Source organism: Pelodiscus sinensis, chromosome 25 (genome assembly GCF_049634645.1).
Source record: "Pelodiscus sinensis isolate JC-2024 chromosome 25, ASM4963464v1, whole genome shotgun sequence".
NCBI lineage: Eukaryota > Metazoa > Chordata > Testudines > Trionychidae > Pelodiscus > Pelodiscus sinensis.
Genome location: NC_134735.1, coordinates 12,255,073 through 12,533,373, shown reverse-complemented (window position 1 = coordinate 12,533,373; position 278,301 = coordinate 12,255,073). Strand labels below are relative to the sequence as shown.

At 56.6% G+C, this 278,301-nt stretch overlaps 4 protein-coding genes across 18 annotated transcripts in view; all 4 read left to right on the top strand.

Moving 5' to 3' along the window:
• LOC102458809 (proto-oncogene tyrosine-protein kinase Yrk) overlaps positions 1-40,176 on the top strand; it is a 45,406-nt gene extending 5,230 nt beyond the window's left edge. The window contains exons 2-14 of one of the 7 annotated variants that reach the window (XM_075909132.1): positions 22,902-23,116; positions 23,861-23,921; positions 26,702-26,963; positions 27,835-27,937; positions 29,070-29,168; positions 32,091-32,194; positions 32,479-32,628; positions 33,853-34,017; positions 36,048-36,227; positions 36,446-36,522; positions 36,733-36,886; positions 37,153-37,284; positions 38,029-40,176. In XM_075909132.1, coding sequence (XP_075765247.1) covers positions 26,714-26,963; positions 27,835-27,937; positions 29,070-29,168; positions 32,091-32,194; positions 32,479-32,628; positions 33,853-34,017; positions 36,048-36,227; positions 36,446-36,522; positions 36,733-36,886; positions 37,153-37,284; positions 38,029-38,237 — 1,623 coding nt within the window. In that variant the 5' untranslated portion in view covers positions 22,902-23,116; positions 23,861-23,921; positions 26,702-26,713 and the 3' untranslated portion in view covers positions 38,238-40,176. Of the gene's footprint in view, positions 1-14,826; positions 15,219-22,612; positions 22,624-22,901; positions 23,117-23,860; positions 23,922-26,701; positions 26,964-27,834; positions 27,938-29,069; positions 29,169-32,090; positions 32,195-32,478; positions 32,629-33,852; positions 34,018-35,273; positions 35,430-36,047; positions 36,228-36,445; positions 36,523-36,732; positions 36,887-37,152; positions 37,285-38,028 lie in introns of those variants that run through there. The other 6 variants (XM_075909133.1, XM_075909134.1, XM_075909136.1 and 3 more) reach the window with 6 other exon arrangements.
• A 26,775-nt stretch (positions 40,177-66,951) lies between these two features.
• Positions 66,952-184,541, top strand: AHDC1 (AT-hook DNA binding motif containing 1). Of its 7 annotated transcripts, none has more exons than XM_075908816.1 (7): positions 66,952-67,042; positions 67,532-67,652; positions 160,904-161,072; positions 167,386-167,423; positions 168,790-173,859; positions 176,195-176,881; positions 183,103-184,541. In XM_075908816.1, the coding sequence occupies exons 2-5, from the start codon at positions 67,556-67,558 to the stop codon at positions 173,814-173,816; spliced, it is 5,331 nt and encodes a 1,776-aa protein (XP_075764931.1). In that variant the 5' UTR covers positions 66,952-67,042; positions 67,532-67,555; the 3' UTR covers positions 173,817-173,859; positions 176,195-176,881; positions 183,103-184,541. The 7 variants fall into 7 exon arrangements, with proteins under 7 accessions (XP_075764931.1, XP_075764930.1, XP_075764932.1 ...); XM_075908815.1 differs by lacking the exon at positions 66,952-67,042 and adding an exon at positions 67,051-67,183; XM_075908820.1 differs by lacking the exon at positions 66,952-67,042 and adding an exon at positions 83,641-83,749.
• A 14,849-nt stretch (positions 184,542-199,390) lies between these two features.
• Positions 199,391-216,713, top strand: LOC102457339 (putative methyltransferase-like protein 24). The gene is made up of 5 exons (XM_075908741.1): positions 199,391-199,940; positions 209,548-209,646; positions 210,470-210,612; positions 213,839-214,067; positions 215,659-216,713. The coding sequence occupies exons 1-5, from the start codon at positions 199,410-199,412 to the stop codon at positions 215,974-215,976; spliced, it is 1,320 nt and encodes a 439-aa protein (XP_075764856.1). The 5' UTR covers positions 199,391-199,409; the 3' UTR covers positions 215,977-216,713.
• A 10,023-nt stretch (positions 216,714-226,736) lies between these two features.
• WASF2 (WASP family member 2) lies at positions 226,737-271,934 on the top strand. Of its 3 annotated transcripts, XM_075908844.1 has the most exons (10): positions 226,759-226,874; positions 244,870-244,937; positions 247,749-247,902; positions 254,314-254,448; positions 254,960-255,113; positions 257,765-257,882; positions 259,385-259,506; positions 262,364-262,519; positions 266,867-267,378; positions 267,862-271,934. In XM_075908844.1, exons 3-10 carry the CDS (start codon positions 247,773-247,775, stop codon positions 268,017-268,019), a joined length of 1,485 nt encoding a protein of 494 aa, XP_075764959.1. In that variant the 5' UTR covers positions 226,759-226,874; positions 244,870-244,937; positions 247,749-247,772; the 3' UTR covers positions 268,020-271,934. The 3 variants fall into 3 exon arrangements, with proteins under 3 accessions (XP_075764958.1, XP_075764959.1, XP_075764960.1); XM_075908843.1 differs by lacking the exon at positions 244,870-244,937 and having other exon boundaries at positions 226,737-226,874; XM_075908845.1 differs by lacking the exons at positions 226,759-226,874; positions 244,870-244,937 and adding an exon at positions 246,337-247,027.
• Positions 271,935-278,301: the final 6,367 nt, after the last annotated feature.

Genomic DNA, 278,301 nt, shown 5'->3' with positions numbered 1-278,301 from the left:
GGACACCTGGTGGCTGGAGACCTCTTCACCTCCCACCCCACAGCCATGTGGACCTGGGAGAAAAGGACCTGATCCGGTCTCTAGCCTGGTGCTCCCTTCTGCACCCCACCCCACCCCCGTTACAGGATGGGCACAGCTGCCCTGGTGCTCTGAGCTGTTGGCCAGAGCTATATGCTGGTAGCATCTAGGGCACCAGCCTCTCCCGTCCTGAGCACACAGGGCACGGCCCATCCATTTCTCTAGCTAAACGTGTAACATCCCACCCACTGTCCACGCGGCCGTGTCCACCCGCCCAGGCAGCTGTGTCATGGGCACTGGGCGCCCTGAAGGCTGGAGCAACTGGTTCTTTGTGCCAGGAAGAAAACCCAAAAGGCCATTCCCAAAGCCCTATAACTTGCCCTAGCTGCCCGGGAAAGGGGAAGGTGATGGCATGGCAGGTTCTGTTCCCGGCTCGACAGCCGGCTCACCATGTGACCTCTCCATGCCTCACTTTCTGCAGGGGCAAGAGGGGCCTGGTGGGGCCCACCTCCCTCACCCAGGCGCTCTGCTGCTGAAGGCCCCCTTGGGGCCTGACTTCGGAAGGCCTGTTTAAAAGTCCGGGGTGCCCAGTGGGGTCTGAACTGAGCAGTGACACGGCTCCTGCACGTCGGCTTTCTCAGTTCCTCTTGGCCCGGATGTGACTGTGGGAAGGGGAGTGTGTGGGAAGGCTGTCATGGGGCCATGTGTGTTGGGGGAGAGGGGTGCTCTGGATGTGGGGTGATACGCGTGTGACTTGTTTCCAGGCTGTTGTTTTGTTGCAAGATCTTCCTCCCCAGCCCCGCGGTGGTGCTGGCTCACCTGGGGGCACCAGCAGCGCATCCAGATCCAAATGGTATGGGCTCCGTGGGGCACAGGCTGGGGGCAGTTCCACCAGCTCCCCCTCCCCCCCAAAGCATGGCAAAATCCATGTTGGTTTTTGGAGGGGCTGTGCTGGGGTAACTGAGATCAGCGTTTGGCCCCGTCTGCCCTGGTAACGTGAGAACTGGGCTGATGACAGCCGGACGCCTGCCCTGGCCGTGTGGGTGACCAAAGCGATGTGCTGTGGGCGTGGGGAGGTCTCCGGACATGGTTTCCTTCGTGACCCCCAATATGTCCTTCTCTCCCCCCTGCTCCCCTTTTGTGCAGGAACCCCACAGCTGCTCAGCCAGCGTGCAAGCTGCATCCCGAGCTATGATTTCCCCTAACGCGCCTCTCTTTCTGCCCTCTCCCCTCCCCCTGCTTTCTGGACTTGCATCTCAAGGCAGATCTGGGATTCAGGTCACTCTGCAGCCTCCCCTCCCCTGCCCCCCTTCGCCGTTCCCACCCTGCTTCCTCCGCGATCGGGGTGTGCTAGACCCGAATGGTGCCGCTTCGTCTCCCTCCTGCCACGCAGCACCCAGCGACACCCCCCAGCTGCGCCATGCTCCCCCTTTCACTTCACCAGCTGCTTTCTCACTGGCGCTGAGTGGCCCACCCCCTCCAGCCCCCCCCCCCACAAGCATCCCTCCACCGGCTCAGTCCTGTCTACACTGACTGGCGCTTGTGCCATTTCAGTCGCGCCGGGTCACCCATCCTCCTGGCTATGGGGGGCTGCGTGAGTGTGGAGGAGCTGTGTCTGGGTGCTCAGCTGTGGGGGGGGGGGAGTCTCCATACCCAGAGGCACAAAACCTCCCCACCCCACATTTACCCCCACCACCAGGTAGCTCTGCCTCCCCACCCCACGTTTGCCCACCCCCCCCGCCCCTCCCGCCACCAGGCAGCTCTGCCTCCCACCCCACGTTTGCCCACCCCCCCCCCGCCCCTCCCGCCACCAGGCAGCTCTGCCTCCCACCCCACGTTCGCCGCTACCACTAGGCGGCTCTGGGCAGGAACATTCTCCTGCAGTGGAGCAAGGTGCCCTACTAACACAGACTCACTGGGCTCCCCGTCCTCCGCTCCTGGCCACCTCACCCCTTCTGGGGGAAGCCCGCGTGACTTAGGGCAGGGTCTGGTCTGCTGCAGCCTGGAGAACCCCAGTGCATTCTGGGGCAGCGTGCTGTGGCTGGGGATGTCATCGGGGTGTGGCAGATACAATGGGGCTTTCCATAAGGGGCAAGAATGGTGCATTGTCGGTGGCGGGGGAGCCTGGTGCTACGGAGTGGCCCTTCTCACCCCATTCTCGTACCTTCCCACACTCTGAATAGCCCTGGACGGCCTCTGCCCTTAAGGGGGAATCTTCTCCGTGAAGGCCTCACCCTCCCTCTCTAGCCCCCTTGCACCACGCTCTCAGCTTCTCCCTCGGACCACGGAGCCGGGGTGCCACCGGGGGAGGCGAGACCTGCTGGAGAAGTGACAGCTCCCCGCCCAGCCAGCGTTCTGCCAAGCAGGCTGCCTGCCAGCACTGATGGCAGCCCGAATGGCCGTCCGCTCAGGATGCTGGACCGGTTCCCGAGCGCTGCTAGGTGCCATGCGGCTGCCTCGCTGGCCAGACTTGCACCTGTCTCTGCACCCGGCCAGCTCCTTCCGCCTGCCTTAGAATCGGCTCTGCTCCTGAGTCACCCCTCTTCGTCCTACAGCAGGAAACAGCCTGCTTCACCACCGCCCTCACCCATCCCCGCAGTGCGTGGGTAAGGGTCACCGGTCAGCATTCTACTGCTGGACAGCAAGTCTTGCTGGGAGCCCCCAGAGCCCTGTCTCAGAAGGGGAGACAAAGATTTGATCTCTAAAAGTCTCATTTTCAAAAGGTCAGGTGTCTGGCACTAGGCACGCAAATGCCCAGTGTCTGGTTTGCTTGTGCCGCTGTCTGCCTGAAAACACTCAGTTCGCTTCCTAGCTGGAGGAAGGTCTCTGGGCCAGGGGCTGTGTCTTTGTTCTGCGTTTGTACAGCGCCTAGTACAGCGTGGCCCTGGTGGATGGCTGGGATCCTGGGCATTGTCCCAAGCATAAATAAATACCCATTTGCATGTGCAAATACCAGATTTGCTTGCACAGTTGCACATGGCCTCTGACCTTTTGCAAATCGTGACCCAGCACACTTAGTCCTGATGCAAAGCGTTAACTAATCGTTGGATGTGCTGTGAGCATCGTTCATCCGGCAGATGCGCATGCAGAGGCAAAAAGTGACAGTAACCTGCCTAGTGTTCTATTGCAAGTCCGTGTCGGAACCGGGATTAGAACTCGGAGTCCCCCATCCACCGGTGTCAACTCAGAGCCACTCCACTGACTTTTGGTGACCAGTGTGCTTCGAACTAAGGCTTTTCTCGGTGATGCTTGTCTAAGCTCACGGGGGTAGGAATCCATTCCTGGATTCTCTTCCTACTTCTGCAGCTGATTGACAAACCAACTTGGCATAAGTGGCTTCCTGTGGGCGTCCTGTTTTGTGGAGCCCGATGTTCGGTTGTAGGTTTTTGCAGTCAGCACCATGGCAAGGTTTAAAAGTCATTGTGTGACATGGTCTCTTAAAGGGACACTACGTCAGGAAGTTCAGGCTCGTGCATCTTTGAAAGTGTTTGATTCTTGCTTGTATGCCACCTTTGCTATGTTAGGAATGTCATGTGTGACCATCCTTTCTTTAATGGACACCCTGGGGTTTCAGAGGCGACTTCTCATATACTAATGGGAGGAAGGGCTATGTGGCTCTTCACTAAAGATGTGCCGTTCCCCAGGAGTTTATTGGGCATGAGAGCTGAAGTTAAAGGGATACTATAGCTCGAGAATTCTTAAACTGTTGTTCATGACCCCTGGGGTCATGAGGTTATTATGTGTGTGTGTGGGGGGGGGGGGGGTTGTGAGCTGTCAGCCTCCATCCCACACCCAGCTTTGCTTCCAGCATTGATAATAGTGCTAACTATATAAATTAATGTATAAGGGGGGTTTATTGTGTGCAAGGGGTCCCCAATACCAAAGTTTGAGAACCATTGCTTTAGCCTTACCTGGCAGTAATGAAAACCCAAATCCAATGCATGAGAGCTGGAAAAGGAAATTGACTAGAAATGTATTACAAAGAAAACTGAAAGTGAATCGGCTGCTTTTGCAATTCAAGGTGTCATTACTGGTAATGTCGTTGGTGAGATGTGAGGCTTTTAAAAAAGCTGCATCACCCTGTTAGCCTGCCAGTGCCTCTTCTGAAATCATAGAGAGCGATTGTCCTTGTTTCCCCTCCCCACCGTGTGGCTACGCTTCCATTTCTAAAGATAGTGCTGTTCCTCTCGGAACCTGCTGTGAACTACACCCCAAGGTTCAGCCGCCTACCATGCAGCCAGCTCTGGGGGGGAGGACAGATGCTAAACGTTGCATGGCAAGAAGTGGAGGACCAATCAAATTAAGGACAGAGGATTTTAAAGTCCGTACAGGGCAGACAAGGCCTCTATTTTAAAGGACTCATTCAAAAACCATCCCCTTGCATCCCATGCATTATATCTACTACGTAAGGAGAAAGGGCTGAGTTCCCCTGCTGCAGTTTGAACCTGTATTCCAAGAAGTGGGTGGAGAATTGAGCACAATCAGGTGCCCAGAGTGGTAATAAGGGAGAGTTTCTTCCCTTGTGCTTGGCACTTTTCTTTTCCCTCTGACCCGTGGAATCTGAATTCCCCCCGCACTCTGCCTTTTCACTGCCGGGCTCAGGCCCGCTTTTCCCACTTAATAAAATCATTTAAGCAAAGAGAATCGTGGGACTGGCCTGGTTGAGGCCTGCACATGGCCACGTGACTGGTTCACAACCAGCAGTGGCTCTCGTTGGGGCCAGTGGTAAGGCAGGTGTGAAATGAGTCTGGTGCGGATCCCTGAGCGAAGGACCACTGTGCATGTTGCAGAAGCTGCTGGCGGCAGACCCAGCCTCGTGGCTGCAAGCTGGATGGGTGGGAGGGGATCTCTCGGCTCCCACCCCCACAGCTGACCTTCTAGGTCATGTCGGCAAAGGCTTGTGCCGGCTGAGCCAGCGTGGGGACTGCCATCTGCTCTGAGGCTCAAGAGAGTGGCCCAAGTTGGTGATTTTGGCTTCCTCCTGCCATGCAGCCAGCTCTGGGGGGGAGGACAGCAGCCAAATGTTGCATGGCAAGAAGTGAGAACAGGACTGAGACCCACCGGCTCATCTCGCACGTGCTGCTAATCAGTGAGTGACTGCTGAACCGGGATTCAGTCAGCTACCTCCACCTGCTACCTTCACCTGCAGCCCCTTGAGCTGTCCCCTGGGTCTGTGGTGCCACATGGAGGAAGAGAAAGCAAAGCATCAGCCTTGTCCTTGTTTGACTGGAAACCCCTGGCATGCAGCTGGGAGCTGGGTGCGTGATGAATAAGCAAAGCCCCCAAAGCTGCCTGTTTGGGGCTACTGTCCCCAGTATCCACATGGGCTGAGCAGCCCTTCCCTGGCCATTCTGTGGAGCCAGTGCCCATGAAATACTGAGGCTATGCAGCCCCTGCCGGGATCTCCAAAGGGGAGCACTGGGTGAGGGGGGCACAGGAGTCAGACCCTTCTCCCGTCATGGCTGCAGTGCAAACAGCAGGCTCCGGTGCCAGCTATTTTACGCCTTCTGGTGCTTTTGTTCAGATTCCAATTACCATGACTTTTAATTACTGGGCAAGCCCAGGCGCTGGTAGTTTGCGGAGGGGCAGTGACGGCCGGATTCGCAGCCACACGGCACTCAGTGGAGCAGGACTCGGGTGCCTGATTTCTGCCTCTGTGCGAGATGCGCCTCTGGGGGGCGTTCTCTCCTATGGCCCAGCAGGGTTGGAGCGTGGCAGCCTCCCAGCGTATTGACCCCCTGCCCTGGGGCATGGTGCCATGGGCCAGCCGGGCCTCCCTCCTCTCCTCTCCTCTCCTCTCCTCTCCTCTCCTCTCCTCTCCTCTCCGCGGGGCTGGGGGAAGAGGATCTCACTTACTTCCCAGCTGCCGTGTGTCGCTTTCAAAGCAGGATGTGAGGTTCCCCTGCCCGGCCCAGGAATGTGGCCAAAAGTTTGGTGACTTTGTGAAGAGAGGGACGGGCTGGGAGGCAGGAGGCTGTTTGCAAGAACAGGGCCCAAGCAGGGTGCAATGGGGCCCGGCAGGAGTTTCTCACCCAGGCGATGGGCAAAGTATCAGAGCCTGAAACGCACTCTAGGCCCGGGCAGAGAAAGAGGCTTGGAGAGGCAATTCGCCAGCCAGGTCCAGGTGCTTTTGCTAGCGTCCTGCTCCGTCAGCCCCTGGCCGGCGAGATCCTCTGGCAGGCAGGAAGCTTCTGGCCCAGGAAAGTAAGAGCAACTGGGCGCAGTTGGCTCTGGGCCTCTCTGCAGGAACCTCCTTGGTCAGCCTCCAGGACCGTGGGTGATTGTCCCCTCGGGATGCGTGTGGCATAGGGGGGAGGGTGGAAGGAGCAGGGCGGAGGGTGCTGTTAGTGTCCGTCGTGCCTGGCGACCCCACAGGGCCCGTAGCAGCCGCATGGGGTGTGGGAGCACAGCTGGTAAAGGGGAAATCGAAGGGCTCTATCAACTTGAGTGAATGAGGGGGGTTGGCCATGGGGGGAGCAGCAAAAGCTGTGGAGATGGGTCCTAAGAGACGCACTCTGCCTTGACCTAGAGATGACCGGCAGCTACCCCACTTGTTACTGTCCCTTCCAGCAACTCGCTAGCTAAACCGCCTCAGGGCTGGTTATCTCTGGGTGGCGAGGCCTCCAAGGGGAAGCCAAGGTGGTCCAGGAAGTGTTGGTGACTCAGCCAGCTGCGCCCTCCGTGCTCTCCCCAATGCCAAGGTCCCTGCTCTTACAAGTCGGGGGCTACAGATCAGACCTGAAAGACAGGTCCTGGTGTTGGAGACCTCCCAGCTCTTTCCCCGCAGAAGGTCCTGCCCGTATCGGCACAGGTGACTACCTGAATGCCCTACTGGGGAAATAATTCTACCTTCCCCACCGTGGTGAGGTCATTAGTGCGGGATGCAGGTGGCCCACCTAGGAAGGGCTGCCACTCACCTGTGTGGTTGCAAAACCCTGTAAGGTCCGGGGTCCATAGGGAACTCCTCGTCTGTGTGACATGGAGCAGAGTCTACCCCGCTGCCTGCAAAGCACTCTGGGATATGTCCGGCCGTCCAAACACCTGGTCTCTGTTGAACACGTCATTTCGTCCCATAATTCCGCCCTGGAGTAGGACGGTCGCTTGGGCCCTGCATAGATCCGCAGCAGACCTGGAGTTTCCAGCTCGGGTAGCTGTTCCCATACTAGCCCCCAGCAGCATGAGCGACGGGAAGGGCTAGCAGCCCTCGTAGGGGGCAGGGATTCAGCATTGCATGGGTCCGTCCATTGGCCCTGGTAATGCTGCTTGGTTCCGGTGTGGACCTCCCCATCGTAAGAGAGAGGCGCTGCCCAGAGGAGTTGGATCTCCGGACACGTCTCTGCTGCAAGAGCAGACTTCCAGGGTTCAGTCTGAGCCGGGTTCCACTGACTCGGGCTGAAAAGAGCCGTGTAGAATCGTGATGGGCCACCAGCGGCCCCCCGGCAGCGTGCAGCCCGTTGGGGATCTGGGTGCGGCCCATGAGACACTTGGTTCACCATTGCTCATGTGTCGCTTTGCCGGATTCCGCTGGTTTCTGTCCACGTAGGTTTTTTTCCTCCCGGTGTCACTCGAGTGACTCGCACGGGAAGGGAGGTGCTTTCTGGTTGCACACAGCATTGACGGGGAGAGCCGTGCGCAGGGCTGGCCCGAGCCCTTTTGGTGCGGGCCTGCCCCCCTCCTCGGGATGTGCAGGCCCACCACCAGGGCGCCCGGCACATGCGCAGGCCGGCCATGGCCGCTGGCGCACAGCCCGGGGCCCACCCCCGGAGTGCATGGTGCATGTGCTGCCCAGCACGGCCCAGCCAGTGCTGCTGGCACGCGTGCGCTGGGCCATGCAGGGCCCCGTGGTCGTGGGGGGAAGGGCGCTGCTGGCCAGTGTCGTGGGGCAGGCCCTGCGGGAGCCGGGCACACAACGCCTGATGGCAGCTGTAAAGCATGCTGTGCATCCCTTACAGCTGCCATCAGGCACCCCCCATCGGTTGGCGCCCTGGGCAGCTGCCCGGCTCGTCCATGCCTCCGTCCGGCCCTGGCCGTGCGCACTCTCTGCAGCCAATCAGAGCGCTGCTATGGTTCAATCGGCACCCCCGGTGGATTCTAGGGAGGCAAGCGGGGTGAGCAAAATTGCCCTATCCCGGGAGACCATCTTGGCCGCAACAATCTTGCATCCCACTGAGATGGAGGAGGGGCCACTCATGCCACCCACTCACTAGCCCAGGTTGCCCAGAGCTGGGTAGGAGCTTGGGCTGGCCCCTGAAACCCAGGGAGCCTGGGAGGATCTCAGAGCCTGGGATCAAACGTCAGCCCTGCAACCCGAGTCGATTGAACCGGGCTCGGAGACTCAGTGCAGCTGTCTCGGCCGTGCTGATGTCCTCTAATAGGCAAGGCAGATGAGGAAACTGAAGTAAGGAGCTGGGGAAATGACTAGCCCACTACAGTGGGCCAGTAGTGAAGGATCTGGGACTAGAAGCCAGGTCTCCTGGGTACCATTCCAGTGTCCTGGCAACTAGACTTAAGAGCACAAGAACAGCCAGACTGGGTCAGACCAAAGGTCCATCTATCCCAGTATCCTGTCTTCTGACAGTGGCCAATACCAGATACCTCAGTGTGAGGGAACTCAACAGGCAATCCTCCCGTGATCCCTCCCCTGTCATCCATTTCCAGACAAACAGAAGCCAGGAACACTGTTCCTTCCCATCCTGGCCAATAGCCATTGATGGACCTAACCTCCATGAATCTATCTAGCTCTTTTTTGAACCCTGTTAAAGTCCAAGTCTTCACCAAATCCTCTGGCAAGGAGTTCCACAGGTTGACTGTGCGCTGAGTGAAGAAAAACTTCCTTTTGTTTGTTTTAAATCTGCTGCCTATTCATTTCATTTGGTGACCCCTCATTCTTATAGTGTGGGAATAAGTAAATAGCTTTTCCTTATTCACTTTTTCCACACCACTCATGATTTTATAGACCTCTATCATATCACCCCTTAGTCTCCTCTTTTCTAAGCTGAAATGCCCAAGTCTTTTTAGAATGCACTGTCATCCGAACAGGTGTTGCTGGGGGATGGACCAAAGGGGAGTGGCTGGATGGGAGCTGATATCTGAGAAGCAAGAGGGCCTGGAGGTTTCTAGCCATCCCTGCGGCGCTATCGTGGCCCCAGGACGAATATCACCAGCCTTTCGGGGAGCAATTGGCAGCCCAGGAGTAGCTGGGGGCATGTCTGAATGAGGCGGTGCAGACCGGAGCCAATGGGCTCCCAATGCACCAAGTCCAAGACGGATAGTTGCTGGGCCAGAGAAGGTGGCTGTGTCTGGCTACGAGACGGACGGGCAAGAGGCCGGAGAGCTGCCAGGGCAAAGATGATGAAACCCATGTAGAGATGCCATGAACCTGGGAAAGCCATGGTTAAGGAGAGTCTCTTCTGGCGAGTTTGCTCTGCTTGGGTTTGGGTAGGGGAGCAGTGAACCAGAGACGGGTAGTTGTGGAGTGTGAAGGGGAAGGGCGTTCACGCCCCGCCCCGCCCCACTGCTCCCCAACCCTCACACAGTACCAACCTGGTAGGGGAGGAGGGGCTTATTCTGTTGTGTCTGTCATATGAAGAGGAAGTCAGTGCTCTGCCGTGGCTAGTCATTAAGGCATCTTCCCCCTGCCCTCTGAGACAGGAAAGTGTGTTTATCCCCATTATGCAGGCAGGGAAACTGAGGCATGGTTGCTGAAGCAACTTTTCCGAGGCCATACATAAGCTGGCAGAAGAACTGGGAACAGAACTCAGGTTCCTAGTCCCCAGTACTGACTACTAGGCAACACTGCTATTCGCACAAGGGAGCCGTACCAAAAAGCTTTATGTGAGGACCCAAGCCGCATGTCCACTGAAGATCCTAAAGGCAAATTGCAGTTTGGGTGGAGTATAGCCTGCCTCCAGTGTGATGGGGGAGCTGTGTGCAGGGGTGCGGGTGTCAGAGAGGGGAAAAGTGTTTGTGCAGGGGGTATATTTGTGTGTGTCAGCTATTTCTGAGCTGTGTTTAAAAGATCTCACTTTTGTACTACCCTAATGGGAGCAAGGATGGGAGCTTTCAAGGGGTACACAAGCTGCTTGCGTTTTCATCACCATGCCGGAGACATCTGCAGGGTGCATCTGGCAAAGTGGTTTTTACCCACGCAAGCTTATGTGCAACTAAATCTGTTCGCCTTTAAGGTGCAGAGGACTCCTTGTTCATGCTGGAGAAATTTGACTTGGCCCCGTAATAAAAACATCATCACAGAGACTCAGATGGAATGTTTACCCCCAAATGAAAAAATATGGTAAGAGGACCCCAAAATTGCCACCACAGCTAAAGAACAAAGTAAAAGGAGGCAAATGTCTGAAACTACAGTAAAGAGCAGGGTTATTCCTTCCCTTTACACAGTGGTCCCCAACCTTTTTAAGCATGAGATCACTTTTTCAATTTAAGTGCAATCCAGGATCTACCTCAAAACCAAACTCCCTTGCTCCGCCTCCTTCCCACCCCTTCTCCGAGGCCCCACCCCCCCTCACTCCATCCTCCCTTCCCCATTCTCACTCCCTTTATCGGGCTGGGGGCAGGGGTTTGTGGTGCAGGAGCAGTTCAGGGCTGGGGCCGGGGTTTGGAATGCTGGCTCCAGCTGGGCACCGCTTACCACAGGTGGCTTCTGGGTGGTGGTGCAGGGTATTACAGCAGGCTCACTCCAGCCCTGGCCCTGCACCACTCCCAAAAGCAGTCAGCAAACTCTCCATCCCTGCTCCCCTCTGCTCTGTGAAGATAGGGTGAAGGGAGGGGCACCCTGACACCAGCACCCCTCCCCCTTCCTCTTCTGTCAAAGGTTCCAAGATCTACCAGTAGATCTTGATCTACTGATTGGTGACCACTGCCTTAACGCTTCACATTAATTTCGCCCAATTACATTAATAGGCAGAAGCTTTAAAACAAACACAAGGAAGTATTTTTTTCAACCAGCACCCACTCAGCCGATAGAAATTGTTGCTGGGGGATGTTGTGAAGACCGAAAGTCAAGATGGGATTCAAAAAGAATTAGGTAACTTCATGGAGCGACACTTTTAAAGGTGGCTATATAGGGACAGAGGCAAAGGTGAGCTTGTGAAATTCACTGGGATGTGGCAGGGAGGTCTGGAGGAATATCCCTATTCCATGCATGCACCAGTGTGAAGAGAGCTTGGTGGTGAAGGCCAGCACTGGGCGTTAGATCTCAATTTTCCCTCCATTCCTCTGCAATGTGGAGTCTCTTTGCTTTTCTACTACAGTAGGTTAATTTCAACAGGAAGGGGCGTGAGTCCGGAAAGAAAAGCAAATGAGGAAAGAATGATTAAAGGCCTAGAGAACATGAGCCGGGAGGGAAGACTGAAAGAATTGGGCTTGTTTAGTTTAGAAAAGAGAAAACTGAGAGGGGATATGAGAGCAGTTTTCAAGTATGTAAAAGGGTGTCACAAGGAGGGGGGAGAAAATTTATTTATTCTCCTTGGCCTCTGATGGCAGGACAAGAAGCAAGGGGCTTAAACTGTGGCAAGGGAGGTTTAGGTTGGACATTAGAAAAAACGTCCTGTCAGGGAGGTTAAACACTGGACTAAATTGCCCAGGGAGGTTGTAGAATCTCCATCTCTGGAGCTATTTAAGAGCAGGTTGGACAGACACCTGTCAGGGATGGTCTAGACCAGGGCTACTCAGCTTTGAAAGCCCTGGGGACCACAATCCTACACACAGCACATGCTGAGGGCTAAGTGTGGTTGTATATACATGCAAATAGCTTCTTTCACATTGACTGGCATGAATACAAAGATTAAGCCTTAGGCTGTGGCGCCGGACCCAAACGTGGCCCGTGTGAGCCAGTCAGCACCTCTCAAGCTCTGCCCACGAGGCTAAGCAGCCAGCACTTCCCACAATGTCCCGGCGCTCCCGGCACTGACACCCTGCACCCGTCTGTTCCAGCCAGCCCATCCGCTTGCATCTTTCAATGCTCACTCCGCCTGGGAGATGCCTTGTGGGGCGTGTTCCCAGTGGAGGCCCTGTTCAAAGTATCCCACCCGCAGGCCACGTGTTGGGCCCCGCGTAAACCCAAACTGGACCGTGGGCCGCAAACGAACAGGCCACGGGCTGCGTGGAGAGTAGCCCCGGTCTAGGCAGTATTTGGTCCTGCCATGAGGGCAGGAGACTGGACCTGATGACCTCTCAAGGTCCCGTCCAGTTCTAGTGTTCTATGGAGGGCGCTCCCATGCTTTGGACATCCCTGATCTCTGACGGCAGATGCTGGGAATGGGTGACAGGATGGATCCTTCAGTAGTTGCCCTGTTCGGTTCTCTCCCTCTTAAGCACCCAGCTCTGGCAGCTGTCTGGGCTGGATGGACCATTCGTCTCCCCCCATATGGCTGTTTTAGATGAGGGTCAGACAAGAGTGATCCAAACTCCAGTGCTTTGCCCATACAAGGGCTCTCCGCACCAGCAACGCGATGGGAGGAGTGTTCAAGAAGCACTTTGGTTTCAGTCCGTAGCTATGGTTGGGGGGGGGTTCCCCGGCCTGCGAGAATTCTCAGGATTCTGAAAATTGTTCCCATCCCAAATTGGGCCGGAAAGTCAAATTCTTGCAAATTTTTGCAACCCCCCCATCCCTGCCCCCAAAAAAGTCTTAGGTCAATGGGCCTTTTTCATGGTGATTTTTTTGACCTTTTATTTGTACAGATTTCATTAACAAACAGCTGCTTTGACCCAGAACATTGGGATCTTTTCCTTGGGACAGGCAGGGAAGCAGCAGAAATGCCGGTCTCCTGTGACCCCAGTGTGTGGTATCCCCCCTCCCACGCCATGGACCATTTTCAGTCTCTCTGTTGTAGGCAGGGAAGGGTTGATCTCCTGGAAGCCCAACTGGGGTGCAGCCCTGGGATGTCCATGGCTCGGGGGATGGGGAGCAGACAGATGGGGACTGGCATGATTGGCAGCTCTCTGCAGCTGGCAGGGAGGCATTCCTGCCCAGAGTTCATGAAGGGGCCACAGTGGGGAGGTCTAGCTCGGGCTGTGCTTGGGGGCAGCCCCAGAGAGGAGGCTGGAGCCGCTGTGCCGGGCTTGGGAAGGAGCTGTGGGGTGGGCGAGGTCCAGGCTGCCTGCAATGCTCTCTCCTTGCTCCGCGTGCGGGTTTCTTGGACCGGTTTTCCCCAGCCAGTTTCCTGTTTCTCTCCATCCCGTTGGGCCCCCGACAAGTGGGGAGCCCAGATCCCCCTGCCCAGCTCAGCTGCGGGAACAGCACGTTGCCGGGGGGAGGGGCGATCCAGCCGCTTGCCCCAGAGAGGCCCTTCCCAACAATGGGTGCCCCTGTGCCGAGGCTCTGGCCCCGGGCCAGCCCCTCGCCGGCTCAGCTGGGGGGGCAGAAGGACAGACGTCACCTTCACGCCGGCTCAATAGCCACCCTTGTGCTGCTCCTGGGACCGGCTCCTCTTCCGTATTCACGGCAGGCTGAGCGGGGGCATCGCCTTAGCACCCGGGCTCCCTCTGACGCAGCTGCCTCGTCAGTGGGGACTCTCGCCGCTGGGGGTGCAGGGCAGTGGGGCAGCGTGGGGTGGGCGTGCAGGGCAGCACGGGGCACAGACCTCTCCCCCAGCTTTCTGCCTTGGTCACTGCTGCCTGTGAGAAGAGCTCAGTGGGGATTTGCTTGGTCTTTTTTGCCACCCCTCCAAAATCTCCCAGCCACGGAGAAGTGGGGCATGACCCCGCCCCAGCCCAATGGGGAGCTGGCTGGAGAGCATGAGGCTAATGGGGCAGAGATGCTGAGGCTCATACCTGCTCTGTACTGACACCCCCTTTGCTTGGGGTGCAGCAGCAGGGGCCTCCTTCTGTCTGTGACACGATAGCATTGAATTGGGAATGACCTTATGCGGGGGGGGTGTTCACATCTGGCCCAAGGCAACTCAACCCTTCCTCCTTCCAGGGTGACACCAGTGCTCCAGACAGGGACTCGGGAGACCTGGGTTCTAGTCCCAGCTCTTGGACAAGTCACACCCCCTCACTGTGCCTCAGTTTCCCTCAAGCTTTTGGGGGCAGGGCCTCTCTCTTACTATCTGTATGGTGCAGCCCCATGCCCAGTGGGGCCCTGATCTCTAGGCACTACTGTAATAGTAACGAGCATGGTGCCGGGATATTGGAGAGTCATGCCCTGTGTGTTGCTGTCACCCACCTTCTTGCGGGCTCGCTTCCAGTGCCCGCCAGACGCTCCTCCGGCCGGCACCCAGCACAGGTTGGGCCGGACTGGATGAGACCCCAGGGAGGGCCTTTCACCACTCAGTGGGGAGGGGAGCATCCCTGCGGAGTGGAGTGCAGCAGGGTGATCAGGGACACAGAGGGTACGTCTAAACTACATGCCTCCGTCGACGGAGGCATGTAGATTAGCCAGATCGGCAGAGGGAAATGAAGCCGCGATTAAAATAATCGCGGCTTCATTTAAATTTAAATGGCTGCCCCGCTCTGCCGATCAGCTGTTTGTCCGCAGATCAGGGCAGTCTGGACGCGCCGCGCCGACAAAGAAGCCTTTCTTGATCGGCACAGGTATGCCTCGTGAAACTAGGTTTACCTGTGCCGATCAAGAAAGGCTTCTTTGTCGGCGCGGCGCGTCCAGACTGCCCCGATCTGCCGACAAACAGCTGATCGGCAGAGCGGGGCAGCCATTTAAATTTAAATGAAGCCGCGATTAAAATAATCGCGGCTTCATTTTCCTCTGCCGATCTGGCTAATCTACATGCCTCCGTCGACGGAGGCATGTAGTCTAGACACACCCAGAGTGTTCGGGGGAGGGAAGTCCCGTGGCCAGAAGAGCCCAGCCCAACCTGGGAGAGGGCCCCGTCTCCCCAAAAGCAGCCCCAGCCCCACCATGGACCACGCTGCTGAGCATTCTAGGGGGGAGCAAGGGGAAAGGCGTTTCAGCCCCTCCCTGCCTGAGGACACCCCTGGGCAAGCAGCTCCGCCTCCCCACACTGCAGGTTCAGCATCTCGGCGGCGTGACACTGCTCAGCTGCGGCTCCCCCTTCCTCTTCCATTCTGCAAAGGGAAGCTGAGCCGCCTCCCGCGCCGGGCGGGCAGACGTGGGAGTCGGAACCACGTGGCCGTTAGTTCTGGGGCTTCCCGATGCTGCTGCACCACGGAGCCGGGGACGGTGCCTGCGGCGCGAGCGAGGGGCCGACCCGAGTGGGGCCACCGGGGTGAGTCCCGCAGCATCTCAGCCTTAGCGCCCTCTTCCGCCGGAGGGGTGTTCCCTGTGCCCGCAGCCGAGCTGGGCTGGTGGGTCCCTACGTTTTCTCCAGGGAGGGCTGTCTGAACTCCCCCAGAGCTCCCCGCGGGGGGGATCCTTCCCGCAGGAGATCGGACTCACGCCAGCGGGTTTGGGATTCCTGCTCCGGCGAGAGCAGGGCTCAGAGACACACGTCCCATCCTGCCTTGCAAAGGGTGAGCCACGGCGAATCCCCCTTGGAACGCCGACCCAGGGGTTGGTACCCGCCCGGTTAAACCACACAGGCCCGTGTTCCCATCGGCACTTCCTAGTGCCAGCCCTGGGTCTTGTCGGACCGTTGGCTGCTGGACAGTCGGGCCCTTTAATGGGCCTGTGTGTCCATGCAGGGACATGCAGATTCATCAGCCCCTCCCCGCAGCCACATCCCTCACTTGATGTGATCTGTATCAGGCCCCCCCATGCACACAAACACATGGTGCTTTGCAGCGTCTCTCCTCCTAGCCCAGGAGGGCCGGGCTCCATCAGTAGGTCACCATGGTTGTTACAGGGGCTGCTGCTGAATTGCCCCCTACCCGGGGGATGTGTGTAGCTAGCAGTGTCTGAGCCCTCCCTGGCGGATGGTGCCCTACATCCCCTGGACACTAGTGTGAGTGACAGCGGCGAGAAGTCCCGTGGCAGCTTATAGACTAACCCAAGTGTAGGAGCATGAGCTTTCGTGGGCAAAGACCCACTTCGTCAGATGCATGTAGTGGAAATTTCCAGAGGCAGGTATAACTCTGCAGGCCAGCATCAGGCTGGAGATGAGGAGGTGGATCCAATCAGGGAGGGTGAGGCCCACTTCTAGTAGCTGATCTGGAGGTGTGAATTCCAAGAGAGGAGAAGCTGCTTTTGTCCTTAGCCAGCCATTCACAGTCTGTTTAATCCTGAGTTAATTGTGTCAAACTTGAAGATGAAGTTTGTGTGAGTGAGGGCAGGGCAGGTCAATAGTAATCAGACCCCCTAGACCACCCACTCCTAACCAGGGCAGGTCAGTGGAGCGGGGCTGCGCTGGGTGGGGTGCAGGTCCTGCATTAACAGCGACTGGTTTACACAACTGGCTCCAGTAAGGAGAAATCTGCTTCCACGATTGAGGGTGGGAAGGGGGCCTAGTGGTTAGAGGTGCAGCCAGGGGCTTGGGAGGACCTAGGTTCACCCCAGATTTTTGTCTGCTCTGGGGCTCACTCAGTACCCCATAGGACTCCACAAGCCCTCAGTGGCGTGGCAGGGTCTGTGCCCCTCACCCCTGCTCTTGATGGCCTCTTCATTTGCTCTGGGCCTTCTTCTCCTGGCAGGTGCTTGCAAGAGACCCCAGTGTCGTCCCACAGCCCCCTTGGCCAGTGAGGATCAGTGACCCAGCCAGGAGCTGACCTAGCATCCTGCAGGGCCTTTGGTGGCTAATGTCCCTCCTTCCCCTCCATGTTTTCCTTGCTTCCTGCCTGTCCCATCCCTGCATGGTCCTCTCTTTGCTCGCCCTTTGGAGGGGGAGATGAGGATGTGTCAAAGGAGGGGTCAAGGAGAAACCGCCAGTAAATTCTTCCTGGGTGGGACAAATACCGTTCCCCTGCTTTGAGTGTCAGCCCAGGGGCTGGTCCCTCGGACACCCTGTCTGGGACCCACGGCCCCTTCCTCACCCCTCTGTGAAGGGGTGCATGAGTCATACCCTCTGCTCAGCATGGCCTCTGCCCCCTGTCCCAAAACCCATTCCTGGGCCTACCCCTCACCCCCATCTGACTCCAAAGCACAGCCCCGCCTGCCCCCCTCTCCTGCTCCCTGGACCTGCCCCTGTTCCCATAGGTGTCCAGCCTTGCTCATGCCCTGGGCGTGTTCCCCCTTCGCAGTCCCTGCTCCCAGGGCCGGCGTGAGTTGCAGGGCTAATTCAAATATATGGAGCAGGAGCGGGGCTATTTATGTGAATGGTGTGAGTGTCTATAATATATAATAGTGGGTGGCACAAAAAGGACGCACAAAATCCAAATTCACGATAAAACTTTAACCCATTAATGTCGTTATACTCAACGTTGTCACACCGGGCGCTAGCCGCCAGTGCATGCCGCGGGAGCAGATCTCTCTCCCTCAGCAAGTTTGCGGATGACCCTGAGCTGGTGGAGCGGTAGATATGTTGGAGGGCAGGGACAGGGTCCAGTGTGACCTAGACAAGCTGGAGGATTGGGCCAAAAGAAATCTGATGAGGTTCAACAAGGACAAGTGTAGAGTCCTGCACTTGGGATGGAAGAATCCCAAGCATTGGTACAGGCTGGGTAGCAGTTCAGCGGAAAAGGACCTGGGGGTTACAGTGGATGAGAAGCTGGATGTGAGTCAGTGCGCCCTTGTAGCCAAGAGGGCTAATGGCATATGAGGGTGCATCAGGAGGCGCATTGCCAGCAGATCCAGAGAAGTGATTATTCCCTTTTATTCAGCATTGGTGAGGCCACATCTGGAGTATTGTGCCCAGTTCTGGGCCGCTCACTATAGAAAGGATGTGAACGCATTGGAGAGGGTCCAGCGGAGGGCGACCAAAATGATTAGGGGGCTGGAGCACATGACCTATGAGGAGAGCCTGAGGGATTTGGGCTTCTTTAGTCTGCAGAAGAGAAGAGTGAGGGGGGATTTGAGAGCAGCCTTCAACTTCCTGAAGGGAAGTTCCAAAGAGAGGAGAGAGGCTGTTCTCAGTAGTGACAGATGGCAGGAGGAGGAGCAACGGTCTCAAGTTGCAGCGGGGGAGGTCTAGGTTGGATCTTAGGAAAAACGATTTCCCTAGGAGGGCGGTGAAGCACTGGGATGAGATCCCTAGGAAGGGGGTGGAATCTCCAGCCCTAGAGGTTTTTAAGTCCCGGTTTGACCAAGCCCTGGCTGGGATGATTGAGTTGGGTTGGTCCTGCTTTGGGCAGGGGGCTGGACTCCTGAGGTCTCCTCCAGCCCTAGGATTCTGTGACTCTATTTTACACTGCAGTGCGCATTACAGACTCCGGTGGCGCTTGGTTAAAAATGGACGCACGTGTTTCGACCTTATTTGTGTATGTCGCAGAGAACGTTTTACCTCCTTAAACAAATCTCTGGGCGTGGGCATTTTGAATATAACTGGAACTTTGCAATCGTTATTTTAATGGCTAATACAGTTGTCGACATCTGCAGTACGAGACTAGAGCCTGGAGCGGGGTCAGTCCTAGAGCACGAGGTTACGTGATGGGGAGCCGACTGCACACGCCTCACGCCAGCCCTGCCTGCTCCTCTTCCGTCCCTTCCCCTCCTGGGGCCACTTGCACTGCCGGATGCGTGCCCTTCTCTGTCCTCGGCCCTGCCCCCCCGTCTGGCCTGGTCCCCCATCTCCGCACTGCAAGTTCCCTGCCTCCCGGTTGTCCTAGGATGCCGCTGGGCTAATAGCTGAGGGCGGTGCCAGAGAAGAGCAGGTGGGTCCCTCACCATTATCTGCCTCCCTTCCCCAGGGCGTGGCTGGGCTTCCGGGCTGTGAGCTTCACAAGCCAGCTGGTCTGCAAGAGGGTTGGCAGGAACCAGGCCCAGCACAACTGCTGGGCCTCGGGGGGTGGGGAGGGGAAGAGGTGTTGCTGGCAGAGGTCAATGGTGAGTCCCAGAGCAAGGCTGGGGGGCACGGTGCTGCTCAGTAGCTGGCCCCTTTGGTGCCCCCAGGGCGCTCGGGTAGGATGTCTCCCCCTGGCAGGAAGAAAGGGTCCCCCCCCACCTCCACGCTGCCTTGGAGAGCAGAGGACTAAACTGGTGGAGGGTGGTGGTAACCTCTGGCTGATTCCCCATCACCCATGCGAGGGCAGCCCTGGAGCCTGACCTGTGCCCCCGGCAGGCTGGCGAGTGGCCCGGGCCGCCTGGGTCTGAAGCATAGGACCAAGACAAGGCCAGGATCTGCTGGGGACAGAAGGGGGATTATGACGCCCATTAGCCCAACGCTCAGTCTGCCGAGTCCCTGCCAACCAAGCCCCCGGTCTGTCCCGCGCTGCAGAGCGGGGCTGACACCAGGCAGGTTACGCTGGCTGGCTATGGAGTCTCCACTTCGGTTTCGCTCCAGCCAGGCGGGACTGGCCAGGCGGGTCTGTTACCCCTAGGAACAAACCGGGTGGAGCCAGCGTGTCTGTGAGTGCCGGGAGAGGTTCAGGGTCTAGTGAGAGATGCCTTGTGTTCCGGGTCGGTGGAGCTTGAATAAGTCTGGCCATAGTGCAGCTACTCCTGCTTCCCCTCGGCTGCCGGCTTCTTCAAGCCCCAGGCAGGTTTCCAGGAGCAGTGCGGAGGAATGGGCCCTGTTAAGGGCTGGGAGAGCAGTAATGTAAGGAAAGAAGGCTGGCGTGGGTTCCCGGCACAGGGGGGAAGTAGCAATCAGGGCAGCCCATTGCCAGAAATCCTGACGGGTTTCCAGGGGGTGGCATGGGAGGGCGTGCCTGGGAACTGGGCTGGGCTCATCCCCGGAAGATGCTGCTGGAGTCGGTCGAGGTGGGGCGGAACGCAAGGGCCTGAGATGGGACCCAGCCCCAGAGGGTGGAAGAGCAGGAAGCGATTGCTTCACCCACTGTTGAAATGCAGCCAGCTCTAGGGTGGAGCTCAGCAGTTGATTAACAATACGCACCAATACTGTGCACCAGCTCCCGGCCCGGAAACAAAGGGGAGGCTAGACCCGGCCGTGTGGCGCAGCTCAGCTGACGTTCCGCCAGGGCGGCCCCTGCCTTGTGAAAGGGGCAGCTGGGTTTCTTGACCTGTGGGCCCCTTGTCGTGACTCTGATTTTGTGTGGCAATCCCAGACACGCAGCTGGGGTCACCCACGGCTCTTTCCTGTAAGGCAGATGGGTGGCAGCTTCTCAGTAGCGATCGGGAACAGCTGAGGAATGGGGAAGTTCACTCACCATGTGACTGGGGGCGAGGGAGTCACCCCATGGTCACCGCACCAGCCTTGGTGCGGTTACGCTGGAGACGCATCCGGCCCCTGGGAGCAGAGCCTCACCAAACAGCTGCTGTGTGGGCCGAGGTGAGGCGCTGGGGAGATGGAAGATAAATGTCCACGCATCTGAGATCTCAGCCTGGGGATGCTCTTGCCCAGTTGGCTGTCACTGCCTGTGTGGGATTTAGAGATGCTTGTCCCAGTGAAGAGGGTAGCTGGGTGGCTGGGCCCAGCTTGGCTAGGTAGATCACAAAACCTGCAGCCACAGCACAACTATTCCTAAAAGGTCTCCCATCCACATACAAACCAGACCTGACCCTGCTTGGCTTCCGAGTTCAGACAAGGTCCGACGTGTTCAGGGTGGGATGCTGTTTGGTGGGCAGGTCACGCTGAGTTTGGTGGGACTCGGTGCAGTTCCAAGAGCAAGTCCAGCTCCAGCGCCGGGCTGAGGGTTGCGTGGGTCGAGATCTGGCCAAGGCTGGGCCATGTTGGCAGGGCAGTGGGGCCCGGGAGGGGGAGGGGAGAGTTTGCCCTGGTCATGTTGCTGGTGACTCCTCCACTGGTCATCTACCTGGGGAGCAAGCTCGGGGCTGGAGGTGTCAAAGCATGTGGCTGGGCCACGTGAGCTCCAGGAGCAGCGGCTGTCGCTGGCGGCAGCGGTAGAATGGGTTCAGCAGCCCTCTGGCCGTGCAGCGTGCTCTGAGCGCCATGGTAGGCAGCGCTCGTGCGGGCTAGGGGCTGTCGGCCTGACAGATCACCGTGTAGAAAGCCCCAGCCTGATAGCTCCTTAGTAGCCGTTTCAAGAGTATTTAGTGTGCAGAGCCCACAAATGCCTGGAAGCCCAAGCACATCCAGTCCCTCCCGTGCTAGGCGCTGCAGAGTCAGACGGGGCGAGAGAGGCTCTCCGTGGACCAGACAGACGGAGGGTTGCCAGGTGTCCGGTTTTGAACTGGACAGTCCAGTATTTGAGCTTTCTGTCCGGGAAACAAATGGAGAAAATACTGGACATTTTCTAATGAAGTAAGTTTTATTCTTCTTCTTATGAGTATCAGTAAGTAGTTGCATGCGACCTGGCTGGTAGACACGCTCCCACTGCGCGAGTGTGTCTACCCGTCAGGCAGTACGCAACTACACGGTAAAGAAGAGCGGGGTGGGGTCGGGGCGGGATGGAATCGCTGGTGCCAGACTCGCCTGTGCGCCCCACCGGGACTGTGCATGGAACGGGCAGCACCCCGGGATCTGCGTGCACCCGGGCCAGCTCTGCTCCCCACCGGCCAGCTGACCAGTTTCCCCCTCGGCCAGCCCCGCTCCCCCCAACCCCTTACCGGCCAGCCCTGCTTCCCACTGGCCGGTTCCTTCCCCCGATCTCCCCCCACCAGCCCCGCTCCCTCCCCCAACCCCTTCCCAGCCAGCCCCACTCCTCTCCCAGCCAGTCCCGCCCCCCCATCTGAGATCGTGTATCTGGTATTTTTTTGAAATCATCTGGCAACCCTACAGACGGGGCAGGAGAAAGAGAGGTGGAGAAAGGAGGTGATGTGCAGAGGTGGAGAATGGAGCCAGGTCTCCTGTGCCCCCTCCCATTCCCTGGCCACCAAGGCCGGCAGCCTGGCCCCACACACGATGCTTGTTCCCTGTGGTTAACGCCCTGGGGTTCTGTGAAACGTCAGCCATGCGCGTTGGCTCCCAGCGCCCCACGACCGCTGTGCCGTCGCGTGGGGCCCCTTGCCGCCTTAGGACAGGGGCTGCTTCGTTACCCCTTGCGGCCTGGCGTGGGGGAGGGCACTTGGGTCCTGTCTGATTCCCGTCGTTACTACAAGGACCGTGGGGAAATAACGCCTTGGGCTGAGGCGGCGCCGCTCTCGGGGGCAGGGGGGTGTCGCGTGTGCGCTGGCGTGTCGCTGAATGGGCGTTGTGCGTCTGCGCACGGGCGTGTGCACGTGTTGGGGGTTTGGTGGCAGGGAGACTGGGTGTGGCTCCTGAGTAGTTCAGGCCTGAAGGAGACCCTGCTCCCATAGCCTGCGCCTGGGGTGACTCCATCTCTCGCACGGCTCTTTCCATCTCTGAAGTGTCCTCCTGCCACCTACTAAACCCTCTGGCTGGCTGGCAGCCCGGGCAAGGCCGGCTTATAAGGGCTAAAGGGCCGGCCAGGAATGGGGAGCAGGGTGGGCTTGGCCGGTTTCTGAGCCAAATAAAATCTTCCCATCCCCCACCTCCCGTCCCTCTCGGAGCTGCCGTGAAGGGCACGGAGCGTCCTTGAGCGGAGGCATGTCCGGGACCATTGTCTGTCACTCCTATTGTGCTCAGCCACCCTCCATGGAAAGTCATTTCACAGCCCAGCCGTCAGGAGATGAGGATGCAGGGAGACGGCCGTGTGGCTGGAAGTCAGTCAAGACACCGAGGCAGATGGCAGCTAACTTGCTGGCTCGGGGCGCCGCTGAAGCTGCTGAGGCTGGGGAGGGGTAAGGGCAGGGGCAGGACACCGCCCATAGCTCTGCTGCTGGGTTACAGTCTCCTGTAAGGTATCTATAGACCCCGGCAACACGCTGGTCCCGCAGAGATCTGCAAGGTGCGCGTATAAAGAGTTGCCAAGATGGACTAGAATCGTCTGCAACTAGCGCGCAGTAGGCCTGGTCCTAGAAGCGTATTTTTCCTGTTGGTGGCCGGGTCTCACGGGCTCCTGTGTCCGATTGTTAAGTAAACTCGTTTTCCTTCTGCTAGAAGCCGGGTCAGCGCCTCGACGGGAGGGAAGGGCCGGGTAACCCCTGTTACGCTAACAGCCCACGGCGCGTTCTCTGTAAAGGAACAACAAGCATCACTTTCTGGGTGCGTTCAGGAAGGCGGCCGGGCGCTGTGGGGAGACGTCTCTGGGAACACGGGGATCGGGGCTCGTTGGTCGTTACCAGCTGGGCCAGCTTTGCACCGGCAGGGGGCTGGTGAGTTTTCTGGCAAGGCCAACAAGCCAGCAGGGCGGGGGGTCGTCATGCAACTGTGCAATAGCAAAACTCCCTTGCTGAGGCCGCGCGGGTGAGCCAGGGAGTCCCCATTCCCGGGGCCCCGGCAGATCCCAACACTGTGGTGCACGCGGCTATTTCTCCTGGCCTTCCCTTGGATCCGCTTTACGCCCTCGTTAAACCCGAGCGGCCCCCGTGCCGCCCAGACACGCCCCACCCCCACCCCCACCCCCACCCCGCTCCGGAGTAAGCGTTTCAGTAGGGCTGAGGTTCCCCCCCCGACAGCCTCTTGCAAATCCCTCCCTGGGTCTCTAGCCAGCACCCTGCGCTTCAGGAGCGTGGCAGGGGAGGCTTCATAGCCCCGTTTCCGGGGCACAGTGGTTTCTCTGCGGTCGGACATAGGGTTGGGGAAGGACCCCAGGAGTCCTGCGCACGGAGCCCGGCCGCTGTCCTCTCCCCAGGCTGGGACTAGCATGCTGGAGGCTTGAGTCCCATTCCCTGTGCGGCTCGCTAGCCCCCACCCCCTTGCAGCCAGGAAAGCCAAGCGGCAAGGGAGGGTGCCCGGTGCTGGGGTGTGTGCCTTTGCATCGGTGCCCTGGGCATGGGCGACGTTTGGGGGCAAGTCTGGGCTGGGGAGGGGCGTGTGTGGGGCCCTGCTCTGAGCTGGGCAGGGCGTGTCTGTCCCAAGGGGTCTCACCCCCTCTCCCGGTCTCTCCCTATCCCCAGGTGTTTGTTCTCCTCGGGCTGGTAACATGGAGCAGCTGATCTGACCAGCGGAGCCGTCCCAGTGAGTGTCCAGGCAGGGGGGAGGGGGAGTGGAGGGGAAGGGAAAAGTTTGGTGCCTCGTTGGGAGTTGTTTCCCCCTCGTGCAGTTGGGCGGAGCCTGGGCTGCCCCATGGGGAGAGGGACAGCCCCAAAGTCTGAGCCCCCAAAGTCCAACCGGGCTCTAAGGCAGCAATGGGCAAACTGAGCTGGTGAGTGGGTCACGAGCCGCGATTGTCACCCCTCTCTCTGGCTGGGGAGCTGGGTGGCGCCCCCGGCGCAGGGCACAGCCGGTGGGTCAGGGGCCCACGAGCGCTGCCATCTGGGCCTGGCCCCTAGCGGCGTGGGCAGGATTTTGCCGCACGTCTCCTCTCTCGCTGGCTTCCCTGGAGCTTGATGTTTCCTCCTTCCCTCCCGGCTGTCCGGCGACCCCAGGGCTGCCGGTGGCAGGTGGCTGGGATGGTTCTGCCGGAGGAGAGGCCAGACGGCACGCCCCTGCCCCCACTACCTGCTGCTGCCGCCGCTCGCACCACCTGCCTCCCGCCTCGGCCCGCGGAGCTGCCGGAGTGCGCACGCAGCAGCTGTGCTCTGGGAGGATGGAGAGGGACCGGGGGAGCCATGCTCCTTCCCCTCCCCCCCAACGCGGGGCGAGAAGCAGTGGTGCCCAGAGCCGGGGGAGCCCCCTCCCCTTCCTGCCGAGTTCCCTGCCTGCCATCAAGGCCCTAGGAGTGGCCACCACAGCTTGGTCACACGGGCAAGAGCACTGCGCCTCTGCAACGTGCCTGGGACAGCCACCGTGGGACCCAGCGAGCCTGCCGCTGGGAGGCGTCTCCTCCCCGGGGGCTCTGCTCAGCCAGCTCTGGTGCGCCTGGGTGGGAGGGTAAAACGCAGACAGAAGGGGGAGGCCCTGGTCCCTCCTGGGACTGTCTCTAGGACCCTGGGCCCAGAGGACACTGCAGCCCTCGTGTGAAGAGTCTGATGCCTCTCCAGCCGCGCTTGCTCCCGGACTGCACACTGGATGTGCCGTGGGGCGCCGGGCCCTGGTGTGCAGAGATAGCAGCCAGGGGCTGGGCCGTGCCAGGTGCCAGGATACCTGCTGCACGCTCTCGGGCCCAGCCAGAGGGACAGTCTGCTTCCCCGGGAGCTCTGCCGCAGCCGGAAACCTCAGCCAGACGTAGGAGATGGGCAGGGTCCTTCCGGAGTTGAGCGGGGTCCAGGCAGGCTGCACCTCTGGGCCTGACCCTGTGTCATGGGGGCCCACTGGTGCGGCACCAGGTACGTGCCTGCCTGATCCTGCCAGGAGAGACCCCGAAACCTCCCTGCTGAGTCCAGCCTATCTCCCTCCCCCCATCCCCATGTCTGTGCTAGAGGCCAGGCTATTAGTCTGCTGGGGAGACTTTCCAGCAACCTCCCCCATGTAGACAGGGCCCCGGCAGTGCTGTCAGCCGGCCCGTGTGGTTAAAACGGAGCAGGCCCTTCGGAGCCGCCCCCGGCACAGGAGAGGCGCTGGGAGCCGCAGCCTGACCACGGCTGTGCAGGGCTCTTCCTGTTTCCGGGGCTGCCGGGAAGAGCTCTCAGCTGAGCCTGCAGGCGCTGTAGAACCCAAGTCGGCGTCTGCATTCATCTCGCCACTCGCTTCGGTCCTGGCCTGCGCCGCCCTTCCCTGCCGCGGCGCTCAGACCTGGCCTGGCACCTTCTCTGGCTGCCTCTTCCCCAGGCTGCCTCCCTGCCCGCTGCTCTGGCTGCCTCCATGCTCCTCGCGCCGGCGGGGGACCTGAGCGCATCCCCAGCTGGTGCAAACTGCTGTCAGGGCTGACGTGGACCAGCCCGGCCCATCCCTGCCACGGGCAAAGCCCAGTGCTCTGCAGGGAAAGGCTGAGGCTGGCACGGGTGCGGGGCAGGCAGAAGGAAGGTGCTGAGAGCTGCCTGGCTTGAGCGGCTGGCATCTGGGCAGCTTTGCCATGGCTCCATCAGGGCTGGGCTTGAGGGCGGGGGGTGAATTTCTACCTCCTCTGCTGTGCCCCGTGCAGGGGTTCAGCCTGTGGTCTGATTGCCCAGCCGCCTGCCAGCCCGGTAGCTCCAACTGCATGGCTTAAAGGGCCCCCGTTTGGCCTGCCACAGCCCAGCTCCCTGTGCCAACGGGCCCGACTCCTGTGCCCTGCTGAGCCCTCCCGAGCCCGTTGGCAGCTGGGCACGTCTCTGCTCCCTCCTGCCGTGTGACCCGCCGCCTCTATTGCAGGCAGCCGGCCCTGCAGATGGCACAGAAAGGAAGCGAAGCGTGACAGCTGGGGAGGAGGGTGAAGCCAGCGAGTGCCCCGTCTCCCCTCCCCTCCCCCCGTGTGACCGTGCATGTGCCGTCACACGCCGCCAGCCACGCGCGCTCCCAGGTGTGAGAGGCGCGACGCTGCCCGTGCAAGCAGCCATGTGCAAGGAAGAGGCGGGTGGTGCCTGGCTGCTGGTGATGCAGCACAGCAGTATGGGGAGCGCAGGGGCGGGGGCACTGGTTACTTGGGGGAGCAAAGATCCCGGGCTGGACGTGGAAGGATCCCTGCTCTGCTGCGGTGGGGGTGGGGGTGGGTGCTGGAGGAAGGGGTGACGCGCCTGGCTGGAAGATCATTGTTCCGCCCCGTGTGAGGGGCAGGCCCGGGCCGTTCCAGTCCAGCAGTGCACAGAGGCGCAGCAGGGCAGTGGTGCGCGGCCCATGGGGTGTGCTGCAGGGTTCCTGGAGGAAGGGCAGGTTGGCCTCCGTATAAGCAGCAGCCGCCTCCCTCCCCCCACCGAGGCCCCTGCTCTCTCTCCCGGCAGGCGTTGCCCAGAATGGGCTGTGTGTGTTGCAAAGAGAAGGGGTCGAAAAAAGCCCAGACGGAGACCATCGATGGCACGACCAGCCTGGCATCGAAATCCTGCTACGACCCCGACCCGACCCAGCAGAATCCCACCAGCAGCTTCACCCGCATCCCCGACTTCAACAACTTCCACGGCACGCCCGTCGCCGCCGCCTCCCCCTTCATAAGCCCTGGCATGTACCCCAGCAACACGCTGCACATGCGGGGCGGGGGGATCGCAGGTCAGTGGGGCAGCGTGCCTGGGGGGGGGGGGCGCGTATTCCCCGCGGTGGCGTCACTGCTGGGTGGAGCAGGGCAATGTGAGTCCGGGCGCGTGGCCGCTGGCGGGTGGGTTGTGTGGACACCAGGGGCCAGGCGCTGTCCCCCTTTGCTGTTCAGAGCCTGGGGTGGGTGGTAAACCCGTGGGCGTTCAAAACCTCCCCCAGTTCACATTGCTGGGAGCCAAGCTGCCATGCATGGGCGAGGGGCCCAGAGGGCATTGCAAGAGAACGTTCTAGGGCCGCGCCGGTGGGGGCATGGGCAGGGTTGTTGGCACGGGTCACGGTGGCTCTCTGGCCATGTACGACCTGTGGGCGGAAGCCTGTTCTGTCCCTCTGGTCCTCTTGGGAAGAGTTTGGTTCTCGGGGCGGGGGGCAGCTCGCAGCCCGCCCCAGGGGGTGACGGCCAACCTGCCCTTCCCGTCCTGCCCCGTGGGAGGCGGGTTCTGGGAAGCCCTGGTATGGAAAAGGCGAAGAGCCCCCGCTCCTGAGAGAACACTGCCTGACCCGGCCCCTTTGCCCTCTGGCACTGGAGAAAGGCCGTTGCCATTCAAAACCTCCAGCGGCCAGCGCGTTGGGCTGGGCGCCCGGAGAGCTGGGTTCTATTCCTAAGTCTGCTAAGCGATCTGGCCCAGTTGCTTCCTGCCCTGTGCCTCAGTTTCCCCTTTTCCCCCGGGCTCTCCCCAACTGTGAGCTCTTTGGGTCAGGCACTGGGTGCGATGTGCTGTCAAGCCACGACTGCAATACGCAGAGTGATCACGCCAGCTCCCGGCCTCCTGATCCAGCCTTCCCGCCCCCTGCGGCTCCCTCACTGCTCCGTCTCCGTGTCTCGCAGGCGGGGGGGTGACCCTCTTCATTGCCTTGTACGATTACGAAGCCCGGACAGAGGATGACCTGACGTTCCAGAAGGGGGAGAAATTCCATATTATCAACAACACGTGAGTGTCTGCCAGGACTGGGCCCCTTCCCTGCAGAATGCTGCCTCTGCCCCTGTGATGTACTGGCAGGCCATACCCCCTAGGCAACCACTGGTGGCTGTGTGTGGGCGGGGGGTGACCCCTACTGGCCGTACCTCTAGGCAAAGACCCAACCTGTCGGACCGGTTGAGGGCAGGCAGGGAGCAAAGGAGGGAGGTTTTCGGGGGAAGGGGCAGTTACTGGCTGAGAAACAGGAGGGAGGGAGCCTAAACTGAGGGCTGAAAGTCTAGGGGAGTGATGGACCCCCCTTACCCAAGGGATCTGAGGCATCCTGGCCCAGACTCCTGTAGCAAAATCACGTCTATGCTCTATTCCCTTGCTGGCGGAGACTGTTCTTGCTGCTACGGGGCTGCAGGATTTGGGGGAAGCCCGACTCGGCATCACCCCCCCCACCAAGTGCATTTGGGTCTGATGCTAGCTGGGGCTCCCCACCCAGGCAGCCCTGCTCCAAGAGCAGCTTGGCCTACGGGCGTTTGTACCACAGCTCTGGCCCTGCTCGCAAGCTGTTTCTGCCATGGCCTCATCCCCTTGTGCCTGGAGACCCGAGGGGTCAGTGTTTGAATCTGGCTTTGGGTCACTGGTGACATGAGGTGGGTGGCCTCGGTGCGCGCACACACACACACACACACACACACACACACACACCCCTCCATGCAGGGCCGGATTAAGACCTTTAGAGGCCCTAAGCAGTGAAAAAATTATGGTGTCCCCCCCCATACGCAATTCAAAATAAAAACAATACTAGACCGTAATTTTTTTTTTTTTTTTTTTTTTTTTTTTTGTGCTCCAGCTTTGCTGGCGCCCTAAGCCATGGTGCATGGTGATGGCCAAGCCAGCGGAGCTAGGCTGCATTAAACCCACTGGGACCGGGTCTGCCGGGCAGGGATGAACCCCAGTGGCGGGTAGATGGCCGCAGACCTTGCTCCCGGTTCCAAGCTGGCCGGCCCTGGTGGGACAGGCTGGGAGTAGCTGAGGGATGGCTTCTCTGGCAGGAGTGGCGTGTTCGTGGGATGGAGGGGCGTGGCAGGGTCTGCCTGCTGGGGACGGCGGGGGGCTCCCTTGCAGACTCTGACTCTGTCTCTTGGTTCCACAGCGAGGGCGACTGGTGGGAGGCGAGGTCCCTGAGCACAGGGACCACAGGCTACGTCCCCAGCAACTACGTGGCCCCTGTGGACTCCATCCAGGCAGAAGAGTGAGTACCGCAGCTCTGGCTCCGTGGGGGGTGGAGCCGGTTGGCCGCTAGAACTGGATGTAAAGGGGGGAGCCAATGACACAGGGATGTCCGAGAAATGCTCCACTCCCCACAGAGCCCCTAGCCAAACCCACCCCTACCCCAGCTCACACACGGGATCTGTGTCGAGGCATCCCGGCTCTAGGAGTGGCCTCTCCATATTGGACCAGCTGGGTCACCCTAGTCTGGTAACCAGCTTCCAGCAATGCCTGGTACCTGATGCTTCAGATGAACTCTCCCATGATGCATCTTGCCTGCAGGTGGGAGGAGTGTTTCCCTCCTGGCCCCTGTAACATCAGTTAATGCCCTGAAGCATGAGAGTGGATTACCCCTTGCTTAGTCTGGATACACTTTCCGCTCCCAGGTTCCCAAGCACTTTGCACTCAGTGTTAAATTCATCCTCACAGCCCTACAGGGAGGCAGAAGGGGCTGCTTATCCCCAGTTTGCAGAAGGGGAAACTGAGGCAGAGGGAGACTAAGAGGCCAACACTTTGATCCTGTGATCAGGGACCTGAACTATTTAAGGGCAGGGCCCAACACTGAAAAATGTGGCGCTGGATACTAGCCCAAGGTCACTCCAGCTGGCAGTGGGAGAGCCGGGAATAGAACCCAGGCATCCTGACAGCCAGACTTTTGTTCAAAAAAGTCCCAGACATTCTGCCCCACCCAGTACTGCTTGGGCACCTGTCCACATCTGCCCAGCTATCGCCTTCTGCTGTCTCCCTTGCACTTCGAGGCCCCAGCTGAGATCAAGGCCCCAACACGCAAAGGGTACGTCTACACTACAGCGCTAATTCGAACTAACGTGTCTAAAACTAAAAACTAGTTCGAATTAGCGTTTTGCTAATTCGAACTAGCATGTCCACATTAAGTGGACCCTGAAACAGGCTTAAGGATGGCCGGAAGCAGTGCCGGCAGGGCATCAGAGGAGGACTTAGAGCGTGGAGATGCTGTCTCAGGCTAGCCGAGGGCTGCGCTTAAAGGGTCCCGACCCCCACCCCGGACAGACAGTTCTCAGGGGTGCCCCGCTTGCAAAGCAGTCCTGGCTTGGAGTGCCCTGAGTGCCCACACTGGGCACATCACAGCACTCGGCCATCAGCCCGGCTGCACTTGCCGCAGGCTGCCATCTGGGGAGAGGGGGTAATTGGGGGGCTGCAGGAGAGCTTCCATACCCAGAAGCCCGCAGAGCCAGCCCAGTCCTCCCCATCGGGGGCTTGTACCTCATTCCTCCCTCACCTCCTTCCACTTACCCTTCCCTAGCCCCTTTTCTTGATGTACAAAATAAAGGACAATTGTGGTCAAAAATGGAATCTGTCTTTATTGAACAAAACTGGGGGAGACTGGGAAAAGGAGGTGGGAGAGGTGAAGAGAGAGGCTGGGAGAGGGGAGGGCAACTACAATGATCAGGGGTTGGGAACAGGTCCCATATGAAGAGAGGCTAAAGAGACTGGGACTTTTCAGCTTAGAAAAGAGGAGACGGAGGGGGGACAGGATAGAGGTCTCTAAAAGCAGGGGTTGGGTGGAGAGGGTGCATACAGAAAAGTTCTTCATTAGTTCCCATAAAGAAGGACTAGAGGACACCAAAGGAAAGGAATGGGTAGCAGGCTTCAAACTAGTAACAGAAAGTTGTTCTTCACAAAGCAAAGAGTCAACCTGTGGAACTCCTTGCTGCAGGAGGCTGTGAAGGCTAGAACTAGAACAGAGTTTAAAGGGACGTGAGATCAAGTCATGGAGGTTGGCTCCATGGAGTGCTATTAGCCAGGGGGTAGGAGTGGTGTCCCTGTCCAAGGTTTGTGGAAGGCTGGAGAGGGATGGCACGAGACAAATGGCTTGGTCACTGTCTTCGGTCCATCCCCTCCAGGGTCCGTAGGGTTGGCCGCTGTCGGCAGACAGGCTACTGGGCTAGATGGACCTTTGGTCTGACCCAGGACGGCCATTGTAAGCTCAGGGCTCAGGGTCGGGGGTCTCAGTGGACCCCCTTGATTTTCATGCACACCTGCTCCTGGGTGGCCAGGCTGGCAGCTCTCCTGCCCTAGCCGGCCACTTTCCTGTGCCTAGTGCAGAGGTCATGGACGAGGTCCACGATGTCCGCACTAGCCCAGGTGGTTGCCCGCCTCTTGCGGTCCCGGGCAAGCTCCCGGGAGCCGCCAGCCTGGTCCCGGGAAGAGGGGGAGGGCTGGGGGGCATCGGGTGGGTGGCTCGATCCGTGCCAGGTGCAGGGTGTGCTAGCTGGGTGCTGGCAGGCTTGCACCTGGCACGGGCACCATAGCCAGCCCGTGCCCCTTTAAGGGGTGTGGGGCCGGGAGGGGGGCAGACGAGTTTCCCTGGTGTTGGCCAGAGTGGCCACCAGGGAAACCTAGGGAGGGCTAGCCTCCCACTAGTTCGAATTAAGGGTCTACACAGCCCTTAATTCGAACTAGTAAGTTTGAACTAGGCTTAATCCTCGTGGAATGAGGTTTACCTAGTTCGAACTAACGGAGCGCTAGTGTAGCGCCTATGAAAGTTAGTTCAAACTAACGTCCGTTACTTCGAACTAACTTTGTAGTGTAGACATACCCAAAGAGAGAGTCCCTGCCCCAGAGAAGTTCCAGCCTCTAGAGATGCAGGCTGGGAGAACAGAGGCTGCGTTCTTCCCATTTTACAGACGGGAGACCGAGGCTCCTGGGAGAGCCAGTGACCTTCCCAAGGGATCTTGGCACTCACTGAGCTCTGCGTCTCAGGGCTGGGCTGTAGCCATCCTTCCCCGGCCCTCTGTCTTCGTTAGAGTCTCAAACCTTTCCCTTCCCTTCCTGGGTCTCCCCCACTCCCGATAGGTGGGGTGCGGGCGAGCTGCGGCTTCCCCTGGCCTGTTACTAACCCTCTTCCCCTTGCCCTCTGTGCCAGGTGGTACTTCGGGAAGATGGGGCGGAAGGACGCTGAGAGGATGCTGCTGTGCCATGGCAGCCCCCGAGGGACCTTCCTCATCCGGGAGAGCGAGACCACCAAAGGTAGCCGCTGCGCCCTCCACTTCCGGGGAGCGGTGGGTTCCGGGAGGAGGACAGTCTGGGGGAGGCAGCAGCAGGATGCAGCCAGCCCGGATTGTGGCACGACAGTGGGGCGGGGGAGGCTGCGCTTCCCAGCACACAGCAGCTGCGTGGCTGGGAATAGCCCCCGTGGGAATCCTGCTTTCTCCTGATTGGCTGCCCAGTGCCCCCTGCTGGTGCCCACTAGCTGCTCCCACTGCCCCCTGCCGGGTCTGTCTCCAGCCTGACCCCTTTGCTGCCCCTCCCAGGTGCCTACTCCCTGTCCATCCGGGACTGGGACGAGGTGAAGGGCGACCACGTGAAGCACTATAAGATCCGGAAGCTGGATACTGGTGGCTTCTACATCACCACACGAGCCCAGTTCGACACGGTCCAGGAGCTGGTCCTGCATTATAGAGGTAGGGGGGGCGAGCCGGGCATGGCACGTGGCACTGAGGTGGGCTCAGCCACAGGGGCCTTGTGGTCTGGAGGCCCCAGGCTCGGGGGGGGTGAGGCCGGGGGTTCGGCTCCAGGCCCGTCCAGACTGAAGTAGGAGAGCGGGGGAGCAGGAGGCGCTTGCTGGGGGCCTTGGGAATGCCCTTGGCCTTTCTGCACCCTGCCCCAGCTGCAATGAAATCCACCGGCCTGGCCTTCCGCCGTCCCCAGGCCGTGACGAGAAGCCTCCAGATCCGAGCTGGAGAAGCAGAGAGCTAAGAGGGGCCGTCTCAGGGCGGGGGCTCCGGGAGGCATCGCCCCCCTGCATGGGGTGAGCCCTGGGGGTGGGGACCCTGTGCCCGGGTGGACGGGCCTCCGCTAATTCCTTGTGTCGCAAATGAAACTCGCCCCGGCTGGAGCTGCCGAAGCATCGCCTGGGACGCGGTCGCCGCCCGTGCTCTGAGGCACGGTGAGCAAAGCAGCAATGGGGGGCAGACGGTCCCCTCCGCACCAGTCAGGCTCCAGCCCGGGGGGGTCGGGGGGGCAGGGCGTAGGCTTCGGTCCCCTCTGCACCCGTCAGACTCCAGCCCGGGGGGGGGGCAGGGCGTAGGCATGTGCTTTGGTCCCCCCCCCAGGCACCGATCGGACTCCAGCCCACGGGAGCAATTCAGGGACCAAGGGGGTAACCCCAGGGAGGGCTCCCTAGCCACCGTGCACTGGCTGGGAGGCCCACAGCTTGGCAGCCATCTTGGAGTCGCCCCTCGGAGCCAGGCCTGGTTCCTGGGGGCAGCGCCCGGTTACCAGGCCCGCGTGGCGGGTGGGAGGGGCCCGTCGGGTGCAGGGCCCCTCCTCAAGACTCGCCCCCAGGAAGCTCAGCCCCACTCCTTGGGGACCCAGGGCGGGGTCGGGAGCCTCCCGGGGGCAAAGCCGAGGCCTCATCCCTCGGGGGGTCTCCTGCAATGAGCCCCCTAACGCCGGCCCTGCTTTGTCTGGCATTGCCGCCTTCCCTGCTTCTCCCGCAGCTCGGGGCTGCCCATGGGGATGCTGCCCCGTGACCAGGGCCCGGCGTGGCCCCCACCGTGCGGCAGCTGGGCTGGCCTGGGGCTGGCAGGAATGTGTTCCAGCCCTCGCAGGCTTGGTCTCTCCCCCGGTGTCCGTCTGCGCGCTCATCTCTCTCTCTGTGTCTCCTCGCTCCCTCCTTCCGCCAGAGCGGGCCGCGGGCCTGTGCTGCCGCCTGGCCGTGCCCTGCCACAGGGGGATGCCCAAGCTGGCAGACCTGTCTGTCAAAACCAAAGACGTGTGGGAGATCCCGCGGGAGTCGCTGCAGCTGATCAAGAAGCTGGGCAATGGGCAGTTTGGGGAAGTGTGGATGGGTAGGACTCTCCAGGCGAGCGGGGGCTGAGCCGGGAGAGGGGAGGAGGAGAAGCCCAGGGCCTGCACCCAGCCGGGGCCGGGGGAGACATGCCGAAGACTGGATCCAGCAAGGGCTTCCCGGGGACAAGGCAGGGGGTGGCTGTAATCACCCGCTGCAGGGAGTAGCAGGGCTTGAGACTTCTGCAGGGTGAAATGAGTTGGCTGGGTCTCAGCCTACTTCCCGGGGGACGCGTTGGCCCACCTGGTTAGCAACCTCAGCAGGGCTGACAGCCGCGGGGACTGAAATCCCTTCTCGCCCCTCGGGCTGGGCTGGCGACTTCCTTGCTGGGCCTGGTCTGTGGGTGCAAGGTGGGGGCTTCCGTCCCAGGACTCCCTCCAGCATGAGCAATTAGCTTTCAGTGGTGTTGTACCTTCCGCAATCAGGCTTGTTCCTGCTAAACAGCCGGGGCGTTGCCCTTGGATCCAGCCGGCTCTAGTGCCTCCCTGCCCCCGTGGTTGGGAGCTCCTGATCGCCTGCTCTGGGATGCTCTGTCGGAGTCTAACAGCTGTCTGCTGGCTCCAGGGCCCAGGACAATGAATTTGTGGAGAGAGGGAACAAATCAATGAATCCAGACTCCTCTTGGTTTCCAAGCCGGCCGCCTGGCACTGCCGTTGGCTCCTGGCCCTGCCCACTAAGCAGCCAGACCTGGCTCAGACAGACGGTGAATTCCCTCTGGGCAGCTGTAAGATAACATAAGAGCAGCCATGCTGGATCCGACCAAAGTCCATCTAGCCCGGTATCCTGTCTGCTGACAGTGGCCCATATCAGATCCCCCGGAGGGAGGGCCACGAATGCTAGTACTGTATTCCCATAAGTGTGACAGCAGCCAGCCTTCAGCTCTGCTGAAATGTCATGCAGATCTGTCATGCGTGACTGGTCCTGGTTATTAAACCAAGGACAGAAGCCCACATGGGCCTGCTGTGGGACGTGGGTGGGGGCTGCAGGGCAGATCCATGCCTGGCCAGACCCTGCCCCTCTGGTGCCCTGGCAGGACAAAGCAGCTTCTGCTCAGGTCCCACGCGTCCCAGGAACGCAGGTGAACAGCGCCAGCTGGTGGGCAAGTCAGCTTCCACCACGGCACCAAAGCAGGCGATCAGGCAGACCCTGGGTTTACCCTCCTCCCGCCTCCTCTCAGCCGTTGTGCATGTGCATGCAGAATTCATCCCCTTCTCCACCCCCGCCCCTCTCTCCTGCCCATCATCCCATCCCCTGCAGAGTTCAATGACGGTCTGTGCCATCTACTAACCCAGCCATGCCCCACTATGAAGCCCCAGACTCTGGGACTCTCTAAAGACGCGTGGGAAATAACGCGGGAGTCCATAAGCTTGGACAAGAAGCTTGGCATGGGATGTTTCGGAGACGTGTGGATGGGTAAGGCGGGCCCGTCTCAGCGGCAGGGCTGGGCATGGGGTGAGAGCGACCGGGGAGGGGGGATTCCCTCTGGTCCCACCAGAGCCACAGGTTTTGATAATCTCTGTGTGGGCAGGAATGGGGGGGGGGTCTCTGTCAGATGTGTGGAGGGGGCCTTGGGGAAGCTTCTTTCCAGCCCATATGGGGGAGGGGGAAGGGAACTTTCCCCATTCCCAGTGGGGCTCCTACACGGAGCCATTCAGGGGGAGGTTGGGGGGGGGGGCTTCCTTCCCCTGTCCCTGAAATGGGGCTGCCTGTTCCTTGGGGGCTGGACTGGGAAGCTGCCCAGGGAAGGGGCGGAGAGTGACTGGGGCTTCTCTGCTGGGCTCTTCATTCTGGAGACATTTCCCCCCCCCCCCCCCCCCGCACCTTTCCTGGAGCTAGCACTCTTTCCTCCCCCCGCCCCCCCCCCCCCCGCCCCCTTCCTGGAGCTAGCACCCTTTCCTCCGCCCCCCCCCCCCGCACCCTTCCTGGAGCTAGCACTCTTCCCCCCCCCCCCCCATCACAATGCATCACCATTGCCGGCCAGGGCGGGGAGGCGGCTGCGCCGTGACGCTGCCCCCTTCCCACTGGCTCCAGGCACGTGGAACAGCACCACCAAGGTGGCGGTAAAGACGCTGAAGCCCGGCACCATGTCCCCGGAGGCCTTCCTGGAGGAGGCCCAGATCATGAAGCGGCTGCGGCACGACAAGCTGGTGCAGCTGTACGCCGTGGTGTCGGAGGAGCCCATCTACATCGTCACCGAGTTCATGAGCCAGGGTGAGAGCCGGGCACAGCCTGCGGGAGGCGGGGCGTTGGCCAGCGGCTTCCCCGCCCCGCTCGGCCTGCAGCAGGGCAGGGGCCCGGGTGACCCAGAACCAGGCATAGCCAGGGCAGCTTTCTGCAGCATCCTAGGGCAGGAGGCAGGGTGGAGGGGGCTGGGCTGCGGGGGACACAGCTGGAGGCTGGGGTCCTGATGCTCCCTCTTCATACCCCAGGGAGCTTGCTGGATTTCCTGAAGGATGGGGATGGCCGGTTCCTGAAGCTACCCCAGCTGGTGGACATGGCGGCCCAGGTACGGAGGGATGGGGGCGGGAAGCGGAAATCCCCAGAGCTGGAGATCTGACACCTGGCCGGGGAGGGGAGCTCCATGCAGCCTGCTCAGCCCAGCCACATCCGGAAGGAGCCCCAGGGAGACAAGGGAGGGACTGTGCCCCCTTCCCCAGCCAGGCTGGCAGGGGCTGGCCCTGGGCGGTCACAGTCTCCCCACACGCTCCCCCCGCAGATCGCAGCCGGCATGGCCTACATCGAGCGGATGAACTACATCCACCGGGACCTGCGCGCTGCCAACATCCTGGTGGGGGACAACCTGGTGTGTAAGATCGCGGACTTCGGCCTGGCCCGCCTTATCGAGGACAACGAGTACACGGCGCGCCAAGGTGGGCCTGCCCGGGGCGGGCTGGATCTCCGCACTAGGCCTCCTTCCTTCCGCTGTGCTGGGCTCCCCTCTGTCCCAGTTGAGCTGTGGGGCAGACTGACCTTCCCATCCCCCTCCAGCGCCTGCCACGCCTCCGACCCACGTGCCTATGCTGCGGGAGGGGAAGGGGCCAGGTCCCTGCGCCCTAGCTGGCAGGGGGCACGCTGACCAGGGCTGCCAGCAGTGATCTCACTCCCTGTCCCCATCTCATCCGCCCCCTCCCTGCAGGTGCCAAGTTCCCCATCAAATGGACCGCCCCGGAGGCTGCGCTCTATGGGAGGTTCACCATCAAGTCAGACGTGTGGTCCTTCGGCATACTCATGACGGAGCTCATCACTAAGGGCCGCGTGCCCTACCCAGGTACAGCTGTCTGGCCCCTGCCCACTCATACTGGCTTGTGCTCAGTAGTGGGGGCTATTGGGTTCTTGTGCCAGGCCAGGGGAGGGAGAAGGGTCTAGTGGTTACAACAAGCAGTCTGGGAGTCGGGTTTATTCCCAGCCCTGAACACCACTTCCCTCCCAGTGGGTGAAGCGCTGGGTCTCTCCCTGGCTCTGCCAATGGCTTGCAGGGTAATCTGGGCAAATCCCAGCCCGTGCCTCGGTTTCCCCACCTGTGAGAAGGGAGTGGTGCCCCTGGCTCCCTTGATGTGCTCGGAGCGCTACTGATGAGAAGCACAATAGAGGAAAGAGGCAGCATTATTAGTGGTCAGAGCGGTGGGGCTTGCCGGCCAGGACCCCTGGGTTCTCATCCCTCCTCCCCCACGCCTCTCTGATAGGGCTGTTGCACCAAAGGGGTCGACAGACTTGCCGGGCCCCTGGGCAAAGCGGGAGGGGGCCCGGCTCTGTGCTCCCAGAAGGGGCGGGGCCTGGGTGGAAGGGGCGGGGCTGGGGTGAGCCAACTGAGCGTGCCCCCTGGCATTCCAAGGGCTAGTTAAAGGACTTGGGGCTCCAGGAGCCTGGGCCCTTTGGAAGGGCTGGGCCCCAGGACAGTTGCCCCCCACGTGTCAGTGGGTCGGCCCAGCGCTCGCCGTCGGAGGAATACCCGGCCCTAATGCCCACAGCAGCCCCTCCCTCCCCCGACTCGGCGCCTGTCCTCCTTGTGCAGGCATGAATAACCGGGAGGTGCTGGAGCAGGTGGAGCGGGGGTACCGTATGCAGTGCCCCTGCGGCTGCCCGACGTCCCTGCACGAGCTGATGGTGCAGTGCTGGAAGAAGGAGCCCGAGGAGCGCCCCACTTTCGAATACCTCCAGTCCTTCCTCGAAGACTATTTCACTGCCACGGAGCCTCAGTACCAGCCGGGGGACAACCAGTGAGCCCCCCTCTCTGAGCCAGCTGTGCCTGGGGCCCCTGCCCCGCAGCAGCACCCCGCCAGGACTTCCCAGGTGGCACTGGACGTGCCCAGGCGGCACCCGGCCAGGACGTCCCTCTGTGTCCAGTCTGGGCCAGGCCCCTCTTTTTTTCACCGTCCCTGTTGGGGAGTGTTGTTACTCTCCTGCCGTCTGCGCTCCCCTCGCTGTGCCGGGACGGGGGGTGCTTTGCACAAATGCCTCCTGTTCTACTGAGGATCCCATCCCCCACCCCAGGGCCCTCTCGGGGATGGTCCCCCATGGGTCCCCCCCTCTCCCTCCTCCTTGCCAGCTGCCTTCGGCCCCTAGCTCTTGGCTCTCTCGGGTTCTCTCTCTCTCTCTGCGGGGAGCAATGAGGCACCGGAGGTGAGGCCAGCAGCCCACCAGCCTGCAGACACTGCGCCCCTCCCTCCCCCCAAATGCATGCCCTGGGCTTCAGAGGCCACTGCACCTCTGGGGCATTGGCGGGGGGAGGGCAGGGGCGTCATCCCCCACCAGGATCTGAGCAGCTTTGGAGTGTCCTGCGGGCTGTGCAGCCCCATCTCTTCCCCCCCCTCCCCAGTCTTGAGTGTCAGATGTTTCCCGTGGCTCCAGCCAGCTGCCAGCATCTAGCCCACCACCTGCAGCCCAAGTGCCCGGGGCAGAGTTGGGGGCTTGACTCAGCACAGGGTGGGTGCTCAGGCCCGGGGCAGCCAAGACAGCACAGAAGCTGTCTGCCTGCGAGGCCTGCCGTTGAGTGCCACGCCGGGCTCGGGGGAGGGTAGAAGCAGGACAGGTGGGGCACGGCCCTGGGGGCCTAGGGGCAGCTGGCCAGCGTGGCTGGAGGGCAGGGTTCTGCACATTCGAGGTGTGGGGGGGAGTGATTGCTGAGACGCTGGGCCCCTTGCATGCCCCAGCCCCTCCCCTGCCATGGATGACACATGGCAGCCAAGCCTCCTCTGCCCTAGCACAACAGGGCTGGGGGGTAGCTAGGAGCTGCCAGCTCCATTCCCCCCTCTGGGCCTCCAGTGGAGCCGTGCTGCCCTGCGGTCCTGCCCTGGTGCTCACCCCAGCAGGGGGCGCTCGCCGGGCCTTGTGCACTTTTGTACGTGTTCTGCCAAGCTGTGCGTTTATTTATAAGCCTTCCACAAACCCTTCTGCCCCCCTCCCAGGGGCGCGGGGGTCCCTGTGCTCCTCGGAGTGGGGGGAGCTGGCTGGGATTTTGGTTTTCCTCCCCCTCCCCCTGCCCACCTGTAATTCTCGCTTTTGTGTCTTTTCCTTAAGCAGAGCCAAATTGTTAAAAGCCATAAACTGCTGCTCGGGGGAGGGGAGCCGGCAGTGCCAAATGCGTCTTAAAGCAGGATCATGTGTGTCCCCCCCCACCAAAGGCAGGGCTGGGGGGGGCAGGGATGTCCCCTCTATAGGAATCCCAGGCCCTGGTCCCAGGAGACGAGGCCCCGGGGGCAGGAATGTCAACTTCCCCGTGCAAGCACAGCCTGTCTCACGCTGAGCCTGGCTCTGCTCTGTGGGCCGTGGCGGTGGGGGGTGGCAGGGGCCATTCACCACAGCTCCCCCTCGGGCCGGAGTCCCTCGAGCCAGGCACGGGGGGGGGGGGGGGAGCAGAGCCGCTGCCTTTATTCTAGGGTGTCATCTTCAAGGATTAACTCGCCTTTGATGACGTCCAGCACCAGGGCCTGACCTTGCTCCTAAGCCGCCCCCGGGGGGGGGGGGGTCACTCCCGGCCCCCACAGGCTCTGGCCCTTGACCGGGAGATGGACGCGGGGCCAGCTATGGGCCGGCTCTCCGGAGCCCCGAGCAGCAACTGCCATGCCTGCCGGGGGGAGTCCCCTCGCGGCTCCCTGCCCAGGCTGTGGTGGGTTTTTTAACGTCACTCCTGTAAATAAAGAGAAATGACCCTTTCTACCAAGTGGGGCATGGCCTGGATCCTGGGGCGACTGGGGGAGGGGGGAGGAAGGGAACGGGGAGCTCTGTGGGGTTACAAGGCTGCGCTGTGGCCCCTACGGGCTCAGGTTGAAGTCAGAGATTGTGATGCAGGCAGGGGTGGACCGTGAGCCCAGGCAAACTAGGCAGTTGTCTAGGGCGCCGCCGGCCCGGGTGCCCGATGAAGTCATGGCTGTGCAGGCGGGGGTGCCGACTGTGCCTTCCACCTGAGGCGCCAGCTGTCGCAGCCGGCCTCGGACCGCTCCTGGTTGCAGGGAAGGAGTCTGGCCTAAGCCAGCCCCCTTCTGCCCCCGGGGAGAGCCAGGTGGGGAGGGGGAGCGGGTTCAGGTTGAGGGGCAGCACCCGAGCTGGCTGGCAGGGCCAGTGGTCGGTGACAGGAGCCCAGCTGGAGTGGCAGAGGCTGGCAGTGTGGCCCTGCGGGTTGGACCTCCCCTCTGCCGCAGCCCCTTCTCGGGCTCCCCATCTCCCTCCCCAGGGCCTGCAGCAGGCCTGTTCCCCTCAGCGAAGGGAGCAGCTTACGGGAGGCCTGTGCCCAGCCCGGCCCAATTCAGAGCACCGGGGAGAGGGCAGCTGGGAGCACGGTCAGCCCAGCGCCGGACCGTTCCCTTCCCTTCCCCCCGCTCTGCGCTCTGGCACCGGCTGCGCTTGGCGCCTGGCAGCCGATGACTCAGGAACAGGCCCTCAAGCGTCTCTCAGCTCCCCCAACTGCTGCGGTGTTAAAATCATCTCTCCGCCGTCTGCGGAGTCCGTTTGGTGCAGAGCGCTTCCCACAAGCCCTGGCTGGAGCGCCGGCTGGGCTCTGGGGCCGGGGGTGGGCAGTGCTCAGGCTGGAATGCAAATGGTTAGAGCCCCAGGTGGGGGCTGGGGAAGGGGGCTGGGCCCTGTGATCCCTAGCAGGGCAAAATGTGGCAGAGCAGGTTCAGAGCCGTTAGCGACGGAGCCACGTCCGTGCGCTGTCAGGCCGGCTTGTGGGCTGGTTAGCTGCTCTCACCAGGCTCCCTTGATCCCCGGACCCTCTGCCTGCCCAGCTGCCCCTCTGAGCAGAGGCTGTGGGAGCCAGAGGGAGACTTGGTGAAGATTAGCCGTGCACCAGCAATGGTGCCAGCCCTCGTCGCCTGTGCTGCCTTCTGAGGGCCCCAGATCCTGCTGCCAGGGCGCTAGAGGAGACTCTTGGCTGCTTAATTTTTAAAAATACCTCTCTCGCCCTCCCGCCTGGAGAAAATCTCCAGCTCTTGGCCCCAGAACAGTTCCGCCCCCAACGAGGAACTCAAATCCCCCGTTACTATTAGTTAATGCCTCAACTGTTTAGCCTGCTGGTGGCTGCCTGGGCCTAGGGAGAAGCGGGGCCAACAGAGGCCAGGACCCAGTAGCCTCCCTTCTGGCTAGACTCAAGCCTGCAGCAGAGACCTGCCTCTGTGCGACGCACGCTCTTGTGTGCTTGTGCAAGCGGGGAAGAGATGTGGAAGGCTACAGCCCTCAGTGTGTGGCAGGAGGCGCCCTCTAGTGGCCCTACTCAGATTTGCACAGTAAAAGCTTATTTTTTTAAATTTATTTAAGACGCCTCCTGCCCCAAACCCGCTGGGGGGTATCTTAGTAGATAGGGCAAGGGAGGAAACCGGGCCAGGCACATTCTAATCCTGGTAGCTACACGGCCCCAGCCCTCCCGGTCTTGTCTGGGTGGCTGAGCAATTGAGACGCTCTCTAAAAACTGCCCTTGCTGCCTCAAGCAGGATCTGACATTAAAAACGCCTACCTCCCCCCACCCCCTTAACAAAGGCTGGGTTTGGCCATGGCGGGGCTCAGGGGCAGTGACTCCAGCAGCCCCGAGGGGTCACCCCCATCCAGGGAGGCCGCTTGCTGACCTGAGCTGTCAGGCTGGGAGGTCTAAAGAACAGAGGGTAACTGATCTTTGCGAGACACAGCATGGAGCGACCTGTCCCATGCGTCCCTCCCAGCTCTATGCCCTCCCCAGCAGCTGTCTGCCATAGTCCTGTCCCCATGACGCCTCCCTGCTGGTGCCCTGTGACTTGCATCCCCCACAGCACCCCCAGGAGACGGGCCGGGGTGGAGGCTGCAGCACCTCGGAGAGCCGGGGGAGAGTGACGTTCCAGTGACCTACCAGTGCCTGGCCGCTCTTGCCGCAGGTTGCTAACACGGAGCAGGACGGATGGGGCCTGCACCTGCTAGGAAGCCCTGCGGAGCCTGAGAGTTTCCAAGGCAGGTCAGGGCCTTTCAAAGGCTAACACATGCTGGGGCTTAGGAGTCACACAAGCCTCAGGCCCCGATCCTGCCTCCCGGCCTATGAGGACCAGTGGCTTTGCTGCTCCGAGCCAGGCCTAGCCCCAGCTTGTATGCTCGCCGTGGGGCACTGCCGCTCTCGGGCCCTGCTCAGTCCACTTGGCCGCACCCCTGCCTTGCCACGGGCTATGCTGGCTCGCCTGAGGGCTCCGATGGGGTCCCCCACCTGTCTCCTCTGCCCTGGGCTTAGCAACCAAGCTGACATCTTGCCTTAAACCCCGCTCTGCATGAGGCCCATGGGCTCCGTGCTGCGCCCCATGGGATGTTTCCTCCCACCGTCCCCTTAGCTGGATTCCTGCCCTGCCAGGTCCCAAGCTGGATGTGAGCCACACTAGCTCTGCCAGCCTCCCCCAGAAACAGCTGCAAGCTGCCAGGGCATCCCGTGCAGCCGGCAGGCCCCACGTGGCTCCTCTCCCGCGGCGAGTCAGCCCCCGGGTCTGGAAAGGGCAGGGCATGAGGCGTGTGTCTGGGTGTATTGGGCGGGGGAGGAGACCTGGGGTCTGTGTTGAGACCAGGATCTGGGAAGCGGGCCTGGGGCGCTGAGCAGAGCTTGGGAGGGGGAACTCACATGGATCAGCCTTTTCCCCTTCCATGGGTGGTAGCATTTGTTCCCGTTCAGCAGAGGGGCCCCACATCTCCTGGCTGGAGGTTGGCAGGGAGGAAGGGTTGCCCAGGATGGCGCAGGGCCCAGCTGGGGCCAGTTAATTAATTCTCCAGCGCAGGAGCAGGCTCAGCAGGGGCGGATGGGGGAGGACCCTGGAGCGAGCGAGCCGGGCTGGCTAGGCAGGTCGCTGGCTGGAGAAAGCCCAGCAGGCCCCCGGCCTGGTCTTTAGAGCCTGTGCTGCACTCAGCCTTCAACAGACCCCTCTGACAGCCAGGCCTCTGAAAGGATGATGGTTTCTTTACCCTGCAACTCACCTCCCAGCTCTCGGAACCTTGCTTGGCCAACTCAGCTCTGACCCGCCGGCTGCCTCCAGCTGGAGCCCTGCTCAGAGGGAGGCAGGAAAAGTCGAGTGGTCATTCCAGCCAGTGGGAATAAGCCCCTCCAGCCGGCCGGGCGGGAATCCCTCTCTAGGAGCGGGTGGTCCAAACATTAAGCATCACGCAAGCCCTCTAAGGCCCAGCCGGACCCAGCTCTGGATCTGCCTGGCTCAGGCTGGCCAGCGGCCTCGTCATGGTGCCAAAATGAGGCGTGGGCAGGAGGGGGGTTAGGGACGGGGCGCAGGAGTGGGAGGAGCTGGCGGGGATACATTGGCAGCCTGCAGAGGGGCAGTGGTAGCCCACAGTGGAGCGCTCGTGTGACCCACAGCTGGTAGCTACCAGAGCCAAGATGCCCCAGGCTGTGAGCAGAGGGGTTCACCCCGGGCACCTCGGGTACCAGAGCAACAGGCTCTTGCGGAGAGGGACACATGCCCCGTGATGCTCCCACTGGTGCTGGGCTGGGGCGCGTTGGCCTGGGAGACACCCGGCATAGCTGAGCTGGTGATGGCCAAGCAGAGCTGCTAAGGTGAGCTGGTCTCTTACCACTGCTGCCCCACATCTCCAGCGAGCAGGGCCCCAGAGTGGTGTGTCCCCCTGGGCTGTGCTTGGGAGCCAGACCTCCCCCGGGGCAGGCGCCTTGAGTCAGGGCAGGGGTTTTCAAATGACGGGTGGCGACCCAGGACGGGGGCTAGAATGTCAGGCCCTGGGTCTCGTGGCTGCAGGGGGATCAGTGGGGGGCTAAGGCAGCTCCCTGCCTGTCCTGGCCCCACAGACTGTGCTGGGCCCCAGAAGTGGCCAGCAGCAATTGTTCCTAGGAGGGGGGAGAGCGCACAGGGCTCCCCACACTGCCCCTGCCCCAAGCACTAGCTCTGCACGCCCATGGGCTTCTGGGGTACAGCATGGTCTGCGGTGCCAGGAGAGACAGGAAGCTGCCTTAGCTCCCTGCCCCCCCCCCCCGCTGCACCGCTGACTGGGAGCCACTCAAGGTAAGATCCTCCTGCCCCTGCCTTGCCCCCCCCCAAAGCTGGGGCCCCCTCTTACACCCCAAAGCTCTGGTCCTCAGCCCCACTCCGCAGCCCACTCCTGTTAAATGATGTTGGGTCTCAGAATCGACAATTTTCTTCAACTGGGTCCTGAGAAAAATCGTTTGAAAACGGCTGGGTTAGTGCACGGAGCCCCGCAGTCAGGGGAGCGCGCGGCAAAGCCCAGCGGCAACAGGCGATGGGAGCGGCCAGGGAGAGACATGACATCCCTGCAGCTTCCCAGCCTCATCTCAGCTCTGCCCCGGCCGCGCTCCCCGCTTCCCTGCCAGCTCCCAGGACCAGTGCCACCTAGCAAGGTCTGAAAGCGCCCAAGGGGGGCTAGTGCTGCGGTGTCCAGCCAGTTCTGAAGCCACTATAGTGATTACTGCTGTAGTGAATAGCCACACTCAACTAGCCAAATAGCCACAGGTGGCCAGTGGCTAGTGTATTGGACACCACGTGTCGTGCCAGGGGCCTGGCCTAGGAAACCGGCTTGCCTTGCACGGCTGGCCCCTCCAGCAATGGAACAGCCTGGCAAAGCCCCATGTGCCAGACAAACACCCCCAGAGCGCCATGGGGGCGGCAGATGCACACTCGCCCACACCCGTGCAAGCACAAGCACAAGGCGTGCAAGCACAAGCGTGTGCACAGACGTGCCCATGCAGTCACACTCACCCACCTGGGGTTCCGACACATGCACCTCTCCTCACTGCCGCACCTGCCTGTGAGCGGGGCGCAAGTACACAGGCCATTCTTGTTATGCCTGGCTTGCTGGGTGCTGTAGCATTAGGGTGCAGTGTGGACACATGCAAGCACACGCAGGTACATGCAGTGCATGGGGCAGTCACATGTTACACTTGTACACAGACTGGAGTTGACAGGTATGCGCATGCACTCTTAGCGTGGAGCTGAGCCCCCACTTATACACCCTTTGTGCATGTGTGTACAGTAGACAGATCCACACGCGCATATTATGCACGTGCAAACGCCTATGGCGTATGGGCATGTGCGTGCGCTGCACAAGAGCATGCACAAATGCATGTCTCTGCCCGTGCACACAAGCATGCATATTTGCATGTGCCCAGGTGTGCGCACACACACACTCACACATATGTCTCTTGCACCTATCCCCTTCAATGCACACACGGCACCAGCTGCCTCTAGCCTCCAGCCCCTGCTGGCTGACACTGGGAATCTTTGTGTGCCCTCCTGGAATGGGCAAGCGTGGGGTGTTCCTCCTACCCAGGACTCCAGTCAGGCAGAGCCCCCGGACACAGGGTCAGCACTGCCGCCCTTCGGGGGAGGAGGGGGGAGCGTTCACCCATCCCTGCGGATCCAGGGCCCCGACAATTCTCCCTGCCTGCGCTCCCCCCCACACACACACCCCGCCTTGTCCTTCCTCAGCCCACACTGCAGCTGCCCCTCCCCACTGCAAAATTCTGCACAGCCAAGTCCTTTGCCTCTCATCACCTCCTGGAGGAACAAAGGGAACCTTTGACCTCTCTGCTCCCCCCGCCCCCACCGTCGCCCCCAGAGGGAGGGAGTGGGCACACCGCCATTGGCGGCTCAGCCCTGCTGTTTGAAGTCTCCAACAGGCTGGGATGCTTAATTGCAGCTGGCGGTTTCCTGTTGCAGGCAGGAATTTATAGAGCAGGGTTGGCTCCCAGGGTAGGGGGCAGAGGAAATTGATGTTGTTCCCAGCTGTACCCCGGCCAGGCAGCCATGTAGGGCACCTGGAAAGGGCCATAAAGGGAGGCAGATGGGAAGGCGGGAGCAGGGCTCAGGCAGAAAGACAGATGAGGGAAAGGCTCCTCCGGCTGCCTGCATGCCAGGCCTGCTTGCTGATGGCGCCCGCCATGCCCAGCAATCAGGACTGTCTGGGTTTGCTCCCCTGCTTGTGCTGCAGCCGGCGTGGCTTTCTCGAAAGGTTTCCAGCCAAGGGCAGCTGCCCCCTGGGGAGACTGTTTGCCAGCCCCATAGATCTTTGGGGCAGGGACGCGTACCAGCCCGCGCTGGCCCACATCAGAATGCAGCCTGAGCAGGAAGAGACAGGGGCACTGGTCAGTTTCAAGCCTCTTCCTCCCAGTTCTCCCCCCTCCCATGGGAGAGATCGGGGGTGACAACGCTGGGAAGGGGGCATTGTAACAGCCCAGCCCAGTGGAGGGCTGGGGGCAGTTGTATGGTCCTCACCCTCTTCTTGCTGGCTCTTCCTGCCTAAACTGACAAGGTGAGTGGGACCCGGAACAACTCTTCTGTCTCTGGCTGGCTGCACGGACCCTCTTACGGCCCTGCCCAGCAAAGCAGAGCGGCCTCTCCGGCTAGGGACCCCGAGGAGGGAGGAGCAGGATGTGGGGGCTTGGAACTGTCCCTGTTCAGATCTTGCCCCCCCATCAGCTGGCACCAAAAGCCAGGACCCAGCTGGTGGCTGGTCGGCAGCCCACAGGCAATGAGAGAATCCTAGCACTGCGGGGTTAGAGGGGACCACCAGGGCCGTCTTGAGATGGAGCCTTCATCCAAGACATCGTGGAGCTGGGTCCTGTGTAGCTCTGCCTGGGCACCGAGCCCTCAGCCCCCATGCGGAGCCAGGCAGGGAAGCAGTGTGGAGTCCTCTGCTCACCATCCAGGCAGCAGTAGAGTCTCTCCTTCCGCCTGGAAGAGACAGTGTCAGTAGGGGGACCCCCACCGCGCCCTGGTACTCCCCCACGCCGCTGGGGGGTGTTCACCTCCCTTCCCTGGAACAGCTGGGTTTGGACTCATGCCTGTTGAGATGTGTGAGGTGGGTCACACCCCTCAGCTGGACATGGCTTTGGCGGCTGCCCACATGCCATGCACCGGCCGGCGGAGGGCTAGACATCTGAGGCTTTGTCTGCATGTTTAAAGCGCTGCCCTGGCACTTCACATTGGCGCACAAGACGGGTGGGGGAGGGGCTTCACACCCCTGAATGAGAAACTTACAGCACAGAAATGTACCCGTGTAGACAAACCCTTGGATCTTGTCTGCGCTGGAGGAACATACTGATATTATTATACCGGTGTAGTTACACCAGATTAGTTAAACTGGATTAAGACCCTGTGTGGACACTCTCGTTTGGAATCACATTGGCTTTAATATGGTTTAGCATAAGGGTATGTCTACACGACAAATGCGACATCGGCACAGCTTCAGCTACGCTGTCAGAGGACTCTTACCGCAGCGATGGAAGGGGGTTTCCGTTGCTGCAGTAAATCCACCTATCCACGAAGCAGTAACTAGCTCAGCGGAAGAATCCTTCCATTGATTTAGCCACATCTACCCTGGGGTGAGATTGACCTAAATTTCAGGTGTGGACAAGGCCTAAAGTGCTTTGAAAATAACTACACCACTTAGGGCCACTTTTATTCTGAACTAGAAGATTTACCCGGCATTGCTCAGATCCTTAAATAAGTTTTGTTTTTCTTCATTTAAATCATTGCTCTGGGGATGAGGGGTTCAGTATGCAGGCTGCCCTGGGGATAGAGGACAACCCCAGTTCTCTCCCACTGCAGCAGCTTGGGGCCAGGTGAGAAGTGCCTCTCCGTGGCCGCATGTCCCCTGACGAGGGGGACCGACAGACATGCAAACTCTCTGAGCTATATAGTAGATAGCTGTCCCTTTCTCCACCTCTGCCCCCTGCTGGCCCCGTGGGGTTATAGCTGTCCTGGTCCCCATCACTTGCCTCTTGCTGCCCCACTGTGGTCATTCTGCAGTACAACTGTCCTTCCTGACAGATCTCTCCCTTTCCATTTTATGAGAAAAAAAAATCCCATTCCAGGCACATCCCATTGTCCAGGCTTAACCAAACTCTGGCCTTACTTTAAGTTATGAAAAGAGGAAGCTGCACTCCGAATTTAGTAGTCCTAGCTCTTCCCATTTAGGAGGAGTTCTTGAATGGGCTCACAGATGGATGGACAGACGGGCAGACACACATTTCTAAAGTATATGGCAAGATAAGTGGGTCCACGGAAGGGATTAATCTGGTTTAACTAATCCAGTTTAAATGCAGTTTTCATTAATCTGAATTCATTTTCCTGGGTAGACACACCCTTGATCCTGAGGCAATCACATGACTCTAGAACTAGGGGCTGTGATGTATGTGAGTGTGTGTGAGAGAGTGTGTATGTGAGTGTGTGAGAGAGTGTGTATGTGAGTGTGTATGTGAGTGTGTATGTGAGTGTGTATGTGAGTGTGTATGTGAGTGTGCTCCATCCGGCCCTGCAGCAGCACTCTTCGGTTGCCCTGATGCCTTTCTTAGCACAGAGGCTGCAGGCTGACTGGGCTATGCAGACCAGACTTTCCTCTGCCACTGGGGTGTCTCGCCGGGTCTGTTCTGAGAAACATTGGCAGGACAAGGGGAGAGTGCAGGGGACCCCCATCCCCACCAGCTCTGTGAGCGCAGGACCTGACACCATCAGGAGCTGAGCACCAGCGGATGGTGCAGAGTGTGTTCATGGGGCCTGGTTATCAGTAGACACAGACCTCGCACAGCTGCCCCCGTGCAACGCACGTGTCTAACAGCACCCGGTCTGAGCTCTGTGAGCACACGCGCATGCTGCTTGGAAGCGTGTTGCACAGGAGCTTTGTGACACCACAAAGTTCAGGACAGCGAAGAAACAGGCCCAAGCTGTGAGCCGGGGGGGGGGGGGGAGCCAAACCCGCAATTGTTCACTTCAGTGTGAACTGCAGGGCACGAATGAGAACACCTGAATTATCATAGCTCTGTACTGCAGTAGTGGCTAGAGGCCCCCAGTTCTGCTGGGCCAGGTGCTGCACAGATCTAGCATCCAGAGATGACCCTGGCCCCAGACAGCTACCCCCCAAAGTAGCAGAGGGGAGACTGCACGTCTCTTACCAGTCTGGGGGCTGAGCACTCCCATTGTGCAGGCTCTCCGCACGGAAACACACATGGACGTTGGCTCCAGGAAATTCTCTGGGCATTTCTGGAGACATCGCAGGATGGAATGTTGCAAGTAGCCAAAATCTCCCTGGCATGTGTGATGTCACAGCCTAAGGCGTTATGGGATCTCCAGGGTGGTCCAAAAGGCGATGGGGGAGGGTGGGCATTGAACCAGAAAGGCTACAGCTTATTTAAATTCTGGCAAGAGGAACCAGTCGGCACAGACGAGGCCTGGGCTTCACTCAACTGCAGTTCTGCTTCCAGGGCCGGATCCTGCTCTCCTTCGCACCAGGCTGGACTCCCTGCGACGCCACTGGCCGGGGTGACGCACGGCAGAGGCAGAGCCTGCTGTGACAGGAGCTGAATCCGACCTCCGCTCCCCGAGCCTGGCAGTTCGGCCCCTTTCACCAGGCGACAGGACTAGAAATGCAAATCGGTAAAACGGCCGAGCTGGGAGGAGGAATGGAGCTGGCCATGCAGTGTGGGAGCTGGCTGCCTTGTGTACTGCTCCCCCCCCCCCCCCCCCCCCGCCCTGAGTTCTGCTGGTGTAACTCTCTGTGTGGACGCTCGGACGTTGGTTGGAGCAGTTTATTCCTGTTCCTGTTGGCCGAAGCTAAACTCAAGCAGGCCTGAAATCTGAACAGCCACACGGGACTTTGCACCAGTTGAATGGAACCAGTTTAAAACCGCCCCCCCTCCCCCTCGTGACATCCATGCAAGTAGACAAGGCCTGGCTACCGGCATGGGAGCTTTCCTCCGGGCTCAGGTTCCTGGGTGTGCCAGAGTCTCTTATTCTGTCTTGCCTGTTGACGCTGCATGCTCTGTACAGTACCTAGCACAAGGCACCCCGGAGGTGCTACTGTAACATGCGCAGCAACGGGAATGACTTCAGGCACTAAAATAGCAGGTGGCAGAGTCGGAACACAGGCGTGGGAATCCAGACAGGCCTTGGCTTTGTTCTCACAGCCCCCTGAGAATGTGTCTGCCCACGGTTCCCACGCACCCTGCCATCTATCCCCGCCCACGCCACACGGGCCATGGCTAGCAGGAGGATCCAGGATCGTCTCTGTCTGCCACTGGCCTCCCTGGTGCCCGCCCTTCGTCCGGCCCATTCCCGGTCCCCGACAGAGGCAGGAGAGGATCAAAGGGTTTGGTTTAATCACATGGAGCTGGCCTGGCCATTCCCCAACCCCCGGACCAGATTGCACAGGAGCGCTGCTGTTTGGGGGATTGATTTTATGTTAACGACAGGCCTGCTGGCTGGGGCTGGAGGCTGGAGCTGTGAAATCGAACACGGTTAGCTGCCTTCCAGAAGGACACTGCAGGGAACAGGCTGCTGTTTGCTTCCATTCCCCACATCCCCAGGGGCAACCCTCGCGCCTGATCAGACGCATCGCGCGCTCTCTGCTTTCTCAGCATCTCTGGGGGCACCCGGCCCTGCCCTCTGCATCAGGCAGGGGGGACCCTGCGCTCTGCTCTCCCCCCTAAGCACCACTCGCTGCCCCTCCATCCGCTTTAGTTTGCTCCTGGGGAAGGGAGTGAGGCCTAGTGGTCAGAGCAGCGCGTTGGGCCTCAGGAGGGCCAGGTGCTATTCTTGGATTTGCCATGTGACTTGGACAAGCCACCTCCTCTGCCATCTGCAAAGCTGGGCCGGGGGGAAAGAAGACTTATCTGCCTTGCAGAGGGAGCTGTCAGAGTTCTTCGGTTAATATTTACTGAGCGCTTTGAGAGCTTCTGATGGACGTAGGACACCCACACCCCTCCCTCGAGGGAGCTCTGTTCCCCATCACCTCTGCCCCTGCACTGTCTCCCCGGAGCCTCTCCTTTACTGCTTTGGGCAGGGGGCTGGATGACTCCCGAGGTTTCTTCCAGCCCTGGGAATCTGGGATTCTTGTCTGCACCCAGCCCACTGCCTTCAGTTCACCTGTGGAGCTCCCCCTCCCCACCCCATCACATCATCCGGGAGCCCTTCTTTGACTCTTCCTCTCTCTCCTGGCTCAGCAGCCTTGAACAGGCCTGAGCCCCCGCAAGGAACTGGGGGGGGGCAGCCCGAGTCGGAGCCTTTGAAATCCAGGTGCCATTCCAGGGAGGGTGCAGGGGTGCTGGGGGAAAAGGCATCACAAGGCTCGAGGAGAGAGCTGCTGCGACGGCATCGCGCCAGGCGGGCATCTTCCTTCTGCCTCCCCCCACCACTCGCCACGGCTGCTCTTCTCATACATACCCCCCTCCCGTCAGTCCAGCCCACGAATTACCCTTCCCCCGTGTGCTTGTCTGGGCATTCACAGGAGGGCCCCATCCACGCCAGGGAGAGCTAGCCCGCTGCCCACGGCGTGTTGGACCAGGGCCTATGCCTTTAAGGGCTGCCCCACAGCGAGCCTGGGCAGGCCAGGGTTGTGGTGCCACTGGCACCGCTCGCTGCAAGGGGGGCGCAGAAGGAGGGGGATCTCGTGCAGCACCGTAAGCACTGAGGTTACGTCTACTCCTGGCTAAAAAGCTCACAGCCGGGCCAGGCTCCAGGGCTGAAAACTGCCGTGTAGGGTGGAGCCAGAGCTTGTAAGGTGGGAGAGTCCCAGCGCCCGGGCTCCCGCCCACGTCCCCCACCAGCCTGCACCCCATGAGTCCAAGTTAGCTGACCCCAGGCTGGCTGCAGCCCAGCTACAGCTCTTTTATCCCTCAGGGAGGTGACACGTGCAGCCCCGGCACATCTGTGGCCTTGACTCACACAGTCACATACACACTCTCTCACACACACTCTCTCTCTCACACACACTCTCTCTCACACTCACGCACACATACACATTTTCGCTCTCTCAGATACACACTCTCACACACACTCACTCTCTCTCTCCCACACACATACACACACACTCTCTCTCTCACGCATCCACACACACACACTCTTACACACTCACTCTCTCTCACACACTCTCTCTCTCTCACACACACACTCACACTCTCTCACACACACACACTCTCACACACTCTCTCTCATGCATCCACACACACCCTCTCACACACACACACTCACATACACTCTCTCACAAATACACACACACACTCTCACACACACAGATACTCACACACACTCACACACACACACACTCACACACACACTCTCTCTCTCACTCACACACACACACTCTCTCTCACACACACACACTCTCACACACACACACTCTCACACAAATACACACACACTCTCTCTCACACACACACATACACTCTCACACACACACACTCACTCTCTCTCACACACACACACACTCTCTCTCACAAATACACACACACACTCTCTCACACACACAGATATTCTCTCACACACACTCTCTCTCACACACACACACACTCTTTCTCTCTCACACCCACACACTCTCTCTCTCTCTCTCACACACATACACACACACACATACACTCTCTCTCTCAGACACACTCCCTCTCATACAGTCACTCTCTCACACATACTCTCTCTCTCACACACACACTCTCTCTCTCACACACACACACACTCTCCCACACACACACACACATTCTCTCTCTCTCTCTCCCCCCGCCCCCCTCCCTGAGGTAATGTCACTGTTTGCCTTAGACTTGCTTCCAGCAAAGCAAACCAGTCTGAGCCGTGGGTGACACCTTTGTTCCCTGGGAATAAGGAGAACCCATGTGGCAAACAACAAACCAAGCTTTATTTCAAGGGACTTTGTGGGAATCCCCATGTCCTGTAGCATTTTCCTCTCAAGTGGCTATTTCCGCCAGCCTCTGTCTCCAGCCCCCTTCTCCTGAGCGTCACCTGAAGGGTTAAAATGCTGCTTATTTACAATAAAACACGGGAAGTGGCCACTCCAGCTGCATCACCAGTATCCTGGCTGGGATTTGCTGGCTTCCCAGCACCAAGCCATGGCAAACAGTCCTCCCATAATGCATCAGGCACCGCGGCGCCAGCCTGGCAAAATCTCCCACACGCGGCCCAGTGCTTCCAGGTGGCTGTCGACAGGAGAAATGGAGACAGAGGCACTGGCCCCAAGCACAGTCATGAAAGGGCACTGGCTGGCATAGGCACCTGTGGACAGCCCCGCTCACGACATCTTCCCTCTGCATCTCCAAAGGGAGGGAGAAACCCCCTGTCCCTGTTTTCTAGGCAAGTGCTTGGATACCAACGGATTCTCCATTCTGGGTCCCTCTCTTGGAGGGACCGTTCCCTGCCTGCAATTCTGCCCGCTGGCCCTTTAAATCGGGGATGGGGGACCTGGGGCCCAGCCAGCTGCAGCCCTAGGGGGGTTCCTTGGCAGCTGGCGGCTGCAGGCCATGTGTCCCGCCTCCCAGCAGGTGAGAATTCTTAGTGTCTCCTCCCCTTCCCCCGAGGGGCCCAGCATGTTGCATTGCCAGTCCCCCTCCCCCTCCCCCTCCATGGGGCTGAGCTCTGCTCTCCCACACACCTGGCGGATCGCCCTGTGAATCAGGGCAGAGAGGCAGCGTTTGTTCTGGGCACCTGGTTACCAGGTGGAGCGAGCCAGGGCCAGGTTTCCAACCGCTCAGCCCCTGGATTTTCAAAGGAGCTCAGGGGACCCAGCAAACCTTGCTTGGCCCCGAATGAGGAGGGGGTCTCAGAGATCAGTGATGCTGCCTGGGGGAAGGGGGCTGGAGGGAGCCCTCGGGGGCAGACGATGGGGAATCCCTGTTGCACTGGGAGCACTGCCATGGGTGGGAAGGGAGCAGGGATGGTGCACGAAACGGGGGAGGTAGAACTGCTTAAGCTGCTCCAAGGGAGGAAACTAAGGAGAAGGGGATGTCTTGGGAAACTGAACAGCAGGGGGATAAAGCGCCAGCAAATATACCTAAGGGAGCAGCCCTGCCTGGGCCCCGGGGCCAGCTAGGGAAGGGGGGGGACTCTCTGTTGTTCGCTCTCCCTTCTGTGACATGGGAACTGAGCTGCCTCTGGGCTTGGCAGTGACAGAGGCTGATTATTGTACCAGTGACACGGAGGGGCCTCTCTGGGCAAGGGGGCTGTACAGCTGGTGACTCACTGAGCTTGCAAAGTGGGGAAGGGGGGGGGGAGAACAGGGTTGGAACAGGTGGGAAACGGAGGCCGGAACGATCCAGGGGCATGCAAGGAGGCAGGGACAGAGTCAGAAATTCAGCCCCTGGCTTTTCTGTGATTAGCTTGTTGCTTTAACCCCTAGGCCATCCTGCCTCTCTGCGCAGGGTAGTTGGCATAACTTCCCCAACCTGCAGGAGCTTTCACCCCTCACTGGCTCGCCTTTGCAGGTAGCACCGGTGGACTCGAGGAGAATTTTTACCCCTGTCAGCTAAGTCAGGCTGAGAGTGCAGTATGTGCCTAAGTCCCTACCCCCTCCTTTAGCCTGGCTCCCCTCCCGCACTGCCAAACACTTTTGCCAGGAGGGTCTCTCTGGGGCCCCTCCCGAACACACACTCACATGCTTGCTCGCTCTCAACGCCAAAGATGGGATCGGGGAGAGATTCCTCCAAGAGGCCTTTTTATTTCAAGGCTCTGGCTTTTCTCGCAGAGGAAGGCAGAAAGGGAGGAATCCAAGTGGGGGAAGGGAGAGAAAATGGAGAGGGGGGAAGCCAGCAGGAGGGGCTGGAGAAAAAGGTGAATGAGCTCGGTGTTGGTGTTGGTGCTGCTAGTGGAAGTGGGGGTGGGGGGAGGCAGGTTGTTTTTCCTCCCCGAGAGCAGCCTGTGTGAGACAGCAGGCTTAACACAGCCCCCTCCAGCTCTGCTTCTGAAGCGAGGGGGAAGGGAAGGGAGCTATTTTTGGCTCCATCCCTTGCTTGCTGGGATCTGTAGTCTGGTGCGGGTCTGAGCCAGGGGACAATGTCTATGAACTGGCTGCATGGCTAATGCAGCCTCCGTGCGCCTGGCTCTCCGGAGGAGGCTTCTGGTGCAATTCCGCTTTACTGAGACCCCGTCCCAGGCGCTGTTGGCCGGCGGATCCAGCTGAATTTCCTGTTCCTACACCCCGGGCTGGCCAGCGGTGGGTTCTGCCACCAGGCTGGGTTACCAGGAGGAGTGCAGGTGCCTTGCGAAAGCCGGGCCACGCGCTCTGGGAGGGCGTATGCGTCCCCCTCGAGAAGCGGGGCCCCAGTACAGGGGGGAGTTCGTGGCTGCTGCCAGCCACGGGGCTGGATTGAGCAGCGCACGTGGTGGCAGTTGCCTCTTTGAAGAGTCCCATGTCCTGGCCCCGGAGAAGTTGGTGTTGCCAGCTGCACTGATGCGGCAGGAGACCCCAGTGCAGATCGGTACAAAGGTCCCTCACGTGTCCTACGGTCAGGCTGGAGGGAGTGACATGGCAATGCCGGGGTGAGCCTGCAGCCTGGTCCCTTCCCTGCTGCCCAGGGAGCAGGCTGGCGTCTTGTGCTTCCTAAAATGGGACACGGGTGGGAGGGCAGTGCCCGGCGCAGAATGCACCTTCCCCCGGGCGGATGCTCCTGATTGGTCACCGCCAGGCGCCGAGGTGCAAAGCCGAGAGGTTGGGCATCTGGGCTGAGGCTGCTGGGCGCAGACAGGCCCTGGGTTCTCGCTGGCTCCCAGGCAAACAGGCTGCGGTGTCTGGTGCCAATCAGTGGGACCCCTAAGTGCTGGTTTGGACGTGGGGCTCAGGGGAGGGGCTGCTGAGGATCGAACCGGCCCTTGGAACAAAGGGAGCCCCTGGTGCAAAGACCCCCTGGCCCTGCTGCATCTGTCACAGTGAAATCCCTGGTATAGAAAGGCCCCTCCCTCTCCTCCTGGTCCCCCTGCCTCTCACTCCCCTTGGCTCCAATTGATGGGTCTCTTCCCCGCTCTTCCATAGACCTGCTGGGGGACCTTGGGCCAGTCATATGGAGCCAGATTTGGAAAGGTATGGAGGTGCCTAAATCCTACTGGAATCAATGGGAGTCAGGGACCCGTACAAGGGGGTGATGCCGACCTCCTGGGGCCGGGAGGGTGGCTGCGGCGAAATGTGCAAAGTGTTTCGGGCTCCCGAGGGACAGTGGCCCGGATGCCTCGGGGTAGCACAGCTGTGCTGGAGGAAGCGAGGGCGTGGGCCCAGCTGCGCCCAGCCAGCGGAGCTGCCCTTCGACGCGCTCTGCTATCTGGTGCAGAGCAGAGGCCCAGGCCGCTCACGTCACATCAGACCTCCGCCAAGGCCTGAAAAGTCTCTTGTCAGTTACAGGGCGACTCCCCAGCCCCTGGAGGTTGCCAGCACCTCCTGCAGCTGCATGGCACAGAGACCGGGCGGAGCCACACATGGCACCAAGAGCCAGCACCTACTGAGCAGGGGATGCCAGGAGGTGCCATGCCCGTCCCCCAGGGCAGGGCAAGGAGCAGTAGCCTACCAGATCTGCTCCCCATAGACAAAGACAGCCCATGGGCTGTAGGCTGAGCTCCTGGGGGCACTGCCCTCTCAGGGGGACAGCAGCCGGTTGCAGGGTAGGATGGCAGAGGGGCATCTGTGTGCGACAGCAGCATCTTTGTTATTTAAAAGGTGCTGGGTGAACCTGCCCCTCTGGGCTTCCAATGCAAAAACCAAAGGGGAAACTGAGGCACAGACTTGGCCCAGGCCACCCTTCAGAGGAGTGTCAGGCCCCCTCCCTCTGAGCCGTGGCACGGAGCAGAGAGCCTGATGGAGGGCGGGAGGGGGAGTGAGAGCAGCAGGGACTGGAACAACATGCTGCAAATCTCAGCCCTATTCCCTTCTGCTTTCATTAAACCCTAATCTGCGACGGAGCAGCCGAGCCGCGCTTGGGAAGGGAAGGGAGGCCCGGTAATGAGGCTCGGAAGCCGAGTCCCCAGGTCTGGCTCCGTGCGTGTGGCTCATCCTGTGTCTGCGAGGCTGTCACCGCGTCACACTGGGGATTAGTCACTCGGCACAGCCAGGAGGCGCCGGGGGCTCGCTCGCCTCACTAACGCTAATCGGGACTGAAGCAAGGAGCCGCTGCCGACAAGGGTGGTGGGAGCTTGGGAGACCACGTGGCCCTGGCGAAAGCCTCACCGGCCGGGGTACCACAACAGGCTCCCCGGCGCCGCGTGTGCTCGCCAGCCTCAGTGTTCCCAGTCCCCTCCGCCTACCCCTGGACCGGTCCCAGCAAGCAGGCCCCACAGCTGCTGGGAGCTTAGGTTTGGGCTGTGGGGATAGGCCGACCTGCTGCGACCTACCCCTACCACCCAAACCTAAGCTCCTTGCTGCTGCTGGAGGAGCTCCATGAGCAGGCACGGATCTGGGGGACGGAGGGTTCGGAGGAACACGGAGAGGGAATTGTGAGGGAGGCCTGGGTAAGTCTACGAGCAGTGAGGGGAGCCACTCTCGGGCACCCATGACTCCCTGGGTCAGGAAGGAACGGCGCCTCCCCCAGGTACGGCTTGGTGTACTTCGGCTGGAAGGGGCTGTTTTGCCTTCCCTTCCCGTCTCCTTCTAGGCCTGTTTCGGGGGCAGAGGCCCTGCCTGATCACCAGAGATTGTCCACAGGTCAGGTGGGGCCTGAGGACTGAGAGCTGGAAGGGGTTTTCGAGAGGTCCTGCTCTACCCCTTCTCAATGGGCATTGGGCTGAGCCGGGCTGGCAAATTGCACAGGCAGGAAAGGGGAGTTTTTCCTGGGGCCGAGCGGGTCCGAGGTTGGTCCGACAGTGGCACTTCTGCCCCTTGCGGGGGGAGGATGGGGCCAAAGAGAGCAGGACTCAGACGACTGTAGCCACTAACCGCGTGGCTGGGCCAGTGCAGGGCAGAGTGCTCTGCTGAAACTGACCAAAGGCGAGCCCCATGGCCTTGTACCAGCACGAATGGTCTTTCCTGCCTGTGCCACCCTTCCTTCCTGGGGGCCAGACTGCAGATCCACACCCGTCTGCATGGGCACATGCGGGGCCCCTCCGGTAACAGGCTCCTGCCCCCCCACGTGCCCCAAGACACGAGTCCTGAGGGAAGCCATATGCGACGGTCAGCGCTATGCGGTGGGACAGCTGGGAGTGAGCCGGGATGGGACTCGCTCTGCTGTGGCAGATGCAGGCAGCCATGCAACCTGGAAAAGCAGCCTGTGTCAGAAAGCAGAAATAACCCGCTCCCCCGGGAGCAGGCCGGGAGGGTCAGTTAATTGAGGAGTCTGCAGATTTTGATCTGGCCTCGCCGGAGAACCACTTGGCTTGGCAGAGCCTCGAAGGCAGCCCAGTGCGTGTGCAACATACAGACTTGGGCCTCCGCCAGAAAGGCAGAGCCCCCCAATGGCAGGTTTAAAATGCATTACCTCTGCAGCTCGGCTCCAGCTACGCTCCGTGTTCCGTTTGATCAATTACCTGCTCTTCTGGGAAAGCGGCAGGTCTGGGGAGGTTGTACTGCAGTGCGGGCGCTGGACACCTTCCCTCCCGTGCTGCTAGACTCTCCTACGCAGGAGCCTGTGAAAACAAGCCCTTGCTTCTTGTTGCAGCCATGCTCGGAGGCCCACGCCCGTGGCGTCAGGGCACCGGGTGTGCTAGGTGCCGGGCGTTCCCCTTGGGAAGGACGATCCCTCCTCACTATCTGCGGAGGCACAAGGCAGAAGAAAGCAATTCTTCTCCTCTTTTCACAAAGGGGAAACTGAGTCCCAGAGGGAGGCAGTGACTTGGCAAAGGTCTGTGCCAGGGCTGGAGTTGGAGCCCAGATCTCCTGTATCATTTCCCCACACCTAGCACCCTGCGCCAGCCTGAACCACTATGCCAGCCTCTTGCTCGTGGGCCCAAGAGTGTCCGCTGCTCCTTTGGGGGGCTGCTGCTCCCGGACGCGCCGCTTGCAGCTCCTGAAGGGGGTGGGGGGAGCCTTTCCCATGTGCAGCGGGGTTTAGAGGTGAATCGGGCCCGTCGGCTCAGTGGAGGGATTTGCACGTTAAGGAGCTCGATGAATTATTGAAAAGCCTCCGTGATGCTTTGCTCCTCCAAACCGCGTTAAAGTGTGTGTGGGCACAATGCACATGGGGTAGGGGCTGGGAGGGGGAGCACAGCCCTTCCTTCCCCATCGCCACCCCACTGAGGGAGGAGGCCTTCCTTTGGCCAGGCAGTGCTATTGTGGGGGCATAGAGCTGGGTTTGGGGGCAGGGGTTAGGGATTTGCACTCCTCAGCCAAACTCCTGCACCCCGGTGCATGATCCCATCTGTAGCGTCACTGTTGGGAACACACACACAGCCCCCTCGGGAAGGGTCAGCTGGTACATGATTGTTGTAACGTGCCCTGTGTGTTCTACAATGCAGCATTAGCAAAAGCAGCCAGAGAATGCGATTAGAGCTACAGGCAGGCTCCCAGGTGAATGAGCTGAGCCATTCCATTTGGAAAGGAGCCGCGATAAGGAATCCTCTGGCTCAGGTAACACAGGCCCTCCTATTTATCCGCTGAGATTGTGGGAATGAGGAGACGCCCAGTGACACATCTGTTGCCTTTTCGCCTGATAAAAGGAAAGCGTTTGTGTAGCGTGTGGAACTCCCTGCCACATGATAACAATGAGCATGACATTTAGGTTTCGAGAGGGGATTAACCATTTCTCTAACTGAGAATAGCTGCAGTTACATTATCCAGGATAAAATATGTAAGGGGCAAGGCCACATGCTTCAGGGCCTAAGCTGGCCAACGTGGGTCTGTCGTCAGGAAGGGATTTCCTCCAGGAGTGAGTTGTTCTATATTAATGGGGGGAGTCCCCAGCTGGGATTAGTCACTGGCTGTATAGGATACCACCCTTCACGAACCATTGGTCTCAGCTGGGAGGCTCACTCCTGTGTTCTCCTCTACCAGTTCCCTCCTCCCCCCGAAACCACCAGACAGGCCTGGTGAGTAAAGTCCTAAAACTCTTCTATTCTGCTGACACCAGACAGAATTTCCTGATTCCACTCCATCCTAGCCCAGGCACAAGTACTGGCTGAGCTTCTGCTGGCTTCTGGGGGGACCATGAGACTCTGTTTCTCTCTGCACTGCTCCAGAGAGGGAAGAAGGAGAAAAGCCAGGGCCGTCCCCATGGAGAAAGGATAATGTGCCAGCAGGCCTGATTCAGAGCTACTCCTGATTAACACCTGTGTGCCACTTGGGACTCACGCCCCGGAGTCTCTGCCTGCCACACATACCCGTTCCCAGGCACACACCGATCTCTCTCACGCTCACAAGCACACATTGGGTGAACCCACGCCCCTCTGTGACACCCGGAGCCCAGCAATGCTGCCAGCTGTCCGGATCTGGACGGGGTAAGGATCGCATTACCACGGCCCTCCCGGGAATTGAATCAACCCGACCACAGCGATTTCCTGCTTTTCAGACTTGCCGGTGGCCGCAAGGTCTGCAATAGCTCAGTTTAAAATCCTGCCCTTTCTGAAGATGAGTTTTGCTCTAAAATTTTTCCTCTGCCCCTCAACCCATCAGCCCCTGGCTGTAGAAACCTCATTTCTGCCACCTGCCCTGATGGCGCATGATTAGATGCAATGGAGGGGCTGGGGAGGGAGGGGTTAGTAGGAACAAAAGAGGATCAAAGATGCTTTTCTGCACAAGAAGTGTGTATCTCAGGAGGCCAGCCCAGCAAGTGTGTCTTTAAATATAAGATAAATACAGTGCACATGGCTTGCATACCGTCTCAGCGCCTTAGTACCAGGTGCATGGAACAAAGAGCATGGTTGTATGGCTAGGATATAGGACACGTTCCTGTTCCAGCCTGGTTTTCTAGGCTCTTTCCTTTAAGGGTTACAGATGGACGAGTCCCTAGCATGCCCGGAAAGAGGAAACGAAAAGTCTGGATCTTCTGCAGAAGTTCTGCTGGCACCTGACCTGCGCTCAAACCCAGGAGCAGAGGAGGGCTGGCCAGCCAAACCAGCCACAAGGTGGCAGCGTAACCCTGCACTGGGGCTGCTGACGCAGCACTCGTGGGACCAGAGAAACAAGGGCCCTTGGCGAGTTGAATTTCCAGCAGCCCCTCTGCATCGGTGGGGCTGGGGGAACCTGCAGGCAGGGGGGCCCCCATGGGAACAGCAGCTGATGGGCTGCGGGTGCTGGTGGGCATGCCGCTTTTGGCATGCGCTGCTGCCGTCGGACATGCAGTGTCCAGGGAAGCTGCTCCAGGCCCCATGTTGAGAACTGACCTGTTCCTGACTTTCAGCTGCCTGAGGCCCCAGCGACTCGACGCACGCAGCACCGGCGGATTTGACCGTGTGTCGCTGGATTTCCGCCTTGCGATGCAGGGTCCGAACCAGGCCTGGCCCGCCGGGTCTGCTGTGGTCTACGCGGACCTGGCCTGGCTCTGTCTGATGCAGGAGCTTGCTCTGCAGTCCTGCTGCTAACCCTCCTCCCTGAAGCAGTGCAAAAGTCGGGCCCTCCACGCCCGCACCCTGCCGACATTTGGCTCTCGCCCAAGATGCGCAGCTTCGGCCTCTCTCTAATGGGCGTGGAGGAGGCGAGGGGGTAGTGCGGGCTCAGGACCTCTGCCCATGTGGGTGCAATGGAGCCATTGAGTGGAAGCGGGAGGGTTGGATCATCAGGGCAGGGCACCCCCTCGGGGCTGTGGCTTGGCGCAGCTCAGTCCTTTGGATGGTTGTTTCACAGCAGGGATCTGAAAGCAGGGAAGGCCCCCATGCTCCCTTGTACTAGACACGGTTGTAGGAAAGAGGCTCCGTTCTTCTCTAGCACCGTTCAGCCAGTGACCACCGCACCCTTCACACGTATGAATGAATTAACCTGGGTCTGGTGGGTCAACGTTACTATGCACGTTTTGCAGGGGGAAGCTGCGCCGTCCAGAGGTGACGTGACTCGCCCACGGTCACGCCAAGTCGATGGCAGAGTTGGGAAGAGAACCAAGGGGGCCCGTGTGTTCTAAACAGGGGCTCTCACTTGAACCGCATGTGTCTCTCTAGGTATAGGCTGATGCCTGGGCTGAAAGCCATTACACGGGGAAATTCAATCCAGGGACTTGGGGATAGAATAAGCTCAAGTGGTTTATACGGATTCTCAGGCCCCTGGTGTCGAGTTACCACCTTAGGAATGGCTCAGGGCCCATGCATTGTTATTCACAATTCGTTAGGCACATGTATGCACCAGTATAAATATTCAGCTAGGATTAATTGCTTCTGGAACAGAGACCCGTGCAGGTGGCATTGCAGAACAAGGCCTCCAGAAGTAGGACGCTGGGTCTGGTTAGAAAGTGATGACCTGGTCCCGGTTTGCAAGCAGCCTCCAGCACCCCGGATGACATACCGGTATGTGGCTGTGCAGGGGAGAGCATCACGCAGGGCGTATGCCCCAGCAGAAAGCAAGGGAGGAAGGGTGAGGTCCCATCAATTTGCTACTCCTTTCAAACTGGAGCAAGGCCAGCCACCCGAGGATGCAGCAGGCCCTGCCCAGCTCCTTTTAGTTGCCAGCCCTGGCAGGGACTTTGTGCCAGGTTGAGAGATAAGTTTTTATGATAACTATAGCTAGAGCCCTGCAAATCCACAGCTTGATGTCCACGGCTTATTTTTGCAGATATGGATGCTGCTTCAGATATAAATGTTGTATCTAGAACACTGCAAATTTGTGGATATCCGCTTTATGTCCATGGGTATCCCCATTCCCGTGGCTCATTTGTGTGGCTATGGATGTGTGTACGAATTTTGTAACCGCACAGGGCTCTACCTATACAGATGCCCTTCACACCCGACAAGGAACTTGGATAGTTTTAAGCATCCCTTTGATTAATACACGACCTTTCAATGCTGTGGATTAAATTAATAAATCTTTGCAATTTAAACCCCATGCCGCTCTCAATGTAACGTTTTCTGTAGAATCGTCCTCCCTCCCTGGAGCAGGATGAGCAAACTGCTCCTTTTCTCTGCCTAAGATGCATGCTATGCACACAACTCCACTACATGTGCATGATGGTGTGTGTGGGGGGGGAGGGGTGCATGCACATATATACACCAAAAGAGGCAAGATTAATACCAAGAAAACTCTATGTGATCACAATATGCGGATCCTTCTGGATTGTGATCAGTTACTAAAAAAGAGCAGAAACTTCAAGGCTCACCTCTTAGGGTAAATGATAAATACTGCCTCTACCTGTACTCATTCAAACAACACAGATCCCCTGCATGTGCCAATTCTATCGATGACCCAGGTGGAGTACTCACATCCTGTTGGCATCTACAAAGTCGAATACTGCAGGGTGCTCTCTGCATCATCCGCTTGCCTACCAGTCCTTGGCCGACCCACTAAAGACCCTGAGATCAATAGGGTACGTGCAATCAGCAAGATTTAGTCCTAGGTGTCTGTTGACATCCAAATATTAATTTTAATTGAATATACAATACACACGATTGGGGTGTATGTGTGGGTGATATATCCCAGTGGTACTTTTTCTGTTTCATCCCCATCTATATGTTACTTCATTGATGACTCACGTGTGATTAAAATTCTAATGATATTCACAATCCTCTGGCGTTAACCCCTCACTCGTTATTCCGGAAAATACAATGTCACAACAGACATCAGTCATATTATGTGTTTTAATTGTGTTGTAGCTATGAGCCTCTGTGAAATTAACGAGTGCTTTGAGATCCTTGGTGAGAAGGCCCTATAGACATGCACATTGGTATCTAGATGTGGAGATGCAACATAGTTTGGTGGGCAAGACACTGGTCTCAGCAGCAGACCTGAATTTTGTTCCCAACTCCGCTGTGAGACAGAGGGCAATTCATTTCCCCATTCTATATTTCTGTTTCCCCACCTGTTTTGGCTGTAATCTCTTAGAGGCAGGGCCTGTCTCTTACTGTGTCTGCACACGGCAGTACCAGTCTTGGCCCAGACTTCTAGATGTTATCATGATACCAGTGATGCTAGTGCAGTTCCCAGGGCTGTCGATTCTTCACCACGTTTTATGGGAGAAAGTGTGAAAAGGTCACACTGTTTCCTAGAGCAGTTCTGGGGTTTGCGAAAGGACTTGTAGCATGCATGTTGTGTGTGCGTGTTTGTTGATTGGAATATTCCATCCAGATTCACGTTGTGCGCAACCCCAGACTGCCAGCTCCGAGTGTTCAAAAATCATGAATCAGGGCCCCAAGCACCATGAGATTGGGTTAAACCTCAGGAAGCTCTGGGCCTCTTTTCGTTTGCCTTCTGATTTGTGACGCTTGAGGGGACTTTGGGGGTCATGTTTTTAATCTTTTGGCCACAATAAGGGTTAAAATCTGACTTGTTTTAATAAAAACGAAGAGTTTCTTATACTCACATGACTCCAGGGGCTGGGGCTTCAATAAATACACCAAATAACAAGGCAACCCCAACACAAGTGGATTCCAAGCACAAATTCACTCAGGGTATGTCTACACTACCCTCCTAGTTCGAACTAGGAGGGTAATGTAGGCATACCGCACTTGCAAATGAAGCCCGGGATTTGAATTTCCCGGGCTTCATTTGCATAAGCGGGGAGCCGCCATTTTTAAAACCCCGCTGGTTTGAACCCCATGCAGCACGACTACACGGGGCTCGAACTAGGTAGTACCACGAGGTATACCGGTAGTTCGGAATAGGAATCCTAGTCCGAACTACCTAGTTCGAGCCCCGTGTAGCCGCGCTGCACGGGGTTCGAACCAGCAGGGTTTTAAAAATGGCGGCTCCCCGCTTATGCAAATGAAGCCCGGGAAATTCAAATCCCGGGCTTCATTTGCAAGTGCGGTATGCCTACATTACCCCGCTAGTTCGAACTAGCGGGGTAGTGTAGACATACCCCCACTGAGTAAGTCAAGCGGAGGTTGCTTGAATATTTTGATGGGTGCTTCTTAAATGTTTTGGCTTCCATCCCACCCCTCTCGATGCAAACTGTTCCGTGGACCACCAGCCAACCACAAAATGGGTGGAGGAGGGGGTTGGGGTGCAAGATCTGGGTGGGAGGGAGGGTGCAGAGCAGGCTGGGATGGGGGTCTGACTGGGAGGTTGGATGCAGGAATAAGCTGAGTGTAGGGGGTCCAGGCAGGAGGAAGGATGCGGGAGCAGGCTGGCGGTGCAGGGGCTGGTGGGAGGGTGTATGTGAGGAGGATGGGGGGTGCTTACCTGGCTTTGCCCCCCCACTCCCAGACACCACCACCTGCTGATCCCTTTGGCTGGGATTCCAGTCAATGGGAGCAGTGGGGAAAGCCTCTAGGCTAGCGATTCCCTGCACTGCCATTCCTCCAGCCGCCAAGCGGAGGGGAGCAACAGCATCAGAGAGCCGGATCCTGTGCACGTGAGCCAACAGTGATGCTCCAACGTTGGGGGGCCCCCATCACCCAGTCAATTCTACAACCCAGAGCTTCAGTCCACCTGCAAGATGGTCACGGACCACTAGTGGTCTGCCCACCACACTTCGAGAACCACTGCTTTAGGCTGATGTTTCCAAAGCGACTGTAGGGAATTTGGATGCTTCCTTCCCAATGGGAATGGGGTGTCCAATTCTCTTGAATGGCGTTGAAAATGTCAGCCGGAAAGTACACAGCCACTCCGCCCTGAAATAGGGAGTCCCCACAACCGCCACCAGGATCACCCCGACTCTACCCCTGAGTCTTGCAATCACAGAGGGCGGCCTCTCCCTGTCCTTAGCTAGCACCTGTCCTGAGCCTTCCTGGTGCCCCCAAGTACCAGAGAAAACCACTGGGGTTTGGGCAGTGCTGAAACACAGTGGATTTGTTCCCACTCGGTGTGCCTTTAGGTAGCAAGATCCCTGGGGCCATCCGGTCTCTTTGGAAGAGAGAACACCCACCCCTCCTGTGACGTAGTGGGGGTATTGGGCTGCTTTCTATGCTGGCTCTGTGGTAACCCCCACTGGCTGACCCTAACCACGGCCCAGCGAGACAGGGGATGAGTCATTATGCAGAGAGGGTCTCTCAACCTGTCTGACCAGCTAGCCCCCAGGGAGAGAAACAAAGGAAGGTGGAATGCTGCCCCTGGCTGGGGGGCAGGGCTGGAAGAGGGTTAGTTAGTTTCTGTCTGGGAGCATGGAGGAAGCCGCCTAAGCAACAGGCTGGGGTTTAGAAGCCCAGACCCATATGAAGGGGGGCTGAGGCATCCTAGGCCTGTCCTGTAACCAGATGACATCTGTGCTGTGCTGTGTCCTGGAGAAGCAATAAACTCCCTCTATTCTACTGGCTGGTGAAGTCTGTTCGTGCCATTTCGGGGGGTGCAGGAGGCGCGGGAACCCCAACGCGTCGTCACCCCTCCTCCCCCAGCAGCCCCATTGCCGCGAAAGGAGAATCCCCACGAGCAGTAGAGAGCCTAGGACACACACCGCGGAGCAGTGCCGATTCCGCCCGGCAGAGGGCAGCGGCGACCCGTGCCAGGGACATCGGCACCAGCCCGCCGGCCGCTTCCCAGCAGGACGCGTCCGGATGGCCGGGAGCCGGGGGGGGGGGGCAAGTTCAGCCCCAAACTTTGCAGAAGTTGGGGGGGGGGGAGACACTCCTTAGTGGGGGCACGAATTCAAGCACCGCCTGCCCCCCCCCCGACAGCGCCTGGGGGGGGGGGTGCGCCCCGCGATCCCCGGCCCCTTTGTGCATTGCACAAGCCACACCGGGGGGGGGTCCCCTCCCCCTGCCTGCGCCGCCCCCCCGCCCGGGCTGGCCGGGACTACAATCCCCGGCATGCCCCGCCGGAGCGCTCCCTGGGGTTCCGGCTGCTGACAGGCGAAGGTAAGCAGAGCTCGCAGGCAGGCGGCAGCCGCAGCACCAGCCCCCAGAGCTAGGGAGAGGCAGAGGGAGCGCGCCCGCCCGCAGCCCAGCAGGCTCGGCCGAGCCCGGCAGCAGCGCCCGCCCGGCAGCGCGCAGCAGAAGGCGAGAGCGGAGAGAGAAAGGGGGGGGCGGAGGAGGAGGGGGAGGAGGAAGGGGGGGGGGGTTGCAAGCAGCCGCGGCAGCACAAGCCCGGGCTCTGGGTTGTGTCTTCATTTCCTTTTCCCACCCAGCCCCGAGCGCCGCGGCGGAGGGTGGCGAGCCCGAGCCGAGCCGGGGAGCGCGGTGCAGCCAGGCTCGCCGAGCCCCCCCTTCCCCTCTCCGGCTGGCTCTTCTTTTGTGTGTTTCCAAGGCGGGGAGGCGGGAGCACAGAGGGGGGGGTGGGGGGGTCGCGTCCAGCAGAGTTGCTCGAGGAGCATGTGAGCAGAGGCGGTGAACATGCTGTCGTTGAAGGTGGCCGGTGGTCCGGAGGGCTCCATGAATCTCGCTGGCAGCAAAGACTCAGCCCCCGTGGAAGAGAAAAACCTCCCCAAACGGGCAGCTCCGGAAGGGCTGGGTGCCCAGCAGCCGGCTGGTGAGTACCAGGCTTTCATTTGCCCTGCCCCCCCCCTCCCTCGGGGACCCCCCCACGCGCGCCCGGCTCCTGGGGGCCAGGGGATTTTCCCCCAGTGGATCTCCCTCCCCCCTCTGTAATGAGCTAATCGAGCAACTTGCTGCAGAGTGCTTGGGCAGCAAACTCTGTGGGGAGGGGGGTTAAAGGGCAGCATGCAGTCCAGATGAAACAGCCTTTGTCTCTGTGTAGCGGGCTTGGCAGCACTTGAGGCCAACTGGGTTGTATTTCTCTTATTTCCTGTCCGCCCTCCCCGAAGCCCACACCTCTCCAGTTACTGCCTTGCAATATGCTGCGAATCCGCCACCTCTCCATCGCTCCGTGTCTGGCTTTCTACCTCCCCCCCCCCCTTCAAAAAAAAAAATCCCGACCGAAAATCGCTTTAGGTGTAAACACTAATCTCGCCTTGCACATGCAGATGGGGGCGATGCAGGCAGGGGCTGTGCATTTGAGAAGCCCAAGAGTAAGAGGATATGTTTACTAAGTGGCGGGGGTGGGTGGGTGGGGAGCTGCTTTGAAAAGGAAGGGTGGGTGGCTGGGGGGGGTTGGAATGGAAGATCAAGCCAACAGTCCTTTATTATTTCAGCATGTGGGTTTGGTTCTCGGCAAAAGCGTAGGGGTGTTGGGGACAGACGCCTCCTGGCTCTCGCTCATCCCCCCCCCCCTCCACCCTTTGGCAGGGCGAAGTTGCATCCTCTGGGAGAGTTGTTCCCAAATTGCTGGAGTTTTAATTGCAGTTCAAGGAGCAAAAACCGCAGAAATGTTTGGCAAGGGGATATGAAGGCAGTGGGGGGTGGGAGGGGAGGTAAAGACTGGGGTGGGGAGACATTGTCTGGCAAGCAGAGTTGTGTGTGTCCGTGCCGGGCGGGGGGGGTGGGGGGTTGAGCGAGCGTTACCTGTGGAACAAAGTCGCCTACTTCTTTAAATAAATAAATAAGCCTGGAATCTATGCATTTCCTTCTGGAGGGATCTGATTTCACAGGGTTCCTCTGCCTGCCTCCCCCTGCATGTGGGATTGCTGAGTGACAGCTGTCAGGCTGGCTTCTGTCCACTAGAAGGCAGGCAGCAGTTATAATCAAGGATGTCAACAAAATTTGTGGTGATATGTCTTTTCTCGCATGTGCGCTTGGATCTGTGTTACATCAACCCAGCCCTTCCTGCCTGTGTCTCCCCCCTGCCAGCTCCCAAGAGGTGGGGGCTGCAGGCAGCAGCAGGCCAGATTTTTGGTTAGTGTGGTGTATATGTGGGGGAGTTTTCTTTATGGTCCAAAGGGCCTTTACTTGGTTGGTCTGTCCAGGGGGGAATGTTGTGCAACGGAGGATGCGTTGGAAACCCTGCTGTTACCTTACATTCTGCAGATCTAGTTCTTAGGGGGCCATTTTTTGGGAAGAGTATTTTCTTTTTGGGAGTTTTTATTTTTAAAATCCCCTTGGTGCTAAGGAACTGCACTCCCTGCTTGCGAATAATGCACTGGAATTCTTCTCTCAGACCCTGGCGCTGGGTTGCTGGAGTAACTCCATTGAGAGGCACTAGTGGGAGACCAAAGCCACCCCCCTGGGTGCTTAGTTGGAAAACACGGAGATTCTTAGACATCCAGAAAACCAAACTGGCCGAACAGCCAGGCTGCGGAGACTCGGAACACTTGGCAGGTTCTGGTTTCTCCCCATGCAAGACCAGGTGGCCTGTGTGTTGGGAACTTGGCATGTGGCTTTGGAGTGGCGCTCAAAGCCATATTCTGAGCTCAGTTTCACTGGTGCAAACCCAGCAGTCAGTGGCGTGACTCCAGATTGACACCCGCGCGACAAAGAGCCCAAGCGAGCCCTCAGGACGTTGGCCCTGATTCAGCAAAGCGCGTGAGCAGGGTGAAGTCCTATGGAATTCAGGGCTGTGGCTTCAGAGCTTTGTTGAATCGGGGCGTGATGACTCACTGGGTGTCCCCTTGCAGTGATGGCCTTGTTGGTTTGTGGCATCTGGAAGGCAGGGAGCCAAATGCCGAGCTGTGTGCCTGTGAACCCGAACGGGCCAAATCATGCCTGGGGCAACTCTGCTGCAGTCCACTGTCTCTGGTGCAGTTACGAGGGGGGTTATTTTAGCCCACTGGCCCTCACTCATGCTGGTTTTGCCCGGAAGGGCCCCGTTCCCCTCCTCCTGTCGACTAACACACATGAGGAATAGTCCAGTTCTGTTGCTTTCAATGGCACCGGTATTGCTCAGCGTAGGATTGGCTCCGTTGCCTTGCAGGGGAAGTATCCACCGAACGATGGGGCTGGGGGTGGGCAAGAACATGATCCAGCGTTGGGAGCTGGAGGCTGGTGAAGGAGAGGAGACGGAAGGTTATCGGAGGCCTGAAGGGGCTGACTGGACAGAGTGCCTGCCCTGGCCTCCTTAGAAGAGGCAGCAGAGACCCGGGGCAGTCTATTTCTGCTGAGATCCCGAGGAAAGCTCTGGGAGAATTGTAGGCTTCTATAAATAGCGTGTGTCAGCCAAGTGGAAACAGGGCCTTGAAATGCTCCTGCTATTCTCCTGAGTGCTGGAAACCAGCTCTCAGTAAACAGGGCCATGGTGGGGAGGGCCCTTTCCTACCCTCTGGGCTTGTAATGGGGCTGGTTGGGGGATTTTTGCCTGGAAATGGAGCCTAGCACCCCATGGAGAAGCAGCTCTGGGTGCCAGTCTGTGGCTCTGTCTGACTGGATGTGCCGGGAGTCCTTTGCATTGGAGCTCTGTCCCCTTGCCTGTGGTGCACAGGCTGGTACCTGCTGGGCTGAGCTTTCCAGAAGTGATTAGTGATATTTGGGTGCCCAACTTGAGACCCCTTAAAGGCCTGGTCTTTCAGGAAGTGCGGAGACTCTGCCCCGGCCCCTTTATAAGGTGGATTTGGTCAGGTACCCAAAATCCCAAGTCGTGCCCCTCTGTCTGAGCGCTTGGGATCAAGGTATCCATCCTGGACTCACTCGATCCGTGGGGGCGCTGCTTGGAAGGCAGAGTGGGGTCTCGTCTTCTCCCCGGCGCCACCGTTGCTTTGGAGTTATTCCTGACGCTACACCTGGTGTGAGCGAGGAGCGGCTGGCAATGCAGGAGGCCATTGTGCAGCGTGTGGGGAGCAGACCGTGGCTTTGGCCAGGTCCATGGAACGGTCCGGTGAAACGTAGCCATGTGTTGTACAGCCGTGGGGGATGAAAGCCTGCAGGAGAGGCTGTTACGTTTCCAACCCCGCTGGTAACCCGGATGTTTGTGGGGAGTGGGAATATATCGTCAGCTGTTGGCTCTGCCTTTCCCCTCCACTTCGTGGCAGGGGGACACACGATGGGCACGCAAGATCCGCGCCTTTCCGTGGGCTTGGGGCTGACCGGGAAAGCCTTTGCTTTGGACCTTGTGTGTTCTCTTCCCTGCGGAGGAGAATGAAAAGTGTGTTGCCCTGCGGCCTGGACACATCCCTTTCCACACGTGTACTTGCTGCCGCAATGTGTTGCCCCGCTTCTCCACTGCCTGTTGCACAAGTGTGCACGGCAGTGCCTGCTGTGACGCCACCTCTCTGTTGCATACCTGTTCTGTTGCCTTGCGCAGCTGCCCAGGACACCTTGGCTCTCTTCCATAAATAGGTGACTGTTTTGCTCACGGGGGCGTCTGTGCACTCCTGTGGCGATGCCCTGCCCACCGTGACACGTTTCTGGGCTGGCGTGTGCGCGTGAACCCTTTGCACTGGACCCTGTGGCTCCTGAGCTTAGTGCACTGGAGTGTATTACTCACAGTGAAATAACTGGTGTCCCCCCCGTGCATCGCAGGGCCAGCCATAATGCCTCCTTGCATGCACTGGTGCATTGTATGGACCAGCAGGACACCTTTGCTGCCTTGCATGCTTGTCTTGGAGTGCAGCACTAGTGCGGTGCCTTCCTGCATGCTCATGCTCGTGCATTGCACTAACTGTTGCCAGCTCTCTTTGGTCCCTTGTGTGCACACACTGGTGCATTGTATTGCCCACCCTTTCACCTTTGCTTAGGCCTGCGGATAAATATTTTGTTTCCAGAGCAAGCCATAATTTTCTTTAGCTAACCCACAGGGAACCCCAGGTACTCCCCGAGGTGCCTGCTGTGAGTTTTTAGTGGGGTGCCTGGGATGGAAGGGATCAGAAACCCACTTGGGATTATGTGGGGTTGAAAAGAGAAACAGCCGGTAGTTTCCTGGGCTGTTGAGGGCCCAGAGTTGCTGGCTGGGCGGGGATGGTGTCCCTTAGCCTCTGCTTGTCAGAAGCTAGGAACGGGCCACCGGGGAGGTTTCGCTTGATGATTCCTTGTTCTGTTCGTTCCCTCTGGGGCACCTGGCATTGGCCGCTGCCGGAAGGCAGGATGCTGGCTGGCTGGACCTTTGGGCTGACCCGGTTCTTGTGCTGTCAGGGGGTTGCCTGTGCTTGCAGCGTGAGACGGTGTGTGGGGGACAAGGGGCACTGCGTGTGAGGAAAGCGTCCGGTTTCCAGCCTGGCGGGGCTCATCCATTTGGGCTGGGGGCTTGCCCCGCTGGGCTAGGCCTCAGCAAAGCACGAAGAGACCTGGTAGCGAGGGGGGCTGAGTGCCGGTTCCTGTCTGCGGCTTGACTGCTGGGGCGACGGTTCCCGCGGAGGGGCTGGCACCAGTCGCCGTTTCCATTGCAGGGTGTGAGGGGTGACAGCCCAAATCGCCCTCCAACAGGAGCGGAAGTGCCGCCGGGCGGGGCGGGGTGTCAGTGGCGAAACAGCCTCTCCACCTTGCCGAGCACCGAGACTTGCATTTCAGGCGGATGTTTTCCTGGCCTGGGAAGACTGCTAGGCCCTCAGCACCCTCGGGGCCTGGGGAGACCACTCAGAGGGTCCAATTAACTAACCGAGCCCCCTGGCCCAGGGGAAGCAGGGTGCAGGGGGACGTTGGGTGGAGCAGGCTTCCAAACAATGGGTTGCCCGTTGGGGCTAGTTACTTGCCTGGGCAGGAGGGCTGCCCCAGGGGAGCATCTGTTCGAGCTTGCAGGATGCATGCGCGCCGGCAGGGCCCAGCCGGAGACAGACACGTGGTGTATGGGAAGGCTGCGTGTCCCCCTCCATCCGGGGGCAAGCTGCCAGGGAGAAGAATTGCCTTGGTCTAAGGGAGGGGTGGAGGCCTAGCAGCCGGGGAGACCCACGCCTTCCCCCAAAACATTCTGGTCTCGGCTCTGGGAGTGGGATCGAGTGGCTGATTTCAGCCTGTGGTCTCCAGCCCGGCTGGTCAGCGGCTCATGTTGGGGGGAGAGGGGTGAGGCGAGACCCGAGGCTTAAGGGCTTTGCTCTGATGAGTGGGACAAAGGTGAGCGCGTCTCTGAGCTGCAAAGTAACGGAGTGGGGGAGACGGCAGCCTGGTACCCAGGCCAGGGGAGGCTGCTAGGGGGCAGCTGTTCTGAGTCCAGGGCTAACCCAGAGGGGCAGCACCGTGAGGTGGTGGTATGTGACCTGGAGGCTGGGTGCACGGTGCAGAGATGTTAGTGAGAAGGGGCAGCAGCTGCTGGCCCTGCCAAGGAGAGGAGAGGGGGACCAGCCCCACTGTAGGGAGGGGGTGGAAGCGATGCAGCAGAGCATGCTAGTCAGCAAGCAGGGGATTTGGTCATGTGCATGGGAGACGCAGATTTTCATACATGTGACAAGTCTGGGTTGGGCGCAGAAGAGGCTGCAATGGAGCGATGCGGGATGGGCCCACTGAGGCACGTACTTGGAGACGGAGGGGCTGCTGGGGAGCCACAGCTGGGAGGAGATGATGGGGAGGGGAGCCAAGCCCAGGATGGGGAGGGCACAAGTGTGCAAAGGCAGGACAAAACACTCCCTTGTTAGGGACGGAGCGAGACTCCGCCCGGCACACACCTGGGAGCAGAGAGGTGGGCAAGACCCAGTGATGTCTAGCAGCCATGAGCAGGGAGGCCAAGCCACCACTCCACACGCCGCCGCGGGGAACGCTGATGCAACCTCAAATGGCAAGAGAAGGGGAGACCGGGGAAAATTAAATGTGGTCCTGGCCTTCTAAACGCACGCTGCCGCATCCCCGGCATTCGCTGACTGGGAACTTCTGCCCTCCCGTGGCAAAGAGAGGGGCGAGCTTCAGGTCCCAATCCTCCAAAGACTTGTGCATGCACTTAATGTCCGTGGTTCTGCCCAAGCGAAGCCTGTATGTCAGTCTGTGAAAACTCAGGGCCTAAATAGCAAGAGGTTAATAGAACCTGGGAGCAATAAAGATCAAATCTCCTCATGCCATAAATCCAGGTGGCTCCTCTGGAAATCGTCGATTGACACCAGCTGGCCCCCAGGAATGTACCAAGACTAAAATGTGATGGTTTTGCTCGGGATGGAATGGGACAAGGGGCGCGCCTCAGGGAGCACGGTGGATGAGCTGTAATGTACCTGGATTTTAGTCAAGTCTTTGTTAGGGTCTTGCCAAATCTCATGTGTAGAGTTAAATCATCTTGGCTTGGATTGAGCATTGGTGGGGACTGGAAAGTGGCTGAAGGCTTGTGGTTAGAGCCCTGCACAGATACAAAATTTGTATTGGCAAAAATGAGCCATGGATATCTGCATCCACACCTGGGCACGCGGGTACCCGTGGATATAAGGTGGATATCTGCATCCACACCTGGGCACGCGGGTACCCGTGGATATAAGGTGGATATATGCATCCACACCTGGGCACGCGGGTACCCGTGGATATAAGGCGGATATCTGCATCCACACCTGGGCACGCGGGTACCCGTGGATATAAGGCGGATATCTGCATCCACACCTGGGCACGCGGGTACCCGTGGATATAAGGCGGATATCTGCATCCACACCTGGGCACGCGGGTACCCGTGGATATAAGGCGGATATCTGCATCCACACCTGGGCACGCGGGTACCCGTGGATATAAGGCGGATATCTGCATCCACACCTGGGCACGCGGGTACCCGTAGATATAAGGCGGATATCTGCATCCACACCTGGGCACGCGGGTACCCGTGGATATAAGGCGGATATCTGCATCCACACCTGGGCACGCGGGTACCCGTGGATATAAAGCGGATATCTACATCCACACCTACGCATGTGGGTACCCGTGGATATAAAGTGGTTACCTGTGGATTTGCAGAGTCTGATTGTGGTCAGGTGGGGATGATAAATGTCAGTGCCTGGTCCCTTGTTGGGGCTGCTTTAGAACTAGTCCTGATGGTCCAGAAGATACGAAATGGGAATGCAAAGATGGACGGGGAAATAACCCCAAAGGTTCTCGAGAGACCAGAAAATAATGAACAAAGATTTGGATCTGGGGAAGGATGTTCAATTTGGATGGAACTTTGTTGCCAAAATAAAATTTTCATCCAAAATTGCAAGAGGGGAGGCACGTTTAGGGTAAGTTATCTCACTGGTTTGTTCCTTGTTTGCCTGTGTGGCTGGTAGCAACTTGGGGGAAAACGAGCGGAACCAGATCTTGGATGACGGGGGAGAAATCTGGGCAGGCGTAATGGCCAGGACGTACCTAAATGTGGCCACAGCGCAGCAGGTTGAGCAGGGAGGGCTTTGCATGCTTGCAATGCCAGGTGGAAACAAACAAGCTGGGGCAGCATTGGGCCTGGTACAGCGGAGCTCATGTCCACCCTCCTCTCCTCTCTCCCTGCTTTGTGTGGTGAGGACTGGGCTGTACTGACCGTCAGGGCCTGTTGGAAGGACCAGCAGGGAGATTGGCTAGGATCTGGGGGAGAGTTGGACGGATTTCCCCTGGGGAACCCTTCTCTTGCCTACCAATCCACCAGCCCCTTGGCGCCTCTGTAACTCTTCCTGCAGCTCCTGGCATCTTGGCTGCGTTTTATAAGTGGTGGTAAATCAATAGGCAGTCGGATTGTCCCAGCACCAGCGCCCCGGGGATGACGTGTTCAGCTCCGGGCATCTCGTAACCCAGGGAGAACCTGGCACGTTTGGGGCGGGTCGAGAGAAAAGCAGCAAAACTGAGCCAGGCCGGAGAGGTCAGCTGATAGGTGGGTCAATAAGTAGAGCTTGGCTAAGGGATGGAGCGAAGGGGATGAGGCGTATGCTGAGGCTGCGTGGCACGGGGAGAGGAAGGGAGGCGGAGGGAAAGCTTTGATTGAATGTCAGGGAAGGGAGCTTTGGCCGGCAGAGCTCGGGGAGTGTGGGGTCAGGTCTCGGCAGGAGTGGGAGCCTTCTGGCTCCGACCCCTTACAACGGGCACAGCACTAGAACAGTCCGAGTATGGCGGACTCTGAGCCTGCTTTGGCCAGGGATGGGGAGCAGGGCACTTTTAGGGCCCCATTCAGTATAATCCCTAAGTGCTGCCAATCTTCGGTGTATTTATCCTCACGCACCCTGGGGGCTGAGCCGCCCTGTCCCCAGTGTTCCCCGTGAGCTTGTGCAGCTGCTCAGGAGAAACTCAAATGCTGCCTGATTAGCAGAGCGCCCAGAGCTAAGTTTTGTGTTTCTGTTGGTGGTGCACATGTGCCTTGGTGCACATAACAAAATGCATCCTGCACATGAATGGAAATGATAAGAGGGAATATTGGCCAGTACCCTGTTGTGCAGAGGGGGAACCGAGGCCTGAAAAGTGGCTGTGTCCGAGCAGGGAATTAACGCAGGCCTCCTACGGTCCAGCTCGCAGCCTAGCTTACTGGGCCATCCTTCCTTGCACCAGTTCTAATTGCTGGGGTTCCCAAGCATGTTGGGCTTGCTGCAGAAAGAGGGAGGCCCCAGGGAATTCCCCATGACAGGGGAGGCTCCCGGTTCTGCAGCTGGTGGTGGGGAGTTGGGTGCACACTGTAATATAGCGCTGGCCCGGGTTGGGCTCATCTCCCGGAGATGCCAGGGAAGGGGGAGAATGGAGATGGAAGCTCCCGGCCAAGAGGAGAGGAAGGGGAGGGGTCCCCTCTCTGGGGGAGTCCCTGGAGAGTGCAGACAAAAGAAGCAGCATGGCTGGGATGGGCCTGCCATGCCCCTTTGCTGGCGGGGAAGGGAGTCACGGGTTGGCAACAAGGAAGCGCCCACGTCCGCCCACCTGTGCCCGCTCAGCTGGGGGTTGCAGCGAACCCGCTTGGGGAGGGCGGGTGACTGACTCGTGGCCGAAGGCGGGTGCCAACGGTCTAGGCTGAGCCGGTACGAGGCCCTCCGGTGATGGGCACGTGTCTGCAGGGCTCCCGGGCGTGCCGCTGGGTACCCTGTGGCTGGTGCTGGCGTGGGCGTGGGATGAAATGGAGGGGCCGAGCCCTGTGTGATGGAGTGGGGGGTGGCTGCCCCCCATGTGTTAGCGAAGGCCCAGTCCAGCTGCTCATGTTGGCTGTCGCCTTGCCCTAGCTGCCTGCTGGCCAGCCTCTCTGCGGTGCTGCGCCATGGGGGTGGAGCACAGCGTACGGGGACAGGGCAAGGCGCGAGGCAGAAGGGGATCTGCTGGTTGGATGTGCAGGGTCCAGATGGGACCAGGCCCCCGGACCCCAAGTTGCTCTCACGCCCCTGGCCTGGGGGACTGGGAAGGATGGAGGAGGGGGTGGGGTGCAGTGCTGGGTTGGTTGCCTTGCCTGGTGAGCGTGGAGCTGTTGCCTGGCTGATCAAAGGGGAATTCCTGAGCCAAAGCCCCAGGAGCTGGAATCCTCTGGCTGCCGCCTCCAGCTTTCCTGGCTCTGCCCTCCCCCTCCCCCCTCCTTGACCACAAGCAAAAGGAACCCAGGTGGAGGCTCCTGCCCCTCCAACCTCTCCCCCCTCCCCGCCTCCCGCTTCCCACCTCTGCTCCTCTCTGCGGCTTCAAACCCTGGGATGGCCGAAGGCAGCAGTAGCACCTAGCGAGCACACGCTAAATATTTGAACATGGACAGGCAGGCTGGAACTTTGCCTGTGTCCCTCCTTGCCCCCGGCAGCCAGCCAGTCACTTTTCTGCCCCCTTGCCCTCCCCACGGTCAGGAGCTCTTTGCTGTCTTCCAGGCAGGGCACAGTGAAACACACCAACCCGCACCTCTCGGGAAGGCAGCAGGCCTCTTGCTTCAGGGGGATCTCGGCTACCTGCGGAGAACCCAGGAAATCAGCGGGTGTCTCTTAGGCCCAGAGGGTTCTGTCTGCAGCCCTGGTGCAAAAGCTCATGCACGAGGAGCCCCAGTAAATGCCTATGAGCTGGCACCCGGAGCTCACTAGTATCCTGTCGCTGGCACTAGGAACGTAAAAGGTTAACCAGTGACCTGGTAAGCATTACCCTACTGACACGCTCACTGGGGTAGTCAGTTAGCTGGAGGGCTGGGGGTCTGGAGCAGACCCCACCTATGGTGGGCCCAGCCAGCAGGGCTAGTGGTGGGAGACAGCCCCTGCCCATGGCCCGGTGCAGAAGGGCTAGCCGGGCCCGGGGCAGACCGCCCCCCACCAACCCACTGACCAGGGTCAGAGAAGCCTCCCGGCGGCCCGCCCGCAGCGCAGTGTGGCATGGCAGGGAGGGGCCAGAGCAGCCCCCTGCCCGTGGCATGCTGGACAGCAGGGCCCTGGCAGCAAAGGCCCCTGCCTGAAGCAGCTCCCGCCATCGGACCCCAGCGGCTCTGCACTAGCCCTGTTAACCAGTGAAAGGGTTGAAATGAAATCGCTGAAGCAGTTAACGTTGTTAATGGGAATTTACATCCCTCGCTGACACCAGCCTGCCCCCGGCACATTTTTGCTCCCCCAAGCCAAGAGGCGCTGTCCCCACATCGCATACATGTGCCGCACCCCCCGAAATCGAATACACACACAGCCCCCCGGCGCAGCTCCCCACTGGACATCTGCTTTCAGATCCCGCTTGGCTCCCATGCCCTCCCCCTCCCCCGGGCAGAGAGGCACCCTCCAGCCCAGCCCCAAACCCTGCAGGGGCTCCTGACTCCCCTCCCCTCCCCAGCATTCCATGGGAGTGAAACACAAGAGCTGGCAGGGGCCGGCTTTCTCTCTGGCCCGCTCTCTGATTCCTGAACAAAGCCTCCCCTAGTTCTCCTGGGAGCCAGGGCTGAAACAGGAGAGGCGGCTGCTGCTGCCGCTGGCCTGGAATGGCTAATGATGGTTCCGTGGCTTTGCATGGGGAGAGCCAGAGCCTGGGCTGGGGGCTGGTGCTGGGAGCACTGGGGAGAACAGGGAGGGGCTGCAGGCTGCTGCGCTGGGGAGTTCTAGTTCCCTGATGGGCCCTGCGCCTGCACTCTCCCTTCCCTCCCCATCCTCCCGGCCTTCTCCCGGGGCGGGCAGTGCTGGCGGGTGTTCTCACCCCTGCTCTGGGGGGTTCGCGGTGCCTGTCCTGCTGCGAGCCTTCCCTGGGGACCTCTCCGAGAGGAAGCTGAGATGCAGCAACCGGAGGGTGGGCGCCTTACAGGCAGACATGCTGGGCCAGATACTGCTCCTCTGCCCTCGGGTGGGTGTGGGAATCAGCAAATCTGCATTCCCACCAGTGGGGCCAAGAGCAGAACCGGATCGCCGTTATCCCTGCCCCTCCGCCAAATGCCACGAATCTCTTGGCGCAGACTTAGAAACCAGTCCTTCTGGTGGATCTGGAGGTGTGAAGGGAACCATGCTCTCAGATTGTGCTTAATTCTGGAGTCCACAGCAGGCAGTGGCTAATTCCCCTGCACTTAACTAGTGCCAATCACCTGGGCAGCTCGCTGCACTTTGCACAAGCTTCTTAACAGCTGCCTGGCGAGACGGGTCCATGCCATTATGCCCATTTTAGGGGTGGGGCAACTGAGGCCCACAGTGGGAGAAGTGGCTTGACCAAAGCCGTGCTAGAAGGGTGTGTGTCAGAGCCAAGATTGGAAGCCAAGATTACTAGGCCCCTCGTCCTGTATGCAGGCCACCTGACCATGCCACGTGTTGGTCAGCGCCATGGCTCCAGTATCTAGGTGGGCACATCTAGGCAGCCAGATGCAGCCCGGATGGGAGGGGTGCTGGGTGGCTGTCCTCTGTGGAGTCACAGCTCTGAATCTGGTGGCAGGGTGCCACTCGGCGAGGGACCTCGGAGGCAATTCCCCGACCCTGGGCTAGCTTCCCGAAGTCCGACTCCTTCCAGCAGAACAAGGCTTCCCCTCCCCATCCGCCTCTGGTGAAGCAAGCCCCTGCTGGAGCGCAGTCCCCGACAGCGAAGGTTATTTTAATGGATGCATTACTTTAAACGAACCCTTCGCCATCTGTTCCACCCCCTAATTACGAATGCAAAAAAAGCCCATCTCACAGCCAGCGCAGGAGAAAGTAAAGATATAAGTGATTTAAATGCATGTAGCCGCAGCTCTGCGAGCGGCTGGGCTGGGCTGATTTCCAACCCTTCCTTTCCTCTCCTGGGCAAGTGGGGCAAGTGGGAGGGGGAAGGGCCTCTCCTGCCCCATCCTGGGGGTTTCTTCTTGCACCGGGAAGGGTGGCTTTGCCAGAAAGCAGGCTCTAGCTCTCAGGAGGGGGCAGCAAGGGGGCAATTCGTTTCCTCCCCTGCAGGTTAGCTTTGCCCCACGGCGAAATGTCTCCGCGCCTGTGATTCTGAGCCTTCAAAGTGCAAGGCAACGTTCTCTTCCTTCGTTTGCTCCAGTGCATTGTGGGAATGCCAGCGGGGTGGGGGGATTGTGCGAGAGAAAGAGAGAGACGCACAGCTGCGTGCTGTTTCAGACAAACCCTGGTTCTAATCAGCTCTAAGCAGTGCCACCACTGACACGCTCAAGGCAGCCATCCGGTCAGGATGTTGCTTATTAGAGTCTTACGTTGCGGTTGCACCTCAAGGCCAGGCAGGTTGTGACCTGGGGCGCTAGGTGCTGTACGAAGAGCTGGTAAGTGATGGTGCCTGCCACCAGGAGTTTAGGGGGTGAGACTGGGTGACTTGCCCAAGGTGGCCGGGGAAGTAGGTGTAGAACAGGGGTTTAAATCCAGGTCTCCCAAAGCCTAGACTAGTGCGCTAACCACTACCCCATCCAGCCTGCTAGTAGCCCCTCACTACTAGGGCTTACCACAGGTTCACAAAGGTGCATCCCAGGCAAAGACAAGACCCTCAGTCCGTTGGGTTTCCAATTTAAGCTGCACGAAAGGTGCATGATTGTAACAGGCAGAGACGTGAAGTGGCTTGGAGTTAAAGCCAACGAAGAGCAGCGGGAGGGGCGGTGGCTTGGGGAGAGCATGGCCTGTTCCCAGGGCAGCAGGTCATATGCTGTTGCCTGGTTTCGCATATTTCGTGTCTGTTGAGGTTTCTCGCAGCCTGATCGTGCAAGGTTGCCCGGCGCCCCCGGCTCCCGCAGCTGCAAACAGCCAGCGCTTGGCACAGTAGGACCCAGATTTACTTTAAAAGGAAAGCTAATGCGGATGCCCTGTCTGAGGGGTGGGCTAGTGGAAGGCTCGGCCGGGGGGCTCTGTTAGCTCCTAGTCCTTTAAGAGCTGCTGCGCGGCTGCCCAGCACCTTGCTGCAAGATGCGGAGGGAGAGCTGCATAGGGGGTGTCTGGACAGCAGGATTAAGAGTTCCAGGAGACCCATTCTGCGCCTTTGGGCTAGGGGTGTGTTTGTGACACTGCTGCAGAGTCGTGGGCAGGCTGCTTCTGGGGGATCGAGTTCTGCTCTTGTTCACACCAGAGTAAATCGATTGTCTTCAGAGCAGTTCCTCTGGATTTACACCAAGAGCTGAATCTGGCCGGTCATTTTGTCGTTGTGTATTAAACAGCCGGCTGGGGAAAGACGGTTCAAAACTGTAAGGCAAGAGTTTCGAAAGTGGCTCGTGATATGAGGGGGCCCAACCTGGGCCACTTGACAGGTGCCTGGTTCTCAGCAGGAAGGTTGTGCGGCGCTTTCTGAAAATCAGGCCTCCGAAAGGTGATGCCCGGGCTCACTAGTCACTTTCAGAAATCTTGGGTGTATTCTTTGACAAGGGAGCTGAGCGAAAATCCTAGCAGTCCCCCGCCTTGCAGAACAAGGAAGCCCGAGTCAAATGCAATGGGTCCATTTCTGAGATTTTTGTCCTGTCCTGGGGGCTGCCTGCTTTAGCCATTCCTGCCCTGTTCCACTCTGTCAGGTTGGCCGATGTTCCTGAAAATCCAGCGCCACGCGGACGGTCGGGTTACGGTTCTCCTAAGTGGCCCTGCCAGTGCACATGCATTTGTACAGCTTATCGGCTCAGGGCTTTCTCGAGGGTTTCCTCAGCAATACCCAACGCCCGTGACATTTCCTATTTTCTTTAAAGCCCCAGCTCTTGGAGTCACGTGATCACAGGGTTCTCTAGGTTTTCATTTTGAAAAAAAGAGTCTGTTTCAACAGACACCTTCTCCCCCTACATTCCTCCAGGGTGTTGGAGAGGCTGGAAAACACTGTCCCTACAGAGTTAAATATCAGAGAACAAATAAAAGGCTCAGCATTTTAAAGATCTCATTATTTTAAAGCCAGTCTCCTGCTTTTGGGGACCGTGCCTTGAGGTTTCTGCTCTCTTTTGGGCAATGATTCTGCCTTTGTGTGCGCAGTGCTATGTTGCTCTCTGTACACGCGAGCGCTCCGGCTGAGGAATACGGCAGCTCCCTCCCACTGGTGTGGTGCTGTAGACCACCAGCCCCGCTGCACGGCGTGTACTGTCCCCCTCTGACAGGCGGGGAGCCAAGGCGGGGGGCAGGGAGGGTGACTTGTCCCCGCTCTCACAGAGAGACTGGGGCAGAGAAGACCTTGAGTGTAGGTTGCTAAACTCTTAGCCTTGTGCCTGACTCCGCCAGATCCAGCCTTCGTCTCTGGGAAAGGCCATAGGGAGAATGTCACAGACTCAGCAGCCTGCTAAGTCCTAGGGAGGGGAGGCAGATGGGTGAGGGGCTGCTCTGACCCTTTTTGCCGTCCCGGGGATGTGGGGGCTGCAAGCTTAGTACCAGTGAGTTCAGGCCCGTCCCCTTCTCCCTCCCCATCCCCAGGCTTGTCTGCGTTCCTGGGTGCTCCAGTCTCTCCGCGTCCAACTGCAGCAGATGCGCCAGCACTGCAGGAAGAGGGAATTAAGTTGGGCTGGAGGAATTTGAAAGCTTGCTGCAGGCCTGAGGGTCTTAGACACCCCTGTGGAGACGGGCAGTCATGCAGAATTAATCCTAGCCGCAGCCCGGTACAGCTTCAGCCAGTGCAGATCTTCAGGAGAACAAGAGGGGACACGGGTGGGGGGGTGCCGGGAAATAAAGGCAGCTCTCGAGGTGGATGTAGAAATTAATAATAAAAAAATGAAAGCTCTAACCCGGCTTTCCCCGGGCCGGAGGTGGGGCTGTGGGGGGGAGGTGGGTGGATTCTGCCAAGGCTTCAGGAAGACCTGTCTGCAATAGCAAACGGACCCCCATTGCTCCAGCAAGCAGCAGGCGGGGGCTTGCGGGGGCCTATCCGGGCACTGGCAGAGTTTGCTGGGCTGTGCACGGGTGTGACCAAGCGTGCGTGGGTGTCCACCAAAGAAGGCGCTCTCTAAAGTCCCCCCGACTGTGCCCCTGAAGGGAAGCCGCGCCACCCTTCCCTGCATGCTATCTGCTCTGAGGGGCGTCTGCCCTTCGAAGGGAAGGCCCTTTCCTCCGCAGCGTGTGGGGGAGGTGGTGGGGAAGGGGGCGTATTGGCCACCGCCACATATGTTGGACCTTGGTGACCTGCCTCACATGACCGGGAAAAGCCACCGATTAACGATGAGCTCAGGGAACGGCAGGACCCGGATCGTGTGGCTCGCGGAAGCACCGGGGCTGTGGAAGGGCTTGGAGGGAGAGAGGTGCCCCACGTTCCTTCCCCGGCCCTGGAGGTGGAGCCCTGCTTGAGGAAGCCCCCCCCCCCCCCTCCCGCCCAGGCTTGCCCTTCCAGGAGAGGCTGGGGGAGGGGGAGACGGGGCAAGATTTCTGCAGACCAATGGGAAAATTCCCCAGCCTCCCGCCCCCGTGTGCAGCCCCCCGGAATTGGGGCCGTGCCCGGCGGGGTCGCGGCGCTGCCGAGTGCTCTGCAGCTGTTGCCTAGCCCTCTGCTCTTGTGTTTTATAAATAATGCAGCACAGAGGCGTGCTGGCAGAGAGCTTTGCAGACAGGCGGATCGAAGGAGCCTTCAGCACACAGCGAGCGAGCGGGAGACTGTGCAACTTTAACCTTGTGGTCGCTGAAGGTACCAGGGCTTCGGCGGGCGGGCGCATCCACCTGCCTTCTGCTCAGCCGCCCGGGACCGGCAGCAGGGGCCCTGCTGGGTAGGTCTGGACTGGCGGCCGGGGGAGCGTTGGGATGAGCTAGGCCTCAGCGGAGCTGCTCCCTTGTGTTTTGGAGTTGGTGTCCATAGTGGCTTTCATCCCAAGCCCACTGGGTGCCTTAGCTAGCCTCACGGCCACCCTGGGGCAAGGAGGGGGGGACTCGTTCTGTGCCGTGGCACCAAGGGACAGGGACTTGGCCCAAGAGGCGCAAGGGCAGAGATAGGAGCCCAGGGCACTAACTCCCATTTGCGGACCTGACAACCAGACCCAGGAACAGGATCTCTGCCAGAGCTGGGAACGGAACCCAGGGCTCTGGGCGCCCACCCCGGGCTCTCCCCGTTAGACCCCACTTCTCGCTCTGTGGAAACGGGGCGTGCGAAGGTGCATGCGAGTGAGACACAAGGAGGCCGCCGATCAGACTGTTCGGGGCGCACCCCGGGGACTCTCCAGGGTGACACCCAGACGCCACAGGGGCCGTCGTGCCCGTGCCTGGTGGCTTAGTCCCCCAATGGCAGAGCATGGCTTGAAAGGTTACCATAGCAACCTGCCGTTGCTAAACTAGCCCGAGTAAACATTAACGAGGCAGCGAGAGCCCGGCATGGGTCAGGGTCGGAGGTTAGGGGTGCTCAGCTGGGGATGGCAGAGAGCCACTGGGGGGGGGAGAGCGGGTGGTGGGTGGCACCAGCCTTTGTTTGGCTCGCTGGGAGGGGGCTGGACCCCGCTGCTATCTGGCTCCGTGGTGTGGCTGTGGATGCAGACACCGGGTACAAATTGTGTATCTGCGCAGGGCTCTAGGGATCAGGGTAGGAGGGTCCCAGACCTGTCTAATGTCCTTGGCTCTGCTTGTCCTCTCTACGCCCATCTCCCCTCCCTCCTGTTGCCAGCAGGAAAGCCGGGTACCCAGTGCGGAGCTAGCCACTTGCTAGAAAAGTGGGGCTCCTGGACATATTTTTCCTCTTCTTTTTAAATTTAGAGTCAAGCTGCGGTTGGAAAGGTGCATGAGGAGGAGCGAGGTTTACGGGCCAGAGCAAGAGGCTGGGGTCCCTCCCAAGCTCTGCCTGGGAATGTGGGCCAATGGTTAGAGCAGGCGGCGCAGGGAGTCAGGATTCTGGGGTGCTTTCCCAGGCTCTGGGCAGGGGAGTGGTCGAAGGGCAGGAGTAGGAGCCGGGGTTCCCTGGCTGCAGTTCCCAGCTCCGACGGGAGAGTTTACAGCAAGGGACTAGGCGCCCGGACTCTTGGGTTCTCTGCAGCTGCTCTTGCCTGTCCGGGTCACTCGGGGTGTGTCGCTTCCCTTCCCTGTGACTCAGTTTCTCCTCTAAAAGGGAGGTGAGAACCCTCCAGAAGCCTCGTTCTGCTCCGTTACTCTAGCGTGCCTGCTTGCTGTGTGCTGACTCAAAAGGCGCTAGCCCTGTGGACAAGAGGTTCCCCGGACAGGACAAGAGGCCCCTTGCTCTGTGTGGAGGGGAGCCGCCTGTGAGGGGGAGATGGTGTGTGAACAGGGGGCGAGGAGGCCTCTGTCCCCTCCAGCTCCCTCCGGGGCAGCACGGGTGGGGAGAGCTGCTGGAGAGCCCTGCGCAGCCAGGACCCCGGCTCGTCCCTTGGGAAGGAGCAGAAAGCGCCAGGCTCCTAGCCCTGCGGGTGAGGATTGTGCAGGGAACCAGGAAGTTGCACTGTGGAGGGTGGGGGTTTTGTTTTTTCAGCTCCCAGGCTGCCTGTGGGGACCGTCGGTCTCGTTTGATCGGGGGAAGGCGGGTTCGTGGGCAGCGTGCGGATGTGCAGCGCTCGGAAGGGAGCGGGCTGCAGGTGGCAGGCTGGAGGGGGAAACCCTTCGAGCTGCTGCACAGCAACTGGCTTGGATAGGAACGCTCTAGTCCCTCTCTGGATGGCCAAGCGCTTCATGGACCCTAAAGAGCTGAGCCTCCCAGTTTCTCCCCTCCCCCGGGCACGTAGCCCAGGGTCCCCACTTGACAGATGAGCATTTAAAGGACGTGGCCGGGTTGCAAAGGGACTCAGTGGCACAGAGACGCAACTTCCCAGATGCCCGCTGTGGGCCTGAATTAAAACAATTGGGGCCATGGCTGTGCTGCAGGATCTGGCCCCCCCGTGTGACACAGGTCTAGCCCCAAGCGCTAGGGGCTGGAGTCAGCATCTGAATTCAGTGATGACTGAGATCGGAGCCTGACTTGGCTGCTCCGGGCCCCTTTACCCTGACAGCCACACAAGGCCTGGACTGGCTAATCGGTGATTCCTGCCTTTCCTTCCCTGCGGCTGGGGGTGAGCCATGGTGGTCTGGGGCCAGTTGCCCCCTCCCCTCGTCCTTCCACCGGGGAGCTCCCCTCCAGCGTGGGCTCCGGCAAGTCCAGAGGTTCCTTGTGGCCTTGAGCATGTGTGTGTTTTCCAGAGATGGGTGGCTGCCTGCAGCCCCCGCTCCTCCGCCGCAGGCATAGCAGGCCGGGCTGGGAGAGGCGAGCAGAAGTGAGACTGCTGAGCTCGCTGGAGCCGCTTTGGGGGAGCCCACCCCTCCCCACGGGGACTGGCAGGGTGGCAGGCTGCAGCAGCTCACCCATCCCTCTTAGCCCTGAGCCCAGGAGTGCAGCGACTGCGGTCCCCCGCCCCCCATCTCATCTAGCTCCCTGCTCCCCTGTGGGGTCAGTCCCACGCCCCGCCCCCCCACGTGTGGGAGGCTGAGCAGCACTTCATCCCCATGGCTCTCACACCCGGAGCCAGCTGGTGGCAGGCAGGGGCCACTGGGTGCTGTGGGTAGCAGTCTGGCTGGCTCAGTGCCGAGGCGCAGGGAGCGTTCCGGGGGCGTGTGCTTGCATTTGTGGTGAGGCTAGGGCGTTTCTCGGCAGCCGCGCCTCGCCTTCCCCACCTCCCCGCCACTGCCACGATGAGTCAACTACCAGGGCCTCCTTTCCCTGGTGGCTTCTCTCACGCGGGGCAGTGACCCCCGTAGAGCCAGTGCCCCCCACAAGCCCCGGGACGGGCTGGTTCCTCTCGCCCGTTTCTCTCCCCTGCCGGTGCTGGCCGGAGCTCCCTGCAAGGCTGGTGAAATGGGCGATGATTGGCTCCTGGCACTCTGGCATCCGTCATGGAGAAGGCCTCGTGCCCCCTCGTTTGTGTCTCGGGGCTTCAGGACCGTAATGGAGCTCATTAGAGTCGGAGGTGCAGGTGCCCTAGGTACCTTGCTCATCCCAGAGGGCTGTTAATGAGCAGCCGTTAACGAGCAGCTCCGCACTGCACTGCTCACTCCTCCTGAGCCTGAGCGAGGGAAGAGGCTTGATTTGAAAGCAGGACTCGCCGGGCTGTGTCTGAAATTGCAGAACTGCCGTTCGGTGGGAGGTGGGCACAGGCCAGCTGTGGCTGGGTTTGACAGGAAGGGGTTAATGAAAGGGCAGTGGGAGCCGGCGCCTCCCTCTCAAAGGTCCCCCTGGTATTTGTGTGTTTGGTTTTGACCTGACATTTGTTTCTTCTTTTCAGTGCGGAGGCTTCCAGGTTCTCTTCTTTGCTACCTGCTACCCCCCGGGTGCGTGTGCAAAAACGCTTTGCTCGTGATTGCACAGCGGCCTGTGTGCACCAGTGCTTCCGAGGGGGGGCGCAGTGTGCGGCACGGCTGCCGTCGTGCGTCAGCCCAGCTGCCCCCATGCCGTACTGCTTCAGTACGGCAGGTGCACGCCGCATGGCGGCTGCCCCCCTTCGTGGCCCCGCCCCCTTGCGTGCGGCTGCCTTTCAGCACGTCAGCCCCCGGGGGTGGCCGCCCCTCGACTGACTCAGTGGCAGTGCCCTCCACCCACCCCCGCGCCGCCCGCTGCTGCCATTGCTCTGGTCCAGGGAGTTTGCGGTGGTCCTAGTGGTTAAATGCTGATTGCACTTGCAGGCCTCCTGGCCCAGTTGTCTAACAGCCTGAAACCTGCAGGAAGATTGAGTGGAGACTCCCTGCCAGCAGCTCGCCTGCAGCCTGCTGATTTCCTCTCTCGCAGACATGCTGCACTCGCACCTGATTAGGCTCAGGAGCCTCTTTCCTTTTGCCTGCATCACTGCAAAATAAATCCGCCTCTGCTCTCCCCTCCTCCCTCCCTCCTTCCCTTCTTCCCTCCCTCCCCTGGGCCAAACTGTCAGCTGTACTGGAGCCTCCCTCTGCAGCTCCTGGCTGGCTCTGGCATGTATGGTGGGGGAGGGAGCATGGCCTGCGGGGTTGAGCATGGGGATGGGCTCTGCGTTCTAATGCTGCTGACTCTCCTGTGTCCTTGGGCAAGCGACGACCCTCCTCGGTGCCTCCGTTTCCCTCAGTGCTCATATCCTTCTTTTTACCGATGGGAAACTGAGGCATGGAGAGACCAAGGGTCGCGCCCACAATCCCAACGGAGTTGAGTCCAGCTCTCCCAAGTCCCAGGCGCGCGTCCCCACCACCAGACCAGATCCCCGCCGAGGGGCCGTTAATGTCTGGGAAGACCTTGGATTATAAGGGGGGGAGGTTTAAGTTGTTCTCATTCTGCTCCACTCCTGGCCCCGATGCCCGTTGGGGGATTTGGAAGCAAAGCCGCCTCTCTGCTGAATCTCCCCCAGGTTGTCTCTTGTCCCTGAAAGCCTCTGCTGACCCAGCTGCTGTCCCTGCACGGGGCTGCCGAGTAGCTTGAGTACAGGCCTGAGCACTGAAGCTTGCATCCCACCTCTGCCACTGTCTCCCAAGGGGGCCTTGGGCATGTCACAAGGGGCAAAAGTGGCATCTAATTCATTGCGGTCTAGGGGGTTGGGTTCAGGTGGCAGCTCCAGCCTCAGGATCCTCCCGCCTTGCAGGGTCCAGGGTCCCGCCCGAGGCCACATGTCTACACTGCAGGTCCACAGGCCCGTAGCCCACATCCCGCACACCCGACGAGCTGGCGTGAGCGGTGATTACTGGGCCGGCATACCCACCATGTACTCAGTGCCCATAGATCCAGGCGAGAGCCGATGGGAGCCACAGGTACATCTCAGGTCGAACATTGGGAAACGCAGGCTCCCAAAATGAGGGGCTACCTCGGAAAAAGTTTGGCTGTAAGCTCCGTGCCTCAGTTTCCGCGGTGGGGCAGGCAGTTGAGTGCGATGGCGGAGACCCAAACCCAGTTCTGTCTGAGCCCTGAACGCAAAACCTGGCCATTGCGCTCAGGTGCCCAGTGGGGCCGGGAGGCGAGGAGCGTGTGGGTTAAGCGGATAGTCACTAATATCCCTTCCCCTGCGCGCTTGCTGCCTTTCTCCGTCTCCCCCTCCAGCTGCCCCCTCCCCCTCAGGTGCCGTCACGTGCTGAAGCTCCGGGGGGAGCGGAAGGATATTTCACTCCCCCTCTCGCTGGCGACTTCACTCCCGGCGACAAGCTGCACAGCTCTGAGCCTCAAGAGGCCGGAGACGCAGGCTGAGCGGCCCCGTGCAACACAGCTGTGGCTGAGAGGCCTCCAGCTGCCTCTAGCAGGGTCTCTGTGGCTGAGGCCTGAGCTAGGGCAGCCACGTGTCCTGTGCTAAACAGGGCCCATGGAGCAGGCGGGTCTCCCTTGTGCTTTTGTCCTCTCTCTGGTCGGCCGTGTGGCCAGGCTGTCCTGTCCCTGCCCCCCCAGTGGTGCGGGGGGCGCCTGCCCTCGAGCCCTGGTGCTCAGGTTCCACGTCACACACGCGTGGCTTGGCACCTGCTTCGAGCAGCCCCCGAGGTGCAGCCCTGGCAAGTTGGCAGCCGGGGGGGAGACCAAAGGGCAGCGAGGTTCCCCCAAGCTGCATCCGCTGAGCTCGGGATGGGGGTGGGGCTAGAGTTTGGGGGTCGTGGAAGTAAAGGACCCTCGAGGGGGTTGGGTGGAAGCAGCTGGCTGAGCAGTCCTGTGCAGCGGTGGCCCATGTGCCTCAGTGTTAGCCAGCCACACCCCCGGCTATGCCAGTCCCGGGCTGCACTGGGCTGGTGATCTGAGAGCCCGCGGGCTGGGAGCTGGAGACCATCTGGCTCTCTTGCTTTAAAGAGGGGTAGCTGCGCTCCCTTTCGCGTCGGGGGAGGGCTGGTTGGCCGCCCGGGGCGCAGGCGTCGCTGATTGGGGGACATGGGGGTGAATTTGGCAGGGTGGGGCGAGGCTCGGGGGCACTTAGCTCGTGAGAGCAGGCAGCGGGGAGTTTGGGGAATTCTGCCCTGGCCCCGTCACCCTCCATCCGCATTTGAAGCTTGTTCCACCAGCCACTTGCGGGCCGGGGGGAAGGCCTGAGTGGGCATGGAGGGAGTGGGGGAGCGGCGCAGTTTACCTCTGGCGGGGGCGGGAGCTGAGGCTCCGTTAATGGGCTTTGGGTTATGTATGCAGCACTCGTGCTTTATCCCTGTCCCCGGATGGCAATACCCTCCCCTCCGGTCCAGCCCGCGCCGTCTCGCCGCAGCCCGGCGCCTCGCTCAGCAGCTCTGCTGTTTTCCGGCCGGGGCAGGTGGGGAGGTCAAGGTCGCGCCTGGGGCCCCTGCCCATCTCTGGTCGCTAGAAACCCCAGGGCGGGGGGAGGGACCTTGGTGTCCGGTGCCCTGGCAGGCTCTATTGGCCGAGGCTGAGCGCAGAACGGCTGCCGGGTTGGCACCCACCAGCCCAGCCCAGCCGAGGCCCTACCTAGCCCTGGGGAAGTGCGTGTCCCAGCTGTTGGCTCATCTGTCAGTGGGGGTGCCCAGGGAAGCCAGCCTTCCCCCAGAGGAGGGGGAGCCTATCGGCCCCCCACCCACGCTGGAGGAAGAGCCAAGGAGGGGGTGAGCTAAGACCTGGTGGGGCCTTGTTCCACCCTAATTTCCCTCCCTCCTCCGCCAGGGATTCTTTCCCTCCCCCCACTGCCAGCTCCTTCATCTTCCTCCCCGCTGAGGAGGGAGCCCAGCCCAGCGGGCTGCCGCCAGCAGCAATCAGCTGAGCCCCACCTCTGCCACCTGCTACTCTGCCTCTGACTCAGTGCTTCTGTCCGGGCCTCCCCCTGGCTTGCAGGGCCCTGTGGTCCTGGGCAAGTGGCCGTGAGCTGGGGCTGTGGACTCTCTGGCTGGCATGGGGGAAGGGGAACTGCCGCAGAACAACCCCCCCCTGCTCCGGAAGTCAGGACATTGGGGTCTGATCCCCACCCCCACGGGAGCCGTGCGTAGTGACTGACCTGGAGGCCGATACTTTGCGTTTCCGCAGTCGTGTCCTTCTGGACACCACCATGTGGCCCAGGCACCCGTCTCCAAGCCAACAGCAAGGCTCCCGTCAGCTGGGCTGGCCAGTCCGGACTCGTAGTGCCCATAAGGCAATGGCTGGCGTCCCCACGTCGTGGCTGGGGAGGTAACGTGTCCGCGGTGACGCAGGGAATCGGGCTCCGGGGTGGGATCAGAGCCGGTGCCCCATGCTGCAGGCTGGGCGGCCTCGCTTGTGAACGGCCGTGGCAACTGTGGAGCACGCAGTCCGTGGCCACCGTCCCACGGCGTGGGCTGCTAGTTCAGATCCCCGCGTCTTTGTGTGGTCCCGGGGCATAGGCAGAGAATAGCCTGATCCACCGGCGGAACTCACACCCCAGGTCTGTGGTGCGTGGGGTGGCTGATTCCCTGGGGGGGGGCGCCCCCTCTGCATGGAGTCAGGGGCAGCTGTCGTGAGGCTCAGGAGCTCACCGAGCGTTTGGACAGACGGGGGGAATGGAGGCCAGCAGTGTGTGGGGGTGGGCCCAGCCGGGCGCTGCTGGTGTATGGGCTTCCAGGACTCCTTGCCTGCTCTTCCCACACGGACAGGCCATGTAGGTTCCCCCGGGCAGGCTGTGGGGCTGTCTTTCAAGCCGGGGCCGAGCTGCCTGCACCTCATTAGTGAGTCGGGAGCACTGAGGGGCGAATAACCCGGTGGAGTTGGCGTTCACCCCGTGACGGCTCCTGGCTGTGACGGGGAGGCAGGGGTGCAGGCCTGGCTGCGGCTGCCGGCGGCTCATGCTTGGCTGCAGATGGAATGGCCCCAGGTGTTGCAGGGAATGCGGGCAGCTCACTGGGAAGCTGGAGGGGGCTGGCTGGGGGATGGGCAGGAGGACTTAGCCTCATAAATCTGAGGTTCGTCTCCCCCCTCCCAGTACACTTCATCCCTCGCCAAACCTGCTTTTCCTGCAGGCCGTGAACAGGGCCCCTGTCCCCTATCATCCCTCCAGTGCACAGACGCCGTGCGAGCGCAGCCCTGCTCCCCTGCCGCTGAGAGTCAGGGATCCGGGAACGCGGGGGAGAGCTCCAAAAATACATTGTCCTCTGGAATATTCCCCTCTCTGCCCCTCAGCCTCTTGCCGCTCATCTCCTCCTGCCCCGTCTCCTCCTCACGCCCCCGCCTGCCTCTCGGCTCCAAGCCAACCTGGATTCTGCCACCCAGGGTGCCGTGTTCAGGATGCCTGTGTGAGATCTGCCTGCACAGCCCATAAAGCTCAGCCTGCCCGGGGCCGGGCGCACGGGGGGCATTAGAGTGCTGGGGCCTCACGGAGCCGTGTTTTGATTCTCTGGTGTCCCAGGTGGGGGGCAGAGGGCTTAGAGGGACGGTGTGTGTCCAGCGCCTAGCACAGCAGGCTCCTAATCCAGGCAAGGGGCTCGCAGGCGTGATCCCAAGCGTGACTGATGACCAGGGGCGCGTGGGGGGCATTGTCCCCAAGGTCTCCTTGGGGTGAGACCAGGATGCTGGTTGCTTAGTAGCTCAGCTGCTCCTCCTGCCGAGTCCCCCGGCTGAAGCCTTAATCCACTGTGACACTGCGACCATCTCCGCAGTGGCTAATTGTGGTGTCCCCAGCCGAGGATTACGGTTTAAAGTGGGGAATAAGCAGCGGGAGCAGATGAGCTCCTAAGCAACAAAGCTCCTGTTTTCATGCAAGCGACTTTTATTATTAATATAATTAAAAGCCAATGGGAGGGAAAAGCACCTCCGCCGAACGTTCCCTGCAGGGCCGGGACTGGGCCGCAAAGTGGCCACGGGAGAGCCAGGCTGCGTTTTAGGTGCGTTTTAGGGCACCCATCAGCGGCCAGGCCAGGGCAGAACTTAGGATCGCTGACTGCCTGGCCCTGCTCTGACCATTGGACCACTCTCCCTGCCGGGTTTGGGAATAGAACCCAGGAATCCTTTCTCAACGCGCTCACCCTGTTCTTCCCAGCTCCATCTAACACATGCTCAGCCAGCTCCTTCCATTGCAGGAACTCACCATGCTTCACAAACCTCCCCAGGGCTGGTCCCACCCTGGTCTCTCAGAGATGGGCTCTGTGCTGCTAGCCCCATTTCACAGACAGGAAGGCCAAGGCCAAGACCTAAAGGTCTTACACAGTGAGTCTGGGGCAGGAAGAGAAGCCAGCCCCGTGCTCTAACCACTTCTGCCTCCTCCCGAGGCTAGGAAGGGGGCCCAGGAGTCCTGACAGCCAGCCCCCTGCTTTACCCACAAAGCACGCTCCTGCCCAGCACTGTAATGCAGGCGGGTCTGTCTCAGGGGTAATCTGTGCACTGGGCGCATCTAACCTCAGCCCCTATGAAAGGGGCTTTGTGTACTCCAAGTAGAAACCTCACTCATCCCTGGACCACCTCCCGCTCCTAGCCGGTTTCCCCAGGCTGCGCCTGTGCACCAAGGATTGCTTGGGAAGGTGACGCAGGCAGCAGCTGTGGCTGGGCATGTCCCCACAGTGGAGCGAGAAGCTCAAGCTCCTTGGAAGAGCCTCAGCCGGGTGGGGGTCGGTCTCTGGGGATGATCCCCTTTCAGGGGCTTGGGGTGAGGCTTGGGGTGAGGTTTGCCCCTGGGCTAGGCAGGTGAAAGCTGAGCATTGAAACCGCAGCCTGTTCCCTTTTAAGCCCAACCCGAGTGGAGACAGGGCTGGGTGAAGTGGCCCTGGAGGCTGGCTGCCCACCATGGGAATGGCCGGACAGGCTGCCCAGGGACGGACTTGGCTCCTGCATTAGGAAGGCAGGCTAAGGGACCATCTGAAGGTAGGGTGGGTGCTGGAGTGGTCAAGGGGACAGGGCATTTGCCTGGGGAGCGCAGGGTGGGGCATGGAGATGAGCAGGGGGCAGTTTTGTCCTTGCTGTTCCCTCTGGAGCTGTGTCCTAGCCCTTCTCTGGTGTTTGCTTTCCATGGCCCATTCAGTCTTGGGAGCCCCCCCAGGGAGCCTGCCCCCCATGCTGGTTCTCAGGGCTGATTAGCCCAATACAGACGTTTTAGTTGCAGGGAGTCACTCACAGCGTCTACCAGCCCATGCCGGATTTGAACCGGCCACCTAGGGGTGAAAGAGTCTGTGTTTCATGAGCAGTCCCCTCCATCTGGGGGCAACCCTCTTGCTACAACCAGCCAACGCTAGGTCAGGTGAGCATTGCCCTGTTGTGGCTGGCTGCTTGTGGGGCACTTTGCCACGTTCGGGACCTGCCCTCGGTTCCCCCAATGTGTAGACCACGGAGCAGGTCTGAACCGCGATTAACCTGACGAACCCCACGGCTTGGTGAGATCAACCTCCGGCTTTTTTAAGCCCTCCAAAGTCCCTTCAATCCAGTCCTGCCGAGGGGCGTTTCTGGCTCCGCTGCCCAGAGAGGAGTGAAACGACAGAGGCTGGGCTATTTCTGTCCCACCTTCGCGTTTATGACAGAGTCCTTCCACCTGTCGGCGTGACAGACCTGGGCCGGCAAACGGCTGCTCTTTCCGTGCTTCTGCCTGGGAGGTGCCACTTCCCCGGTGCCTGATGCACTTGGTTTGTCTGCGGGGGAATCGGCACATTGGGGTGCATGCAGGATTCTTTAGGACGTTGGTCTCCAACCTTTTTTGAATTTAAGTGCAATCCAGGATCTACCTCAAACCCGAACACCCTTTCCCCGCCTCCTTCCCGCCCCTTCCCTGAGGCCCCGCCTCACTCCATCCTCCCTCTCTCCCCCATCCTCTCTCGCCTGCTGGAGTGCAGGGCAGGGGGAGGCGTATTCTGATCTTGAGCTAAAGGATTTGGAGTGTGGGAGGGGTTCTTAGCTGAGCCTGGGGCAGGGAGTTGAGGTGCAGGAGGCGGTTCAGGGTGCTGGCTCTAGGAGGGAGTTTTGGTGCAGGGGCTAGGGCAGGGGTTTGTGGTGCAGGAGCAGTTCAGGGCTGGGGCCGGGGTTTGGAATGCTGGCTCCAGCTGGGCACCGCTTACCACAGGTGGCTTCTGGGTGGTGGTGCAGGGGACTGAGGCAGGCTCACCCCTCCCCTGGCCCTGCACCACTCCCAAAAGCAACCAGCAAACTCTCCATCCCTGCCCCCGCTCTGTGGAGACTGACACCAGCACCCCTTCCTCTTCTTCCTGTGCCCCGCACAGCAATCAAGAGGCTCCCAGGGATGGGGGGTGGCTCCAAGGCAGAGGGCAGGAGCAACATGGCAGTGCTTAGAGGGGCAGATGAAGTGCTGCACTTGACAGCCTCTTAGCCAAACCAGTCAGGCTCACCTGTGAAAGGCTCCAAGCTCTACCTGTAGATCCGGATCTACTGGTTGGTGACTACTGCTTTAGGAGCTGTGTGAAGGCAGCCTCTTGGCCTGAGGAAGCCAGCTGGTGGCAGGGGTGTGTAATGATGTGCCCGGAACACAAACCTGCCTTCAACTCTCACACCAGCTGTCTGCATTACGACTGGTGTGCCTCAGTTTCCCCTCCGCTCTTGCTGTCTGTGCAGTGGGGCCCTGATCCCAGTGGGGTGCTGCTGTCCCACACCTGGGGTATGTCTACACTACGCCGCTAGTTCGAACTAGGGGGGGTAATGTAGTCATACGGAGTTGCAAATGAAGCCCGGGATTTGAATTTCCCGGGCTTCATTTGCATGAAGCCGGCCGGCGCCATTTTTAAATGCCGGCTAGTTCGGACTCCATGCTGCACGGCTACACGCGGCACGGAGTCCGAACTAGCCGGCATTTAAAAATGGCGCCGGCCGGCTTCATGCAAATGAAGCCTGGGAAATTCAAATCCCGGGCTTCATTTGCAACTCCGTATGACTACATTACCCCCCCTAGTTCGAACTAGGGGGGTAGTGTAGACATACCCCTGTGGAGGAAGGGTGATGCAGAACTGCTGAGTCTAGGCTGATTTCCTGTCCCTGGCCTTGCCATGGCCATCTGGGAAGGCGAGGCAGGCTTGGCTCTTGGAGGGAAGCAGCTTTGGGGCAGGACTGGATGTGCATTGCAGGTTCCAAGGCAGATGAAACCCAACGAAGGGGCCCCGGCCTGCTATCCACCTGGCCAGTCAGGTAAGGAGCCAGCAAAACAGGACAGAAGCCTCCGGTCTCTGGTGCTCCTTCAGTAGTCCTACTCTCCTCTTCCCACATGCGCTGCCTTGGTGTCGCCTTCCACACGACCCCCCTTGCATGTCCTGGCACTCGGCTGCAAGGCCCTGATCCCCCCCATATTCAGGTCCCCCTAAAGACCCACTTGACTGCCCTGCTTGGTGACTGGTATAGGAATTGCCCCCTGTTCCCCTTCCCTGAATGCCTGTAGGTTGCTCATAAGACTCTACAGTGCTTGGGCCAGGAGACCTGCCCCTTTGTGAGTGGATGGAAGGTGCCTGGCAGGCCACGGGCTCTGCCAGAACTAAAGCTACTCTGCAAACCAAGCTCTTGCTCCCCTTCATATTCCCCTTGGAAGTTCACCAGGGGTGTGTGGAGACGGGGTCACGGAAGGAAGGCAAGCGGGGTTTAGCACCGTGGGTCACTCGGTTCCGTGGGCGGTGCGAGGTGGCCCCCGTGCATGGTACGCCCACATCTTCCATCCCGTGGGGGGCCTCTGTCGCTCCCCCCCACCACAGATACATTGGAATTGGAAAAGGTTCAGAACAGGGCAGCAAAAATGCTAAGGCCTAGAAGGCCCCTGGATCAGACCTAGGGTGGCCGTTCTTATGAGTGCGGGGGTTCACCGCAGGCAGGTGCTCTCTGCCCAGCCCACCGCACCTTCCCTCCCCCCCCCCCGAGGTGGCTTCTGTCAGCCCCTGAGCCAGGCGCTTCCCTGCTCTGGTGCTGCCTGGCCGTTCCTGGCGCTGGGGGTGAGCGTGGGAGGCCCGTCAGCCTGCAAGGTGGGCAGGGGGGCGGCTCTGGTTTGTCTTGACAGCGGCACGTTGGGGTTCATGTTCCCCCTTCAAGCTGCCCTGCGCTGGAGATGGGATCCCAACCGTTACTTCCCTGGCCTTGGCTGGGCTTTGAAGTCCTGCCAGTGGCACTCTTCAGATCTCCCTCATTAACGGGCAGCAAATTAACACCCCCCCCCCTTGTTCAGGTCCCCTCGCAGGCTCGCCCACCCTCGTGTTCCTGGCTCAGGACTGGTGAGAATGGGGAGGGAGAGAGGGGGGCCCAGAGCACCCCCACCCCCTCTGGTCCCTGTGAGCTCAGGCGCTCCGCAGTGTCCTGTCCCGTCGTGCTCAGTCCCCGGCCTGATGGTTTATTCTCCTCAGTGCTGGCGCGCGGTGCCGGGGCTGCTCTCTCTCTGGACAGGAAGACGAATGAATTCCATTACGGGATCGTGATTTTATTCCACGTGTCAGGGAGTCTGAGATTAACTTGCTCACCAGTCTGTGACATACCCCGCGCGCACACACACACACACACACACGCACGCGCGTAAACAGAGGTGCTTGCACGCCTGCTGCAGGTGGGGCCGGAGTGGTGCTCTGATCCATCGCTTCCCAGCTTGCAGGCCCTGTAGGCGGATGCCCGGCTGCGCTGCAGCCCAATGCCAGGGAGAGCTGCTCTCCCAGGCTGCCCACCCACTGCTCCGTAGCCCCTTGCGGAGGGGGCCTCGGACGAGGTGCGGCTGTGGGGGCGTCCCGAGGCAGGTTCAGGTTCCTTTCCAGCGAGGGGGGGAACGGGAATCACTGTGCGCGCTCCAGGAGGCCACGCGGCGTGGTCTCTCGAGCAGCTGCCGTCTGGGCGTCTCCGAGCACGTCGCCGCTAAGGGCCTGGCCTGGCAGATGGGGTAAAAAAAGAAGCAGGGAAGCAGCCCTACGCTAAGCTCCGTATTCCCCAAGCGAGACCAGGATTGCTGACGTCCCTGGGTGGGCACCACTTCACCCTACCCCGGTGCGGACAGGCTGCAGGCCAGGTCTGTGCTCCTCAAAATGGGCCTTCGCAGGGCCCAGCCTTCCTGCTGGCTAGTGGCACCTCCAGGGTGGGCAGAGAGGGGTCCTTGCCCTGGGGCTAAAGTGGGCGGAGGAGCATCCCGCAGTGGGCCTCCCGCCGGTGCAATCCCCGGCATGCAGGGTCAGTGTCACCGTTGCTAGGAGAGTCCGTCCCAGGCTGCCCTGCGGGCTGCGGTCAGGGAAACAGGAAGGGTTCCTGGCCCCTCGCCCCGGTGGGCCCTGGCCTGGTAGGGGGAGGGGAATATGGCAGGAGGAGCTGAGTTAGCACAGCTGCCTGGAGCCACGGGCCGTTCCGGGCTGGAATGGCGGAGCGTGGCTCCCGGGTACCTGGCTACATGGCAGTCGGTTGTCAGGGCGTGCATCTGCCAGGGCTGTGTGTGCCACATCACTGCAGTGCCGGGGAGGGCTCGGCGCAGCTCAGCTGGCCGTGTATTAGCAGCCAGGAAAGAGAGAGACACTCGCAGGCGGTAATGAGCAGGGGAGGAATAGAAGGGCTGGGTGGTTTGCAGTTGACCTTCCCTGTGCAGCTGGCGTCCTTTCCTCTCCCGCCCCTCCCTGCGCTGATATGGGTGCAGGCAGCTGCCGATGTTTGCTGGAGGCTTTTGCATTCCGGTTCTTGGGTCATTTGCCTGCTAGACCTCGCCAGGGACGGGGGCTGTAGGGAGCCGGAACAAACCCCTGGAGGGCTCGGTGGGGGACGGACCCCAGTGTGGGGGGGCTCCCGAATCCATGTCCTCTGGCTGCCCCCTCGCCCCCAATTCCCCTTGGGGCTGGGAATGTTGCATGTGAATTCCAATAAAAAGGGGGAAACGTGTTTGCTTCCTAGTCTGCAGGGCCCCGAGCGTCCGTGGGGGCGGGCAGGGATTTCAAGCACTAAGGCACGTTCCTTCCGTCCCTTTGCTGGGTGGGGTCCTGCCTTTGGAGCCCCCCCACACGGACACGTTCAGTTTTAGGATTTGGAGTAACTGGGGCCCGGGTGCTCCAGTTCCACATGGGGAAAGTTGGGGCGCAGCAGTGACTGGGCATTGCCTGTAGCATGGCAGGAGGCCCACTAGGTATATCACCCTAACCTGGGAGATCCTGCTCACCCTAGCAGAGCCTTGGGGGGGTGCATGGGGATGCGTGGCTTCACATGCCACAGTTGCAGGTGGACGTTGGGTAGGAGCTGTGAGGCCTGCTCTGGAAAGGAGGCAGAGCGGCTCTTCCCCGGCCCTGGGCTGCCCAGCCGCGGCCTGGTTAATGTGTGCTGGAATGCGCTGTGGAATTCTCCCTGGGAAGATTAAGGGTCTGTGCGGAGCCAGGGCAGCGCAGCATGATTCAGTGCTGAAGGGGAGGGGTGGCTGTGGGGCAGGGAGGGGGAGGGGGGTCCAGGGGCTGAGCCCAGCCAGGGCGCCTGGCTGCACTGGGGGAAGGTCAGGTTTGGCCAGATGCATCCCCCCCCCCAGCGCTTAGCACATTAATGCAAATGCACAGGCCTGAGTGGTTCATTAGCAGCGTGCGGAATGGAATAATGCATCCGCATCCCATTAGCCTAATGAAAAAAGGGAATGGGCACCTGGAACAAAGCTGCCGACTCTTGGCTAGTGTCCTGGTGCTGGGGGCCCGCCGGCACCAGCCGGGCAGCGTCAGCAGGCGCATGCTTGGGGCCAGGGATCCTCAGCTGGGGACCGGGAGGGGTGGGGGGCGGCGAGAGGTGCCTGCTCTGCCCAGGGCAGGGACACACATGGACAGCGTCCCTAGTGCCTCTGTGGGGCAGCGACCCTGCTGCTTCTGCCAGTCTGGGCCAGGCTCAGAGGGCTAGGTGCCATGGGTCAGGCCAGAGTGGACTGTTGAGCTCAGAAGCCTCAGGGCTGCTCGCCTCTGGCCTACTTCTGTGGTTCCTCCACTGCCTCCCTGCCACCCCCAGTTCCAGTGGCCCCAGCGGCTGGCTGCCTCATTGTCTGGGCCGGGACCAAGGGTGCACTGGGGCTGGTGAGCTCACAGTGTCTACGACCCCCCAGGAACTGGCCACATCCTGCCTGGGATTGTGTGGGGATTACTCTGACAAACTTGCTCCATTTGCTTTGCAGCGTCCCTGTGTGCTCAGCAGGGCGGAGGCGCTTGGACTCCGCTCAGGACCATGCAGGAGCAGAGGCTGGGGGTGGGGGGGGCGGAGGGAGTTGGCTCCACTCCTCCCAGCAGGAGGGGCTGTCTGAATGTGGAGGAGTGTTAGCACAGAGCTCCTGCCCCTTCCCCTCCCCCAGCCTCTCCCAGTTTGTGCTGGAGTGGGGCAGGATTGTGTGTGGGGGGGGGTCCCAGCAGGGGGCGCTGGAGGGAGGGAGACAGGAGGGGGGTTCTCAACAGGGGGCGCTGGAGGGAGTGGGGCAGGAGGAGGGAGTTCCCAGCAGGGGGCGCTGGAGGGAGTGGGGCAGGAGGAGGGAGTTCCCAGCAGGGGGCGCTGGAGGGAGTGGGGCAGGAGGGGGGAGTTCCCAGCAGGGGGCGCTGGAGGGAGGGAGACAGGAGAGGGGTACCCAACAGGGGGTGCTGGAGGGAGGGAGACAGGAGAGGGGTACCCAACAGGGGGCGCTGGAGGGAGTGGGGCAGGAGAGGGGTACCCAACAGGGGGTGCTGGAGGGAGTGAGACAGGAGGGGTGTACCCAACAGGGGGCGCTGGAGGGAGTGAGACAGGAGGGGGGTACCCAACAGGGGGCGCTGGAGAGAATGAGACAGGAGGGGGGTACCCAACAGGGGGCGCTGGAGGGAGTGGGGTAGGGACGGCCTGTCAGTGACCACAGCAGACTGTTGCAGCCCGGCTGCCTTTTTCTGGTGGCATCTCGCTGAGAGGGCCATGCCCACTGCCTTGCAAATTTTGAAAACAACCAAGCAAAGCCCAGCCCCCCAACAGAGAGCCAGGCTCCGCGAGACCCCCGAGCCGGGCAGAGAAATGCCCTCGTCCCTGGGGCTGGCAGAGGAGAGGCTGAAGGATTAGGGGAAGCGTCGCCAAACAAACCAGGCTGTGCCGGAACCAATTAGCCTCTAGCAGGCAGCGTTTCAGATGCTGTTATTTCTGCCTCTGCTCTCCCTCCTTCTGTCTCTCTCTGCTGTTCTCTCTCTCTCTCTGGCTGCGCGTCCCTCCCCTTTCCCGCACGCCCGCCCCCAGCATCTCTGTCTCCATTCCTGCCGTGTCAGAGCTTGTTTTGGGCAGCGCGGGGTTGGAGTGAGTCACGCCGTGCCGCGCGGAGGGGATTCGAGGAGACTGGCGCTGTCGCTGGGTTTGGGCCGCGCTGGCACTGTGGGTGGAGCGGCGTGTTTTTTTGTGAAACCCCCCGCCCCCACCCCAGCACCCGCCAGCCGGGCCAAGGGGCTCTCTTGGCCGAGGCAGGCAGCGGCTGAGTCACGGATGAAACTTTAGAGCCGTTGGAACTTCCTCCGCCAGGCCCTGTGCGGGGGGAAGTGGTTTATCGGGGCGACCGGGCCGGGCATGTGGTTACCCAGTTTGCAGACTGGGCCCAGCACACCGGCATGAAACCAGGGCTTTCTATAGAACTCGACTCTGAGGTGATGGGGCCGTGGGGGGCTGAGGCGGCCTAGTATTTCCTGCTGGTCCCCTCCCCTGCTCCTCACAGCCATCTCCTCCCCTTGCCTTGAGCTGCACTGGTAAGATAGTGCAGTGCCACTGGATCGCTAGGAGATTTAGGTCAAGCGCTCAAGTGAGTGGAAACAGCCATCTGTGTGGGGAGAGGAGGCCAGGCCATGCAGAGCCCAAGGAGCTGATGGCCAGCGCTGCAGAGCAGGCTTTGAGGTGGGGGAGGAACAGAGCGAGGCAGAGGCGCTGGCTTAACAAGGTGCCGCAGCCTCGACGGAGCAGGCTCTCTTCCCGTCTGCAGGCTCACGGCCTCCCTTTGTCTCCTTCCTGCAAAATAAAAATACTCCCCCCCCCCCCCCCCCCCATGCATGCACATACCCTGGCAAGGCTGCTGTCAAATGAAGGGGAAAGCTGCTGGAGCTGCCTTGGCCAGGATCCAAGCCCTCCTGACATCGAACAGGAAGGTGTGTTTGGGCAGGGGGAGGATAAAGCAATCCTCAGCCCAAGTGCCAAGGCAGAATGAGGCCTCGGGATGGAGCGCTGCATGAGCCAAGCCCTTTCCTGGGGCAGCCGGCTTGCCAATCTGACTGCTGGGAATGGTCTGAGCCAGGAGGAAGCATGGCCTAGTGCCTGGAACAGGACTCCTGGGTTCAGGCAAGAACCAAGCAGGGGGTGGGGGTGCAGCAGGGGATGGAGTCAGGATCCCTGCCTGTTCTCCCAGTCGTGGGAAGGAGCACTCGGTGCGGGGGAAGGAAGGTACCATGAGTTAGCTAACGCAAGAGGATTCTAGTGAAGTCAAGGCCGTTTGTAAGTCTCACGTGTGAGCAGGTTGGGGCAAAGACTCCAGGGCAGTGTTCCCTGATAGCTGAGCGCTTGGGCGGCCGCCCAGGAGAAATTTAAATGCCACCCCGCTGATTAGCAGCGTGCCTACAGCGGGTAACATGTGTTCTTCTGGTGGTGCACATCCACACATAACAAAATGTATGCACGTAACAAAATGTATTCCGCACATGGGAAAATGTAGAGGGAACATTGCTCCTGGGGGTTTGTCCAAACCTGCTAACTCATAGGAAGACCAAGCAAGGTTAATTTTAAACTAGGCTTTTACCACTAACAAGCTTGTGCTTTATCCTGGTGGACACAAGGCCTGAAGGTTAGAAGAAGGGCCTGGCAATCAGAACTCCTGAGTTTTCTTCTTGACTCTCACTGACTCATTGGGCAAGTCATGTCACACCTCTGGGCCTCAGTTTCCCCATCTATACATTCTGTTAACTTCAGTGAGTCTTCACCCCTTCCCCGGAAGATGGCATTGCGTGTGCGGACACCGCTGCAGCGTTTGAAGTCCTCATGCAGGTTGTGCTCGTTAAGACAATATGCTAATGTTCACGAAGGTCTTTGAGATCCTCGGGGGAAGTGGCCCCGGTCTCCCGAGAATGACAGGACAGTCATGCAGTGAGTAGGAAACCGGGGCCTGGTGTTTTCTGTCCTTCACCTGCTGTTCTTTGACTGTCTCTCCGTTTCCCCGGGAGTTCTTTAATTTTCTGCCTTGCCTGCGTGCGTGTGACGGAAAAGAGGAAACCCTTAAAAATCCTGCTGTGGGCAGGAATATGCAAACCAGGCTCTTTCCTGCAGGTGGCACTGACGCGGGGGTTGTGGCGCTGGCCTGGGCCTGCTGACTCAGCGCACTGAAGGCAGCTGGGTCAAGGGAGATTTCCTGCCACGCAGTTTTTGGGTGATCACATCATCTCCAAAGTGAGAGGGAGGGGATATGCCAGGGGGAGGGGAGGACTTTCCGTGCCACCTAGTCCCTTCCTCCAGACCTGGACTGGATTAGTCACTGCCGTGCTTTTTCCTGTCTTGTTCTAAATGACCCAAGCCGGGGGGTGGAGGGGGGGGCGGGGCCTCTCCTCCTGCCCCCACTTGGGAAGCTGCTCCCCTGATCAGCTGATCAGGGCTGCTAAAGGACAACTGAAATGATTAGGGGTTTGGAACCGGTCCCATATGAAGAGAGGCTAAAGCGACGGGGACTTTTCAGTTTGGAAAAGAGGAAACCGAGGGGGGATAGGATAGAGGTCTGTAAAATCATGAGTGGTGTGGAGAGGGTGAATAAAGAAAAGTTATTTATTAGTTCCCATAATATAAGGACCAAATGAAATGAATGGGTAGTAGGTTCAAAACTAATAAAAGAAAGTTCTTCACACAGCGTATAGTCAACCTGTGGAACTCCTTGCCAGAGGAGGCTGTGAAGGCTAGCACTATAACAGAGTTTAAAGAGAAGCTGGATAAATTCATGGAGGTTAGGTCCATAAAAGGCTATTAGCCAGGGGGTAGGAATGGTGTCCCTGGCCTCTGTTTGTCAGAGGCTGGGGATGGATGGCACGAGACAAATCGCTTGATCATTGTCTTCGGTTCACCCCCTCCGGGGCACTTGGCGCTGGCCACCGTCGGCAGACAGGCTACTGGGCTAGATGGACCCAGTATGGCCATTCTTATGTTCTTATGATCCGTCGCATAGTGAGGAAGCTTTGCCCTGCTGTTCAGCCAGTTTACGTGTTCATGTCGCCCCAGTGACGGTTAAACATTGGCTCGGTGCACAGGCTGCTGATTCTGGGGTTGCTGAGTTGGGGTTTATCTTGGTGGAGTCAGGCAGGAGTCTGGCCAGGGGGCAGAATGCTGGTGTGGACTGGGGCAGAGTGCTCATGGGGGTCTGGGCAGGGAGGGCAGAGGGGCAGAGTGCTCATGGGGGTCTGGGCAGGGAGGGCAGAGGGCCAGAGTGCTCATGGGGGTCTGGGCAGGGAGGGCAGAGGGGCAGAGTGCTCATGGGGGTCTGGGCAGGGAGGGCAGAGGGGCAGAGTGCTCATGGGGGTCTGGGCAGGGAGGGCAGAGGGGCAGAGTGCTCATGGGGGTCTGGGCAGGGAGGGCAGAGGGGCAGAGTGCTCATGGGGGTCTGGGCAGGGAGGGCAGAGGGGCAGAGTGCTCATGGGGGTCTGGGCAGGGAGGGCAGAGGGGCAGAGTGCTCATGGGGGTCTGGGCAGGGAGGGCAGAGGGGCAGAGTGCTCATGGGGGTCTGGGCAGGGAGGGCAGAGGGGCAGAGTGCTCATGGGGGTCTGGGCAGGGAGGGCAGAGGGGCAGAGTGCTCATGGGGGTCTGGGCAGGGAGGGCAGAGGGGCAGAGTGCTCATGGGGGTCTGGGCAGGGAGGGCAGAGGGGCAGAGTGCTCATGGGGGTCTGGGCAGGGAGGGCAGAGGGGCAGAGTGCTCATGGGGGTCTGGGCAGGGAGGGCAGAGGGGCAGAGTGCTCATGGGGGTCTGGGCAGGGAGGGCAGATGGGCAGAGTGCTCATGGGGGTCTGGGCAGGGAGGGCAGAGGGGCAGAGTGCTCATGGGGGTCTGGGCAGGGAGGGCAGAGGGGCAGAGTGCTCATGGGGGTCTGGGCAGGGAGGGCAGAGGGGCAGAGTGCTCATGGGGGTCTGGGCAGGGAGGGCAGAGGGGCAGAGTGCTCATGGGGGTCTGGGCAGGGAGGGCAGAGGGGCAGAGTGCTCATGGGGGTCTGGGCAGGGAGGGCAGAGGGGCAGGTACTCATGGGGGTCTGGGCAGGGAGGGCAGAGGGGCAGAGTGCTCATGGGGGTCTGGGCAGGGAGGGCAGAGGGCCAGAGTGCTCATGGGGGTCTGGGCAGGGAGGGCAGAGGGGCAGAGTGCTCATGGGGGTCTGGGCAGGGAGGGCAGAGGGGCAGAGTGCTCATGGGGGTCTGGGCAGGGAGGGCAGAGGGGCAGAGTGCTCATGGGGGTCTGGGCAGGGAGGGCAGAGGGGCAGAGTGCTCATGGGGGTCTGGGCAGGGAGGGCAGAGGGGCAGGTACTCATGGGGGTCTGGGCAGGGAGGGCAGAGGGGCAGGTGCTCATGGGGGTCTGGGCAGGGAGGGCAGAGGGGCAGGTACTCATGGGGGTCTGGGCAGGGAGGGCAGAGGGGCAGGTACTCATGGGGGTCTGGGCAGGGAGGGCAGTTGTATTCGTGGGGGTCTGGGTGGAGGAAGGGGACAGGGATAGCTCAGCGGGTACCTAGGGGTCCCACAGCTGCACGCCAGGGTTTTTGGGGGGACAAGGGGAGGTGAAATCCAAGCGCACTGGGGATGGACCCCCGGGGATGATCATTTGATGATGCCTTGTTCTGTTCCTTCCTTCTGAAGCACCAGGCGCAGGACTCTGAGCTTGCTGGTCCAATGGGCTGACCCAGGATGGCCAGTCGTAGGTTCTTCTGTCTTTCAACTTGCTGCCACTAGCTGGACCCCAGAGTCTCCTCGGAGTTGCACCCATGCCGGGCCCTTCGTGCCCTGCTGCCCTTCCGCCGTGTGAGCCCCATTAGCCCAATGGGGAGGAAGGGCGTCCGGTGCCACAATCCACTTTAAAATCCAGCTGGGCTCTCGCCTGTAAAACCAGGCGCCTGGGGCTCCACGGCAGGTCAGGTGCTGGGGGGGGGGGGGTTCCTTTCCCTTTTCCTTCTTATTTCAGTGGCTCCGTGCAGCTTTGCCGAATCTCCACTAGGAGGGTGATTTGGTTTGATTTTTCCCTCCAGGAGGCCTCTCCGCTCAGTGCTGCTGGCTCCGTGTGGCTCAGGGGGCCCTCAGCATCTCCAAGGGGGAGGCTTGCAGGAAGCCGGCTTGGTGCTGGGGAGGGGTCCTTGGGGCAAGGGGAGACGGGGTTGTGTGGGGCAGGTAGAGAGAAGGGGGATCCGGGGTGGAAGGGAGCTGGTGTGGGGCGCCCAGGGGGAGGGGGGTAAAATAGCAGCTGGGGAAAGGCTGAGATCAGTGGGCTTGGGGGGCAGGTAGGGAAGGGGAAGGAAGTTTCTCCCTGCATTTCCCCGGGGCAGGGAGTCCCCAGGGAGCGCAGTGGCTGGGAGCCAGCAGGTGAATGGGTCCACGGATTCCAGGAACTGCTGGTTCTTTACAGTCTCCGAGGGCTCCTTTAATTCCTTAAATATCCAGACTTTCCAGGTGGGTTTTGTTGAAAATTAATTTCCGGAGCTATTTTAATTTTGCTGTAGTTAATTTGCTGTTTATTTTAATTAATTAACGGCGGGTAAATCTCCTCCCGAGCATCCCGCAGCCGTCTGTGGCGGCCGAACCCGGGTGGAAAGGGTGTGGGGAGGGAGGGACCGCGGGGGCCAGGATGCTGGAGGGAATCCCAGTCCCCTGCCCACACTTCCCTGTGCCACTGCGTCTCTCTCCCCTAGAACAGCCTTGAGGATCTGGCTCCTGCCTGGAGAAACGCATTGGGAGAGATTAAGTAGTAGCATCCCTGCCCCCATGTGGAGCTGTGGGCCTTCTCCCTGCCCCGGCCAGGGGACCAGCTGCTCCCCAGCTTCTCACGAGGGCTTGGAGCCCCATGGCTGGTGGGAGAGGAGAGCAGGACAGGCCGCTGTTTCAGGCCTAGAGTCTGCAGGAGCGGCGGTGCAGCCTAGGCCAGGGGTGTGTGCGGTGGGGTCTCATCTGCCTCCTCAGCCCGCTGGGGCTCCCAGGGAGGAAACGGGGGGCACCCCCCAGGAGCTCCCTGCCCCTCCAGTTCTGGGGATCTGGCCTGTCTCGTCACTCGCCATTCGCTGCCTCGTGCAGTGCGCAGTCCTGCCCCGCCCTCGGGCTGCTGTTGAGAAGGGCCCATGTGTGTCTCCTCCCTCTGCCCCCATCGGCAGCTCAGCTCCCTCCCCCACCGGCGGGCAGGAACAGGCGGCAGGCTCAGGCCTGTGGCACCGGCTCCTCCGGCCTGCTCAGGCTGCAGCGCAGCAGGTGACTTCGGCATGGCAGCCTCAGGAGCCCCCTGCCTTTCTCCTGCAGGGCACATGCCAGGTGTTTCCTCCGAGACAAAGGGGTTTAGGAGCCCTCGGCCTGTGGCGCAAGCCTGTGGGCCTGGGCATTGTGCGCCCGGCAGCGGAGCCCAGAGGCCCCAGGCAGGACGGTGCAAACAGAGCTAGGCGAGGCATCTCTGCATGGGGCTGTTGCACGGTAGCTCCGTCTCTGGCCAGCCTGTGGGAGCTGCTCCTGTGCCTGCCTCCGCCAGGTTGCAGGGACACTGCATGGCCTGCGACTGGCTCCCCGGCCTGCCCCTCAGCAGCTGGCTCCTTCTTGGCCCCAGACCTGTCCAGCAGCAGCCCTTCCCGGGGCTCTGGGTCCGCTCTGGTCCACCCTGCAAGAGCTCACCTGGAGCTGCGCGTCCTCCCCTTCATTCGGGGGCTCCAAGCCTCGCACTCCACTCCAGGCCCCCTGCCGGAGCAACTCCTCCCTGGACACAGCCCCCCTTTTACAGCCCTGCACCCTTCAGCAGATTCTACCAATGCCCACCCCCCCCCCCACCCCGCATCGTCTCCTCCCAGCCCCAGGCTGCCATGGTGGCTGGGCCTATGGGCTGGGCTGGGGCGGGGCGAGGGGGGGGAGGCAGTGGGGAACAGACGGAGGAGTGAGAGGGGGGAAGTCCAGGGTTAGGAGAGGAATAGAGGGGTGGATGGGGGGTTGGGGGAGTGAGATGAGGAGCAAGCTGACATCCAAGCAAAGAATAGGAGAAAGACCCGAGGGGCCGGGGATAAGGTGGGTCTTGGAGCAGAGCTACCAGCGATACTGGGGGCCACACAGGAAATGTCTTGAGGCTCTAGGGTCCCAGGTAGTGACCCCTTTAGCAGGCCGGGCCCAACACGGTCCTAAGACCGAACCCCGGGCTGCCGCTCAGGGGGCGCTGGAAGTACGTTAGAAACCAGCTGCCCATCTCCTCCTGAGTCAGACTCCCTGCCCCCACTGCCACCCCTGCCTGACCGCTAGGCCTCCCTCTTCCCAGCCCCACCTCGGCGGCTCGCCCCTCGGCTCCTGCTGGCCTGCGCGCAGCGCGCTCACTGCGGACAAATGCAGTGCATGCTCCTCGGGGTCAGTGGGGAATGCAGGGCTCCATGGCCCTCTCGGCTTCTTAGGGCAGGGCCCCTGGCCCTGATCCTGGCTGGGTTCGACCCCCTGGGCCAGGAATTCCCCCAGAACCAAGAGGTGGGGTGAGGTATATGCTGCCTCCCTTCGCTGCCTCCGCGGGTATGGGAGGGCTGGGTGGCCGGAGCACTGGTTTTCCCTGTTTGCCGGGGAGACTGGCGTGTCCTGAAGAGGCTGTCGTTGAAAGCAGCATCTAGCCTTTACGGGAGCAGCCAGGCAAACCCTCAGCCAAGCCAAGAATTCCAGGGGCACCCAGGCGGCCCCTTCCTCTGATTCGGGTCCCGGGTCTCCGGCCCGCCTGACAGTGCCCCGCACCCTTTTGGCACACGGTGTGATGGCTGCTGTTCTCGCCAGTCCCGGGCAGTGTGGGACTCCGTGTGCACAAATAAACAGGCCCATTTCTGGCCTTCAGGAGCTTGTGATCCGACTGAGACTCAGAGTAACCCTGAGCCCTGGGCCATGACATGTTGCAACAGCTGTGCTCGATCCAGCCAAATCGCTGGGCAGGCTCCAGCTGGGTCCTGAGAACGTGGAGGTGGAAGGGAATGGTGGGTCTCCCGGGGCCGAGAGAGCTGGCCCTGGGGCCCCCCGGCACTGCCGAACCTACGGAGAGCCCACAGCACCTTGCAGTTCCCAGGGGAAGAGCTGGACTCTGGCCCAGCGGGGTCCCTGCTTCACTGTGGAGCCTCCGAGGGTGGGATGTGTCCCGAGACCCTCCCCTTGCAAAGCAGCCCAAGGCGCAGAGGAGTCCAGGCTGGGGGAGAACGAGGAAACGTAAATCTTTCTAGAACAGAATTGACAGGGGATGTTGGGCCAGGCCTCTGTCTCGGTGACACGCCTGCTCGGTGACGCCAGGGCTTGGACTCCCCTGATCGGGGGTATCCACAGGGTGGAGGAGGCAGCTGCAAAGTGCGGGCAGGAATGTGCCGCGCAGGGAAGGGTTAACGGCACCAGGACTTTTCTAAGAGTCCCCCCCTTGCGCTCTTGGCAGGGAGGTTCTGCTAGATAAGGGGAAGTGCATGGGGAGGGGGGGGGGGGGAGTCATGCAGAGAGCCCTGGTGCTGCCTTTTTCAAACTGTGTCTGGAATCAGCCTCAGGGAGCAACAGAGAGACAACAACCCGGGGTGTGGTGGGGGCGGGAAACGCCTGCTACATTTCACCCTCCAGCCCAACCGTCTGGGTAAGGGCAAAGCAGGCTGGGCTGGTGGCCGGGCAGGGAGGGAGCAGCCCTGTGACTGCCTGAAGCGAGTCCAGATCCGCTCAAACCGCAGGGCTTGGAGGCACCGCCTGTCCTGAGGGCTGGGTGCACAGCCAGCCGTAGGAGAAAACAAGCCCGGGCTGCAGTCATCTGGCCGCTTCCTGGTGGAGTCCATGAACGGCCCAGCGGAAAGGCGTCTCCCTAGTGGGGAGAGGAGTGTGGGGGGGAGTACGGCCTCATGGTTAGAGCAGGGCTAGGAGGCAGGCGGCCCACGTGCTCTGCCGCGGGCGTGCGTGGGGCTGTTGGATAAGTCACCTGGCAGGGGGCTGATTTTCAGAGGTGCTCAGCAGCTGCAAGGCATTTTGCTTGGAACTGGCTGTGCTCAGTTTGAAAATAAGACCCTTCGAGCGGACCTGTGCCTCAGTTTCCCCCCTCTGTAAAAGAAAATCATTCGGGGCTGAGGCTTCCTTCATTAATGTTTGAAAAGCACTTCAATAATTCAATGGCAAAGGAAACCCATTGAATCAAGCCCCCTGCATTAGCCTCTCGCTGCATCCCTGAGCAGCAGGAGGTGAGCAGTCTAGAACAAGCAACCTAAATGGGTCAGAGCCTACAGGTGCCGCAGGGAAGGGACCTCGGGCAAATCTGGGCTGGAAAAGTTCTTAGGGGCAGCCTCAGTTCTGCCTGTGGTGTTTTCAGTGCATCCCCTTTGCACATGTAACTCCTCCCCATAGCAGCCGGCAGCCCTCCCCCCTGCAGATACCCACACAAGCAGATGCACTTGCAGATCCGGTGCATGGGCAGACTACTGGGGAAAATATGGCCACTACGGACCTGCTGATTTATTACCAATTAATTATTTGTATTCTGGTCGTGTCCAAAAGCCACAAATGAGGTTCAAGGCCCCATTTTAGCAAGTCCTGGGCAAACACGGGGAGAGAGGCCTTTGTGGCAAATGGGAAGCAGGCTGTAAGGACATGACTCCTGGTGTCTAGAACCTTTCGTCTGTGATTTCGAAGGTGGGAACCGGGTCCTGACTTAGGCACCAGTATGGATTTCTGGCTAGAGCATGAGACTGGGACACAGGGAGCTGGGTTGTGTCCCCCAGCTTTGCCAGTGGCCTGCTAGGTGTAACATGGAGCTACTAATCCTGACTCCTCTGTAAAGCACTTTGAGATCTGTTGATGAAAAGTGTCATAGAAAAGCTCAGTAACCTTCTTACGAAGCTCACGGGGATGATGTGAATTGTCCAAGCTCACCCAGTGAATGGTGGAGTCAGAGACAACACCCAGGAGTCCTGGCTCCCCACTGCCTGCTCTACCCACTTGGCCACACTGTCGCAACTGAGTAACCCCTGTGCTACATGCTTGTTGAAAGGCCCCACCAAAGTTGCTTGGTTTTGTGATCCGCATCAGACGTTTGGCTGAGGCTCACAAACAGGGCAGGTCGAATTATTTTTTTTTAATGAAAAATGGCTTTTTGGTCAAAACAGCAATTTCTGACCTGAGGGGAGGGGGCTCGTTCAAGAAAGTACACATTTTCTGGTTCTTGCGACTGAAAAATGTGAACCAAATCCCTGCAAAAAATTCAACTTTGGCAGCCCCAAACTGAAGCTGTTTGCAGAAAAAGTCAATGAAAATGAAAGCAGTTTCCTTTTCCATTGCTCTCTTCTTTTTTGGGGTGGGGGTGGTGGGGGGGGGGAGACACAGAAGCACCTGCACAGCTGTTCTACAAACCTTTGACCTAAGCCTGGGCTGTATCAAAAGCGCCTGAAATGTGGGGATTTCTTTGGAGTTTTGGAGCTTCACTCAGAGAATTACAGGGAGTGTGAAAATGCCTGTGAATTCCAATGACTCAAACTTGAGGAAAGGTTCCTACAACCGCCCTGTGAATTGAAGATTTGTCCCCGCCCTCTGCTCTGCCTGGCTCCAGGAAACTGCAATGAATTCCTCTTTGCCTCTTCTTTATCTGTGAAGAACATTGCCATGAGAATAGGATTTTTGTTTCACAGGCTGCATCTACACTTAGCAAGCAAGTTTGCTGCAAGGACGCGGCTGGCATAGAGTGCCTGGTGCCGGCTTGTCCTTGTGTCGGGTCAGTGCAGCCAACCCAGCTTCTGCCGGAAACGTTTCAGCACAAAGCCTTAGCTGTGCCAGTGCATTCTGGGATGCCTGTGACATCCAGCACAGTTGCTGGGAGCAGAGGCTTTTGGGTAACTTCCAACTGTGGGGGCAGTGCATTGTGGGATACAGTGAGGAGGAGGAGGAGCTGGATTCGGTGCCTGGTTTTGTGTTTGGTTGGTGGTTTTCCCCCTAGTCACGCTGGAGAGAAATCCATTGTATGCTCCGTCCTTTCAGCCAGAGCTGGGAGAAAGGACTGGCCCCCCAGCATTGCAGCCAGTGCTTGTTAAGGGCGTGCACGGCCGTGCGAGCAGATGGCATTCCACCCAATGGTGGAGATGGAGACAAAATGAACCAGTTCATGGCCGCAACTCCCAGTTCTGCTAAGACCATAAGAACAGCCAGACTGGAGCAGATCAAAGGTCCAGCTAGCTCAGGATCCTGTTTGCTGACAGTGGCCAATACCAGATGCCCCAGAGGGAGTGAACCGAACAGGCAACCATCACATGATCCCTCTCCTGTCATCCTTTTCCAGACAAACAGAGGCTAGGGACACCATTCCTACCCATCCTGGCTAATAGCCATGATCTTATCTAGCTCATTTCTGAGCCCCGTTAAAGTCCTAGTCTTCACCACATCCTCTGGCAAGGAGTTCTACAGGTTGACTGTGCGCTGCGTGAAGAAAAACTTCCTTTTGCTTGTTTTAAATCTGCTGCCAGTTAATTTCATTTGGTGAGCCCTACTTCTTATGCTATGGGAACAAGTACATAACTTTTCCTTATTCACTTTTTCCACACCAGTCATGATTGTACAGATCTCTATCCTCTCCCCCCAGTGTCTTTTCTAATGTGAAAAGTCCAAGTCTTTAAAATCTTTTTAATCTTAATGTTGCCTGCCAGTGCTGGGACTCCACTGACAGGGATACTCTGGGCAAATAAAAGGGCTTGTGTCTTGCAAGGCACTGGGGTTGGCAGGGCATTTAAAAGGCAGGGGCTGCGTTATTTACAAAACAGGGTCTGCCCCTCCTCGGGCAGCTGGTGCCAATGGGATTCAGGTGTCAGACGGGGAGTGAGCTAAAGGCTTTGTGTAGGACACCTGAAGAAGCACAAAGCTCCTGTTTTTCATGCAAATTCCCTTTGTTCCAAGTGAACTGGGAAGACTGGGGCTGGGGGTCGGGGGAGGGGGTCTGGAACATGGGCTTTTCATCTCTGGGGAAACAGGTGGAATCATGATTCAAACTTAGTGCTCTGTGTGGTGCTCTGCGTGGCGCTGGCGGGGGGAGTGCTGGCCCCAGGCGCGCGGCGCTGGCGGGGGGAGTGCTGGCCCCGGGCGCGCGGCACTTGGCAGGGGGAGCGCCGGCCCCAGGCGCGCGGCGCTGGCGGGGGGAGTGCTGGCCCCGGGCGCGCGGCGCTGGCGGGGGGAGTGCTGGCCCCGGGCGCGCGGCGCTTGGCAGGGGGAGCGCCGGCCCCAGGCGCGCGGCGCTGGCGGGGGGAGTGCTGGCCCCGGGCGCGCGGCGCTGGCAGGGGGAGCGCCGGCCCCAGGCGCGCGGCGCTGGCGGGGGGAGTGCTGGCCCCGGGCGCGCGGCACTTGGCAGGGGGAGCGCCGGCCCCAGGCGCGCGGCGCTGGCGGGGGGAGTGCTGGCCCCGGGCGCGCGGCGCTGGCGGGGGGAGTGCTGGCCCCGGGCGCGCGGCGCTTGGCAGGGGGAGCGCCGGCCCCAGGCGCGCGGCGCTGGCGGGGGGAGTGCTGGCCCCGGGCGCGCGGCGCTTGGCAGGGGGAGTGCTGGCCCCGGGCGCGCGGCGCTGGCAGGGGGAGCGCCGGCCCCGGGCGCGCGGCGCTGGCGGGGGGAGTGCTGGCCCCGGGCGCGCGGCGCTTGGCAGGGGGAGCGCCGGCCCCAGGCGCGCGGCGCTGGCGGGGGGAGTGCTGGCCCCGGGCGCGCGGCGCTTGGCAGGGGGAGCGCCGGCCCCGGGTGCGCGGCGCTGGCGGGGGGGGCGCCAGCCCCAGGCGCGTGGTGCTTGGCAGGGGGAGTGCTGGCCCCGGGCGCGCGGCGCTTGGCAGGGGGAGCGCCGGGCGCGTGGCGCTTGGCAGGGGGAGCGCCGGCCCCGGGCGCGCGGCGCTTGGCAGGGGGAGCGCCGGCCCCGGGTGCGTGGCGCTTGGCAAGGGGAGCGCCGGCCCCGGGCATGCAGCTATGGGGGGGGCCGCCCCCGGGCATGCGGCTATGGGGGGGGCGTCCCCGGGCATGCGGCTATGGGGGGGCCGCCCCTGGGGCGCAAGTGTCCCCGCCCCCTGGCGCCCGGCGGGCAAACGGCCACGCCCCCTGGCGCCCGACAACCTTGAAAGGTTGGGGACCACTGCCCTAGGACCATACAAAGCATTAGGGAGGCAGGAGCTCTGTGGGCAAAAAAATGGTGGCCCTGGCCCTTGTGCTAACGGTAGGCAAAGCCGGGGGTCGCTGGCTCCATAGCCAAAGGCCTCCCAAATATTCGAAGGTATTAATCAGAAGGGCTGGTCTCTGTCCTCTCCTCATCTCGGTTCCCTTTGTGGGCTGGTCACGTGTCCTGCAACCGCCGAAAGGGAGCGTGGGAGACAAGCTGAGGCTTCGCAGGGTGATTGGCTGTGGATTCTGGAGAATGGATTTCTGCGCGTTGCTGGAAATGAAGCCGCCGGTATCTATGGTGACGCTTTTGGGGCACCTCTGTGTTTGCACGTCCAGCTTGAGACACCTGGGGCCTGGTTCTCAGAGGGCCCAGACCTGCATGGGCTCTGCATGATCCCAGAAACCAGGCCCTTGGGGTCTCAGGGATGCCCCAAACAATGGCCAGCATTGAAAATGGAGGCTAAGAATACTAGAAACCTGAGAGCATCACTGTGGATGTCATGGAGGGGCTGTAATGGAGACACACAGTAGCCAGCTCGTCTAGATGGGGCTCTTCGGGAGCCATCCATGGAGACCCAGAAACAAGCTAAGCCCAGATAGAGAGGCCAGGGCAATCCCATTATAGAAAAGCTGGGTCCTGGTCCTGGAGTCCCAGGGCTGTGCAGTCTGGCAGACTCTCTGGGGCCTGTGAAAGCAAAGCTCAGGGGCGTGGGCTGTGGGAAGAGGAGCGCTGAGGCGTGCTGCAGCCTTCCTAGGGTATGTCTACACTAGCTCCTTAGTTCGAGCTAGGTAAGCAAATGAGGGCAAGCGGAGTTGCAAATGAAGCCCGGGATTTAAATATCCCAGGCTTCATTTGCATGTTCCCGGGCGCCGCCATTTTTAAATCCCGCTTAGTCCGAACTCTGTGCCTGCAGCTACATGCGGCACGGAGTAGGTAGTTCAAATTAGGATCTCTAATTCGAACTACCTACTCCGTGCCGCGTGTAGCCGTGAGCATGGAGTTTGGACTAAGGGGGATTTAAAAATGGTGGCGCCCGGGAACATGCAAATGAAGCCTGGGATATTTAAATCCCGTGCTTCATTTGCAACTCCAGTTTCCCTCATTTGCCTACCTAGCTCGAACCAACGAGCTAGTGTAGACATACCCCCAGAGACTGAGGTGAGACGGGACTCTTGCAACGCCCTGTCTGATCTGCTGCACACAGGCTGGAGGAGTCACCCCAGCGATTCCTGCTTCGCTCCCTATTTCCTGCACTGTGGTTTATACGGTGCGAGACGTAACAGGGCACCCGTATGGGCGGACGCACCCTCCCTCCGCAGGCGGCTGGCCCAGCGTGACATTCTGCCCTGCGTGTGATACGCGGGCGACGTTCCAGGTCCCCTTCGCGCTGGGCCGAGGGCAGGGCAGTGCAGGAGCAGCTCTTAGCTAGGCTTGCGTCAGGGCTGCAGTCGATGGGGATACGTTTTGCCTTTGGCCATTTCCTCACCGTTCTGCAGTCAGCTCCAAAATGACATTTCACGGTATTGACATCAGGGCTGTGAAATGTGACTTCATTTCTAGCCAGCAGCAGAGAACGTTTAGACACCGGCACCAGTGAGCCATTTGTCTGTCTTCGACTGTGACCTCTTCGGGGCAGAGAGTGTCTCTTGCCCCCTCCGTACAGCACCTGACATGGCGGTGCCTTGATCCTGCCTGGGGCCTGGAAAACATGATGGCAATCCAAAGGATCGGAAATACACCTGATGCGTGCATATGTCTGTCTAATTAATCCCACGGGAAACTAGGGTTTGTCAGACCAGCAGCCAATCTAGCATCCAACAGCGGCCTCCCAGCGTTGGTCCATGGTTCATCTCATCAGCTGGGCTTCTCTGCAGATGATGAAGAAGGAGCGACTTCTTCCTGCCCCCGGAGGTGACCAGCTCCTACCCTGGAGCCTGAAACTGGATTGCCCTTAGCGTGTATCTAACGGATAGCGGTGGTAAAAATTACCCAGCCCCTTAAAAATCCAGCCTCAGCACATGACCCTGAAGCCCCCGTGGCAGCAGTTCCCATAGGAACAGCGCTCTCGTTGCAGGCCTCTGTCTGTGAGCGGCCCCCTCATTTTCTGATCGTGGCACCCCGAGCAAAGGAATGGCAGATCTGCCCTTCGCAGCCTCAGGTCCGTGAACCAAGCCTCCATGTCTAAAATGCAAACGCCGTCTCCGTTCGGTAGCTTGTGCCCCTTGGCCATTCCCATCCGCACCTCTGGCGCATCTTCGTCCACTTGCCGCCCTGCCTCACCTGCCCCTTGAAGTGGCGGCAGCTGCACCTGGGTGTTCGAGCACCTCCCGTTCTGCTCCCGTTTACACCAGGGTAATTGGCCAGGGGACTCTGGGGAACAGACTTCTGTGCATTGCTAGCCCTGACTGACCTGAGGGGCCATCTTCTTGCAGCACCTAGGACCCTACTGTGCCAGGGGCTGTACAGACACATAGAAAAGACCGTCCCTGGCCCACCAAGCCGACAGTATAAATAGGCAGGCCAGACAGAGCGATCTAGACAAACAGCTTGTCAGCGGCCCAGCCCGTGTGAGCGATCGTCCCTCCCCGTTTCTCCCCTCCCCAAACACGTTTCCCGACTCTCAGGCTGCCACCGCCGACCTCCTGCCCAGTCTAATCTGTCTTGCATTATTTCCTGTCTCTTTATTAATGCACCCAAGCCTCCTGTTTGCTTCTTTAACTGGAGTAACCACAAGAGGGAAGTTGGAGCGCTCTCTGAGCCCGTCAGCGCCCAGCGAGATGTGTATAAACTCATTCATGTTTCTCCTGCCTTGTGGTCTGTGGACTCAGAAGGCTTTCTCCGCGAAGCAGCGTGCACTGACCAGTGGCAGAGCCGGGATGCGGGGCTAGGGGCATGCAGGGCTTGGTTCACTCTGGCAGTCCCTGTGCGCCTCTGGAACTTTACTTTATAACAAGAAAACTTTATTTTAGCAGAGCCCAGGATACTGCGCTCTCTGCCCGTCTGCAGGGTGGCTCCCTTTAATGTTCTGAGAGACCATCACGGGGGAAAGGCAGCATCAGGGTTGGCGATCTACCCAGAGCTGGGCTTGTTGGAGCAGCCTAAGGGATTTAGGCACCTAGCTTGCCCTGGCTTTTGCCAGCCCTGGAGGCCTTTGCGGGGGCCGGTCTCACAGCGCACTGAAATGCGGCATGTGGTGGGGTGGGACTGTGAGCATCGCTAAGCCTGGTCTGCACCGGCATGCGAAATGGTGCAGCCTGCAGCCAAAGCTGTTCAACATGGATGGGCTCCCTGCCGTTTGACGAGTCCACGCTGCCGAGCTGTGCTGGCTGCAGAGCGGCTCTGAGCTGGGGTTTGGGAGGGGGGAGGTGGCCTGGGGCAGGGGAGGGGGAAGAGAGGGGATCCTGAAGTAGAGGGGAAGGCAGGATCTGGCTGGAGAGCGCTTCTCCCCAGCTCAGAGCAGGGGAGGGGGGAGAGAGAGACCCCGGCTCTGCAGAGAGTATTTGCTGCTCCCCAACACTGGCTAGGTCCCTGTCTAGGAGAAACTGGCTGTAGGCAAACAGCAGTATAGACAGGGTGCAGGCACTTTTAGCCAAACCTGCTCCAGGCAGACCTCCCCCCACCTACGTTCGCGCTCTCCTCCCGTGGTTGCCACTGGTGGCACTGCTTCAGTGGGAGACCCTAGCAGGCACCCGCACGCATGCAGTGCTCGTCCCCACTCGGCATGGACGGGACCGTTCTATCGCCCAGTGTGCAAGCCCTTCCTCCAGGTCTCGCCCAGGTTACTGCCCCGACAGGACGCCGCTGTGCTCAGGCATGATCACGTGCTCCCGGTGAAAATCAGCCGGGTCTAAACAGCCGTGGCGCCTCGCTGGTTGTGATTTGCCACAGCCGAGAGCCTGGCCTGGTGTCTTCACTGAGTGGGAATGGCCCGGCGTCGTGGGTTGCCTGTGCAGGAGCCCAAGGGAGCTTTGTGCTTAGGGCAGCACATACGGGTCTGTCCTGAGAGATGAACCCAAAGGCCGAGTGGCAGCACGTGGTGGAGCAATGGGGGATTTGGGTCCGGCGCTGCCCTTCGGAAAGCCTCGTGCTGCTGCAAAAGAGGGATTGATGATGATTCTCTTGCATTATTGCTGTTTCTAAATAAACTGCAGAGGGCTGGGACTTAGGAGACCTGGAGTCCCTTCCCGCCTTTGCCACTGCCTTGCTGGCTGACCTTGAGCAAGTCACTTCGCTGCCCAGTGCCTCGGTTTCCCCATCTGTAAAATAGGGGTAATGCTAGTGATTCTCCTGTGCCAAGTGCTGGAGGAAAGCCCTATATGAGAGCCAGGTATTATTGACGTGGGGGGAATGGTATTTATGTGGCCCAGTGCCACACACTGGTGCTGCTGGTGACTGTCAGAGCACAGTGGCTGCGGGTGCTCAGGAAGAGGCTCTGAGTGGAGGGTTTCGGTTTAGAATGCCTTACCTGGACGTAGGCCAAAAAGGACCCCAGAGGCCTAAAATAAAATATTTTCCCAGTCAGACACCTCTAGTTGGAGGAGCTGCCGCTGCCATCATGTTGAGTGGGATTTTGCAGCTGTGTGTCTCCGGGTGACAGCCCTATGTGGATGGGTGCGTGTGCAGGGATCATAACTGAGAGTCTGGAGCACTTTTGCTTGTGGGGGTCACAAGCTGCTTTTCAAAAACACCCCGTCGTTAATGTGCACCGCTTGAGGCCACTGCCGGACCTCTGCTTCACACGTGGGGAAACTGAGGCAGGGGCAGGGCAGTTCAGCGTCAGACCTGGGGATAGAACCAAGGAGTCTTGGCTCCCAAAAGCCAATGGCTTTCACTCGGACTGTCGGCTCTCCTGGTCCTAGGGCACTGTCTTTCGTTCTATGGCTGAAGAGTGAGTGCTTGGTGCAGGGGGGACCTGTTTGTGATTTAGAATCATAGAATCCCAGGGCTGGAAGAGACCTCAGGAGTCATCGAGTCCAGCCCCCTGCTCAGAGCTGGACCAGCCCCAACTCAACCATCCCAGCCAGGACTTAAAAACCTCCAGGGATGGAGATTCCACCACCTCCCTAGGGAACCCATTCCAGGACTTCACCACCCTCCTAGTGAAATAGTTTTTCCTAATATCCAATCTAGACCTCCCCCACTGCAACTTGAGCCCGTTGCTCCTTGTTCTGCCATCTGTCACCATGAGACCAGCCTCTCTCCAGCCTCTTTGGAACCCCTCTTCAGGTAGTTGAAGGCTGCTCTCAAATCCCCCCTCTTCTCATTTGCCTTCAGGAGCTTACAAAATAGCATTTTCACGACTTGTGTTGTCAGGTTAGGATATCCAAAGTATGTCACACGCACTCACAGGTGTTTCAGAGTGGGAGGAGTACATGAGCAGCCGTTAAACCAGGGGAGCAGAGAACAGGGACTCCTGGACTCTGTCGCTGACCACTCAACTGACCGTGAGTCTGGTGGTTGGAGCCGGGAACTAAGAATCGGGTCCTGGGCTCTTGTTCCTAGCTCTGCTACTGATTTGCTGTGTAGCCTCAGTCACTGCCCCCTCTCTGTGCCTCCAGCTGTTAAATGTACCCACCCACCAAGATCAGGGGTGGGGTTTTGGCAGCTGGTGTACGTTTCCAAATGAGCGACTCGTGGCAGAGGGCTGGGGAGTCCCCCAGGGAAAGGCGACACCACAATGCAAAGGGTTATCATTGTAACTTCAAATGTGCTTTCCCCCCAATTTGTAGCACTGACGTTAGTATTCGCTTCTGCCGCCTCTCAGCAGGCAGCTGAAATCTACAAGGGAAATCGTGTCCTTGCTCTGGCGGATTTTCCCCACTCGCTCCCTCTGTGGAAAAGGGGGGTTGGCGTGCTGACAGTCAGGAAAGAGGGAGTTAGAAAAGAGCCTCCCTTTGAAAACCCTAACCTTATTTTCCCAGGTCCAATGCCAGTTTCCATGGAAACAACAGCCGGGAGCAGAAACGGGAACCAGAATCCAGAAATGCAAAGCCTAGAGCTCCTATTAATTTCACTCGCTGGATTCCAGCTCCCGGTTCCCCAAGGAAACTGACTTCAGATGGAGGAGAATACTGTATAGGAAGGCTTTCTCTGTGGGACCGCAATGGCTGCTCCCACTGCCTCGGCCAGAGCTCGGCGCTTGCATTCCAGACCAGAACTGGGCCTCATTTTTGTTGCTTCAACCCCTGTTTCTGGAAACGCCGTCAGAAAAGCAGCCGGCAGCTGGGGCCAAGGCCTTGCCTTGGGAGATTTCAGCTGCTGGCTTCCTGCTGGGCGATGCAAGTGTTAGGTTCCAAAACCAGCTTCGGATTTGGACCCATCTTGGGACAGGCAGTGGCTGGGCTGAGGGCTAATGAGCTAACACGTTCCAGCCTGCACTGTTAGCAATTTCATGCGCTCGCATACCACGGGGCGGCTGGAGATCACCACAGTCGGGATCTGTGTCAGCCAGTCGGGCTCCTCCTTTCACGGCAGCCGTTCTTTCTGCTCATTAGAATCAGCGCCGCCTTGGTTGGCTTTTCAGTCTTTTCGGCTCTTTTTGTGATGATATATGTATGTGTGTGTGTGTGAGTGTGAGAGAGAGAGAGAGAGAGAGAGAGAGAGAGAGAGAGAGAATGCATTGCACCTGGACTGGTGTGGGGTGTGTATTTTCTATCACGGTGCCCAATGTCTCAGTCTGCACTCGGTGTTGTGCAGACCTGTCGGGCTGAGCGGCCTCAGGAGAGGCTCTGGAAATGGAGGAGGTGTCAGTCTTGTGCCGGGAGGGTGCTTCGTGTGTCAGCAGACCTGTCCTTCCTTCCCACTTGCCATATAACCAGACACAACAGGTGGTTAACACAAAGGAAAGACCAAACAAGTTACGCAATTGAAGGGTAGTGGGTAGAGTAAGAAGCTGCGAAGAGACCATTTACGATTTGTATTACACTCATGCCTAGGACCCCCACTCACACCCAAGCCCCCCCTTGTGCCCGGCACTGTACAAAGAGACTTTGTGTGTCAGCAGCTTGGCCTGGCCTGCAGCTCCCTGCCCCCTTTCTCCTGGCCGGAGGAATCCTCTGCAGAGGGTTTCAGGCCATTCCTTGGGGTCTCTCTCCTGGTCAGCTGGCTTGCTTGGGGGAGGGGTGTTTGCGCCTGATGGAAGACGCATTTGGTGGCAAAAGCAGAACATTCCTGTCCATAGAGGGGTCAGGCGGCTGTGTGGTGTCTGCTCCGGCTGTCCTTGCTGTCCGTCTGTCCCGGGAGGTCGCCCAATCATCCAGAGACCCCAGGCATAGCTGCAGTAGAACAGTCGGCTCTCTCGGCCTTTGGCCCCCCTGGCACCTGGTTGGGGCAAGATTTTAATAAAGTCTGCTTGGCATACTGCGCACGGACCTGGGAGTCGGGGCTGCTGGGTTCTAGTCTTCACTCTTCCCCCTGTTGCTGTGTGACTGGACAGATCCCAGCCCCTTCTGGGAGACCGGTTTCCCATCTGTAAAATGGGAATTAAAAGACTTCCTGGAGTGCTCTGAGGGCCAGGTGACAGGTGCATGATTGGATTGGGTGTCTTGTTGTTTTGCATGTCTTACAAAGTGTCCAGATGCTGCTGCAGTGGGAGCTGTAGAAATACACAGAGATTGGCCCAGGCTACTTCCTGGGTCTGCAAAACCTCCTGAGACAGCATCACGCTCTGCAAAGCCGCAAAGGCCTCGGACCCAGACACCCATAGTTGGGGCTAAGACGTGTGCCGAAATTCCTGTGTTTTCCCCAGTGCGTGTGCCAGCAGGCTGGTGCTGAATGCACTTGTTGGGCTGTGTGCGTGCAAATCCCTGCCTTGCAATAGGAAAAGTGCTTGTGTGGTAATGCACGTGGCATGGGACGGACACGTGCCCTCGCGTCTCCTGGGGACGCGATTGCAGGTTGCCGGTGGCCCTGAAAAGTTGGTATTGCTGCAGAATGGGCCAGGAAACTGCATATTGGGGGAAATGCTGGTGCTGCCAATGATGCCCTGTGTAATATTGGCCAAGCGTCTGGTGACCTAATTTTCCGGAGTGCCTGAACGCCCACCGAAGTCGAGCAGAGTTGCTGAGTTTTTGCCACTGCTAAAAACCAGCCCGTTTGCCTCTCCCGGCCTTCTCCTTCCCCATCCTTACAATGGGCCCAGGGATGCTGCCCTCCCGGGCAGGTGAGCTATGAGCAGGGGCCAGGCATGATGACCTAGGCCGAGCTTTGGCACCGTGGCGAGTGGTATTTCTCTCCCTCACCCTGTGCCGTGCGTTGAGATGCGGGGCTCTGCGCCTAGTGACCAGCTAGCGCCGGCATTGTGTGCACACCCCAGTTTACATCCTTTGCAGATGGACAGGTATTAGGATACATTATGGATAACTCACCGAGAGAGACGCTATTAATAATACAGACACATACAGAGGGAAGAAAGTGCACACTTGATTCTCATGCTGCTACCAGGAGTTCTGAAGCTGGCTCTGGCTGCCTCTTCCCACACGTGACTGCAACACAGTGGGTAGCTGACAGCCCAGAGAGACTGGCTTGGGGCCAGGAAAAAAGCAGAAAACACAATGTCTGTGCCTATCCTCTCTCTTAAAATAACACTCCAACACCGTCTGAGACGAATTAAAATAAGATCAGGAGCGATCTTGCAGGGAGAGACGGAGGGAAAGGCAGGCAGGGAAATGTACAGGACTGGCTTTTGTCAGCTGCTGCCGCATGCATGCAGCCACCTCCTGTGCTCTCCGGGTAAAGGGCTCTTGGGTTTGGAACTTAAGTTTAAAAGAGAGAGAGAGCGAGAGCGAGCGAGCGAGAGAAGGAATCCAAAGCCATGTCAGGAAGCAGGAAGGTGGTGCGGGGGGAGAGCCATGACGTGTGTGCTGAATGCCCAACACATGTCTGTCCTTTAGGGGAGACTTGGCAAGGCGCGGGGTTGTGAGCCGAGCCTGCATGATGGAGAGCATCAGGAATTTCCTGCAGCTGGAGAACACACCAAATACCAGAATGCGCGCGAGAGCGAGCGAGCACAGGGCAGCCCAAGGGGGAGAGGAGAGAGCTTTAAATAAAGGTTCACGAAAGCCCCGCGAACGGCCCTTGGCTGCTGCCGCCCTGGTGGCTCGTGGGGGTGTCAGGCGCACGCGGGAGCCAGGGGAGAAGGTGCTGGATTGAAGCAGGGCGGGGTGGCGGGGACGCTGGATGGAAGAACCTTGGCTCTTGGGGGGTTTTTCCATCCGTTTGTTTGTTTGCTTGCTTGCAAAGGCATGCCGTGGGCTGGGAGCTGCCTTCGGCTTCACCAGCGTGATCTACAGCAGAGAGGCTGGGTTTTGCTTCCTTAGCTCCCTTCTGTCTGACCCTGTCCTCTCCCCTGCTCATAGAGCCGGGCTGCCTTTTTCCCAGCTGGGTCCTGGCAGGATAGGAGCTGGTGGGGAGGCGCCTCTGATTTCTGGGCACTGGGATGTGGTTGAAACCAGGGGCTCGGGTGCATGTTTTCCCGGTGGGACTGCGGCTTGGGAAAAGCTTGTGGCGTCGTTTGGTTTTGAAAAAAAAAACCCAGCCCCTAAAGCGCCCACCCTGCTTACAAAACACTGGCCGGGCTGTTTGGTCACCCGCCCCTCCACTTCCTTGTCTGCTCCCTTGGCTCATCCACCCTGCGCTTCCTGTCTGCCCCGCCACATGATCGCAACCAAGGGCTGTCTCCCCTGCAGCTCCTGCTATGTGGCCTTCTTCCCCCTTCCATCTTCCTGTCCAAGTTCTTCCCTCCCTCGCCCTGCTTGGGGGCCAGAACACCGGCTTTTCTGGCTAACAGGGCTTGCTCAGGTTTGCAGGTTTTCCTCTGTAGCTCTGCAATGCACTTTGGGAGGCCGGGTGAAGACGGATGGTTCCTTACCTGTCTTGCGTAGGATTGCCGGATGGTTTCAACAAAAATGCCGGACACACTTGACATTAGATCACAATCTCTATTACGTCTTATTTAGAAAATACCGGACAGTTCTGTTTTCTCATTTCTATTTTCTCAATTTGTTTCCCGGACAGAAAGCTCAAATACTGGACTGTCCGGTTCAAAACTGGACACCTGGCAACCCTAGTCTTGCAGTAGCCCCAAAGGCCCCAGTGGTGGATCAGCACCCCGCTGTGCTACGGCCATGTAATGCAGAATAGTCCCTATCCCAAAGGGGATGGATAAAGGTTAAAAGCAATAGCACTTGGGAGTCTGCCTGCCGGTAGGGAGACGGGTTCGTGCCTTGATGCTACCACGGGCCCCAAAGGGCTAAGATTGGCAACATCCATGGGTGTGCTGAGTTTGCAGGACATGCAGCGAGGGGTGCTGGGGCAGCTATGCTTGGAGAGCCCTACAGGCGCTGGGCTCTGCTGTTCTCTGCAGTCCTGGATTCATGCTCTGGGACAGGCTTTGCACTGAACAAGCCTTTTCTGGCGTTTGGAGCCACTAATGCATCCAGGTGCGGGCTGCCCCCTTCTCCCTCCCCACCTGCCCGCAAGGCTGCCTTCTTCACCTCTCCCCCTTGGATTTAGTGCTTTGCTGCAGATGCTCACTCCCACTCCCTTGGGCATGGGGGTGGAGGCGGGGGAAGAGAAGAGATCAGAAGGGGGCATCTTGCAATGCGGGAGCCAGGTAACTGAAGGTCACAGGGAAAATCTGGAAGCGGAGTTTGGAGCTGGACTGGAGAGCCCTCTGCCTATGGTGGCAGTGAGGAGGGGACGAAGCATGGGTGAGGGAGTAGCATGCGTCTCTCTATTCCTGCCTGCCCTCGCCTGCCGGCGAGGGTGGAGGAGGCCGAGCACTTGGCACCTTATTTTTACGGCCGAGTGCTTGGCACCTTCCAAGTGGGACATCCCAGATGCGGAGCTGTTGGACCTTCTGAGCGCATGGGAGGCCTGACCCCTGGTGTTCTGCGGGAGCTCGTCGTGCAGAGCTTTGAGCACGTTGCCTTCCCCGCCCCCTGTGTTCGGTGTGTTAGGAGCTGCTACTTGTGCCGCTGGGGTATCTGCTGGAGCTTCCTGGGCCTCCTGGTCGTCTCCTTAGCCAGGTGCGTTCCTGGCCTTTCCCCCGTTCCACCGGCAGATTCCCGTTTCCACCGGGGAAGGTGCTGCCAGTGAGGACCTGACCTGCAGGAGGCGCTGGCGATGGCGCTGCTCCTCCTGTGGGCACATGGGCCCTGCATAGGTTCGAGGGGTGACTCAGCCAGATCCCAACCCTACTGCATATTGCTCCAGCCCGTGGCACCAGAGGATCCTCAACTGCTCTGCAAACAGTAACTGGTGACACCCCCCACCCCCTCAAGGCAGCTGAGCGTGGCTGGCACCCAGCCTGTGACTTACCCAAGGTCGTGCGGCAAGGCAGAGGCAGAGTTCAGGACGGAGCGGGCAGCCTTGGTGCCCAGTGCATTGCGCCGACGTCAGACTCTGTTCCCTCCCCCAAAACAGAGCCCTCCCACCCCCAAGCTGGCCTTTGGCCTTGCCTCTGGGCTGGCTGCTTCTCAAACCAGCCCCCATGCGGCAGAAACAGCCTGGCTGTGCCTGTGCCTCCGGAGAGGAGCAGGGCCGCTCGCCTGTCTCAGTGCACAGGCCAAACGGGGAGTTGGGACGGTTTGGTTTTTCCATTGTTTCCCTTTGCAAAGGTGCTCGGATGGGGGGGGATTGGGACCGAGGAGGCGAACGGGCAGGCCGGCTCCATCTTTTTGGCTCCTCCCCGCTTTCCTCCCACCCCTCCACCACTTGATTGTAAGCTCTTGAGATCAGGGAGCGCCTCTCTGTGCAAGGTGCCCGTAGACACAGCACAGCAGGGCCCTGGCCCTGGTTGCGGTCTCTGGGTAATGCTAGCCTAGAAACAATGCTGATAATTAAAGCAAGAGCAGTTGCTGCTGGGAACGGAAGGGGCGGAGGGTGTGGGTATTCCCCGGTTCCTAGCGCAGGGACGCCGCGGGCCATGCACGGCGTAGATGATCTCCTGCCCTAGCCAGCAGGGGGCGGTGCTGGGGACAGGCTGGGAAGGGATACGCTCACTCCAAGGCGTCGCATACGGCCGGCTAGCAGAGGCGCTGCGAGACCTTGGCTCCCAGCTCCTTGCCGGTGCTGGAGGTGGCACCAGGGCCATCTCCCTCTCTGCTGAGCTCAGCTGTCTCCAGGATCTTCCCGTGACAGGAATCTCTCCTGCCCTGGCTCGCTGATCCGCGAGGCGCCCCTTTGATCTCGGCGCGAGATGCAGCAGGCGCCGCATGGAGAGGGGCTTCATTTTTTGCCTTTAATTGCTGGTCCTCTCCTGTTGCTCAGTGGGCGGGAGGGGGAAGGAGAAGTGGGGGGAGGAAGGAAAAGCAGAACGGGGTTTTTTGTTTTTTGTTTGTTTGGGGTTTTTTGCTGCGAGCGTGGAACCCTGGGAAGGAAATTCGGGGTGGGGGTGGGTGCCGCACCGCGCTGCGTATTTCTGCGTGGCATGAGGACCGGGGTCACCCCACGGGAGGCGGAGCTGGTGTGTGCCACGTCGGGCATTGCTAGTCACTTACTAGCTTAAAATGGGGTGAACTGGCGACTCCAGCCAGTGAGCCCTTGGAGGGAGCCAGGGTGCAGACCATCCCCTGCCCTGCTCTGCCACAGCTCCTCAAACCTGCTCCTCCAGGCCTGGCCTCCACCCAGCTCGGCCCATACCCCTCAGGCCTGACCTGCAGCCCCTGCCAGTCCACTGCCCACTCAGCAGCTGTGGCAATGCACATCCATGTGCAGCGCCCCCCGGCCATTCATGGGCTCCCCTCTCAGCCCTGCTGGTGCACTTTGTTCCTGGCCCTGGCCTGGGCCCCTGCACAGCTCTGCCCTGAACGGCAAGTCCCCTGCAACAGGTCTCCTGTGCAGCGCGCCCTGGCCTCGTCTTTCTGCCTCTCCTGCAGAACGTGGTGCCCATTCTGCTCTTGGGGCCCAGGCCATGCACTGACTCCTCCCCATCTGGACCCCCCCCCCAGCCCCTGCCATCCTGGCCCCACCCGCCTTCAAGTCCCTGCAGCCCCTTGTCCGGGGAGGGCTGATCCAGTCCCTGCCTGGGGTGAAGGCACAGCGTCTGCCGGGCTCCCACTCCCTCCCTGTCCAGGGACCGAGGGACCCACTTGGGAATCCACCAGCGTCTTGGTACTGCGGGTGGGGAAATGCCATGGGGGCTCTTAAGCAGGCACTAAACAGGTTTGGGGCCAGCCCCCTAGAGCTGAAAGGCAATTCCCCCCCACCCACCCACCCACCAGGAGGGAGCGATCCTCCAGGCTAGCTGCACGCCAGGTCTCTGCATTCACTTACAGGGGAGGCTGAATAATCCAAAGCTGACCTGTGGGTCAGCCTGTCTGCTCGTGAGCAGCAAGATCCACTGGTCTGCCCGATGGGGCTGGGCCGAGGGAGCTGTGAGAGACGGGGTGATGGGCTAAACCCAAACCATCTGAGCTCCTTAGCTCTGCTTTCTGGCATGTCAGCTCCTGATTCTCCCACCATTCTGCACAGCCTCTTTGCACCACACCCCAGGGGCCCCCGGCCACGCACCCAGGAGTTGCCAGGAGCAGCAGCTGCCAGGGGATGGGCAGGAGGGGCTGTGGGTCCAGGTGGACGTTATTCCGGGGACAGGGAGGAAGCAGAGGAGGTCAGGGAGCAGCTTCCACTACGATCACTGGGGCAGTTGAGCATTGGAGGGGGGGATGGCTGGAGCTCAGAGCACAGGTCTCTAAGTTAGAGCTCTGGCGCTGGGCGCAGCAGGCAGAGCCTGTAACAAACTGGCTGACTCTGCAAAAAGAGGAGGTGGAAGGGGCACTGCCTGGGTGCCACCCAGCGCACACAAGACAGGCGAGCAAGAAAGACCTGGGCTCCTTTCCTTTGGCAGGCAGGAAGGAGCAAGACGCGGGGTAGTCCCTGTACGAGATAGTTCTGGGCTAGCGGGGGCCCTGGGGCTATGTCTACACTGCAGAGTTTTTGCGCAAAAACTCGCGGAGCGTCCACACCCCAAGCGTGTTTTTGTGCAAGATAACGTACCGTGAATCGACAGACCAGAGGGGTTTAGTGGGGGAGGTCTGCCTCTTTCTACGAGGAATAACTCCGTTTTGCACAAGAGCTCTTGCACAAAACGATGTGTGTGGATGGGAAACGGCTGTTTTGTGCAAAAACAGCCTATCCGAAGAAAACAGGTGCCCTGGTGGCCATTGTCTGAATGGCAATCAGAGCTTTCTTGCGAGAGTGTCCACGCAGTCTGGACGCTCTCCTGCGCGAAAGCGCAGTGCGTTTCTGATGCGCTTGTGCAGTGTGGACGCGCTCTTGCGCAGGACGTTTTTGCAGAAGATCTCTTCCACCAAAAGCTTCTTGCACAAGAAGCCTGCAGTGTTGACGTAGTCTGGGTTTGAGCCTTCGCTCAAACAAGGGCCCAGCGAAATCAGCCTCTAGCGCAGCTTGGGGGCTGCATCTGCCCCAAGCATCTAACTCCACCCTCTCTGGGGACATCCCAGGCCCGACCAGTCAACAGCAACACGCCCATTGGTTCAGGGGGACTGAGCATGCCCCTCACCAGGCACAGCAGGGGCCAACCCTGGCCTGGTCTGGGAGCCGGGTCTTCCTGGCCCACCAAACCATTTCAGCTGCTGCCCAGTTTCCACAGGCCCCTCAGGAGTTGCAGGGCCACGCTCAGCCCTTCACACTTGCGGGCGGGGGTCGGATGGAAGCGCCCCAGCCTGGGTTTCCTCTTCCGACCGGTGCTGCTCCATTTTCCTAACCCTCAGCTGAATGGCACTTGCGGGGGACTGTGGCTCATTGATCAGCTTTGCTCCGGTGCTGATAAGAAGGGAAGGTCGAGCCGTCTGCAGGGTGGCACCAGCACAATCCTCGAGCCTCTCAAAAGGGGGCTGGTGCGAGGCATGGCTGGGTAACCCCCCGCCCCCTCGGGCGCGTCCCTGGCTGAGCCTGCAGGGAGGTGACCGGGGATACTGGATTCAGCAAGTCTGAGCCTGGCATCTGTCGAATGTCACCTTACCCAGACAGTCTGTGCTTCCCTCTGTCTCCATATCAACCGTTCTGCTCCAACCACCTGCATGGGGGTGCGGTATCGAGTGGCTGGAACAGGAGAGCCATTAGGCAAGAAGTATTAGCTCTCTCTGCCTCGGCTCTGCAGCCAGTTCCCCACCCTCTACCCATTTCCCTCCTCCCCCGGCTGCTGGGCTCAGGCCCATAAATCACAGCGCTGGGGCCTGATCCCATACAGCTGACTCACACTCTCCTAGTCTCATGGTGAAAGGAGCAAGCCGGGAGATCCTCTTTCTCCACCTCCCACGGCTTCACGCGCTTTAGCCCTGGGAATCGGGATGAAGCCTCAGGCATGCCCGGGCCAGCTTGGATGAGCTGGCAGCTGCCGGGACCCCCTGACCGCACCCCATGAGGCTGGTGGGATGGGAGCTGCAGGGCCATGCAACCAAGAACACAAGCTGCTGGGACAGCCCTGGAGCCTTTAAGTTGCCTCTCCGGGGTTGGTTCTCTGCTCCGACGACACCTTGCACGCGGCCTTCGGCAAGTGACATCAGCTCGCGCTGCGTGCCTCAGTTTCCCCAGCTCTGAAATGGGGGTGCTGCTACTGATCCGTGGGTAGGCTGATTGGAGACCTCTGGGTGGGGAGGGTTAATTACAGTGATCTCGCAGCACCCGGATTAATCCCTGCCCAAGAAGGCATGGCAGAGCTGCCAGGGGAAGGAGGAGGGGGCCTTGCCTTCTGTCCAGACCAGATGTTATCACCCTGCGGAGAGTGTTGGAGAGTGAGGGCCCTGGGTGTGACTGGCGGTAACATGCGCAAGCCCCTGTTATTTCTAGCACCTGGAGCGCCCCAGGGGTCTGAGAAGCCCCTGGGCAAAGGGTACCTCCTGGCTGCAGTAATGCTAAATTAGGGCAAGGGGCTTTGTACAGAACCGGGGGGGAAGTTCTCAGGCAGACACCCCTGGAGCGGGGGGACGGCCAGTGCTCTTCGCAAGGGGGCCACGGGTTTTGCCCCATCTGGGTCGTGCCCCGTGTTGCTAGGGGAGCCCCACGTTCAGTGGAGCCGAGTGCATGTTTGTGCGTGGGGGTCAGGGCATCCTCTGCGGCGGTGAGTCGGCGGCGCCCCACTGACATCAGTCGATCTGGGCCAGTTGGTGCCCACCAGCGATCCGGCCTTGTGCGTACCTGGGCACGAGAGAGGCCGGGGGTCTGATTCTGAGCTCGTTGGCGTCGGTGGGGAGGGGCCAGCCGCCTGCCCTGCCATGGGCCTGGCCCTGTGCCCCAACGCCATTTGAATCCGGTGCCGAAGGAGGGGCTCGGCCCGCCTCCCTGCCCCGAGAAAGCCGGGGGAGAGCCAGCGGCGATGGCGATGCGTTCGTTTTCCGTCCAGCTCTTCCATTGAAAGTTCTCCGGCTGGCCTGTAGTTTTACCACGGTGCCTAAGTGAGGGACAGAAGTAAATTGACCTTTTAACCCTTTTTCCTACCAAGGGATTATAGCCTGTTTCCTGTTAAATCTCAAGAACCGGTTTGGTCCTGCTTGGCGGGGAGGGGGAAGAGTCCGAAGGGGGCTTTATTTTTCCGTCTCTCCCTGGCCCTCTCTCTGCCTTTCCCGTTGGGATTCCCCAGGCCTGCTCCTTCTCCCAGGCAAAGCGCTGCCGCTTGTTCCCGGGAAACCGTCCCGGCTCCTCGGGACCGGGGAGCAAGGTGGGAGCCTGCTCGCAGGAAGGAGCCGAAGGCAGGGAGTGATAAATATTGAAAGGGTGGGATTTGGATGTGGGCGCAAACAGCTGCGGTGGTTACAGTGTCACACCATCTCTCCACAGGTTTACTGACCCATTTCCATTCACACGGCTGCCAGTATCTTAGCAACTGCAACAGTCCCCCAAGAACAGGCATATTGCCTGCCATTAGTGACTGCTGCAACTGTGTCAAGGTTAGCCTGCTCCCTGCAAGCCCTGCAGTGTTTGTTTTTCACGAGAAGCCAGCACAGGCTGTTTTCTGACACGCGCCTGCGCGGGCGGAAGGGACTGGGGCGGGGGGAACAGCCCCTCTCTTCTTCCCCGGACCGCGAGCCGTCCAGCTGACCCCTACGTCAGCTCCCTGCCACTCCTCCCTCCGTGTGCCCTGTCTGCCGGTGTGCGGAAAGGGGCATGCGGTTGTGTGTGCCGCACTGCCCCGCTGTACAATGGAGCGACGGTTATGGATGATCTTAGTCCTTCTCTGGGGGGATTTATCCCAATTCCAGCAATCCGTGGGCAGCCCCCTGGGAGGAACCTGCAGGAGACTGCTGACGTAGCCGGCTAAACTCCCAACACAGGTGGCGAGGGCCTTGGATTGGAAGCTCCTTGGGGAAAGAATTGTGGTTGTTTTCACCGGGCGTTCGGTTGACTACCAATAGCATTTGGGCAGCGAGTGGCTTTAAGGTCCCCAATGGGCCTGCTGGCTGTGGGTGGGCAGCACTCAGCCCCGGACAAAGCTGAGAGGAGCTTCAGCATAGAACCCAGCCTGGGATGATTTTCTTAATCCCATTCCCGCCCCGCAACCCCCACTCCCACAGTTTCTTGCATTTTTAGCCCACTTCCGCATGCAAAATCCTTAGACCCCCACAGGAGAGAGAGAGAGAGATTCCCTCTGCTACCAAAAAGCCTGCAAAACACGATCGCTTTGTGTATTTTATACATAGTGTATCATAGAAACTGGATTCAGACACAATTTTCACCCCTAAAAGAATAAAACAATTCTTGCTTCAACCCTTTAGTGTTTCCCCACAAATGACTGGGATTTTTGCTCACTCGATTCTTCCATTTTACCTGCTTCCGTTATTATGGCAGCAGGACCCAGGGGGTCCCAGGCCGGATGCAGCGCTCTGCTTAGAGCCTTGGTATTTCTGGAGACCTGAGCATAGCGGGCCAGGCTGTCCAGAGAGCTCAGCTCCCCATTGTTCTAACTAACCAAGCAGATTATCACGCGCGTTCATTACCCAGATGCTTCCATTGGGATTCATGTGCCTTGTGTCCACATAGCCACTAGGCTGAGCTCTTTGGGGTCTGAGCCAGACCGGAGGTGGAGCACATTGGAAATTCTCCTCCCATGTTAGTGCACCTAACGCAAACTAGGGATGTAATAGTATAGTCGATTAACCAATTAACCGATAAGCAAAAGCTCATAGGTTAATGCATTCCTACCCCATCCCCTCCACTTGCCAGTACTTTTTTTAGCAGGCTGGCCAGCAGCCCAGCTCAGTCCTGGTTTGCGCTGGGTCTGGGACCTACCCCTGCTTTTAAAGAGGACCTACCCTCTTTTAAGAGGACCTACCCTCTTCATTTAAAGTGTATTAGAGCTGGGCGGGCAGGCAGCCTGGCTCAGTTCTGGCTCGTGCCAGGTCCAGGAGCTCAGACCCACCCTAAACAGGGGCCGCTGCCACCCCACATTGCTGCCTCTGTATCAGAGGCAGCAGCACAGGGCGACAGGCAACCGGTCCGTGAGGGGAGCTGGTTTTTAAACTGGTTCTCCTTGCGGACCAGCTCCCGCCTGGCACCCTGCACTGCTGCCTCTGATACAGAGGCAGCAGTGTGGAGTAGCAGGGGGCTCCTAGGAGAGAGGCCAGAGCACACTGGCTGCCAGCCCCACCCCCGGGGACTATAGAATAGTCAACTAACCGATAAGAATTCTTGAGATTATTTGACTATTCAATTAACCGATATTTAACGTCCCTAACACAAATGAGGTCTGATCCTGATCAGGGCTGTCCCAGGGGGCAATAATTGCTAACATCTGTCCCTATGAAAAGTTCTCAGGGCTCAGAGTGCACTAGCCCTGGGAATCAGTCTTCCGAAAGGCTTTTTGGGTTGTTAGCCTGAAGTTTGATCAGTGTTTTCCACTAGCGGAAGATTCCTCCTCCATTTGGATGTGTATCTCGTGGTTTTACCATTCGACACCAGGCTCTTGGGTTCTTTTGTCGTTATTTAGTATTTTCCTCCCTAATGAAGTTTGGCAGGTGATTAGTCCTGAATGTGTCTAATCGGTTTTTCCTTCATCTTTGTATTGAAGAAGATGTAAATGAATCAGGCAATGGGGAGAGAGATTTAACATTGAAACGAGGCTGCTTAGAAGAGAAGCAGCCGTAACTGTTCTTTCAAAGTTTGTTCTGCGAGTTGGCGAGTGTGTGTGTGTGTGTGTGTGTGTGTGTGTGTGTGTGTGTGTGTGTGTACACACTTGCATGTGCATGTGTGCATTTGAACCACTGCCCTCTACTGGATTGAATCTGAACTGCATGATTGTGTGCCATAGGCCCTGTAGTCTCACCTGATTGGGGATCTCTGTGCGTTGGTGGATCCGAGTTCGGCTTCTGCTAGGAGCAGCATGTGGAACAGGAAGTTCCAGGACAGCTCAGAGTGGGGCGCCATAAGCATCTCCATAGCGTTGCTGCTAAGTGATGAAAGCAGATGGGTGGGGGAGACTCAGTGTCTCAGAGTCCCCCGCAACCAGAGAACGTAGTACAGTGCTGACTGCCTGGGGGGACACCCCTGCTGTGCTGTGCTGTGTGTGTTTGGGGGAGAGGTTGGGGCCGGAGTCTCTGCCTGATTTGCATAATGTTTTACAATCCAGACTAAGTGCATCTCTCCCCTGGGCATGGGGAAGGAATTGGTCATTGGCACAGCTCACCAGCAGGGCACAGCTGCTGTTGGCTGTGTGTTGGTCTTGCCCCACATTTGCAGGGCGAGGGGGGGGCCGTGTTTGCCCCCCAGAAGCTCCTGCTGTGCGCCATCCCAGTGCTGGCTGCACAGCGCCACCGTGGCAGGGCGTCTGCCTTTCCACCCGTTGCTTGTTCAGCCACAGCCGCTAACATGCTGCATGTCTTCCAGGCACACTGTGGGCCTCGGCCACCCCCATGAGTACTATGTTAGTAGCCTCATTCGAAGATGGGGAAACCGAGGCACTGAAAAGGGTGGGGACTTGCCCCCCTGGCCATACACTAAGCCAAAGGCCGAGCAAGGAGAAGAACCCAAGAGTTCTCACTCTCTAGGGTCAGAGCACTCCAGAGAATCCAGCTCCCATGTGGTCACCAAAGCACGGGCCCAGATATTCAGAAAAGATCAGGAAGGTGGGTGCTGAGCTGCTGGAAGACCTGGCCTTCCGTGTCCCAGTTGGAGCTGTCAGGTGCTATTCCCCTCGCCCTTTGGGAAATGGAGCCCTGAACGTCCTTTGACTGCAGCGGGGAGCGGGATCAGGCCCTGCTGTCTGCGCCTCTTTCCGTTTAGACCAGATCCGGAGCATTCGTTCAGTGTAGCGTTGTGTCGGGCCTCCTGTGCCTGCGTGCACTTGTACAGCAATGTCTGCAGGCCCAGGAGGAGAAACAGTCCAAGGCCCAAAGTGCTTGTACGCTTGACGGACAAAATGAACAACCAGGCACCTAAATGGAAAGGGACTTGCCAAAGGTCACCCAGCAGACCAGTGGCAGAGCCAAGAATAGACCCCCAGGTCTTCTGACTCCCAGTCCAGTGTGCCCTCCAGTAATCATGCTGCTGCCCATGTAAACAAAAGATGTCCCTGGCCAATGCAGCTGGGCAGTGAGTCAAAGACTTGTCAGACTGGAAGGGACCTCAAGAGGTCATCTAGCCTAGTTCCCTGCCTTCACGGCAGGACCAAGCACCATCTAGATCATTGGTCACCAACCTGTCAATCAGGATCTAAAGGTAGAACTTGGAGCCTCTGACAGGTGATCCTGACTGGGAGGCACTTCAGCTGCCCCTCTCCCCACTGCCCTGCTGCCCAGACCCTCAGAGCTGCCCCCTGGGAGTCTCCCGCTTGTTGTGCAGGGTGGGGGAGACAGAGGCAGGGGGGGTACTGATGTCATTCTGTCCCGCTTCCCTGTAACCTATCACAGAGTGAGAAGGGTGGGGCCTTGGCGAAGGGGCGGGGCAGGAGAATTTGGGTTTGAGTTAGATCCTGGACTGACTTAAATTCAAAAAGCAATCTTGTGCCTAAAAAGGTTGGAGTCCACTGATCTAGATCATCCCTGACAGGTGTTTATCCAACCTGCTCGTAAATATCTCCAGCGATGGAGAGTCCACAACCCCCCATGGCAATTTATTCCAGTGCTTCACCACCCTGGATGTGTCTAGACTACAGGGTTTTTTCGAAAAAACTGTACCTGCGTCTCGACTACTGCCGTGTTCTGTCGACAGTAAATCAAAAGAACACGGTGGTTTTGTCGATGGCGGCAAACCTCATTCTACGAGGAATTATGCCTTTTTTAGAAAGTTATCTTTCGAAAAAAAGGCACTATTGCATGAAAACAGGGCTTTTTCAAAAGAAAGTGTCTAGACTCTCTTTTGAAAAAGCGAGACACTTTTTTGAAAAATCTTCTTGTTGTCTAGACGCTCTTTCGAAAGAGGCTTGCATCTCAATGTAGCCCCTGGAAATTAGGAAGTGTTTCCTATTGTCCTACCATCAGAGGTTAAAGAGAACAATTGTCTTCCCTCCTCCTTGTCACAACCTTTTACGTGTTTGAAAACTGCCATCATGTCCCCTCTCAATCTTCTCTTCTCCAGGCTTAACAATCTTGGGGGGGGGTTGTTAGTCTGAATCTGCAAAAACGGCAAGGAGTCCTGTGGCACCTTATAGACTAACCGAAGTGTAGGAGCATAAGCTTTCGTGGGCAAAGACCCACTTCATGCATCTGACATGCATCTGACGAAGTGGGTCTTTGCCCATGAAAGCTTATGCTCCTACACTTCAGTTAGTCTATAAGGGTGTGTCTAGACTACATGCCTCCGTCGACGGAGGCATGTAGATTAGCCAGATCGGCAGAGGGAAATGAAGCCGCGATTAAAATAATCGCGGCTTCATTTAAATTTAAATGGCTGCCCCGCTCTGCCGATCAGCTGTTTGTCGGCAGATCGGGGCAGTCTGGACGCGCCGCGCCGACAAAGAAGCCTTTCTTGATCAGCACAGGTATGCCTCGTGAAACCTCTGCCAATCTGGCTAATCTACATGCCTCCGTCGACGGAGGCTTGTAGTTTAGACGTACCCTAAGGTGCCACAGGACTCCTCGCCGCTTTCAGGGTTTTTTGGGGGTTTTTTTGTAAATATTCCCTCATAAGTCATGTTGTTTAGACCTTTAATCGTTTGTGTTGCTCTTCTCTGGACCTTTTTCAATTTGTTCGCCACTTTTCTGAAATGTGATGCCCAGAACTGGACACAATACTCCAGTTGAGACTTAGTCAGCGCAGGGTAGAGTGGATGAATTACAGAGCTGCCTGTAGAAACCTAGAGCAGAGATTGCTCAGCAATGTAGCATTGGATGGGAGGGGTCTTGGCGGGTATCTCATGCCCAGAGCAGGCAAAGGCAGGTTCCTCTCTCAGCTGCCCCGGTGAGCCCCCACAACCAGCGGGCTCCCGAGCATCGCAGTGAAGTGAACAAATTAGAGGAAAGCAACAAAAATGATTTAAGGGGTTGGAGAGATTGATTCATCCAGAACAATTAAAAGAGCTGAATCTGCTTAGCTCAGCCAAACGACGGTCAAGCAAGGTGGGGCTGGGGTAGGGAGAGACTTTTCTACCATGCACAGAACAGCCAGGGGATGAACCGCATTGGTTAGTATCAGTGTTCCCTGTACGCTGGACACTTGTGCGGCTGCTCAGGAGACATTCACATGCTGCCCAGCAGATTAGACGCGCGCCCACAGCTAGGTGTGTGTGTCTGCTGGTGGTGCACATCCGCGCATGCCTCGGTGCACATAGCATTGATTCTGCACGAGGAAGGAAAAAATCCACACGTGGATGGAAAAGATTAGAGCGAACATTGGTTAGGGTGGGTAAAGGAGAGGCCCCTGAGCTCGCGGGTGTGAAGGGGATAGCGAGCCCCTGCAGAGTAACCAGCATGTCGTGCCCATGGTGGCATCTGTGAGGCTGGGGAGCCTCCCAGGAGTGGAAGGTCCACGGGATGCCCGAGTTATTGGAAAGGAGCCTGCACAGCGCAGGGCACAGTCCTGGGGGGCAGGGGATGGATTCGCCATCAGCTGTTTCCTGTCTGCGCCGTCCTGACAAGGGATGGAAAAAGGCATTGATGGAGGGAACCGTGGCACCGCCAAACAGCCTAGCGGTGCCACAGCTACACGCGCCGCAGGTTCTGCAGTACAAAGCCCGTAGCGCAGCCTCCCCGGGAGCGGGGCTGCCGACTCCTGCCGGCCCTTGGGAGTGGCGGGAAGCACCTGCTGGAGCAGCCCTCCTGGTTAACCAGAACCATTAAGGGTGAGACTTATCGGTTAACCGTTTGCATCCCTAGTTGGCGGGTGGGGCCTGGGAGGGACCGGTTCCCATGCTGCTGTGGGAAAGGCTCCTGGCTTTGCCTTGGTCCAGCAGCGCCAGGCCGGCAGGCCTGCAACACGTGCTGCGCCTGGATAGGTGGGGCTCAGAGAGGCCACAGGTGCCTAGGAGAAGGGGCTGCTTGTCCTGGAGGGAGCTGTAGGAGCCCAACCGGAGGCAGCCGCTGGCCTGTCCTTCACCCATCACCCCCCACTCTGACACAGCCTGAGATGGGCTGGGCACAGAACATGTCTGGGAGCCGGGGCTCTGGGAACCCAGGGGCAAGAGATTCCAAGAGCCGGCGGCCAAGCGCGGCCCATGCTCAGCAGCGCATTGAGGCAGGGGCTGATCTCGGGCCTGGGTGGGAATTGCACCCAGCTACCCTGGGGCTGCCTTTGACCCTGCGTCTCGGGGATTAGAGCCCCGTGGGCGGCAGGGGGAGGAGTGGGGCTCAGGGAGATGCTGGGTGCTGTGGGAGCAGCCATCCAGGCAGGCTGCAGAGAGCAGCCCGATGGGGTCCTGAGCGTATCCTCGGGAGGCTGCAGCCGGGGTCTGTGCTCTTGCCAGCTGCTCCTGCTGCTGAGTCACATTTTGAATGAGACAAAGCAAGAAAACAGTAACCCCCCCCCCCCCCCCATTATCAAACCCCATTCCGGTCGAAGTCCTGTAGGTAGCTTTGCTAATCCCCGGTATTATAGGCAGCCTGCTTCTCCCCGCGCCCCGAGAGCTAGCCCCTAGCGTGCACCCGGCTGCCTTACGCTGTCCTCACCATGCTACCCGTGTGGCCTGGGGAGAGGAGGCATCTTGTCTCCAGGCGATCCCGTGGGGGGCATTTCCAGCGTGGGCAGGATGTGGGCTCTTGTGGAGCGTGACACGGGATTGTCGCGGAGCACCCAGGGTGGGGGAAGGGGCAGTCAGCACCTCCCTCGGCCCCGCATCCCTTTGGATCCTACTGAGTCTCTTCTCGCCCTGTTCCGCAAAGGCCTATCCCAGTTCCCATCTCGGCCCGGAATAAACCCCAAGCCATCGTTTTCGTTTCCCGTCATTTTCTTGTCTCTGTTCCCTCTCTCCTGCCACCCAGACTTTTTATGGCTCTTGTGGCCTGACCCTGGAACAAGATGCCCTCCCCTATGTCCAGCCCAGCCAGGCAGCCAGAAAGCAGGGAGACACTCCCTTTACTATGGGTGTTTGTAGCCCTGTTTGGGAAACTGCCGCTCATCACTCACAAGTCAATGGATCCAGGGGCCCTGGCAAGGCAGGTAGGATCTAGCCAGTACGTCTGCCCGTTCTGTGGCACCACAGGGCGAGAAGCCTTCCCTGAGTACAGAAAAGGGAACTAGCCCCAGGACAAGGCAGCAAATTCAAAACCGAATGAAGGAAAATCCTTTTTCGCCCAAGGAGTAAGTAGATAGTGGAACTCGTTGCCACAGGAAGTCATTGAAGCCACAAATTTGGCAAGATTCAAAGAACTGGGGCGTTTCTCTGAACAACACCCATATCCAGAGATGGAATCATTCCCACTCGCATGTGTTTTGGGAGAGAGAAATCCCCCATGCATGGGGGCTCAAGCAGTAACCACTAGGATGAAACTATATGTCAGGACCCCAGCCTCATGCTCTGTCCTCTGAAGTGTTTGGTGCTGGTCCTGTTGGAGACAGGCCTCTGGACTAAACGGACCTTGGTTTTGATCCACTGCTAGGTTTGTGCTTCTACTGGTGGTGCACATTTGCAGAAGCCGCAGGGCACGTAACAAAATTTATTCTGCACATGGACAGAAAAAAATCCACCCATGGATGGAAGAGATTCGAGGGGACAATGGTAATGAGCATGTCTGTGTGCACTTCCAGGCACCCACCCCTGACTCTCCCAGGCATGTTCCATGGGATCCACTCCGAATGCTCACCAGACTGGTAGAAAATGCTCCCCCCACCCCTGGAAGTGTCTTGGGGCACATTGGCCCGTTGGCTTAGCAGGGACGGCCCGAATGGCCTTCCATTGTGCTTTGGGCAATTCCTGGGGCCAGCACTCTGGGATGGTGAAGTCAGGCCAGCTGTGGCCACAGAGCCTCTCCAGCACCATGACCTGCCTGGGCAGGGTTGCTGCTGCAGAGGGTCCCTGGAGAAAGGAGGCCCTGGGACACCTCCCCAGTTTCAGCACGTCCAGATTGAAGCTTTCTGCAGCTCCCCTGTAGCTCTTCCTGGGCCCGCAGCAGCGGGAGCCGTGGCAAATTCTCCAGCTGCTCCTGTCGGGAGGCGTTAGCCTAATTAAAACAGCCTTCCACCTGGCAGATTGGTTAGCGGCTCACTGCCGCCACAGAGCCACCGGGACCGAAGGCTCTCGCCAAAGCATATGGCGCTGGGAGCGTGTTTGTGAGCGAGGGCGTGAGCACCGAGTCCAGCCGGGGTGGGCACTCCGAAAACAAGGTGCCTTTTCAAGAAGACGAGCTGGGCCACTCATTGCCCCTGGGCCACAGCCAGCTCCGTGCCCCTTGGTGGGGAGCGCGAGAGCCGGCCGGAGCTGGGAGGCAGTGAGGAATGCGATGAATAGGAACAAAAGGTCTCACATGCCATCGGATGGGGTGAATGGAGCCAAAAGGCTTTCTGCTGACCCCACTGGCTCTCATCCCCATCCTGTCCCCCCCCCCCCCCCCCCCCCCAATCCTTCTGTCAACTTTGTCAGCATTTCTTCTTGCTCCAGCCACCAGGTTTGGGGCCTCTGGGAGGTGCTGCCAGCTGCTAGGTTGGTATAGAGGCCAGGGTGTAAAGATTTATTTGCTTCACAGGGGGCTGGGGCAGGAGGGGAGAGACCTGCATCTGTAGACCTCTAAAGGAGCCCAGGGAAAACAAAGGGAAACTGAGGCACAGACAGGCAGGGACTCATCCCAGGTCATCAGGCCATTGGCAGAGCTGGGTCTTTCGTGTTCCAGTCCTGTCCTCTAGGCCACCCAGCCCCCTGTCAGAGCAGGTTCCTCCGCGGAGATCTTCACCCGTCCTCTGGGGCCCCAGTGACCTTCTGATGGGCGTGCCCGTGTGCTTTGTGGGGAGTGATGCTCAGTGTGAATCTAGGGCTGGTTTGATGCTCTTGGGGGCGGAACCTTTTATGCACCCAGGGACCAAGTCCAGAAGTGGCGCAGGCTTCTCTGGGGTCTAGTCAGCACTTGCTGTTAAGTGGGCCGGTTAATGCTCGTTATGGGAGAGGGCGTTATTATTGGCTGCGCTCTGTTGCGCACGGCGCTGCACTGGAGCGGGGTAGGTCTACACAGCAGTTGCGCGGGGCGAGCTGGCTTGGATCGATCTAGCTGGCTGAATGTAACAATTACAATGCAGACATACCCCAAGCGAGCGCCCGCCCCTACCCTGAACACCTTGGTCTGACAGTACTTTTTTTATAAAGTACCCCTTTTTAAAAAAAAATTATAAGTACCCCCAGTACCTACAGTTTTTAGACCCACACAGTTTTTTTCTACTACTGCAGCACATTTGTTTAAATAACTTAATTGTAGCCGGGCGGGCAATTACATTTTTGGGTGCAAAAAGTACAAAAATAATACAGCGCTGGGAAACTTAAAACAAAAATTCAGTTCTCTCCAAATTTCCGTTGTATTTGACGTACTCCCCAGACGTCTCTCGGGTGCCCCTAAGGGTACTCCTACCACTGGTTGAGAAACACGGGACTAGACAAGATGGACGCAGGGAGCGTGGCTATGCCTGTGTTATAGTTGGGAACCGCGGCACGGAGAGAGGAAGTGACGTGGTTGTGGTGATGCTGGGAGCTGAGGGCTTTAACTATACAGCTCTCCTCCTCCCGGAGGTGTCTGTGAAACGCCCCCCTCCCTCTTCTATGCGCAGCTCTCCCCAGCCTGTCGTGCCTGGAACCGATAGGAAACTCTTTGCATTGACACGTCCCATCTCTGGTCTCCACCAGCCTGCAGTGGATTAGGGATGTCAGCGGTTAACCAGTGGTGCTTACTGGTGACCGGTTAACCAGCAGCCCAGCCAAGCTGGAGCAGCTCCCCACCCACCACACAGTGGGCCCGGCCCAGCCAGCGTGGTGCAGTGTGGCAGGCCTGGCCTGGCCCAAGCAGCCCCCACCTGCGGCAGGCCTGGCTTGGCCACAGCAGCCTGAGGCGTGGCAGGCCCAGCCGGGCCCAGCGCACCATGTTCCGGGCAGGTTCGCATGATTCCAGTGAAGTGGTTAACTGGTTAAACTGAACATTTAACCAGTTAACTAATGGAATGGGATTTTACCTCCCTAGACTGGACTGATACCAGCATCCTGGGAGATGAAAGCTGCTCCCAGTAGCAGTCGCCAGCCAGTCAAGGAGTGGGACTCAGCTGGGAAATGCAGAGCGAAAGAAAAGATTTCTAGAGCTCCAGCCTGCTCGTTGTTACCCCTCTATGAATCCAGAGTGACTCCATTGGATTTGCACTGGTGTGGCTGAGGTCAGCATCTCGTGCGTGGGGCTGGTCTGTGTGTCTCGTCAGCATGCTCTCTTGGCACTTCAAGAGCAGGCTCTGGTTTGTAAATGGGGGCGTGATTCGGATTGCACCGGGGCAAGTTTCTCACCCGTCCTAGTGCCATTGACCTGATTTACCGTGGATGAGCTTGAGAGGAGTCGGCCCCTGTCACAGGAACTGCCCCTTGCACCCCGAACTGCCCCGTTTTGCCTCCCTCATTGCCCCTGACCCTACCAGATCACAGGAGCTGCCAGAGGGACATGTCGCCGGCCCGGGCTGCTGTTGCTGCTCTGGGGACATTGACGGGCGGCAAGTGTGCCGGGTGCATCTGTCCCCGAGCGCACCGCACCAGAACAATGCCCTGCATTACCAAGCAACCGGGCCCCAGTGAGCGGATCCCTGCCGGAGCGAGGCCTGGCTCCCCGGCCGCTGCTCTGTGCGTCTCGGAGCCCTGTGCTCAGGCGGGCCAGAGCGCGGAGACTTCCGCCGGCCCGTGGCAGCTCCACCCCAGCAGGAAATCCTGCAGCATGGTCACGGCAGTTCTGCTGGTGAAGCTTTGAGCAGGGTCAGTCCTCTACAGAGTGGCCCAGGAGACCCCATTCCCCTCTCCTTTGCAAAGGGGGGCACAGCCCTCCCTCACGGGGGTCAACACCCCCTGCTTCCCTCCAAGGGGCATTGCCGGCTGCTGGCAGACCCTGAGTCCCTAGAGGGGGAATGGCTGCAGGCACAGGGCATGGGGAGGTGGGAGAGGGTTAGCTGGCCCCAGGTGCAGGCAGCCTGCTCCCCAAAGGCGGAGCCGAGGACCACCACCCCAGATGTCCCTGCCGAAGGCTGGGCGAGGAGGGCAGCTAGGAATTGGTTCCTGTAGTTGCTTAGCAAAACTGGTCCCCCCCATCTCCTGTGGCTTGAATCGCACAGGCAGCCATCAGAAAAGTCACAGTGACCCTTTTGCTGGGAGGAACCCCGCTGTCTCATCTTGCTGCATGGTGCTTGACGCTGTCTGGGGTGTCCAATGCTGCTCACCGCTATCCCCCCTAGGCCCCGCCCTCCAGCATCATCGATGCACCGAGCTTTGCCAGCATTCCCCTGTTGTGCATGGGGGGAAACTGAGGCACAAAGAGACGTGTGACTTGCCTCGGGTCACCTGGGGGGTCAGTGGCAGATCTGACAGTAAAACCCAGGGCAAGCCTCGCCGACGCTGCCTGCCTCGGTGGGTGCTCTCCGCCTCGCCCGTGCGTGGGTCGCAGCTGCCTCTGGCGGCGGGCCGGCGTGGGGCTCTCTTCTGAGTCAGGGCAGTTTGCGGTGGCCTGGCACAGCGACCCCGGCAGCGGCCCGGGAAGGGTTAATGGCGAGTTTGCTGCTCCTGCAGACAATTAGTGCCATCTCGCTGACAACGCCACAGTGAGCTTCTAGCCTCCCCCACCTCCCTCTTCCCGGCCATTTCAGCTGTTTATTCTGAGCCTTCACAATTGGGATTCTGACTGGAGGAGTTGGCTCCCCTCGCTGCCCTCTGACCCGCTGTTGCTGTGGAAACGGGAGCCAATGTAGGGCTCTGATGGCAGGATTACTGAGCCTGAATTCACAATCTCTAAACTCCCTTGAACATATAGAGAGAGGCGTCCCCTCCCCCCGGTTCCCATGGAATCCGGGTCCCATCCCGTTCCGAGTCGGGGCACTGAGTCATGGGCCAGACCCTGCCCTTAAGGGGGTTACGCTCCCTCTGCCGCGGGAGGGAGCACAGCCCCGGCAGCCACAGCTCCTGGGTTCTGCTCCCAGCTCTGGGAAGGCCCAAGGCCTAATGGTTAGAGCCAGGGACTGCAGCTCAGGACTCCAGGGTTCTCACCTCAGATCAGTGTGGGGGTGTTTTTGGGTGGCTAGGACAAAAGGCTGCGCATCAGGGTTCTGTGCATGGCCTTGGCCAAGCCTGTGCCTCAGTTTCTCCAACTGTAAAATGGGGCAAAGTGCCCTTTAACCATCCCTCAGGAGTGGTTGAGGATCCCACGCGAGCCACTGACACCCGGCGAGGGCTGAGGGTGCCTGTCCAGGGCCCGCTCACTGGTGTTTGCTAACGTTGGGGGTGATCCTTGCGTGGAAGGCGCTGCAGGGCAGCAGAGGATTCTATCAGCCCGTCCCAGGCCGGGGCTGGAGTGCCCAAGCTATTGGCTCCTGGGCAGTAGGCAGACTCTGGGCAGCTGTCTGTCTCTGGGGGATTGTAGAGCCTCCTTCCTACCTGTTTACAGCCCTGTAATAACAAGTTTCTTCCTTCTCTCTGCTAGCTCGCCAGCCCCTCTTCCTGCTTCCCCTCCGCAGCCGGCCTCCCGGCTACCCCCTCTCCCGTTTGTGTGGCTCTTTCCACCCATAGGGGAGATCCCTGGGTCCCGCAACTTTTCTCCTCCCCTTTTGGCCCCAGCTGCCGTTCCCGGACTCGGGGCTTCTGCCAGCCTCTGGCTGGCTGCTTTTCTCCCCTCCCAAGCCTCGTGTGGTGGGGAGCCAGCAGCGAGCGCAAGCCCGAATGAGCAGAGGGGAGAGCCCGGAGTCCAGGTTAGGCCAGGAATTGCCTGGCGAGAGCCCCAGAGGTAGAGCGGAGAAATCCGCTAGCCCTTGATGAGAGCAGCGTGGCTTCCTCCTTGCCTCCCCTTCCTCTGCTCTGAGCACGCTCCTTGTGCCAGCTCTGCAGCCAGACAGCCCCGCTCAAGCCTGCGCCAGCTCCACTCGGCCTCCCCTTTGTATCTTGACGTGCAGGAAGGCTGCAGGATCAGGCCCCTGTGTGTGCGGGGGCGGCGCTCAGGTGCCCAGAGCAGAGCTCACTGTTCTTGTGGGGCACGCTCTTGAGTTGCATCCCCCGGCCATCTCACCCCTGCCCGTCCACTTGGCCCGAGCCCCACAGAGGCAGCCTGGGGCAGGCAGGGAGAGCGGCCAGGGCGCACAGCAGAGGCCTCACTGCCCTGGGAGCCACTGCTGGGTCCCCTGGTGGGCTCTGGCCTTTCTGGAGCTTGCTGCTGCTGGAGAAACCAGGCCCCTTTCCCACACTCTGCTCCCGGCCAACTGCCCCCAGCTGAAACCTGAGCCAAGAGCATCTGCAAGCCTCATGCCCCAGCTGACATTCCAGTTGTGAACTGAACCCTCCCCCCATCTGCTCCCTCCTTTCCTCTCCGGCACTTCGCTCCCCCCCCCCCCCACCTGCTCTCCATGGATTTTCTTCAGGGCTGAGCCTGATTTGGCTTCTGATTTCTCCTTTCCCTCCTGCAGGCGCCTTACGTCTATCTGGGCCCCATCCTCCCTTCTGCTCCCCTGTCCCCTCCAGTGCAGCACCCCAGAGATTGGACCCGCGGCAGGGGGCATAAGCCCTTTTGAAAACAAGGAGCTCTGGCCCCCGTTTTCAAGGTCGTCCCCTCTTGCTTAGCTGGGGGGGGACCTCGCTGGGCCGTGCCACTGGCTGGCTTGGTGGCTGAGCGTCAGGCTTTCTGCTGTAGGCCACTCAGGGAACTGGGAGCTGCGTTCGTCGTGATCAATTAGTGCTGCTCGCTGCCCCTCAGTTCTCCGCATGCCCCCCCCGTGTGCTGCTCGGTGCAGGCTCCTTTCGGTACCGACGCACTCTGCAGGCAGGTGCATGGTGCCCCCAGACCTCCTGAGCCAGGGCATGGGTGCTGGTGCTGCCGGGACAGGCCGGGGGCCCTCCGGTTCAGCAGCGCCGTGTCTTGGCAGCGTGGTGCCCCGGGCTGCGGCGGGTGCTGGGGAATCAGGATGCTGTTTGGAGAATCGGGACCCTGGGTGATTTTGGTGCCTCATTTCCAGAGCCGCTTTGGGAAAGGCCCTTTTGCGCTGGGTGCTGCGTGCCAGGGGGCAAACGCCCCGATCCGCGCCCAGACGCTCCACTGGCAGCAAACACCCCCATGTCTGCCCCCAAACGCACTGGTCTCCTGTGGCAGCCTGTGCCGGGCTGCCCTGCCAGCCACGCCGGTGTGCTCCTGCTACCTGCTCCATCTGCACAACCGTCAATTTTGCTGCATTCTCCTGCAAAGGTAGGAGGCTGGGCTGCAAGTGGGCATCTCCTTGCCAGACGAAACCCGCACGCCTGGGGCTCCGCTCTTTCCCCCGGGTGTAGATCCAGGGGACGTGCCCTGAAGTCAGCAGAGACCAGAATCAGGCCCCTTGGCTTTGGCTGGTGCTGAGAGCGGCACAGCATGGAGGGAGGAGCCCGCCCCCTGCCACGCATGGAGATCTGAGCTCCTGTCCCCTCCCCATCACATGCCACTCAGCGTGCGGCTGCCCCTCCGGCGTAAGCAGGCCCAGCTGCACCAGAGCAACCAGAGTGCAAGGGCCCAGACTGTGTTTCCTGGGGGAGGGGAGGTCTTCTTGAGACGCCTCCCATTTCAGCCCCTAACATACACGGCCCCCCCAGCCGAGTGCACCCGCCCTCCCCAGGCCAGGATGGGCTTAGCTGCTGCCTGGCACTGTGGGCATTTTGCCTGGCACTTTCCTCTGCTTGGTATCAGAGAAAGCAGGAGGCGCTCCCTGGATGCCAGCCCTCTCCGCCCCTCTCCACACACCCCAAGCATGGTCATACCAGGAGGGGAGGGAGGGCTGTACTCTGCTCTTCAGCAGACCACATGCTCCTCCACAGCTGTGTCTGCCCCTTCCTATTCTCGTGGGTCTTTTCCTCTCTTTGCACTGCCCTGGCACCAGGTCCATCTTCCCTGCACCCCTCCGGGCTAGGGGAGCCGTTTGCAGTTCCCACTTCTTGAACTGCAAGGAGCACCCCCGGCGTTCGCAAACACCAGCGGCAGACAGCCGGAGCCAGACAGCCTCCGGGTCCATCATGGCCCCCGGATACGGCGGGGCGGGGCCCTTTGCACGAGGGGCTAAGGGAGCTGGACACGTCCTCTCTGGGCAGGGGGGAGCCCACGCGGACCTGTCGCCGTTTGCCTGCGTCTCTGGCTGTAGCTGAGGGCAAAGGCAGGTGAACCAAGATCACCCACTTACCATTTGGGAATATGGAGTTTACCCACTTCTCGCCCTGCGTGTCCATCAGGCCGCTGCCTGCCTTAGTATCCCCACTTCTTTTTTACTAGTACTCCCACACTAGAAGACCTCAGCCCCCCCCTTCTCGGCCTCCTCTCCCCCTCTGGGTCTTCCCCTGCTGCAGGCCTGCTCTGAGCAGCTCCATCCCAAGGCCGAGGCCTGCGGATCGTCCCACCGAGAAGGAGCAGCAGGCGCAGGCTTGTGATGCTGGGGATTCCCCGTGGCATGCACAGGACACCTGGGTGTGCAGAGGGGCATGTCACTTGTCAAAAAATGCCACTTGTTGGCCGCCCGTTGGCCATCCCCAAGAGGCACTGCTGTTCCTTGGACTTCACTTCCTTTGGCAAGGGCTTGTTAACTCCTCTCACCTCTCCCAGGCCTACATCTTCAGCTCGTGGGGCGGATGAGAGCCTGCAGAGAGAGGGGGAGAGCTCAGATCCTGAATTAGCTTCTCGCTTGGGGCTGGCCCCTTCCAGCACTGGCTGGTTATGCCCGTTAGCATGATCTAGTGCAGTTGGAGCAGGGGACAACAAGTCAGGACTCCTGGGTTCTGTGCCTGCCTCTTCCACTGCAGGGCTTGGGGCAAGATGCAGCCCTTCTCTGTGCCTCAGTTTTCTCACCTGTGCAATGGGTTCATAGCAATGGGCAAGGTGAGGGGGGAATCAGAGCGCTGGAGGCCCATCTGTGAAGGGGTATAATGTGCTCGGAGAGGGCGGCAATGCTTTCCACCTTTTGCAACGGTGGGATTGGCGGTGCCATGGCAGAGCCCAATAGTCAAACATTGTACAGGGGGGAGGGATAGCTCGGTGTTTTGAGCATTGGCTTGCTAAATCCAGCCTTGTAAGTTCAATCCCTGAGGGGGCCATTTAGGGATGGTACTTTCTCCTGTTCTGAGGGCGGGGGCCTGGACTCGATGACCTCTCAAGGTCCCTTCTAGCTCTATGAGGTAGGTATATGTGCTGGCAAGCTTGTCAGGCCGCCAAAGCTTTTGGCAGCCATTTGATGGTTGGCCGCGTCGCCCCATGCGTCGGTGAACAGCCTCCGGATCCATTGGTCTGCCATTGGAATCACCAAGAAAGCTGCTGGAAACCAACCAGTGCTGGGAGAGGGACTCGCCCGCAGCGGCTAAGACCGGGGTGGCCCCTGGCGCCCTTTGGCAGCGGTTTTGCCGCGGGGCTTTGATGGGGCGTGGCAGTCTCTGTCGATGGGGGGAGCTCTCTGGCGCCACCGGAACCCGTGTACAGAGAGCGAGCCATCCTTCAAAAGGAAGCCATGCCGTCAACGCCCCTCAGCAGCTGCGTTCTCCTCAATTAGAAGAGGTAATGGAGCAATTTATGGGCATCTCCAAAGTGACGCCTGAGTGACAGGCTGAAAACAATCAGCGCCAGGGCTCCGCCAGCAACTTGTGTTTTTCCAATTTGAATGGAAAGCTCCCTGGCAAAAAATAATAACAAATCCCCCAGAGCGGCAGGCGCAGGCTGGGAGCTGTGGCAAGCCGGCCTCTCCCCCCAGCTCCATCGTCAGCCTGGAGTAGCCTGGGCGCAGAGGCAGGGAGGGCTGTCCCGCGGAGATCCTCCTGTAGGCACAAGAAAAACGAAGGGCCTCGCGGCTGGCTCCGCTCTGGCCACATGGCTACACCCAACGCTGAAACGTCCCACGTCCGGCGTTCCCTGGGGCGACCACTCAAAAGAGATTCCGATGCCCCCCAGCTGGTTAGCAGAGTGCCCACAGCGAGGTTTGTGGTGGTGCACATTCGCACATGTCTTGGGCATATAACATTATTCCGCACATCGATGGAAAATACTAGAGGGAACTCTGCCCATGTCTCACCTCTTCTTCCTCCCCTCCAGCTCCACGCCAGGGCCCCCTGCTGCCAAGTAGAGCCCAGCAGAATGCTCAGGACTGGCCGTGATCGGTGTGGAATAGCCTTGACCTCGCTGTACAAGCCGGGAGTCTGCAGCTGCTTGTCCAGCTTGCCACCTCTGGGGAGCTAGTTTGTCCCCAGTCCCTAGTGGGGGCCTGCCTCCCCCGGTGGGTGTGGCTGGGGCTGCCCCCTATTGGGCAGGGTGTGTTTTCCCTCAGTAAAGGTCACCTGTTCTTCCTCCCACCCCCGAGAGCTCCTGCTGATGCTACAGCTTTGCTTGCTGACACCCAGGCGTCCTCGCGGACACGGGGGGCTGTCTCTGGGCAGTGAGGTTCAGGGGCTGGTTCCCCCGGCCTCTGGTGTTCTGGGTGAAATGGCTCTGGGGCAGAACACAACATGGCCCAGTTCAGAGCTGAGCCAGCAGAGTTAAAGGCAAAGGGGGAAGGCAGAGTCAAGCACAAGAAATCGATGTGGGGAGCATGCGTCGCCCAGGGGAGGTTCACACACAGGAGTTGTCACAAGCTCTGGAGCCGTTCCTTGGGGCTGGGGCTCTCTTGCCGGCTCCCAATACCTACAACCCCTCGGCTGTATTTGTGCCCCTTCAGCTGCTTCTGCGTGTGCTCCCCTGACTCCTGTCCTGGGCCCCCACGGCCCCACGGTGTCCACTGCTCAGAGCAGGCGTCTGGGAGGCAGGGCCGATGGGGTCTGCTCCTGGCTCTGGGAGAGGCCTGGGGGATCTGAGCAGAGTTGGGGCTGGGAGTCAGGACTCCTGGGTTCTCTTTCCCACACTAGAAAGGGGGGGTTGTCGAGTGAGTTGGAGGGGGTGCTCGGGACGCCTGGGCTCCATTTCTGGCTCTGCCACTTGCTTGGTGGGGGTCCCGGGCAAGGCCCGTAATCTCACTGAGCCACAGCGGTACAGCAGGTCTGACGCTCCGTACTGGCCTGGCAGATGTGCAGGTGGGATCGCTCCTGCGTGTGCGGGAAGTGCGCGGCGGTCTGTGGCCACGAGGTGCTGTAGCAGTGCCCAGCGGGGTGCTCTGCCCTTCACGCTGTTCTGCCTGGGTGCCCGGCGTCAGGGCACCAGGAAAGTGGGGCAGGAAGAGTTCCAGGAAGCAGTGGGGGCTGGGAGAGGACGGCGAGGAGGCCTGGGTACCATGGGCAGCATGATTGAAGGAATAGAGGGAAGGGGGACACGGAGAGGGGAAGGGAGGAGGGGGCCTTGCAGGTGAGGGCCTTGGTTATACATGGGAGGTGGGAGCGGTGGAAGCTAGCAGCACAGGCACTCCAGAGGGATTGGGGCAGCGCTGCATGGGGGGCCAGAGCCCCACAGCATCAACCCCATCCCTCAGGGGAATAGACAAAAAACCCTACACCTGCCCTCCCACTACCCCCTCACACCTGCCCCCACTGGACACAGCGGCAGCGCCCCGCTGCTGGGCCTGATCCCCGACTGCCCTACGCCTCACACCCCTGGACAGTGCCCGGCTCTGACCCAGCAGCCCCCCACCCCCACGCTGCCCTGGCGTGAATGCCTGCGGGAGGAGTGAGGCTGGGGGACGCGGGGCAGCTCTCCCAGCTCCGTGCCCCACGGGGGCAGCACTGAGCGGGGTGGGGGAGCCCAGCCGGCCTGGGTGGCGCTCTCTGCAAATGGCAGATGGGGAGCTCGAGCTTGCGTGTATTTGCTTCACATGCCTGACTGCCGTGCTCACTTAGGCGTTATGCTGTCCCTGGGTGTTCACCTCTCCTTCCCCCTCCCCCCAGCCGCCAGGCTCTGTCCAGCAACATGCCTCCCTTGGCAGCCTCCCCACAGGCCCCTCTCCATCCCCGTCGGCCCCGCGAGCCTCCTGCGCCAACGTCTGGGTCTCCCGGGAAACCGGCTTCTCGGCCAGGAGTTTCCGCTCAAGGACTGCGCGCCTCAGAGAGCCCACCAGCGTGCTCATAAATCCCGCCGGGGAATTCTGCCCTGCTTGTCTAGCTGGTTTCTAAAATTGGCCGAGGGAGGGACCTGTCTCCACACCCCTCCCTTATCTGCCCTGCTCCCCTGCCTGGCTTGCTGGTGAGTCACCAGCGTGAAGCGCAGAGGGGCTGGGCGGATTGAAATCCAGCCTGGGATCCGTGCTCTCACGCTGGCCTCAAGCAAGGAGGGCATGCAGGGGCAGGTCACCTGGGCAGGGTGGGGGGGCGCCTGGGCACTGCTCGCCCGTGGGCAGAGCTCCATGGGCCGGGAGGGCAGAGGGTGCCCTTGTAGGCGGGGATGTGAACCGCTGCGGTCACTCCGCTCGCACACCTGAGCCAGCCTCAGTAAATGGGCGCAGCGATGCCTCTGCCTCCCCCCGCTCTGTCCGTCATGCCGGCCCTGCAGCTCCCTGGCTGTCTCCTCCCCCGCCCCGGAGCTTCCTACTCAGGGGGCTCAGTGGCTGGGGCCTGGGCAGGCTGCTGCACACCTGTCTCTGTGCCTCCCCTGGGTATGTGCATTTCCACCTTGCTGCCCCTCTCCTCCCGGCACCGGGGAGCTCCGCCCGCCGAGCTCGAGACCTTGGGATGGGCACGCTTCCAGCTGGCGCCTTCCAAATGTTACTGGCCGCTCAGCAGCCAGCCTGCCTGGCGTTAACCCTCTGCCTGCCATAGGGAGAAAACAGATGTGCCCCTGGAGTCTCCTGGGGGAAGGTTAGAGCTTGGCGACGTGCCTCCCCCTGCCCCCCATAGCCAGCCTGAGCTAGGAGAAGAGCCCCCGCCCTGCATTGGAAGGCCAGGGAGTGCCGCGTGCCGTGGGGTGGGTACCAGGCCGGGATACACCCAGGCTCCGCCTCCTGGTCTGTGTCTATAGGGGGGACTTGGGAGCAGGTTGGTTGCCACCGTGCTGCCCTGCCGTGGTGGGCAGGAGGCCCAGGAGTGGAGCGTAGGGAATTGGGCAGGTAGGGCCTGAGGCCGAAGTGGGGAACCACCACACCAGGGATAGGAAAGCAGCCCCCCCAGCCCAGGCAAGGCGGAGAGCAGCGGCAGGCGTCAGCACGGCCCCTCTCGAGGCCGGCAGCGCGCCGTGCAAAGCATGCTGGGACAGAGAGCTGCTGGAGGAGAGCAGCACCATCTCTAGCTCAGCGGGGCGGGGGAACAAAGCTGGCACTGAGGAAGGCAGCTAAATTTAGCCCCTTTCCCTGCTAGCTCTCTCTGAACTGCAGCTCTGTGTTCCAGCCGGCCGAGGTGCCTCAGCTTCGGCAGCCCATCTGTCGGCTGATTTCCCCAGCCCCTCTGCAGAAGGGGAAGGGGTGGGGGGAGAAGGAGCAGAGGGGCTGGAGGGAGGCAGGCCCAGTTGCTCCACCCCAGCTGGGAGGACACAAGGACTGTGCTCAGCGCCCCTAGATCCAGGGCCGATGAGGCAGGGAAGGCCCTGGCCTTTGCGGATAGACTCGTGCTCCACTCCCCAATTGGCTGCTGCTCCGTTGAACCCCACACGTGGGGGCAGGGCGGGGGGGAGGCTAGTTTCATGGTACCTGGTGACCTGCCTGGCAGTCCCTACCCAGCCCGACTGGCTCCTGTGGGAAAGGCCCCTTTCAAAGGGCTCTGCCGAAGTCCCCTGGTCTGACTAGTACCAAGCAGGCCAAGTCTCAAAGGCCCCGTCTGCTCCAGGTGGGACAGAGCCAAAAGATCCCCCTCGCTGTGTCCCTGGGAGCTCGCAGTGCCTGGGCCACATCCGGCTCACCCGTGACAGCCGCCCAAGTGCTGGAGCGCCCGGCTCGGTCTGTCTGTCTGTCTGTCTGTCCTGGGTGGCTGCAGCACCAGCCTATCTCATGGGCTCCTTCCAGCATGGGCGGGGAGACAGAGCCATTGACCCGCTCCCAGGTCAAACAGGCTCCCATAGTGCAGCGCATGGGGCGTGGCGGTTGCCCATGGGCCCACGCTCCCAGAGTGCACTGATAGGCGCCGTGCCGGTGAGGAGCGGGCTCGGGGAAGGAGGCGAGTGGTTCTTTTAAGGTCGCCGTGTGGAAGCTGAGCGGAGCCAGGGCAGGCGAGAGAACCAGGCATCTGGCGCCATTGGTGCCCCTGCAGCAGCTTCCTCTCTTAGCAGCGTTGCCCAGGAAGGGAGTACGCACTGGCAAGGCAGACTGCAGCGCCAGGCGGCAGGGAGGGCTGCCCCGTGTGCCCAGGAGTGGGTGGGTCTGTGGCCGACAGGAGGTCTTCAGGGCAAGGCGGTGCTGAGTCAGTAGAACAGTTCTCCTGGGGGTTGGTCAGACTGGTCGCTGCGGGGAGGTGTTGTGGCTGGAGAGGAGGACAACGGCAACCCCCGCCTCCCCAGCCTCTCTGAGTGAGGAGGTGCCTTCGCCGGGCAGCCGGCCTGCCGCAGGGATCTCTGGGAAGGGGAAGCCAGCTGGAATGCTGCTCTTTCCGGAGCGTCCTTGGTGAGCGTAACCTCCACGGCTTGTGCCTAGCAGAGCCCCAGAGGGGCTGCATGGGCCGCATGGACTGCCCAGATCCCAAGGGGCATGTGCCAGCCTCCCGCGGAAGGAGGGACTGTCTCTAATGCACCCGCCGCGGGGGCCAGCCAGGTGGCTGTGTCCACGCCTGTCACTGTAGATGCTCCACAGATGGGAGGCCTCTACCCCTTGCCGAGAGCTCGCTTGTCGCCAGCTCCGCATGCCAGGTCTCCCACCCAAATCCAAAGAGTGGGAGTTTCCCAGGCGGTGCCCATAACGGGGCCATCTGCCTAGCAATTCTGCACCCCGCTGCTAGGCTCCCGGCACCCGCGATGGAGCATCTCTCCCATGTGACACCTCTCTCCATTCGCTGTCACCGCCAGAGTGGAACTGGGTTGCGGCCATCTCTGCTGGAGAAAACTTCTCCAGCTCGCCACCCGATTCCTCTCCCGGCAGCAGAGCGCTGCGGAACCGCGGGCGACTCTGCTCAGATGACCTAGCGCTCCGGCTCCAGTGGGGCTAGAGGAAACCTGGCAGCAGAGGTAAGTCAGCTGGACCCGTTACCTCCCATAAAACACTCTGGCCATCTGTTCCATCTCCTCATTATACATGCAAAATCAAAGGAGTCAGCGGTGAGGGGAAGGGAAGGATTGAGTGTCGCGCATAGTGATGGGCGCACGGGGGGCGGAGGGGAGAGGGTGGGTCTTCTCTGCAGGGTGATGGTTACCGTTAAGGTCAAACAACGCCCTTCTCACGCACACACCCCCTCCTTGTCCTCGGGGGTTTCACCTCCCCAAAGTCCAGCTGGAATGAACCGGATAAAATCGCTCCACTTCTCCCTAAATCTTCACCCAGCCCGTCTGGGGCCGGGTTGCCAGCCGGTGGGGCTTGCTCACCAGCCTTGCAGTAGTTCTGTTGTTTCCTAAGGCCCCAGCTCCTGGAGTCCAGGGGTTTCTGTGCGAGACTCCATTTCATTGAGAGGCAGGGAGACGTTTCTCGCTGGGGAACCTCCAAGACAAATATAAATGGTCACCACCACGCCTGGGGATGTTTTAAGGCAGCCCTGTGACCGAGGGAGGCCCGACGTACGATTTTTTAATGGTGGGATTGGCTGTGCTGCTGCTACTGCCGCTGTTCAGTATGAGTCACTGCCCCGCTGAAAAGTACAGGGCGCCTGGGAGGCTGTGGGCTATCCCAGGAGCACCGAGTAATGGAGGGGCTGCAGGAAGCGGCACTGGGCTGCAGGAGGGGGTCAGGACAGAGGGGAGTTGGCCGAGATGGGGCAGAGAAGCTAAGAGCAGTAGAGCCGGGAGCGGGGCTCTTTCTCAGGTCAGGATTCTCGCGCACTGACAAAGCTGTATGGACAAATTTCTCTTCTGAAGGCTCTGCTCTCGCTTGGGGCAGCTGTTTGCGGGGGGGGGGGGGGGGAGGAGCCAGGGGTTGCCATTGTTATGTCGAGGTACCGCCCCATCCCAGACCCATTGTGATAAAAGGCTGCAGTTGTCAATCCGTACCAGCTCTTCACCAGTGCAGCCCGCCGGAGCTGGCGTTAGAGGAGCCTCATGCGCAGTAGCATGGACAGGCGGTGCTGGGGGGTTCGAGCAGCCGAAGCTGTGCACATTTCATCTCCTTTGGAAACCCTGCTGCAGGGCCGGGCAGCCAGCAAAGCTCTGAATCCAGCGCCCGTCCGTCGCAGGCAGGCCTCTGAACTTCATCTGTACCTGCAGCCAGGCTTTTGAAGACAGGAGGCTTGGGGCTGCACCGACCCCCTGCCTTCGGCCCTAGGCCCGTCACCCTGTCAGCTGTCTCACCAGAGAGGGGAAAAGAGGGGGAGGGGTCCTTGGTGGAGTTTCAGGTTTGCAGATGAAGCCCTCCGCTCTCATTCGCAAAGCCCCTGGCTTCGAAGGACTCTGCATTTTCCATGTGCCGCCACTTGCTTTTTGGATCTCGTCGCTCGAGGGTATTAGCCAGGGCCCCGATGAGATCAGGGGCCTGTTGTGCCAGGTGCTGCACAGACACAGTGTGTGAGACGGGCTCTTTCCAGTTGAAAGTCACCCCCTTGTACGGAGAGGGAGCCACGACATGGAGGTTCCCACGGAAGGTGGTAGCAAGGCCTGCCCAGTCCGAGTTCCCACCGTTCTTCCTTTCGGCAGCCGAAATGGGCAAAGGCAGGAGAGCGAAAGAGGTGGCCCGGGACAGATTCCTCCCTGGCGTAAGAGCGTCAGAGCTGGGAGTGCCTCTGCCCCGGGGCCGGGGATTTCTTTGGAGCTTGCTCAAAGAACTCTGGGTTTGTTTCTCTTTGGCGTTTCCATTTCCCTGTTGCTCTGAGAATGGGGATTTGTTTCTTCTCACAGCCCTGCAGCCTGAGGCAGGGGCCGGACCTGGCTAGCCCCCATCTGTGCCGTTTTCATCTGCACTTTGTGTCTCTAATTAAACTCAATAGCCCTGCCCGGTTGGGGGGGGGCCTGGGAGGAGAGGGAAGAGGTGGGAGAGATCTAAGCACTTCCCCCCACTCCGTGCAGAGCTCCGAGGGGCGGCCCCGGGGGGCTACGCTGTTCTGGTCTCTGTTGATATGAAGCAGCCATTGGAGAGGGAGTTGGTTCAAGTTGGAACTTTCCCCGGGAAACCCCAGGGTCACTTGTGCCTTCCTGCCCGTGGGATTCTCCCCACTGCCTCTTCCTCTCTCCCTCCTCCGCAGCCGCCACCCTCCCGCCTCGCCTCGCCTCCACCCCATCCACTCTGCTCTGAGTCCTTCCATGTGGGCCCCCCTGCTGCCGTGGGGCACACAGGCCTGGGAATCCAGGCCTGCTGGGCTGGGCTGCTTGCCTCCGTTTGCCTTGGCATCGGGCCCTTCCCCTCGCTGCCCTGTTTTCCCCAGCTGCGATGAGGCTGACCCGCCATTGGGAGCCTGGGCGGGGGCAGGGGAGGAGGACGGGAGCCCTGGTGGTATGTGCGCGGGGAGGGCGGTGATGGCTTTCCCAGAGCTAGCAGAGGCGGGCCTCTCCCCGGCAGGGACCCCGCTGTGCACGTGGTCTGCAAAGCCCCAGGGCCCATCTTTGCAGCAGCTAAGGGGTGCCGGCGGAGCAGGTTGAGGGGGCAGCACAGGGCCACGGGGGACGGAGGGGGGGGCTCTTAGCATTCAGACTCCTGTCGCGTTTGAGGCCAGAAGGGCCCCACTGGCCCCCTGCAGAGTACAGGCGAGGAGCAGAGCGTGGGGAGGTTGGGGGAGCCTGGAAGCTAGGAGTCCGTGCGCCCAGGGCTGGCTGTGAGGGCATTTGGGGCGGGCGGGAGAGGAGCAGGGACAGTGGGGGCTCGGCCGAGGGGCAGGAAGAGCAAGGAGGGAGCAGGCTGTGAGTGAGAGAGCTCCAACCCCCTCTCCCAGCCTGGTCCCCAGAACCGATGGGCCATTGGGGGTAGAGAGCCAAGGACAAATCCAACTGGCGGCTAGGGAAGGGTCGGGGGCTGCACCCATGGGGCCAGCATGGGGCGCTGTTTCCCCGCAACATCCCGCTTCGTTCCCGAGAGGCGGCCCTGTCCGTCTGTCTCAGCAGAGCCAAGGAGGAGCCCCGCGGCAGCCCAGGGAAGCTTAGCGCTAATAAACGTGTCGGTCTTTGAGGTGCCACAGGGCCCCTCCTTGTTTATGGCGCGCAGGGAAGGCGTTAGCAGCCCTGGCAAATGTCTCCTGCGTGCCAGTCTGCGCGGCGGCTGCGTGACGGCTGTTTGTCTGCCCATCACCTTGGAATCCAGATGGCCCCGCCGGGCCTCGGTGCCAAGGCTGGTCTGTGTCCCGCGGGGCACTCCCTCCTCCAGCTCCTCTCCGGCGTTAGCTCCTCCCACGGCTGCGCCCGGCGAGTCCTTCCCCATGGGACGCTGCCCGCGGTGCTGGGGGAAGGGCCTGGCTTTTAGCTGGGCTGAGGAGACGACACAGCTCTCCCTCGGGCGCCGCTGGCCAGTGGTTCAGGAAAACCTTTCCCGGACCCCTCTGGGCCGGGCTGGGGGCTGGTGCTGACTGGAGACTCCCTGTCTTGTTTCCCTGGAGCAAACAAGCCCTGTGCTAGCTCTCCCCCTTGGCACGTGGCCCTGGCCGCCCTGTCTGCCTGCTGGGCTCAGGGCCGTTCCAGGTTGGCCTGATCACAGCTGCCTGCCCCCACCCTCAGCTCAGCCCCAGACGGAATTAAACACCTTGAAAGAGGCTGTGTCCTTCCCGGAGTCACCTCCTCCAGCTGCGAGGGTGGGAGACGAGCGTCGGAGGGAGCCCCCTCTGGCCCACATCCCTCCGAGGTGGGGCAGAGGGCACTGGGCAGCCTCCCAGGAGGTCCCGAGGAGAGGGGCAGGCTGGGGGAGTCTGTGTCTCAGCTTCCTGCCACCAGGAAGCCTGAAACTGTTAAACTAATTAAAGATTTTCAGCAGCAGGATTAATCCTGGGCTGGGGGGGGGGGGAGGGAGCTGGCAAGCCAGGTAGTCGGGGAGGATATTGGATTTCTGAAAGGCAAGTCAGCACTCTTCGGGGGCTGTTATCTTGCGGAGGCTCCAGGGGTCAGGAGGTGGAAAACAGAGGTGACTGCAATCTCTCTGGCGCACACACACGCCCTGTGCACTGCTCCTCCCGCTCTGTCTCTCTCCTGTGGCTCCCGCTTCTCCAGGCCTCTCCCCCCCACCCCGCCACACATCCCTCGCGCTCTCTGCCCGCGCATCTTCTCTCTTGTGTGGTCTCCAGTCATGTTTTGTAACCAGCGAGAGAGAGAGGGGGAAAAAATCCCCCTGGCTAACAAGCCGGGAATGGTGAAGTCCAGAGCTCCTAATGCAGAACATGTGGCAGCTGCCTGAGGCGGAGCAGAGGAGGTGAAAGTGAACATTGTGTAGAGCGCATCCGCCGAACGGCCCCTTCCCCCTCGCCCGCTCCCACCCCGCTCTGGGCTGTGTCTGGGAGCACTCAGCACGCCCCAGCCAAGGGGGCTGGCCTTTGCCAGGATGCAGCTGGGGGGGGAGCGCCCCCCCCATGGCACATGCAGTGAGGAGACACCTCCCTCCCCACAGCTCCCTCTGGGTGTGTCCCTGGGGCGGTCTGTGGCAGGCGATCAGGTGGCAGGCTGTGTCGCCTAGTGCCCATTACGTAACCCAGGGGGGAGAATCACAGGTCTATGCTGGGGGCCGTAGCCCTCCCCCCACATTCCAGTCTCAGCAGGCCCCGCTGTCCAGGTGGGTGGGTGGGAATCCGGAGTCCCCCCCCCCCCAGTGGAATGCGGAGGAGTCACTCCTCACACCAGACTTGCTGGGAGCATGCCGGGGTTATCTGCATGGGCAAACCTTCCTGTTGTGCCACCCAGGGGACACGCCTTCTGCCCTCCAGCCCCTGGGCTGAGCCCGTGGGGCAAGGTGGCAGCTTCCCCGGGTGGGTGGCTCTGATGGGAGCTTGGCTGTGCCGCACTGCGGTGCCTAGCGTAGGGCTCTGCACCCGAGCCAGGTGTATGGCTCGCCAGGGGCTGCTGCGGTTCCGCCTCTGCCTACCCTGGGAACGGCATCCCCTGGTGCATTTGGAAAAGCCCCTGGGCAGGGGTGGCGGGAGCAAGACGCAGCCTCTGGCTGGGCCAGGCGAGCCAGGTCATGCCCTGCAGCAGCTGGGTCCCCCAGATGTTGCAGGCCCCCATATCCCATCCCATGGCTAGCCCAGAGCTGTGTGCTCCAGCCCCTGTCTTTGGGGGGCCAGTCACCTCCTGCCTCCCCGCTGTCTGCTCTGCAGCTGCTCAGGGCCGTGCCTCGTCCTTAAGAGGCTTGAATAACCCTGAGCAAGCGTGGTCTTGTTACAGCCAGAGAGGAGCCCGGCGAGAGCTGGCTGGAGCTGTGTGTGTGTCGGGGACTGTCTGGCTCCGGAGCGGTGTGTGCGTCTCTTGGGGTGCGTGTGTGCGCGCAAGGGTGTTGCTCCAAGTGCAGCCTTGTGACAGGGGTGCGTGGCCTGAACCTGCCCTGATTCCGACCCACGGAAAGCTGGAGGAACTGCCTTGAACCCGAAGTAGCCTCTCGGGAGTCACTCAGACAAGGCCGTGGCCCCAGCCCAGACCCAGCAGGGCAGGCTCCCAGTACCTGACTGGTTTTCAGTCTCTCCACGTCTCGCTTGACTTAAAAGGGAAAGCAGCATGTGTGTGGGGGGGAGGGGTGTATCCTGGGGGCTGTTCTGGAAAGTCATCTGTGCGCTTCCTGCCCGCCTCCTCCGGCAGCTCCCGGCTCCGGGCACATTAGCAGCTGCATGAGAGACTAGACCGGTCTTTCTAGTGCATATTTTGCTGCTCCGCGTTGCCCCTCGGTGTAACTCTACACCGTCCAGGACAGCAGCGGCAGCAGCTCTCTGCAGGGCTGGAGGCAAAGCTGCCTGCATTTCCGTGCCAGCCAGGAGACCAAAGGATGGGGAGGGGAAGAGATGTGGCCTGGGTAAGTGACAGGTTTGAATTCTCCTTCCCAGCCTTGTTGATAAGTTGTCAGGCTAATGCAGGCAGCAGGAACAGGCTGGATGGCGCTGAGTGTGTGAGGAGATTTCACAGGCAGACCGGAAGAGGGACAGTCGCACAGGCTCAGGGTGGGGAGCAGACACACATGGGAGAGGTATCCGCAGACACACAAAGATATGGCTACACCCACACTCGGTGGAGGAGACACACAAATCCGCCCTTCCAGAGGAAGAGAGACGGAGACACACAAAGACAAGCGCACACAACCCAGGAGAGGCCAGTAGAGACACCACACAGCTGCACAGTCTCACAAAGAGAATGCGCAACACTGTCCAGGCGAGACAGAGACATACACACACAGCGACGGACACAGGCACCCGCACCAACACACAAAGAGTGAAAACCACAACCCAGCAGCACACCCAGAGGCAGAGGGAACCAGAGGGAAGGGCTTTGCTAATGCAGAGCTCAGAGCTTGGCTGATTTCCTCCGGGGCTCTGGTAGATCCTGAGTGAGACGGACAAACAGACATGAGCCAGAGAAGCCAAGAAAGAGCGAGATGGGGACGTGGCTGAACTGATGAGAGGTGGCTGGGCAGGGAAAGCTTTTTCCTCATGGAAGAGCCCTGGAAATGTCAGCACGTGGCCCGCAACTGCTGCCCCGGGAAGAGGGGAGGGGGGGACAGGCCGGGGCCCTGTGTCTGGGAGCCAGCCACGGCCAAGCCACATCCGTGTTTCCATCCAGGCTGAGGCCTGTGTGCGGAGCGCTGCGCAAGGAGTGACCTGTGGGAAGAGGGGCGTGGGGGGGGGCACCGTGGCTCTCCGTCGGCAGGCAAAGGGAGCCCGCGCTCACCTGTCCGTGCGCTGCGGCGGGGGAGAGCGAGGCTGAGACACGCGGTGGCAGACAGATGGGTAGGCGTGAATGCCTGGGCTGCTCTCGGTACCCGCTCCCTCACACGCGCGCGCAGCCTGAATAGCCCTGTGGGAGCCTGTGTTTAAGATGCCAGCGTGGGGCACGGGGGAGCAGAGTACCACGCTGGGCGCTGTGCAGCGGCTGGCATAAGCCCCCTTTGCCAGCCGCTCCGGGCAGCCTCCCCAGGGCCTGCCATGCGGGGGCTGGCGCGCGGGGGGGGGGGGTGAGAGCGGCTGCCCCGTTGCGCCCTGCACTCCACCCCTCCCCCACAGAGAGGGCATTTCTGGGCCTCATCACCTGTGGCTGGAACCAACCCCCCTCCCCTCCCAAGTTCCCCTGCCCTAGACCCTGCGTTCCCCCCAGCCCCTCTGCTCATGCGCCCGGGTCTGTCTGCTCCTCTCTGACAGATGGGAGCTCCCTCGCCTGCCAGCCCATCGGCCTGGAAAACGGAGCCAGCCCGCCAGCCGAGTGGTTCCAGCGCGCCCAGGGCTCCGGGCTGCGCCAGCCCAACAGCGAGACAGAGGGCGGCGAGAGGAACTTCAAAGTGAATCTGCATTGCAAGCACGCGCGGCCAAGGTAACGGGCCCCGGGCGGTCCCGCTGGGTCTGCGAGGGAGGGGGCAGCTCTGTGTCATCTGGGGGAGAGGGGGCAGCCTCATGTTATCTATAAGGGATGGGGAGTGGCCTCATGTGATCTATAAGGGAGGGGGAGCAGTCTTGTATTGTCTACAGGGGATGGGGAACAACCATACGTTATCTATAGGGGATGTGGGTGCAGTCTTGTATTGTCTACAGGAGATGAGGGAGCAGCCCCAGGTTATCTATAAGGGAGGGGAAACAGCCCTGTGTTATCTATAGGGGACGGAGGCAGTCCCGTGTTATAGGGTGCAGTCTTGTATTGTCTATAGGAGATGAAGGAGCAGCCCTATGTTATCTACTGGGGGGGGGGGACAGCCCTTTGTTATCTATAGGGGACGGAGGCAGTCCCATGTTATCTATAGGGGATGTGGGTGCAGTCTTGTAGTGTCTACAGGAGATGAAGGAGCAGCCCTCTGTTATCTATAAGGGAGGGAGAATGGCCCCATGTTACCTACCGGGAAAGGGGGAGTCGCTCTATGTTTTATTTTTCCCAGGGGACCAGAGGACGGAGCCGTCTGAAATGCGGGGAGCCCTGCGGATGGGTTGTGCTGCCCACACAGGGAAGCCCTGCCCGTGTTTCTGCCCCTTTGGCTGAGCAGGCGGGCTGCAGAGGGGCTGTGCCCAGGGTTGAATGGGGCCTTTGTGCTTCTCCCCTCTGCTCTCCCTCCCACCCCCAGCAGCTGAATCCGGGCTGGGCCTGCCAGCGCTGCCTCCCCTGGAGCACCTGCCTTTGCCCCGCAGCGAGCGTCTGTCTCTGCTGCAGCTGGCGAGGGGTGGGCGGCGCCCGGGCGCTTCGCCCTGGCCTGGCACTCAGGGCGAAGGATGGGCAGAGCGGACAGGGGCAGGTCTGCAAACCCTCCTGAGCCAAAGTTGGGACCCAGCTCCAGTCATCAGAGCGCCCAGCGTGGGGCTGACAAATGGTCAGTTCTGGGCTGGACTCACCTCTGTGCCAGACCCCCCCCCCAGTAGGGGGGCACCTCAGTGTTTCTGGCTGCCTGAGCTTTGTGTGCTGAATGGCGAAACCAGGGCTGACATAGCAAGAGGGGAGGGGGAGGGGCTGCAGGGTGGGCCTGAGGGGCATCGGCAGAGCTGTGGGGGAGCCCAGGGCTGGCATAGCAGGGGGAACATAGGGTGGGACTGAGGGGCATTGTCAGAGCTGTGGGGGGAGCCCAGGGCTGGCATAATGCCGGGGGGGGGAAAGGATGAGACTGAGGGGCATCGGCAGAGCTGAGGGGGGAGCCCAGGGCTGGCATAGCAGGGGGGACATAGGGTGGGACTGAGGGGCATCGGCAGAGCTGTGGGGGAGCCCAGGGCTGGCATGGGGGGCATAGGGTGGGCCTGAGGGGCATCGGCAGAGCTGTGGGGGAGCCCAGGGCTGGCATGGGGGGCATAGGGTGGGCCTGAGGGGCATCGGCAGAGCTGTGGGGGAGCCCAGGGCTGGCATGGGGGGCATAGGGTGGGCCTGAGGGGCATCGGCAGAGCTGTGGGGGAGCCCAGGGCTGGCATGGGGGGCATAGGGTGGGCCTGAGGGGCATCGGCAGAGTCCAGGGCTGGCATAGCGGGGGGGTGTAGGACTATCACTGTGGCACAGCTAGGTACGGAAAGCTTGCCTAGCGCTCAAGCTAGCCCACCATAAGATAGTGCTGCCCCTCCCGCTGTACAGCCCAGGTTCCCTGGCCAGGCTGGCAGCGGTGCCGGTCACCTCAGACTCCCCAGGGAGCCGGCCCCTTTCACACGCTGGGGGAGCACAGGCCCCGGGCCACATGCTGCCAGAGAACTGGCCTGGGAATATTCACCTGGTGCCACGAAGCTTTGCTCGAGCTGCCCAAAGCGAGTGAAATAACCCGCCTAGCACCTCTGCCAGCCCCCCAGCGCCCAATGCCCAGAGCCTCCCCTCTGCCGCCTGTCCCTGCCCCCTCTGTTCTCAGCAGCAGGCCAGTTGTGCCCTAGAGAGGCTGCTCAGTACCCAAGGGGAAATTGAGGCAGGAAAGTGACTGGCCCAAGGTCACCCAGCGAGCCCCGAGCAGAACTCAGGCCTCCTGGGGTACCCGTCTCCCCGCCGCTGCAGCCACTAGCCCGCACTGCCTCTCCTCCCACCCTGCACATAATGACAGGCAGGCACTGCGTTTGATCCCTGCTGGCGCTGGTGCTTTTCCATGGGATCCTGACCCTTCTCACTCCACATCTGGCCAAGTGTTGCCTGGAAACGGCAGCTGTAAGCACCGGGTGTCCTCAGGGGGAGGGGGTGGGAGAGGAAGGGGAGCCAGGGCCCCTGCCGGTGTGTGAAAGGCAGGCGCCAGGAGCCAGAGCCACGGGGCAGAGGCTGAAAAGGAGGGACCCGTAATGGGGCTGAAATCCTGGAGCGGGGGCAGGCGGGGCAGAGACGGGGTCTACCGTCCCAGTCCGCAGAGGGGACGCAGGGGGTGCTGGACAGCCTGGCGCGGCGCCCAGCCGGGCCTAGCGCACGGCAGTGCCCAGCCGGGCCTGCCAAAACGCTGAGGTCACTTCCTGCAGCAACTTTCCATGAGCGGCGCCCTCGGAGAGCCGCGCTGGAGCGGCTGGGGTGGAGGGGTTCGGAGCAGGGCAGGAGGCAGAGCCTTCGAGCGCCGCGTGTGAAAGCCGGGAAGGGGCCAGGGAGGCAGAGGAGGAGAAGGCTAAACCCGGAGCAAGAAGGAAGGAGGCACAGGGGGGATGAGACCTGCAGGGAGGGGGCAGAACTTGGCCCTGGGGCGTCTCAGCCTCCTGCGGAGGTGCTTATGTTTGGCCAACGGGTTTCTGTTTGGTGCTGGGGGAGGGGGTACACCCCTGCCCCATTCCGCTGGGGAAGAGCCAGCCGCTCCTCATTAGTTACCCTGTTTAAAGCAAGGGAGCCAGAACAGCTGGGCCCGCTCTGGGAGCAGCCGGCGTCCCGGCCGGGTCCCTCCCCAGCCTCCGTGCTGCAGTGCGGGTGCGGGGGGGGGAGGGGGAGCTGTGTGTTTGAGTCTGCTGGGGTTAAAAGGCTACCGTGCTGATGTTCGTGCCCCACTGGGCCGAATGGGGGAGCCTCACAGCTCTCTGGGTGCTGTGGGTCTGGCTAGCCTGGCACCAGGCAGCGCAGGCCTGGTCAGCACCTAAAACGCCTGGCCACCTTGCTCCGGGCTGTGGAAAATCCCCCGCCCCTGAGATGCCGTGCGGTGGCCAGGATGCCCAGGGCTCTTCCCTCGACCTAGCTGCCGACCGCCTCTGGGGAAGCGGCTGCAGAGCCCTGCATGGGCGTAGGAAGCCTCTGAACCCCAGCACTTCAAGGAACAGGGGCAACCCTCCAGGGAGAGGTTGGCCCTATGGGGGGGCCGGGTCCCAGCTGTGCAGAGGAGTGATGGATGGGAGTGGAGGGTGGAGTTTTGCTCCGGGGTGGGGTGAGCGCCCCCATCGCTGTACAGGCTGCCCATCGAGGCGGGGGATGTTCCATGGGGATCTCGCTCTTCGCCTTGGGCTGCTGACAAGGGTCCCCAGCCCTGTGCGCCAGGAGCCAGGCCTTGGCCCAGCCAAAGCCGTGCCCCGTGAAGTGACGAGGCCGCCTCTCGCTGCCTGGGGTCACGGGGGAGCCAGGGCCGGGGGGCATCTCTGCTCCGGTCCCATCCCTCCTCCGACAAAGCTGGGAACAAAGAACTTTTCTCTCTCTCGTCCCCTTCCTTCCTTCCTTCCTTCCGTGCAGACTGGGAGGGGGAGGGGGCCACCACGCTGTAATTGATCCATTTCCAAACCAGAGTGCCAGGTGCTTGCTCTCCGCTCCCGGCGGCTGAGTGCAAGGCAAGGCAGGGGATGGCCGGCCCCGCACAAAGGGAAACACAAAGGGGCTTTCTGTCCGGCCACAAGGAGCGCAGGTTGCAAACTTTGAGCAGGAGGTGGGAGTCGTTCTGCTGACGGGGAAGGGGAGGTGGGCGGGGGGGGGGGGGAGAATCCAGGAGTGCACAGGCTGAGCGGGTCAATATGCACAGACACTTGGAGGAGGATGCGTAGCTCACAGGGGACACCTAGCGGTGGAACGTCCGCAAAGCCCTTTCCCTGGCGTGGGCTGCCTGGTGCTCAGCCTTGGGCAGGGGCAGGAGGCTGATGGAGCAGGCTGGCAAATGTACGCAAGGTCCTTGGTCTGGGGAGCAGGTGTGCAAAGTCCAGAGGCAGCATCCCAGCCCATGGGGCAGGCGGCAAAGGCTGGGGCCGAACCCCAGCCTAAGGTACTGGCGTATGAGGCCCAGGGCAGACCCCTCGGCCCCTAGCTCAGGTGTGCAAGGCTCTGGGCAGACCCCTCGGCCCCTAGCTCAGGCGTGTGAGGCTCTGGGCAGACCCCTCGGCCCCTAGCTCAGGTGTGCAAGGCTCTGGGCAGACCCCTCGGCCCCTAGCTCAGGCGTGTGAGGCTCTGGGCAGACTCCTCGGCCCCTAGCTCAGGGGTGTGAGGCTCTGGGCAGACCCCTCAGCCCCTAGCTCAGGTGTGCGAGGCCCTGGGCAGACCCCTCAGCCCCTAGCTCAGGCGTGCGAGGCTCTGGGCAGACCCCTCGGCCCCTAGCTCACGTGTGCGAGGCCCTGGGCAGACCCCTCGGCCCCTAGCTCACGTGTGCGAGGCCCTGGGCAGACCCCTCAGCCCCTAGCTCACGTGTGCGAGGCCCTGGGCAGACCCCTCGGCCCCTAGCTCAGGTGTGCGAGGTCCGGGGCAGACCCCTCGGCCCCTAGCTCAGGTGTGCGAGGCCCGGGGCAGACCCGTCAGCCCCTAGCTCAGGTGTGCGAGGCCCTGGCCAGACCCGTCAGCCCCTAGATCAGGTGTGCGAGGCCCTGGGCAGACCCCTCGGCCCCTAGCTCAGGTGTGCGAGGCCCGGGGCAGATCCAGACACAGGTCTGTTTCATTATTGGTGTTTTAAGAGAGTGCACGGAGCCCCAGCCCCCTGCTTCTGCGTCCGCTTTGCCCTGCTGGGTTGCAGCAGAAGGGCGCGGCCCCCGTGGGGGCCAGCCAGGGGTCAGCCTGAGACCGAACTGCTGGCGTCGAATGACAGGCTTAGCCACACACCTTCAGCCCTTGTCTCAAGCTTTGGGCCAAGTCCAGCCCTGCCGGAAGCACATGCCGCTCCCGCGGGTTTCCCTGTGTGCAGTGCCCACCATGGAATCTTGCTGTGCCCCGATACCACAGTGACGGGCACATTAGAAATCTACAGACCATGCCAGCCTTGGGGGAGCTCAGAGGGTATGTCTACACTACCCTGCTAGTTCGAACTAGCGGGGTAATGTAGGCATACCGCACTTGCAAATGAAGCCCGGGATTTGAATTTCCCGGGCTTCATTTGCATAAACTGGGCGCCGCCATTCTTAAATCCCTGCTCGTTCGAACCCCGTGCCACGCGGCTACACGGGGCACGAACTAGGTAGTTCGAACTAGGCTTCCTAGTCCGAACTACCGTTACTCCTCGTGAGGGTTTTAAAAATGGCGGCTCCCCGCTTATGCAAATCAAGCCCGGGAAATTCAAATCCCGGGCTTCATTTGCAAGTGCGGTATGCCTACATTACCCCGCTAGTTCGAACTAGGAGGGTAGTGTAGACATACCCTTGGTGCGGAATAAATGGCTTATGTGCCCTGAGGCGGGGGCGGATGTGCACCATCAATAGAAACACAAACCCTGCTGTGAGGGCGCTGCTAATCCGCTGGGCAGCACTGGCATCTCTCCTCAGCGGCCGCACAAGTGCCCAGAGGTATGTCTACACTGCCACCCTAGTTCGAACTAGGGTGACAGTATAGACATACCCCAGCTGACAGCCGTGGTGGGCAGCCTGCGGCCCATCCGGATTTTATGTGTGGCCCACCAGACGTTTTGGTTGCCGGATTCCGCTGGTTTCCGTCCGTGTCGTCCGGGACGACTAACATGACGCGCACGTAAAGCCGGGCCACGGGAAGCGAGGTGCGTGCTGATGGCACCCCGCTCTGAGCACGAGCGCCGGGCGCTCCTGCCGCCGATCCCGGCGCTGCTGCGTTCAGTGTATTCTAGGGTGGCTAGAACTACCCCATCCGGGGAGACCTGCTTGGCTACGACAATCCTGCAGCCCATGGAGACGGAGGAGGGCCCCTCACTGGGCCCGCTCCCCGGCCTAGGCTGCCCATCGCGGGTGGACAGGGAACACTGGGGCAGGTGCCGACCGGGGGCTGGGCTCCCTGAGCATGATCTAAGTGCCAGGCTGGGTAGGGAAGGCCCCGCTCTCCAGGCTAAACGCCTCTTCTCTTCCCTTTGCAGAGAGCTCAAGTGTAACAGCCGGAGCAGCAAGGCTGAGGGTAAGTGTCATTCCCGTGGGCCCGGAGCCTTTCGCCCGGCTCAGGCCCTGCACGGGGAGCTGGGAGGAGGGGGAGAATCTGAGGCCTTGGCCCCTGTTCCCCTACCCCCCTGGGCACGGCTTTCCCCAGGGAGCGGCGGGTACGACAGGCCCATGGGGGCTTTCTGGGCAGAGCCTGTACCAGGGCTGGGGCAGGGAGCTCTGAGGGTCGGGGGCCCAGGGATTCCTTGGACAGTGCTGTGGAATTGGGTAGGGGGGTGGGGAAGGGATTTCGCTAGGGGCATCGGCTGCGGCTCCTGTGTGGAGGGATGGTGGGGGCAGCATTGCGTTTGCCATTGGCAGTGGAAGATTTGCCCTCTGCATGTGTGGGGGAGGGCCAGCGCCCAACCTTTGGGGCCCAGGGCCAAAGCCGGGGCTCCCTGCCAGACCAGCATAGCAGCATTGCCTGGTGATCCCATCCTAGCGGAAACACCCGGGGGCAGAGGGAGGCCCTGTCTCACCCATACCTAGGGTGATGCTGACGATCAATGGGACCGTGGGGCCTGGGAGCCCGAAACCCAGGGGGTAGAAAACACGACTAGGAGGAAGAGCTGGGCTAGTTTGGCGTAGGGAGGCAGAGCTGGGCGGGAAGCAGGCGTCTCTGCAGACACGTCAGCGGTGCCTGTAAAGAGGCGGCTGGATGGATCGATCTCCACATCCGCCAGGGCGCGGGCCAGAAGAATGGGTTTTGTTTGCTGTCTGAGGGATCTAGCGCAGCTTGTGGGAGAAGCTTTCCAGCTCTCAGCCAGGAGGGGAGCAGGGGGGGCTCTGGAACAGGTTCCCTAGGCAGCTTGTGGAATCCGCACTGGGGAAGGGCTCTGGGAACAGGCTGGACAAGTGCCAGCAGAGGGTCTAGGTGAACTGGGTCCTGTCTCTTCCAGCCATCGCCAGGCAGCCTCACTGGGCCACTTTCTAGAGCAGGGCTGGGGAACCTACGGCCTAGGGGCCACATGCAGCCCCCGGCTTGCCTGGGTCCAGCCCCTCTGCACTGGGGAGCCTGTGCTGCTGTTCCAGCCTCCCTGCCGTGCTCCATGGGGCTGGAGCACCCAAACTCTACTAGCCTGGGCCCCCCGAGGCTCTGGAGTGCGAGGGGAATGTGGCGAGTGTCTCTCTCCTCAGTCGGGAGCCGCCTCGCTTCACTGCCCAACTTGCTTCTCGCTTGTGTGCGGCCCCCGGCTGATTTTTCTGTGGGTCAGCGGCCCCCGCCCAAAAGAGGTTCCCCACCCCTGCTCTAGAGCATTCCCCCCTCCCTTGGCAGCCGACTGGGTGCCCAACTAGCTGGCCCAGGCCTGCCCTGCGTCACGAGCCTGACTTTGCTTCTGTTTCAGGTCCATGCATCGGCTTCCCCGACACCCATGTCAGCAACTGCTCCACCAAGAGGCACCCGGGGGAGGAGGAGTTCAGGATGCGCGTGAAGCCCCCTGGCCCAGTGGTGACGTCTGGTGCCATCCGCAGCTCCCCTGACTACGTCCGCGAGGCTAAGTTCTACCAGACAGGGCATCCTGGGCAGAGGCCAGCAGCGTGCCCGGCAGAGAAGGCCTTATCCTGCAGCGTGCTGAGCTTCCCTGAGGGTTCGTGCCCAGCATTGGGCCGAGAGCACCAGTCTGGCTCGCTGCTCCATGGGGACCCGGCTGACCGGTGCCAGAGCCACCACACCCTGGGCACCACCAAGGGCGAGGACTTCTCATCGGCCAACCCTCTGGGCTGCGCCAGCGACCCCCACGTCCTGGGGGGGGGCCTGGATGAGACAGCCACCCACGACCGCGCCCCCAAGACCTTCTCCAATGCCACGCTGGCCTCCGGCCGCTGCAACGTCGCCAACATCGTCTCGCTGCTGAAGAGCAAGTGTGGCAACGGGACGATCAACCTCCACCCGGTGGTGCAGCTAATCGACATCATGAAGGACCTCAACCGGCTCTCCGAGGACTTACGGAATAGCGGCCTCCACCTGGACTGTGGCAGCCTGCGGCTCAGCCATCCCCCGGCCTCCGGCGAGGAGAGCCGGCCGCTGGCCAGCGCCGGGGACCGAGATCTCCAGTACAGCTTCTTCTCCTCAGCCACCCTGGCCAACAGCATTCGCAGCCCGGAGGAGAGGGTGGCTCTGTACCATGCCAAACCCGAGCCGCCCAGGCAGACTCGCCCTGGCCCCTGTGAGGAGGAGATGGAGGGGGACAGGGAAAGCCCCCAGCAGCTGGGATGCCAGAGCGGCATTGCCCCGGCTTCAAAGCCACCCGGCAACCCAGAAGAAGCCAGCTGCTCCGAGCCAGATGCCACGGATTACTCGGAGCTGGCCGACGCAGACATACTGAGCGAACTGGCCTCCTTGGCCTGCCCGGGGGCCCCCTTGCTGGAGTCCCAGCCCCAGTTGCTATCAGCCCAGGAGCTGGATTCCCAGTCCCAGTTACTAGATCCTCAGACTCTTGAGTCCCAGCCTCGGCTGCTCGATTCCCAGACTTTGGAGCCTCTGACGGAGCCCCTGGAGCTGCAGACGCTAGAGCCGCTGCCCGAGTCGCTGGGACTCCAGTCGCTAGAGCCCTTGTCCGAGTCGCTGGAGCTGCAGGCCCTAGAGCCTTTGTCCGAGTCTCTGGAGCTGCAGTCTCTGGAGCCACTCTCCGAGCCTCTGGGTCTCCAGGGCCTGGATACTCTCCCCGAATCACTGGACCCCCAGCTCTTAGACTCCCAAGCCCAGCTGCTCGATCCCGAGGCCCAGTTGCTAGACCCTCAGTCCCTGGGGCCCCTGCCCAAGTTGTTAGAGCCCCAGTCCCAGCTCATGGCAGCCGAGCCCCTGGGAGCCCACCCGCTCCAGCCCCGCCTCAGCAGCTGCCAGCTGGGGGAGGTGATGAGGCGGGGCGGCGGGCGGGGCGGCGGAAGGGGCGGGGCCGACCACCGGAAGTACGCGCTGCGCAGAACAGACAAACCAAAGATTCTCGGGCGGCGGCGGCGGGCGGGGCGGGGCCGGAGGGTGGATGTCTCCACCGAGAGCCGAGTCTTTCCCCTGGCCATGCCGGCCGAGGTACCGACAGGGCCGGCCGAGCCCAGCATCCCCGGCCTGCTGGCAGCTCCCGCCCCGGAGGCCGAGGAGGGCCAGACGGCCGCCCTGCAGTCCAAGAAGGGCAAATGCCGTGGAGTGCGCAGGATGGTGGTGAAGATGGCTAAGATCCCTGTCTCCTTGGGGAGGAGGAACAAGACCACCTACAAGGTCTCCTCCCTCACCAGCAACCTGAGTTTGGAGGGCAAGGAGCCGACGGCCCGCACGTCCCTGGAGCCCACCCCGCTGCTGAAGATGAAGAACAACGGCCGCAATGTGGTGGTGGTTTTCCCCCCGGGGGAGATGCCCATCATTCTGAAGCGCAAACGGGGGAGGCCCCCCAAAAACTTGCTGCTGGGGCCAGGCAAGCCCAAGGAGCCCACCCCCGAGGTGAAGAAGAGGCGGAGGAGGAAGCAGAAGCTGGCCTCGCCCCAGCCCTCCTACATCGCAGACACCAACGACAGCAAGGCTGACTACTCGGACGTGCTGGCCAAACTGGCCTTCCTGAACCGGCAGAGCCAGTGCTCGGGGCGCTGCTCCCCTCCACGCTGCTGGACCCCCAGCGAGCCCGAGTCCATCCACCAGGCCCCCGACACCCAAAGCATCTCCCACTTCCTGCACCGGGTGCAGGGCTTCCGCCGGCGCGGGGGCAAGGCGGGGGGCTTTGGTGGCCGGGGAGGAGGCCATGGCGCCCGCTCGTCCCGCTGTTCCTTCAGCGACTTCTTCGAGGGCATTGGGAAGAAGAAGAAGGGCCCGGCAGCCATGCACGCCGATCCCGTCCACCCGCGCAAGAGGGGCCGGCCGGAGCCGGACCCCGGAGGCAAGCCCAAGCGAAAGAGGCGCACTCGCAAGAACGGGGTGCTCTTCCCCGAGCAGAACCCCGGCCAGAACTTCAGCGACGGCGCCTCAGAGTGGGCTGGGGACAAGGGGAGTCCGTGGGCGCCTCACCACGGCCACATCTCCAGCCAGGCTAGCAGGAACTGCAGCTACCAAGGGGCAGAGTCCAGGGCGTTCCTCTCCTCCGCGCTGGAGTCCAGCTCTTCCAGCCGGGCCAGCTTCTTTACTGGGAACAACCCATCCTCCCAGACTGAGGTCAACCAGGAGAGGCACAACCTCTTCACTGGCTACTTCCGCTCCTTGCTGGATTCGGACGACTCCTCGGACCTGCTGGACTTCGCCCTGTCAGCTTCACGGTCCGAGTCACGGAAGTCCTCAGCCACCTACACGGCCCCGCCCAGCGCCCTGCCCAGCCAGCGGGGCCTGGCCTCCTACCAAGGCAGGAGCACCAAAGTCACGCCGGCTGCCACCACTGAGGCACAATTCCACACGGTCATGCCGAGCCGGCAGTCCTTCTCCCACAGCCGGGCAGCCGGCTACGGGGTCTCCCAAGCCGCCTCCGAGTGCCGCGGGGCTGATGCTTTCCAGAAGCTGGTGCCGCCCTCGGCCGTCTCCAGATCGCCCACAGCTCACCCCACCGCCACCGCCAGCTATGCCCAGTACGGCAGCTACAGCTCTGGGCAGAGCGTGACGCCCTCCAGCGTGTTCCAGCCAGGGAAGCAGTACCCCACTGCCCAAGACTGTCCCAACAACAAGGACTGCAGCTTCGCCTACGGCAGCGGGAACAGCCTCCCTTCGTCCCCCAGCAGCGCCCACAGCGCCGGCTATGCCCAGCAGACAGTGGGACCCAGCCTGCCACTCAGCAAGGCCTCTTTCTTCACCAGCTCCGAGCCGAGCCAGTTCTCCGGCTCCTCACACACCCCCCTAAGATGCGACAGCCGGGCCAGCACCGTGTCCCCCGGCGGCTACATGGTCCCCAAAGGTTCGGCTTCTTTCCAGCCCTCATCCGAGAATTGCCGGCAGTTCCCCACCGCTGCCCAGTGGACTTTCCGACAAGGATACAGCGGGCTGGACTGGAGCTCCGAGGCCTTCAGCCAGCTCTATAACCCAGGCTTCGAGTGCCACATCAACGAGCCCAACGTCATCCTGGACATCTCCAACTACACCCCCCAGAAGGCCAAGCAGCAGACGGTCTCGGAGACCTTCTCCGAGTCCTCCTCCGACAGCACCCAGTTCAACCAGCCGGCCGGCTACAGGCGGGCCAACAGCGAGGCGTCCTCCAGCGAAGGCCAGTCCAGCCTGTCCAGCCTGGAGAAGCTCATGATGGACTGGAACGAGGCCTCCTCGGCCCCAGGTTACAACTGGAACCAGAGCGTCTTGTTCCAGAGCAGCTCCAAGCCCGGGCGGGGACGGCGGAAGAAGGTGGACATGTTCGACGCCTCCCACCTGAACTTCTCCTCCTCCTCCTCCTCCTCCTCGGTGTATCCCTCCAAGAGGAGCACGGGGCCCAGGCAGCCGCGAGGTTCCCGCGGGGCCTGTGCCTCCAAGAAGGAGCGGGGCCCGGGCAAGGCCAAGTTCCCCACCAAAGCCCAGCAGGTCAACGCACTATTTCAAGAGAGCACGGACTTGGGGCTGGATTATTACAGCGGCGACAGCAGCATGTCCCCGCTCCCCTCCCAGTCCCGGGGCTTCGGGCTCGGCGAGCGAGAGCCGGGCGACTACGCGGGGCCCTACTCCATGAACCCCTCCACCCCTTCCGACGGGACCTTCGTCCAAGGCTTTCAGAGCGACTCCCCCGGCCTGGGCCAGACGGACTTGGAGAGCAAACCCTTCCCCGCCCTGCCGCACCAGCTGGCCGCCTCCGCCCAGCAGCCTGTGTTCGAAGCCAGCCTGCAGAAAGCCTTCTCGCCCAACTGCTCCCCGACCCTGGCCTTCAAGGAGGACCTGCGGCCGAGCGACCTCCGCAAGCTGCCGGCCTGCGAGTCGCTGAAGCACAGCATGCCAGGCAGCGGCCTGCCCCACCCCGCGCACATGGCCTGCCGAGACCTCGCCATGCCTCAGCCCCACTACGACTCCCCCAGCTGCAAAACCCCCAGCTACTGGTACTCGCCCACCTCCAGCACCAGGAGTCCCCCCTATGACAACAAGCCCGGGGCCGGCCTGCTGCTGGACTTCATGGGGAGAGCTGATGCCTCCTGCCTCAACCCCCACCTGGGCAACCCCAGCAACACCAACACCTCCAAGGGCGAGAAGGAGCCCCTCGAGATGGCCAGGGTCCACCACCGGGGGGCGTACGCTTGCCCCTTGATGAATGACTTGAATATCTCCCCAGTACCCAGAGACTCTATGCTGCCGCTGCAGGACAACTACAGGTACCCGAGTTTCCCGCCCCAAGGGCATCCCATCATGGCCGCGGCCCAGAAGAGCGGGTTTTTGGGTCCAATGGTAGAGCAACACCCCGAGGACACTTTTACAGTCACCTCATTGTAGTGTCATCTAAAGTGCCAACCGGACAACGAGGTTTTGTTACAGGGTAGGTTCTGGGGCGGGTTGGGGGGGCGGGGAGGCTCCGAGCTCGGCCCCTAATGCCCAGGGATGCAGGCCAGGGCGCCACGTTGGGAGGGTGAAGTTAAAGTTGGAGGGGGAAAGGAATGGAGGCGGAAGCCGCCCGGACGATGAATGGAGCCATGAATGGAGGGGGAAGGGGGGTGCTAGCCTGGGCTGGAGAGCGGATCTCCCCAGGAAGGCTCGGGGGCCCTGCACGAATGCCCAGAGGGAACCGGTGCGTCTCACGTGTTCACCTTTCTGCACATACACGTCCCGCGTGCGTGCACAGCCGAGGCGGTGACACCCTGACGCTCTGTGCGTCTCGCTGCAGCACGTAGAGGAGACGCGTCCCTGGAGGGCCAGGGTGCAGGGAGAGGACTGTCTCTCCAGCATGGTGGGTGTCAGAGATGTCAGGCCATAACTGCTGCTTCGTGGACTGGTCCCACTTTTGTGTAACTGGGATGTGGGCATCCTGCCTCCCTGGGTTTGCCAGCCAGTGGCTAAGCACATGTACCAGGACACACACCCAGCTGTGGTGGGGACATCTGCAGTGGGAAATTCTGGTCCCCAGACTTGGACCCAGGGTGCTGTTAGGGGCCCGCTACCCTGGCTGGCTGATTCCAGCCTGTGGCTGCTAGATTGTAGTTCAGCCACACGCTATCGCTTGGGTCGCGAGGAGGCCCGTGGGTTTAACTGCAGTGCGCGTGACGCGCCCAGTGTCTCCGGGCTCCGTCGTGGGCTCTGAGGGTTCTGTGTGGGCTGCGACAAAGGGTCCCACCTTGGCACGTTAAATGGCGATTCATTGGCTAATCGAATAGTCGATGCATTTTGCAGTCACTATTCCATTCGTCGATGAGGGCGCCTCTGCCTTTGAAGTGTAGCAACAGCCCCAGGTCTTTGCTGCACGTCAAAGGTGAAAGTGCTGCGGGGAGCATGGGGCCGGTGCTCCCTACGGCATTTCAAAGTGGCAGTGCTGCAGGGGGTCAACTGACCATGGGCTCCACGCAGCACTGCCGCTTTGAAACACCTTCTTCTCTTCCCCCACTTGCTGCCTCTTTCTGATAGAGGCAGCAAGGGGGGAAGCAACTAGTCGACTAGTGTGTTGACTATTGGATAGGCATTTGCTATTGGATAGTCGACTAGTCATTCACATCCCTAGTCCCTTAGTCCCCGACTTTCTGTGGCACTAAGCCGCGGAGGGCTTGGCGAGCTCCCTAATCCCCCCCTCTCCCCTCCCCACAGGGCTGTTTGGTCCCTTTCCCAGCACGTCCGTTTGCACCCAGACGTGCCCTGTGCCCTGTGCACAAGGCCCAGCTGTGCAGGCTGAGATCATCCAACCGCTCGCTCCCAGGCACCCACAGCGGGACTGCCTCCCACGTGGAGCGTTGCACGAGGGCTGATGGGGATCGTTTGTCCTTAGATTGGCCAGAGGCAGGACACTGGAGGTCACTGACCTGTAGGCGTAACCCAGCATGGCAAATAGCCTGGAACCGGATTACGCTGACTAGATGGGCTGGGCCATAGCCCAGGTTGTTGCAAAAGGCCCATTGGCATCAACGGCTCTTCGTGGCTGTAACTAGCAAGACTTGGTCCCGGGTATGGAAGACATGTGGGCTGGATCTCCCCTGTCAGGGGGATCATGTGGAACAGGGAGACTCTGTGCAAACATCAACCTCCTCTCTCTCCACACAAGGCAGGGGTAAATCGGGAGTGACCACTAGAGCCAGGGGAAAGCCAGAGGGTGGGGGAAGGGCTGTTTCTGTGGGACCTAGGAGAGCTGGGTCCATGCCAGGCTCTGCCACAGACAACCTGGGCGACCTTTGGCACATCCCTTAGGCCGCAGTTGGAAAGGAGCCCAGCTCCCATTCAAGCACACGAATAATCTCCGAATGCACCAGGCTCGCCGTGCCGCGTCGAGCCAGAGTTCTGAGCTCATTTGCAAACCAGGCCACTTGTTTCACTGCCTGTCTCCATGGGCGCCTGCAAAGCGGGGCGAATAGCATTGCCTTCCTCCAGCCTGGGAGCCTGCTTCTAGAGCCGTTTACATTCTCATGGACTTTAAGGCCCCTTTGCGCTCCCAGGGCCTTGTGAAGGGACCTGAGTGTAAACAGGAATCAGGCCCTTTGTCTGGATTGCTATTAAAACTGCCTCTTTGGGGGAGGGGCTGTGTCTCCCCATATACAGCACCTCGCATTGGGGTCTGATTTCTCCTGTGACGTCTAGGTGGGACCGTAATGTGCATCAGCGGGAATCCCCCAGGTGATAGGCCGTGTTTGTCTTGTTCTCTTCTCAGCCCACTCTTCTGTTTCTTTCTTTTTCAGAGCTAATTTAGCCAGCACTTTTTCTGGAACACTTTTCAAGTTCTGTATTTAACTGAGATCGAGAACTGTTTGTTTGTTTGTTTGCTTTTCTAAAAAAAAAAAAAAGAGAAAAAAGAAAAAAAAAGAAAGCGGAGAAGAGGAAGAGAGAACCCCTGTTTTTTTAAAAAAATAAGAACGCGCTCCATCTCCGAACAACGTGGCTGTGATTTTTGGACTGAGCCGTGTTGTCGCGTCCCCTCTCCCTCCCCACCCAATGCCTCCTGCCCCGCAGCCTCTAGCAGAAAGACAATCGGACCGCAGCCGTCTCCTTCCCACCCCCGCCTGCATGCGTGTGAGCTGACAGAGGGAAGGCAGCGGAACACAACTTGGGACAGCACCGGGAAGGGCTGGGGGAGCTGGGCTTGTGTGTTGGTTGGTTTGGTTGGTTTTTCTACAAAAATAAATCAGACCTGTGAACTGGAACGAAAAACTCACGGATGCCGACTGAGGACTTGGCTACATCCCCTCTTCCGCCACGCTTGCTGTTTTGGAGGGTTTCTTTTGTTTTTTGTTCCCCGGTGTGTTTGTTTTTGGGGGTACTTTTGTTGCTTGATTTTTTTTTTTTTTTTTTTTTTTGGAGAGCCAAATATATATCTAGATATTAAAATCTCCTCCGCCAGTGGATCTTGGAGACGCACCTATTGCTCGGTAAGTAACGGAGCAGGATCTCACCTCCCGCTGCTTTGTCTTTTCTGACCCCCAGCCCGCTTCTGCGTGCTGCGGGGAGGGGTTAGAGAGGGGCACCCTGCCCCATGGCCTCTTCAACAACAGCCGGGGCCAGCCAGCTCTGTGCTGTTATCCCAGCGTAGGGCTGAGAAGGTTATGCTGACGGGGTAGCCTCTTCGGGGATGGGGAGCGCCTCTGTGTGGTAGCCAGAGCAGATCAGGGGAAGACCATTGGTCGAGTCGCTCTGCGTTTCGTACGGGAAAAAGAAAGCTGTGCCTGGAGGAAGGGCTGTGGCAGGCTGCGGGGGGAGGGGTCCCTTTGGAAATCGCTGAGATCAGTGGGGAGAGGGGAGGGGTGCAAGCCGCCGTGTAGCTTGTGAGCAGTGAGGGTGGGGAAGCTGCAGTGCAGTGAGGATGCTGCTGCCCACACGGTTCCTGGTCTCCGTGTGTGTCTCATGCGTGGAACCGTGGCGCCAGACTCTCCCCTCGCTTGCACGCGTGGAACCGTGGCGCCAGACTCTCCCCTCGCTCGCACGCGTGGAACCGTGGCGCCAGACTCTCCCCTCGCTCGCACGCGTGGAACCGTGGCGCCAGACTCTCCCCTCGCTTGCACGCGTGGAACCGTGGCGCCAGACTCTCCCCTCGCTTGCACGCGTGGAACCGTGGCGCCAGACTCTCCCCTCGCTTGCACGCGTGGAACCGTGGCGCCAGACTCTCCCCTCGCTTGCACGCGTGGAACCGTGGCGCCAGACTCTCCCCTCGCTTGCACGCGTGGAACCGTGGTGCCAGACTCTCCCCTCGCTTGCACGCGTGGAACCGTGGCGCCAGACTCCCCCCTCGCTTGCACGCGTGGAACCGTGGCGCCAGACTCCCCCCTCGCTTGCACGCGTGGAACCGTGGCACCAGACTCCCCCCTCGCTGGGCGGGGACTGGCCTTGGCTGTGTGAGGGAGGATCTGAGCGGCGCTGCGTTCCACTCTTTCTCCTCTCCCCCATTCCGCTCGCCTTCCCTCTCCCAGCAGCCCCCTCAGCCAGCGTGGGGCCGATGAGGCGGGCGAGCTAGGCCCGGATGTCAGCTTGGCCTGAGTGGGCCCTGCTCTGCCCTTAGCCCCCCTGCTCTGGGAGGTCGCTGGTGCGCGGTGAGCAGCTCGCCCCCAGCCGGACGTGTGAAATGTTCCCAGGCCCTGTTCGCGGCGAGGCTGGTCTGGGAGGAGCCCGGACACGTGCGTCTCCAGGCAGGGATGGAAGACTCTGGGAGCCGGCTCCCTCACGCTCTGTATAGGGCGGGGCACGCAGCCCTTTCCTGCCCTCTTCACCCCACGGAGTGGGGGGCCATCCCCCCAGATCTTGCACTGTGCTGGGGTGACATGAGGTCACGGCGGTGGCCCCAGGGATGGCAGGGCGCGGAGAACAGCGCTCCCCCGGCGATGAGTCCTGGGGGCGGAGCGGGGGGGTCTGTGCGCTTGTCCTAGAAGGGCAGCCGCTGGTGGCCGGCTCGTGGAAGGGGTGACGCGGCGAATGGCAGCGCCGCTGCCCGTGCAGACGGCAGGGCTGTCGGAGGGATGCCATACTTGGCCAGGTGCCTTGTGGGGCTGGGAGGCCCTGTCTGCAGCACCAGTCGCTGGCTGCTGCTGCGGGCAGAGCCTGTCTCCAAGGCCTGTGCTCGTGGCAGGAGGCTGCTGGCTTTGGGATTTGTGCCTTCATCGGGGTCACCGAAGAGCCATAACACGCCCCACCCCGCAGCCCACGTTCGAATGGCAGCCACCTAGAGCAGGGGCCTCCCTCCTAGCCGGGCCAGCGTCTCCGCCCGCCCACCCGTGGCCCTGCCCCGATCTCAGCGTCGTTCCTGATTCACACCCGTCTCCATGGCCCCTCCAGCCCCCAACGGGCGCCTTTGCCGTTTCGGTGCATGGGCAGAACTCGGCTGCTTTTCCTGGCCTTTAGGCTTCTCAACCTTCCCTCGGCTGGGAGGCCTCTGGCCAGGAGCTACCAGCCCTTCTCAGCCGGCGGTAGAGCAAGGGTGGGACCTCTGCTTGGTCAGAACCATGGTCTGGATCGTCTGGCAAAGCCTGCTGCCTCGGTTTCCCTTGCTTCAGCCACTCGTCCATGTCATGGGCCTCACGCTGGGCCTGCTGCACCCATTCAGGGGTGCGCAATGGACAGAGCCTGGATCCACCGCATCCCACCCCTCCATTTCCATCCCAGCCCCCTGCCTCCAAAGCCACTGGCTGTGCCTGCCCATTGTCTTGGCCTGTGGGACCCCTGAGCCTTGCAGGAGGTGTTCCCCTGGGTGCAGCACCCTAAGGATTCAGGGCTCACTGCATGCCAGGTTGGGTTCTCGCTGGCTTGTTCAGTTTCAGGAAGGGACTCTCCTTTGACAAGGTCTCGGTACGGCGAGGCCTTTCCCCAGAAGTGGGAGTGACATCTGTTGATTTCTTTTTGCCTTCTCCCCGCGGGCCAGCGTCTCCACAGGCACCAGCATTCCAGACGTGTGCCGCGCCTCCCGCGATTCCCCCACCTGCGCCGCCGAGAATGGGTATGTCTACACTACCCTCCTAGTTCGAACTAGCGGGGTAATGTAGGCATACCGCACTTGCAAATGAAGCCCGGGATTTGAATTTCCCGGGCTTCATTTGCATAAGCGGGGAGCCGCCATTTTTAAAACCCCGCTGGTTCGAACCCCGTGCAGCGCGGCTACACGGGGCTCGAACTAGGTAGTTCGAACTAGGCTTCCTAATCCGAACTACCAGTACACCTCGTGGAATGACAGCACGTGTAGCCCCGTGTAGCCACGCTGCACGGGGTTCGAACCAGCGGGGTTCTAAAAATGGCGGCTCCCCGCTTATGCAAATGAAGCCCGGGAAATTCAAATCCCGGGCTTCATTTGCAAGTGCGGTATGCCTACATTACCCTCCTAGTTCGAACTAGCGGGGTAGTGTAGACAGACCCAACAATGGGGGTTCCCGCCCCACCGCGGGTGGGAGCTGCTGGGCACTGAGCAATTATCACACCTAGAGGCCCGGCCGAGATCATAGCCCCATTGTGCTTGGCGCTGTACGTTCCCCCAGCGAGAGCCAGGCCCAGCCCCAGAGTAGACATGGGTGACTGGGGCGGGGGGAAAGGAGAAGGGTTTCTAAGGCAGAGCAGAGACCAGAATCCATTTTCTCCTGACTCCCAGCCCGGTGCCTCATCCTCTGCCTCCCCAGCTGGTACGAAACTGCCCTGAGCTCACCTGAACCTCCAGCCTCTCGTGCCCAGGGGTTGATGCTGCAAGGTGCAGAGCGGCTCTGAGAAATCTCCCCGCCCTCTCCAGCATGGGATGGAGACATTGCCTCGGCTGTAGGCTCCGTAGAAACACCGGAGCCCTCGGACTGTCAGTCCGGTGCCACTCAGCTGTGGGGCCCAAGGGAGGGCGACGGCCAGGCCGGCATTACTGTCCAGCTCCAGGGAGATGGGAACCTCCTTGCCATTATCTCTGGGAGCAGGCGTGTCCCCGTTTCCGAGCCAGCGGAGGGAGACTGCATTGAAGGGGAGACGGACCCTTGGGGGTGGGCAGAAGAGGCAGCCTGGAGGAAGGGGTTGGGCAGAGGATCTGGCCTGTGGGGAAGGGAGGGCTGGTGCTGTAAGACCAGCCAAGAGGGCTTGGCTTTGGTGAGGGAGCCAGGCCCTGATGGGCAGCGGTTGCTCAGGAGGGTCAATATGGCGTCCACGCTGCTGATTTCAGCAGCGACGCCCGGGGGGAGCAACATGTGGCCCCTTTGGCCTGGCCTGGGCCGAGCAGCAGGGAACCTCGGCCGGACGGCCGCTGGAGTTTGGTGGGAGCGGCCGAAGCCCAGAACACGCCTCTCGGGGCCTGGCGGAGCCGCTGGGGAGCAGGCGAGGCCCTGAAGACTGGTGCTCATTGTATGCGATTTCCTTAGGACCCCTCCAGAGCAGCTCTGCTGTGGGTGACTTTAACAGCTGCCCGCGCTAAGCCAAGCCCAGCTCCCAGCTACCGTATCTATGACAACTGCTCTTGGCTCAGGCCTGAGCTCCCTGTGTTTTCCTGTCCTCGGTGGCCGAATGGGCTCCAGAGCTGACCCGAAGGGTTTCGCCTGCACCTTCCTCCATGCCCTGGATCTCTCTCCTGCCTTCCAGAGCTGGGCCATCCTGCTTTGCTTTGGCCAGCCAGCCCAGCATGGCTGTAAGGCGCACTGACGGCACAGGGCCAATCCGGTGAAGTCAGTGGAGTTACTCTGGATTTACACCAGTGTGACCCGGCGCAGACTCTGGCCCTTGGAGCGTTTACTGTATCAATTCATGCAATGGATTTTGTACAGGTCTGGTTCCTACGCTGGGCCCCTGCTCTTCTCTCCATGTCCTGTGCACTGGGCCAGGCTCCCTTTTGGCTGCAATAGGTCTTGCTGATCTAGATGCCCAAAAGTCTCCAAACCTCAGCACCCCGCCAACCCCCCCAGTTTGCAGCAAGCTTGGTCCAGTTGGAGCTGTGAAACGGGGCCAACCTGGATCTCATTACAGGCGTCAAACCAAACCCAGACCCATGGTTGAGCTGGTGGGTCGCCGCTCTGACGATGGCGAGGAGCAGCCAGATACTGGCCAGAGAAGCCAGGAGGTTCCCTTTGTGCTCTTTTGCCGTCCTATTCCATGGATAAAATCCCTGCCTGACCCCCACCAGTTTATGGCCTGTACTAGGAGGAGTAGGAGTCCTGGGAATTTGTACCCTATGCTAGTGTGGCTGCCAATGAGAAAATAGCGGGACTGTGTTCAAACTTGCCCAAGTTGCACAGGCAGGTTGAACCGCTCTGGGCTGGCACTCTCTGGTTCAGCAACATCTGTGGTCCGGCACGAGTGCAGTGAGCCAGATGGCCACTTATCACGGGTGTGGCCGAGTTTCCCGCAGCCCTATAAAGTTTGTTGACAGCCACCAGCCCCGGCTCAGTGTTCCGTGCTGTTATTTAGCTCGAATTTACCCTAAATGTCTTCTAAGAGCCTAGCAAGCAGTAGAAGGGTTGGCAATGCCGCTAGACAATATTGACCTCCCCTGGTCCAGCAAATTCCCCAGTTCGGCACCAGTCAGGTCCCAAGGATGTTGGACTTGAGAGGTTCACCCTGTACCTCTGAGCAGGGAAGACTTTGCACGTGCAGCATGAACCACAAAGTCCAATGGTTCTACCTGTAAGACCTTGACAAGATGGTGCCACTGTAACCTGTCCACTTGGCTAGCAGGACCTCAGCACCAAAGTCTCTTCAGCTCAGACTCTACTAGGCCTGATCCCCTCTTGCTGACATGGGTTTGACTGTGACTCCACTAGGTCACGCCAGAGTAACCACGAGCAGACCCAAGCTCAGAGAGCAGAGGTGGAGTGGTGATGAGGCCGGGACCATCCCAGGTGCCACCAGCTGAGAGGCGGGGGGGGGGGAGGGGACCTGTGGAGGAAGCGTTGGGCTAGGGTGAAACTCCATTCCCATGGGACCTTGTGCATGCGACCAGTTCCCCACCCTGGAAAGAGACCACACGACAGCACCTTGCGGCAGGGACTTTCTCCTCCCAGGGGTTTGTCTACACGAATGCTACAGGTGCTCACTCCAGGGGCTCTCCTGCAGGCACTGGACAGACGCCCTCCAGAGGCGGGGGGGGGGCGACATGGACAGTGGAATTCTAGTCTACGTCGCGTGCAGAGGAAAGGCGGGGGTGGGGGGGTGACACTCCTAAGTCACGGGCCTGGCCTCGGTGTGTGCACAGTACCTAGAGCAATGCCCAGGAATCTCAGCCCGGGGCTCGGGGTGAGGTTCAAAGGTCTTTAGACACCGAATGATGCGGAAGAGTTGGGCACTGCGGGGCTTTGGTGACTCCCACCACGGTGCCCTTCTGTGAGTCTCTGCTGGTTCTTGTGCGGCCTCTCCCCCACTGTGTCTGAGCAGCGGCCTGTTGTGGCGGACGCGACCTGCCTTGCTGCGTCTTTAGGCTCCTAAATCCCTTCGGCAGTATTTGACATACACCCCCATTATGCTAGACAACAGAAGTCCTGCCCCAGGGGCAAGACCTCCCTTCCCCCCCTCCCCCCCACACTGGTTGGTTGCAGTGGGTGTCGGCTCAGACCCGGCTCCTGGGAGATTGCAGCCTGTCATGGGTGTTGGTTTTATAGGGGTGAATGGGTGGAGGCAGGGGTCTGACATTAATTTCCTCTTTGTTTGTCTTGTGCAGCTTATATAAACAAATGAGAAGACCCCACCCTGTCTCATCCCAGCCATGAGTTCACTACACCAACTGCTCTGGGCAGATTTGGATTTGTTTTTCTTTTTTTGGCAGGGGCGTGGGAAGATGGCATGCATCCCCCACGCCCAAAGCATCCACGTGCACCGACATCCCAGCGACAAGAGTGAAAAGCATCACACCACCTTTCAGCCGCCTGGTCTCCGCCCGGGGTTAGCTGCCTCTCTTCCCCTCCAGTCCCCCTCCCCCTGACTTTCTTCCTCAGTCTCACTCTCTTTGGAAGCAGAGATGCCCCTGGTCTCACCTCTGTTTGGAAGCAGAGGGGTGTCTATTTTTTTCTGCACAAAACCAGCAATTGTATATACTTTTGAAGAAAAGAAAAATGTTTAAAAAAAAAACAAAACAAAAATCAAAGACAAAAAATCCACACACACACACAAAAAAAATTAAAAATAAATAATTAAAAAAAAGTTGCAAGGCAAATATGCAGGAGAAAGAAGCAAAAACCCACCAGTATGCACTGAGAAAATTTATTTACAGATCGATCGACAAAAAAAAGTAACAATAACCTATTTATTGTATATAATGTTTTATTATAAATCGTGTCTTGTATATTGCATTCTGTACATCTGCTGTGGTTTTGTGATGTGCAAATTCCGCATGGGTTCCGTGGGTTTCAGTTGCCTTTTTTATGACAATGACTACGACTTTATTTTTATTTTTATTATTATTAATAATAATTTTTGGCAGTACACACCCAAAGATCCAAATTTGTATTAAAAAAAGGAAGAAAAAGGTTTAAAAATAAACACCCTCTTTGTGGGGGAGGGGGGTTGCTTGTTGGGGGGACATCAGGGGAGGGGGGTGCGGGGCCAGGGTGAAGGAGTTGTCTTGAGTTCTTGTTTGCCACTTGTTAGCTACACCAGTATTCCTTCCTTCATGCTTACCCAGCTGCGCCTGTGATGAGCTCAGGGTGTGTGTGTGTGCGTGCGTGTGTGTGTGCGTGTCGGTGGGTGGGTGACTTTTTATTTTTGCCCCTCTTTATCCTGTTTATCCCGCCCCCTCTCCCTTTCCCAGGGTTTGGAAACTATGTACAGCTTTGTGGATTGTGCAAAAAACAAAAACAAAAAAAACAAACAAAAAAAAAAGCCCTCCTGTGTTGTCCGTTACTGATCTATCCTGCGTAGTGCTTGTATGAAATAAACCAGAACTCTGGTCACTTTCAGGCGGAGCGCCTGCTCTGAGCATCCATTCATTAAAGACCATGAGCTCCTCTTGCTTTATGATTTCTTTGACAAGGCCCTTTGACTCCCTACCCTTCGTCCACCCCAAAAGTCCCTTTCGCTTTCCCACTCGACTGGTCTTTGTGTGTATTTAGGAAGGAATTTTTAATAGGCACTTTTTTATATTAAAAGAAACCTATATATTGAGTGATGAGGCTTCTTTTTGCTTCTGTTAACGGTTGTTGGAGAGGATGATTGGGGGGGGTTTAATGGAGCCTGTCTCCCCGCCCTCCTCCTGGTGTGCGTGGGGGGGGGGGCTGGAGCTCTGCAATGGATTAGCTGGTGTGGCATGAGATGCTGTGATTATGCATTAGCTGGGGGGTTGGGTGTTGGCGGGGGAGGGGGATGGGTGTTGCTTACCAGGCTAGATCCGGAGCTAATGGGAGTTTAAAGCCGCCTGCTGGAAATAACCAGGATCCTGAGTGACAGGCAGCAGGCAAGGGAATGTGATTCACGGTTCCAGGCTTTGCACACAACACTGTCAGGACTGGCATTTGCGCGGCCAGCCCCCGCGGGTCTGTCTGCCCTGCAGCTGGGAGGGGCCGGGGCTAGCCAGAGGGGCGCTAGCGCAGCCCACGTGAGCGCGCTTCAAATAGCAGCGTGGACCCCAGGGAGTGAGGTGACGCCACGTTGGGTGTCTGGCCTGAGCCTCCCCTGCTGCCACAACGTCCACTCCGCACGCCGGCTAGAGCTCGGCTAGCGCGAAGCTGCCAGTGTGGACGCGCCTTCGGGGCATGCCAGGGGTCTATGCTAGGAGATGGCGTAGCCGTGTCCCAGCCACTGGTGTGGGACCCAGGCCTGTTTACCACCCTGTGACCAGCCAAGCTCAGGGTGGCATTACGCCTGTACTGTTGCGGGAAAGCCAGTCTGAAATCTAACTCGGTCAAGGCCCGCGTGAGCCTGGAGCCGTCCCTGTCAGGGTGCAGGAGTTTGGCCTTTCCCCTCCAACCGGGGAAGGAGAAAGCAACGCCTGCAGCTGATCAAAACCAAATAGCATGTGCTCCGGGGCGCCCGTCTGCAAGGCAGAAGCTGCCTCTATGTGGCAGATGAATCGCTGGTGGAAACGTGGAGCCCACGAGGAGCAGCGGGTTGGAGAGGCTGAAGTGGGACTTAGCCTGAGCCTTGAGCAAGGGCTGAATTCCTTGCTTGTTAACCTGGCCTGGCTTTGCAAACGTGCCACTGGCAGGGGGAAGGCGCCTGCTCTTTAGCTGCTAAATGGCTTCAGCTTTATCTCTTTCCTCCCCAGCCTCCTGGCCCCTGTTGTGTCGGCCTTTCAAACCCGCCCTGGTCCAAAAGGGGGGGAGGGGTGTTAGTGCTAGCAACACAGGCAGGGACAGATGTTAGGAACCAAGGGGGGAGGAGGCAGCTGGGTGCTGCTCGCTTCCTGCGTCCAAACCTATGGGCAGGAGGGACCCACCGCAGAAACAGGGACGTCGGGACTCAGCAGGGACTATCCCGGTGCTGCAGTGGGGAAGGCCAGAGATGTGGGTTAGGAGGCCAGTGAGCGTTTACAGATGGGCTGTGTAGCCGATGCGCCTGGTAGCAGGCGTTTTAATTCAAGCCCTAGGTCTTGGCGTCAGGGCGTGACACAAGAATCTCAGCTTCCCGGGGGGGGGGGGGAGTACATTTCAAGCCGGGGCGGTGCAAAGCAAAGCTGGGAAACGTGACGCTCTGGGAGAGGCAAAGGAAACGACCCCACCGCGTCTCATGTTTCAAAGACCTCGTGATTTTTAACTCAGCCTCATGGTTTGACGGGTGAGGGGGCAGGGGCTGCCGTGTGAATGCTTGAGGTTGGCCATGCAAGATCCAGGGGGAGGCAGGGGTTGCCCAGTGCCTCTGTTCCTTAGAGTAGGCATGGGTACAGCTAGTGTCCCTGGCAGGCAGGCTGCAGTCCCAGTAGCTCTGCTCCCTAGGGCCAGCAGAGCGGGTGAAAAGCCTGCAGTGAAGGACGACAGAAACCACAGCTGTTTAGCAACCCGGTGCCTCGCTAGGGCCAAATTCCTGCCCCTGTGCGGGTGCAGCTCAGGAGTAGCTCTGCTAATGCCCTGACCTTGCTGCGGAAGGGGGAGAAGCAGGTTCCAGGAGGGAGAAGGGGAGACAAAAATAGCAGTGGACTGGGGCCACCGGGCTGCGAGAGGGAGGTGACAGCTGCAGAACAGGGAAGGAGGTGATGGGTGAGTGTTTGTCTCCCTGCAGAGCCTGGCACGTCCAGCCTGATCTAGCATAAGGCATCATCCATTATAGCAGGCGCATGGCAAGCAGGACTGGCAAAGTGGCTGGGGGGTGTTGGGTTTTAATCCCAGCTCATCCTGTGTGAGCTTGGGGGGGGGGAGTCGGTCAACTCCGCCCCTTTGGGTTTTCCTGAATGAGACAAATCAGGAGCTGCGGTACTGGAGGAGGTAAGTGGTAGGAGTCTGCTGTGGCCCCACCGCCATGGGATCAACCTAAGAGGCTCGAAGCTACTTTGCCCCCCTCCCTTGGTAACAGCTGCCTCCTCACGTTCAGCCTGACATTGAATGAGTAACAGGGTGGAATTCAGAGAAGGAAAATGTGGCCTGCAAAATCCAGGGCCTAACAGTGAGGGAGGGGCCCAATAGGAAGTAGAATAATCTCCCAGCGGACGAGGAAGAAGCCACATTGCTTGGGATCGTTAAAACTAGATGGGAGACTCTAGTGCCAGGACTAACCCTGCACTGGCAAGGAGAGCATAACGAGGCCTAATAGCTCTTTGCTGTATCTGAGGTCTGTTCTTATCCAGACACTAACCAAACTCATCAGTTAGGGTATGTCTACACTAGCTCGTTAATTCGAGCTAAGTAGGCAAATCAGGCAACCGGAGTTGCAAATGAAGCCCGGGATTTAAACATCCCGGGCTTTATTTGCATGTTCCCATCCGGCCGCCATTTTTAAATCCCCCTTAGTTCGAACGAACTGCCCGCGGCTACACGTGGCAGTATAAAGTTAATCCGAACTAAATCCTTAGTTCGGATTAACTGTTACACGTCATTCCACGAGGAGTAACAGTTAATCCGAACTAAGGATTTAGTTCGGATTAACTTTAAACTGCCGCATGTAGCCGCGGGCAGTTCGTTTGAACTAAGGGGGATTTAAAAATGGTGGCCGGATGGGAACATACAAATAAAGCCCGGGATGTTTAAATCCCGGGCTTCATTTGCAACTCCGGTTGCCTGATTTGCCTACCTAGCTCGAATTAACGAGCTAGTGTAGACATGCCCTTAGATAGGCAGTGAAATAGACAAGGGTGTTGGCAGCCAGTTATCATTATGTTTCAGAGTCAACACCCCATTCAGATGAATGGGAAATCCAAACCTTTCCCAGCTATCATTCTGGTTTGTCTATCTGCAGGCACAGAAACACGGCCCTCCATGGGGGCTCATTTGAAAAGCTTTCTCCATGAGCACAAGGGCTGTAAATGGAGAGGTTTAAGGAAGAATGAAGGTTAAACGCTAACAAAATGGTTTGGGCCAAGGGAGAAGAATAGAAATTGTGAGCCTTGGAAATAGCAACCTCCCCTCCCCTCTTCACCTTCATTGCCACTGATACTATCACATGGGGGTTTTTAGCAGTTGCAAAGTGCTTTGAGGTCTGCTGCTGGAAGGTGGCTTGGGGGTTAAACGTGTTGTTTTTGTGCCTCCCTCTTGTCCCCAAAAGCGAGGGGCAGAGGAGAGTGATGGCTGCAGCAGGCCGATGGGCTGCAGCTGCAGCAGGGGTGGCTCCGTTCCAGGAGCACAAATCACATTGTTTTGTGGCAGCGCTGGCCTGTAAAGCGCTTATCACCACAGAATCTGGGAACAGCTGGGTCCTCCCTGACGCAGCACAGCTGATGCAAATCGGTTGCAGTAACAGAGGTGAGGCAGCAGATTTCGGGCTAGACAAGGGCTGGCCCCTGCAATGAGTGAAGGGCGGCGGCCAGGGGGTGCAGTGGAGTGCAGAGGTGTTCTGCCCTGAGTGGGAGGCGAGGCCGGGGGGGAAGGGGTTATGAGAGGAGGCTTTTGTGGTTGTGGGGGAACAGCTGAGCAGAAGAGGAAGGGGTGTGCCCTGCTGTGGGCCTAGCCCTGCTCCTCTGTTAATGGCAAATCTCCCATTGATTGCAGTAGAAGCAGCCCCACCGTGCGTGATTCCACTAAACACTTGCAAGCGACCGAGGGCCTTGGTGTCCAATGATTTCAGCAGGCGCTAGCTGGAATGAGCCGCGGGGAGGGGGCTGGATCTGAGTCCTGGGCACAAAGCCCTGGAAGCAGCCAATCTGTGTGCCCCAGACAGGGAGCAGACCCGGGGACAAGCTCCCTTCCCCAGATCTGCAGCTGGTGGCATGGCTAGGCAGCAGGCACGGGCTGCCCTTGCCCAATGTGACCGTGGGCCCCTTGAACAGCACCCGGCCTGCTCTCCTCCCAGGGAGCGCGGCTCCGAGCCGGCGTGCTCTCTTCTGGCCGTGTCAGGGAGGGCTTCCGGTGCCAGCATGCCCAGCAGGGCAAAGGGGGCTCCCCCTGCCATGACACCTGGGCACTTGACAGGTAGCTCAGCGTGGCTTGTCCCCTGCCAGCAAAGGGAGAGGGAGGGGGAGGGCGTATTGACTTTGGGCTGCGGACAGGTTGAGCGAGAGAGGCGGATGGGAAAAACGCCCATGCCAGAAAGGGAGCCTGGCGCACAAGTTCCAGGAACGGGAAGCTAGACCCTGCAGCGTCCCACTGCCGGTCGGCAGGGAGGGAGCCGGCCTCGGGGCCTGCGGGCAGGAGAGCTTGGCAAAGCGCGCCAGCTACCTGTGGGTGGGAAGAGGTTAGCAATAGCCGCAGGGTCATGGCTACTGCAGCTAAGTGCTTTTTGCATTGTTTGGGGGCGAGGGGGGGGGAGGAGGGAGGAGGTTGCCATGGAGAAAAACACATGATCCGTACTGATGGACTGGGGGGGGGGGAGTGAGAGCTGCCTTAGCGACTAGGAAAGGCTTGAAAGACGTCTGCACAGTGCCAGGAGAGAAGGGGGGCTGGGACTCTCCCATGCAAACCCCACTTCCCCCCCCCCCTTTTTTTGGAGCGGGTTTCTGCCAAATCCCCCTTTGGTACACCAGCCTCTCCAGCTCCCCCTCTTCGTCTCGGCCCCCCCTTCTGCCAGCCTTGCCTCCCCCCCCCCAAGGGAAAGGCCACCCTCCCCCACATCTCTTCTGAAGGCGAAAGAACCTCCCAAGTTCCTGCCTTCCCTCCTGAGCCATCTCGGCCAAATCAAACAAGCCTCTGGAAACAAATCAGCACCCGCCCCACACCAGAGCCACCTGCCAATCTGTCACTTCAGAGCCTGACCTAGTGGGGTCTCATTTAAAGGGCCAGCGTGCCTATTTTCCCCTGGCCAAGGCAGATGCGGAGGGGCGGTTAAAGGGCCACAGTCCCCGATCCAGGCCTGCTGGGAGACGCCATGTGTGAAGGGGGTGGGAGGGACGCCGAGGAGGATTGAGCGAGGCTCCGCGTTCTGTGCCTGCCGTCGCATTTGCCTCCCCCGCAACAGCAAACTGCTCCCTGGCCAGCAAGGCAAATAGGCCAGCAGGGCCGAGGGCTGCTCCCCCAGAGCTACAGGGCCTGAGCCCTCGCCACAACTGATCTGCCGTGGCTTGGAAAGGTCCAGGATGGGGCCACAACTGCAGCTGGTGGGAGCCTGCCTGGTGAGACACGCACAGCCTAGAGAAGGCAGCAGCCGTTCCCACCAGCTGCCCGCAGGCCTCTCCTGCCTTCACCGCTGGTCCCCGGATGTGCAGCCGCGGGAGGCTGCGCCCTGGTGACGGCCCCTGCCTGGTGCAGCTTCCACACAAGCCTTTTCCACTTCACTGTACGGCCCCTGCCGCCGACCGTGCCCAAAGGCCCAGGCCCGGAGGCTTTGCAGGCGCCCACAGAGGGTGGGGTCTCCCTAGCAACCACCTCACCATGGGTGTAGACAGAATGAAGGCTCAAATGCAGATTTGCTTATTGCAAGACATCTTTGGGGTGGGAGCAGGGGTGTTAGGGCTCTTCATGCAAGGAGGAGCCTCCGAATGGACCGACAGAACTGCCGAAATGTACGGTCACATGAGGGAACGAGAGGCAGGACTCAACAAGGGACGAGCCCCACTAAGTTCTTGCCGTGAGCTGAGGGGGGAGGCCGCTGCAGACGGCAACAGCAGGCCTTAATGTCCTTGCTGGGAGAGGGGTGCAAGGCCCAGTACCACGGACATGCCACAATCTGCCCGGGCCTTCTCTGCCTCTGTGCATGGGGATGCGAAAGAGCCACGTGGAGCCAGCAAGGAGACCAAAGGTACTGGCTCCCCAGGGATGTGTGGGCTGCGTCCCAATCCAGAGAGGGGGCCGATGGCTTCTGCCAAGCTTTGGAGGTGCCAGCTATGTCCAGGTGTTTGGGGGAAGCGGTTTAAAGCCCCCCCGCCACACACAGAGAGCTCCAATGGCCGTGTTTGAACGAGGCAGAGTTTTCCCTGAACTAGGAAGCTGGAAAGTGCTTGTCACGGTGTAAGCCGGGTCTCAGCAGGGCTCGGTCGAGGATGGAGGGAGGCCTCTGAGCCGGAAGATGGTGCATCAGCAACATGCCCCAGAGCATCCTTGACATCCCATCCCAGGCCCAGCCGTCCGACGAGACCACTGGGCTCAACCCGGAGAGGCTCTGAAGTGGTTGCCACCGCACTGCCGGCCTGGCCCCCAGCTGGCCCCTCCCTGGCGGCCGGCTGCTGGGACTGGCCTCTCCTGTGGCGAGCAGCCCCTGGCCTGCGCGCGGCGCTGTGCGGAGCCGTGCGCCACCCAGCGAGGCCGGCGAGGAAGAGGAGCAGGGCCGTTGCCAGGCAACAACTCAGCTGTCTGTTGACCTAGAAGGAGCCGCTCACTCTTGACACAGCTGGTGTTTACACGGCGCCAAGGCTTTTCCTTCGCCTTCGCATGGAGCTGGAGCAAGGCCCTGGCCTCCCCCCACTCCAGAGCCTTTTGCAAACGGCAGAGACAAAAGGGAGAGAGGGCAGAGAGGAAGGGGGAGGCAGAGGCAGCTCCCCCCCCCCTGCACGCACGTTGGTTCAGAGCTTGGCAGGAAGGAGGCTGCCTGAACCTCCAGGCCATTGCTCCCTATGCACAGCCTGGCCACAGCCTGGACGCTGGCCACCTCCTGGAAGGGGCTTGGCCCCTCTGCCCTGCTGAAATCAGTGGGAGTGGAGGACACTCCACTCAGCCTGGAGGCGCTGGGGGGCAGGCCCAGCTGGCGTGCAGGGCCCTGGGGGAGAGGCGTGACTGCAGACAGGCTGGCAGGCCTTTCCCGAGCACCTATGCAGCCCAAGCATCTGCACCCGCCCCCCCACTCCCCCCGGGAGGGCCTACCGGGGAGGAGAGAAGTTGTGTTCTGGGCTGTGGGGGGCAGGCGCTGGGTAGGAAGGCAGGAGGGGTCCACTCACTGGCGCCGGCGAGCAGACCTAACACCAGCCTGCTGCGCTCCCCTAGCTCCCAGCCATGTCCCTCGGGGCAGGGCCGGGGGGGGCCCGCACTCACCAGCAGTGGAGGGAAGCAGAGCTGGGCACCGACCGGGCAGAGCAGGCTGGAGCGAGTCACTCTGCTTCCCACATCTGCTGATGAGTGCGGGGGCAGAGCCCACCCCGGCTGCCAGCGCCAGGCTCCTGTTAATGCCCCAGACCACATTGCTTGGGGAGGGAGCTTGGGAGATCGGGCAGAGCAAGGGTGGGAAGAGGCAGAGCAAGGGGGTTGTCCCAGCCTCTGCATCCTCCCTAGGAACAGCAGTCCATGGACGGGCCGGCTAGGGGTGGGGCTGGCTGCTGGAGCTGGCATGGCTGCATATGCAGCTGCCTAGGGCACTGCGAAATTTAGGGCAATTTGGTGCCCCAAATTTTTTGGTGCCCTAGACAGCTGCATATTTTGTGTATTGGTAGAGATGGCCCTGCAGGCTGGGGCTCTCACTGCTATCACTTAGCACTGCGCAAATGTTTTTGTCCTTCAAAGTACATGGAGAATGTTAACCAACTCCCCTCCCCTCCAGGACGTAGCTAAGTGTCATTCAAATCTCATTTTATGTATGGGGAAACTGAGGCATGGGGTAGCCAGACCTTGCCCAAGGTTTCACACTGAGTCACTGTCAGGAGAACTCTGGCATTCCTGGCCCCCAGCTCTATGCTCTGCTGCTCTCTGTTCCTACCCCTGCCTTGTTGGCTTCAGTGCATCGCTTGGTGCACTAGTGTAAAGATGGTGCATAAACGTTACAGCATTTTGAACTGGTAGCATTTTCACACTCCCTTTGCACTGATGTAAATGTCTGCACAGGGTGCAGAGCTATTGTGCCTTGGGCCCTGGTGTCTAATAATGGCTAATTGTGAATTTGATTAAAAAGATGGCAGATCCTACCCTGATTTACTGGCTTTCTGAGGGCTCAGGAGGCCCTCTCTGCCCTTGTAACAGAGTCCTATGCTGTAGGAGTTAAGGTTAAGTTCTCATTTCCTTTTAAACTGCTCTTTTCAGTCAGGCCTAATTTTCTCAAGGAAAGCATTCCTATTGTACTGAAGTGTCCCACGCTCGGGCTCAGCCCCAAGGTTACCCTTTGTTATTATTTTTGCAACGTTTCAGACAAATTCATTCAGCTGTATCTTACCTACTAGTGTTGGGGGGGGGGGGGAGAAGAATCCTTCCTATGTGCCAATGAACAATCTCACGTACCATGAGAGAGAGAAAGACCAATGCTAGGCTCTGCGGTCTTGGTGTGTTGTGTAGACCTCATTGAGATCTGAGACTTAAACCAAGTGTGAAGATGCTTATTATTGTACTTTTAAAGCAGGGGTGGGCAATAAGCAGCCCACAGGTTGGACGTGGTTCACCAGGGTTAGCCCCTGGCCTGCCACCAGATGCATCCACAGGTCCGGCTGCTCGTGGCTCCCTGTTCCTGGCTCTTGGGCGCTGCGGGAAGCCGTGGCCCAGGCTATGGTGCTTCCTGCAGCTCCCATTGGCCAGGAACAATGAACTGCAGCCAATAGGAGATGCGAGTGGCTGTAGCCGTGGCTGCAAAGGTAAATAAAGCATCTGCCAGTTCACCAGGGCTAACCCAGCCCACGGGCCGCTTATTGCCACTGCCCTTTTAAAGCTGCGAGCATTTAAAAGGGCTGATTTCACAGCAGAATTCTTCTAACTTTAAATGGTCAAAAATGTTCAAACGCCTGAGCTGATTTTCTTGAACCACAGCTTGATTTTTAAGACTTGGTGAAATCCACAAAGCAGCATGCACCAGTCATGTGGCTGCAAAAAAAGCTTTGCTGATTGGTTTGGTCATTATGTCTTTTTATCAGCGTAATCCAGTCTCGCCTAGCAGCGCCGCTCCTAGACATGTGTAATGGAATACAAAGATTTAAGCAGGGGCTACTTGAAAACAGCTTTAGATTTTTGGATGTTGAAAGAGTCACATGTGGCAGATGCATGAATGAATAGGAATAGCATCATTTAAAAATAGAATATTGATCTCTATGGGTATGTCTACACTACCCTCCTAGTTCGAACTAGGAGGGTAATGTAGGCATACCGCACTTGCAAATGAAGCCCGGGATTTGAATTTCCCGGGCTTCATTTGCATAAGCGGGGAGCCGCCATTTTTAAAACCCCGCTGGTTCGAACCCCGTGCAGCGCGGCTACACGGGGCACGAACTAGGTAGTTCGAACTAGGCTTCCTAGTTCGAACTACCGTTACTCCTCATTTCACAAGGAGTAATGGAAGTTCGAACTAGGAAGTCTAGTTCGAACTACCTAGTTCGTGCCCCGTGTAGCCGCGCTGCACGGGGTTTGAACCAGCGGGGTTTTAAAAATGGTGGCTCCCCGCTTATGCAAATGAAGCCCGGGAAATTCAAATCCCGGGCTTCATTTGCAAGTGCAGTATGCCTACATTACCCCGCTAGTTCGAACTAGCGGGGTAGTGTAGACATACCCTGTGAGAGCAGTGAGTCCAGATTCAAGCTGGGGTTATGTTGATGTCTTTGAAAACTGTGGCTACGTCTAGATTGGCATGATTTTCCGGAAATGCTTTTAACGGAAAAGTTTTCCGTTAAAAGCATTTTCGAAACAGAGCGTCTAGATTGGCACGGACACTTTTCCGCAAAAGCACTTTTTGTGGAAAAGCGTCCGTGGCCAAACTAGACGCGCTTTTGTGCAAAAAAGCCCCAATCGCCATTTTTGCAATTGGGGCTTTTTTGCGCAAAACAAATCTCAGCTGTCTACATTGGCCCTTTTGCGCAAAAATTTTGCGCGAAAATTTTGCGCAAAAGGGACTTTTGCCCGAATGGGAGCAGCATCGTATTTCCGCAAAAAGCACTGATTTCTTACAGTAGGAAGTCAGTGCTTTTGCGGAAATTCAAGCGACCAGTGTAGACAGCTGGCAAGTTTTTCCGGAAAAGCAGCTGATTTTCCGGAAAAACTGGCCAGTCTAGACACAGCCTGTCTGTCTTGGAACATTGGGGGAGGGAGGGGAGCTGAGAACCAAACCGTTATCATAGTTACTTGTAGTTGAATGATGCTTATCCGCCCAAACCATTGTGCTAGGCGCTGTACATGGTAAAAGTCTCTCCTGCCCCCTTCCCCACCCCCATGCTTACATTCTATAAATAGGCAAGATAGCAAAAAGGCAAGTGACTGGTCTGAAGTCACACAACAGAGCTAACATTTGAAGCCAGGGACTATGGGGCTTAAACCCTGCTTTACTATACTCCGCTAGCAGGCTTCAGTCTGGGACTAGCTAGCTACTGCTGGAATAGGAAATGAACTCAGAGCAGATCCCAGTCCTGGGAGCTGATTGGTAGAAAGCTGGGGGCCCTGATTGGTCCACAACCTCTATTTTAACCCAGCACAGTCATCGGGAGCTGTCTAAGGAAGTGAGATTCGCTTTGCTTTGGGGTATGAGCCTCCTGGCTCCTGCCCCATTGGCTTGACTTGCTGGCATCCTGCCCTACCCTGCCATGGGATGTAACAGTATAGTTGATTAACTGATAAGCAAAAGCTTATAGGTTACTGCTATAGACTACACGCATTTCCCCCCCACCCCTTGCCAGTACATTTTTTAGCAGGGTGGCCAGCAGCCCAGCTCAGTCCCGACTTGCATTTAGCGTATTAGGAGCCAGGTGGGCAGGCAGCCTGGTTCAGTTCCAGCTCATGCTGGGTCCAGGAGCTCAGACCCCCCCTCCCTCCCAGACAGGGAACTATAGAATAGTCGACTAACCGATAAAAGTTCATGAGGATAATCGACTATTCAATTAACCGATATTTAACATCCCTAGCCCAGCTCATTATCAATCTGCGGTTCTGCTCTTGAGTTTATCTTCTGCTTCTGATCTCTGGGTATCTTGACACTTCCTACCTTTCAACTCTCGGTTTGCCCTCTGGCCTGGCTTGGACTCTGACCTGACCTCTGCTTTGGCCACTAGATCAGACTGCCTATGTTGCAGTTGTGACAGGTCTCTTGACTCCCAGTGCGATGATCTGTCCACTAGACCACACTACCTCTCCATAAGGCAAGAGACCATGTAGGGAAATGACCCTGCGGCATTTCTTCAGGCCCAAGCAGGTTAGCTTTGTGATGAGCTGGATCAGTGGGAGATGGCACTACTCTCCTAAGCATGAACAAGGCTTTGAGAAGGCCTTGTGCTGGTGTGGTCAGATGCTCAGATACCGCGGTGATGGACCCATGAGAAATCAATCTATGTTTGGTAATGGGGGGGTGGCACAGTATGAACTATATAGAGTGTGAGCTTTGTACGGGATGGGATGGGCCCTACAGGATATGGATGGGGTAAGGAATAACCACTGATTGGCCATGATAGGGGCTAGGCATGGCAGTGCAATTGTCCATGGCATAGGCTGCTGTCCTGAGAAATGTGGGTCCTTGGCAAATCCATGTAAGTGCCCCCCCTCCCTCCATTGCTGCAAGGCCTGAAGTTTAGTATACACTCTCCTTCCCCCGCTTGGTGCCTCACTGACTCACGCTCTGTAGGAAAGATTCCACCACACTGAAGTGGGAGACTATGACAGGATCCCTGGGGGACACCCTGGGACTGTGGGATCGCTGTGTCCCCTAAGATCACTAATCTGGGCTGTCTCTCATAATGCTTTGCTAGTGCCAAGCAGCAAACCCCTCCAGGCCTGGTTATCACTCAGCATAACAGCACGTGGAACCCCATACCCAGAGCTGCTCATGAATCACACAGAGCCGGGCAACAGCCAGATCCGTGAAGCTCCCGGCCTGGCTTCTCAGGAATACATCATCTTGCACTGCTCAAGATAAGCAATGCAAACGTATTAATTGGTTCACTGCTTCATCAATGGAAAGTGGATATATACCAGCCTTTGTAAACCTGAGCAGATTTAGCAGGCAAACCACTGGGTAAAAGTAAACACTAAAACGAGTTTATTGACTACAAAAGAGCTTTTAAATGGTTATAAATGATAAGCAAAAAGTGAGAGTAGTTACCAAAAGAAAATATAAGCATGTAGCCTAAACTCTCAACTTTATTTGACTGGGCTACAACTACAGGAAGTAGTTTTTCTCGCCCTACTGGATACTGCAGTCTTTAATATACAGGTTTGACCCTTAAACCTAGACCAGTCTCTTCTGTTGTCTTCTTCTTGGGCTACATCTATACTGCAGAATTTTTGCACAAAAACTCGTGGAGCATCCACACTGCAAGCGCATTTTTGCGCAAGAAAATTTACAGTAAATCAGAAGAAGAGAGGGTGTTTTGCAGTACAGGTATTCCTCTTTCTTCGAGGAATAAGCCTTTTTGTGCAAGAGCTCTTGCGCAAAAAGGTGTGTGTGGACGGGAAACAGGGATTTTTTGCTCAAAAACAGCCTATCGAAAGACGCACAGGTGCCCTGATGGCCATTCTGTTATGGCAATCAGAGCTTTCTTGCGAGAGCGCATCCATGAAGTATGGACGCTCTCTTACACGAAAGCATATCGCTTTTCCAATGCGCTTTTGCAGTGTGGACACGCTTTTGCGCAAGAAGTTTTTGCAGATTTCTTTTGCAAAAAGCTTCTTGTGCAAGAAGCCTGCAGTCTAGATGTAGCCTCAGTGTCCTTCTTGCTTGCAGCATAGGTGGGGGCAGGAGAAAGGCAAAACGTGAGTACCCTGTGTTCGATTTTACTCTCTCAGTCCCATGTGCTTGAGGAACACAAGTCCTGGCATGTCTGGTGGGCATTGCTGAGTCCCCGGGTGAGGCTGAGCAATTCCCTTGGTGTGGCCTTATGCAGATGTGTCATTGCATTGTAGCTCCCTTTCTGGACACTGGTTCTTGATGGTTGTTTGATACCCACCCAAAAGGTGGTTATTTTCCTTGCTGTTGTCTTGGGCATCTAATATCTGGCTGATTCCCCAACTTACAACATGTTTTAGTGACAACCATCCAAAACAATCTCATAATTTACAACTGCATAGAATCATAGACTATTAGAACTGGAAGGGACCTTGAGAGGTCAAGTCCAGTCCCCTGCATTCATAGCAAAACCAAGCACCATCTAGGTCATGCCTGGTAGATGTCTATCTAACCTGCTATTAAATATCTCCAGAGATGGAGATTCCACAACCTCCCCAGGTAACTTATTCCAGTGTTTAATCACCCTGGCAGTTAGGAAGTTTTTTCTAATGTCCAACCTAAACCTCCCTTGCCGCAATTTAAGCCCATTGTTTCTTGTCCTATATATTTAGAGAGTACCATTGCGGGCTTCAGCCAATCATAATCTCTCCTTTGACACCTCACATGACATACTTTGTATACAAGATCACAGTTATATACAGATGAGGACTATGGGGGTTACAGGGTGCTCCCTCAAAGTACAGCATGTCACAGAGAGTACAAGCACTGATCCAGTAGTGCAGGGCTACTCAACTTTGAAAGCCCCAGGGGCCACAATGATACCCACAGCACATGCAGAGGGCCGCAACTTAAGCGCAGTTGCAAATATATGCAAATAGCTTCTTTGATACTGACGGGCATGAACACAAAGATTAAGGCAAGACTACACAACATGCAGGCCCCATTTAAGTCAGATCTGCTGATATTAATAAAATGCAATATTTACCCAATTTCCACCCATATGACAGCACTTTTAATGAGCAATGACAGTTCAGCAATTTAACTACTAAAACACATGTTGACGCGCACGTGGCCTGGCTCAAAACCGTGCAGCTCAGTGCTCAGCCCGGTGCTGCCGCTGGAGCTCCAGCAATGAGGCAAGTAGGTAGCCCGGCGCCGTGGGCCACATGTGACCCACAAGCCACGTGTTGAATAGCCCTGAAGTAGTGCGAAGGGCGGGGGTATCCAACAGTCCAGATACCACACAGAATGGCAGTAAAAAGGCCACCAGCATTTCCATGTGTCTCTGCTGGGATAGGAGCCCCATGAGCAAGGGCCTCCTGAAACGCCCACTTGGCAGCATTGCCAGGGGACAGAAAACAGTAGGGACTGGGCTGTCAAATTATATCACAGACCATCATGGCTTTGCCCAGCACCATCTAGCATAGACGTGAAACAGCTTGGAGCTGCATATGCCCATACTTGGGTTGGATCTGGGGACTTGGTATGGGTGTGAAATGGACACACAGGTGATGGTTGAGTTTGGGCACCTGGCATGGGTGTGGAATAGACATGCAGGGCATGGGGTTGGTGCATATGGCACGGGACAGCTATGGGGAGAGCAGTGGGGGGGGGTGTTTGGGGTTTCTGGCACATGTGCAGCATGCACATGGCAGAGGATGGGGTGGATTTGGGCACGTGGCATGGGGCTGGCATTAGCAGAGCATGGGGTGGGATTGGGGCAGCTGGCATGAGCGTGGAATGGACATGAAGGACACAAACATGGCATGGGGCAGCCATGGGGTGGTTTTGGGTTCCTGGCACAGGAGCAGCATGGCCATGAAGGACAAGGAGGAGGGGTTGAGATCCTAGCACAGGCATGGCCATGCAGGGCAAGGGGTGGGGCTGGGCACCTGGCAGGGGTTGAGGCACATGGCCCGGGCAAGGCACGGGGCGGATTTTGGGTTCCTGGCACAGGCGCAGCGTGGCCATGCAGGGCATGGGGCGGTCCCGGGTGGGTTTGAGCCTTTGGCAGGGGCGGGCAGGCTGTGGGGGGCTCCCCGCGTGGGACCGCTTGGGCAGAGCCCGAGCCGGGTCAAGCTGCCCCCCGGGAGCCCGAGCCCAGGAAAACGCCGGCGGCGGGCGCGGAGCGGGGCCGCCCCTCCTCCGCGGCGGGTCCCGGGGCCGCAGGTGGAGGAGCCGGCGGCGGCCGCGGGAGCCATGGGAGGCGGCTCGGCGCTGCGGCTGCTGCTGCTGGGCTGCTGGGTGCTGAGCCTGGGCCAGATCCTGCTGCGCTGCGGCCGCCCGGGGCCCGAGCCGGGGCCCTTCACCATCATCACCATCCGGGGGGGGCCCGCCCCCGGCAGCGCCGCCCCCCGCCACGAGGGGACGGGAGCCGCGGCCGGGCACAGCCCGGGCTCCCTGCAGCGCTACCAGGATGAGAACGAGACCCTCGGACAGCCCGTAAGGAAATGCCCCCCCCCCCCCGCGTCCTACCCCCCCCCTAGCCCCGGGGTGTCTGGGGCTCCCCAGCTCTCCCGGGCCGGACGGCTTTGCCGCAAATGGGTCCGGTCGGGAGAGTTGGCAACCCTGGAGTCTAGCCTCCTTCACAAGCACTTAACTAGACGAACCTTCTCCTGCCTGGCTCTCCTCCTCCCCCCCCCCCCCGCCCCCTCCCCTCCTGCCTTTCTGCCCTTTTCTCTTCCTCCCCTGGATCGCAAAGAGCCTGTTTCCTTTTCCTGGCGCCCTTCCCCTGCCAGGCTCACGCTGGCCCCCCGGGGAGGGGGAGGGAGGGTGGCTGGCTGCTTTGGGGAGAGCTGCACGGGCCCCACTAAATCTCCTTCTCTTCTCTCCCTTTGCTTGCTGCTTCTGATGAACGGGATTCAGAGGTACCTGGGGAAGGGGCTGCATTTAATGCGGGGAAGGGCCCAAGCCAAAAGGAGTCAGGGGGTGATGGACTGGCACCGCTCCAGGGACCAGAGCTCCTATGCGAAGGGCTAGCTGCAATGGGACTGGTTAATGAGTGGCCTTGAGGTTAATCAGCCCCAGCCTGGATTTTATACTTCAGTGATTACTGGCATCTCCATGGGCAGCAGGGGAGGAAGGGGTTGGCTGGGAGTCTGTGCCGCTCTGTATCCTGGCCTTCTATTTGGGGGGTGGGCTTGGAATGGCCTCAACCTGAGGTCTGCTTCTGCAGCCCCCCGACCTGTGCAGAGATGTGTTTGCACGCTGGCCATGAGACTCGGATGAAATTGCAGCTGCCTTCAGGAAGGTTTGCTGGATGGGGCCGGGTGGATCCTTGCACATGTGCTGACTTACTTGCTGGCATTGCAGCAAGCAGGAACCAACCGCCAGGATGGAAAGACACGTTTGGGGCTGGTTTAGTTGCCTTCCGTAGGGGGGTCTGTGATCTGTCCTGGTTTGGTGCAAGGCCTCTTTCTGCTGAGACTAGGAATTTTGCTTCCTTTGTAACGGGCAGAGCTTCTCTATAATGAGGCTTATCAGGTTTGCTGCAGAGCTTCTGGCTGGAGGGTGCGTAGAGCCAAACGGGGAGGGGGGGTGCAAGTTTTCCATGATTCAAACTTTTCTGTTCCCTTGGGAACGAAGAAGGAATTTGCCTCTCCTCCTCCCCACACTCTGCTCCTCCAGGAAGCCCATCCCCTCCACCCTAGGAGGCCCGTATGCAGGAATTTCTGTGGGGGGTGCTTTTTTTGGTAAATGTGGACCACAAGGGTGTGAAATCAACCCTCGAGGTCCTCCAAGTAAGCAGGGAGATCAGCCCTAGCTTTCCCCTGGGTGAGCAGAGTATGGGGGAGAGAGGCTCAGGCAACCCACCGTTCCTGCCTTCCTCTGGTCTGCGGGAGCATGCTTGCTTGGGGGACCATGGAGGGTGCCTTTGCACCTTACCCCTCCCCCCCCCAGTCCAGACCTGCTAGAGTGAGCAGCCTGATCCATTCAGAGCGTGAAAGGCTGAGAAAAGTCACAGAAACCCAGAAATTGTCCATAAGGGGAAAAGGATTCTGAAAGAGTTCCAGCAGGTTAATTAGGGTGGAAATTCATGGGATGACTGCAGGGAGGGCAGAGTTGAAGCGACACAGCAGTCCTGACTCACACACACTCCCGGTCCACGGACCAATCTGCAGTCATGTGCACACACGCAATCTCACAATCCCATATTACCCACACCAGGCAACCGCTCCTGGAGACGTGCTAGCACTGTCTTCTGTTGAAGAGAGTAACACACACCCACACCTCTTGTTACACACAGGGTTCAACACACACACACCTTGTTAAACGTAGGGTCCAACACACATCCCCACACCCCTTGTTACACACAGGGTCCAACACACACACACACACACACCCCTTGTTACACACAGGGTCCCACACACACACACCTTGTTAAACATAGGGTCCAACACACATCCCCACACCCCTTGTACACACAGGATCCAACACACACACACACACACACACACACCCCTTGTTACACACAGGGTCCCACACACACACACCTTGTTAAACATAGGGTCCAACACACATCCCCACACCCCTTGTACACACAGGATCCAACACACACACACATACACACACACACCCCTTGTTACACACAGGGTCCCCCCCCCACACACACACCTTGTTATACATAGAGTCCAACACACACATCCCCACACACCTTGTTACACACAGGGTCCTCTGTTACAAGGGCTAGTCACACATACTTGGCCACTGGTGGCAGGGGACCCAGTGGGAGTAGAGGGATGAACCGGGTTGTTGCTGTGACTGGAAGGCTGGGGGAGGCTTTTTGTGTGGGTTTTGCAGCCTCTCCATCTGACTGTTCTTGTCTGCGTCATCCAGACATCTAAAACCACCAGCCGTGTCTGTACCAGTGCCGGCTGAGAGCTTCAGGCTAACTATCCGCGGGTTCAGACTGGTACTGTATCAACAGCAGCAGAGAGGGGATGGATAGGTTTCCGCTGCTAAAGCGACTGCCTCACCCCACAGCCCCTGCACTGGATGTGATGCCAGTTGAAGGCTTTTATTGAAGATTACTGTTAAACAAGACGAGGGGAATTAAACATAAAACAGCATTCAAGCCATGTCCAAGGTCTAACTTCCGCCTCAGTGAAGGAATTCAGAGTGGAGGCTGCTGTGTCCTGAGACACCCTGTTGTGCCTGGGTGTTCCAACATGTATGAACACATGCTGTTCTGAGATTTTGCACACCCTGGGCACGAGGGAGGGAGTGATATACACACAAAACCACAGTCACGTAGGACTTTGCAGCTGTCTCTGAGCCACACCTGGGCAACTCAGCACTTTGCAGGAGCATTGAAGATAGAATTCAACCCCTTCTGCGTCTAACGCCGATTGGGATTGGAGGATCTTCATTAATTGTTATCAGTATAGAGACTATGACACCGTTTAGTGTTTCTGATTTCAGCCAGTAGAGGGTGTCCAAACACTGTAGCCAGTTCATAATGCTACATGCAACCTCGCGTGTAATCCCAATAGATGCCGGCCGAAAGTTTCAAAGCTGCCACAGAGATTTGGCCGCCCGATTCTCGTTCAAATGAATGGCTTTGGAAAACACAGCCATTACTCCTACCTTGCATCCTGTATACTTGGTACCACCAGACACTTTGCATGTGAATCACAGGCTGAAGAGAAAAGGAAGGCGTGGTGCCAGATCAGAGCTGTGATCCACCAAATCTGGCACCGTGGTTCATCAGCGGGTGGAGCCTGAAAGGTTTCAAGTTTTGCCTTGTGCATGCAACTTCCCACTGATGTCACAGGGAGCGTTATCTGAGTAGAAAGTTAGCTGTAGACTTCAGGAGCTGCCCATTCTACAGAGAATTCCAGGTGAGAATGCTCCATGGCCTAGAGAATTCCTATTCCAGGTTTATGGATGGGGAAACCGAGGCACAGAGGAGCGGCACTGCCTTGCCCAGCATGCCAGTTGCATAGCGGTGCATAGACTGAGTCTGCTGATGCCCAGCCCTCTCACGCCATCCGGGCCCTGTGACGAGCTGTAAAGCTGTCCTTCCCCTTGTGCGCCCCGCCCAAGTCTTCACCTCAGCCACCCCCCTGTGGCAGGGCTTCCTGTGGCCCGCGTATGTGCTGCTAGCGGAAGCATTTCCCTTTGTTTTTAAATCCCAGAGTCGCTTTTGAGGGCGATTTTCAGAGAGGAGGAAGTGCCCTGGTATCTGCGGGGGAGGGGACAGCGTTCCGGAGAGGTGGTGCAATGCCATGACCTCTCCTTGGCTTCCTGAGTGATAGGCTAGGAGGGCTAAAAACAAGCCGGGGCCTTGCCCATGTGGGGGGAGGGGGGGTGCCTGTGCCTGTGTAAATGAAATGGGAACAGCCTCAGGTTCTTCCAAACCTTGGGCTCTTCCCGTTGCCAGGGTGGGAATTCTCCCTGCAGGTGCCATGTCCAACCTCCTCTGCTCTTCCCAGGGGGTCACCCATCCCCAGCAGCACACACTCCCCCCCACACAGCCAGGAATGTCACACCCAGGAGGGAGAACCCTTTTCTAGGACTCCGTTAGCCTCCAGTCCTGAGACCAAGAGCTTTCAGCCAGGCCTCCCAGCGTTAGGAGGTACATGTTCCCTGGCAGACACTGGACAAAGGCTCGGCAAGGTCACTTCATGTGCCACCAAAGAGGACAGTGACTTTCACGCACAGCTGCTTTTGCTTGTTATTAAACCAGCCACCTCAATAGCCTGTTCCTGTTCCCTGGAGCCGTTTAAGCCCCTTCCTTTAAGCCTGGCACCTTTTGAACTAACCAGGGCCGAATGCACCAAGCCCTGCCTAGCAGGAGCGCTGTGCAAAACACGCCCGCACCATGTGCCTGCCTGTGCGCACTGGGCATCTGGTTTGCAAGAGCAAGTGAGCGTGTGCGCCAAGGTGGGGGTGGGGGGTGCAGTTGCTGCGAAGCTGCGTTTGGCACTGCTCTTCCTTTGTGTGAGGCTTTGGAAACGTGGCCCTCGCTGTCGTGTTGTTAGCATCGGAGGGAGGGAAACCGAAAGCTGACACAGCTGGGGGCAGCTTCCAGAGGTCTCCACCCTCCAGTAACTTTGAAAGCTGTTTTGGAGACCGGCGGAGCTGAGATCAGCAAAGCAAGGGAAAAGGAAAGCGAGGGAATAAAAGTGAAGGTTGTTTTATGGGGGAGGAGGGTGGTATTTACGTGCTGCGTGCGCGCTCAATGCTGTACGCAGCCACTGTCTCAAACAAAATCCAGACACCAGAACTGATAGGGAGGAAGGGAGGGAAGAAGTCAGGATGCCTGGGTTCTATTCCTGGCTTGAGGCAGGAGTGCGATTTCGAGATTCGAGTAGAGGACTGAAGAGTCGGAGCTCCTGGCTCTGGGGGGAGCGTGATCCTAGTGAGGCGAGCGGGGCACTGCGTTGAGCTCTTCGTGGTTGTGGGGCAGATGGGACACAAAGGGGGCTCTGGAATCAGGGCGTATGGGTTTGTGTGCTAGGCTGCAGTTGGGTGTGTGTAGTAGAGGGGCCTTGGCCGGTACCATATGGGTTTTGCTTGTGTCGCTGAGTGGTGGGAAATGGCAGGGCTGACTCCAAGGTGGCTGCTGTGTCCAGTGAGGGGACATAAGACCAAAGATCCATCTGGCCCAGTGTCCTGTCTTTTGACAGGGGCCAATGCTAGATGCCCCAGAGGGAGTGACAGAACAGATAACCATCAAGTGAGCCCTCTCCTGTCATCCATTTCCAGCCTCTGACAAACAGAGGCTGGGGACACCATCCCTGCCCATCCTGGCTAATAGCCATGAATGGATCTCTCCTCCATGAATTGATCTAATTCTTTTTTGAACCCTGTTAAAGTCCTGATCTTCACAACATCCTCTGGCGAGGAGTTCCACAAGTTGACTGTGCGCCACATGAAGAAAAACTTCCTTTGGTTTGTTTTAAATCTGGTACAGCCCTGCTAGCCTCCTGCTGTCCACTGTGCTGCCCCAAGGTCTGTCTTGCCAGCAGAAGCCAGTGACAGCTGGGAGTGAGTAGGCGAAAGTGCTATGTCAATGGGTAGTCAGGGCCCAGACACAGAACTGGTAAATACCATTCTGGCTCTGGTTCCAGGCAGCTTGGGCAGGGCCTCCCATGAGGGAGAAAGGGACCGGGAACAACCTGATGAACATGTGGTGAGGGAGGGGCTGGGGACGTGTGGAGAGGGGGCCTTGGGGAGTCCTCAGAGAGGGAAGGGCAAAGATCTTCAGCCGGGGAGTAAATGCAACCCAAGGACAGCATTTTCCATCGGCCAGATTGTCGGAGTTATCAGCGGTGGCAGAAGCTCTGTGCTTCCTGTCTCTGCGCGGAATGCTGGCTCCTCGGGGAAGGGATTAAGGGGATTATATTATTATTTGTTATCACGGAGGGGGGAGAAAAAAGGAGAAACCTCCATTGCTGGGAATTCAGCCTAATCAGAGCGGAGATTAGCCTCCCCCCAGCTCATTTGGCAGCCCGGGCGGCTCCAGCAGGCAGTGCTCAGTGTCCAGCCCCCAGCCCCCCCCCGGCTGCGGGGGGAGGTTCCAGCCGGCGGGTCGGTGCCCCTCTCGCCTGCCGAGCGCTCAGGTGCCCCTCTCCTGCCCTTTGATCCCAAAGGCTGCTGAGCTCGGCTGGGCCCAGCCCCTTTGTGTCTAGAGAATCAAAGGGAGATATTAGCCCCATGAATCACAGCCTCCCTTCAGGGGACCCAGGGCACTTCCTGTCCAGCCAAACGGGGACCGGTGGAGTCCTAAAGGGCCTGCGGTGCCAGGCCAGGTCGCTGCTGCTCTGCTACCTGCCCCCAGCAGTCTGGGGTGCCCCCATCCCACCTCTCCTACGCTACATCCCCCAGCAGTGCCCCCCCACCTCTCTGACCCCCAGCAGTGTCCCCCCCACCTCTCCTACGCTACATCCCCCAGCAGTGCCCCACCCCAATGTCTCCTACGCTACATCCCCCAGCAGTGCCCCACCCCCCCTCTCCTACGCTACATCCCCCAGCAGTGTCCCACCCCCCCTCTCCTACGCTACATCCCCCCAGCAGTGCCCCACCCCCACCTCTCCTACGCTACATCCCCCCAGCAGTGCCCCGCCCCCACCTCTCCTACGCTACATCCCCCAGCAGTGCCCCACCCCAATGTCTCCTACGCTACATCCCCCCAGCAGTGCCCCACCCCCACCTCTCCTATGCTACATCCCCCCAGCAGTGCCCCCACCTCTGCTACCTCCTCCCACCTGCTCCTGGGGTGCCCGCATCCCCACCTCTCCTATGCTACCTCTCCCCAGCGGTGCCGCACCCTCACCTCCTCCTCCCCACCAGCCCCCAGAGGTGCCCCCATCTCCATCTCTCCTCCATCACCCCCACTCTACCCCTCACTTTTCTGTTCCCCGACCCCGAGCATTCCACCATCTTCACCCTTCCCCGATACCCACCTCTCTCTTCCAGCCCCGCACCAGGACGCACACCTCCTTCTCAACATCAGCCCCTCACCCCAACCCCCCCAGCACCACACTCCTACTTACCACCTCCCGGAGCCCCCCTCGCCCCGAGGCGGATGAGGATCAGGTCTGCCAGGCAGTACCACCCTGGGGAACTGGCAGCTCTTTGAGGGATTGCTGGGAGGGCAGAGCCATGAGCAAGGGACCCCCCACCCCAGTTAAAGCCAAGAGTCCTTTGTGCCTCATAACAGTGGGACTGACTCTGCGGGTCCTACCGCTGCAGAGGGAGGCTGGGCCAACCTGAGAGCTGGATGCAGCTTGCTTGGGCTGTGGGGCCCTAGGTGGTCATTAGTTTGCCTGTGCTTGAGGCTGGCTCTGGCCATAATTAACGGCCTGTCTGTCCAGGAGCTGCCGCAGGAAGCTCTGGGCTGTTTGCAGGCCTATTGCTGATCATGCTGATAAGGCAGAGCCATTTTCCTGCTGTAGCTGACTTTCCCTCAGAGCCTCCTGCCTGCGGAAAGGGGGCCATTGTCTCCCCCGCATTGCACCTCTCCACCCATGCTGGGAGGGAGAGAGCTTCAGGGCTTGTTCAGGAGACAGTGTTCCCTAGGAGTCGGAGATGGCTGGCGGGGGGAGGGGGTCTATGCCAGGCTCTGCCACCGACTTGTGAGGTGACCTTAGGGCAATTTATTCCCCTTCTCTGGGTCTTGGTTTCTCCACTTTGAAAATGGGGATAATGAGAACTCGGGGGGGGGGGGGAGACATGGTTAAGTAAAGTTTGTAAACAGTGTGGTGTCCCTCAGGTGAGAGACACTAGAAATGCAAAGTCTCTCCAGTTAGCAGCAAAGGTCAGTCTGCCCCAGCAGCGCTGCGGATAGAGATCCAACAGGAACGCCCCCATGCAGTGGGGTACCCTGGCCAGCTGCAGCAATGTCTCCTGACACTGTCCTCCGCCCCGGTGGCATGATTAGTGATGGTGCTGCTACTGCTGTGAACTCTGGAGCCTCTCTCTCTCTCGGGGGGGGGGGAGGGTCCGTGGTTGGAGCCCATTGTCTTGTTCCTGCTCATTGCAGCATATGTGCCAGCCCCTCAGGTGGGCAGGGGGGTCTGGGTGTTTCCCCTAAGCTGTGCACTGCACTCCTACTGGCAGGTGAGGTGGGAGCTCTCATGTCGGCAGAGCTCTCCTGTGGCCCGGGTTGGCTATTGCTACCACGTGGAAAATATTCCACTGCCAGTCCCAAGCCATTGATGTAAACGGGAATTTTGCCACTGCTTTCAGTGGGAGCATGGCTTGGGCCCTATGTGCCCATTTGGCCTCCAGTGCAGGAGGTGGTAGGATCCAGCCCTGATTATAAAAGGATTGCTTCATCCCCTGGCAAAGGGCAGCCAGGTCTGGGGTAGAGTGCAGCAGCCAATTCTCCTCCAGCAGGACCACACAAGGACATTGTAGCAAGGAAAGATTAAAATATCCTCTCCAGGTAAAACGGCAGGGAGATTTTTAGGCAGGTGAAGTGCAGTTACCTGAGTTGGAGTATGGCCGGGACACAGGGTGGCTTCACGCCCTTCTTCCGTGACATGTGTCTGAAGAGCTTATAGTGTCTTGAGCCTCCAGGGCCTCAGCGCCACTCTTCAGCCACCAGAAATGTCCCATCCAGCAGCACAGAACCTGCTAGTACTGCCTGGGTCAATTGGATTCATTCTGACTCAGAGGAGAGAGCGCCCCCTAATGGCTTACTGACCCCTTACAGCACTGCACCCCCCAGCACTGCACTGGGGCATTAGACTCTGCAGTGACTCCTAGGAGAGAGCGCCCCCTAATGGCTTATCTACCCATTGCTCCCTGCAGCACAGCACCCCCTAGCACTACACTGGGGTGAGCAGTGATTCCTAGGAGAGAGCGCCCCCTAATGGCTTATCTATCTATTGCTCCCTGCAGCACAGCGCCCCCTAGCACTACACTGGGGTCAGCAGTGATTCCTAGGAGAGAGCGCCCCCTAATGGCTTATCTACCTATTGCTCCCTGCAGCACAGCGCCCCCTAGCACTACACTGGGGTCAGCAGTGATTCCTAGGACAGAGCGCCCCCTAATGGCTTATCTACCCATTGCTCCCTGCAGCACAGCGCCCCCTAGCACTACACTGGGGTCAGCAGTGATTCCTAGGACAGAGCGCCCCCTAATGGCTTATCTACCCATTGCTCCCTGCAGCACAGCGCCCCCTAGCACTGCACTGGGGTCAGCAGTGATTCCTAGGACAGAGCGCCCCCTAATGGCTTAACTACCCATTGCTCCCTGCAGCCCAGTGGGGTCAGCAGTGACCCAGAGTAGAGGACTGCAGCCCCTTGGCTGTCCTTGGAGGTTTCCCCTCTGCGTGCTGCCCAGCCTTGTGCAGCTGATAAAAGCACAGCCCGGAGCATTAGCACTTCAGCAGCGGACGTCCTCTGGCTGTCCGGGCGCTGGGGTGCTGCCGTGCTGAGCCTGTTTCTGGGCTATTAAACCCTTCAGTGCCTTGGCAGCTTCCTCCAACACATCTGAATCTTCTTAGACACTCAGGAGCTGAGGCTGGTTCGTTTCCCAGCATGCCTCAGCACTCCCAGCACTGGACTCATTGTGCATTTTATCTCTGTGACCTCAGAAAACCCAGCAGCATGTGGCCCTGCAGCCCTGGGCTGATGGCAGCGAGTCCCTCCAAAGCGAAGCCCAGCGGTTCCTTGCGTACATCAGCACCCCCCAGGTAGGCCCCGGAGTGCAACCCACCGTCCCCATGCCTGCCCCTGGTTACACAACACAGCCCAGAGGTGAGAATCAGAGTGCGTGGGGAGGGGGAGGAGAGGGAGGAGAACGGACAGCCCCTGCCTGGGAAAGAGCCTGGATTTCAGCCAGGTAAGATGCTTGTCTGGAGAGGCAGTGCCCTGCATCGGAGTTCTGCCTCTCCCCAACTGCTGCCTCCCCCAACGTCCAGTGGCTGCTCTGCTCTTTCCTTTTCCGCCCTCATTTCTGGCGCCTGCCGACTGGGTTCCAGCTTGCCTATAGGCGAGAGGAGCGGCCCAGTGGCTTGCAGAAGGGCAGGATCTGCGGGGTGTGGAAGATAAAATCCCATTCTGCATCCAGAGTCCCATCCCCTGGCAGTGGTGAGTGCCTGGTGAGGTCTGGAGGTGGTACAGAGGTAGGACAGGAAGGAGGCCTAGGCAGGGGGAAAGGGGGATTACTGTGATGCCGTTAGGGACTGGGAGGAATCACTGGGGGGGGGGGGGGAGGAAGGGGCATTCATGGGTCTGGAGGATCCTGAACTGCTGGGGGGGGGGGGGGCTGGGCTGGCTTGTTGGCAAAGAAACGAAGCAGCAGGTACGGGGAGTGGGGTGGGGGAAGAACTGCCTCTGTCTACTGGCTGATGAGCAGTGGCTGCCACCAGCCCAAGCAGGGGATGGCAGCTGAGTTGTGATCGGGATGACGGGAAAACAAAGCTTCCGAGGGCCAAATGCCTCCCAAGTCCCTGGTGACGAACTCAATCCACTCCTGCAGCAAAGGGGCTGATTTTGTTCTCCCTTCCTCTGCAGCTGCCTTGCTCCAGAGCTCTGAGTCGAGTGGGGGTCCAGACGTTCGCAGCCAGCCCTGCCGGGGCGTGGGGCGTGTGCCTAGATCACATGCCTGCTGCTTGGCTGAAGCTGCCGCAGGAGAAGTGCCTGGTTTATACCTTCAGGTGAGCACTGTGGATGGGCTTCCCAGGGGTGGAGAGACAGAGACGGGAAGGGCGGCTGAGGAAGGATCAGTCTGGGGGCAGGACTGATACTTACTCCACTGGAGGGCTGGTCACCATAGTTTGGATTTGGAGTTTTTCATTTTGACATTTTTTTGTGGAGAATTCACATTTCATCCAACCCCCCCCACCCCTGTTTGTTTTTTCCCGTCTGACGCTTTTCAGTGTTTGAAAAATTTCATCCAAGTTCTGAAAAAAGCTACAGAAATGTTCAGAAAGGGGTCTCAGGCTGTTTTCCCAATCGGCTCTGCTCTGTGACCCTGCTCACCTGTGGAGGGCCTCAGGAAGCCTGAGGCGGTACAGAGGTAGGACAGGAAGGAGGTCTAGGCAGGGGAAAACCTTCCAGAAGATATAAATCTTCCCTCGCTGTCCTGGGTCCCTCGGGACAGAGGCCTCCTGAGCGAACCTTCTGTCTTAGGCTGCTTTTCTAGACCTAGGTGTTGGTTATGGCAACAGTTTTATGAGCCTGAACCAAGCAAAGGCCCCGGGCGTCAAAGAACAGTGATGGCACAGCTGGCTGCCAGGCAAGCTTTTCTGTACATTGTACCCACCAAATGTGCTCATCCCAGCTCCGGCTGGACTCCTCTGCAGGCGTGGGAGACTAATTCGGCTTCATTGGCCTGCTCAGCCCTGGCCTGGTTCACACAGCCAACAGAAGGGCTGATTGTGGTGGGGATATTGTGTGTGCTGGAAACTTCTCTACCGGGATTTGCCAGGCCAGATCAGACCTGCACTAAATAAGCATCCCATCTCCAGTAGTGGCCAGAACCAGATCCATCAGAGGAAGGAGCAGCTCCCACGGTACACATGGAAAAGGATCAGCGAGCATCCCATTTCACACAGGCCAGTGCCCAGCCTGAAGATAGTGACTTTTCAGCTGCTAGTTACCTGGGACTGGCCACCAAGAGGTTAATAGCCCCATGAGTCATCACCAGTCCTGGGAGCTGTCCACTTCCCTGTCTGCAAGTCTGTTATGTGCACATGAGTCAGATGCTGCGGTGAACACCATCCGCTTGGCTCTTGGGTGCATTCTGGCAGCCTGAGTCATGACTAGCCACAGGGCCTGGAGCCAACACTGTCACCATGCCCCAAAGGCCTGCGTGGAACTCCTTGTCTCCAGGCTTCATTCCCATCTAACTTGAGTAGCTTGGGCAGGTTGCAGCTGCAGATGAGGAAGAAGCTGCTCTAGTCCGTGTCCACCTGAGTAGCTGTGACCAACGACTGTTGCTGACTTGGAGTTCCCAGGCCTGCTGGGATAGTGTTTGAGCTGGTATCTGAACCTGAGACCTGTAAAACAGAGGCTTTGAATCCACAGCAGCGCACAACACAGTGACGGGGTGCCATGCTGGTACAAACAGTGCTCTGGACCTCCCTTCCCACCCTTAACTGGGCCAGGTACTCTGATGTAACCTGCTTTCCCTTTCTCTGGTCCATCAGCCCCTCGCAGCGCCCCCTACAACGGGGCACCCCAGGCGGTAGCCCTGTCAGCCCGTAGCGTGGGCCAGCTTTGCTGGAAGGGCATAACAAGTGGGGGTCCACAGGGATCAGTTTCTCTTCAATGTCTTCACCTGTGATTTAGATAATGGCACAGAGAGTACATTTATAAAGTCTGAGGATGAAACCAAGCTGGGAGGGGTTGCATGGAGGATAGGGTCATAATTCAAAATGATCTGAAATGGTCTGAGTAAATGGGATGAAGTTCAGTAAGGACAAATGCAAAGTACTCAAAGTACTCCACTTAGGGAGGAACAGTCAGTTTCACATTTACAAAATGGGAAGTGACTGTCTAGATAGGTGTACTGCAGAAAGGGATCTCGGGGTCATAGTAGGCCACAAGCTAAATATGAGTCAACAGTGTGACACTGTTGCCAAAAAAAAAAAAAAAAAAAACCCAACCCTCAAACATTATGGGATGCAGTAACAGGAGTGTTGTAAGCAGGATACAAGAAATTATTCTTCCGCTCAACTCTGTGCTGATTAGGCCTCAATTGGAGTCTTGTGTCCAGTTCTGGGCACCACATTTCAGGAAAGTTGTGGAGGAATTGGATAAGGGCCAGAGAAGAGCAACAAAATGATTAAAGGTCTAGAAACATGACCTGTGAGGGAAGACTGAAAGAATTGGGCTTGTTTAGTTTGGAAAAGAGAAGACTGAGAGGGGACATGGAAGCAGCTTTCAAGTACCTAAAAGTAACAAGATGAACAGGAAAAAAAAACCATTCTCTTTGACCTCTGATGACAGGACAAGAAACAATGGGTTTAAATTGCAGCAGGGCAGGTTTAGGTTGGACGTTAGGAAAAACTTCCTAACTGGAATAAATTGCTTAGGGAGGTTGTGGAATCTCTGTCATTGGAGATATTTAAGAGCAGGTTAGTTAAACATCTCTCAGGGAAGACTTAGATCAGGGGCGGGCAAATACCAGTCCACGGGCCAGATCCTGTCTGCCAGATTTAGCCCCTGGCGGGCACCCACATCACCATATTTACCTGTGCGTCCACAGGTATGGGGTATCACAGCTCCTATTGGCCGCAGATCACCATTCCCTGACAATGGGAGCTGCCATCACCTATACCTGTGGAAGTGCAGGTAAATATAGTGGCAGCAATCCACCAGGGCTAACCGTGGTGAACTGCTGCCATTTTATTGTCCGCCCCTGATCTGGATGGTGGTTGGTCCTGCCATGAGTTCTGAGGCCTGGACCTGATGACCTCTTGATGTCCCTTCCAGTTCTAGTGTTCTGTGATCCTGTGCACAGTAGGCACTGACTGGTTCAGTTAAGAACTTAACTTGCTAAACTGGTATGGTTTCTGGGAATCACTGCTGTACACGATTTCACACCAGCATGTGCCGACCAGGGCAAAAGTTGTGGAAAGCCTGTAAGATTTGCTGTCTGCTGCAAATCCTTTTGCTTCTTCAGATTTGTCCCCTTTGCAAGTCCCTTTAGCTACCCCATTTGCAATGTGCAGTGACACGTTGCATCTGAAGAGCAAAACAAAGGGTAAAGAAGACACGCCCACTTGGAACTGCAACTACAGGGCTGGGAGCAAAGTCAGACCGAGTGCCTTTGCATCCGTTTGCATAACATTACCCATCTTGCTTTGCCTTGCAGCCGTGTATGCTGCAGGTCAGCCTAACTTTGCGGAGTGCTTCTCTCCCGTCCTTCATTTGTAGCATGGTCAAAAGGAGCCTCGAGTTCAGCCAGCGGATGAGCGAAATGAGGTGCCAGGTGCACAGCTTTGGCCAGACCCCCTACACGCAGACAGACTGGCATAAAGGACAGGTGCAGCATCATCCGTTGTGGCTGGACTGGCACGAGCAACGCCCAGCTGCCTCCTCGCAGAGATGGAGGAGCCCTTCCAAGAGGTTAAATCAGATTATGCGGGATTTTGGCCACAAGAAGGTAATGGCATCTGATAACACAGCCCCTCCATTCCTGCATGCCCCCCATCACCATCCGCCCATTAGATGTCTTAGACCGAGACACTCTATTGGATTGTGTAGAGGCTACCCCCTCACTTACGACCTAATTGGTCCCTGGAGAACCATCATAAGTCGAGCTGTCGTAAGTCGAACCCTTATTTCCCATAGGCACAATGTTATAAATGGAGGTTCCATTCCTGGAAACCCATTTCATACCCTAAAAATACAACCAGGCGGGGCGCTACTGTAACAGAGTCAGCCACAGCTCCCAGCCCCGCCCACTGCGATTCCCATGAGGCCATGCGGTGGGAGAAACAGCCGCCCACTTTGCCTCCTGGGAGTTGTAGTCTCCAGCGTGCCAAGGCCACACTGGGCCGGAGCAGGGCGGTTGCTAGGGACTGGCCGTGCAAATGTCCCAGGCCTGCAGTGGTGCTGATCAGGGCCCGGGCAAGGCCCCAGCCTGACGGGGTGCCAGTTCACACCGCCCACTGCTGGCTGGCACGGGTACTGATGCATAGAGTCTGCATCATACGCCGTCGTAAATGCAGGGGGTCGTAAGTTGGGTGGTCGTAAATCGGGGGTCGCCTATAATCCGGAGGGTTTCAAAGAGCTCTCCATGGATAAAATCCAGTCCCCTCTCTGCACCTCAAGTGACTACTTCATGTCTTCCTTGGTGTAAACCCATCCACAAGCCATTCTGAGGAAGGTACCAAAACGGGAAGGGATGCAAATATGCAAGAGGATAGAATTGATGTACAAGGTGACCTGAGGAGAGCTTAGAGCTAGACTTTTCAAAGAACCAGGTGCCCAATGCCCCTTGAATTTTCATGGCGTTTGGGAGCCCAGTTCCTCTGAACATTCCAGCAACAGGGCTGGAAGTGAAGAGCCTAAATTCCTTTTTGGATCTGATCCTTTGTGCCTAGTAAATGCTGAGAACACGAGAACAGCCATACTGGGTCAGACCAAAGATCCATGTAGCTTGCTCCCAGGGAGCAGAAATCCACAGCACGGAGATAAAATAGGGGGGTGTTACCAACAAGTCCACCTCTGCCACATTTAGCTGAATTTACTTCCATCTTGTCCTTTTGCCGCCCACTGGCATTCCTGGGCTCTCCGGCTGCCATCAGGAAAGCGAAGGGTCCAGCTGGGAGCCTGGGAGGGGAGGCGTCCATGAGCAGAATTTGCTTTGAAGGGCCACGTGAAGAAGGCTGAGCCTCTCTGCTCTAATCCATCCCTTTGCTAACCCGCCGCTGGGAGGCCTCTCAGAACAACTGCACGCTGGGGCTGAGCGGAAGACAATAGGAGCTTTGGCTCAGGCCTCTGGCTGCACACAGACCCGTTCTCCAGCCTGCTAACCCCTTGGCTCTCGGAAACAGCCTTGAACCAGGATGTTGGCAGCGCTTGGCTCAGAGCAGCCGGGCTCGTTTTTTCACCCCTCCCAGGCATGTCCAGGTGTTTCGTTTTCAGACGTATTGGCCAGCCCTAGCCTAGCCCCGTCTCGTGGCGGCCTCAGTCCCGGGGCAGCGCTCACTAGAGGAGTTGAGTTTACTTGTTCTTTTTCTCTGGAGTAGATCGACGTGTTGGAGGCGGACTGGGCCAGTGCCGAGTGGAAGATTTTGGAGAGCATCCTTGTGGACGGCACCGTGGCCACAGTGCACCAGCTGATCCTCGCCCTCCACCTCCACTGGCCCGGCTTTGAGGTCAGCGGGAGCGAGGCAGCTGTGGTGCGGTACTGGTACAGCCTGCTGAAGGCACTGGAGGAGAGAGGGTTCCGGCTGTTCCATAGCTTCAAGGACCTGCGCAAGCCGCAGCTCTTCCTGCATAAAACACTTTTCAATGCCAGCAGCTCCTACACCCTGAGCTGGGTCAACACCTACTGGAGGTACTGACAGGGGGCATGCAGGGTTGAGTGAATGGGCCTTTGGGAGGGTAGGGCTGGGTGTTTTCAAACCTGGCTCCTGGCCGAGCTTGGAGTGGGGGTGCTTGGTAGGTCCCAACTCCTGGCGGTATTTGTATTCCTGGTGCCTCGGGATGGGGAATGCAGCCAAGTGAGGGCTGAAGACGAACCCAGAAAGCGCTAAGGGAGGCCCAAAGCCGGTGACTCTAAGGCTGCTCAGATGGATGCCGCAACAGGGACAAAAAACCACTCCCGGAGACTCAAAGGCGCCGACGAACCAAATACCTCGTCCCACAGGCCCAACTACTGCTCTGGCTGGGAGCACTCGCAAGAACCGGCGTGTCCGGCTCATGTCTCCCTGATGAAGCAAGGAGCGTGTTGGATCCTGGCAGCGCAGATAATAAGAAGCTGAGCTGATGCCTCATGGGAGGAGGTAGAGCAGTGCTTCCGGCTGCTGTTTTCATTATCTCCCTGCACCCTTCCCGCTCCCTGAAGCCTCAGGAAAGGCCGCAGCCGGCCCAGGAAGGAAGGGAGATGAGCTGCCAATGCTCTGTTGTTGGGGGAGCCGTTCTAACCTGGAGGCATGGAGCACACTTGCCAACTGGAAGCAAAAGGCAGGGAATCGGCAACTGTTGCCGGGACCGGCAGCCTGTCTGCCTGATGCTGCTCAGATCAGCTGGGATTTTCAGAATAAAGAATAAAGGCATCGGTGCCCGATTCACATTCGGATTCAGTTGGACCTGAGCACCTCTGTCCTGACAGCGCCTTCCGTACTTGCAGCAGAGTGACGTAGTGCTTCTGGCCCCGTAGGCCTGCTTCGCCCACGTGCTGTCCCCAAAGCTGAGCTGGAGAACCCAGGAGAGCTGGCTCTCTCCTGAGACAGCTGTTCCTCCTGCTGGGGTTAGGCTGTCCTGATGGCATTGCCCATCTCCAGAGCCAGGGAGTGCACATTTGTAAATGGCTTTTAAAAACGGGGGGGGAGGCGGGAAGGGGGGAGGCTGAGGCTATTTAGATTTTTGGATTCACTGGAGTAAAGTTCAGGTTCATATTCTGGACAAAGGTTTGGGGCAGTTTGCATCCACTTACTTTGTTTCACTCCTCCCTGGGCTCTGCCCACTAGCAGCAAATGGCTCTATAAATGACTTTAGAGCTGTTTCTGCCTGCATCCTCTCCTGGTGGACAACACTGTTTTCTTTAGTCATTTATTTACCCTTTATTGCTATTGTTTTTTGCAACTGCAAACTCTGCTGGAGTGCACCAAACTCTTTAGATCTCGGCTGGCAGTAGCGATCCGCCTAATCATAGTCATTATCTGGTAGCAGGTAATGGGCATCTTTCCCATGCTAATTTCGGAACAGAATAGATGAGAGCAGGGCACTTCTGGGAAGGGAGCATGCTCTTAGCCCCCGCTGCGGTTGGAATTCACTGTGTTTTTCCCAGGAAGTTGTGTGCAGCCGAGTTCCTGCTTTGAGCTCTGACTTTCTAGCAGTTCCCCAGTGTGTGTGTGTGTGTGTGTGTGTGTGTGTGTGTGTGTGTGTGTGTGTGTGTGTGTGTGTGTGTGTGTGTGTGTGGGGCTCTGACTTTCCTGCTGCAGTAGCAGTTCCCCAGTGTGTGTGTGTGTGTGTGTGTGTGTGACTATAACTTCAGGAAACCCAGGCACTTGGGTCACCATAACCTCTCAGGAGGCTTGGCTGATTTAGTCAGCACCAACCTCAAAATCTGCTGTCAAATAAGCAAGCCCAGGTGACCCTAAGGGCTGGACGATTGTGTGTGTCCACCGCAGAAAGGAGGAGAGAACAAAATTCACCAGAGAGCCATGAACTGCACAAATTTTGCCCTGCCCAGCAATGCAGCACCCTGCCAAGGACACCATGGGACTCTGTGGACAGAGTCCTTATCACTGTTATAACAAAAAACCCTTGAGAATGTTTTCTTGGTTGGTCTTAAGAGTAAGACATCCATATGGCTGTTCTGAGACTCCGGTAACTTGCTACACTAGTCCCCATGTTGAACACGCAGGGCCAAGTTCTGTTTGCCTCTTTATTAGCAATGCAGACAGGGACAGCTTTCTCCCTTGCTTCAGGAGCAAATTGTCTGGGAGGAAAGAGACAGCTTTTCCTGTGGTGAGCAAGTTCCCATTTCCTCTGCGTGTGCAGGAGAGGGTGTAGGAAGGAAGGGTGTGTGGGAGGGGGTGTAGGGAGGAAAGGTGTGTGGGAGGGGGTGTAGGGAGAAAGGGGTGTAGCGAGGAAGGGTGTGCGGTGGGGGGGTGTAGGGAGGATGGGGGCATTGGAGAGGGTGTAGGGAGAAAGGGGGTGTAGGGCGGAAGGGTGTGCGGTGGGCGTGTAGGAAGGATGGGGGTGGGGGAGAGGGTGTAGGGAGAAAGGGGGTGTAGGGCAGAAGGGTGTGCGGTGGGCGTGTAGGGAGGATGGGGGTGTGGGAGGGGGTGTAGGGAGAAAGGGTGTAGGGCGGAAGGGTGTGCGGTGGGCGTGTAGGGAGGATGGGGGTGTGGGAGGGGGTGTAGGGAGAAAGGGTGTAGGGCGGAAGGGTGTGCGGTGGGCGTGTAGGGAGGATGGGGGTGTGGGAGGGGGTGTAGGGAGAAAGGGGGTGTAGGGCAGAAGGGTGTGCGGTGGGCGTGTAGGGAGGATGGGGGTGTGGGAGGGGGTGTAGGGCAGAAGGGTGTGCGGTGGGCGTGTAGGAAGGATGGGGGTGGGGGAGAGGGTGTAGGGAGAAAGGGGGTGTAGGGCAGAAGGGTGTGCGGTGGGCGTGTAGGGAGGATGGGGGTGTGGGAGGAGGTGTAGGGAGGAAGGGCGTGCAGGAGCGGTGTAGGGAGGAAGGGTGCGGCGTTGGGAGTTTCGTGTTCTGAGATACCATTAACTAGTGAGCAAAGGTTGCAGTGTCTCCATGGAGACAAGACAGCAAGCGAGACAGCGTGTGTGTGGATCTAAGGTTAGAGCTGATTAGTAAATGTCAGCTGCACCACTGTGTTCCTGTAACTGCCCTCCACCAGCACGGGCTAGGGTCCCTGTTGGGAGAAACAAACACAGCCAGCTGTGGAGGAGGGGAGGGGAAGGGAAGAATACAATCACAGGGCTGCTCGTGCCCCTCCATCCCAAAGCTAAGCACGTAAGCATTAAAGAGAAAACTTGCTGACACCTTACCTGCGCGGTTGTTACAGCTTCTCATATTCTTCGGTGTCCAGGTCAGGTCATGGATTCCATCAGACCCTCAGGGCTCTTTTGATTCAATGGAAGCACCCGCCTGTTGGCGCATATACCTTATCGGAGTAGTGCAGAATGACTAGCAGATATTCCAAGGGCCTGCTCCTTTGCTTTGGGCGGTGGGACGTTGCCAGACCCTACCTCCTCTCTTGCTTGCTCCATCACATAACAACAGCACTTCGCCCTTCTCTAGCACCTTCCCTCAAGGATTTCCAAGCTTATAAACTCTGCTCAGTGCCCTGTGAACCAGGGACATACAGTTATTGCCCAGCCTGCAGAGACAGATGGTCCGTAACCAGCTCGGGGCCTGAGCTAGGACTCCACCAAGCTGAGGTATTTGCATAGTGCCAATCACTGAAGTATCCCACATCCAGGGCCTCAAAGATATTTAGGCTCTTGACTTCCAGTCAGTCCTCCCAGATATGCTGCACAAGAGGAAGGCAGTCAGGAATACCCAGTGAACCCCCAAATCCATGTGTTCTGAGCCTTGTTCTTTGTAGTGTTTCTTATCCATCCCCACCAACAAAGCACTAACGCACCACTCACTCTTCATGGACAAGGGCGACCTAAACGTTGCCTGGGTTACTTGGCACCATATCCACAACCCTTCAGGTTTCCTCCAGGTTAGGGCTGTGATTTGTCTCTTTTTCTCCTGCCCTTGGCCCCAGGGACATTAATAAATACAGGGATGCACACACGAGCCTGCATGTAAGTCGGGCATGAAGCCATGATATAATTTTATTTGCAGAACCAAACCACAATTGCAAGGTGTCCCAGCTCTAAGCTCAGATGCGTCAGTCCACACCTCATGTCAGGCTCCTTTACCTTTGGGGCAGAGACTGTGTCTTGCTCTGTTCTGAATGGTTCAATCATGCGGTTCATGCTTGAGAAATATAGTAGCAAAGGGAAGTTTAATGGGACTGTGACATAGTGCACTAGCTTCCTCTTTCCAAGACTTGAGTTAGGTCACAGGGATGGTGTGTACTGGCTTCATTCCAGCCTCCTGTAGTCGGAGGAAATCAATGGACACAACACACCTTTTGGATACAAGACCTCTGGTAATTTGGTAGCCTCCTTCAATGGTTCATAAAGCCATTAGCAAACACAATTCACTGGTTTAGTTTAGCATCATAGGCCATGCCCAGGAACGGTCAGGTTTTGGGATAGAAAGGGCCAGATGAGCAGGATTGAAGCTCACCCATAGGCACGGCCCTACCAAATTCATGGTCCATTTTGGTCAATTTCACAGTCATGGGATTTTTAAAATTGTAAATTTCATTATTTCAGATATTTAAGTCTGAAAGTTCACAGAAGGGATGTCAAATCCCATTTAATTAGTTTTAACCAGTTAAATGTTTAGTTTAACTTATTAATTGATTAAGTGGAGGCGGGCTGGAGCAGCCCCCTCCTGCCCCCTGCAGCCAGGGGCTGCTTCAGCTGGGCTGGAGTACCCCTGACCATAGCACACCTGGGCCGGGCCAACTGTAGATGGGGGATGCTCTGGCTAGGCTGGAGCACCCCTGCCCATGGCAGGCCCCACGGGCCTGAAGCAGCCCCCTGCCTACGGCAGGTGGGGGGCAGCTACAGCTCCCTCCAGTTAACCATCATTGGTAAACATCATCCATTAAGTGTGATGCTTACCAGTTAACCTGTTCACATCCCTAGTTCATAGTGTTGTAACTGGGAGGGTTCTGATCCAAAAAGGAGCTGTGTGTGTGGAGGGGGGGTGTCACAGGGTTATTTTAGGGGGGTTGTGGTACTGATACCCTTCTGTACTGCTGCTGGCAGTGGTGCTGCCATCAGACCTGGGTGGCTGGAGAGTAGCTGCTGCTGGCCAAGAGCCTAGCTCTGACAGCAGAGCCACTGCCAGCAGCTGCACAGAACTAAGGATGGCATGGTAGTGTCACCCTTACTTCTGCGCTACTGTCTGCAGAGCTGGATCCTTTACACTCAGCTCTGAAGACCGCAGTGCTGAAGTACAGGTGGCATGGTATGGTACTGCCAGCTTACCTGTGCCCCGCTGCTGGCAGGGCTATGCTTTCGGAGCTGGGTGCCTAGCCAACAGCCACTGTTTTCTGTCCACCCAGATCTAAAAGCGGAGCAGAAGGGTGGCAATATCACACCCACCGTAAAATAACATTGAGGACTCCCCCTCCCCGCAACTCCCTTTTGGGTCAGTACCCCTAATTTTAGAAACTCTGGTCTCCCCCATGAAATTTGTATAGCACACTGAAGACCAGATTTCCCAGGGGAGACCAGATTTTACAGTCTGTGACACATTTTTCCTGGCCGTGAATTTGATAGGGCCCTACCGTTAGGGCAGCATGTTGTGGAAAAGCCTGTAATACATCTTCCCATAGCATTGGCTGGCGTTCCGAGCCTCTTATATAAGCATTAGATTTTTTTTTTTCCCCCATTGTAAAAAAAGACAGCACAAGCAAAATAGCTGAAAAGATGCATGGCCACAGCTGCAGCTGGCGTAGGGCTGTTCTTCTGGTCACTTTGGCAGTCTGTATGGCAGTTTAGCTGGAGAATCATTTACATTCAGAAAATGCAGGAAGGCAATTGGCAGGCGACCACAGCCCTTATAGAGAAACAAGTGTCAGGGGGTATCAATCACTTTTGTTTGGGATATTGCAGTTCAGCAGAAATTCAGGGGTTATAAAGAGACTCTCTCACGCAGACTAGCAATAAAGGTTGCAGTGCAGATACAGATTACAGGGTTCCCTGGGGGCTGTGACACCTATTGATGGAGGCAAATCCTCTTCAAGGCAGCATGGAAAACCTGGAAGCGAGAACCCTCTCATGCCTTCCTATAGATGGAGCCCACGTCTGTGCGTTACAGCTGTGTAAGTGTGTTACCACAGGAGAGAGAGATGGAGAGGTGTTGGCTAGGGGTGGGGCATGCCTGATTAGTTCAACTTTGCAGGGGCGATTTTGCCAGGAAAAGGGTGTAGCTGTTTGAGCAAGACCAAGTGGGAGGAGGGGGTGGAACCGGGTTGCCAGGGTTGACTATTTCAAGGGCGTAGGGAAGCGGGATGCATGCAGGCCCAGGGGTGCTAGCGATGGGTGCCGGGCAATGTTGGTGCGGTGTTCCGTAGCGGGTGCTGATGGCGATAGGTGAGCTCTTGAGCGATAAGAACACTGGCTTGTTTACCCCAGTTGCTGCAGCATTCAGCCGCGGATCGATCTACTGCTGCAGAGGGCTTGTCTTTCCAAGGGGCTGTGCACTAGGAGGGACAGAATGGGCGAGAAATGCGGCGAAATAGTCACATATCATATATGTCTGTGTGCAGTGGGTCTCAGACAGAGCTGTGGTGTGAAAAACAAAGGGGCACATTCTCTCTCCTGCTACACTCTGTACTGCTCGTACAATGCAAAGGGAATAGAGATTGGCTGCATCCCCCTAGTTTGGGATGAGAGAGTCCTGAGTGGGTGCTGAGCCAGAAGCACAATCAGCTCCGATGCTCTCCTCCCTGCAGGGGCCAGGAAGAGCATGCAGGCACAGGGAAGGAGGAGTGGGTGGACCACGAATCATTCCAGCTTTGCTGAAGTAGGGGATGGTCTCTTGCCAAACTAGTCCTGGTTACAGCAATTCCCAGGTTGCTCTAACCTGCACCAGGGTCAAAAGAGAATCAGGAAACACACCCAGTTTGCAGAGCACAATCTCTGCGAAACAGAAAAGCTGGCCCAAGGATAGAACTTGCATTCAGGAAGGACTGCATTGATGTCAGCTGGTAGTACTGGGTCAGCAGCAGCATTTTGCAAAGGATACAAGTCAGCACCAAAGCAATTCTAAACTGAAAAAAAAAAAAAAAAAACCAACAACCAACCAGAAGCTAGGGGCTAGCATTCAGCAATTTATTAAGTGTAGTTGATTTTAAAATTGGATTAGTACTTTTGAATGGACAGACATGTACGTCTTTTATAGTGTTAACTGCATGTTGGTCCATTACTTTTCCCCAGCCAGTTGTGTATTTTAAGTAAAACAAGCAATTAGTGAAGAAACTTAAAACTATAGCCAGGGAAACAATTGCAGTGAGTGGGTGGGGGAAGAGTTAAATAACACACTCCGGTGCATCTATTGTACATGTTTAAAATTCTGATTCAACTGTTCACACCTGCCGTTTGTGACACGGAAGCTGTTGGCTCCCATTTCTTCTTTTCCCTTTGAGGGTGCCATTTCTGAACAGAGAAGGGGATATCTGTGTTTCCAGTAGTGATGCACACTTATTACCGCTTCCTTCACATTACTGCCTCCTTCATTCCACTTTTCTGCCCTAGATCTCAAAGGCTGTGTCTACACTGGGCCACTTATTCCGGAAAATCAGCCACTTTTCCGGAATAAGCTGCGAGCTGTCTACACTGGCCCTTGAATTTCCGGAAAAGCAACGATGCTCTACTGTACAAAATCAGCCGCTATTCTGGAAAAACTATTCTGCTCCCGCTCGGGCATAAGTCCTTATTCCAGAACACTGTTCCGGAAAAGGGCCAGTGTAGACAGCCCAGTAGTCTTTTCCGGAAAAAAGCCCCGATTGCGAAAATGGCGATCGGGGCTCTTTTCCGGAAAAGCGCGTCTACATTGGCCACAGATGCTTTTCCGGAAAAAGGGCTTTTCCGGAAAAGCAGCCTGCCAATGTAGACGTGCTTTTTCCGGAAATACTTATAACGAAAACTATTCTGTTTTAAGCATTTCTGGAAATTCATGCCAGTGTAGACACAGCCAAAGTGTTTTCCCAATGCCAGGAGCATCATTGTCCCCATTCTATAGATGGGGGAGGAGACAGAGGCACAGAGAGAAGCAGTGACTTGCTCATGGCCTGCCAGCAAGCCAGCAGCAGCCTGGGAATAGAATCCCAGTGCAGTACTCCCGCCACTCTCACCCTGATTCTCTTCAGTAATTTATGCCCATTGGCTCTACTGGGACTGCTCACATGCAAAAAGATGAATGCGCATAAGTCTTTGCAGAGTTGAAGACATCTGCTTCTAGAAGGCTTACAGCTTACTTACGTTGTCGACTTTTTTTCCAGTTTTTATATTGGTAATTTTTTCCCCAACTCACATATGTTACAATCAGGTGAATCGTTTAGTCCTTCCCAGGAGATGCTAACTTGACTTTGCTGCCTTTGCCACTAGCAAAGTATTAGAAATGAATTCCCGGGCTTTACTGGAGAGAGAAAATCTCCCAGCACCAATGTAACAGAAACTGCTAGAAGCTGAGACTAAGCCTCCAATCCTGCTATCAGATGTGCACAGACAGACCTCTGTGGCTGCAAGCAAACTGGCTTGAAGTCAATGTGGTTTCATCCACATGAATCAGCCTGCAGGACCAGGGCCAAAAACTGGACTAGATCAGATGTATCGAGTTTCTTTGCACAGTCCAAATATTTCAGGATTTCAGTCTGTCAAGCTATGGTCTCCAAAATGGTTTAACAAAAAGTCTTGCCTTGCACCCAAAAAGCAATGCCAGTAATGCAGCATTGAGAGAGCATCCCAAACATGAGGATCCTGTGAATATGGAATAAATCATGCCACCATGGACACAAGATGTTATTTTAAAAAGGGCTTCCTGCCCGCTACAAAATATTTCTATTTCCTTAGATTTTGTCTGTTTAGTAGCAACACAATCTGAACTCTCTAACTCCATATCCCTGCTCTTCCATAGGGAGTGAGGAAGGGAGGTGGAGAAAGCTCCCCAAGGTAAAGGGCAATTGAGGGGGCAGATTATCTCAAACCGAGGCTACCTCCTTCCCACCATTAACAGGGTCTTCTCCGTGACCTCCTTGGCTCTCCCAAAATCCTGCAGTCTTTTCTTTTTTAGCAGTTGCCTTCCTCATCATCACCACACCTCATCCTTAGAATTCCTCCATCCCCTTCTGCCAGGGTCCCCTCTAGTTCTTGTAGCTTCCTGCCTCCACCACGCTCCCTGGAGCGAGAAGGGTCAGTAGCAAGGTCCTTTCCCTCTCTTGTATGGCCACCCCTATTGTTACCATCACATCTGTCTTCTCCTTCACCCTCTTCAGCCCCAACAGGTCCTCCTCCACTTTCTGCTTCCTCATCTCTGCTTACCTCTACTAGGGCTGCCTCCTGATCCATTGTCTCTGCCAGCCTCTTCTCCCTGACTACCTCTCCCTGGGTTCTCCCCATCGTTACAGCCTCCCTTGCCCTCTCCATCTCTTCTCTCTCTTCAACTGGGCCCTATCTCAGCCCCAGTCTTTCCCTGCTCCCTCTGCAGGGCCATTACCAGGTGGTGGGCAAAAGGGAGTCCCCCATAGTCTTCAATGAAAGACAACAGCCATTGCCACCCTTTACCATCCGTGTCTGTCCCATCCCCCAATCAGTGTTGTAATGGACAAAATGAAGTGGCTAACCTAACCTAAGCTCCATGTCCCTAATGAGATGTGGCATTAGATTAGCCACAGCTACACTACTGACCTCTCTCCTCTGTCCTTTCTTACCCTTCCCTTTCTGCCCACTGCTGGTATCCCAAAATAGCTATTCCGCGTCTTAAGAGCAAGCCTGTTGTCCTGAAATATAATGGGCTTGCTATTCCGACGTCCCTGAAAACCTCATTGCACAAGGGTGAAGGACATTTCGGAATGGTGCCTTATTTTGAAATTTGGCATGGTGTAGACAGCGCCAAATTTTGAAATAAGCTATTTTGAAATGACATCAAAATAAGCTAAATACGCTACACAATTTGCACTATGCAAATTGTGTAGCTTATTTCGAGGTAAGGGTGTGGTGTAAATGCACCCCAAGGATACGTCTCCACAGCAACATTATTTCAAAATAGCTAGTGTTATTTTGAAATAACTTAATCTGTGTCTACACAGCCGGCAGTTATTTCAAAGTAATGTCGAAATACTGGCAAGCTGGAGGATTTCTTACTCCGACTCCTGTAACCCTCATTGTAGGAGGAGCAAGGGAAGTCAGAGGAAGAGTGCTCTATTTCAAAATAAGTGCCGTGTGGATGCGCCCAGTTTCGAAATAAGCTATGCAGGTGACGCAGCTCAATTTGCATAGCTTATTTCCAGTTAAGCCCTGTTGTGTAGATGCACCCCAAGTGCACCCCCCATATCTATTTCACAAATGGGTCAGTCATACTGGTATGACACCCCCACTCCTCCAGGTGGAACCTTCCTTGGAGGGTCTCACACCATAGAGAAGAAGGGCAAAGTCCAAGTGCAGTAATAGGAGGAGTCCAGGAAGGGGCAGGCCAAGCAGTTCTCAAAATAGGAAGCACAATCTTTTCCGGCCGCTCCTAATCCCCGTGAAATAAAGTGACAGTACCGTGATAATTCAAAATAATCGATTGGCCTCTCCAGAAAATCTTGTTCCGTTTAATCCAAATAGTGTCTGCCCTCTCCCCTCCCGGCTCATATGGCACATTCCACCTTGTTGACTCTTTGCGGTGCTTGCTTGGGTGGGGCCCTGGTGCTGCGCTGGGGAGCATACGCAAATTGCGTAGCAAGTTTGATGGACGCGGCGAGGCGGCCAATCGGCTGCCGAAGGGCTGAGGCGGGGGGCCAATGGGGTCGCGGACCGGTGCTGAGGGAGGCGGGGCGGGCTTCAGTCAGGGCACGGAGTGGAATGGCGGACGGTAGGGGCGGCCCGCCTCGGTGGTAGTGAGCGGAGGGAGCCGGAGCAGAAAGCGAGGCCGCCTAGCGGGGTGAGTGCGCGGGCGCGCAGGGAGCGACGCCCGTCTCCTTGGCTGGCCCCTGAACCTGGGGGCAGCAGCCAGGCCCCTGCCAAATAGGGAGCCGTGCGGCTGGGGTGGGCCCTGCTTCCTGCCATATAATGAGCCATGGGTGGCGCTGCCTGGGGCTCCCCCCGCCTAGGCCTGGCCTGGGGGGCGGGCTCGGCCTGTCCGCTCGGGGCTGGGGGGCTGGCTGCCTCCATCTCCCTGCCTGGGGGTGGCGCTGGAGCAGAGTCTCCCTCACTGCCAAGCGTGTGGGCCCCTGCCTGGCCCTGTGGGGGGCACCCCCTGAGCTGGGGGGGGCGCCAAGGGGGGGGGCTGTTCAAGGGCTTGGCTGCCAGAGAAGGGCAAAGAGCGGGAGAGCCCGTGGAGCCTGCCAGGATCCCTGCGGTATAGCTCTGATTAGCACAGGACGTGCGTTGATAATGGGGCGACAGGCTTTTCTGTAGCACCCGAAAGTAGAGAGAAGAGGCCTGTGAACAGATTTGGGGGTTTGTTGGACGGAGGAGGGTGACTTGGGTGGAAGATTGACGGCTGGGTTTGTTTGTTTTTCTCCAAAGAACCCTTCTTCCTCCCCCACCCCTCTCCCCCAAGGTGCCCACACAGCTGGTGACGTGCCTGCTTGGGCGTGTAAAAAGTTTTGCCTGTTTTGTGAAGCTGGCTGCTTTTGTTGGTGCGAGTTTTTTGAGAGTGGAATTGTGGCACATTGGTATGAAGCTGTTGTCTGCCTGATTGCTGCCTTCTCAGCCCAGAGGTGGCTGCATTTTGGTGGTGGAAGAATTAGTTCTCTTCTGCCCGCCCTTCCCCCCGTCTTTGTGTGTGTGTGTTCTTCAATAAAATGTAGCACTTTAAAGACTAACAAGATGGTTTATTAGATGATGAGCTTTCGTGGGCCAGACCCACTTCCTCAGATCAAATAGTGGAAGAAAGTAGTCACAACCATATATACCAAAGGATACAATTAAAAAAAAAAAAGAACAAATATGAAAAGGACAAATCACATTGCAGAACAGGAGGGGGATGCAGGGGGGGGGGGGACGGAAGGTAAGTGTCTGTGATTTGTCCTTTTCATATTTGTTCATTTTTTTTAATTGTATCCTTTGGTATATATGGTTGTGACTACTTTCTTCCACTATTTGATCTGAGGAAGTGGGTCTGGCCCACGAAAGCTCATCATCTAATAAACCATCTTGTTAGTCTTTAAAGTGCTACATTGTCCTGCATTTTGCTTCAGCTACCCCAGACTAACACGGCTACATCTCTATCACTGTTCTTCAATACTGATTCTTGGTCTCTTCTAGGACATTAGCTTAGGAGTTCTGTAGCTGGTGGGATATGAAAGGGATAGTTTAGGAAGCTAACCTAGCTGTGACTCAGTCTGAAGACAATACTCTTCCTGAAGATATTCTTCAGATTGTTCTGAATTATCTTGTAGGCCTGCATTAAAACTGCTGCTTCAGGATATGAGCTGTATTCTTTTGAAGCAAGGGAGTTGATAGAGACAACAGCTTAAGGGCCCTGTCTACAAAAGGGAAATTTTCTAAAACTTTTAATGGGTGCCAACATTGATTCAACTCTTCTGTTAGCAACAGTGTCCTAGTGCAGATTGGGCAATACGTGTTCTTAACACCACCTTATATCTCTCTGCTAAGAAGAGGTTTGATCAGTGCAGTGTTAAAAATGTTGGCAAGCCGTCTGTGACATCCAAAGCTGCAATCAGGAGTGGAGCAGAACTGATATAATCAGTGGGTGGGGAATGCATAGAAAATATTCTTGGTGTAAATGGGGCTATAATTTACAAAGCCCTCTCTGGTCCTCTTGCTTGACTAGCACCCAGAAGTGTGGTCAGCCCTGTGAGAGAGAAAAGTTAATAGTGGAAAAATATGGGAGATCCTCAGAGAATGAGGGTGGCACATAGCTTGTCAGTTCTTCTGCAATGTTGCTTTATGGGGAATGGAGTAAACCCACACACAAACTGGTTGTCAGATGAGGAAGGAAAATAGCCACGATTTTTTTCCCATCAGTTCTAAATGTCTGCAGAACTTGTTACTATTAAAAGTCACAGGAATGAAAATGCCCTTTGTTGTGACTTACTGTACAGTAGAATTTCTGTATCGGTTTCTTTTAGTTTGACTCTTGTGTGGGTTTTTGTGTTAAGTTTTGGTTAAAGGCTATATTGAGCCTCTTGTAAAATGTATTATTAAAATCTTTAACAGACTTGTATAATATTTACAAATTTTAAAAACAGTAATAGCATGACTTTGAAAATCCATTCATTGACTCATGAGTAAGTGCAAAGCTATAAATGGCTGGTGAAAGTAGGTCAAACACAGCTGCAAAATTTGTTTTTATATTTTTAACTTTTTTTAATGTAATACCCTGGTTTGGGGAAGTTCCTCCCAAACTTCACAAGTCTACCCGATTCGAATTCTCATACAATCATCACTTTTAATGCTACTCCCCTGGGTGTGTTGGCAGTGGCAATGATTGATCTCTGAATCATAAAACATGAGCATCTACTAGCAGGATCATCAAGCTCAGTATGTGTAGCCCAGCCAACGCTAGATGGGGACAGCGAGTCACACTGAATGGATGTGGGTTACAGAAAGATCATCTTCCAAGGGAGAACTGAATGTCAACTCCAACTCATCTGATGGAGTGGGTTTTACCCATGAAAGCTCATGGTTCTATGTATTTTTGTTAGTCTCTAAGGTGCCACATAAGTCATTGTTTTTAAAGTTACAGACTAACACAACTACCCCTCTGAAACCTTTTTCCTGTCCACTTACCATTTTGCATGCAAATGGCTCTAGTACTTCTGCTGCTGGTGAGAGTCTTTCCAAGCAGCTGAAGGGTAAAATTAACAGGACTGTGGTTGGTTTCACTGTTTTCTTTAGAACCTGGTGAATAGCAGTGAAAGGGACAACTCAGCTATTGTTTGGGAAAGCTGTTGTCTATTTACCAGGCTGGTGGACCTCCATAAACATTTCATTTTGATTTTGCCTGGTAGATTTCTATTGAAGTTTTCTATTCCTGATTTACAGAAGTGTGTATAGCACAACCCATAATAATTGGAAAAGATGAGAAAATAAGAGTTGAAGACAGCTGAAATAAAGCAGCCTATAGGTAAGGCCCTGCAAATCCACAGACATCTACTTTATATCCACAGCCTCATCCATGGATATGGATGCAGATATCTGTGGCTCATCTTTGCAGATACAAATTTTGCATCTATGCAGGTCTCTAACTATAGGCAGTAGAACTGATAAAAATGCACTAATTTATCTGAAACGCTCTAGTTTAAAATCAAACAAAGTAGTGACTGACTAGTTGTACTATAGGATAGCTACCCACAGTGCACTGCTCTCTGCAGTGCTGCTAGTGAGGATACACTCCATTGGCACAAGCAGTGTGGTGTGGACGTATACAGCCAACTTAATTACTGCAAAGGCTGTATGTCAACTTAGAATCAACTTACGTTTGTGGTATATAGACATGCCCTTGCTAAGGAAAGAGGCATGGACCTGTAAAGAGGTGCAGAGCTATCACTACAGGAGACTTTAGGAATGAGTAATTGATAATGTTCCGTTGAGCAGAATTTTATACCATTGTCACTAGGAATTGCAATGCATACCAAATACACTTGATTTATTTGTAAGTTTTCAGTTCAGAACATGTCTTCTGATCAATGATTGAGTGGGTGACACAAATAATTAAAAAAAAAAACTTGTGTATAAATTAGGGATGTAAAAGAGTAGTCGATTAGTCAACTACCCGATAAGCCTAGGCAGAATGGTGGGGGGAAGCAGGAGCTGGTATTGGGACGAGCCGGCTTAAAAGCTGGTTCCCTCCAGCAAAGTCTCTGCATTGCTGCTTCACCCCCCACACACTGCTGCCTCTATCAGATGCAGCAGTGCGGGAGGCGCGTGGGAGGCTGCTCCGGCAGAAGCCCCTGGCTGCAGGAGTCCCAGCAGGGATTTTTGGGACCCACTGCAGACAGGAGCTGCTGCGGTGAAGCAGCCTCTGTTTGTGGCCAGCCACTGCGGACAGGGGCTGTTGCCAGAGCGGCCTCTGCGGCAAGTGGATCTGGCCATGAACATAAGCTGCTCTGGCAACAGCCCCTGTCCACGGCCAGCCTGGCTGCTGTGAACAGAGGCTGCTCCATAGCAGCTTCTATGCGCTAGGGGTCCCTGTGGGAGCTGGGACCCCCTGCAGACAGGGGCTGCTGGTCATGATGCGAGCTGGGTCCAGGCGCAACCCGCGCTGCAGCTCTGCAGTTCAAATGTAGTAAGAGCCAGGCTGCCTACATAACCGGCTCTTACTGCATTTAAACTGCAGAGCCGCAGCGGGCTAGCTCCTTCTGAGCACTTTCACTTATCAGCTAATCATGAAAAATGTGTAATAGACTGAAATCTGGTTGTCTGTGTGCTTTTATCCTATACTATACAGTCTTTATGGGAGAGACCAGCATTCCTCAAACTAGGAGTACTGACCCAAAAGGGAGTTGCAAGGGAGTCATGATTTGGATAGCTATACTTCTGTGCTGCCTTCAGAGCTGGGAACCTGGCCAATGGTGCCTATTCTCTGGCCACCCAGCTCTGAAGGCAACGCCCTACCAGCACCTGGGCACAAGTAAGGTGGCAATACCATATCATGCCACTCTTCCTTCTGCATTGCTGTCTTCAGAGCTGGATGGCTAGAGAGTGGTGGTTGCTAAAGATGCAACTCTGCAGACAGTAATGCAGAAATAAGGGTGGCCATACCATGCCATCTTCCTGTGATGCTGCTGGTGGTGTGGCTCTGCCTTCAGAGCTGGACTCCTAGGCTATGTCTACACTGCCAGCAGAGGGTATGCAAATGAAGTGCTGATTAGCATTTTGTTGTGCTTCATTTGCATAATCTACTCGACCTGTTTTTGCGCAAAAACAAGCAGTGTGGGCGTTTCCTTTTTGTGCAAAAACCCCTTTTTGTGCAAGAGCCTTCAGATTATGCAAGTGAAGTGACAAAATGCTAATCAGCACTTCATTTGCATGCTCTGCCAGCAAAAGCCAGCAGTGTAGACAAAGCCCTAGCCAGCAGCTTTTACTCTCTGTCCACCCAGCTCTGACTGCAGCGCCACAGCCAGCAGCAGCACAGAAATAAGGGTAGCAGTGCCACCTCCACAAACAGTAAGCTTGTGAACCCCTGCAATTGCAACACTGAAATTTCAGATTCAAATCTGAAACTGTGAAATATATTATTTTAAAAATCCTGTGACTGTAAATTTGATGGTGCCTGTAAGAATGCTCTAGGTAGGTGTGAAAAACACACAGTAGGAAAACTGGAAGTAATATCTGTTCCATTTTTTTGGGGGGGAGGGAGGAGGGGAGGTTTGAGCGTGGGCTAGCATGACACACCAAAGGCCCAATATTGTTTTTCTTTGCACATAACCTCTATAAAAGTCAGTCTTTGGCCCCTTCATTACCTTAAATCAGGAGTGGGGAACCTCAGGCCTTGGGGCCCGATGCGGCCCCTGACTTGCCTGGATCCAGCCCCTGAGATTCAGGACCCTCCCCCCTACATTGGGGGGCCTGTGCTGAAGTGTCTGTCCCACCTGCCACTCACCCACGGTGCTGGAGTACACAAAATCTACTAGCCTGGGCCCCCTGTGCTCTGGTGTGTCAGGGAGTGTCTTTCTCCTTCTCAGTCCAGGGCTTTTCACTTTGCTTTCTCACTTGTATGCGTCCCCTGACTTTTTCTGTGGGTCAGTGACCTTTTACTCAAAAAAAGGTTTTCCACCCCTGCCTTAAATCCTTAGTGATATGGACAAAATGCAGCTGTTTTCAGTGGAATAGGTGCTTAGGGCATAATGCTTACTATTTTGAGCAATACCCTTGTTTTTAATGGTATTGCTCTCAGTAGCAAGTACTAAGCCTAATAATATTGGCAGGATCAGGCTTTTAAACACAGCACGCACATTATAAGTGTCTAGAACAAACTTTTATTCTGTTTTCACTAAAATACGGTTCATAAGCAAATGAGTGCTCAGAACAGAACTACCCTGGAGAAGTTTACTTCCTCTCAGAGTTTCTGCAACTCTGCATGATAAAGAAAAAAATTGCATAATGTATTTTCTCTACTGGGGAGTGCCAATATCAAGTCTCCTACATATTGTAGCATACAGGGCAGGCTCATAAGGGCTTTGTGTAGATGTACACAGAATGGTGGCCTGCCCCAGAGTTAGACAATATTTTTATTTCTTTGCGGGCTTTTCTAGATTTTTCACTTGGGGGTTGGAGGGAAGTGGAGAGTGAAAGAGTACTCACTCTCTTCCCTTTTTCCTCCTCCCACAGAAGCTAACGCATGAGCATGAGTTGTGTGATGGTCAGATGCACAGTCTATAGGCTGCATGCTCAAATGCAAATCTCACACGTGTAGTAATAAAGCTAAAAAATAGTTCCAAGGTCCCACCAATTCTTGAAATTGCAGTGAAGCTTTCTGGTGAATACAGTCTGACTACTACTTCATTGAAACTGCAGAGCTGCACTGCGGGGGTAGCTCCTGGACCTGGTGCAAGCCAGGACTGAGCTGGGCTTGCTCATTCCTGGCTTGCACAGGGTCCAGCAGCCCCTGTCCACTGGGACCCCCAGGAGACAGGGGCTGCTGCCAGAGCAGCCCCTGTTTGTGACCAGCCCTGGCTTCTGATGTTCTACTTCACAGCAGCCTCCCCCACCCTGCACTGCTGCCTGATAGAGGCAGCAGCGTGGCGGGGGGTAGGTGGCATCACAGAGATGGTGCTGGGGGGAACCATCTTTTAAGCTGGCTCCCCCTCTTCCCGCTGCCTCTGATATAGAGGCAGCAGTGTTGGGGATGAAACTAGTTGAGAAGTTGACTTGACTACCCCCATAAGCCTAGGCTTTAGATCCAAGTGACTTGATAATTGTCTTCTCTGATGGCCTTGGTGGTTCTACGCTACACCCTCCATCTCAATTTGCATTGTTGCTTGTGTAGTTAAGATGAGGGGTAACCTGTGCTGTTCCTCACATTAATTCTGTGCAGTTCTCCCTACTATTCTGTGTGGTCTTGTTTTTAACCCAAAGTCCTTGAACCTGTGTTCAAGATTAGTAGTGACTTACACAGCACTGTAAAGCCCTTGGAGATAAACAGATAAAAGGTGCTTATAAATGATTGCTTCATTATTGAAGGCCTACATTGTTCTGCCCCTTCTGTATGTGAGTTCTGCCCTGAGGCCACCTACTAGACTGTTGTTCCGAGATCATGTGTGACCTGTTATATTTGAAGGTTATCCACTATCGTTCTTTGAGATAGCACACAATAGAGAATGGGATGGAACATGTATACCGGAGTTTCTTGCTAAAATGAATCAATTCTTAAAGTTGCTGTAAGAATAATAAACGAGCTCCAGTTTATTTGGTTTTCATTGGAAAACATTTAGCTATAGTTGCTCTTTTCCTTGTATGTCACGCTGTTTGATATAGACACTCTTCTTCCTGAAAAGTGCATATTTCGTGTGGGAAAACATGGTATTATTCTGTTGGATTGCAGTGTATCTGTTTGAACAATTCCTTCATGAAATGAAGACCTTTCCCCTTTTTTAGGTATAAATTGACTTGTGGTGAACATGTCCTCATTCCAGTACAGATGGTGATGGTATAGACCTGGAACCTAGGTTCTGTGGGCAGCTCGGCCACTAACCCTCCTTATGACTTAGACAAGTAATTTAACTGCACTGTGTCCCAGTTTCCCCTTCTGTACAGCTGGATTAATGGTTCTTACCTTCCTTTTGGCAAGCAAGATGAGAGAGATGGATGAAATGCAGCTTGTAAGATTGTTCTGGGAACAATGGGTTGTGCGTCTTTGTGATGCCTAGAAAAGGCTCCATTGCTGAAGGTGAAAGTAAGTATGCTCTGAGTACCTCGATAGAAGATGTGCAGTGGAAAAAGGCGAGTATTTCTTGTCCCCTTCCTGTCCTATTGTGTTATCCAGTAGTGGAAAAATACAATAATATTTTGGTCCCAACTGTTCAATGACTGGACTGTTCTGAATTTCTACTAGGAATATTGGTTCTGTTTTGTGACAGTGGGTTTGAAGTCACTTTTTTCACGGTAGTTCTGCATTAATTGTTCATATGCTGGATAGCTTTGCTAAGTGCTCTGTTGGCCTCTTATATTACCAGAACAGGACTGAGTGTGTTTCATTTCTTATGTTCTCTCTTTCAGTGCCTTCCTTTTTTCTACTTTTCAAGAGTCTTGCTTCAAGTCTCTGTGTGGCTACGTTCTTTTTATTTGCTTGGAGGAATGAGTGATGCTTTGCTTTCAACCAGCTCTTCACTGGGAGGCTTTAAGTGGCATTCAGAGGAGGCTATCAGCCACAATGTCTGATGGATTGATATAGCAATTCATGCATGGAGTACAAAAAACAGGACTTAATTGGTAGGGAGGGGAAATGGCAACCTGGGTTGAATGAACGGGTGAAAGTTCCCTGACTGCCCCTAGACTAGCAAACAGTGTTGTGAGTTGCTGTTGCAGAGTCCCCTTTGCATACTACTTGTGTGCCCAGTAAGGGAAAATCCACGTTCTTATACCTTTGGTCTTATAGCTGCATATGGAAGAAAGAACTACCCTGCTCCCCCCCCCCCCCCCCCCCAATCCTGTCTTTTCGATACCAGCAGCTGCTGTTCTGAGCCTCAACTGGAGGAAGACATTGTAACTATAAATAACAGTTCTATGTCCTGTATCGGACATCATAAAATAACTGACCACTTCCCCTTTAGAGGCTAAATTAAAAACCGTGTTATCAGCTGATTTGTACAAAATAGCATTTTGGTTTCTATTGAGAATTCAGGCTTGCATCAAGGATGTTGCTTCTAGGGTCTGGCTTTACATGAGAGGTTTTCATAAAGCAGCTTTAGATGATGGAACATGTGGTGAGCCTTGATCATCTTGTACCTCAAGACTTGGATCAGTAACAATTCTAATGCAATCTATTCTCTCTTCCTTGTGAAAATATCTGTTCCATGAAATAATGGTTTCAAACACTTAACCTCTCGAGATTCAAAACTATTTTTAATGGTGCAGATCTTAAATTTCTTAAGTGTCTGAATTGATAGATTCAGCCCATGCAAAAATTAAACTACAGTTAAAACAAACAAACAAACAAACAAAAAAGCTCCATTACTAGTAGAATATTCCACAGACATCTACTACTGAATCCTAATCAACATTTGCCTATCTTTCCAAATCATTAAAGCCTGATTAAAACAACTGGGTCTTGCTGGCATACTCTAAAGTTTTTTAAATCTGGTCTCTGGCAGACCAAGGGAGAAAATGAGTTCCAGAATCAAGGTCTCTTCCCTGCCAACAGTTAAACCAGGGTACTGTGCCAGTGTTCCCTGTAAGCTGAGTGCTTGGGTGATCACTCAGAAGAGATTCAAATACCACCCCGCTGATTAGTAGAGCGTCCACAGCTAGGTTTTGTTTCTACTGGTGGGACACATTTGCACGTGCTTCTATGTACATAAAAATGACTCCACACATGGATGGAAAAAATCCGCACATGGATGGAGAAGATTATTGGGAACATTGGTCTAGATAAGCGGGAACATTGGTCTATGCTTTCTCCTACCTCAGGCTTTGTCTTCACTACAGAAAAAGTTGTGCTCTTAACTCAAAGGAAGACAGGGCAGTTCTTAGTTTAGTGAGGCTGAATTCGAGCCTACTCCACTTGACTTGAAAAATCATGTGAAAACTATAGGCTGCTTTGTGTTGGATTTTGACTTGAATGTACATTTTTATGTAGGAAGGACAAGGCCTCAATAGTCTGGCTGCTGCTGAATTGTACAAGGAATGATGGCATTGTTGTCTGGAGAAGGGGTTAAATTCTGGTTCCTTCTAGCATTCTCTTCTTGTTGCTAAAGAGATTAGGCTCTTCACAAAAAGAGTAAAGGAACCTTTACCCTGGTATCCTGCCCAACATCCCATCACTGCCTTTCAAACTAAACAGTTCTGATGACCAGGCTTGAGAGATTATTGAGCATGTAATGGTTGCTGCACTCTCACTACGCTAGGGAGGATTAGATTTTTATTGGTGGATGTCGATACGTGTTAGCTTAATCAAACACACCCAAACTCATTAAAATATTTCCAACAATTATCATAAACATTTACAGAGAGGCAAAGTAAGAAAAATGTTGCTTGACAGCTTATTAGAGGCTGATTTAAAGATATCTGCTTTGATGTGATGTTGACAATGTTAGTTATAAAACTTTTAAGTTCCAAAGTCCACTGTCAGTAAAGAACTCTCTGGTCCCCTTTTTCCTGTAACTGTTAAAATTTAAATGGATCATTTTAAAAAGGCTTACAAATAAATATAGCTGTTATATAAAAAAAATTGCCATGAGTAACTTACTAATGTATTACTTTGGGTTGTTTAGAATATGAAAGTCTCCTTTTAATTGTAATCTATTCTAAATATGCCTAGTTCATAAATGTCCCCAGTGAAACAAGGTAAGTGAGGTAGTATCGTTTATTGGATCAACTTCTGTTAGTGAGAAGACAAGCTTTTCATATTACGGAGTTCTTGTACAGGGTATTTCACTATTTTAAACTAGCTATCAGCATGGAATGAATGTGAAGTGGCTAATTTTACTTCTTCCCCAGTCTGACTATATCATTCTAATATATAAATCAGTGAGATTGACAACAATTTAGACCCCCTCCTATAGATGAGGAAAGGGGGGGGAATCGCTTGGCCAGATATTAAGTACTGAACATCTGAAAAATGTGAACGCCAAGGAGAGGAAGAATGGTCTGGCATGGTAGAATGGGTAGGAGTAGGAATAAACAAAAGACAGTCTAGGCTTAGAACTGGTACAAAACCTATCCTAGAACTGCTCACTGGAGGGAGATTTTCACTTGGAATGTCTACACTACGGAACAAGGTCAAATTAAGATACGCAACTTCAGCTATGTTAATTCCATAGCTTAACTTGACTTTTGGCACTATCCACACTGCAGGAAGTTGAAAGGAGAAGACTATTTCTTCGACTTCTCTTATTCCTCGTGAAAGCAGGACTACTGGCATTGATCCGTTTGAATTAGCTGTCCTAATTAGACCGACTTATTTGAGCCCTGAAAGATTGACAGTGGCAGCTTCAATCTTCTCTGTAGTGTAGACGTATCTTTAGAGAACAGGATCTCAAGGAAGGTGTTGGAAGCCCTTTTATTTGCTACCATGGTTCAAGTTGTAAACTCAGTTGGATCTCCCCCTCCCCCCATCTCCTGTGTATTGTTAGCCCAGAGAAAGATTAAGTCCAGGTTTATACTGGTGTAGAAAATCAATTTAAGATCTGCATCTCCACGTATGAGAATTATGTAGCTGGAGTTGACGTACCTTAAATTGATTTTTTCTGAGTCGGCCCCACAGTGGGAGGTCAACAGGAGAAAACACTTAATTTGATTTCCCTTACTCCTTGTGACTCTGAGGAGTACCAAGAGCCTTACTTGACCAGCTAAATCGAACCCCAGTAGTTCGATCGCTGCAATGTGGACCTTTTGGTAAGTATAGTCAAGGCTTTAGTAGGATACTTGTGGCAGTAAAACGATAAGCATGAACATGTTTGCAGGATTGCAGTAGGTTCCCAAAGAAGCAATTGCTAGGTTTTGAATGGTTCCCATTTCAGTTCTTTTCCATCTCTGACTTTTAACTTCTCTGATGCAATAAAACATGTTTATAGATTCTGACGCTATATCCTGTTACTTTTGTAATTGCAAGGAATCTTATTTTGACTTTGTAGAAATGATTAGCTGTTTCCTCTAAAATTGCTTCTGACTGAAATCTCCACAGATATTCATAAAATAACATTTAAGACATCAACTTCCTCACATTTTCTAATGCCAAAGGTTAACTTAGAGTATTAATGCTGCAAAGATTAATTTAAGATATTAAATCAGTTCAGGCAAGAATACATGTACATATTGTAATTACTTCCTTTTCTTACAATTAAAGTAATTGGATTATATTTAATGAGCTATTTACATTTAATAATTAAGAAAAGACTTATCTTTCTAGTATTCCCCAAGTGTGGCAGTCGGGTGGGGGGGCACTCTGCTGTGATATAGTTATCTAGGCATGAGTTGAAACTGAAAGAACAGCTGTTCAGAAGAGGGTTAGAGCTGCTTCTTTGTTTCACCAATAAAATATAGTGTAGGATCTCTACCTGAAAGAGTATATTAAAGGACAGGTAGGAAAGTTTATCGGGCTTAGTTGCAAATGAGATATAACAGTTTGCTGTAAAACAGGTTCAAAATGTGCTCCTACTTCAGGGATAAGTCATTTCAAAAACTGCTTACATCAATTACAATGTTCTGCTATATGATGAAAATATACCAGTGTGATATTTGAGGCTTAATAAGGGCTCGTTGATTGTTTTATTATGGTGGTAAACACAGGACAGGCCCCCTCTTGTGGCTAGAGGAGGGTGGCAGGCAAGTGAGGAAGAAGACCTGCTATTCCTATTATCACTGACTCATTTTTGGAATGAGGTAGTGAGTGGTGCTTGGTTTAGCAGATGTACAGAATTTGCAGAAATTGGATTGTAGATTTGGGGAGACATTCATGTAGCAATGCCATGAGACTTCGATGCATTTTTTTAATATGACATTATTAGCAATGCAGCTGTTGTTCAGAAAGCTATTTGAAAATGTGTTGACTGGAAAGCATGTATTTTTAAGTAAATGTAGTGCTGTTAGAAAGTGCTAGGTTAAGAGCCCTGGAGACATCTGCCATTTTATCCAGAACTCTGGTTCTTTGTGGAAGATTACAGCGCAAGCTTCTTCCATGCTGTCCTCATGCCCAGCTAAAGAGTAATAGTCTCTCTGGCCCATTCAATCACTGGTCTATCCCCTGAGATTCCCAAGTATGCTGAATGAGGTGGTAGTAAAAGTCATGCAATGGACTCATCTACTGGGAAAGGGTTGAGACCTATTTATTTAACAGCTCTCAGATGCTAATGATACAAAATCTAGATCTGGGCCAAATGGGAATCAAAGTCCTAAAGATAAAAGACTGTAGTTTGTTACTAGTCCCCTGATCCATCCTGTCCCTGCAAATAATTGTAATATTTGAAAATCCAAGATGATACTTCTGGATTATCTAAATAATCTAAATTTCACTTGAATATTTAAAGCTAGTAGCTTTTTGCAGCAGAGTCACTAGTAACCATGGATCCCTGCCAAAATTAGTCAACCTTAAAAGAAAAAGTCAAGAACTCAAGTAAATATTTCACTGTTTCTACTCCACCTATTTCCCCTGCAGCTACGACAGCAAAAAAAGTCCAGTATTTAAGTAGCTGATCTTTTCTTTTCTTTTTTTTTTTAGTGTGTTTATGTGCTGAGGATGTGAAACTTTCTGCCGTTGAGTTTTAATTTCTGTAGATAATCAGGGCCAATAGCTGTGTATTCTGAGACTCAAATGTTGATTACAATTGTTTTAATTGTGCTATATTGATTTTTCTTTTGTCACTACTGTACAATTCTAAAGTTGTATTTAAATGTATAAGTTCTGTGTGTACACTTAGTCAAGGAGTCTTCCCACAGATAACCACTTTTTAGAGAAGAACTCTAATGTTTACATTCATTTAACTGAAAACAGTGTTAAACAAAAATGGTTATGTAGAAAGGCCTGCTTTTTCCTCAGTGGATTTTCCTGTTTCAATTGGATCATATTGGCTTGCTTTAGTGTGGTACAGTTTGATGGCCAACCCATTATGGGAGAGTGAGGTGGATTCTTTTCTGGCTTGCTCGTTATCAGTTATCAATTGTGATAAGTCTCAAATGAAGACCCAAGTTCTCACTCACACCTGTGCAATCCCCTTGAAAGCAATGAGTGGTGATGTGATGATGCATAAGCCAGAAAAAAGGACAGGTTGGCTTTTGGATTCTGCAGTGGGCTTGCAAGGGTGGCAGCTTGTGAAAAAAGAAAAACTCATTTGTAGACTGAGCAAACTAGAGAGGGAGTCCTTGAGAGACAATAAATGTAGGGTTACTTCTGGAGTTGCTTTTCGGTTTGAACTGCGTTTAAGTTTCTAGAAGCAGATCAAATTTTTTAGCATCTCCAAGGCTATTCTTACCCCATGTTTTCCTAGACCACCTCCTTCAACTCTCCCTTTCATAATGCTATAGGATCCCTCTTGTCAACATCTGGATTTGGTGGTTGAGGTTTGCTGATGTTCATTTATCTTCAGAGCAGACCTTGGGCAAACCTTCAAATGAGTGTGGATCCAGTTCAGGGAAATTTTTGTGTGTGTGATGGCAGGCAAAGGGAGGACTGAACTGACTTTTTGGTACTTAATGATCTGTAAGAGATGTTGAGCAATGTTTTCTCCTATGTGTGGGGGTTTTACCCACACACATCCTCTGACCTGTGGGGAGAATAGACCCTGTGAAAGAAAATAGTCCCAAGCTGCCTTGCACTGCTGACTCCTGTTCAGCTGCTGGCAGGCTTGTAGGCTAATGACAGATAAGCATCTGGCATGTTTTTGCGACTGAATACTTGTTACAACTGGTGAAGTGGAATAGTTTGTGGCATCACATGGCAGTTTGCTCTATAATTTCACTCCCCATTGCTCGGATGCTGAACTGATTGCTAGGTAGGTCTCCTCTCTCAGGGTAGCATGTAACAGCAGCAGCTCTGATTACTGCATCCCACTTCTCTGTGGCCACATTGTGCACTTGGATACTGCCATGAATTCTCAGCAGAACCTTCTGCTGACTTTTCTGTTTTTTCCCTGGATATCAGACTGCTTTGTCCTCCCCTCCCCACCCCTGCCTTTTGAGATTATGCAAAAGCCAGTCTCTCTGGCCATTACAGCTTGATGGGGGAGCAGTTTCTGCTGAGAGAAGCTTGAAATTTAAAGTAGAGTTGTCATAGACACTAGAATAAATGGTCAGTCTGCATTGGCAGGCCACTGAGTAAGTCCCATTTCATACTGATGGGGATTTCGTATCTGATTATTTCTTTCCTCTCATTTGCAAACCTGCTGGTGTGTCTAATACTCCCAGCTGCCCTCTGAGGAGCTTAGCTGGAGGCCAGTTCCTCTTTGCTATACTCTTTGTGTTTGTGAGGATTATTTGTAGCAATCAATGCTGTAGAAATTTTAATTTGATTGCTGGGGAAGAGTTATCAGTGACCCGAGCACACTTGAAAATGCTCCGTCCACCTCAGGTTCTGTTACATCAGACATTGTGACAGATATTAATTCTGGTGCTAAAATTTACTCTCAGACAGTTTCTAATCTAAGAAGTCACTTCTTGCATTAACTGTGAGGAATTACATTAATGCAATGCTAGTCATTCCAATAGCAGTGAGAAAATAGCTCCCATAATCTTGTAGGCAAAATAGTATGTATATATTCTATGTGACCTTTGTTTTTTTACTTCTTCCTCCTCACCAATATGATGACCATAGTGTTGGAGTGTTTTTCCAAGAAAAGAAAGCAAATAATTGTTTGTCAGCCAATGGTAGTTTTTTTTTCTTCCCCCACCCCAATTACATGGTGGGGAAGAATTTGGTCTTGATTTCAGTGATTTATTTTCATTGACAGAATTCCTGTAGGAAAGCAGATGATTAATCCTGGGATGTCACCGTGTGGCTTTAAAATTGACAAAGACTATTTCCCTTATTGTTCGTAGCATTTGGTCTGTCAAATAAGGTTTGCTGTCCAAGCCTTGTTTTTCAGAATGGTGAATATGGATGCTGCTCTGTCCAAAGGGCTTGTAGACTTGCAACAGCTATTTCAAATAGACAGATTGTACTTGATTTCAGTCCCGAACTCTGTGATTCCTGTAGGATCTACTGTAGCAGAACCAGTGTTTGCAGGATTTGAATACCCATAGTCAACTAATTCAATATACTTGCAATATCCAACTGACCAGAAGCTTTTAGTAATGGGACATGCACCGTAAACTAAGCTGACTTTCTGTTCCATGTGGTGGATAAGCAGAGACCAGCATTAGGAGTTGCGTTTCTCTCTTTACAGTCTTCTGTCCTATTAACTAGTTAATTTACCTTTTTGTTTGAAGTATTTTGTGCTAAAAGACAATTCATGGTTGCTTAGGGTTTAGTGTTCTAAATAGGCCATTCTCCGTGAGTAACAGGGAGGCACCTCTCCAGCTCTGGAGAAACAGGAAAGTATTAAGATCAGAGGGGGGGAGAGAAAACAAGGGGAGGGATAAAATGGAGTGAGTGCATAGTAAGTTTTGAAAATGGGAGGGTGCAGCTGGATGGAAGACTGCTAGGAATCTGGGAGTGGTGGTATGAGCTTCCCAGCATAAAAGAGTGCTGCAACATTTGGTAGATCTTTAGAAAGAACTTGGGTAATGGAACTGCAAAAGAAGAGATGTGTCAGCAAGGAGTAAGTGACAAATTGTGGCAACATTTGGCAGGGAGAAAGTGACAGAACTTACAGCTATGGGAGAGGAAGGAGGGGAGAAGGGTGGCTGTTGTAGTCTCCTCAGACTTTGGGGTGAGGAACAGAGACTTCCATTGTTAACCTGGAAACAAGATTTCAGAACTATCCCAATCTTCCAGGGTTTGAAAAAAAGTATTGTTAAGTGGGAAGGTCTCATGCAAGTGACAGGGACTTAACCTCAACCTGACAGTGTTGTCTACCTGAGTCTGCAGAGAAATAGCTCTAGCATCAGTGCTTCTGTTTACAGCTTTCCCAACCCAGCAGCCATGTGAAACTACCAAATCATGTTCTTGCTTGGAACAACAATGAGCAGCAGCTGGGGCACTGACCTTTTGTTCCTTGACCTGGTGTGCTGTCCCTCTGGGTGGTTGTCTCCCCCATCCAGTATTCTGTATCAGTCTGACTTGCAAGCGTATCCTCTCCATGGAGATGGCAGACCATTACCGTTGGTGTTTAGCCACACCCCATGTCACAAGAGGAAGTGTGTGGGTGCTTTAGTTCCATGAAATATTCTTCTGGTTTTGTACAATACAGGCAGTCCCCGGGTTACATGGATCCGACTTACATCGGATCCCTACTTACAAACGGGGTGAGGCAACCCCGCACTAGCTGCTTCCCCCCAGCAGACCAGGGAGACGCGAAGCTAGGCCCCCCCTCCCCAGCAGACCAGGGAGACGCGGAGCGGCTTTTCTCAGCAGACACCTCAGCTTGAGAATAAAGGACTGAGGGAAGTGAGGTGTGGGAGAATAAAACTGAGCTCTGGAGAAATGTTTGGCTAGAGTTTCCCCTACAATATGTACCAGTTTCGACTTACATACAAATTCAACTTAAGAACAAACCTACAGTCCCTATCTTGTACGTAACCCGGGGACTGCCTGTACTGTAGATGCTGAAAACTGCAGTACTGTATTTAAACATAGCCAAGTCTAAACTTTCAGTAACAAATCCAAATGACTGCTCTCCCAGGATGCTCTCACATCTCCGCTTCACATCTCATGTCATTTCATTTGAGTCGAAATATCTAAATTCATCTATCACACAAAGCTTGAAACATTTACCTGTTACCTGCTAGCCTGATGACTAGTGGCACTAGTCAGTGGAAAATAGTTGTTCTATCATGTCTTGCTACTTAAAAGAACAAAGTAGTTGCATGCTGTCCTTCGTGTCCCATATTTGTTTGTACCATCTAGTGAATTAACTCTCTCTAATGAATTTTTAAGAATAAAACTTTCTAGAAGTCTCCAGCATTCCCCCTCTTTTTTCCCCCATCCACATGCAGAATAAATTTGGTTTTGTGCACCAAGGCATGTGCAGATGTGCAGCACCAGTAAAAACACATGCTGCCTGCTGTGCGTGCTCTACTAATCAGTTGAGTGGTGTTTGAATCTCTCCTGGGTGGCCGCCCAAGTGCCCAGCTTAGAGGAAACGCTGGCAGTCTCCTACTTTAACTAGACCTTTTCTTTCCTGGCTTTGCTCACTGCTTTTCTGTTTTTCTCCTAGATCATGGTGCATTTGTCCTTGTGTTGTCTAGGCTCTGGCTACGCGGCTCTGCACATTGGACTATGCAGGTACGAATAACAGTGCGCACCAAAATGCTGCATTGTAACTCCCCTGCGTGGTGGTACGGGGAGTTAGACGACTTCATTAACACAAACTAAGAACCTTTTAGTCCACTCCCACAGTGCCCACACAGGGATGTTACAGGGCATCACTTCAGTACGCGCTGCTATTCATGTGTCTTGTCAGAACTGCAGTGTAAGTAAGCCCCTAATATCTAGTTTCCTTTCTCAGAGTTCTTTTCTACCTTCTCCCCCTCACCATTTCTCTCTCTCTTACACTTCCCCCAAAACACCTTTCTCAGTATGTTCTTTGTTTCTAATCAATTGCATGAGGCTTTTCTTCCATCCACTTGCACGATTTCCAAGCCCTGTGTATGACACATGTAGTAACTGGGGGGGATAAACCTAAACAAAGAGTGATATTAAAGATGAGGGGGCATCAGTGTCTAAATGCAGTGTGCTGTTGAGAACCACTCCACCCCAAGAGCTGCTGGGAAAAGGGAGAGGAGTCCGCCATTACTAAAGGATACTGTCATTGGACCTGCTCAGAGGCCCCACGCGTCATGTCTGCCTTGTCTCTGGCTAGTAACTGCATAATTAAGCTGAAGCTTTGAATTTCTCTTACTGCTTCCCTCCCCCGAATCTCCTAGCTATTGAGAGGGCAGTTGGCTGTCTTTCTGTAACATCTCCTGTACCCTGACCTTCTCCTCTTTCCCAAGCCCCTAGCATAGATAAGCTGCTTCAGTATAAACGGTGACTTTTGCCAGTATTGTTTGCTTTAGTTTAAAATAAATTATGTAAACAGCACAGTATAGACAAGTCCTTATTTTCTGGGGGCTGGAGCCAACATAGTTCTAAACCAGTGGCTCCTAATAGGAGTGTGTCCTGCCCTCAACACGCACACACATTAGATCAGCAGTAAGCTCATCCTGTGTCCCTTCTCTGTAATAATCTAGTTGCTGCAATATCTTTTTTGTGGGGTGGGGACAGGGTGCATTTTCTTTCCTGTCCTCTTTGGTCTCTTAGTGTCTTTCCTGTGTTTTAAATTGTACTCTGGTGGTTTTCCCCTCAACAGAAGACGACTTCCTGCTCTGCTTGGGTGCTATGCCCCTGAGTAGCTTGATGGGACCAAGCTACATCTGCTTGTATGAGTGAGAGCCAGAGAAACAGGAGAAGCCTGAGCAAGTTAGCTGTTGCCTAAGATCATAGCCCCATATATTCAAGTTGCTGGTGTGGCCATTGTTATGGGATGCTTCGGGGAATGCTGGTTTAGCTAAAGCAAAGAAACCTAATGTGATGATAAAATTTAAGTCCACAGAATGCATGGAATTTAGGATTAATGGTGGAGGTTGTTTATCTTACTCTGTACTTTGATGGCCTTTACACTACTCAAGCATGGTGAGGTCTGAGAAGGAGGGATTTCAGTCCTATTAGATTTTCCTGCTTTTCTTGGGTTTTAGGTTTGGTTCATCAGTGTCACTTTTATTAGTGTTTTTGGTCTTTTGGAACCTTTTGTTTCACAGGAACAAGTGATTAAATGACTTATTTATAATGGAGTTTGGTGGTACTGTAAGATAGCATACCCTGCAGTGTTCCAGACCTTGAACTCCTCTGCACAAATGGTTCAAATCTGGAAATTCAGAATCTGGTTTGTGAGGTAATAACCACACCTTCTTCTTAACATCCTAGTAGAAAAGCATCCAAGAAGGACTCCTGAACCTGAAAGATAAGCTGCCAGCTGCCTCAGACTATTAAAGGGTGACTCAAAGTCAAGAGCAAGCAGCTGACTGTTTTATGGTTCTTGGTTTGTTGCTGTTGGAGACAGGAAGCTATGTTCCCCAAGCTGTTAGCTTCCTGTTTTATTTTTACACCCATCCTGAGCAGCTCAGCATGTCCATCACCAGGCAGGCATCTGCTTCTATACTCTAGAATTTTTTCTCATCTGAGTTACAAGGAAAACTGTTTTCCTTCTTAAAATTAATCAAAAAGTTGGGATAGATTTGCCTTTGTTAGACGTTTTGGAGATGGATCTAACTGCTTGTGCTGTGCTCAAGTTATTCAGGAGTTGAAGTTTCATTCTGTTTTGTGGGTAGGAGGAGGTAAGAGAATTAAACTGTTTAACAGTTAGGCACGTTTGCTGTTGTAAAATACCAGGCAGGCAACAGACCCACACAATCATTTTCTGAAGAATAGCTTTAGAAGTTTTGTGTTTCATAAGTGTTAGAAAAACTGGAAATCGGGGTTGGAAATTCCTTCTGGCTGAGTGTAGTAAGATCAATTTTGATTTCTTTCAATGATGTGATCTACCCTCATAGCCTTATAAAGCTACCAGTGTGGTAAACCGCTAACTCTAAAACAATGGGTCTGGGTAAATGTAAGCCACACAAAGGAATTTCCAAGGGAAGAGGGGTGCAGCCTGCAGGATAAGAAACAGTCACCAGAAAGTTTCCTGGTCAGCTGCAAGCCCTTCCTGTTGTCTCATGTAAGCCCTTGCTGTCTGTGTTGAAGGAATGAGTCTGTTCAGTGCAGAGGCATCAGTGGGAAGGGTAGTGTGGCAGCAGCAGTAATATAAACAGTTCCTGCTCATCTAAGATGGGTAGTTTTCCATTGCTGCCTCTACACCTGAGCCAACAGGTTTCTGCTTCTCCATGGTGTGGAACAGCAGGATCTTTATTTTTGAAGAACCAGTTTTATAAGGGTGGGGAGGAAAAAAATGCCTTATAAATGAAGCTGTTTCAGAGCAGGAACTCTAGTGTGCCTGGAATCTGCGGGTGAGTAATCCTTTCCTGTTTCTTTTTTGGGTTGTTTTTCATCTTTCAGAACACTGCCTGAAGTGGGTCCACCATGCCGTTAGTAACGAGGAACATTGAGCCAAGGCACCTGTGCCGTCAGACGTTGCCTACCGTTAAAAGTGAGCTGGAATGCATGACCAACATCACCCTGGCAAATGTCATTCGACAGCTAGGGAGCCTGAGTGAGTACCACTGTGAGCCTGCATGCTGCCCTCAGGAGTAGTTAGTGCTTTCTTTAGCTTGCTATTCCTGCATTCCTATTTCTCCCCGCTCTGCCCTCCCTGGGTAATGCTAAAATGTTTTCTCTCCTTCTCCTACCAATTAAAAAAAAAAAATTGGAGAATAGGGGAATAGAAGAGCTGCAGCAAAACTGTAGATTGAAGGATGGAGCACGGTTCGGGGCTATAAAATGGGAGACTCGGAGTGGCCAGTCCCTTGTTAGAGAATGCACCTGTATTGCATCGGCTATTAATTGTAGCTCAACTGTGTTAAATTTACAATAAAAAACTTTTAATGAAAGGTAATCAGAATGAGCACACCGCATCTGGCCTGATTGCTCATGCTACATTTATTGCATTACAAGGCTGAAAGTCCCCAATTAGGACTAAGAATTGCCTCAGATATTGGAGTTTGCAGGCCGCATGTTAGTTCAGCGGCACAAATGGCTACCACTTGATGGTTTGGCTTTCTGGTGAGCTAGCAAATAGGCTTATGAGGGGCAGAGTGAAAATATTGGGCCCAAGCTTTATAACAAAAATAAACTGAAAGAATGGCTGTGCTGTACCAACATCTTTTTTCTCCTTTAAAATGTTCTGGTTTCAGATTTAACCCCCTTTTGCTCAGTATCGCTTTGTTGGCCTGCAAATGCCTTGATAAACAGATTCATACATTAATTTCACTCTGGAAGTACCTATGTTTCCTTCACAGGATAGACCCTTTCTCTAGTGCAACATGAACATGGGTGAGAGGATTCCAGGCACAATCCTTCCTATTTCTGCAATAGTGAAAACACATCACTGTCACTAAAGCCCCTGGGCTGCTTCAAGGTTCACAAGTAACTGATACCAATAGGCCTTGCATTGTCTGTTGCTGAAAAGATCAATGTGCAGCAATGGATAAGACCAATCTACACATCCGTTGTCAATTGACTCTCACTGTGTGGTAGTTAGATGTGATTCCTGAGATGGTTGCGTAGCATCAGGGCTCTCTTAAAATCCATCATGTGCACGTGAAATGAGGAGGGGGAGGGCAGCAAAGCTCTTTAATTCCCAAATACAGAGAGTAAGCTGATCCAAATCCAAAAGGCATGCCAGGGGTTAGTGTGACAGAGCACCAGCCAGATCCCTCAGGCTGAGACCTTCTTTATGCACTTCACAATATTCAAAGCACCTCTGCTTATCCCTCAGCACAGAGAGAGAAGTGCTGGAAGCCACATCACAGCCTGGTTCCTTTATCAGGAGGGTACCAAGGGAGCCTCGCTTTGGGGTGTGGGGGAGGGCCAATCACAGACACAACCAAGAGGGCTGTAGGGGAAACTCATGTGAAACAGGCTATTCTTATTGATGCTCATGCACATCACTGTACATTTATTTGAGGGTAATGGGGAGGGAGGGAAATAAAAATGAGCATTTTCTTCCATATGCACCCACAGGGTTGAAGACAGAATTCTAAGTACTGTGGTCTTTGGGCTAATTACTGCAGAATGTTGAAACCCAGATAACCATACTTGTTGTCTGTACATTATTTTGAAGATGGGAATATGATGTTTTCTTATGTGCTGAATACTGTAGTAATCTGAAGACAGTTCAGTAAGTGACAGCAGACCTGTCAAATGAATAATCAGCCATGCCTAGTACACCACTACCTCTTTACAAAGGCACAAACATAAAACTTGTGCAGCATTTATGTTCCAGAGAGTTTGCCCTTTGTTACTATGACAGCCGGTAGCACTTTGGAGAGGCAGTCTGTGCATTTCTGTTAATTCGGTAGAATCATAGAAGCTAGAAATGGGAAGGAACTACTAAATCATTGTCTTCCAGCCAATGCAGGATAAAGATAATCTTGATTGTAATTTTCACTCTTGAATTAAAATCAATCAGGCAGCTAAATCCTTGAAAACTAATCTCTGCTCGCGTCCAAAAATGTGCATGAAATACAAAAGCATATACTGCATCCTCTGCAGTAACTGCATGTTGACACATTTATGCAATTAGAGGAATTCACCCAAGCATCTGGACCAGTGCAAGTAACTGTGTTTGTCTCATCTTTGTATAGTTAAAGTGTACTGCTCAACACTGCAAAACAACAGTTTGGTTTTTCCCAGTATCTGTAGCCTTTTCCTTGTGAAATTCAGAAATGGGTTTCAGATGTTGTTAAAATGGAAGTAAATAACAATCTTGTTGCATGAGGCTATGACTATGAGGTCTGTCAAATTGCATTATAGATGAGTCTTCCCTCTCCTTTCATTGTGTCATCCTTTGTGAAATGTGTGAGTTGCTCTTACAGTGAGGTAGAACAGAGTGGATGCTTAATGAAAGCCAGTTCCAATGATACCGGTCTGATTCCTGTGTCTGAGGGATTGAATAGCTTCTTATGAGTTAACACAGAACAGCTGACAAGATGTGTCAGCAGGGCAAAGGTAGTGCCCCGTATTAAAACCAGGCATACAGGAAGGAGAAACACATTATACGCAACCTGCATAGAGACAACGGCCGTAGGCCTAGATGCTGGGACTCTGAAAGACACAAGTTGAGCACGCTTGTATAAAATGACTGCAGGGAAAGGGGCTTGAGCTTGGTACTGCTTCAAAGAGCAGACTCTACTCAGGTTCGTAGATGTCATGGAAACAGCTGGACTTGAATAATGGCCGAGTGTTTTTTCACTTCCTTCCTTCTGGAATCACCTGTTAGAAGTGCAGTTTCCATTTTACCCGTATCTCTTGTGCTAAAAGCCAAGATTTTTTTTTTTAAGAGCTCTGAAGTTGCATCTTCATTTAAGCTCCTGATGGACTGGCAGGGTTTTTCAAAAGTGCCCAGCTCTTGACGGGCTCCACTGACTTCGGGGGGAGCGATGGCTCTGTGGGGCTCTTGAAAGCCAGACCACTGATTAGAAGCTAACTTCAGGCTTCTGATTTTGATGGTCTTGGCCATAAATATTTAGCAAGTCAGGATTCCTCACAAGACGGGGTAAGGGCAGCTTCATCCTTGCACGGCCTTCCTGCTCCAGACACTGTTTGGGGACTGGCAAAGCCACCTGGCAACCCAGCCTGGGCAGATTCCACCTCCTGAAAGGCTGCGGTCAGAGCTGAACAAGTAGGACCCTTCGGAGGTGGAATCTGCCCAGGTTAGGCTGCCAGACGGTGTTGCTGGTCCCCGAACAGTGTCCGGGGCAGGGAGCAATACCAGTCAGGGCCTGGGCACTGCTCTGGATCAGCCTGCCGCAGGAAATGGGGCTGCTGCCATTGCTTGGAGGGGAGACCCCATGTAGAGACTACAGGACAGCTGGACCTGGGGAAGTTGGGGGCCTTCCCGGCTGCCAAAGGGCCTGAAGCGCCATGCGGGAGCAGACCCCCAGGGGAGGCGGTGCAGGGTCTAGTGGCTAAGGGGTGGTGCTGGCTGCATGCTGGGGGAAAGCAGCCACTGTGCCATGTTCCCTTCTGGCAGCTGGCTATGGTGGGTGACTATGTATGTTGGGTGGGCTGAGCTTAGGCTTGCTGTCCGGGGGCAGGGGTGCAAGGTTGTGCGCCTCCCAGGCTGGGGCTCTCAGCCCCCAGCCCAGGGATCTGCTTCAGCTGGTGCGAGGCCTGGGGTGTGGCCCACTCATGCCGGGAATGGAGGCAGGCTCTGTGTCCTCAGCCACTCGCTGCCCCCTTCTCTGCCACGCCCCGAGTGGCCGCCCCAATGCCGAGCCGCCCCAGTGGAACCCGTCGCTGCAGTCCAGCAAGCCCTGAGGCATCACAGAGGGGAGGCCCAGCAGTATTTAGAGCGATGTGGTCAAGGGGTGGCGGAGTAGCAGGGTGTGCCTGCCTCTGCATGGTAGCGCCCAGTGACACACCCCTTCCCTGCATGGCTCCCTGGCCCTCTTTCCATCCTCCATGTGTATCCTGACATCCCAAAGGCACCTGCACTCTCTGACCCTCTTTCTCTGCCTCCTTTCCATTTCGTCTGCCCTCAGACATCCCCCTTTCTCGCTTCACAGCACCCCAGCAATGCCACCTTTGCTGCCCCTTCTCTCCAGGCAACTGCTCAGATCCTGCTGGCACAGCACCTGGAGCAGCCCCCCCTCTCAATCCCCCCCCCCCCCCCAGAAATTCGTGCATAGGGACCTGGTGCTGTTTCTTTGCTGGTTAGGTTGCCTGTTCGTGGGAGCGGGCAGGGCGTGCATAGGGAGGGAGGAAGGAAAGGGGATAAGGGTGTATGTGGGGATGGGCGGTGTGGTAAGGTGGGATGGTGCGGGTGAGGGCATATAGGAATGGAGGAGGGATGGGCAGTGTGGGGATGTGGAAGGGGAGGGGCTAGGAAAGGATGGGGGTATAGGAATATACAATAGGAAGGAGGTGAGAATAGGGATAGGCAGTGTGGGATGGGGGGGTTAGGACGGATGGAGTGGTAGGAATGGAGGTGGGGGGAGGGATGGTGGAGGATTAGGGAGCATGGTGGAGGTAGGAATGGAGGCAAGGGAATGGGGGTGTGGGAATGGAGAATGGAGGTAGGGCAAGGAATAGGGTTGGCTGTGGGCCATGGACTGTTTTATTGGTGGGTGGGGCAGGAGTGGGATGGGTGTGGGCAGGGGGAACTAGCTGGCGATTGAAGGGAACGAGCAGGTGGGATGGGCCAAGAGCATTCAGATTGAGGGGCCCATCCAGGGGTATGGTGGGTGGGAGCGGAGAAGGGTGCGAGTGAATTGGGGCCATGGAGAGCGCAGCTGGGCTCGGTGTAAGATGCAACAGCAGCCAGTGAGAGGGGTTTTGGTGAGCATAGCAAGCAGGGGGCAGAGTCGCCTGGTGTGTGTATATAATAATCTTGAAAGCATCAGTCTTTCAGGTGCTGCTATCTGTAGAATCTAGAAGGTCAGTATCCTTGTCTGTGAATGTGGCTAAGGCTTTAGGATGAAGATTTGAATAGACCATATACCGTATTTTCCGGCGTATAGGACGACTTTTTTTATACTAAAAAAAATCCCCCAAAAATCGGGGGTCGTCTTATACTGTATGTACCGCGCTGAGCCAATCACGGCAAGCGGTGTCATCTATTAATGCATACAAAGCCTGCTCGGATTGGCTGAGTCAGAGAGGCGGGCTATTACAACCTTTGCCAATCCGAGCAGGCTTTGTATGCATTAATAGAATACACCGCTTGCTGGGATTAGCTCAGCGCAGTACATACAGTATCAGCACAGGGACGTTCTGTATGTAGCCGAAGCTACAGTACTGTATTACCGCACATCCAGCGGCCTAAAAGATTAGGGACGTTCTGTAAGTGGGTGTACAACAAATGGCTGGTAGAAAAGACCCCATCATGGCTCCAGCAAGAAGGAAATTGCCTCGGAAGGGGGGGTAGTCTTATACGGCAAGTATAGGCCAAAACCTATGTTTTAACTGGAAAATTAGGGGGTCGTCTTATACGCCCAGTCGCCTTATACGCCGGAAAATACGGTAGTTCTAGATTACAGTTACCATTCAGGAGGTCTTACTGCAATGCAGTAGTTTATAATTTGGGAGCCCTTTGAGGTACCATACAGCAGTAAAATCTAGCTATATTTGCTTGTTAATAAACAGAACATCATATAACCCTAAAGGGACTGCCAGCTAATCTGACACAGAGTAATACAGCACACTGTCAACTTAGCTCATGTCGACCAGTTTTGGTTACTTTATTCAAGACTTAAGACATATGCTTCAGTTGTGTTTTATTGTAGTTTTAAAGACCCGTTAGAAGGATCACATTTAGCTGGAGTGGTGCATCAATTCACTGTCTGTGCTAGTATCTTTAGAATATTGCAAATCTGCTTTATATCCACTTTAAATCTGTGGATATGCAGCTATCTGCGGCTCATTTTTTACAAATACGGATGCAGATGTGGATACCGGGTGATGCTCACCAGGTAACCAGCGGCCAAGACAGGCTGGAGCAGCCCCTTACTCCAGCTCAGCGGGGCCCACCGTGCTGTAGGTGGGTGGGGATGCTTCTGGAGCAGCCCCCCAGCGCCCACAGGATCCGAGTCAAATGCAATGTTTAACTGGTTAACTTTTTAAACAGGATTTTACTGAAAATTTGCAGATATCCACTTTATATCCACAGGTATCCGTGGCTGTGAATATCCACAACTCATGTTTGGAGATACAGATGTAGAGGCAGATAAAAAAAATTTGTATCCACACAGGACACTAAATATCTTGGGTGGGATCAACATTTCCAAACTTGAAACTAACAAATGTAGCTCTTGCAAAGGCCAGAAAATAGTGTGCTGATTAATGTGGAAGCAGCAGGAGATTGGTTAGTGTGGGGGAGGGGGTGAGATTTCAGGAGGACTCAAGAATTAAGTGGAAAGGATAATGCAGCTCAGAGTGTAATAAAGCGCTTTGAATATTCCAGGTAAATTTGCAGAGGACATTTTTGGAGAGCTGTTTACTCAGGCCAACACCTTTGCCTTTCGGGTGAGCTCTCTAGTCGAGAGGGTCGATCGCTTGCAAGTCAAAGTCACTCAGCTGGATCCCAAAGAGGAAGAAGGTAATGGAGCGGAGCACAGCACTTGCAGACCAAGCCTGCTAAAGAGCCCCATCTAACCAGCAGAGCTCATGGCCTTGGAATGAGAGGGAAGCATGCTAGAGGCTCATGTGTTTCCCCTGCCCTAACTGCCTTGAAAAACACTTTGCTAGAGATATGTGAAGTGGTTCCAAACAATTCTATCTGCTAGAGTCATAGCAAGTCTCCATGTCCAGTGGCTGGCTATTCAATGCAGACAGCGGCAGCATGATTTTCAGGCTGTATTTATGCTGAAATTTGAAACCACCTTAGCACCTTTCTTGAGACCCATATGAAACAGTTTCAACCCTTTGTAGACAGGATTGGAGTTTTTGTCTCGAGAGTATTGTGGGGGGGAAAAGGAACCCAGCCATAGAAAACACTAAGCATGCTGGGATTGTAACTGCAATCAGATGTAGCTATTTGGCCATCTGTATCAGTCGCCTACGTTGAACTGTCTTTAACTTTCTCTTTCCATTGTTTCCTTCTTTCTTAGTGTCCCTACAAGGCATTAATACAAGGAAGGCCTTCAAAAGCTCCACCACTCAGGACCAGAAGCTCTTTGACAGAGACTCCCTCCCAGTGCCTGTCCTGGAAACATATAACATCTGCAATACACCTCCACCTCTCAACATTCTCTCCCCTTACAGGTAATGTGGCAGCCCCTCTTTAGCTCTTTTTTTCCCCCTTGTCAGGAACGTTTCCACCACAGCCAATGGAGACAGGTGCTCACCCGATGGCCAAGGTCACACTAGCTTTATCGAGAAGCACTAGCCCCTAAGGGAAATGGAGTCACCTAACTAGAGTCCTTCGGGCAGGTTAGCTGGATTATTTGTAGTTTTGTTTCTGGGGTTGTACAGATGGAGGTAGCTGAAAAATTACATAGTTACCTGTTATTGCTGTTGTGATGGTGCCTTAGAGAGACAGATCTTGGATCGTACTGCATAACATTACTAGGTATGTGATGTATTTTCTCAAGCTTCCCTGTGTAATCTCATGTCCCCCCTTCCAAGAGCCGTCTTGGAAACTACAGGACATACATTTGCATGCGATGCTGACTCAAATGGGTGCATCAGACTTCTTTAGATTTTGAGCATTATCTGGTCTGTGCTTGGTGTTGAGTGACTTACTCAGCCTAGATCCTGACTGTCTAACCAGCAAAAAGCCCTTCTGCTTAACGCTCAAGACCTGTTACTTCATCCTGGGATACTCAGACTAGGGATGTTAAATTTCAAGTAATTGACTAATTGAATAGTCGATGCAATTTGCATCATCTAGTCGATTAGTCCTAGGGCTGTTGCTACACTTCAAAGGCGAAAGCGCTGCAGTGAGCACGGGGTTTCAAAGGGGCAGTGCCCCATGGAGCCTGGGGTCAGCTGAGGACTCCCCTGCTGACCCCAGGCTCCATGGGGCGCTGTCGCTTTGAAATGCCGCATGCAGCGTGGGGACACTCCAGCTGGCCTCAGGCTGCATGCCGTGTTTCAAAGTGGCAGCACCACGTGGAGCTCAGGATCTGGCCCCAGGCTCCAGGTGGCGCTACCGCTTTGAAGTACACCCTCCTCTTCCCCCGTCCCCCACTGCCTCTTTCTGATAGACTAGTCGAGTCGTTCACATCCCTAACTCAGACTAAGGTTGTGTCTAGACTACAGGGTTTTGTCGACAAAAGTGGACTTTGTCGACAAAACTATGCCTGTGTCTACACTAACGCCGAGTTCTGTCGACAGTAAGTTGACTGAACGCGGCAGTTTTGTCGACGGCGGTTAACCTCATTCTACGAGGAATAACGCCTTTTGTCGACAAAAGGCACTATTGCATCCACACTATGCTTTTTCAAAAGAGTCTAGACTCTCCGTTGACAAAGTGGCTTACTTTGTCGACAGAACTGGCTGTAGTCTAGATGCTCTTTGTCGACAGTATCTGTCGACAACAGCCTGTAGTCTAGACGTACCCTAAGTGTTATGATCCACAGTTGTCTTCAGTGTGTTTCCTGTGGCTTTTTGCAGTACATGATGTTAAACCACTGTATAATTTTAGTGTATTAACCAATCAGGAGGTTTTTACTAGACTAACCAATTATAGGTAATAAAATAAGAATCCTTGGTCAGTCATTTTGCTGTGAGAATACATGCACACACATACAGAAACACAAAAACTAAATATTTCACTGTCCTGCTGTTTAACTGTGGATAAATGGCACTACAGTAAATGAAACAATGAAGTCATAAAACTGGCTTTTTTGGGTAATGCTGATCATTAATTTGACTTTTTTAATTTCAGAAGTCTGAGTGTCACAGCTGTTGATAGTCATAGAGCAGAGGGTCAGAATACAAATATTGCTTTAGCCCACATCCATAAATTTCTTTTGAACAGGTAAAAAGTAATTACAGATAGCTGGAGGCAGCTGTCTTCTGTGAGATGCTGTCCTACTGCCAAGTAGGAGGGGGTGCATGTGATGCATGTTCCTGAGCTTCAGGGATGATGCTGGTCTGAAGGTTTCTAAGTGGAGAAGATTTTTCCCAAAACACAGGAATGTATCGGGAGGGAGGAAGTAACAGGAGCCTGATCTGCTGTGGTGGGGGGGAGTGGTTTGGGCAGGATGGAGATGATGGCTTAAAAGAATGCTGTTCAGCGTTAGGAGGTGCGTGCATGTAAGCCTGTATCCCTTGACGTTGCTGCAGAGCAGGCTATCTGGAAAAGAGTCTGGGGAGCAAAAGGATGAGAAGCAGCCTGTGTGGGGAGAGAGGGTATATTGGACAAGGGAGCAGGGGGAGAGACAGCTGCTGCCGCCTCCGTAGTTGTTAGTGGCTGCTCAGTGGAGTTCTCGCCACTTACCTAAGGTACAGAAATCAAACTGTATATCCAGAAACCAGAGGAGACTCACACTTAGGGCCTTGCTGGAGGAGTGGTCAGAGTTCCCCTGGCTCATCAGGCTGATGTAGGTAGGAGGCTATGGCCAGCAATCTGACTGTCCTAACCCAATGCATCAGGTACCCATTTGACAGCTGGGTGAACTGGAGCTGGGCTTTGTGTGTGAAATCAAATGAGACTCAAACCTGCAACCTTCAGGACCATAGCTGAGTGCTTTAACTATTCAGCCACTGCTGAGAAGCGGTGGTTTGGTGATGGTTTTAAGATACTGGGTTGCTCCTCAAGAGCTCATATGCTTCCTATTTGAAGGGGAAGGGGAAGAGTACAAAATGTTTGGCCTTTTGTTTCAGTTTCATGGAAATTGTCACCTGTTGGGTATCTTTGGGCATCATACAAGCACCTGACTGGCACCTTCTCTGTGTTTCTGATCCAGGGATGATGGCAAAGAGGCACTCAAGTTCTACACAGACCCTTCATACTTCTTTGACCTTTGGAAAGAGAAAATGCTACAGGACACCAAGGATATCATGAAAGAGAAGCGGAAGCACAGGGTGAGGGGATGTTTGTTGCTGCATGCTAGCAAAGAAATAATAGAAAAGACAAGGTAGGAGGAAAAGCTAGAGACTCATAGGAGACAGTTTGTCTTCAAAATCCAAGTTTGCACTTTCACTTGGTTTTTGGGATATGGTCAAGTATACAATTATACTTAAAAGCCCTCCCTATTGCCTGTTACTATAATCCTTACTTAGTACAATGGAGAGATTTTTAAAAAATTGTTCTTCTGAATGTCATGTGCTTTGGATGGTGATGCTAGTTCATTCCATAGCTTTGTACCTTCTGTCTTCTGGACTTCTATACATTAGCACTGTAAGTGCTGTCTCTTGGGTGGCAAGAGCCGTTTTTAGACATATCTGTATTAAAGTGCCCATTTACTACCTTTAGTATACTGCGAGGTACCCGAAATATTGTCACCAGGAAATGGGTATGCCTGTTCTGAAAGAGGTGCGTTAAATTTAAAAATTCAATTACACTTCTTAATATATGGAAGTGTTTAAGGTAAGTAAAACTACCAATCCCTTCCCCTCCTCCCAAAAAACCCCCCCCATCACACTAGTCCAGTTGCTGCACTTGAGTATCTTTTTATAATTGTAGCATTTGAAAAGGATTATACCTTTAAGGCTTAGTTTTGAGAAAAGTTGACTTCATTTTAAGTGATTGTATCATCAGATCTCAAAATAGATCATAACCTTCCACTCAAAATATAGGAAAGAGGCCTGGAATATCAGAGTCCTTGGAATTGGGATTGGTTTTAGCCCAGTATTTTGGGCAGGCATCTGTGTTTTTAAAAAACCACCCACTTAACAGTTGCCACTTACTGATGTCCTTGCTGGCAGCCTCAACATAAAGACCAAAGACACAACAGGGGCTTGTCTAGGTTGTAAGTTACTGTGTAGCAAGCCAGGGCATGAATGGTCCTGCGCAGTAACATCTCTTGTTGATACTATGGCATGCCAGGACGTTCATTGCCCTGTAGCAGTTTCCTTATGCGGCGTTGCTATGTAGCAAGCTGGTGCGCTATAGATGAACACCCTGGCTTGGTGCATAGAAACATGCCATTTAGGCAAGCTCTAGGCGTGGGGAAGTGATCTGCCCTTTCCCTCCGAAAAGTTCTTTTCTGGTCATAACTGAGGCACCCTGGCTGGAGCATAAAGGAGAGCTCATCCCTATGCTACTATCTGCAGTAGCTGGTTGGCGTGTAAATCTACCTTGTACTAACCTCCTGTGCACTGATTGTTCATGTACACATGTAGTGCATGGCTGGTTAGTTCAAGGTGGATTGGTGCCTCATCTTACCACATTCTAACTGTTCACGTAGACAAATCTTAATCTTTCCGCCAGTACTAAATTCATTCTACTGCAGTCTCAAAGAATCCCAAGATCTTTGTAGCTGTTCCTGTCTCTTCTCCACCCCTCTCAGTAAGAGGAAATAAGGACAGACGAAACCCAAGCAAGTTTCCAGTTCTAATGGGTCTGCCTTTCTTTTCTTCTCCAGAAAGAGAAAAAGGATAATCCCAACCGAGGGAATGTGAATCCACGGAAAATCAAAACCCGGAAGGAGGAGTGGGAGAAATTGAAAATGGGCCAAGAGTTTGTGGAGTCAAAAGACAAACAAGGGTAAGTGAATCTGGCTGCTTCCTTGAAGGAGAAGCAGTCTGGCATTGTTGATGGTAATATAGTTCATCCTGATCTGCAATTTCTCCAGCTCTGCTCTGCCCTGTGGGTCGATATCCCTGCTAATCACATTCTCTGAAGTAAATCTGTCTGTTGATTTAAAACTTGAGAAATAAATCAAGAAGCTAAACATTTTAAAGAAGGTGGTGCAAATAGTCTTCAAAAGCAAAACTGCTTTTGCTCTTGGCTCCCCAATCTGAGAGATGCAGAAATATCAAGGACTTAGTCCCATTACCCAATCATCACTCATTCTCTACAGCTGGTAGAATAGATGTAACCATGCTAGTTTGGTCTTGCTGAAACAAAAGACAGTGCTGCATAGTCCTGTCTTTTGTCTCTACAGCTGGGTCACCAGTTTGACCCAGAACTGTATTAACCCACTACATTTGAGCAGCAGCACTGTCAAAAGTAGGTGATGGAACAGAAAAATGGCAGATTAATTTTAATTTTGATAAATGCAAAATACTGCATGTTGGAAAGCATAATCCCAACTGTGTGCATACAGTGATGGGGACTAAATTAGTTATTAACATTCGAGAGAGAGCAATCTTTGAATGATCATGGATAGATCTTTGAAAAATCCACCCAATGTGCAGCAGTAGTCAAAGAAGCAAAGAAAATGCTAGGAATGACTTAAAAGGTTAGAGAATAAGACAGAAAACATCTTATTGCCTCTATATAAATCTGTGGTGTGCCAGCATCTTGAATACTATGTGTAGATGTGGTTGCTTCATCTAAAAAAAAAAAGATATATTGGCACCAGAAAAAGTTCATTAAAGGGCAACAAAAATAATTAGGAGTTTGGAACAGCTGCCATAGGAGAAGAAATTAATAAATCTGGGCCTTTTCATCTTGGAAGAGACTAAGGGGGATATCATAGGGATCTAAAAATCACAACCAGCGTGGAGAAAGTAAATAAGGAAAAGTTATTTACTTGCTCCTGTAACACAAGAACTAGAGGTCACCAAATGAAATTAATAGGTAGCAGATTTAAAACAAACAAAGGAAGTATTTCTTGACACAATGTACAGTCAACCTGTGGAACTCCTTGCCAGAAGATGTTGTAAAGACCAGGACTTTTAATAGGGTTCAAAAAAGAACTAGATAAATTCATGAAGGACAGGTCCATCACTGGCTATTAGTCAGGATGGCAGGAATGGTGTCCCTAGCCTCTATTTGTCAGAAGCTGGGAATGGGTGACCGGTGATGGATCACTTGATGGTCACCTGTTTTGTTTACTCCCTCTGAGGCACCTGGCATTGGCCACTGTTGGAAGACAGGATACTGGGCTAAATTGACCTTTGGTCTGACCCTGTATAGCCGTTCTTCTGTTAGTGAGATAATTTTAGTAGCCTTTGTCTCCTTGTGGTTATGGGCTGAATTAATGTAGTAGTCTTTCATGGTAAGGAAAGCCAGTGAGTAGGGCAAGCAGATGTTCCCAGAGCTGACTGCTTTGTGTCAGTTTTTTTTCCACACAAAGGTCTGTCTCAACTTTGTTTATAGGGCACCATTTCTAATACTGCTTTTTCATGTTTCTAATACTGCTATGCTTCATGTTTCAAATTTTAAGACATTTCTCCTCCCATCCAAGTTTTTCAGTTACTGATCACTTTTCAGAGCTTGCTGTTCGGGATTTAATTTAACTTTTGACACCAGTCTGGCGTGAAGGAAACAGAATTCCCAACATGCACTTCCCAAGAAGGTCTTTTCTTAGCATATGTGGCTCTTTTCACTGACGAAAATCTTGCTTAGAATCACACATTTTATATTTAGAAATAAAACCTGCTTTTTTTTATTTTATCAGTTAACTTGAGGCCAGGCAGGATGAATCTGACTTCATGACAGCTGCTTTCTTGCTTTCTCTATTTTCCACTAGAAACTCTTCAATGCATTTTAGTTTGCTGTAGGCTCTGATTTGAGGCTTGAAGAGTGTTTGTTTTTGTTTCACTGTTTGAAATGATCTTACTCTACTGTCAAAATAGGGATGACCCTAAACAAAATACTGTTTCAGCTTTGGATACTTTGCTATTTGCTTATGATTACATCTGCAATGTGCTAGGCGCTTACCAGACATGCAAGAGGCGATATAGCCTTTACCCTGATGAGCATGTGGTCACATTAGGACTTTCTTGCAGCCACAGGGTGTGTGATGTATATAGGAGTCTGTCAAGTCCAGTTTTTGTCCATATTCCAGCCTTAAGAGCAAGCTTTTCTCAGTCTGACAACTAATAGAAATACTTGTTTTGTTTCAAAAATCAGAAATATTCTCTTGAAGTGTTGTCAACCCTCACACTGAATTATGATGCTGAAGCATAAAAATCTGAAAATAAACTTGTCTAGATCTTAACACTAAACAAAAGTGAGATAATTGGTTAACGTCCATTGTCGAGAGAGAGAGTAAACATCCATAACTAGTGAAAGCGAATTTTAAATCTCTAAAAATCTAAACAATTTCTAATAATCTAAGATGCTTCAGGAAACAGATCAGGAACCGTTTTATATGATTTGGAACCTGATTATATCCCTTTTAAATAATTATTTGTATTACGGTAGTGCATAGAGGCACAAATTAAGACTAGGGGTTTATTTGTGCTTTTAACATGAGACATTCCTGCTAGAAGAGCTTAGTCTGAGTTTTGAATTCAGTAGGGTTCTAATAACGAGGTTACTTGTGATAGAGCAGCCTGCATGGCTGTATTCCTGTGTTTGTTTCCTTGATGCTCCAGACTGGAAGTGCCCTTTCTATGAGGCCAGGAGAAAAATTAAGTATCACTGTTCCATTGGGTTTTTTTAATTTTAGATATCCCTCTAACATGGTGTATCAGAATGGCAGCATTGGTTCAGATGAGAGCATGGAAATGAACTACTATCCACCACCACCTCAGTCTGATTCCGTCTCTCCACCGTCTCCATCCTACCCAGACGACAACCTGCCTCCACCACCCTTGGAATTTAGGTAAACCTCCAGGACCCATTTGGCCGCAGAGGAATAATGGATGGTATAAAGCGATGGGGTTAGCTGATCTAGTAACAAGTACTGTATTGAGACCCGAGAATGGAGTACTTTGCATTTGTCCTTGTTGAACTTCATCCTGTTTACCTTAGACCATTTCTCTTTTTTTCTCAGATAATTTTGAATTATAATTAGCGACGTGAACAGGTAACTGGTTATCCAGTAAGCCTCACCCTTACCAGATGATGCTTACTAGATAATGGCTAACCAGTTCCCCAGGAGCAGCTTTCTGCCCAAAGCCTGGCGAGTGTGGAGGGCTGCTCCAGTCCTGCTGGGCCCCCATATGGCTGGTGCCAGGAGCCTCCAGCCTGCCTTGTGTGGGTGGGGGCTGCTCCAGCTGGACTGGAGCGGTCTCCTGCCTGGGATCCCACTTAGTTGCCTAAGTGGTAGGTTAACCCAATGTTTAACTGATTAGTTGGGATTTTACATCCCTAATTATTATCCTATCCTCCAAAGCACCCCTCCTAGCTTGGTATCATCTGCAAACTGTATAAGTGTACTCTCTATGCCATTATCTAAACCACAGATGAACATATAAACAGAATCCGATCCAGAACCGATCCCTATGGAATCCCACTTGTTGTGCCATTCCAGCATGACTGTGAACCATTGAGAACTACTTTTTGGGCACAGTTATCCAGCTAGTTATGCACCCACTTTATAGTAGCTCCATCTAAGTTGCATTTCGTTTGTTAATGAGACAGTCATGTCTGACTGTTTCAAAAGCCTTACAAAAGTCTAGATATACCATATCTACCGCTTTTTCCCCTCTATCCATAAGACTTGTTACCCTGTCAAAGAAAGCTAGCAGGTTGGTTTGAAAGGATTTGTTTTTGTCACATCCCATGCTGACTGTTATTTATCACCTCATCATCTCCTAGATGTTTGCAAGTGGATTCCTTAACTATTTGCTCCATTATCTTTTCTGTTATAGAAGTGAAGATGACTGGTCTGTAATTTCCTGGGTTGCCCTTATTTCCCTTTTCACAGATGGGCTCTTTATTTGCCCTTTTCCAGTCTTCTGGTATTTCTCTTGCATTCCATGACTGTTCAGAGATAATAGCTAATGGCTCAGACATCTCCTCAGTGAACTCCTTCAGTCATAGCAAGAGAACACCATTGGTAGAGTTTCAGGTTGGAAGGATTCACCAGATCATCTAGTCAGACCTTGTGTACATCAAAGGCCACCAAATACCCCAAGTGTAAACTCGACTTCCCTCTCTCTACCTGGAGTGGGGTGCAACCCCACACCACCTACCCCAGGCCCTAGTCCTACCTCTTCTCAACTTCTTTCTGCCTCCTGCCCTCCCCACACGCACCCTGTCCCTGCTCCTCTTTCTCCCAGTGCCTCCTGCACGCTGCAGAAAAGCTGATCCACATCCAAGGCAAGCAGGAGGTGCTGGGAGGCAGAGGGAAAAGTTGATCAGTGGGGCTGCCGGCAAGGGGAGGTGCATGAACAGTGGGCGAAGGCCCAGCTGGGGAAGGCAAGCCCAAGCTGCACTCCTTCCCCTTGAGATCACACCCCTTCAACAATTTCCCCAACCCCAGCCTTCAAGCTTGATCCTCCCTAGCCACCCAGAGGGCTGTTGCTGCTGGGGAGCCAGGCTGCCGCTTCCCAGTGGCCAGGGACCTAGGCTAGCTGTGGTGTGGCCCCAGCCGTCCCTAGTGTCTAGGCAGTGTAGGCAGTTTTGAGAACTTCCTTTGCCTACATTACCCATGGGGAGGTGAAAGGGGGGGAGCTTTGTGGCTGGTGGATAGTAAGCACCTACTCATTTTTTCCATAGATGCTCCAGCCTTGGAGAACCCATGGAATTGGCCCCTGTGCCTTCCAGCACCCACAATAAACCTACCAAGCAAAATCAAACCAAAGTATCACAACACACAGGAGAATAGGAAGGACTAAGATGCGTCAGTTCCCAAGGGCCCCCTAGTGGCGAGGAATTAAGCGAGCGGTACCTAATGATCTGGCAGCATGTGTAGTGTGAGGGTTGCTGTAGAAAAGCAAAACCCCCTCAGATCACTGCCAGTCTGACCTGAAGGAAAATTCCTTTCCAGTCCCCACACATGGTGACCAGTTAGACCCTGAGCATGTAAGAACCAGCCAAGCAAGTCCCTTAGAGTGACAATGCTCAGTGCTCCCTCAGAACCCTGGCCGTCTCTGTCCATCTCTCATCACCAGCCATGGCCATGCCTGGCACTTCCGAGAAAGGAGATTAAAAAACATTCCCAGACCATATTTTGCAAGGAGAGGGGAATCCCTTCTTGACTGCTGCAGGCGACTGGCTGAAACCCTCAACCATGGGCTTTTAGGAGCATAAGAGAGAAACTGGAAGTGAGCTACAGGCCTGTTGAGCCCTGCCCCTATCACAAGCAACCCCACCTTAGATTCTCACTCTTACATTTGCCCACCTCTCTCAAGTTAAAGCCCCAAATCTCCTATAATACCCTGTATAATAGGGGAGCATTACCCCTCTTTTCTTACTCTGTGAATTCTCCATACATAGACTTACTTTGCTGAAGCACCCATCCTTGTAGAATCCGAGTTCTATTAGACAATCTTAGCCCTGCTTGGGGTTTGATCTGTCTCCTTCTTCAAATGCAAATGCTTGAGAGCATGTAGTCCCCCATCCTCAATAGCACTCGGCACAGAAACAGTCCCCGTTCCTGCGTTCCTACACTGGCACCGCTTTCCCCTCTGATCCTTGCGATTGCAAGGTATAGTTTGAGGTCTCGAGGTCCTCACATCTGCATGGTCTGGACAGAGCATCCTCATTTCCCAGAGACGTGTGTGTTCTGCAGCGTCAGGTCCATTACACACCAACTCCAGAAAGGCCCAATACAGGCTCAAGTCAGCGTTTGTAAATCAGCGTTTCTCCAAGTGGTCTGCAGACCCACGCGGAGAAAGATGCTAATGGGCTGCTCCGGATTGTTTATTTACCAGCCATGCAGTCATGGAGCCTCGTGGTTCCCATTGGCCATGGTTCGCCATTTGCAGTCAACGGGAGCCACAGGAATCAGCACGACCTGGGCTGCGGCGTACTGTGGCTCCCCTTGGCTGCAAATGGTGAACCGGAGCCAGTGGGAGCCAGGAGGCTCTGTGGCTGCGGAGCCGGTAAGTGAACAAACCGGAGCAGTCTGGTCGCAGCTTTCTCAGAGTGGGTCCACAGACCGTTTTGAGAAATGCTGCTTTAAATCATAAGAACCAGAAAAGTGGTGGCAAAAGTAACTATATAGTGGGAATAAGTGAGTGAGAAATGCTGTAGTGCTAGTTGGACTAAAACATGTCAAAGGGCAGCATAGCTTGTGAGTTTGAGTTGGAGATACGATCTGTCACAGCCTGAGCTGGGCACTCCATCCTGTGGGCACTCTCTGGGTGAGAGCGGAGATAGGTGCTTCAGATGAAACTTTGTCCTGGTTTATGAAGTTACTTAAAACCCGGCTGCCCCTCGAATTTTTTTAGAAAAAGGGTGGAAGTAAATTGACCCGTCATTATAAAACAGCCAGTAGACTCTGTGGTGCATCAGATGAACATCATAGGCTGCATGTGACATTTGCCAGGTTTTGAGGTGAAAATGTTCTGTTTGCTAGCATTCAGTGTAAGCTTCCTTTTAGAAAATAAGTCAACTAGTTACATAGCACTTGCTGGGCACTTGCTGGGCACTAGTGTTTCCTGCTAATGCAAAGTTTATTCAGTCATTTGACTCCATATTCCCCTTCAGTGTATATTGGACCCCGTTTGCCTTTTTCCCCAGACCCTTGACAGGCAGTGACAAATAATCACCCAGAGTGCTCCAGTGAAGAATCAGTTTGTGTTAATAGCATATGAACCTCCATAGCAGAGAAAACAAGAGCTAAAGGTTACCTCGACAGACATCCCTGCTTAGCATGTAATAAATCTGACCTCGCAGCTAAATGGCTCTGGAATGGCTGGCTTTGCTCTAGAAGATTCTGAGCTGAGGGGGCCGTTTGGCCTCTAGCAGTGAGAGGTTAGGTGTTTGGCTTGTCCATTGTGCTGTTACTGTGCAGACTGATTGGGATGTGCGGCAGCATTTCTCTCAGCTGCGGTGTCAGCTGTCAGTTGTTCTGCTCTCCTAGCCAAGAGTAATGCAGCAGGATAGTCAGCGCCAGGGCCCTGGAGAATGTCAGTAAAAGCTCGGAGTTGGAAATGATAGCTGGACTATCCTTTGATTGCCCCAAAGCTGAGACTGTATCATCTGATCTGAGCTCAGAGCTAATGGTGTTCTTTGTGTGTCTGTCCCCACCCCTCCTGTTACTTTCCTTCTGCAACAGCTACCCAGTAGACAACCAGAGAGGTTCTGGTTCTGGAGGACCAAAAAGATCCAGCCTGGTCAGTCCAAGCCATCCTCCACCAGCTCCTCCAATTGGATCACCATCCAGTGCCAGGCCGGGCTTCGCCCCACCTCCTGCTCCTCCCCCTCCACCACCAATGTCAGGAGTTCTCCCGCCGCCGTCTCCTGTAGGATTTCCAACTTCAGGAATGCCGTCTCCACCATCTCCATCCTCCTTCCCTCCTCACCCCGAGTTTGCTGCCCCTCCCCCTCCGCCACCTGCCACAGTAGAATACTTCTCTGTGCCTCCACCACCTTTATCTCAGCCAGCAACTGGTGCTCCTCCCCCTCCCCCACCTCCTCCCCCTCCTGGTCCCCCGCCTTTGTCTTCCGGTGGCATGGATGGTGCACCAGCTCCACTTCCGCCTCCAGATTCCTCAGCCTCCAAGCCAAAATCTTCCTTGCCGCCTGTTAGTGATGCTAGAAGTGACTTGCTGTCCGCTATCCGTCAAGGTAAGTCCCAGCTGTGATTTTTACATATCTCCTCTCCCTTAAGCCTGGCAGGCTTAGTGAGGTCTCATCCCGCTGCTGTTGGCCTACTGCTTGTAATATGCCCTGTGGGTGACCTGAACCGGAAAGAATCTCAGCTCCCCGCTTCACCCCCAGCAGGATGCCCCTGTAGTTTTTAACTTTGCATGTTGCCCCACAAGACTCTCTGCAGTTTCCAAGCTGCAGTCAAACTGCCGTTAGCTCGGCCACATGAAATGCCTGGGGTGAGAGGGGAAAGCCAGCTCCTCTGGCTTCCTCCAGTTGCCCTTTCTCCAACCCTGTCCAGGCCGGTCTGTGGTTTGACCTCTGTGCCCCTTCTGCGCAGCTGCGGTGGCAGGCTGTGATCCAGGCATTGAGCACGGCCTGCCCAGGGTTATTTAGAGGACAGCACTGCAGCAACACTGGAGATCCCAGGAAATCTCAAGCCTGCCTTCTTCCCCTTGCCAGGCTTCCAGCTCCGCAAGGTGGAGGAGCAGCGGGAACAGGAGAAGCGGGACGTGGGAGGCAATGACGTAGCAACGATCCTCTCTCGCCGCATCGCCGTGGAGTACAGCGACTCTGAGGATGATTCTTCGGAATTTGATGAGGACGACTGGTCTGATTAACCATGGTTCTGCTCCCCACGCGCCTCCTAGCTGGGCCGACCCCTTTCTTAAAGAGCCACGTACTTCCTAGGTTGCCAAAACCTTTTAGTTTTACCTGTCTCCTCCAGTAACCGAAGATGCACCAAGGGGTGTCAACAAGCCACCGTTGGCCGTGGCACGACTTGCGCTTGCCTTTCCAAAAGGTCAGCTCTGAGAGACAGAGGGCTGCAGTGTTGTTTTCCAGCAGGAGGTGGAATGGTGCTTGCTTGTTAAAAGAAACTCAAACCCCCATGTTGGCAATGCCACAGCACAAAGCTGGGTTAAAGATCCTACGGGTGGATCTTTTTTATGACCAGTGACCTTTTTTACAGCCAAAGGGCTCTTCAGAAGAAGGGCATTTTCAGCCAGTTTTCTAATTGCAGCAGCGTGTAGGATATAGTAGACGTAACTGTCCCTTCCTCTCCAGTTCATATGGAACTACTGCTAGGAAATGGGCTTAAAATGTCTCTTCTAGGCTGCACCCCATTATTACATAGCCCTTTGAACAGTCCATTATTTTGACGATAGAAGCACCATTTCCCCAGCATTCCAGAACTAAAAAGATCTCTCGAGTTGTAGGGTTGCGGGATGCACCACGTGGAAGCCAGCGGGTTCGGGCTTCTTTAAAAGTTGCCTCTACCTCCTCAGTAGCTTGGTCTGTGCCTCCGCAACTAATGAAGGAGGCTGGGCTAAGGGACAGCCTTCGCCAACGGCCAGCTACCCTGCCTGCCCACCCTGGTGCGCTGTGGGAACTGAGCAGTGACAGCTAGCGCTTGCGAGGTTCTACCCAATCTGTTGTGCTTGGAAGGTTTTCATTGGCTACTTAGTGAGCTCTGCAGTGCATCTAGAGCAGGAGATGTAATGCGTGGTGGTGGGTGAAGAGAGGCGCTCTCAGCGCCGGATCTGCTCCAGGCCCATTTGGCGTTCTGTGTGTCTACAGTTAATTTACCAGTCAGGGCAAGGAGGTGAGGCATTAGTGTCTCATTTGGCCTATTCAAGCAGCACTGTGTTCAGCTTTTCAGTGAGGACGATGGTGCACTTTATGCAGGGAATTGAACAGCAGACAATGCCAGTATTTAGCCTGTTCTCCTGTCTCCTATCCCGGTGGAGAGGGTTACATGTTGCAGAATCTCTCAGATCTGAGTCTGCCATCGGTAGCATTACATCTAGCCCATATTAGTGGTTTTCCATTACTGCACATCCCAGTTATTTCCCAGAAAATGCTGTCATATCTCTTTTACCAAATAAACTTACAAATTCCTAATCTTTTCCCTGGAGGTGCATTACAGGTGAGGGGTGGAAATGGGGATTTTAGATTAGCTGACTTAGGTTTTATTAGTTTTATTACCTTTTAAGTTGAATGCAAGCATCTCCAACAGGATGGATACAAAAAACTCTGTGTAGCAGATGCTTATTTAATATCTGATCTGGGTTTGACTATCCAAGTCTTAGTGTGACATAAAAGAGCAGTTTTTTCCTGTTAAGCAATTCCAGCCCATGTGATTCATGGATCCAACTAAGGGAGGAGGGACAATGCAAGAGGGAGTCTTCTGACAAGATGGCCAACTCTCCATTCTCTGTTCTGCCTTTACTTTTTTGAAAGTATTTTGCCAACACGTGCCTCTCCTTCCCTTCCCTCACTGACTTGCCTTATCACTGTTTTTCTATATCAAAACAAAGATGTTACCAGATACAGCCAGAGGTTGTCATGTTGCCAGAAAAACCCTCTTGGGTTTGTTTTAGTGTTTAAATTCTCACTTTTCTGGATTCTTCCTATCTTCTTTAATACCTTTTCCTTTTTTAACCCTTGACATAGTGAATAAATGAAGTGGCATAAAGGCTAGGGGACCGCACTTTTGGGTGCAGGTGTTGTCATGTTCTAGTTTGGCCATAAAGCATCGATGAGATTGTTTTATTACACCTCTGCACTGCTATATTGAGACAGCAATCCAAGTGGGTAAGGTAGTATCCTAGGAAGGTATAGGCAGTGAAACTTACACTACTTTCTGATGCGACAAGAATACAGGAGTCAAGTTAGTTCCAATCCTCCAGTGCCAATAAGCCATAATGCATTCCAGGGCACTGGAAGTTAGGAATATACAAATGCCATTTTTGTCGGGGGGGTTAATTGTTTTGCCCCCACTTGACCCCATTTCTTAAAGGGGAAGCTAATATACCTTTCACTCGTTTTTTTCAAGATGTGATATCCCTTGGGACCTTACATGGACAGTCCATTTGTGTGCAAATCACTAGTTGGATTGTGGAGAAGTAGCAATGGTGCCTGACAGTTCTGTGACCAATGTCCCGGTTCTGTCCTGTTTTCTTCCAAATCGTTATGCAATAAAGCCTGCCCCTTTGTACTAGGTGGCCATAAAGGTGCATGCCCACTTACACAGATCAGAGATCTCATCAATGAGAGGAACACTGTTTTCTTCAAGTCTAGTTTAAAAACAGTTGTGCTTTTAAAGACGTTGAAGTGCTTAGAAGTGGTTCTAAAACATGAGTCCTCAACCGGGGGGGAATAGTGGGAGGGGAAGAAAATAGGTGCCAAGAACAACCTGTCTGCAAGATGGTTGTGTGCAGATGGCTCTTTCCTACAGCCCATGGGGACATGTTTGGCTGAATGGCCTTCTGGCCACTTTGTTGGGTTAGCGGGTTCTTAACTTATTTGGTGTGACCAGAGGTACAGTCCCAAGAACATAATGTGGGGAGCTGTCAGTGTTTAACCTGGAGGTGTGCGTTTGGACAGGTCAGGGGGCCTTTCCTCCGATCCTGGTTAAGTATTCTCTCTCTCGTTTTCAGCTGTAGTGCCTGGCTGCATCTCATAGCATTCTCCTCCTCCCCCCTCGCACTTGCACGTAGGTTATGCCTCTTACAGGTTTACAGGACCCAGCCTGGAGGCTCATCTGCAGTCAGTGACCTTCATTGGTTCTCATCTCCTTATCAGTCACAGTGCACCAGACCAGAACCAAAGAAGGGCTCTTGTAAGTCCCGGATGGCCAAGAAACTGTGTGAAGTATAACTTCATGAGAGAGAGAATTACAGCCCAGAGACTTCTTCAATATACCTGCTTTAAAAATACCTGCCCTGGATTGGCCAAGCCTGCCTCTTCGCTGGCTTGGTCAGGTTTTCTGTGTCTCGTTCTTTTACAAAGCCTTGAAGTGGGATGTGGATCAGGTTGTATTACTGTGTTAACTTTATTCCTTTTGATTCATTTTAGAAACTAACCAATTTTTTTCCTGTCTAGACTGATATAGAACTTAGAAGAGCCATAATGCTCCTGAAGTGCCTTATTTCCTATACAATATAAATATATTTATAAGAGTAATTATTCCATTTGTTCTGGGGGGGGCCTACTCTGGGCAAAAGTGTTGGTGGGGAAGAGACAAAAGTCAAATGAGTCTTACAGTGTCAAAGGAAAAAGGGCGTGGGAAAGGATTCTCTGGGTTGTGAACAGTGGGGGTTACTCCCTCACCAACCAAAGGAACGCAGAGAAATAGCAAAACTAAACCCTGTTAAAGTCTCACCAGCAAAACACGCTAGATCCTTGGCATGGAGGTCAACTATTTGTTTTACCCCACAGAATGAACAGTGACAGATTCTGGATTGTGCTGCCAGTGCAAACCAGGAGTAACACCACTGGCTTCAGTGGAGTAGCTGTGCCTTTACACCTGCTAATCTGAATTCAGAATCTGGCCTTCTCCTGTTTTCTGTTTTCCTCTGTCAGGTGCTATTTAGCCAAGCTTTCATACTGCTTTTTTATAGTCTGCTTGGTCTCCCCCCATCACCAGAAGAAGATCCCAGTTTGCAATGTTTGTAATGTATGTGTACAAATCTTCCTTTTTTAAAAATGTAAACTTAAAAAAAAATCTTGATAAAACCTTTCTATCCAATCAACATCTGTGTTCATGTCACTTTGGAGAATGGGGCTAGCAGGTTGGGAATGATGCCTCTGGGTGATAGAGGGCAAAGATTCAGCCCGTCCACTATGGCCTTGGCAATGATGGTCCCGTAAGAATGGTTTTGAGAAGCTCTTATTGTGACAGCTTGAGAGGGCTTGGGAGTTACCAACATATTGGCCAAAGGAAACTGTGCCACCAGTATCCCACAGCCATGACTCGTTTATCTTTACTGAGCAGTTGGCCAGCCCACGCCTAGAGCGGGAGTATCAGAATGGGATTATGGGCGATGCTGTGTTAACAGCTCATGTCTGTATAGCCAAAGTGCCCTGTGATATGTCCCTTTAAGGCCATTGTGTTGTAGCCCAGGAGCTCAGCAGTGCTGGAGCTCGGAGGCTGGAGCCAAATGCATGAGCTGTGTTAACAAGAGCATTAAACCTCTCTCTAGATTTACCCTCACAAGATTTACCCCAGAGCCCTTGTGCAGAAATCTCTCCTTCTATCACTGACGTGCAGCCACCTCTGGAAATGTGCCATCTCTGCAGCCAGCTAGTGCCTGCCATGCTGCGTAACTGCCAGGAAGGGAAACGGCGTCTAGGGAGTCAGACAAACCTCTGTGTGGATGTAGCACCTCTGGCTGTTCTTACAAGAGCAGAGGAGCCAGGCTTTGCTTTATTTTAAAAGCTGCTGAATGGCCTATGTAAAATAAACTGCGTGAGGCATGATTCAGCAGCCCTGGCTGGAGGACTTGCAGCCTACCCCATCATGCTTGGGATGCTCTCTCATGGGCTGTCTTGCGAATGACTTTGAGTAAGCCTCCTGTATGAATGTTTACTGCCGATTGCGTGGATGCACAGAAAGCCTTGTCTCAAACTCTGTCCCTCTCTTACCGCAGACTCCAGGCCAGGATTGCTAGGATGTAGATGCCCATTGATTTCTGTGTTCACATGTTGCAGCATTTTGCCTTTTCGCCATTTGCAGCTGATACAGTCCCTGCTGCAAACCCTCGTTAGACTAATTTGTGAGTTCTTCCTGCCAGCTGGAGAACGAGCATCCAGAACAGCTACTGCAAAGCTACTTTGTGAGCTACTCGAAAGGCTGGGAGAGAGAAGGAAGGGTTGTTTATGGCTGGCTCTTACAGCCCAAGCCTGCTACGCCCCTTAGAAATTCACTGAGTCTCGGGAAAGCCCATTTGAAACATAAAAGGGCAGTCAGAGCTGCTTGCTTGTCTCAGAACTGGAATCGCAGTGTGCCTCTGGTATGTCATTAGCAGCCAAGGCCAGAGTTAGTGTGTTGCTCCTGTTTTCAAGGGAAGAGAGGGACATATAAAAATGTCACCATCTCGCAGCTACTAATCCCTTCCAAGTGAGCTTTTCATTTTCTAAAGGCTGCTAGCCTGCAAAGCCACTGATAGCAACCGTCTCCCCCATTGGTACCAAAACACGTGCATAACCCTGATCAGTGGAAAGCTCTTAATACCAGCTTCTCTTCTCGGTGCATCCCTTCATCTGTATTGCAGTTGCTGTGCTTGTTACCTGGAAGGCTGCGTCCTTCCTGCCCTAGTACAGCCTGGCTGCAAGGACAGGAGTCTTGAAATCTAAATTAGACCCTAAGCAGATGGGAAGATGTATCCTGTGCCGTGGGCTGGCCAGTTCCTACCAATACACAGCTGCCTAGGGCACCAAATTGCTCCACATGTTGCGGTGCTCCAGGTAGCTGTGTGTGCAGCAGTGCTAGCTCCATCCCTGGACTAGTCCTCCCGTGGTTTGTGCCCAGCAGGGCTGTTCCTAGAGGAGGTGCAGAGCCCAGGATAACACCCCACCCAGCCTCTTCCCTGCCCCCACTTTGCCTCCTCCTCACCCCCATCCCACCCCTTCTCCCAAGCCCCTGCCCCGAGCAATGTGGCCCAGGGGACTAGTGGAGGGCTTGGTGCCAGCAGCAAAAATCAGATCCCGCTCCACCCTGCTCCACTTCCCTCCCCCCCCCCTCCACGGCAGTGTTCTGGGGCAGTCCCACTCCTTCTCCCCTGCCCTAAGCGATGCTGCTGGGGGAGTAGATGGGTTGGGTCTAGTTATTTCTGCTTCCCTCTGCTACTGGGGTGGAGGGGAGCAGTCCCTGCTCCCTCCCTACCCTACAGCTGTCCCCACAGCTCTTGCTCCTGCAGCCTTGTGCAAAGTCCCCTCCCTCCCCACAGAAGGGGGCTGCCCCACTTCACAGGGGAGGTGCAAGTGCACGGGCTGCGTAAGGCACCAAAGCGGCTTGGGATGGCCCTGGCTGGCTTGTCCTCCTTGCGCCATGCAGCGCTGCAGTGGGGCCTGAACCGACGTGATTGAGGTCAGAAGGAAGTGCACCTGCCTGGCAGGAAAACTGCCACCGTTTCCTTATTTCTGCCAAGCAGTGCGATCCAAACAATCTCCCTTCTCCCCAGGACCGGAGCGGGACGGGACAGCGAGGGGGTTCATTGTGCACTGGGCCTCTGCATGTCAAAAGGCTCCTTGCCATTAGCAGGGGCTTCCTGCTGAGGAATTGCTCCCTGAGGCAGCTGGGCGGGTCTCCTGGCTCTGCCTGCGCCTCGCAACTCTGGCCTTGTCCAAAGTGTTTGATGTCTGTACGTGTCTCTCGTGCCACGGGGTGCAGGGCTGAAGCGCAGCTGGCTGCGAGGCTGCTTCACAGGCGCCCTTGCTCTCCAAAGACCTATTTAATTTTCTCCTTCAAGGTGGTGTTAGCAACACCAAGAAGATGCTGCCGGCTGCCTGGGACAAGTGGGACGTCCGTCCTCTCTACCGCTGACGTCATTTTCATTCCCTTAATTCCCCCTCGGGGGCCCAGGCGAGAGCGGGCACCGCCAGCTCTGATCAGCGTTCGCAGCCTGCTCTCCCGATGTGTGGCAGAGCAGAGCGCTGCCAATGTCACCCCCTTGCCAGGCCAGATTCATTATTTAAGCATCCGGGGCGGTGGGAGAGACGTGAAGGGGAGAATTATCCTCTTCTGCATGCATGACCTGGCCAAAGTGCACCCGTTTCTTTCGGTGAATCTGGGTGTGCCAGGAATGCAGGAGCAGCCCTCCGCTATGGCTGGCTCCTGTGTGCTGTTGCCTACGCAGGCGGGTGGGGAAAGGAAATAAGCTCCTGAGCTGTGGATGGCTTTATCTGCAACTCTTCCATCTGCTCACAGCACTACACAGATAACTGCAGGGTGCCTGAGGAATTAGGTATTTGGAGCTAGCACTTCTGCAGTCTGGCAGCACAGCAGCTCTGGGCCCGGCTCAGCTGCTTTAACAAAGGCCGACTCCTGCATGGGAAGGGCTGAAGGCAGCAGTTGTCAAGCTGGTTTTGTGGCGAGGGCCAAGTCGCGCTTCTCATTGTGGACCCTGGGCCAAGGCCGGGGGTTTTTGGCAACCCCGCCCCACCGCCTGCCCTCCCTCCCACTGCAAGCCAGAGGAGGTTTGCGTTTAACCAGGGTGTAAACGTGGCCCTTGCTTAGTACTAGAGAGCTGTTCTTTCTGCAGGGCTGATGTGGGATCTCTGTACTCTGAAACCAGGCCCTGGTCTTGTACTAGTTCAATATCACTGCAAAAAGGGTGGGGTACTCTCTGCTGAAGGACCACACCCCATCTCTGCCTTTTGTTTATCTAGCAAGACATCCCTTAATCTGCCTTCCTAATGGGGGATCCAGCATCATCCCTGGGGCAAAGTCACCTGATTTGTGGGCACAGCTGTGGAAAGTGCACGCAGTGTGCAGAATTGTCACCCGTGTTTGAAAGTCCCCTGTACTTAAAGCACCGTCGTTTAGGCTCGGGAGTCAACACCCCACTGAGATGAATGGTATGTCACCTTCTGAGCTGCTGGCTCTGGCTGAAAGCTCCCTGTGATAGGTGTGGATTTCCTGTGTCAGTCTGGTCACATGCAGAAGGCTTTCTTCACACCACTTGTAACCTGCAGCAGTGTCACTCAAACCATCCTCCCCCATTCAGGGCTCGGTAGGGCCGTTGCTCTTGGCCACACAAACTGCTCCTCCAGGAGAGTCGGGGGCAGAGGTACTCGGATGTGGGTGGCCAGCATGGCCTGCACTCAAGTACCTTTCACCGTAGTTCAGGGTGCTTGGGTGAAGGTAATTAAATACGGGAGCATTTCTATGCATGGGTGGGAGGCAAAACTCACGTCCTCGGCTGTACTGCACTGGTTTGTTGGAGCTCCCCTCCATGCCTGGTTCGTGCCAGGAGCAGCTCAGCTCCTGGGCACAGCAAAAACCAGTTTCAGGCGCGGGTGGGTGCTTGCTCTGCGAGATGTTTGGGAACAATGAATGAATCTGCAGCAGACAGGACCGAGAGGGGTTCACGTGCGTGACAACCTCCTCCATTAAGAGGGGGGGGGCGTGGAAAACCTGCCTCTTTTCCTGCACTGAGCCTTGGAGTGGGGAGGCTAGTGCTTGGGCTGCTTGGGGAAGGCTCTCACCAACAGAACAGCCCTCATTTCTCCATGGTTGCTTTCAAAGGAGCTAATCCGCAGCCCCGCCCTTGGTGCTAGCTCTACCTGTGGGTGTGTCTAGGCTCCAGAGCAAGGGCTGTTCTTGGCTCTCCTTAGCAGTGTGTGTTCAGTCCTGGATTGGTGTCTCCAGTGTAGCCAGGAGCAAGTCTCCCAGCCTGGATAGACAGATTTGCGTTCTCAGGGCTGAAAGCAGCATGCCAAATGTAGCAATGGGAATGTTCTGGCTTGGTCAAAAGCCAGGCTGACCCCTTGGGCTTGAAAGCCCAGGCTCCTGCCCATACCGAAGGGGGAGCAGGCGGGATTCCGTCTGTTAACGCGTGTTAAAAGCCGAGTTGGCGTATTGTCACTGCTGTTTCAACCCGAGTTAGGGTTCCCCACCCAGTCAGTGTGGGGCATTGGTCCCAGGAAGTCGAGCAAATGTGATGTAGGGCACAAGTGTCTTGATGGGCAGACACACTGCACCGATGCAACAGAGATAATGGCTCATCTGGCAAAGGACCAGAGCAGCCCTCTCCCCACCTCCCTTCAGGAATGGCGCTGCAGAGCCCTTAGGCTCAGGGGGCCCTGGGAATACACCTTGGAAGTGTCTCTCACTTTAGATCCAGTTCTGCTTCCATCCCTGGTGAAGGGAAAAGCCCCAGACAGCTAAAGCGGAGGGCTCAGCTCACCTGCTCTTTGCAGATAATGCTGCTCCTGGAAAGGGAGTGAGACCTGCCTCTCCCTTGGGTAACCAGTTCAGAACCCTGCAGCTGCTGTTTTGTGTATACAAAAGCCGGGAACTGCAGGGTTTTCTGCTGCTGCCGCCGCTTCTCTCTCGTGTGCACGAGGCACGTTTGCCTGTGAACCGTGTTCCTGGCAGTGGGCAGTGCAGCTCTGGACTAAGCCTTTTCCACGGCCCCGGACAGAGACTATAAATATTTTCCTCTGTCTGCTCCACGTAAGGACAGGATGTGGAAAATAAACCTCTTTATGCCCAGGTTTTCAAGGCTGCCTAGGGGACTGGCACTGGTTTGGGCAGGCCGGCAGAACTCCAAGCACATGGAAGGCTGCACTGGGCAAGTGACTGGAGAGCAGTCAGGCCACTGAAGAAAAACGAGCCCAACTCATCAGGGCTGGCCTTACCATAAGGCGAACTGAGGCGGCCGCCTCAGGTGCCAGACTGTGGGGGGGGGCCCTAGGACACAGAGTGTAGAAAATTGTGTCTGCTGCTGGTGCAGATGTGTTTTCTCTGCTCTAGATGCACAGAGATGGGGGAGTGCTGTGCTGGAGAAAGGAGGGCACAAGAGACATAACAGGCAGGCAGGAGAAAAGGCAGCATGGGGGCGTCATTTGAGCTCCCTGCCTCAGGTGTCAACATGTTGCGGGCCGGCCCTGCAACTCATTGCAAAATGACAAAGGGATACACACAAGGGCTGTGTCTAGACTGGCCAGTTTTTCCGGAAAATCAGCCGCTTTTCCGGAAAAACTTGCCAGCTGTCTACACTGGCCGCTTGAATTTCCACAAAAGCACTGACTTCCTACTGTAAGAAATCAGTGCTTCTTGCGGAAATACTATGCTGCTCCCGTTCAGGCAAAAGTCCCTTTTGCGCAAAAGGGCCAGTGTAGACAGCTCAGATTTGTTTTCCACAAAAAAGCCCCAATGGTGAAAATGGCAATCGGGGCTCTTTTGCAGAAAAGCGTCCGTGCCAATCTAGCCGCTCTGTTCTGAAAATGCTTAACGGAAAACTTTTCCGTTGAAAGCATTTCCGGAAAATCATGCCAATCTAGATGCAGCCAATGAAACCATCAGTTGTGGATCCACTTTGATCACTGCCTGTTCCTGCTTGTTTACCCACCCCAGGGTGCTGCTAGTTGAGCCCAATCTGCCACTGAAACCCT

What these genes read in the sequence shown, in the direction of transcription:
- AHDC1 (XM_075908814.1), top strand. Translation starts at nt 67,517, where the DNA reads ATGCTGTCGTTGAAGGTGGCCGGTGGTCCGGAGGGCTCCATGAATCTC. An exon ending in GGGTGCCCAGCAGCCGGCTG is followed by an intron (nt 67,653 to 160,903) that starts GTGAGTACCAGG and finishes CCTCTCTGACAG; the next exon opens with ATGGGAGCTCCCTCGCCTGC. An exon ending in TGCAAGCACGCGCGGCCAAG is followed by an intron (nt 161,073 to 167,385) that starts GTAACGGGCCCC and finishes TTCCCTTTGCAG; the next exon opens with AGAGCTCAAGTGTAACAGCC.
- LOC102457339 (XM_075908741.1), top strand. Translation starts at nt 199,410, where the DNA reads ATGGCCCGGGCAAGGCACGGGGCGGATTTTGGGTTCCTGGCACAGGCG. An exon ending in CGTACATCAGCACCCCCCAG is followed by an intron (nt 209,647 to 210,469) that starts GTAGGCCCCGGA and finishes CTTCCTCTGCAG; the next exon opens with CTGCCTTGCTCCAGAGCTCT. An exon ending in GGGATTTTGGCCACAAGAAG is followed by an intron (nt 214,068 to 215,658) that starts GTAATGGCATCT and finishes TCTCTGGAGTAG; the next exon opens with ATCGACGTGTTGGAGGCGGA.
- WASF2 (XM_075908843.1), top strand. Translation starts at nt 247,773, where the DNA reads ATGCCGTTAGTAACGAGGAACATTGAGCCAAGGCACCTGTGCCGTCAG. An exon ending in GGATCCCAAAGAGGAAGAAG is followed by an intron (nt 254,449 to 254,959) that starts GTAATGGAGCGG and finishes CTTCTTTCTTAG; the next exon opens with TGTCCCTACAAGGCATTAAT. An exon ending in GAGTCAAAAGACAAACAAGG is followed by an intron (nt 259,507 to 262,363) that starts GTAAGTGAATCT and finishes TTTTAATTTTAG; the next exon opens with ATATCCCTCTAACATGGTGT.